Raw genomic sequence first — 229,755 nt, 5'->3', positions numbered from 1 at the left:
CAAGTATGGGCTGATGCAAGGGTAGTAGTACGTACAGTATGTATTATAGTGTAGGTAGGTAGGTGTAGGTAGGTATGTATGTAAGTGTATGTATTGATGGGAGAAGCTATGGTGTGTAGTCAGGTAGTGTAAGTGTAGGTATGTATTGTATGTACATACATGTGGGTGAGATCGAAGGATGGACGTAGGAGAACGGCTCCGCTGGGATTCTCGTGGGATCGCTGAAGGTCAAACGGCTACTGGCTACGCCTATGCACCGGCAAGGGTCTAATAAGACGTCCGTGTGCGTGGTCTTCTGCACTCTGGACATCCCCGGTGGACCGTTTAAGCTCATCCCTTCTTCTCCTTCTGCCTCCTCGCTCTAAAGTCTTGGCTAGTCAAGGCTAGCACGGTCGTCGAAATATGTGGTTATGTGGTTATGGTACTGCTGGGTGCATGGCGCATCCGGGTCACCATTTCCCCTTAGGGATATATTGCCGTCCGGATAGTTGGTCTGTGACCCCTGTCTTGGTACACTTCGGACAAGGGGCCTGGTTTAGTTCATGTGGAGGTAGGGGACTTGAGACGACTAGAGACGACAGTAGGCTTGAGGTTAGTGCCGCAAGCTTCGTTGATACTATCTTTTTAAGCCCTGCCGAGTCTGTGCTGTGACCGGATTGTCAAGCTGATCTTATGCCGTTCCTCCCCACGAGCCCTGACAACGCACACGCTGCAACGCTTCTCCGTGCGTCTGTCATTCTTTTTCGGATGACAGCCTCTCTTGCCCCAAAATGTTTTGATCTGTTTAGACCATGCTGCAGATTGTCAGATCTATCTATCCGCGAGGGTAATGTTTGGGCTGACCTATTCGGGAACAGCGGCAACAAGGCAACAAAGCATTGATCAAGACTTGCAACAAGGAGGCATTCGGTAGACAAGTTGCCGGTGCTTGACAGACGAACCATCCGTGCACCCGCGTATCAATGTTTATGTGTTTATCTTGTATAGTTACCGGTAGTTAATTCATATTTGCTCAAACGGTTGATCCTAGTATATGGGTATTGGATAATGGGTAATGGGCAATAGGCAATAAGCAATAGAGAGCCAGCCGGTCAAGACAGGTAAGGTAAACGATGTCCTAAAAGAGTTCTCACGTGTTCGTTCATGGGTTCCCGTAGGCGGTCTACGGAGTTTAAAGCGGTCATGATTCTATCTAGCTTGATCGATATCAATATTAATAGGATCTATTGGTTGCAAATCAGACCACAACCGCCCGCATCTGCCAGGTCGTCATAGGACACTAAAAGTAGGATGCTGAGATGAGCCTTACCTGTGGGATGGGAATATCCGAGAAGAGGGTCTTCGCATCTCAAGCTCCGTAGACGGTACATAGTAGACCTACACTACGAGACAGGTCCATGACCAGCTCCATAAAGGGACCACTTAATCCTTGGCGATAGGAGATAGCCTCATTAAACAAGACTTTATGCTTTCATACGTAATACCCTTAGATCCATAGACACCGCCTAGCTCTAGGAAGTAAGATTTTAAATACCTAGATAGCACGGTAGTTAATGAGAGGGATTGCATATATCGTCGACATTAGTTTTTACCGATCTGCTAGTAAGATCTGGGCATAGTTTCTAGGAACAGTTGAAGGATCATAACGATATGACATCGTCAATAATATATTTTTTTCAAGAAACATTCGGAGGCTTTTTTTCAGAAACGAATGCCAATCTCAAATGATCGGCAACTTGGCTCCAGGAATCTGCTTCGCTTAGGCATAGTGGTCTGTGTCTAGCAAGGGTTTATTTTGCCCTGGGACTACCATTTTAGTTTTTCTTCGGTCATGCCTTTGACTTTTAACGTGGTCTATGATCGACAGCCTACTCCCCTTTGGGACGATACCAGGGCTCTTTTATGTGTACTTGGACCTACGAATCCCTGTCTCCCTGACACTCTAGCTCCCAAGGCGAGACACCCCGTAAAGAGATGGCATAAAGGAATAAACCAGTTCCGAGTTATCTGGCACGAGCCAAGTTACTACAGAACTTAAACTGTCTTGAATTCTAACTAACTAGGTAATTAACACTTATGATACTTGATAGATTGAATTGAGACATATGCAAACTCCATCTGGTATTCATCTAGTATTGTGATATTCCATACTATGTAGTTTAGATGCCGGGACGCCGAGCCGTTGCATGAATCTACATATGTATACGCTCGTAAAGAATAACGGCCGTCAACCTGTTAGCCAAGAGTAAAAATTAGTTGCCCTTGCGATTGCGATTGCGCCGCGTCATGCACTCCGAAGGCGGCTTCTAGATTTTGCACTTATTAGAATTGTTAACGAATAAGCTATAAGTGGGATTGACAAGTCCAGACGACGGGGAGAAGCTAGAAACCACGTGAGGTCTTAAGATGGCTTGCTTTTTTTTCTTTCTTTTTTTCTATTAGCTTCGTGTACGGATCACTTGAAAGCATGGAAACTGAGTTGAGGCTTGCATAACGGCGCGCTAGATGAACGCCAGAAGAACGCCAGAACATATTAGTATATCATTAGTATATCAGTAACTATTATAATAGTACCCAACCACTATCAATAGTACTTACGTAGGCCTAGCTAGACTTTTCCCCTCTCCTTATTTGTTATATAGGTACCCTCTCCATGCCTAACCTATGATACGAACCTATGATATGATAAGGCCTAACGCTATTGTGTACTTGCGCCCAGCATAAGAAGTTGGTCAGATGAATTGAATTTGATGCTTCTTGGAACTTAAAAGGAACTACTATCGAGTCGGGTTTTTACCACGCGGTAATTATTTTCTTAGCGCTTGCGAGTAATACATATATAATAATATTAATTTCACACTACTGTACATACTATGTACGGATTACACGTGGAAGTACTTCATGTACGAAAAGGGGGTATATATAGCACGGACATTATATACGTTTAAGCTTCATACTTACCAAGTAGCTAATCAGTTTTTCCATATGCCGTAGAAGTGTACTATATTAAAAGCTTCCCCTCTTAAGCATATGGCTTCGTTTCAGTATTGTGCTCAACTTAATTAGTACGAATTACATATGATGGTCTTGATCTAAGAAGGTATCGTGAGGCTTAGATTAAGTGTAGTACATACCTACCTACATACACCAGGTTAAACTACATAGATCTCGAAACAATAGATTAAATATGCTCAGCTAACTCGAAATGGTCATTTAAAAACGGAACTACCTCGGAGGCTCTAGCTTAATCCCTGTCCATGATGATAATATGTTGGCGTTCTAGGTGGGTAGCAGAACAATCTACACGCTCTCCCCCGCGAACATACTACCAAACAACATGTAAATTGCTTTATCCACTCTGTTGGTTTTCTCAGAGTTATTATAACTCACCCCACCCCATCTGACATGGAATACCTGGGGATGTTCTCTAAGCGATGGACACTAAGGCAACTATGCTGATCTCATGTCACCCGGCTCCCGCAAGCTACTCCCCCGACGGCGTCCTAGGACCCATGTTGCCTATGTCGATCTCGACCCCTAATCCAAGCTTTTTGATGAGCAGTCACGTTTTTTCCTTCGGATCACTTTCCTGGAATCGATGTCATCACCTTCCATAGCAACAATATTATAACTTTATCGTTTACATATTATATTCTCTGCCATATTAGGCATTCTTTTTGTTTCATGTAGTAGCATTTTTTTAGATTTAATAGATGAGCAACTTAACTAGGAAATCGAGGTTTCATGGGTCATTGAAACGGTAAATATACATGTCTCTTTGATTCTAGGCTTACGTCTACGATGCTTTTTTTTTCTTCTTTGCCTTGTGAATAGATATATGTAGAATATAGGGTGCATAGACGCGTCGCGCATTCGCGATCCTTTTGTAATAAGATACGACGTTAATGATGAGGATGCTGGGGTTATAGATGACTCTGATCGACAGATTTTCCAGTCAGCCCTACCGTGTTCATTTATTAAAAAAGACTTGGTCCTGCCGGCACATTGCCGTTTCGTGACACCGACGCCCTTCATAATGTAAGAAGCTCTACACCACATCGTAAACTTTTCAATATTCTCTATGTCATCACGTTGCACTGAGATTGAAGCTACTTGCGGCTATGATAATTCTTCCAGAACCCAGTACAGTTAAGTCTATCGGGGTTGATAACCGGATTCGTTCAAGACGGGGTAGTGAGATCGACGATCTGGGCAAGGGCCATTGATCCCGAGCCATGGAAGTCTTTCCCATCAATCATCCATTTTTGTCCTTACGTTTTCCCAATCAGGATATGCACTCACGAGATTAAAACAGAAAGACAGATGAACGAATGTTAATCTAAGATCGTTAAGTTATTAAGACTTTTATTTAGCTATTTTTCTTGAATCATACGTAGACCCTGAAGCTATCTCTGTGTGATGATACAATAAATATTCGATCCTAGAGGCAAATGTTTTCAAGCACATATTAATAGTATTTTCAAAGCTATCTAATAGTAACTACCTATCTTCAATAAAGCCCAATCCTTTTAATAACGACGGTAATGAACTGCAAACTATAAACAGTTTAGCTTCTAATGCGCGGTAATTACTTTGCTTGTTTCTTAAGGCGTGGCGACTATTCTAAGGTGCAAGTATATCGTATATTTTCCGTTCAGACGGTACCATGACTTCCCCCGCCCCAATGACGCCCAACAACGAATCACCAGAATAGCCATGAACTGGTGCCCAACGAGGACTAACCTGTCAAATATATGAAGGATCTTCGTGGTATTGGATACGACTAAGACCCCTATTACCACGTACTCGATGGTCAGCTTCAACCATTAAGCCGGGTAAAAGAAATAAATACTAACCAACTCGTGCTCCTCCAATCAACGCAATGCAAGAGACACCAGTACAGAATACACTCATATCTGCCTACTTAGTATTATGTCTGCACTGTACGTGCAGCACGGTATCGGGCCATATAGGAATCAAATAGGACTCGTAACAGACTAAAACTCTTCAGTAACTACCCGTATGCTTTAGTATTGGCTAGAAGGATTCAACCCAAGTCTCGTCTGCTTCCTAAGATCTCCGAATGCCGTGACCAGTAATGATGCTTTGCATCGGCAGTAAGGCAGTCATCTTTCTGTACATATATGCAGGCTCAGGTTCAACTTACCATCGTTACATGCGTGAGCTTCGGTAACTATGACAAACGAGCTATGTCATTGCATATTATATTTGCTTTTTTCTTCTTCTCGGGTTATAATGGATCTGACCTGCCGAGCGGGAAACGAAGGCTCACACGAATTCTCTAGGCAATGAAGAGTGCATCTCCGCATCGACTACCAGTCAAATCTTCTGTCATGGGCTGATGTGGCTGTTTCTACAACATATGTAATGGCCTAGATCGACCTTAAAGATGTATTGATATGCTATGCATGGGATATTAGATGCAAGCAATACCTTAATCAAGCAAGGGTTCGTATTATATGACCGAGTCAGTAAAAACCTCGGGCAGTGAGCCGCATTCAGCGTTGTCCTCGTGGCAAGGATATAATTATTCTATACGAATTTAACATCCATTGTGTTCACCGGCGAGATCACACCCTCTACGAGAATGCCGTCTAATCACCAATATTATGAAGCTACCCGAATTATAGTCTGGAAACTCATCTAACTATCAGCTTGACCTTATAGGATAGCTGTCTATTTCATATATTTTATGGTTATATTTCAAACCATTAAACTGGTTAGAATATTATCGTTACTAAACTATTAAGGGGTTGTAGTTAAAATAACTTAATATTGCTCCCTAGGATTACGACGTGAGTATTATTAAACCAGCATTGCAAAAACAATCTTTACGATATAATGTTCTTTAGCCGAGATATTTCCAAGCTGTCTTGTAGCCTATAACAGCCACAGTATACCTCAATCTACCAATTTTCACAGGCATTCAGCTATCAGCCAAGCCGGGCTATTCAGCTGTGGTCGAAGGACAAATCCAGCCAAGACTATCTATGCACTCCGCGAAAATATCGTCCTTATAGATCTCCGTTGTATGCCCGACATTTAAACATTACGAAATAGTTGGAACACGTACTGCAAGTTATAGTATCGATGTGAGCTGACTGCCTAATACTCCTAAAGCCAGAGTGCTTCCCCAAACTGGCGGGATTTACACGATCCTGATAATAATGCGGAGTAGCCTATGCTATAGTGCATCTGTGATACCTATATGTATGTATGCAATGTGAATGACGATAATCTGCTTCCGCTTACAACCGCCGTGGATCGCTGCATGCAACCTGGGCGTCAATACTTTCGACTTCTCCTTACTCGAGAGCAGCTGGACGACCTCGAAGAACAACGAAGAATATCATACACTGCATATATACGTAATTTATACGAATTACTGCAACGCGGTTGTGGCTTACAAGGTAGAGATAGTCACATGAATTCACATGCACGAGGATAATGCTCCGGAGTCGGCCGTATACCGGAAATCTGATAGGAAATACATGTTACGATCTTACATAGATAAATTGCGCTTCTGGAAATTATCGAGTAGGGACCACACACATAGATCCGAGTGTTAAAGTTACAGGTCACATATCACAACAGTAAATAAGCAAAGCTCTTCCTTTTTTTTTCTTCTCTTTCTACTTGTACTAGGTATGTAGGCAGCCTTATTTATTTAGTCGAGCGACATGGCAGCATGGTTACACCCATGATCCTCCATTCTACCCACGCCGTTGGGCTGGGACTGCAAGCAGGGGTCCAGGATGAATGAAAGTTGCTACAAATTTACCTGGCTTCTAGGTAGGTACCTACTTGCGCCGACCTGATGCATTTTGCATACGACAACCACTTCGACGCATACGTAGGGGGTTATCTTTTATCAGTATTCTTTTTGGAGTAATAAGCCTCGACTATTTTCTAGCGGGGCATCGATCTAATGGCGCTCATCGTACGTCTAAGGTGTTGTAGATCACCCGAGTAGATCCCTAAGGATTTAGGTACCTCTTAGAGAAAGCCCTACTTTTGAATCTTTTAAAATACAGGTTTGTGGTAGGTAGATGCACGTGAAGTTCAATACGACTCAATCAGTATCTCGTTTGTTTCCGAATATACCCCCCTTTACCAGCATTAAATGACCAGTGACACTCTAGATTCTATATGGACATGTATACATACTACCTATACTACACATACGCAATAGCTGGGTATTAATGTCGATCATGGATTACCCCTTCTACTTCGGCTCCATCCGGTAGGAGCTGTCAGCTTTTGTATAATGACACTGACAGCCCTGATTTATATTGCGGCAAGCTCGGTATTGGTTGGACTCATAGGCTAGATGACCCGAAGTGACAGTCATTATTCTAAAAAGCGACATAATACGTAAGATCACTAGGCTCCCTAGGCTCCCTAGGCTTTCCTAAGCTCCCGAGATTAAGATATTTCGTTTGCGTAGCTGTAGCATCCCGTAAAGGGGGGGCCGAGCTGAGCATCATCCCATGGCCCCCGCTGCTGGGAGCCGCGAGTCTTGACCATGGCATGATTTATTACATGACTCAGCCTGTTCCCCGGACTCGTCGCGCGGTAGTGTGGACGGTGGCTGGATCGCGTTAGAAGAATAAAGCAAAGAGCTCTTCTGCGACCGGGGAAAAGCTACGCCTCATCTCCTAAATAGGTATAAGCTGATATGAATCTTGATCAGTATCCGCCTACAGTATCCAGACGCGCATGTACCTACCCTTAGCTCTCACCGGAACATACCTGAAGCGCCTCTCAGCACTAAGGGGAAACCCAACGTCTAATGTTACTCACGTGGCTGACGGGATCACTTTTCGAACCCTTGCTATCGGATCTAGATGTCTTTCACGATGTTTCATATACGCGTGCCCAACTTCGTGAAGCGCAAATATCTAGCCTCGATATTCTTGCTTCTTATGTCTTCATATAATAAACGATAGACAGAAAGACTATAAGACAATACGAAACGTAAATGATAGTAGTATTTATGATAGATCGCTAGGCGTATCCTTGCGGCGTGGCCTTAATATCACTCCTTTTAGCCTTTCCCATTTGTGCATAGATTTGCATGCCTCAACGTCAACGACGTCTGGATTCGGCTTAACCATACTCATACCTAGGTATGTTAACCCTTACTCGCGCGTTCTCACGGCATCGTGGAATTTTTCAGCTTTTCGGGTCGTTTAGGAAAACCACGGGTAGATAGCCTACTCTACGCTCGTCGCCACGCGTTATATTAATGTTTAGCTTTTTTTTTTTTTTTTTTTTTTTCGAAAATCGCTAAGACTAGCTTGGTAAATGAAGCGGGTAGGCAGACTATATTCCGCCACTTTCTGCAAGCAATCACATCTAGATCGACCGACCAAAAAAGGGACAAGACACGGCACGGCGCGGGATAACTTCAGCAACTCTAAGATAGTGGCGAGGCGAGGCGAGGCGGCTCGGAAAGCTCTCCCATGGACGCCTCCTAGCGTGTAAGCAGAAAACTACTCACCGGATGCAGCTTTCCTATGCGTCGTCCCCTACACCCGGGACGCCGATCCTCCATCCCGCGCTGTTGGCTGGGATCTCAACGACGATCAGTAGGTGGTCGCTCGCTGTACGTATAAGTCCTCGGCGTGCGTACGGGTCCTATTCCACGTGTCGATCATCTGGCGTAGTCTAGCCAGTGGGGGAGTTCCGTAGCTCTTAGGAAGCCTAAGTTCGTATCACGGCAAATAATTTCGTTGCGTTACCTAGCATAGCTCGCGCAGCTTTTACTTGCGTATAGATGACGCCGATCTTGTCTCATAGGCGCAATTATCGTATATTACTAGCGGAATTCTACTGATATGCCGTGAATTATACCTGTCGTCAGCAGGTCTTCTCTCTATGCCGGTAGCCCTATCTCCACAAACGGGCGTAGGTAGTAGGTAAATGTACAACGTCAGAAGCTCTGTATGTTTGCTTAATCTGTGACAAGTTAACTCCGAGATTTTTTTAGCCTCTCTCATATCCTAAGCCATCTGTCCGAACATTACTATTCTATTTATGAGGGGGGAATAGAGGTAGATTCTATAGCCCCCCCGTTATCGCCAACTGGTAGAGGGTCTCCAAAGCCAGCGCTGATTATCACGTAGTATTATGCCGGGATTTGCATTCAGCCACGCTGAAACGACTGCCGTGTACGTTTCCCTTATCGCGATCGTGGAAACCGGCGTGAAAGGAATTGCTGCCACCGGTCAGTTAGAAGCCTAACAAAACCAGCCCAGCAGCTGGGCATAGGTGGACGAAGCACTTACACAAGCGAGCTGCACTCGATAAATGTGCCCAGGCCTTAAAAAATGAGAAATAATAAATATGCCCACCGAATCACATCACGTACGTATCTCTAATTTGAGCGGGTATAAAGTCTTTCACGAGCCAATCTGGCGGCTACTTGGCAAATAAGCCGGGTTTGGCACGTAGAGCTGTCGAAGACGATTCTATTTCCTGATATAGAACATGCCGTATCCTTCGAGAGCTACTCCTCGCAGCCAATTATTACAAATGACTTCGCGCAGATGATGAACGACCGGCGACGAGAGTGTGGCTTGGCAGACATGACTCTGCTTGTAACCCTAAAACCTGGCAGGATGCTGTATCTTGGGCTTCAGGCGTTGTCATACTCTAAAAGTAGGCTGGAATAGTGAGCCTATTCGACGGCTACATCCAATGATTCACGTAGCATGTACCTTAGACGACCTATGCAAGAGTAGAGAGCCACCGACGATATATGTTACTACGCGATGATTCGACTCAGCTTCGAAACGGCCAGTTCCTTTCGAGCGAATACCAGGATTACTGGTCCTAACCATATCTCATGACTGCGGGGAGCTGCGTACGCTGCGCTTACCGATGAGCCTTTCTAGATGAGAGCTGATGGATGAAGCTAGATTACGATGGAGCTTAGATCACCTACACTATTTCACGACAGAAAGACAAGAAATGCTCACAGTCGTAGGGGTTGTCATCGTGAATACATAGTAGCCTTGGTTGGTAGAATCATCATGATATATACATTCTAGTCTTGATACCGCAACTAGCATAGTGGATTAGCAATAACCATTTAAACTACAAGGCCGGACACCTACATAGACGCCTACATAACAGCTACACTCACTTGCAGGGACTACCCGGCTTAGATTAGTCAACTGATCCATCCTATTCTTGAACCTCATCCAACCTCTATTGTCTGTATCACCACTATACCTACCCAGACTGAAAGCCATGGGGATGCACCACGTAATTACACGTAGACTGCAGATGCGTCAGCCGTAGACTCCGGGTATTGCTAAGTCCCCGTCAGCTCACGGGCCGCCCCCTGTGCTGAACTTCTTGTCGGAACTTCATACCATTGAGGGTCTAGCAAACGTGATAGCCGAGACGGGGGGGAGGGAGGTAATGGTGTACACTAGCATGGAAGGATACCCGGGTAGCTGGCTGGAAGATCGTCTCGCTGCAGAAATACATGTGCAAGAGCACACATCGCGAGTGTCGCGAGATATACGACTGACCCAAGGTGTAAATATACCAACATCCGAACATAGAGCTCTATCCGCAAATAATGAGCCGTCGCCGAAATGGCTTATAGAACATTTTCTAAGACAACAGATATCAATTATTATGTGTCCAAACTCTACCTATTCATCTAATGCAACCCCGTCTCTACGCATCTAGCTTTAGTTTCTCTAGCATTATATCGATCTTCTGTAGTAGAAGCTGGTAGTTGATAGCATCGGAAGCGAACTCATCTTCGACGAGCTCTCCGTCAAGGGTTCTAACTACGCCGGCTGGGCCCGTCAAGGCCTCGGCTATAACAGCATTTGCAGAAATGGTGTCGGGATTTTCTGCTCCAACGATGCCTTTCGCGTCCTTGTCTTCCGCAGTAATGTCGTTTGTCTGTGCAGCTAGCACTTCCGCCGTCTCTGCGCTGATCTCGCCGTTCTCATCCATCATCTCGTCTAGCCCGGCGTCCTCAAACCGTAACCTGAAACGCTCAGATAAGTAATACCGAATATCATCCAGCAACTCGATCGTATCCGTCTCTTCTCGGGTCTTGAGTCTCGAAGCACTTTCATGAATTAGCTCGGTAAACTCTTCCTCGTCGATGTAGTCTTCCAGCCGATACGCAAGATATCGAGCAGCGAACTCTTCCAATCGCTGAACCCTCAAATCCCAGGCGGCATGTATAACGTCGTATACATTAATAGGCTCGACCTCTATTTCGCCAGTTTCGTCGCCTTCGTGAGTATGCGTCCGATCGACTAGGACGTTATTATTGCCGCTCCCTAATGTGCTAATGGCGACTGCGGCCTTGTTTTTCAACTTGTCTAGGAACAACATATCGGATGCATAAAGCAGATCGAGGCCGAGCTCAAGAGGACATTCAGATCTCTCAGTATAGAGAAATGTTAGGATAAGCTCGAGGATCTCGGGTTGACAGTCTATCTTGATGATATGTAGGTGTTCCGATGTTTGGGCCTCGCGAAACTGACTGGAAAACATGGTCTCGAAGTATGGTGAACGAATAAGCATAGCCTTATGCGCAGGATATAAAACGGATTTCCAAACTTTCTTAGTGTCATTCTGCTTTCGTGATTCAGCACCCGGACCAATGGGAATTCCGTTCGATTCTTCTTGTTTATCAAGATTCTCGTCTTCTTCTTCCCCTCCCTCATCAGCTCGCAAGAGACAATCCGCAAATATGGAATTATCATGGGGCCATTTGACTTCGTGGGCTTTCCGGGTGTCAACAACCATCTTGTGTCCGAGGACCTTCTCCTGAAAGAAGCCTTGGATTTGTTCTTGAGCTCGATTAACCTCATCCTGATGCCGCTGTCGCGCTAATCGCCGATCACTGCCCGAGAGGATAGCTTCCCATAGCTTATCAATCTCTAACTGTTTACTGATCTTATCAATACCAGTTAGGACCTCCTCATCGGTGCTGCCGCTTCGGGCGTCAACTAACTCCCTTGGAATGTCACCGAGATATATATATCGCAAGACGACCTGAAAAGACTCAATTGGTATTGACTGAGGTAGCTTCCAAGTCTCTATCTCGGGCGCCTCCGTGAGTTTCCCTTGGAAGTATGGTGACCTGGCAGAAAGAAGGAACTTATGAAGCTCGAACGATTTTGATGCTGCTATCAACGTTATATCGGAAGTCTTCGGCGTATCTCTAGTCAGCAATGCGCTAATATGAGCGGCCCATGGCTGTAAGGGATCAGTAGACTTTGAGTAGTCGTATTTCAAAAGCAGATTCCGGATCTTGTCATTTAGAGCATTATAGATACATCGTTCTCCCTGGAACGTATCTCGCTCTGCTAAGGCGCCAGACTCGACTATAACGTTTAGAGTCAGTATAAGTTTCAAGAATATTTCAAGACTCAATATCTGAATATGGTATAAGATTATGAAGATCTATTAGGTACATACTAAGCAGCTCAACCAACTCATAATGCCCGCATAGACTTGCCTAGACATCAGTCAGCTACCTCCTAGGAATGTTCAAGCGCAATAAACAAGAAAACAAGTTCTACTCACAACGATAAGAGGAGTATAATCAAACCTGTCTTTACCGTTTATATTGACACCGGCAGAAATTAACTCTTGAGTTCGCCTCAGATCACCTCTTCGACATGCTTCTAAGAGTTCGCTAAACTCCTCGCTAAGATCCAGGGGGTTCTCATCGCGTAATACACCACTACGAACTAATTCGATATCATCTTTCAGCTTTGCTTCTAGCTCGTGCTTTCGAAGAACCATGGTTGACCAAAGCACAACAAGAAGATGAAGTGAATTTTCAAATAATCGTCAAGTCCGATAACTCCGACCATACAACTAATGAGTGGTGATGCATGGTTAATTCAACGGTACATGTAACTGGTAACAATTGGACTACCTTAGCGTCTATAGGGGGGTCTACCAAACGGTATATATACTGTATATATACTATCCAAAAAATTGAACCGCACTAATATTTATATGGAAAAAATGCAGTTGGAATTTCGAACCGTTAAACCTAATTGAGTAGTTTAAAAAATTATAAACGTTTTAAAAAAGGAACGCTAAACCAAAATAAGCCGCTTATATAATAAGCCGTGTTTATACGGTATAAGTACGGCTCATTATAGCTGAACCGCTCAAAATCTGAACGGTTTATATGGTGTATAGGCATATGTAACAAAAAGGAGGTATAGCCTTATACTAATTGTATGGTGCTGCCATACTAATTATATGAGGCTATACTTTTTATTATTTTTACATGTCGCATATTTATTTTTTACTTAAATATCACAGTCACAATGTTACAGGTTTTAATTTTCAATTGGTTAAGTTACGGACATTATTTAAATAGACTAATCAATATCAGTAGTCACGTTACGCGCGCACGTACATGATATTCTTAGTATGGTATATATGTATCTAACAGAGCAGGTACGCACACACCACATACAGGCACATACCACATACAAAGCCACATACAAGGCTACATATAAGACCATATACTGAATCAATTGAATCTATTTGATTAAGTCTATTTGATTAGGTCTATTTGATTAGGTCTATTTAATTGGTTGGTTTATTTAATTAAATCTATTATATACCACTTATGTATTGAGCTATAAGTATACGGCTTATTTGATTGGTCGGTTTATATCCTTAAACGGTTCAATTTTTTAAACCGCTCATTTTAATTAAACGATATTTATACCGCTTATTCAATTAAATGGTAGAAATATGGCTCTATCCCATATACGTTTTAAAATATTGGCACGTGCAGCGAAGGAGCCGTACCAATACTATTCAACTAATAAATGGTAAAAATAGGGATACGTAAATAATTTAAGCGGTATATTATAATAAACAGTATATGTACAGTTTAGGATAAATGAGCCGAATATATACAGTTATGTCAACCCATAGCAAGACGGTAAGGTAAGTACATGATTCAATTGGATAAGCTACTTAAGCTAGATAAGTCAGATGTATGTCATCAGCAGTGATATGGAATCGGGAATCGGGAATATCACGTGGAAGATGGGTCAAAAAGCAATCCGTCAGTCCGTCGGTCCGTACACAGATACAGCTATGCTTATCGATAAAGGTTTGAAGCAACGCTAAGACTAATTTTAACTAGCAATGAATAGAGTTCGACCGTTATACCCTGTCGCCCCACTCTGAGCTAAGCAGTTGCCGTGGCCACGGGTGGATTTGTTGACTGAATACACGCAGTGTTACATAAGATACAAAAACTGTCATAGAAATTAGCACAGGGCTCAAGTATCTACTGGGGTGTCCTGTGCAGATTGATCGGATCCATCACATGGACAGCCATTTTCTGATTTTCTGCCCGTCTGCCCTTGTCTTGCAGTTTCCAGAACCATTTCCAGAACCAAATTCTTTATTCAACAACAAGTAGTAAGATAATACTCCAAGATAATCAATTCCCCCCCAAAAGTCCTAAGCTGGAGCAGCATCGAATAGCTCTGGCTTACCCCCCTTCAATCCCTCCAATAGCTTTGCCTTCAACCTCTTTAGTCTCTTTCTTGCTTTTGTTGTCTATGGCATAGTCATAAATCATTGAATTCGAAAAGCGACTCGCAATTCAGTTCACTATGGCAGAATCTATCAGTTCGCAGTACGAAACCCTGGAGAAAATAGGTAGGTTTTTATTGCCGTTGACGAACCTGTCATCCATCCCTTTCATTCTAATGTTCATGAACACCCTCTAACATTGCCAATGTAGGACATGGCTCCTTCGGCGTCATTCGAAAGATCCGACGGAAGGTAGATGGCAAGATCCTCTGCCGAAAGGAGATCAGCTACTTGAAAATGTCGCAAAAGGAACGTGAACAGCTACATGCTGAGTTCCAGATCCTCTCTACTCTCCGACATCCCAACATTGTTGGTTATTACCATCGCGAACATCTCAAAGAGACTCAAGATCTATATCTTTACATGGAGTATTGTGGCAATGGCGATCTCGGTCGGGTGATCAAGGGCCTTGCTAATCGCAAGGAGTACGCCGAGGAGCAATTCGTATGGGAGATATTCTCACAGCTGGTCACCGCCTTATACCGATGTCACTATGGCGTAAATCCTCCGTCGGTAGGCAAGAATGTCCTTGAAATAGTGACGATGGGGAAAACAAAGGCGCCACAGGGAGCTGTCACGATTCTCCACAGAGATCTGAAGCCTGAGAACGGTGCGTGAGCTGGATATGTGCAATTTGTTATAGGAGGTATGTGCTAACTTGTGGTAGTCTTCCTCGGGGAGAATAATTCTGTCAAGCTCGGTGATTTCGGTCTATCCAAGATGATACAATCGCACGATTTTGCATCCACATACGTTGGGACGCCGTTCTATATGTCTCCTGAGATATGCGCTGCTGAGAGGTATACTCTTAAATCAGACATCTGGTCGCTGGGTTGTATAATATACGAACTTTGCGCGCGTGAGCCTCCATTTAATGCTAAGACTCACTTTCAGCTCGTTCAGAAGATCAAGGAGGGAAAGGTCCCACCACTTCCTAGAGTTTACTCAGGGGAGCTTATGGCCGTTATCAAAGACTGTCTCAGGGTCAATCCAGATCTACGCCCTGACACGGCAACCTTGCTCAACCTTCCGGTTATACGCTTAATGCGTAAAGAGCGAGAGGCCGTAGAATTCAAGATGGAGTTGGAATCGCGCAACAATGTGCTCAGCAATAAGCTAAAGCAAGTCGAAGAGAAGCTAGCTAACATCGAGGCCGATAAGTTGAACTTCCGACAAGAGATCGACTCTCAATTACGACGAGAGTGGGAGGTCAAGGCTCGATTAGAAATCGACCGCCTTGTCAATGAAGAGATTGAACAACTTCAACGACGTTTTGAAGCCGAAGTGGAAGCGCGGGTACAAGAAGAACTACAGAAGAAGAGAGTCTCGTTTGGCCCGGTTGAGACTCACGAATTCACATCATCTCAAGTATCCAGGACGAATTTCTTCCTGTCCATGGCTGGTAGTACGGACAGCGAGTTTCCCTCCACCACAGATATTACCGAATTTTCTGTTAACTCTCCCGAAGAACACCCCCTTAAGCGCAGCTCACGTGCGCCATTTGCTCGCGCTCAAACCATGTTCGAGCGCAATCCTGGAACGCCAATGTCGATGGATGTCGACATGGCATCCCCATCCCCAATGGTTGCTATTGCATCCCTGTCCCTATCACCACGACGTAACATCGCTACTAAGGCCCCAACTGCAAACAAGCCGCCCATATTTGACTTTGAGGATGAAGAAGAGATCCGATCAGGCAGAAGAGATCCGTTCTCATCTGATTCGGACGACGACGACGGTCATGTAATCCCATCCCCGACTCGCCCACCGCGGTCGAATAAAAATCCCTTCGGGCCCCAACGCCCGATTCTTCCTTCAGCGAAGACGGCTCCCATCAACCGTCTAAGAAACCAAACCTCTATGGTCCTTAACAAGCCAACCCCGCCTCTACCTACATCTGCTCCTGAGTTCCGAATCCGGGCTAAACCTAGCAATGGTGCTTTGAGAGAGAAGGGCGATTCTCCTAACCGACGGCTTAGCAAGATCCCTTCGGTTGCCAATCTTAGCATGCAAAATGCGGAGAACGGTGGACAACGCAAATCCTCGCTAAAGAAGGAACCAGAACCGGCACTCACTAAGGTAGTAACAAAGAACAACATCAAAGGTCGCACCCTTGTTGAGCTTCAGCAGGCCAGAGCCGGCGGTCGACCAGTCGAGTCTGTGAATGTTAGCCCCAAGCGCAGTTCTAGAGACCGATTCGCTGAACCCGCCGTTTGGGATCCGGAGAGGGACGAGATGCCGAGCCCGTTCCTGGTTCGGAAGAAGCAGCCGGCCAGGGTATAGTCTACCTGGTAACGAAAGAAGAAACATCGCTCTCCTCATCCTCCCTTTTCTCCGGGTTAATGTACCAACGTAAACGAGTCCCACGATGATATACCACCACCTGGCTTGACACAGCGCTGCTTTGTCAATCCCCTTACTTTTTTCCTTTGTTCATATTCCAGAGGGTGGCTAATTCGGAAAGGTGTCCGGAGGTAATGATGACGTTTCGGTGTCACAAAGCATAATCGCGTCGTTGAGAATTGGCATGGCATGGCAGGTTACAGAACAGGCGTTTCGATACAGAGGAGAAAGCTTCGTTTATGAGTTTTTATCTTTTTATTTTTCGGCGTACTTGGCTGAATTGAGGGCCGGCAGATCCCTCAGGCATACCTGTGTATAACTCGTTTGCGAAATGTCATTTTATGCTTTTATGAACTCTCACTAGTGCTACAAAACTAAAGACAGAGCCGCGCGATGCTATTGCTCGCCGCTATTATTCAACATTGTCTGCTTCTATCCTGGATGATACCCGTCCCTTACTCGGATACACGTTTGAAGTAAGGGGAGGTGTATACCCGGGATTAAGCGGACTAGTTATGATTTATGATTAGTTATTCAAGTGTATTTTATGGTGTTCGTTGTCTAGTAAATATGTCCTACGTGTTACCACTAAAAGAGTGTCTTTTGATTTTGTTTGTGCCGACCCTTGCTGGGAACTTTTCAACTATACTTTCTTCAACCAGCCTCTAACCCTTTGGTTGCTCATGAAGTACGAAGTAGTAGTTAACCGGACAATTAGAATGTGCTAGTAGGTGAAGTACCTAATGTCGTGTCCCCAATCCTAGCTTGGGGACTTGCCCCTTGCGTACTGAGAAGTCTACCTATGTATATCAAGCTGATATGTATGATCTTGAGCGCCTATACGACTAAACCCGCAAGCCATTCTGTACCAAACTAGTATAACGCTTCATTCAGTCGCAGAAGTAAAGAAATTCGCCGTCCTCTTCGGTAGGCTTATTTGCTGTCATACAATCATCTAGTTTACGTTAGCTTCTAGTAACGCCGACTACTAATAAGCCGTGAGGGTCCCCAATCGCCTCGCCAGTAGGAGATTAGGGGCTGAAAGCAAACTCACCACGTTGTTTATCGCAATCTTGTACGCTGAAGGCCTTGTTGCCGTTCTGATTGGCGGTGTCGGCGCAGTCGTTCTTCAGGTCGTCGCAGACGCGGTTTGATGCGGTGCTGAAGTCGTTCTGTTGGATGATTAGCAGCTGTGGTTGTTTTGGTTAAGGGGAATGTTGACTTGTTGCTAATAGGCTAAGGGGTGGAGAGGGAGAATAACAAGGCTTTTATTTTACGGCTATGTCTTGTGACGGGGAAGAAGAGGAGTGAGAGAATAAGGGCAGTGCCATACAAACGTCTGGCCTTCTGATATGCGGCTGTTGGTGATTTTGAAAGGCTTCTCTGTATCGCTTTGGTCGAACTCTATCTATAGATTAGTTGTTAGCTAATTAATTCGCTCGTATAATCGTTCTTTACTCCGCTTGTATATATCGAGACGAAAGGAACGTATATACCTTTGCTGGAGTCTTGCCTCCTAGAGGACTACTCGGGTTAAATTGCTACATCGATTATAAAGTCAGACATAACGATCTGAACTGAATAACATAATAAGCTCTAAATGACGGAGCCGGCGCGTAACTACGAACCTGGATATCAGATATTGCTTGCCGCCCGAATAAACCCATTTGGAAATCCCGTCGCATCTCCTCGATCAAGTCGCCGGCCATCACTCCGACGAGGAGTCCCGCCAGCAGAGACAGGGTAACGGCGCCTCGGCACCTCATGGCTTTGGCCGTCTCTCGGTGCGCTTTATTTCCGAATCTCGTATAATAAAATTGCGTCGTTCGGAACGATCGACTAGGAGATGATGATGAGATGATGAATAAATCAATAATACCACCACGGAAACGAGGCGAAATAAATCTCCTTGATAAAATTAACTAACTAGGTACTTTTTATGTAGTTAGTTAGTTGGTCAGTTAGTTACCACTTATACCTATCGTACACACCATTCACCACACAGATATTATCTAACAGTCCAACCTCCCAAGAACCGTCTTCGCAAAGCGTGTAACTACCTATATAACATGACGCTCATAACTAATGAGTTGAAACGCGGAAAGCTCGAGTCGACTAAGACGGTTGATTGGTCCGAGGGATACTCGGAGGTGAACGGATACGCAGATGGCGCTGCTGAAACGATCCTGAGACGGCACTAGAAATCGTATCGAGTAGCAACCATTTATGTATCGATTTGAATCGTATCGTGGCTTATTTACTGTAACTACACATATATAAATGCTACCAAGATCCAACTAGAATCCTGTGTATACATAGTAGCTTACTATTTTATGAATACTGTATGTTGTGTGTAGAGTATGCGATGGCACGATTTAGAAACGAAGCCAGCCTTAAAAGCTATTAGGCAACATCAATACTTTTAAAGTCTTGATATAATCCCAGAACCCTGAAGGCTGCTGCCCTGCATAAACTTCACACCTACCTAGACACCATTAGACAACTGGAACCTTACCGGCGGATAGCCCGTCAAAGTCTAAAAACCGGACACCGACCCCGTTCGAAATAAAAGTAAAGTTAAAGCCCGTCTAACGCGGACCCAACCCGTCCCGACGTCTCGGGAACCCGTGCAGAAAGTCAATCGCATGCACATGCATAGTGGACATGGCGGACGCTAGATCAAACAATTAGGTTCGACCCGGTTTCCCGCTGTACGGGATTGTGACGATATATCAACAACATGTATAAGTGATAGGGACGACTTTGGCATTAATGCGTATATACTTTAATTTTTGCAGAATCGAAGAAGCTGGTATTACGAAGCTGTATACAAAGACTCACACTCTCCTTTAATTTCTCTCAGCTACGTAGACTCGCGTCGTAGAGCTTCCTCCCTCCTTTCGTGCTCGGCCGAGTCTATCTGCCGCCTCTAACCAGAGCTGCTTGCAATTAGACGACTAACTTTGCGCGTGGTCTCGTGGGACTACGCGGTCCTCCTTGCCTTCTTCTAGTACACGTCGTAACTTGAAAATACAGGAGATAATTTTTCTATTCCTCGTGGATATCGGCTTATGAAAATGCGGGCAACGTAATGACGATGTGATGTCATGTGAATGAATACCTTCAACCCTAACGCCGGCGGGACTAAAACAACGCCCCATAATCTGTAGGAGACGAGATTGATGCTGGGATAATATATATTGTCCCTGCTTAGAAGTTAGAAGCAGCGTTAGCATGCGTCGGCGCGTGGTAGCTCTCGAGGGTGCTCTGGAACGGGCTGCGGCCGGCGGTGCTACCACTAGGTTCCGACTTCTCCGCGGTTCCGGGACCTCCAAATCCATCGCCGTAGCTGACTAGCTCCTCATTCTCTTCCTGGCTTCGTTTGTTGTTGCGGAGTCTTCGGAATAGTACACCTGCAGCTACCAGGACAATCGCGCCACCAACACCGACACAAACACCAATGATCGTATTCCTGTCTTGCGTGCTCAATCCGGATTGCTTGTTTTCGCCGCTGGTATCGGCAACAGGAGAAGGCGTCGACACGATAACGCTGGAAGATGAGCTGACATGGGTCTGCCCTGCCGCGTCAGTAGAAGTAATTACGGTGATGAAAGTAGACGTAGTAGGTGGCGGCGTCGTTTGAGGAACTTCGGTTGTGTCATCACCGCCATTGCCATCGCTGGATGTCTCCGAAGGAGTCGGGGCCGAGGACGAAGGGGTTGTACGAGTCGTGTTTGGCGGAGGCGTCGTCACTGTCGTTCCTCCCGTAGTTGTCGGGGTTGGGTTGTTGGACGTCGTAGGCGTTGGGGTAGGTTCATCACTTGTTGTAGGAGTTGGAGTGGGATCATTAGAAGTAGTTGGGGTATCAGACGTGGTTTCCGCAGGAGGAGCTGATGTCGTCGAATCATCTGCTGCATCATCACTAGATGTGGTTGGATCGGCAGCAGGTGCATCGGTGGTAGAATCGGCGTCGAGACCAGGACCAATTGAGATGAGATCATCCGTCGCCCTGACCGCGAGTTGACCTGCGCCAGCGTGCTGATTATCGAGCCATGCTACTCCAGTGACAGCGGTCACTGAGAGTGCCGCCATCATTAGATGGATAAGCCGCGTTGAATGCATGGCGACTAGTAGAGTATAATAATACTAGATACTAGAATGAGTCGAAAGTTGAGAAGGGTGGGAAACTAATGGATATATCCGTCCCTCCCCTTCTTGAGGTTTTTATTGAGATGATGTTTTATGTGACACGTGGATGGGTGATGATGAGAATATTAATTTTAAATCTGAAGCACGGTTTGCCTGTCAGACCCAGTTGTTTCGTCGTCGGTTATTCACGCAACGCGAAATGCTATACTGTGCTATCGGAATGTTGCGCGGATAATAGGGAATTGAGTAAAAGAGCGTAAGGTGTGTAGAGGTAAAGTTGAACACCTCCGGGGGAAAATAAGGAAAATGCAATGATGGAATAGGAATGGATATAATAGGGTGATGAGGGAGAGAAACGAATGACCAAAGTAAGGACCAGAGTAAGGATGTGAAGAATCTGACGGAGAGTCTGGGATTCTGCGGAAGGAAAGTGAGGTGCGGGTAACTGGAGTAAGTATGGTTACATTCAGTTCGTATTTGCACAAAGATGCGTAAAGTGAGGGTTCGCGCATAATTTTTAGTCAAAGACCCAATCACAGCTTGATAAAGGAAAGGGGCGGGTGGGGCCGATGGTGGATCTGATAGGTTTCTTAGACAACTGGGACAAAACTGGGTTGTCTGCAGGCTTCTACTTTTTCAGGGTATCGTGACAGAATCGTACTATGGTACGTACATGCATTAGTGAGATAATTGATTGAACTTTACTGTTGAATAGCGCTAATAACATCGATTTGACTTTCAAGTCTTGATGCTTGTGGCGCATCTACTGATTTCTATTAAGCTTTGCATCCGAACCAGTTGATTGTCATTTTCTTGTTGGTCACTTTCTTAGATCTTTTTTTTTTTCCTTTTGGATGAGTTAGTACATAAAACCTTTCTCCCTTAGGAACCCGAATCGGCCGAATTTAGGATGCGTTTACGAAGGTACCTATCATACCTAATATACTGTATCTGACGCGCCACTTCCAATCTGAGGATGTAGGCTACGGATTACATATCTGCAACTTTGAAGATAGGCAACTAAAAATAGGGTCTGCCTTTAACTTCTCTAATATCAATATATATTTACTATTTCGAACTTCCGTATATTAATTGTTACCGAAATCTACACAAATATTGTTCGTTAACCAAATCTACCTCGTCCTTGGAAGATGCTCTACCTAATTGTTGTACTTGCATACATATACATGTACCTAAGGCATGCACATGATGCACATGAACATTTCGTAACGCCATTTTGTTAGTGACTGGAGTGATCATCAGGGTCTAACTAAAATGGATTAGGACTTGCCCTAAATCTGCCCTGAATCCGAAATCAGCAGCCACACAGCCACATATGCAAGAACAGGAGGCCCGCTGGCCAAGCCGGAATTACAGTACATTCAATTGATTTATTCAAGCAGTCCTGGTAGTCAAGAGGTAAGCAGTAAGCTGCAAGTTACGATGAATGTCGATCGGACAACGTTGCATACTGCAATACCCATCAGACCATGATGAATAACGCACAGAACTTTTCATAGGCTATTAGAGTCTTATAATCAAGCTTAACCTAACGATCGACTCAATATGCATTAGTTCGCAACCGTTGAATCTCCCCTATGACGACAAACCTCAAGCGCTTGCGATGGATTCTATTCGCAACACAAGCTACTGTTTCGAAACACAGTCCCGCAATAGTTTCTTCCCCGGACGCCCAACTGCCAATTACGCCGCAATCTACGTGTGACGGATGCGATTTTGATTGTTCTGACATTCTCAATTAAGACAATCCTATTATTACCGCGCTATTTGTGGAATTAGCTGCTTAGTTAGGTAGAGGCTAGAGATTCCAACGACCCTCCTGCCTTTTTTATAGGACCCCTTAGGATCTACACTATTACCTAAAGAATGCGGGGGGTCGCGCGCCTCGCTTTCTATGTAGAAAACGTTGAATTGAAGTGGCTTGATCGGACTAGTCTGGACAGAATATTACGCCGTGGCGTCTAGCCGACAGGTCCTCGGCCGTCCAGCCCCGTGTCTGGAATCCGGGTCCGTTTTACATTCAGCGCATCGCTAACCTCTAGAAGGATTGAGTTTCGGCCCCTAAAATTGTCATGTCTTAGGTTTTGGTGATACCCTCTATTTTTAGATAACCTTTTTTTTGTCTTAACTATTGGTCCTTTTAGTTGTTTCTATTTACCCCACGTTGTTGATACCGTTGAAGAAAGACGATGTATTATTTAAGTGTTGAACACGTGCACTAAGCTAACTAGGTACTTTTCTATATTAGTATTGTAGTTATGCTTGTTATTCTTTAACTTATACTATATTTGAACCTCTGTCGCCTATATCAGAGCCAGCTAATTAGTAGGGGTTCTTATGACTACCTAATTACTGCAGTTAGATCTAAAGTATATCGTCATATTGCTTGTCTTGAAAATTATAGTGCAAGGGGTTAATTGTATAGTTAATACAGACGGTAAGTAAATTAGAAGACCTCATAGTTATCATTCTAGACCTACTCGAGTGGTTAAGAAATATGAAGACAGCCTTCTCTAAGTATTTCGAATGCTCTCTCATATTGTCAACTGGATTGCTGTCAGGGATGATGTTCCGAGTAAAACCCAACTGGTCAATTACGGAATGGGGACAAAACACGCTGCCATTCAATATTGATGATCATCCTATTAACTAGACTATGACTCGCGCATCTCTTCGCAATTTTGGGGCATTATACGTGACCTATAGTGATTATTTCTTGTGATTACATATGCGTGGATGATGATGGCTTGTCGAGTGGTCATCTAATTATAGATATGGACTCTTGGGCTGCCGAACCTTACGTCACTTGGAACGCACTTAAATATGGTCTTCATCTGAATAGCTTCTTGCAACGCAAGTAGATAATCCATATTACGTCAATAAGGTACCTACCTGGGTAGTTTGAGATATCAACTATTCCCTAATTGAATTGGTGTCTATGCCTCGGCATTGGCATTAAAATTCCCCTGTCGTGAATAGGTATGCGCCAGCCCTAATACCTCAAAAACTCAAGAGTTGTCTAACCACATTAAAGTTGCCCTGTAGCTTATTATCCGGTTCTATGATCATATGCTGTGAGCTCATATAAGTGGACTCAGCTTCAGTCTCGGTTCCGTTCTCTTTGCGGTTACAAGACTGAGCTGGCAAGAGATATACCTTATAAATTGTACACGTGTTTTTTGTATGTATTGCAAACTGACTAGTATGGCCGAGTTGTAAATGCTACCTTAAGTGCTTGAGGTACACTGCGTATAAGCAGGTATAGGATGGTAGAAGCGATCGCTCTCGAAAATATATTCAGAGGTTAGGAAGCTTGCGTCATCGCACGATGATTTAGGTATATTCATACCACTAAGTAGAGGTAGATGAAGTTTATTGTGCTGGTAATTCTTAAGACATGCTTGTATTACCTTAGGTAGGTAGGGTATAAAAGAAGAAAGAAAGAAGGGACGGAATGGCCGTTAATATTTTACCAGCCTTAGCTACAAATCCTACTAATCAGAGATCGCTCTATCGCATTACTTACCTACCTATAAGTGTTTTAAATGGTAGAACGAATAGGTACGGTTAGCTAATAGGTGGCAGCAAAGTGGCAGGAGTGGATATTCCAACGCGATGGGAAGGCCCATTAAATTATGGACGAGGGGAAAGCGCTATGCAAGTCCATATGTCCACAACGCGAATTTGGGCTGATAAAATACCGTTAAAAGATACATAATGCACGGACCCTTTATAGTATAGATATAGGTGGAAGCACTTGCCGATTACATGTATCTTTCATCGTATCCAATTTAACACTAGGCTAGATCTAAATAGCAATTTCCATGAACAGGCAATCCTAGACAATTTTTTGAACAACTTGGGTTTTTCTCGCAACCAAGGGGCACCAGCTTGCAGCATTTCTGTCCGAAGCTCTCCATCGCGTCTTTTATTATCGAGTCCATCTTATGTAAATCACTCCTTCTTGGATTCAAGGCGGATAGTGACAAGCAAGGCGAAATCGATGGAGAGTTGCGTATTTTTACCATTCTTTTAATATATTTTCTCTTCCGCTCTTTTCTCCTTCCCGATCGCCTCGGTGAGCCCTCTTTTTTTTTTTTCTTTTTTCTTTTTTTCCCACAAGGGACGCGTCGCGACAATCCCCACGCTGTCCAGTACCGCAACTTTTACCCCTTAGTTGGCCCACGACCCCGATTCCAATTATCGTCGGGCTACGAAGGAGGTGCACGGATAAACGTGAGAGTAGTTGTCTGGAGATCTAGCAGCAGGCGACCCATGCCTTGTCTGCGCTGATCTCGTCGTGGTATGTCTTGACTCCGCCTATTGTTCCGTATCTTTTCTTGATTCCTGAGATATCAGAATCAAGGGCTAACTTATACCTCGGTTCAGCCCCCCAAAGACGTATTCTTCAAACCCGTCAACCCCTCCTCGTGCTTTTGCACAGGACGGCACTCGAGCTTCGCCATATCGTAGTTATTCAACGAGGTCGTCATCCCCTGTCTCGAGTGCGTCAACTATCGACGACGACGGTGAATCGTCTCCGGTGCTCCCGCCGCTTCGAGCACCGACACTGCCGGGTCGGGCATCCGAATATCTTCGGACGCCACCATCTAATCGTAGTTCCGGAGACGATAGAGAGTTTGTCACAGCTAGTTGGGGTTCACCGTATCCCCAAGCCGATAGTGGTCACCTACGTCGACTAAGCTTCAGCAGTGAAACATCGGAAGAATCTCCGTTGCACCAGCTGGAGATTAATACACCCTTTTTGCGTCCGGCTCCATTGACTATAGTAACTGAGCTAGATCGTCCCTCGACTTCTCTATCCGGAAGCGCTGCTGTACTTGCGAATCGTGCTCGGCGCCCCTTGCGCGGTATTACAGAGGATTGGATCCGTCAGCATACAACCGAGGACCTTTCTTCTGAACACCGCCATTGGCTTAGTGACGGAACTGACGATAGTGAGCACTCTTCATTGAGAAGCTCCATTTTGAGCGAAGAAGCGAGTTGGTTTGAGGAGGCAGATCCCAGGACCCCACGAGCTGACCGACGAGCTACCCTTGATCCGTCTCGAGCCTCTAGCCAAGCGTCTTGGCATTATCCGAGACAGCGTTCCAGCAACGAAACTCTAAAGCAAGCTGCCCTGGACCGGCGCGTTACTAGCGGAACCGCAAGTATGGACGCGCTTGAGGTGGAGAGAGGTGGTCAAGATGCCGTCAGCATCCACACCATAGACTCTATCTCGGAATCGGCACCGAGAACAGACACTCCTAGAAGCGACCAGCCGAATTGGAATAATTCAAACCCGGTTGCGCCTACTACTCCGATTAAATCGATTAAACAGGTCGTAGGGCGCACACCGCGACCCAAGAAGAAGGTGCCCTGGAAAGGAAAGAATATCCTAGTTTGCCTACCATGGGACGAAGAGCGAGGCCGACCCGGCAAAGCACCGGTTCCTTTGAATGCTGCTGAGGTGAAAGAAATGTGGCGCTCCTGGGAAGAGTTAGGCTATGATATTCGGGGGTTTGACTTGGAAGGACGTCATGCTCCTCTGGATCCCCTCGAAAGTTATTCTCAGAGTAGGGATGAGTGGCCTAATTCGGATGATATTGTGAATGAACGTTCCGAGCACACGTATCAGGTGACGCTTCCAGATTTAAATGGTGTGTTTAGTTCGAATGAATCCTTCTCTAGAAGCATATACTAATGTTATAATTATAGCATGGCGGAATTATGTCAATGAGTTGAATGAAGCTAAGCTTAGGGCGCTTGGTGTATCGTTTGGCGACGACGAGCCTGCACCTCAATCCTCAATCTCTCCGGCCGCAACAAATATGAGTCGGCAAACATCGAATCAGTACCCTCAATTGCCGTTCTCGCCTCCTATTCCAACGTCTTCGGCCGCAAGCAACGGGCAGCAGCCATTTCCTTTCCCACCCCCGTTCCTATCCGGTCCCGGGTCGTCCGTGCAGAGCCCCGGCATCGCATCGGCTGCTTCTCCGGCTTCTTTCCATGGCCAGTCATTGCCCGGAAAATTCAACCCCCGCGCGTCGATTTCTATCTCACCGCACGAGCTTCCCTTCCATTTCTCTAATCCGTCTTCGCCTCATCCTTGGTCTCCGCAAATGCTATTGCAGCAACAGCTCGGCCGTAGTGGCTCGCCTTCTGTCCTTAACTTGAACTCGATCATGTCTCCCAATTCGCCTTTCCAGCGTGACGGTATATCCTCACCCCTTGGCGGTATTCACTCGAGACACCAATCTTTGCAATATCCAATTCTTCCGCATCAGTATCTGCATAGGCAAGAGTCGGCTAGGGCATCGCCTCGCTTGCAAGACTTGCGAGAAATTGAAGAAGAGGAGACTCAGAGCAATCCTTATGAGGATAAGAGCCCCTCGAAAACCCCAGAGCCTAGCCGATTTATATGTCATAATGCTAGTGCCAGTCTCCAGAAAGAGATTGACGACGCTGAGTATCACTTGGAAGAGCAATTCCGTTCTCAGCTTGAGCATGAGGATTACAGCCCCCATAACGAGTACGAGAAAATGAAAGAGAACCACCTGCAAGAAGCTGAGGCAGTTCCGGCTTCGCACATAAGAGGACCGTCTGTACACTTCGGTAGTTTTGGGAATGATTCTGATGAAGGACCAAAACTCCATCATCCACAACCGCATAGCCGCGGTCATTCTCTCTCTCAAACGCCGTACTTCGACGAGGCACGGGATAGTAATGATGAAGGGAGTCTTCAGAAACGCCGGCCAGCTGCACTTGATCTGCAAAACGGTAATAATTCATACGAAATTGAGACGAATCCAAGCAATCTTGGTACCCCTATCCAGTCTTTTGATTCGGCAAACCAATTTCACCAGCGGTCGTTTTCTAGCAATCCTTGGGCGGATGAACGAACTTCTGATAGTAAATCTTCTTCGCGTCGCCAGAGCCATGCAAGCAAGCCATCATTATCAAAATTGAATGCCGGGGCAGCCGAATTCAAATTTAACCCTACGAGTAGCTTCACTCCTAGTCAGTTTGTCTTTGGTAACAATAATGTCCAGCCGACTAGTTTTCAACCAACCGCATTCAGAGCCGGAGTGCCATCCTTTACACCAAAAATACACTCCGCAACTTCCAGTCATTTTAGTGTTCCTTCAACATCATCGTCGAAGGGTAAAATTAATGCAGCTGCGCCAGCATTCTCTCCCCGCAAGACCGAGTTTAGTTTCTCTGCGTCTGGACCCAAGTTCCGCCCTGATGCTCCTGCTTTCCAGCCATCGAAATCTTTTACTTCGTCGGTAACTAGTGCCGGGGCCTCTGGTAACGAGAGCGTTGAAAACCGCCTGGGTAGCATATTTGGTAACATCGATCTGAAGCTGTCCGAGGCTGCCAATGCTGCCAAGAAGTCAAAGGCTGTCCCTATCGTGCGACCATCTAGTGAAGACTCTGCTGTTCCTACCACAGAAGGTCAGGATGGCCAAACGACGGATGCTAATCCAACTAAGAGGCAATTTAGGGAGAGCAACGACGATGGTGATAATGTTCCCTTATTTGCCGAGCCTACCCCGGAGCCGGAGATCTTGCCACGGACGCAGCCCAGCCCAGTTGCTTCGGAGCCTGCTGACTCTGAAAGGGATAGTACTATTGTGAACTTCCACTCTAATAACAGAATCGAGGAGGAAGAAATTTCTCATGTAGGCGACACGACTTTCGCGTCTACGATCCTTTCCGAATCTACAGATGGAAAATTACAGTCCGAGTCGAATGACACGAAGGCGACTACTAGTCCATCTGCGACTTCCCCTGATCAAGACAAGCCTAGCTGGAAACCTTTCGAGTTCAAGAACGATACAGAGATCCAGGATTTCAACAATGCTAGGCCGTTTGGAGATGACGAGCCCTTATTCAAGAAGCAGCACAACAAGAGCCTTTCTGCTACAGCTCAGCCGTTTGTGCCTGGGGGCTTTACTTTCGGTGCTACAGCTGATTCTGCGTCCGCTTCGTTCGACCCTGTTCTCAACACCGAACCAGCGCAGATGGTCGAGCCCGAAGACGAATCTGAGGATGACCGTGCTGGTTCTCCAACTCCTGGACCAGATTTCAAATCTGTTGCCGAGCCCGAACCTGAACTGACCAAGGTGCAACAAACTCCGACGGAAAGAACTGCCCCATCCACCAAGGGTCTTGGTTCTTCGCGATTTGCATCACCGCCACCTGCTCCAAGGGGCTTGAACGCGTCGAGATTCGCAGCTTCTCCGTCGCCGCAACCGAAATCGGCTGGATTATCCGCCTCTAGATTTGCTGCTACTCCGTCTCCAGTATCCGAAGATAAATCTTCGCAACTTCCTGAAGAAAGTATTAACGAACAAGCTAGCGAGGTATCAGAGCTGCATAGCTATGAACCTCTGCCTGTCAGCCCGCCATCGGAACCAGCTGAATCGAGAGAGGATACTACCCATGAACCCACATTTGAAGAAATCGATGCGGTTATGCAACATCTCAACAAGAATGATCCGACGATGGGAGTTAAGAGAACGATGGAGTCTCCTACATGGCGTCAGCCCAGCCCTATGCATAACGTCCCAGCTGCTACTATCACGAATTCGCCACGTGTGCACTTACCACATCAAGTACCATTTCGAAGTGATGCACCGAGTCCAAGCCCATCTAAGCAGTACCTTTCCTTACCTAAGCAGGCTGTGGCCCCAAGACCTTCAACCGAGCTTGAAGATCCCTTTGTTGACCCTCCACTAAGCGGCGTTTCGCACTCGTTTGATGGTCCTGTACATCGACTTAATATTGGAGAGAGCCTGCCTGAGAGTGAATGGGATGACGCATTTAGTGCCAGTGAGCAGGAGAAACTAGAACAACGTGTCCAATACTTCGATGGTCATGTTAATGACTTGGTTGGTACTGTCCTTGCTTCTAGACTCGATCCTCTCGAGAAAACGCTTGGCAGCATCCAACATGCTTTGGGTTCTTTAACTCGTAGAGCGCCGTCCAGCCGACGTGATAGGCGTAGTGTTTCCGCTGAACTCCAAGAGAGCGATGCGGACGACGAGGATGATGAGACGCCTATCCGCCGGTCAACGAGTCCCAGAAGAGACAGAAGACTAGAGCAAATTCGGATTGCTGTCGTGGATGCTCTAAATCAGCAGCAGTCAATGCGTGCACTCCAGGCCGCTCAGCCTGATTCCGTTGACCAGGGTCCAAACAAAGAAGATGTAGCCGTCGTAAAGGCATTGCAGCAAATGAAAGAGGAACTCAGCCAAACCTTACGATTGGACTTCCGTGGCGAAGATATTCGGACTATCGTAGAAGAGGCAGTAGAGTGTCGTATGCCTGCAACTCCTCAACCGGTAGTTAAGGACGACGAGACAGCGAACGCGAGGTTCTCTGAAATGCAAGCGAGGATACAGGAACTTGAGCAGCGCCTGCATACTGAAACGAGTAGAACCGAGAGCGAGCGTTCCAGAGTCCTTCAACTCGAAGATCGACTGCGAGCCGAGGAGGCCAGAGGGGAGAATGAAACAACAATTAGGCGTGGTGCTGAGGATCGTGCTGCTGAGCTTCGACGACAGCTAGAACAAGCGGAGACGAAGGTAGAGGTTGAAATTATGAACCGTAGTATCTTTGACCAGAGAATACATGACCTGGAAGAGCGACTCAAGCTTGCAGAAAGCAAGACCGAGCAAGAATTGGCGGGTCGTAGGGAAGCCGAAGATAGGCTCTCGGAGATCCAACGACTTCTTCGTATCTCTTCCGAAGAGGAAGATCGTCTACGGGCCGTACTTGAAGAACGTGAACAGAAGATTAAGGGTATGGAGCAGTCATCGGGCAAAGCCTCTATGCGTCTTGCCCTCCTCGAAGCAGCTCAGACGAATGCCGAGCAGACCCAAATAGAGCTCAAGAACCGTCTTAATATTGCAGAAGTTGAACTCCGCGATGCACGACAAGAGACGCGGCACTGGCGTTCTGAGGCTGAACATGCAAGAGAGACAGCTCATCGACAGACGGATGATCTTATGGAGGCTATTAATGAGAATAAGCATATGCATAAACTTATTGATACACTCGGCGTCCAGCTCGAAGAAAACGAGAAAATCCGGAATAGCTGGCGAGCCAAGTTTATGTCTCTACAGGACGACATGGCCCATGCAGCTCGCGAAATTACCGAAGAGAATGCCCGACGCCAGAAGAGAGAGCAAGGCCTTATCGCGCGGCAAGAAGTACTCGATGCTAGGTTACAAGCCGAAGCACGAACTCGCGAACGCCTCGAAGCCGAAATTGAAAGGTTAGAGAATGGCGAGCGTGCTGGCTTAAGGGCTGTTGGCGAAAGCAAACGGCTCGAAGCATTGTTATCTGAACTCCGTGACGACAATCATAATCTCCAACAAAATGTTCTACGTTACCAGAGAGAAATTCACGAAGCAAGAGAATCGGCGGCTGCCGAAGTTCAGCGCACACAGACTTCTGTTCAAGCTGAGCTAGAAGCTGCTAATAATGAAGTCAACGCCGTACGCGAGGAGCTCGAGGAAGATATTAATAAATTAAGAGCTCAGCTGGACCAGGTCAGGATGGACGCAGACACTGCGAAGGCACACCATGAGATGATGCTTGAGGAAGCCCAAACAACTAAGCAGACCGAGCTTGGAGAAGCCGAGAGTAAGAGACGTGTCGAACTTAGCGAGCTCATTAGTAAACACCAAAATGAGATAGAGGATCTTCAAGCACGGTACGAGCGACAGATCAGCAATGCTGCTGAAGATGCGCAACGTACGGAACAGAACCTCTTGGAGCGACTCAGCCTATCAACTTCAAAGACCGAACATCTTCAAGACCGTGTCGCTCACTTGGAAGACAAGGTACAGCTTGCTCAGGAAGCTGCCAGGGCAGCGGCCCAAGCAGCACAAGCCTCCAAGTCTGTTGGTGCACCTGGACCTGTTGCTCAGACGAAGCAGCTAGCAGAGGCTATGCAACTCCCCGAGAAGGTTTCGCCGCAGGCCTTGCGTGAATCTATCATGGTCCTACAAGAGCAATTGCAGGCCCGTGAGCAGCGGATTGAAGAGCTCGAGCAAACTGTTACTAAGCTTGATCCTGACGCCGCCTCTAAGATCTCCAAGCGAGATGATGAGATCACGTGGCTACGTGAACTCCTAGCTGTGAGACATGGAGATCTTCAAGATATTATTAACGCGCTATCCTCAGATCATTTAGATCGAGAATCTGTCAAGGACGCGGCTATACGGCTGAAGGCAAATCTTCAAATGGAGGAACAAGAACGAGAGCGTGCCATGAATGGTGGTTCAGCTATCAGCTTACCCAACATTGCCGCTACAATTAGAGGAGCTGCAACTCCTCGAGTTGCACAGGCTGTTGGGCCTCTCGCAGCCGCTTGGGGCAGCTGGCGAAAGTCGAACCAACCTGCGCTAAATAGTCTGTCCAATGTTCTGTCTTCGTCTCCAGCGTCAGCTAGAAGCTCTACGCCTTCGAAATCGAACGTCACATCTCAGAATAGCTATCTCTCTGGTCTCATGACTCCTCCGGCTTCTGGTATTAGGAATACCCCGCCGGCACAGCAGAACCAGATACAGCCTACCGCGTTCGGTACTACCGGCCGTCGGTTTACCGCCGAACAGTTTGCTGCCAGATCTCAAGGCCAGTCAATGACAGCACGGCAAGTTGAGAAGATGCCTAGGATAAGCACTCCGCCTCAACAGGAGCGTCGCCAACCAATTACTCCCCCAATGATGCGATCTGGCGCATACGATTCAGATGCACACGTTGAGGAGTTCGATGATGCTTCCTTCTTCGATGATTGAGGAGGTGTTTAATGGATCAGGATTCGACTGATAGTCAGACCTTTTCCGTATTTTCTACTTTCTTTTGGGCGGCATTATTATGCATGTCGCAGAAATTATCAAGGCATTTGGGGAAATTGACGTTATATATCGAATGCGCGCTTTTTTATACCATTTGCCTTTTTCTCTCTTCTGCCACTGCCGCAATGTCTAGATTGATACCCCTTTACTCTCTGTTTTCTCGCCATTCTCGCACACTATCTGCACTTGCAACGTAATGAAACGAAACACAACAAATAACCATCTTCATTCATTTTCTTGACGGATCAGATTGACAATTGGTTTCTCAAATTTCCCCATTCGAGGAGAAGATTGATAATCAGAAAAGTTACTTATTTTTTCATCCTTTTTTAGCAATTTTATTTCCTTTGTTCTGTCACTTTGCATAGCCGGTTAATTGGAGACGAGAGAAGGAGGGATTTTCGCTCGTTTCGCTCATGAGGAAGAAACACAAGAGAAGAGAAGAGAAGAGATAGGAGAAGCAGAGAAGTTGGAATCTTCGATGCATACGCGTGACGTCGTTTCTGGGGAGGTCTACAGATAAATTAGTATTACTACTGTATGCAGACGATCGTTGGGATCGTGTCGTGTCGTGTCGAGGAGATATTAGACAGTTATAATTAATACTTTCGTCACGTTTTGAATCAAAGCTCCTCCCTCCCTGCTTATTTGCGTAGTAATGACCTACGGACTAAAAATAATTAATTAAATTCAAAAAAAAAAAATTTTTTTACCAAATCAAAGTTAAGTTTATTGCATAGATGTGCTTCTAAGGAATGCTATCAATATTTATAGTTGAGCAAAGTCTATATAATAACAAAACCCACGCCATGCCAATGATGTCATAATATAACGATAATTTTGATGTGTGATTAAGGAATGAACATTAAGTAGGTAGTGGGTAGGTAGTAGGTAGTAGGTAGTAGGTATATATACATATACATCAGTCAGTGTGCGTTAAATAAAATAAGAATTAAAAAAATCCGATCCGTAACCAAACACCGGGTCCTTTCGCCAACCGCTCCCGTCACCGAAAATAAACTCCGTCTTTTTCATCATGAGAATATGCGTGAACATGCGATGAGTGAGTTAGTGAGTGAGTAAGATAGCAGTTTAGTGTACACCGCAGGCGCTGACATCGACCTGGCGGGAAGTAGCGTCGACGCGGCCGAGGGCAACGGCCTGGCCGTTAGTCAGGGCGTTCATGGCGTCAAGGGCGATGTTGAAGCCGGCGGCGGCGTGGTCGATGGCGTAGACGTTGATGGTCTTGCCCTTGTAGCTTAGTTCCCAGCAGGTACCGCACTATTCGGGTTGTTAGCATTGTGTCTTGTTTTTGTTTAGGTGGTCTAAGAGATGAGGGAAAGAAAGGGAGAACATACGGAAGGAGAGTTCCAGCCGGCGATGGCGTCGGCGGCGCCGATGTACGTGCTTGGGATGTTGCCCTGTGTTTGCCAGCCGTAGCGCGTGATCAAGCCGTTGGCGCCGTCGGAGCAGGAGACGACTGTCAGGGAGCGGGATCGGTCATCATAGCCGGTGTCGTAGGAGACTGTTGCGTATTAGTTATCAGTTATCATAAGAAAATCAATACCCTATTTAGGTCCCTGGTAAGAGGGGAGGAGGGGTCGTACCTGTGACAGCCGAGGAGGCGACGGCAAGGGAAAGGAACTGGACAAGCTTGGAGAACTGCATTTTCGTATGAGGTTGAAGGTTGAAGTTGGGAATTTGAGGAGTGACTATTATGTCTTAAATATTATGTCTAGTGCGGAGAGGAAGAGAGAAGCGAGGATGAAATTTATTATAGAGTTGATGAGGATGTATTAGTATTTAAACTGCAAATGCTGCTGTGAATGGTGATTATAAGATGGCCGTGGAAAGACGAGTAGACGTTGTCCTTATATACATTTACCTGATTGCCTAACTTGGTAGTATCCTATTCTAAGGGTCTCGTATATCGTGGCTCCCGCTATTCGCGCTACGCTACTTTGTCTCTACGGTACGTTACTTACGAAGTTGAAGTTCGATGCTATCATACGTTGGTAACATGCTGCACCTCAGTGGAACCTAGGTTGGTTAACTAAACTACCTATGTAACAATTGATATTGTAGCCGACTCTTTAGCTATTAGCTTAAGGTACCTAGCTCAATGCAGGGCTCATTCATGTGCAGTGACGACAAAGATTATTGAGGTGAAGACTGTGTCATGCACTTGGTAACCTAGTAATCGGCTATCTGCTAAGTAAACAGAGGCTACATAAGAACAGGCAATAAAGACATATGATGGTAAGTCAGAAGCATTGTACCAGTATCGTGCAACATCGGCGGGTCTTGAATCCTCGTGTTTGTGCTGCTTGGAGGTTATGTGGGGAGTAGTTAATGCCGATCTCACTCGTATTTGGTGGTGCGGCTTGATTCTCTGCTGGGGCCGCAAGTCCGTGACTGGCTGGACATTGGCTAGACCATCTTCACTGACTCGGAGGGATACCATTAATAGCAGGCATGAGCAGTGCCCAGCCCTGCAGTGCAGTTTGAGGTCCCGTGCATCTGGGGCACGCTAACGGCAGTTGGGTAAAATGAGGAAAAGGAAATATGCGGCTTGCCAGCTCTTCGTTGATTCTAGAAACTTGTCTAGATGTTCAAAATTGTTGACAATTTGGACTCCGGAATTTGTGCCTACCTAATGTAGGTACATTCTCCGAGAGCAACTTACATCTAAGACCGTATCTCTTCTGCTGACACGGAAACGAGCTTTCTAAGACAAAGAATCTAAACATAGTTTCTTTATTCGATCTCCAAAATGGCTGGTTACAAACCATCCACGGGACCTTATGGCGGGGGCTGAGAATCGTGTGTGACCACAAGTGGTTTGCGCAGGAGATCGAAAGTCAGCCCTTACTTGCGGCTCGGTGTTAGCCTTAGCTAAAGATTGGTGAAGACTTATTCGAGCGATGCGGCTAATGGGTATATGGCTACCTGACGACCGTAATAGCCTATCTCAACGTATTCATACATATTCTTGATCATATAGTCGAATTATCTACATGTTTAACCTCGACAGAGCCGAGAAGGATTCTTCCCCGCATAACACGCCACATAGCGGCTGTTGCGATTCGCGATGTAATGAATGGAATTGGTAGATCAACCTCGTCCACCTCAACATCGTTGCCATGTCATGGCCCACCAGCGCCCATCTCATACCGATTACATCGAGGACCGCTTTAAAAAAAAATGATCGAGCCTGATGACGATCTTGTGGGGGAACACGATATTCTGTAAATGGACCCCGGAGCTACCGATATCCTTTTGGACGCGGGTAACCATGTTCTACTCAGTACTGTGCTGTGAAACTTTACTAAGACATTGACAACAAGTGAGTGTCCTTGACCGAGAGTTGGGGTCATACTAGGGCGGAGAGAATACGAGGCGACATACGAGGTCCTCCATGGGTACGTTTGAAAGTGTTGGCATACGGGAATAGGGTATAAAAGCTAAGGTCGGTCCAAAAGAGAAAACAGTGTCGATCCCCCTCATGTCGATTAACAGTCAGAGCTAAGAAGCAAAGCCGCGTGCTTTAATCGTGAGCCGCATATAAGCTCATCAGAAGGCTTCTTAACCCCAAATCTTCAGTGCTCGGGTTGGCATGGAATGTCGATATCTTCCAACGTCTTTGCCAGAACGTTAGTCGACGTCCCTCGGAAGTTCTTCGAGATACTATGCTCATGCCAACAACTCTCTTGTCTTACCACACGCGCCAGATTCTTGATGAGAATTTCGCTAAGGTTCAACGCATTTGGTAGCTCCCTTGGACACGAAATTCGCTTATGAATCTTGTGCCACTGAGTATGGGAATATCTATATCGATTTATCCCATTTTCTCCGAGTTTGTAGCCTTACTCCGAGGCTTTCATCTCTCAAGATGGTATGTATTTGACATGCCTTGTGGCTATTGGATACCTACCTAGGTAGGTATATATATTCTACCTGAACCTCTGGATGGGGCGAAGTATTTGGAGTGAGGATGAGAATACTATTCAAGTATTGCGACATCTCTACTCAATGACAAGTCTCGTTCTGGCGTGATGGCATAGCGAATCGAATGGAAAGGAAAGGTAAAACGTGGATCATTCCTCTTTGAAGCTCTACATAGTATCTTAAGGTAACAGGACGGGATCCGGGGTCGATTAACAGACCGGTAGCCCCCACGATATCTATGTCGCTTGGTGGGTGATAATTATTTTAGGACAGATCGACTCCGAACCAGCCGATTATTTCTTACTCTTTGCGGCCGAGTGGTATATTAATCCGGTAATCTCTGGCCTTGATTTGGCTCAAACTTAGAAAAGGTTGAGAAGTTTTAATAATCTGATTTTGTTTATTCGGGGACTTCGGTAAAAAGAATTATCATAAGCGGAAGGGGCCATACAAAGTTATGCAACTTATGCGTATAAGCTGATAAGCTGGTAAGCTGCGGAATAATCGGTATAAGACCCGCCCGCGATAAGGTAAAGTTCCTAGTCTTGTGGGGCCGTTTAGTGGTGGTCGCATCACTGAATGGACCAGTCAATTGTTATTTAATACATTATATCCTTGTTGAGGATACGTATGTAGCTGCACGGGAACGGAACTTACACTGTATAGCATCCCGTTAGCTCCCCCGCTTGTGTTTCGTTTTTCGGTGTTTCGTTTCGTCCCGTCGCTTCGCCAATTTGGTTTTCTATAATCCGTACGCGCCCCCGTTGGATCCGATGTCGTTGTATTTTGTTTCGTGATTTCTTTAAACAGTCTTTTTTTGAACACACCCTGTTTCATTCGTTCTCTCCAGTTTGTATCGATCGGCTGGTCCGTTGTGACAAATTTCGTGCATTTAGTACATTTCGTACCCAAACAATATTTCAGAATGACAGCTGTTGAGCCAAGCACCCGGAAAAGGGTGCTGAAGGTCATTTTCATATCATTGCTTCTAGATCTGGTACGTCACACAATACGGCCAAACGCATAACATGAGACAATTACGTATGCTAACAACGGATATTTGCAGATATCATTTACCTTTATTCTCCCTCTCTTTCCAAAGCTCCTCGAGTTCTACAGAAATAGCGAAGTAGGCGACGACTCGCAGACGACACTCCTCGCGCAGATTCTCGGCGGTCTCAACGCATACAAATCTGCTTTCGCGAAACCAATCGATTCGAGATATGATATCGTCCTATTAGGAGGAGCCTTAGGGAGCTTATTCTCTCTGCTCCAGGCTATAGCGTCCCCCGTCATTGGACGCTTGTCCGACAAGTATGGCAGAAGGGCCGCGCTTCTTGCCAGCATGGGTGGAAATATTGTGTCGGTTCTCCTCTGGGTGGTAGCAGTGGATTTCAGAACCTTCCTTGCCTCGCGTGTCGTAGGTGGCTTATCGGAAGGCAACGTACAACTGGCCACAGCCATTGCAACCGATATCTCAGACGAGAGTAGCCGTGGCTCGACTATGGCCCTCATAGGTGCTTGCTTTTCGATCGCTTTCACCTTTGGTCCGGCCCTCGGCGCATACCTGAGCTCTATTGCAACCGTGGCCGCAAACCCTTTCGCAACAGCCGCAGGCGTATCTTTGTCCCTCATTGTGATCGAGACGATTTACCTATATTTCGCGTTGCCCGAGACTCTGCCAAGTCAGACAGGAAAAAAGACATCTAAAACAGCCACGAAGCCAACCGCAGTAATACGTACCAACTCTCACTTTTTGCTGAACTTGGTACACTTCTCCTTTCTGCTGTTCTTCTCGGGAATGGAATTTTCCCTACCATTCATGACGTACGACCTCTTCCAGTACAACTCGGCCCAGAACGGCCGACTGCTGGGTTTTGTGGGCCTAATTGCTTCGATCCTACAGGGCGGAGTCACCCGCCGACTTCCGCCGCTTCTTACCGTGCGGATCGGTGTCACCGCGTGCTTACTGGCGTTCATCATGCTCGGGCGCATTAGCACAGTCGGATCACTGTATCTAGCTGCCACTTGCTTGGCGACCACCTCAGCCACAGTCGTCAGCGGCCTCAACACGCTAAGCAGCTTCGAGGCTAGCGAGGGCGAGCGAGGAGGCAAACTAGGCATACTTCGAAGTTACGGCCAACTCGGGCGAGGATTGGGTCCCATTCTGTTCACTAGCGTATACTGGTGGGCAGGTAGAGAGGTTGCATATGCTGGGGGTGCTCTAGGTATCCTAGGCGTTACGTTGCTGGTGTTCGCCGGGTTAAAGTCACCGCCCGGTTCGCTGAAGAAAGTTAAGTCGGAGAAGAAAGAACTGTAAGAAGTTGTCGTTGTGTCAAATGCGTTGAAGTATATAAAAAGCCCTCAGCTCTTTTATCAGATGATCATAGAGAATTTCGGATAAGACCTATTAGAATAACGTTGTATACAACGATAGGCTCGAAGGGGTGTTTAATGATGATGATCAACCAATGGCCTTATGGTGACAACTTTATTTAATGAGATTATGCTTGGGTCATTTATAAATACAATACAAAATCTTCGAGTCGATTGGATCATCTATAATTGCTGTTTGAACTATGGGCCGGTTGAAGAATCAATATACACCATCATCGCATAACATATGCTAAAAGCAACACCCATGGGAGTTAATGCCTTTATTTCCACAGCTTCTTAATGGTAATTAAAATATACAATCGATCTGCCTCCAAGTATCGACTGTTATATGCTTAACTACATTTTTCGATACGGTGTTTATTAAAAGTATGAACTAGCGTAGGTATTCGTCAAGGTAAAGGTTCTAAGAGAAATATGGAATAAAATAGAATCTGTGGCTTGAATATACCTCGTACATTAAAATTGTTCAGAGTCGTTAGGTGATATCAGAACAGGAGATTTAATATGCAAACTTATCGTCCAAAGGGGTGGTGAACGCAGCTTCACTTCGCATATACGTAGTCCTACCCAGCTTCTACTTATATCGCAGCATGTACCCAGTTCGGGATAGTGGCGAGGGCGCATTGCCGGCTTGCATGATCCGGCTTTGGATTCGCATAGGTAACGGACAGGCTCTAGTTGTAATTACGTGGCTGATGAGTATGCAATTGTGCCTTGCTCGTCGCTAGGCAGCAACTAATTTAAGCAACTAAAGTAACCTACACCGTTTGACAACGAACTGCTTACTCCCACATAAGCAGATTATGTAAAGGTTTGCTGGTGGCTTAAAAGTCCACGATCTATATCTTGGTAGCTCAGCTAATTATAATTCCTATCCCCAGTCCTGCGTTGATCATCGAGGCTAAATGCAGATCTTTGACCGCAAAAGTCGATGTGCAAACACTCGAGCCTCAGCACTTGTCTTCCAGGTACCCAGAAATGTGGAGAGCAGCTGAAAAATACTGTGGAGAGAGGATCGTTCGTTAGCTGAATTGAGAGGATATTTAGGATTCGGACAGTATGTGAAATCTCGGAGTTGCGGGCAAGGTGCCTAACGCGGCATTTCTTAGAAACCCAATGGACGTATCAAAATACGGCGTATAGAAAATTATCCGGTAAAATTAGTATTCGTGCACGGTTCTCTATAGTCCTATAAAAACGTCGAATTGAAGCTTTGACTACTGCGGGGTGGGACTTATGACTACCGTATTAGGCAATAGTTAAGGGCTTGCCGGATTGTGATTGGCTAATAGGGTTAAAGTTTAGTTTAGTTTTCCTCATGGCTTGGATTTTCTTTTCAAACGCATTAAAAGTCCTAATTACATGCTTAGTATACAGTCTAACATACAGTCATAACGACGGCCGTTTGTTTACCTACATAGAAAAAACGCTGCAGTTCATCACTCAGCTTAATTCAGCCTAGGGATGGCTCTGAAAATATTAGTTGGAGATTTATTCTCCGCTCATGATACCTTCTCCAATAACAACGGTAAACTGCTAATACAACCCAAGCCTAAAAGTGAGGCTTAGCAAATCCTACAACAACCCCAGAGTAGCTATCATTACGTAGGGTTGCAGACTGCTTGGTCAATGCAGTCATAGCTTGCCGGCTACAAGAAGAACGGTCAGCCTTCTTTTCTGGATGTTAAAAAATAAAGTCAATTCCAAGCCCTTTCCTTCTTCTAAACTTCTCACGTAAGTCTGCTCCCGTAGACTTGACAATACTTAAAACACTAATGACTTGTGCTTCAGCTGTAGTTGGATAAGGATTGGTTTGTGCACGATGAAATCAGCAGCACTTTTCACTGGCCTCTTGGTCTCATCCAGCCGATACGCTACGGCCCAAAGCACTTCGAGCTTCGACTGGACGAAGCTCAGGCCCTCCGCATCACTGGAGTATTCTGAGTGCTATGGCTCTTTTAAGTGTGCTAAGCTGGGTGTTCCTATGGACTGGCTTAGCAACTCGACTCACAATGCGACCGAAGTCTCCTTGGCCGTTATTGCGCTTCCAGCTACGGTCCCCGAGGACGATCCCTCCTTTGGTGGCACCATCATCGTTAATCCCGGTGGTCCTGGCGGATCTGGAGTAGAGTTTGTGCTCGAGGCTGGCGAGCTTATTCAGGGTGTTGCTGATGGAAACAAGCATTATGAAATCCTGTCCTTCGATCCCCGGGGTGTTGGATACTCGGAGCCCAAGGCGGACTGTTACAATGATGAGCTCGCCCGAGATGTCACCGCACTCTCGTTCCGTGGCATGGGTCCCTTGAGTGGTGGTGAAAGCGTCGTTAGACGCCAGGCCGCTCTACTCAGCGCATATGGAAGTCTCTGCGAGGGTGAAAAGATTCACAAGTTCATGTCTACAGCTAGCGTTGCGCGAGACATGGTCCAGATCGTAGACAAGATCGATGAGCTACGTAGCAGCAACGGAACTTCCAGCACCAAGTTACGTACGCGTGGCGGTCCGCGACGAATGCAATCGCGTCAGGAGAAAGACCTCCCCCGTATCCAGTACTGGGGCTTCTCTTACGGTACGGTTCTCGGAAACTATTTCGCCTCTATGTTCCCTGGCCGTGTTGATCGCATGATCCTCGAGGGAGTTGTGGATATCCATGATTACAACGAAGCCGTAAGTGTCATACTCTAGCATAGCTATCCCTTTGCAAAGCTAACTTTTACATATAGTCATGGTCTAAGAACCTTCAAGACACTCAGAAGGACTACGACCAGCTTTTCATCAATTGCTTCGAAGTTGGTTCTCACTGCGCCCTTTACAAGCAAGGTGACTCGGGTCCTAGCGATATCCGCGCCCGTGTCGATGCTTTCCTGAAGCAACTCGACGAGTCCCCGGCTCAAATCGTGACGAACAGTAGCATCGAGGAGATCACCCGGGCTGACGTCATCGCCATCATCTTCCAGTCTCTGTACCAGCCCCAGGAGTACTTTTCCCAAGCTGCCACGAGCATAGCCAAAGGAATGGAAGGTGACTTCAGCATTGTGTACGCTACCCTCGGCACCCCTAAATCGGCTGAGTACTGTCCCACGACTATCCCGAAGACGTACACTTGGACTCAGGACGCAGAGATCGCCGTCGGGTGCGGGGACGCGGAGTCAGCAAATGGTCAAACCATCCCCGAGTTCCAGTCCTACCTCACCGACATCCAAGAGCAATCCCCCGACTTTGGTGCAGCCTGGGCCCAGCTCCGCCTCGCGTGCAGGGGCTGGCGCGTGCGCCCCAAGTACCGCTTCACAGGACCCTTCACAACTCCGGCCGCGGACCCGAGCGGCGCCCCCGGCAAGCCCAAAGCGCCGATACTATTCGTATCTAGCCAGTACGACCCGGTGACTCCGTACGCCAACGCCGTCGCCATGGCGAAGGAGCACACCGGCGCGCGCGTCTTGTTGCAGGAGAGCCCCGGCCACGCCACGCTATTCTCGCCTGGGAAGTGTCGCGAGGACTACGTTAAAAAGTACTTCGAGACCGGGGAGCTGCCGCCCGAGGGCACGGTCTGCCAGCCCGACTGCAAACCCTTCCGGGACTGCCCCTCGGCTCCTAATATCAAGCGGAGCGTGGGCCTTGCGGCGGAGAAGAGCTTCCCTCCGCCGAACCGCGGGCCTTTGGGAATCACTTGGTAGGGTATCTATCTACATATATACCTATATAGGTACCTAATTTACGTGATATTTATTTATTTAACGAGCCATTTTGCCGCGGAAGGTTAGTGGAGGGAAATAGGGTTTATAATAATAACGGATTTGTATGATAGGAAAGGAGGGTTGCTAATGGATATGGGATTTATTAATGATATGAATGAGAAAGAACTCCCAATGGAAAAAGAAATATTGCCCTTGTTGTGACTCGATTGTGCAGGTCGGATTGGGTGTGGTGTCTGTTCGTCGTGAAATCAAACTACATACAACTGGTTGAGAGGAGATATCGGGTTGGTTCGGACTGGCGTGATTACCTGCGATTTGCTCATTACGAGTTAACTCGTCCGTGTACAGATTAAATAGCGCTTAGTTTTCAGGCCAAATAATGTCATTTGGGCCGAGGACCGGGAGTGGTTAAGTGCTAGTTAAGGCACCAGGTGGAGGATCGTAGACTTGATCAGCACCCACGCAAAGGTATTGATTGAATAAACATAATAGGGTGTGATGAAATACTTACAACACATTCGTGCCATCTCCGTTGCGTTGATCGCTAGGTACCAATGCTTCAAAGAGACCAGGGTTCGAGGAGGAGGGATAGTACGGGGGACCACTACCAAAGAAGAGAGCACGGCACCAATGATAAATCTGATCCAGCACCTCCTCGCACTCCCAGAGGCAGACGTCGTTCTTCCTAACACATTCCACAGCTACGTTTTCGACAGGGTCGTGGAAGACAGTCCAGCCGTCGGACCTCCGGCGTATGAAGATCAGCCTACCGCCGTTGGGCACGGGAACTTGCTTGTTCTCACGATTGACGTAGTACATCTCCAGGCTTAAGCTCCGCGGCCGCGCCATCCTCGCCGCAGCCCTCGCTGCTTCTGCAACCGCGAGTTCCTCGTACCTTCGCATTTGGCGGGGGTAGTTCTCAAGCGGGGAGCCGGGGTTCTCGCTGCGGTGGCCCTGGTACGCGTCGTACTTCTGGCGAAGCAGATAGTTCAGGGCTCTGAGCAAGATGTTCAAGTTGGGGTTGGTCGGAATAACAAGCCTGCTGTAGAGAGGAGGCCCGGAGGTGGTCATGGTGTCCATGATTACCCTATGGGTTGAGCGGAAGGGGGGTCGGTGTCTTCCCTTGCGGTCGTCTCCGCAGCCTAGAAGATCAACTATGCGCTTCCCGTCGACGATTCTGACGCTGATCTCCGGTTTGACTGGACATGCTGCGACGGGGATTGCGGGGACGACAAGGCTTCTGTCGGGACCCTATGTTGATTTGGAGTTAGCAGGATATTTCCGGGTTGAATATGGAGAGAGCTTACAGTTGTTTCGTAGACAGGGTTTGTCTCACGGACATATGTCTGGGTACTGGCGTCACGCATACGGGGGACATCCGTCTGGATATCAACGTCGCCTGTACTAGCGACAGGCTCTCCCGAGTTAGACATGATCTAAAAAGCTGATTAGAATAAGTCAGTGTTGGGGATTTTCGAAGGTAAAATACCTCGTCGTTGGAAAGTTATGTCTCAAGAACCAGACAGGAAAATGATGATCCAACAACACAAATAAGTGTTTGACTGGAAGAAGAGGCTAAACTATAGATGCTCAGGTACTCGAGCAGGTTCAGTTCTTTGCTCTGACTTAGTTTGTGTTGTGAGGGAGGAGAAAGTAAAAGAAAAATTAGGATGGACTAGCTGTAAATTTATTTGTGGCAGTCCCATGCTCAAATCAACCTGATAACCCTTAGTCAGTGTTGGTTGCTCTAAAACTGAGGGGATCGTGAGATTCTTAGTGACTAATAGGTAAGGCTAGGAGGCTTAGGACCCGCGAGGGGGTGAGGGACCTTCAGGACTGGTTTGTGTTTAGGAAAAAACTGTTGCAGCTGATGATAAACACCCGGTATGGTAGTGTCTAACATCTAACCATAGGAATTTGGCTCGTGGTACATTAGTATACGCATGCCTGATACCATGAGCGCAGCTATTCCTAAGAAGACTATTGCTTTTCATGTCTAAGGTTGGACACTTGTGGTTTAAACGGGGTCACAAAGCTTCACTGTCCTCAACAGTGAACAAGCGTTCATGCATGTTTGAAATCAGAAACGATGCTACTGTTAACGAAAAGGACGCCTAAAGCCTTTATATTGAATTGAATATCACAATGAAAAATGCGTTTTTTGCACGATATGCCTAGTAGATTTATTGAAATGTTTATCTTGGTAATATCGATGAGAGCACACTATTTAACCCCCTGACTTCACTTCTACTACACACCGAAGCGTCCAACTGCAATTTGATAAACGTCAACCTCTATTCTGATACGTCCTTCTCATCCGTTAGCTGGCTGCGCTAAAGAATGATCGCTGGAATAGAACCTATACCTCCATTTTATGAGTAAATTTTGTTTCCTGCCTACCTAGATGTCATACCTCCTGTATTTGTCCCGCCGCCAACAGTGGGTTCTGAGTTTTGCTGGGAACTCTGAGGATTAAATCCAAGCTGCTGGGAGTACTGCTGTTGCTGCTGCGGGTGAGAATACTGAGTCTGTGGTTGGGCCGTAAGGGGCCCTCCGGGCCATCCTTGTTGCAGTTGCTGCATGGTCTGCCCCTGGATATCGGGTGGCATCTGTGATGATGGGATTCCTGTTGGTTGGTTGTACATATGCTGTCCATATTGTTGAACTGGCACCCCCTGGTACCCAGTGTTAATAGAGGGCCCCATATTTGGTGGTGATGTGTATTGCTGCGCCAGTTGCCCGGTCATTTGGTTGGGCGTGTTAATACTTGAAGTAGTCGGCCGGGAGCTGTGCTGTTCAGTATTAAAACTTCGGGAAGCCTTCTCAGCTCGTGAAGCGAGCTTTCCAGGCTCGTTGTGCCCATAATTATCTCCTGCTCGAATGTGGTTCTCCTTCGCTCGTTCACTGCCCGTGATGCCGTATATTTCGCCAAGGTACATCGAGAAATCAAGATATGCCGTCTGCACCTTCTTGAAATGCTTTTGCTTCAGGAATACGGGTTGGTTGTCCTTCCTGGAGTCATATTGTGCAAGTGCTAGGGCTGTTTGACAGGCATTTCTAATCTGTCTTCCGTTCCACCGTCCTTGTTTATGCTCGTTGTAATGCAATTTAGCGAACTCAAAGACAGCGTCATCGTCAACATTAAATTCTTGCCCTTGTCGCTTGAATCTATCCTTGATAAGCCCGAGATTGAGCTCAAAAACCTTTACTGTTTTCTGTTCATCAAGGGCCGGATAGTGCAGACTAATGTGAATACGTGAGGCAAAGGCTTCGTCGAAATCGCCAACACGGTTTGTGGTGAGGAATAGAATACCGGTATAGTATTCCAGAATTCGAAGGAAAACTAAGCAGTAAAGGTTAGTATGCGTGTATAGCATTGCTTTTCGGAGCTACCTCACTTGCTACTAGAGCGTTCCGGACGAGATCCTTGCGCTCACGCTGTGCAAGAAATACGTCTGCCTCATCTAGAAGAAGAATACAACCCCATTTGCTAGCAAGTGAGAAGTTCTTTTCTAACTCCACTTGTACATCTGTTGGAGTGGTACCAAGATCACCTGGGGAATATGGCGTTATTAGTATCCTTAGCATAAAACATATTATATGAGCCACCCACCACAGGTAATTTGAAATAATGGCTTCTCAAAATGCTCTGCAACACCCTCTTAAAAACCGTCAGCATAGTATCAATGCTATGACCATAGTGATAGCATACCTGCTGTTGTTGTTTTGCCAACTCCTGGAGCGCCATGTAGAAGAACTATCAACCCCTTTCCTAATATCATATCAGCATATATACAAGATACTCTTTTTTTTCATCGTAGAAAGGGCCTACCTTTACCACGGACAAGGTCAGTTTGTCCGTTGCCCCTTTGTGCTGCTTCCCTGTCCTGAAAGTGTTGTGTGACCAAAGCCTCTACCATGTCTTTATGGCCTGGAGGGAGTACAAGTTGATCGAAGGCAGTCTTGATATTATCTCTATTCTGCTCGTTCTCGTATCGCAAATGTGTAAGGTCTAACTGCGCTGTTCCGGTGAGAAATAATTAGTAACTAGTAAAAGAACAGGAATCGCATAAAAGACGCACCCCATTTGCGACTCCTAAGCACGAAACCAAAGACACGATATGTCATGATGATCCGCTCATCCTCAGTAGGCTTGTATGCAGCATTAACCATCTCTTGCCAGGATCGGGGGTAAATAATGAGAGAGGGTTGCTCCGACGCTCGTTGTGGGAGTAGACTCTGGACGAAAGCCTCAGTAAGCCTCTTGTCCACATAAGAATCACTATGGACACTCTCTGCTGCACAGCAAGTTGCTTCGCACTGAAGCTCTTCTTCTTCTTTGCTTTCAGTAGATACTAGTGATATTTCGGGCTTCCAATCTTGATGGACAGAGAGTGCCTCATTAAAATCAACGACGACTTGACTGTCGACCTCCTCTCTGGTATCTAGGGTGAAACCCATATAGTACATTGGCTTATATGTTGCCACACTATAATGTATATGGTTAGCCATTTTTTCTAGAGTTTTACTCTGGGAATATGACCCAGTGGAATTGATAAATTAATAGAGGATTAAAAAATGACTCTTGATATTACTTACTGTAGCAACATTTTACTTCGATCAATTAGTCGATCACGAATCCCTTGGTCCGCACTAAAACGGAGAGGATATACTGGTAGAGACTTGATCGGTTTCTCTTCCTCGTATCGAGAAATTTTGAAAGTCTTCGATACTGGCCCGAATTGCTTTCCGTCAAAGTCTATGTACACACATTCTAATTTCAGTGGTTGTTCTGAGGACTCTTCCTCGGATTTCCTTAACCACCGAGCCCATGTCGGAATGGCCATATGGGTAGGAGTAACAACGCGAATCAATCTGTAGGCTTGTTTTTCTCCCTGTTCAAGAACAACAGTCCCCGGCTTGAAGAGGTGCCATAGATCATCAAATAAAATTTTCTGGCACTCGTCTCCAGCGATATAGTCCAATTTCGGTCGAATATCAGTGTCAAAGAAATCCAGAAGACATTCCAAGTGCAATAGTCTTATTGACTCTAGATGTAGCTCGTCGTTACTCCCATCTGTATCGGTAACCCCTATTGACTCGTTGGGCCCCAAGGCCTCGCTCCGCACCTTATCCGCAGCACTTTCGCTGGATGAGCCCTGATCCGTTAATGTTTCCGTAGGAGAGTCTAGTCTTCTTTCTTCTTGAACGCGGGCCACGATTCTTTCTCGTAGCGTCGAGCTGTGTTCACGGAGCTTTGGCTCATAACAAACTAGCGACTTGAATGGACGGAGAAATATAACTCCAGATAGCATCACCGGCATATAAGTATCGAAGTATTGGTTGAGAGAAGTTAATAATGACTCGGGAGTGATTCGAATGCGCTCCGGAAGTGGTTTTCGACCCGATCTGGCTGAATCTTTCATGTTGCCTACCACAACGGGAGTTTGATGACCGATCGCGACTTGCTTCTTCTCCTTTTTGACATTAAAATTGGTGACCGGGTCAAGTTCAGGTTCTCCAATCAAGACATGGATTGGTTCTAGAAGTTGTTTACGGCCGTCTCTTTGGAATTTTTTGAACTCAACCCAGGATAAGTAGCTTGGCTTCACCTTGGATCCATTAAGGATGAGTTGAGTCGCTAGTATTCCGTCCTCTTTTTCCGTTGTGGCACTGGGGTCATTCTTAAGAGGGACTGCTTCGACAGGGATGGGCCCAATTTCTTCCCTTTGTTGCAGACGTAATGCTGCCCGTGATCTCATATAATCAAGAAAGTATTGTAGGTCATTCACCTCTTCTTGGTCAAACTTATTTTCATCCTTGCCGAGGTACCTTGGAAGAATTCCCTGATCCATTTCAGATATTCTCTTTTCGATAGACTCCAGCTTGTCTACAAGCATGTTGTATTGCTCAAGCGGCACAGTTTCAGATGCAACAGCGTCATTGTTTTCTTCCCCAGAAGTAGTATCTACCTTAGAATCGCTGTCGGGTGCCATATTGCTGGCGTCGTTTAATACTGTCCTATTAGTAATTTCGAGATATTTCAAGAGTTTGAATATACTGGGATTAATATTGAAGGTACGATGGTCAAGCTGGGAATCGGTTCTTAAGAAATTGGCAGCTAATATTTGACTGCAACTAGGGAATCCTTAATAACAGTTGACACTATTGATATCGTCCTTATGTGTGGATGTGGCGTGTCGATCGGCCACGTAAAAGTAAGGCTCAAGCCGGTAATTACTTCGGCGAATCTTTGTATTTTGTTACACTTATGGGGTAGTTACTTAATGTGATCTATTTTTTCATTGGCTTGCCTGAAAAGCCGCTGCAGTTTAGAAGCAGGCTCTCGATTCAGCTGAGAATCGGGATTTGATCTCTCCTTCTAGGTACTTTAATAGAAGTAGGCTCTGAGGTATTTGTTCGGCTACAAGCTTTCGATTTAGCTTAGAACCGGGATTTGATCTTTCCATCCAGTTCGATACAAGCAGGCTCTGTAGTGTAGATACTACATTACACACTGGTAAGATATATCTCTACTGTAATGCATCCGAATGGTCACATTTGGATTAACTGACGCCCCTCATCTACCTTTACCGGCACGGAACTTGTCGGATTATTGACTGACTATGATATATAGCATGACTTTGCATTAGTCTCTATGACTGGATGTTAGTATAGGCCACATGTTGATAAAACGTTCCACCCCAGTTATCAGTCTTAAATACGTACGTGCTATACTAAACCCTACACCATCTAATATTGCGGGAGTTTTAGATCAAAAAGCTCTAAGTTGGAAGCTTAATTCATTTTCCTTGTGCCCATGGCATCCCAACAGCCCCAAGGGGCCATTGTCCCAAAGATTCAACTTCATTCGCCCGCTGTGGACTTTATCGAGAACCACTTGGCAAAAAATGATGAGGCTTTCAATTACCCATACGCCAAATTTGATCCAAAACGTGATAGGTTCATTGACGACACATTGCCTCTCACCCATGTGATACAACCACCCCGACCGCAAACACCACAGGTGGAGTCGATGAGATTTTGGACCGACATCTTGCCAAGCGCAATGAGCCGACTTTCAGAGATACCAGAACCAGAAGGACGCAGTAAGTCTGGCTACAGTATCAGAAACCTCTTGGATTGGATCCATGTAAAAGAAAAGCTAGAGCTGGCAAGGGAATGTTACGAATTTGAAAGCAAAGGAAATGATGCTAGCCCTGGCATTAGGAATAGAGCAAGAAAAGTGGTTAGAAAGATGGTCGATCGGAGTGTAGTCCCTCTGCAACAAGCGGCACAATTTGTTCCAGACGTCGATATTGCCTCTCCGATCGTGGGGGCCGTGAAGGTGCTTCTTGCTGTAGGTTGACTACCTCTAGTTTCAAGATTTCCAAGATTTTATTCAGTACTGACATTAGAAGGCCTATCGAAATGCAGCAGAAGTCCGTGGGGAAATCAGCACTGGATTTGACGATATGGGCGACGGATTTGCTACTATCGACTTTTATGTGACAGTGTTCCCCAATGACCAAAACATCATTAAAGCAGCAGAAAAGGTTGTACTCGCTGTGTTAAAAGCAGTTGAGCAAGCTATAGGGTTCTTTACCAGTCATCAGAGTATGTCATCTTTTACTTGTCAAGTACCTAGGGGTAAGAATACACTCTATTATCATATACATACTAAAATAAATGAGTAGTTACACGTGCTGGATCTGCGGTCCTTAAAGGTACAGAATATCAAAGGGAACTCAGGGATAGGCTTTGCGAAGTCAAAAATTGCATCAACGAACTAGATATACAAGGAGAAAGATCGCACAAGTATCAGAATGATCTCGCTAACCAACAGAACCAAGAAGAACATAAGATAACACAAAATTTTCTCCGCCTCGATGTTCGCAACCAGTTTTATTTTTTCTTGAAAATCTCCGAGCAGCTCCATGGTATGTGGGACTACAATATTTAGGTAACGAAAAAGTTTTACAGCAGATACTAACTCTTAGTTAGATATCAAGCGACAAAATGAGGTTATAATCTCATTCCAGTCGCGCAGCTGCAGCCCCCAGCCAGTGCTACCTCAAATTGAAACTCTAGATGAAGTATGGGAAGCGCTTCAAATACCAGATATTGACCATATTGACCTTAACTATATCACGAAGAAAGCTGGAAGTTTACCTTTTGAGGACAGGGGCCGGGCTGAGCAGGTGGTGGATACTAGACAGTTCAAGCAGTGGATGCTTTCCGATAAACACTGGATATACTCAGGCAACCAATGGGTTCGTCTCAGTCAGAACAATGATGTCTCAGGACGAACAATGAAGCTCCTAGTACACGGAGACTACGATTCAAACGATAACATCTCTCCGTTCTCCGTCCTCTGCGCATCTCTCATGGGAATCCTACGCAGCCAGAAAAACTTCATCAGTCTAGTATTCTTCTGCGGGCGTCATCTTGATGGTGACGAAAGCCCAGGATCTTTGGCTATGATCCGTAGTCTAGTTGGCCAGCTCTTACAGCAAAGCCCTTCCTACCCAAGTGGGTTAGCACAGCATGTTTCTATGCAGGATGTAAGAGGAGGAGACGTTCAGGAGCTGTGCAAACTATTTGGCTGCCTTATCAGACAACTACCTTCGACGGTCACAGTTTTCTGTGTGATAGACGGTATAGGGTTCTATGAGAGAGAACAGTACAAGGACGATATGGAGGAGATATTAGTCTTTATACTGAGCCTAGCTGAAGACGAAGAGCAGGGCGTCGATACGGCAATCAAGTTGTTCTTGACAAGCCCGCAGCCTACTCGATATGTGCGGGCCGTTTTTCAAGAAGGGGTATCTTTATTAAACATGGCGGCCGTTCCAGATGTTGCGCAGGGCCCCAGCTCGGTGCGTTTCAACAGACAGATCAGCAATGTAATATGAAAAGAAGACCTACAATATGTATCTTACACGCCTATGATAAAATTATGACTGTATTGTCATTTTGAAGTACGTAGGTAGATAGTATAGCTGTAGCTGGTAGGCTATATAATATGGTCACCGACCTGATATAAAGAGCATTAAGTATTATATAACTGTCGAACTTGGCCACTTATAGGATACTAGAAGCCTTTCCTAATAATTGATCAATCCAAAATAATTTGCTAACCAGTTCTTTTTCTATTTCCTATTTTGATAGATTTAAGTTAACCTTGGACATACGTGGATTCACTAACAGTCAACAGTCAACAGTCAACAGTCAACAGTCAACAGCTAACAACCAACTCGCATCTTCAGGAAGTTTACTTTAGCCTTGGTCTCTTCTCGAGGAATTACAATATTACCTATTAATATTAAAATTATCCAAGTGCTAAGCCAGCATCGTTTGCGAATACTACTTTTCCTATGCAAGTCTCGTGGCTTAATCAACATTTTGCGTGTTTGCTCAATTCTGAAACCGGACAAGAACCTATAATAGTATTGCTATATAAACAACTAAATATATCAAACTAAATACTTTATATCAGTTATCACATATAGGCAGTACTTAAGCCAAGTGAGAAAATTCACAAGAGTACTTGCATATAGTGCGAAAGCTTGGACCCAGCACATGTAGAAGGTGCTACGCCACGGCTACGACTACCGTTTGCTTTTTTTTTTTCTTTCAAGGAATCATATATATTTGATCGGACGTTTCGAAATCAAGCTGAAGTCTAGCAAGGGCATCTTATTGGAAGCAAGTCAGCCAAGGTGGAGCAGTTGTGTGCGGGTAGGTGCAGATAGGCAGGTACCCCTAGATATTTTCTGTTGTGGTAGGGATGTGACCTGGCACTTCCGTCCTTTATCACTTCGTTAGGTACGGTAGCTTGTAGTTCGTAGCTTGTCGTTGCTGCCTATTGTTTTTGTTGTTGTTTCTCGTTACCTAAGGTTCTGGATTAATGACGTGTTACCTACCCGTGGATCTCACTTGAACTTGGACATGTACCTAATATATCTCAATAACGACAACTGTTGCCATCATCACCGCAATAGTCAAGTGGTAAACACACTTGATTTTCACTGCCGCACTAGAGAAATGGTTAACTCGTCGGCCTCCTATTATTAGGATGAAATAAAGCCGAAGATTCCCGGTTCGAGTCCGGGGTGTGGTGCGTTCTTTTTTTATTTTTTTCCCTATTATTATTGTCTAGCCCCTTATCTTTATCGTCTATTATCCTGGATTATTTCTTCTTGATTTATTTTATCGTGAACCGTGTCATGAGGCCTTAGCACCTAGCTAGAAGTCATCATTCCATAAATTTATAGGCTTGCTGTTATTACTATTGATCACTATTAAAGATTGCGTTTGTATAAATGCCCTGGATATACAAACAGTAAAACGGTAAGTAAACGAGCACTTTTCATCAAATAGATCATCGACCACTAATTATCATAGGGTCTTAAAGAATGCTAAAATCTCCATAATCACAGCCTCAGGCTGTTCTTGCTGTACCCAATGCCCAGCACCATCCACAAACTTCGCACCCCTATAACAGCCCTCCTTAACAACTTGCGGGTCCTCATACCCCTCAAGCGCCCCCGGCTGCTGGTAATTACCCCAGTCCTGCTTCCCACTAATAAAAACACACGGGACCTCGATTCTGCGCCCTGAGAACAAGAGTATGTCTCGTGCCGACTGCTTCGTCGACGCCGTCTGCGCCCGATACCAGTTCAGCGCGCCTTGGAAGCCCGTCCGCTCCCACTCGCTGGAATATACCCTCATATCCTCTATTGAGAGCCATCGCTCTGTCTTATAATAGTTTTCGCTTGCCATGTTATATTCCACTGTCTCGGGCATCGAGTGCTCTGCTTGCATGATATAATACTCGGGCATGTGTGCTAGTTCCTGAGCGCTCCACTTCGTCAGGGGTTGCGGCTTGTTGGCTTCCCAATCTGCCGACTTCAGATGGAAATACCCGCGGAGGAATGATTTAAGGCCTTGTGATGGGTTCTCCCAGTCCCGGGCGGCGTTCGGGCTCGAGTTGTACCACTTGTAATGCTTCCGGGGCTGGGCAAGTTTCGCTAGCTCGGCCTGGATATCTACCTTCTTTATTTCCCCCTTTTCCCGGGGAGAGATAGGTTCCGCGGGCCGGTGGTGCGGATGGCTCATTTGAATGGTGGAAAGAAACATGTCTGGACGTATAAGCGCGGCCATGGCGGAGCTCACGCCACCAAAGTCGTGGCCGATGATGCTGTATACCGTTTTATACCCTAGACCATATACTAGACACACCAGATCACGCACTAGATTCGTGAAGACGAAGTCATTCAGGTCAACCGCCTCAAAGGGTTGTTTTTGCGGCCACCCTGTTGTTCGCCCGTAACCGCGTTGATCCATCGCGACGCAGTAGTATCCTGCTTTAGCGATTGCGGGCAGCACTTTACGCCATGAGTACGCGAGCTCTGGGAACCCGTGGCAGAAAAGCACGAGAGGTTTGCCAGGCTCGCCAGCTTTTAGGATGTGCCATTTAAGACCGCATGATGTGGAGCAGTCGATGTAGTCCTCCACGATACCCTCTGGTAGAGGTAAACCTGGCAGCGCCTCATTCGGTTGGTCTATAGTACTACTCATATTTTTTTTTTTCATAATTGAAATAAGCTAATATAATGCGCTAAATTATTCTAATAAAAGCTGTAGGATAGATATAGTGTTGTCTACGAAGTAAAAGGGGTCCGGTATTATCATTGGACCCCGCAGATACTTAGAAAAGGTATCTGTTAAAAACCAAACGTCAATTTACGTCAGCATGTAGTATCGTATTGTGTTGATTAAGACACTATATGTCTAGGTAGCCTATGATATATATCTAACACGCGTCAAAAATATACGGAATTAAAGCTTCATGAAATAGTTGAAGTGTATTGGGCTCACAATCCGGAAGACCTCCGATAAAATGAGCGAACTTGGTTTTTTTAAGGAGTAATTACGTCATTTTCGTCATAGGTAACCAACTTTCCAATTAAATCAATGAATCTACCTACTCTAAATCTTTGACTATAGGTGATAGAGTCATTGTGATGGAAGGAGCTCCAAGTAAATAATTCCACCTGTATTAGGTACCTAAGGTAGGTACTATGTATAAATTGAGACTTACGAAAGTCTTGGCTTTCAGTTTCTCCAACTTATTATCAAACCACTTGACTTGGCACAAGTTATCATGTCTTTAGCCCGCCATGTTAGTAGATCTGAACCCCTTCCTTATAAATAATAGTATTTATTATTATTTCGTTAACAAATTCTTAGATCGACCCAGAAGAGCTTGTTGAGCGTCTCCATGACGCCAACCTCACCGAGAATGGCCGACAGCTACGCCAGATGATGACTACTTCTCATCTAACACCTTATGGTACCAAATTTGCAAGCGAGTCGGCAGTGCCCAAGTATAGGCTTCCAAAGGAGGGAACACCAGCAGATACCGCCTACCAGCTAATTCATGATGAATTGGACCTGGATGGTAAACCAAATCTGAACCTTGCCAGGTATATACTTCCTTTCTCCTTAAACTCATATACCAGAAATATTTAACTAATATCCTCTAGCTTCGTAGGGACTTACATGGAACCAAACGCCACCCAACTGATGACGGAGAATTTATCCAAGAATCTGGCTGACAATGACGAATATCCGGCCATGATGTCTCTTCATGAGCGTTGCGTTAGCATCCTTGCTAACCTCTGGGGAGCTAAGAGGGGCGAGAAAGCCGTTGGGACAGCGACCACTGGCTCCTCAGAGGCTATTCACCTAGGAGGCTTAGCAATGAAGCGTCGTTGGCAGGAACATCGCAAAGCAAAGGGCTTAAATACTTATAGTCCAAATATCCTCATGGGTTCCAACGCGCAGGTCGCCCTGGAGAAATTCGCGCGCTACTTCGACGTCGAGGCACGTATTCTCCCGGTTTCTAAGGAGAGCAACTATCGGCTAGACCCGAATCTTGTGGAGAAGAATATCGATGAAAACACGATTGGCGTATTCGTCATTCTAGGAAGCACTTATACCGGTCACTATGAACCGGTGGAAGAGATCTCGAAAATTCTCGACGAGTATGAGGAGAAGACAGGCATCGATATCCCAATCCACGTCGATGCAGCATCTGGAGGGTTTGTTGCGCCATTCACTCATGCCCAAGCCGGCGGGCCGAAGTGGTGAGTAAAACTTCAAAGTCCCTTATGAAAACGTCTTACTAACATTCACTTGAAGGAATTTTGAACTTTCACGAGTCAAGTCCATTAACGTGTCAGGTCATAAATACGGACTCGTATACGCCGGCGTCGGTTGGATCGTCTGGCGGGACGAAGCTTACCTACCACAGCACCTAATTTTCGAGTTGCATTATCTAGGTGGTACCGAGAAGTCTTTTACACTGAACTTCTCCCGACCCGGTGCGCAGATCATCGTGCAATATTACAATATGATTCACCTCGGCTTCAACGGGTACCGCGAGATCATGGAGAATTGCCTCCGGAATGCGCGCCTCTTATCCAAGAGCCTCGAGGCTACCGGATGGTACACGTGTGTCTCCGACATCCATCGCCGAGCGACCGCTGCATCTAGTGTGATATCGGGCACGAAACATGCCGTCCTCGGCGAGGAGGGTGAAACCTCAGCCGACTACGTAGCCGGGCTGCCAGTTGTGTCGTTCCGACTAACAGACGAGTTCAAACGGGAGTTCCCACACATCAAGCAGGAATGGGTATCGCTACTCATGCGCGCGCGCCAGTGGATAATACCCAACTACGCGCTTCCGCCCAATGAGGATAAGATCGAAATCTTACGTGTAGTCATTCGTGAATCCATGAGCCTGGATCTCCTGGACCGTCTGATTGCGGACTTGGTATCTGTAACGGAGACTCTGATCGAGAACGATGAGGTCGACCTGTCGATCCTCCAGAAGCAGAAGCCGACGGGAGACAGCCGGCCGCGTAGGGACGCTAGTAAAGGGGGCCTTTCGGAGGAGTCCACTAAGGTGCTTGAGGGGAAGGCGGCGCGACTGGCGGAGGGTATTCACAGGAGCGTCTGCTGATATTTCTCTATGGTGATGACGAGTTCCCTTTCGATTGAAAGAGAATTCTAACGAGAAACTTGGGCATATACGATAGGGTTCTAAGACCCCTATCACGACTATCGCTTTGGAACCGTCTAGCCTGGGGCTTCTCCAATAGGATTTTTAAGCTTGACGATGACCCCCAGTTAGTAATATGGGATTCTATGGGAATATAGGGGTTACGTAACAAGAAATTGAGACACAACCGGTCACTGAGGAGTATTGTACGATATCAAATGCCAAGACCGAGATTAAATGGTATTTCTTAAGATGCCTGTCTACGTATGTCCAGAAAATCAGCGCCCCGACAGAATTGATTCTTAATTGCCTAAAGCAAATATGTGACGATCAGCAACGTCATGGTTACTTCTTCCGTAGCACATCCGCCGTAAGTGTATTTCCTAATGATTTCACCTACTTATTCTGTGGTTAAAGTAAACGTATGTATGTTCTTGCGAACCTTACTGAAATTATTCACTTTCTCAGATCTATATAGGCTAGCGATTCTCTCATACGCCCAACATAGATTACGCCTTGAAAAGGGAAGATGTATATAAGTGGATAGATAGATATATGTTCCGCGGAAGAATACACCTCTATGCGCGACACACCTGCATAATGTGCCTTAATAAATAAATAAGCACTTATAAAAAGCTTCGTCGCGATCTGCAAAAAAAATAACAGCAGCAGCGTCGTATTTATGTTACGACACCGAATACCTAAACTAGCATGGCGGACGTCCGCTGCAACGCCGCTTCCAGCCTCCCGGTTAAACTGAATATATCCCCTATCCCAACTGATAAAAACCCTGGTTTGCTGCGTAACATGTCGAAAAGTAAATAAAGCATAGTATGGAAGGATAGAGTAGAGCAGTCTGGAGTGTTCTAGAGAGCGATAGAACGATTAGGTATCTATCACTTACTCCCCTTACTACCTTGAGTAGATTTCCCGGCGCGGCGCCGTATACTCTAGACACGACAGACAGGTATGGGGGTGAACTCAGATATACATACTTCATGCCGGACTATTGTCTACCTACTTTATATATATATATATATACCAGGGGTTGATGGGTTAATATAGATATCCAGAGTGCCGAAGGATAAGCTTCAACCATATATTTATTAACCCGCGCAGATAGTTAATCTAGACGTCGATCTTCATTTATACGTGCATCTCGCAGTGTGTCGTGACGTGATTCTGTTTTATTTCCTACCTACGTATGACATGACATTGCTCGCTCCCTGGGTATTTATATAGGTTCGTGTTAAAGGTACTGGGTAGCTAGGCAAGGGGGAGTATATATGTAAAAGTAAATATAAATAACAAGCGAGGAGCGCTTCGAGGAGCCGCACAGCACGCCATAGCATCTATACCAACTACTAACAACTTTTCCCCACGATTTCTTATTGCTCAAGATGAAGGTATTTACTACACTTCTTATACCCCCCTATAACCTCCAGCTCCACCACCAGTTCTAACAAAAACCTATAGTACACACTATCCACCCTCCTCCCCCTCTTCCTCGCCGCCTCCGTTTCCGCCGCCAGCCTGCCCTTGACAAAGCGCATGACATGCAGCGCGGGCCTAGATAACCCGTGTCAGGACCTGTAAGTACTGCCTCGTTAACTTCTTTCCTTAGGTACCTTTCTTGTTTCTCGCCTACCAGACTCTTAGGTAGATGGCTAGCTATGCACCTAGTTAACTGACTTTCCGCAAAGATGCCAATGCTCCAGCGGCAACGTCGCTTGCCACTACGACCCCACGTCCCGGTGCGTGCAGATGTGCACGTGCTAGGCATATGATTCCACTAGGTAGTGGGAGGCTCGTGTTAAACTACATAGGTCTTAAATTAGCTGCTCGGTCCTCCATTTCAATGGCGTGGGAAAAGAATGAGGGGATGTATATTGACTGGTGTGAAATCAAAAGGACTAATTACGTTGAAATACCAACGCGAATATGGGCTGGATTTAATGTATACAAGACCATTAATCGACAAGCTTTTATTTCACCTCTGCGTCGAGTCTCTAGAATTAAGGGGAAGATAATTTGCTTATGAGTTTGATACTTGAACGTACCATAATAACACACCTAGAAGCCTAACTCACATTTTAAAAACCCTTATAAAGAACACGTTATAGGGAATTCCCCAATTAACACGATCCCCTCCTTCTTTTAAAATCAATTATAGCCTCCCCCGTATACTCATACACCATATCTATACAAATATCCAACGTACACTCATCGTCTACTACTTGGTCCCGAAGCCGACTTTCTCCTTAACGACGTTGTGCTTCCCCAATTGCCTGCAGATTTCTTGAGCTTGTTACCAAGGCTGATCCTAGCGGCCGACATTGGGTTCTGGGGCTGCGACTGGTCTAGGGGCTTGCCCTGTCCGTCTGCAAGGGGTATATATGCGCCGCTGGCAATCTTTTCCCAGTCGTGCCTATCTATCGAGCTGCGGTTGTAGATGTCGTATTTGTCTTCCACCTCGACATCTGATAGCTTCTGATTCTTTGTCCGATCTACGAATCCCTTAATCGAGGCCCATGTCTCGACTTGGCCATTACTTGATTCTTCAATGCAGTTGCACTCGTCACCAGCCGGACACTCGGTCTCGCCAGCGTCATGCCATTGTGCTATACAGGCCTCGTGGCTGGCACAACCGCATCCTAGGCAAGGAGGATAAAGGGCATCGATAGGCTCGTTGCAGAATACGCACAGTAGTTGCATCTGCGTGCGTTTGCAACGATCGCAAGTACCAACTGCACCTCCAAGTGACGCGCTAGCATGTGTCGACCGAATAGGATCTAGGTGGGTTTCATGTATGCGGCAAATACCAGTTACATCGATTCCTCTATCAGATGTAATCAACGACTGCAGCAGCTCCTTCTTGCCCAACACAATAGGCGAGTTGGCACCGTGATGTGAAGGGGAACTGTGGCTCACATTCTCCACGCTATGATACTCGTGGAAGCTGGCAGCCCCCGAACTTGCAAAACTCATAGCTTGAGGCCCAAGAGGATCCTCCTTGAGCACGTTGAATTTCAAGATCTCGAGTCGAGCCAACGGTTGTTTCCACATCTGTAGCATTTCTGCGTACGCATGGCGGTAGCTCGCATATATAGCGTGACGGGAAGGCTCGAGGAAAGGAACGCCAAGCCAGCCGTCGTCATCAAATATCGACTGGTCTTCCATTTCTGTAGAAATACCATAGCATAATAGAGGTAAGGTATCATCACTCCGTGCGTCATCATCAGAATACGAGTTACGTGCAGTGCCCGACGGTTCGGACGCAGGGCCTAGAATCGTTGAACTACCCCAAGTAATATTAGTTGGGGCAAGGTTGGACAAGAATGTCTCTCCAGGGCTGGGGCGTTTCCGACTAGGGGGTGATGTTGATGCAACACTCGCGAAAGCCCTAGGGAAGCTAGCTAAGCCAGCAGTTAGAGCAGTATTTGCACGACTAAAGAGCCTATTATCTGGAGAGGCGGCCAAGCTCTGGGTTGGATCGCCGTTCGGCTCATGAGGTGTCATCGTCGGTGGTGTCTCGCCACAGGAGTAAGAATTGGATTTTGGATCGCCGCCCCATGTTACTTCCTCTGAACCGTACGAGCCGGCAAGATTAACAGGTGTGTGTAATGTCTTGGGGGTAGAAATTGCCGAGTTGGCTTGGCTCTTATGATTATAGATGCTAGAATGCCAAAGCGACGCATCTGTGGGAAAGTAATCTAAGGAGAACGATGGTGCTTTCATAGGGAGAGGCGTTTCCGGCTGAGTGAGGTGTGATTCCGCGTACGCAACGCTATCCTCAGCCGACGACTCGCTGAATATGCACGAGAGCATAGCAAGCATCTGCACATCGGCCATCATCTCGAAGTAATAGAAAAGGTCGTCTATCAAACTTCTTGCGAGAGGATGATGCCCCCATTTGACTCGGCCGTTCAGCGCGGCGGTATTAGAGCCCGGAGATGATGAGCTGTTATCGCCGAAACGGGCGACAGCATCTTTTGCGATGACGAGTACTGATTCCCTGCCTTGGCCGTTACCTAAAAGCTCAAGAGGAATGTCTTTTCGAAGCAATAATGCTGCATAATTCCAAACGTCCACAAGATCGGACCGTCCATATTTCTCTGCTACATTCGCATTATGAGTGCACACATCCGACCCATCCCCAAATATGGAATATTCTTGAGCAAACTCTTGCATGGAAGGCAACTCATTGGCAACATTATATATGGATATAATGTTCTTAGGCTTGGCCGGACGACGTTTACTAGTGCCGGTACCAGTACCCGTGCCAATGCCCGTCCCCCCACCACTTGAGTGCATGGAATAACTGCCACTGAATGTCTTTCTGAAACGACGGCCCGGTAGATACCACATGTTAATCTTGTGCATATACGTAGTTTCTGAGTCGCTTGAGCTTGAGGAATCGTCACCATCTTCTGAATCAGATTGATCTTCCGTCGCTGAGATATCGTCGTTCGTATATCTATTTCTCGGGGCGGTCGACTCCTGCTGCAGCCTACCAAAGCCCGCAAAGCTAGGTTCCCCTTTAGGACGCTCCCTATAAGAGTCCGCAGTAGGAAAAAAGGAAATCTTGGCTTTTTCCTCCTTAGTAGGGAAAAAACAGACCAGCCTTCCATCATTCGAGAAGCGGCAGCCACACAAACGCGGCATTGGTGGTATAGTGGGTCTATTAGTAGGAGCAAGAGTAGCATCAAGCTCGGTGCTCGCGGTCAGCTCTTGGGACATAGTCGCGGAGCCACCGGCGGGAATATCGTTATCCTCTTCCTCACTTGAGCTCTCATCGGCGAGCCCACCGAAGTCGTCGTCTAGGTCCTTAACATTCTTAAAAAGTGAGTCGCTACTAGAGAGATCAACTTCTCCAAGAAGGTAACTAAAAGCTACCTCAAGACAGTTTTGTCGCTTCTTCGAGAACCGGCTTATCAACTGGTGGATTTCCTGTTCAAGTTTCTTATGCGTCTGGTCTGACATCAAGGCTGTCTTTTCAACCATGAATTTCGGGGCCCTTGATTTCGGGTAGTTCCTAGGGATGTCTACTCTGACCTTGATAAAAATGCTATCGCCGTCTGCGCCCCAGGGACCCTTTAGGGAAGCTCTGAGACTAAGAGAATCCATATCTACGTTATCCCATTTGACGTTTGGCATTTGTTGGTTGACGCGAACAATCTCTTCTTGTAGCGTTTCTGGTTCGGCCCAATGCTCGTCATGAAAGTTATGCCCAAACAAACCAGAGTCTCTGGATTCCTTTCTCTGGGACGCTCTGATGATCCCCGATTTCTTACTCATCGTGATGCCTTTCATCCAACCAAGCTGGTCTAGGCTCCGATCGATTACCTTCCCAGCGACAGTTTTCGCTCTCATCGAAGGGCCTTTCCAACTTGGTATCGCGCCGCCGGACCGATGATAGTTTGACGACATTGTCTGCATTCCCATAGTAAGGGCACTGCGACGAAACTGACCCCCGCCGCTTCCGGGGCGAGGATCGCTCATAGTAGCCGATCGCTTCTCTCTGTTAGCGTGGTCGTCAACGGCTCTATAAGTCTTATACGTAGCCCCCTTTCTCGTAATGTTGATATTTTGAGCTAGACACCCCTTTATATGCCCGACAGACTCTAGGGTTGGCTGCTCGACTCTGTGAAGACGCAATTCATTGTCTTCACCCCAAGATACGAGCTGAAATTCCCGATTGTCTATTCCGTCATCCGAGATTGACCCCCGAGCCCTCCACAGGAATTCCTTTACCTTATGGTTTCCATGCCCAGGAAAAATATTGCGTGGGTCAACAGCAGCATCCAATGCCTCCCCTTCGCTGCGTCGACCATCATATAAGTAGAGGTTTCCTGGGTCATTTTGAGGCATAGCTAGTAGACCATAACCGAAAGGGGTATGACGAGCACGCCATACAGGAAAGTCTGTCCGGATTATCCTCTCTGGTTCTTCAGATACGCTATAATCCCAGAATTTAATACTCTTATCTAAGGAACAAGTAACAATACTAGTCGCCTTGCTACGATTCCAATCAAGGCCGTAGATCTTGGAGGTATGCGCACTAATAGACTTAAGAGGAGTAGATGGCTTCCTCTCGTCCCAAATGTGTAACCACCTGTCATGTGATGAGGCGAGCACGTTGGGGTCTTGTCGATTGTACTTGACTTGGGTAGCTCCAGCGAACCAGTCGCAGAAAGTTAAGACAGGCTGCTTAGGTCTCCGCAAGTCCCAGCAATGAACATAACCATCGACCGCGCAAGTGGCGAGCATGTCAGGATGGTGAGCTGAAAAGTTGATGTCTGTGATTGCCCTACTATGACCTTGGAGAGAGTGCTCGATGGCCCCTGTCGCAGAGTCTTCCCTTAAGTTCAAATTCCAAACTAGACAGCGATGATTGGCCGTCGATGCCACCCAATAATCCCGGGCCGCGAAAGGCGACCATTGCACGTCGACCACCAGCCACGGGTGTCCATGACTACTTAATCGACGGGGTGGATTATAAGGGGCATCAAGATCGATGATGGCTAGACCTTCGGGGCTTTGAATATTATGAGTATGTATGAGTTATGCAGTAGATATAATCCTTTTAACTTACGATGCAAGGGCAACGTCGCGGCCACTTGGTGCTATGGTAGCTGATCCGACCAGTCCATCGACATGAATAGTTACATTAGCATCAAAGCTTTCGCTGTCGTAAGCGGACTTGGGAGCGTTCTCCTTGGACGTATCCAAGATACGGTCAAAATTCGAAGGCATGGCTGTTTTAATTTGTGGAAGGGCATGAGCCCACTAACGGAACATCGAATTCTCGATATATTTCGCATGACGTTACCGCCCATCCTCCATTCATTTGCACACGTTCTCTCAACTAGTATATCTCGCTTTCATCCTTCATTAAGTTGATTAGATGCACCAGACGCGTTTCTAGGTAACGAGTAAGATTGAACTACTGCGGGGCATCGTTGTGACTCTTAGAAAGGCCGATAGTATTAATATGATATCTCATGTAGGTGAAAAGAGATTCATTATATACATAAAGTAACATTGCAAGTAACCTTGAAGACTTGGAACCCTGATGGTGTCAGCGCGCAGGACGTCGCGATTCGTTATCGATAAAGCAACCTCAAGTTTAATATTAAGCCTGGATTAGGTAAGGTGTAACTGTTAACATGTCACTTGCCCCTCATCTATTGTAACCTTGAAATATTGTAACCTTGAACTTACTATCAAGCCACGATTCACGACTCTTTCTATAGATGTATAAGATCTGTTGGAATATCTGTATAATAACAAATTTAATATAAAAAAACAGCTTCAACGTAGTAAGCAATAAATCGGCTCAGGAATAAGCATAGATATTTGAGATAGATAGTTACTAAGCTGATAATGCGAATACACAGTTATATAAGTCATTAGGTATAAGTGAATCCCTAACAATTTACACATGTATTTCGGTGTGGAAATACCAACGTCCGACGAATGAGGGGCAGCAACTGAAGACCGTTAATATACAAAAATACAAAGATACAAAACACCGTCACTGCCCGCCGTCAGTCCTTATCACAGGGGACATCCCACTTGAATTAGTCCTTAGTCGCCGGTCTCAGTTCTTTTTGTCCGCGACGTTGGATCAGCCACGAACTTTCTTAAACTTAAGCAGTTTAGATAACAAGAGGTAGTCAGTCTATCAGTTGTAATCTTTTCTCTCTTTTTATTTATTTATTTAGATACCTATCTATTGATTCTTTTTCTTATACAACCTTTGCCGTCTGTTTCCCCAGATTTCCTTCCAAGGCAGCAAACCACCTGGGAAAAAGCACTAATAAATAAATAAGTGCTTTCCCCGCCGTCGCCGATATAGACAGGAGATTGCAAATCCTGATTTCCCTAAACTGCTATTACCGGTACGCCTTGTGAAGCCGTGGCGCTCTTTAGCTTTCTGGCTCGTAGTAGTACTACATACTACAAGCCTCGTTAGCATTCGCCCGGACCTTTTTTGCTCCTCCTCTTCTAACAGAACAGTTTAAGGTATTGCCCGTACAGAATAGAACAACGTCCTTGTCATTTCTCTCTCTCGTTACCACACCGACCAGAATAACAGGATGGCGTTACCTAAGCGTATCGTTAAAGAGACGGAACGTCTGATGACCGAACCGTAAGATCTAGATGCCCGGGTCCGTGCTGAGTGTTTGCTGGGTCTTGATACCTAACCGAGCGTTCGCAGTGTTCCTGGTATCAGCGCCGTTCCCCACGAAGATAACCTCAGATATTTCGATGTTGAGATCCACGGTCCCTCGGGATCGCCGTACGAGGGTTTGTGCACCTCCCATTTCCCGTCCTGTGCAACCGATAGATCTGTTCACTGACCATTCCCCAAAATCCAGGCGGCGTCTTTAAGCTCGAGCTGTTCCTAACAGATGACTATCCGATGGTCCCACCCAAGATCCGCTTCTTGACCAAGATCTATCACCCAAACGTCGACAAGCTTGGACGTATTTGCCTAGATGTGCTAAAGAGTCAGACTCCTTTTACTCCCCACTCGTCATAAAAGTTGGATCTGTTAACACTTTGTCTCTAGACAACTGGTCGCCTGCCCTCCAGATCCGAACCATCCTCCTCTCGATCCAGGCTCTCCTCGGTGCCCCCAATCCCGACGACCCCCTGGCTGCTGACGTCGCTAAAAGCTGGAAGGAGGATGAGAACAAGGCCATCGCGACCGCCAAGGAGTGGACTAAAACATACGCCAGCCCCCAGCCGAAGTAGAAGCGTAGGCTGCTAAAGGCGACTCGTATTATCTGCAAGCGCCTCGGGCGTATTTCGAGACACATCGCCCGTTATATTCTCTGTCATAATGATCGATGGTCATCCAGACACGCTCTAGAAGGTGATATTTCCGGGACTACGACATGGGTTTGGTAATCGTTAGATAGGAAGACCCGAAGTACTACCTACCCAGTCATCCAGTTAGCCAGTCGAGAATCTTGCCAGGGGTTAAGGACCCCTTTCTCTTTTGAATTTTCATTAGCATGAAACTGCACTGGCGTTCAGCGAGTTGACCAGAAGGCGGACGGTGGAGGATTGTAGACATGCATCTAGCAATAGCGCAATTAAGAAAAAAAAAACCATTTGGCACTTTTGCTCACCTTTGGCAAGTTATGGTGATAGATATTTAGTCCTAGATATTTCTAGACTGCTTCAGGAATGGAACACTAATTATATCAACTGTACTATGATAGCATCATGACAGCCCAATCTCAAGGCTTCAACCAGCGGGTCCTTAACTAAGTAGTTATCTCAAATATAAGTCCATACTATCCAGTAAACTGGAACCCCTCCTCATCTAGCCTCTCCCTTCGCTCTCTAGCTACGTATCACGGAACACAAAAACCCCCTTCCCAGCCCTATACCCCTGCAGCGTGCCCTGCACGGCATCCTTGAGGGTCTGCACATCCGTCTCCCAGTGCCACGGCACCTCGACGACGGGCGTGTCGCGAAACTTGCCCTCGCGCACCAGCCCCAGGATCTCCGCCACCGTGCGCGCCTTGGACCCCGCGTCCCCGTCCGCCCACCGGCTCAGCCAGAACCCCACGAACCGGATGTCCTTGAAGATGAGTAGGCCCGTCGGCAGCGCCACCGGCTGCCGCGCCATGCCCCCGTACGTCACCATCGTGCCCCCCGCGCCCAGACTCTTCGCGATTGTCGACGCGCTCTTCCCGCCCACGCAGTTGAGGCCCAGACGCACGCCTTCGCGCGCCCCGCGTGTCCACTCCGCTAGCTGATCCCGGAACTCGCGGCTTTGGAACTCGTCTTCTGTGACGACGTGCGTGGCGCCGAGAGCAGCGAGCTCGTCCTTCAGCTTCTGCGTGTCCTCGGGCGTCTCGCGCGCGCGCACGACGTTAATGCTGCGATACCCCCACAACTTGCCCAACTGGATCGCGGCGCGGCCGACGCCGCTGTTCGCGCCGTTCTGGAGGAACCAGTCGCCTTCGCGCAGGGGGCCCGGGTCCTTGACGTAGTCCCTTAACATACGGTAGGCGGAGCATGGGTTTACAGCGACGGTAGCGACTTGTAGCGGATTAAGGCCGTCTTTTTCGACTTTTATGACGGCGTCGGCGGGGGCGAGGGCGTGCGTGCGCCAGGTGCCGAATTGGGTTTTCTTGGGGATGACCCAGTCGCCGCGTTGTAGGTCGGGGGATGACGAGGAGACGACTTCGAAAGCGCCTTCGTTGCCGGGGACGACGGAGGGCTCGGCGGTACCGAGAAGAGTGCCGAAGGAGGGTTTAGCGCCGTAGGTACCCTGGACGGTATTTACGTCTGCGGGGTTGATTGGTGATGCGAGGGAGCGTAGGAGGACGGAGGAGGAGGGGAGGCTCGGGGAAATGGAGTGTGTATGTAATCTACGAACAAAGTAACGAGGAACTCGTTAGTCTATATGAAACTATTTCAAAATATTATATTAAGTATAAATAGGACTCACTTTAAAACATCTTTCGGTTCACCATACTCGCTGAACACGAGTGCCTTCGCTTGCGTGTATCCATACGGTCCAGATTTATATCGAACTTGTATCTGCGACGCCGGTACTAATTTCGCATTGACTCTGCTTTGGCTTGGTCGAATCGAACTCTTAACAAAAAAATTAGCTATTCCTTGCGCCCTAAGCGGTCGGATACTAGCCATATTGCCGTAGACGTTGCAAGTTTAATCATGAGACAAACATTGAAGTCCCCAAGTTTCGGATGAAGCTACTGATAACAAAAATTCGGAGCTCTGGAAGCTGAACTCGGCAATGACGTTATATCTTATCATAGCATTGCCGAACCGTGTTACGATTGGCCCAAGCTAGAGCTATTCACTAGGGCTTACCAAAAAAAAACATACTCCCTTTTTTAGATGTTTAAGTTCAGCCTCTATTTACTTGCATGTACATCTATGTACCTCTCCAGAGTCTATGTACATAGTAGGTAGGTAGACTTTAGATATTTACATGTAGCTACTATGATCACTCAAGAGAAAACATATCAGTCACATAATAATAACTCAAAGGCGAGGCCATATGATCTGATTTGCCTTATCGTCTCCAGACTTAAATGCTAAAGAACAAGAGGATTAAGTAAATACCCACGTACGTACGTAGGAAATGTCAGAAATTCGATACCTTCGCGCCAAAGATGCACTATTTCACAAAAAAATGGTGTAATCCTCTCCCACCGGAAGGTAAATATGAACTCTCCCGCTATCGTGACACATAAGCACATAGCCGTAAATGTTAACCGTTAGATGAAAAAATCGCTCCGTAACTTCTTTGCCGCCTTCTGCCAACTCTAAGATATTTTCAATCCTCCACTATCCTTCTAGGAGTGATCGCCTTCCGCGTCCATTAAGAATCGAATCGTTGGTAGTCCCCTTTTACCAAGAGAATAGTAGGACAAAAAAAGGTACCCCCAAACCAAAGAAATAAGCGGGGGGCGAGGGAGCAACACACATAACATACATCGGTCCTTTTCCAGATGCTCTTGATGTAACGCACTTATATGACGCGCGTGAGAAGATTCGAGAAGGTGAAGAATAAGAATGTCGAGTAAAAATAAAATAATGGGGAAAGAATTGACAAGGTATGTCGATGAATGAGCTCGCGCAGGAGCTGGGTATCTAATATTCCACCCTCCAAAAAGCTTTTTCACAAAAGCAACGCCTCCTCCGCTCACCTCGAAAGAATCTCCATGCCAAATGTCAAAAAATTACTTTGCCGTAAAATAATGACGGCTGTTTTGAAGTTGATATCCAAGGCTCATGAAATGCAAACGCAGGCAACCAAAACACGGCCGTAGATGGGGGGTATCATATGTTGCAAAACAATTTCCCTATTTGATTCCCTTAAATAGGTCATCGCCGAGATGAGTATCGACTTTAGTTTTAAGGGCGCTCAGCTCCGGAATCATCGGCGGCGGGGGGCCGGCCGGTTTCTTGGGTTCCTCGATCGGGTGTTCGAATACATGACTGGCCCTCTTGGCAGTGTCGTTCGATCGTAACCGTTTAAACCAACCGCTGGCGCGCTTCGACTTTTTCTCTTCCGCAATCGTACTTGCTGTCCGGCTCGGAGGTCTCGAAGTACCAGGGCTAAGAAATGATCCTTGTTCATCGTAAGCATTGTTCAATAATGTTCTGCTAAGCAGGCGTCTAAGGCTTCCACGATTTGACGGCACGGGGGACGCGGGACCATCTTCTGCTGGGCGCTTTGTGCCGACATTGGTCGTGATAGTGTCAAGTTCAGGTTTGTTAGGGAATGTACCGTGACCATTAGCAGCACCATTTGTTTCCTGCTTCTTCTCGACCTCTTCCCGGAGTGGTGTCTTTGGGGGCGACGGAACCTCTTCCTTGGGCAATGGAACCTCTACCTTGGGTGACGGTACCTCTTCCTTAGGCGACGGAGGCGACGGAGGTGGCGGCGGAATATCGGTCCCGTCGGTTAGGGAGCCAAATTTGAAATCCAGAGCTGGAAGCTCAAAACGGTTGGCAGACGATGTTGCCGCAGCGCCATTACTCGTGACGGACATGATTAGAGCTAGAGGAATGCGCTGACGAAGTACGTCAGGAATGGAGTCGGACACGGTTCGCTATCGGCTGTGGAGTGATCTGGACGTCTTGAGTTAGGATGAGTGTATCGAGAACGAAACAACCAAAACAAAACCTAGCGCACGAGCTGGTAGGGGGGTGAAAAGAAAATAGTACTAACCGTGAACGCACGGGGGCTCGAGAAGAAAGTGGTCCCCTGAGATCCAACCGGTTCGGAGGTGATCGCAAGTTTTCAATGGTAAAAAAGTACGTGGTTTTGTGTACAAGGCGTTTTTAGCGAGGGGAAAGTCAATAGCATCCCGACGCAATGCGATTTGTAATGGCAAAAAAATAAACTCCAAGTCAAAGGCAATTGAGTGAGTAGCGAAAGGTCCAAAGCAGTAGGAGAAACAAAGCCAGCGGCGCGGTGGGTTCTGTTTTCTGGGTGGAGAGACAGAAAGAGGGAGGCCAGGCCAGACCTAGAATTGCTAGGATCAAGGGTGTCGAGCAAAAGAGAGCCAGAGAGAAGTTGTGGCTGGGATACTTTAGTGTACTTTCGTAGCTTCGTAGTTCACTGAGGTCTTTAAAATGAAATGATGTGCTTTTAAGACCGTGCACGAAAAAACCTTAGGATTGGGTTTTGTGGGATATGGAAATGCGATTTTACGTCGATCAGTTCAGATCAGCTCGGCTTGCTATGTAAACAATGTTAAATATGCGAACTCGAGGGGGGGTGGAAGCTCGAGGATAATTAATCTGTGTATCGTGTATCTCGTTCTCAATGGCTGATCAAAACTTAACGTGATGTTGAAGGGTCGAAAGGTCCCTGGATTTTTCTACAATGGCTTAGAGGTGGATTTTAGTCTAAAAGCTAGATCAGAATCGGTACCTCCCAGGAAAGATTTACCGACTAAGCCTGCTAAGCTAGGTGGGGATAACCCCGATAAGGAAAAGTTGTGTTGACCTATTTTGGATTGAATTTGGATTAAACTTACACGACTCCATTTTAGTCTTGGTGGTACGACATTCATATGTATTTCGTACATGTATGTACAAGATACAACATTAAACCATTGAACGGGTCTTAATAAATAAAGATCAATTCGTTCGTGGGTATATGATCTTCCCAATATTCAACATTAAGCTTACTTTACTTGAAAGATAATACGAGGTGTCCACGTATGGAGTTCCAAGTATGAAATATCACGACCAGCCCCCGCTTTATGTACCGATAGTCAACTGCGCCTCATATAAACACGATACCCAACATATGTAGGTACCTCATACCACATATCCGAAGAATACGGTCAATATATATTCTCATAGATTTCCGCTCTAGCAAAAGACAGATTAAGTCTAAACCAATATACTCAACTTATCTTTCGTATATAAGATGCGACGTGTAGCTAGCTTAAGGAAGCCACATGTCGAAGAAGTAAGGTATTCTATTGTTAGATATCAAGACACTGAAGATGGGGAAAATAAAAGGGGGAAAAGTGCTTACGGCGGCTCCAAAGACTTGGAGAAGGGATGCCAAGACTCCACATCCATACCTAAGCACTGATCGTTCAATACGTATGATAGTAGCGGGGCTAACGATGGCTTCTAGAAGCAATGCTGATAGGCTGAACGGCATGTTCAGTTCAATACGTGAGCCAGTCCATAAGGTGTAAGACAAAACCGCTTCTCAGACGCCCAAGACCTTCAGCAACCAGTTTTTTTTTTTTTTTTTTTTTTCACGTTGTAGCTGCAGTATTCCGCATATCTGTTTCACATAAGAGCTTTGCATATCCTGCTGTTTGTATTGCGTGTTTACGCTGGGTATCTTGTATCGGATGGAACCGACATAACTTGGACATTAAGCAAACGCCGTTGGCACCATCTTGAGTAAATCAATGTAAACCCAATGGATAAACCATGCATAACCCTTTAACAATTCTAAGGTCTAAACGCTTGGACCCAATCATGTAGTCGATCAATAACGACGGGCATGATACCGTTAAGACTGTCCTCCATAATCCCATCCAAGTGTCTAATCGCATCCTCTTCATTCAATTCTAAATGGAAACGCTCCTTTACCTTGAAAACCGCCTTGTCCGGCTCAATCTTGATGTCCGGGATATTAGCATGGACCATTAGACTGAACAGGTTCAGAATGAGGTTCGACGATTTCCGCAGCGCTGCGAACGCCAGAAAGCAGTATTGCTTAAACTGCAGATACTGCTCGCTAGGGGGATTTGAGCCGCCCATCGCGTCTGCCATCTCCTTGCTAAGCTTGACTGCTGGTGCAAACGGTTTAGGGTCCCGGCCGAGGATAAACCCGAAATCAGCGTGAAAGAAATGTCCGTCTGGTGTGAGGAGAAGGTTATCGAGATGTCGATCGCCCACTCCTAATATATAGGTGATTACACAGTAGCCCGCGCACGATTTTATAAACGTGTCAAGGGTTTCCTTGCGTACTCCCAAATATGCTCGCTCATCAGGATTATGTTGCTTGAGGTAGGCAAGGGCAGGGTTGTTACGATATTTATAAGCGATTGCAGCAAATGTCTGGGACGGGATAAACTGAGAGGCTCCAGCAGTTGTACTAGTCGCGAGAATTTTGTAAGGCGTCAGTTTGAGATCCAAGTTCTCCTTTTGGAGTAGTTGATCCATGAGAGTGATGATCTGGATAACGAGCTGGTCCTGACGCAGGTCATCGCCAGTCTTGAAGATGATAGGGTACTTGCTTCCTGATACTGTCTTGAATGTGACCATGATTGGCGAAAGAGATGATTTAAAAACCCGCGTCTCTTCCGGAATGACTCCCGTGACCATGACCGATGGATCCAGGGGTATAGGTACGGCCGGGTCAATAGATAAGAGTTCGTTTTTTGGATCCGCTAGGAAATTTTTGACTTTATCAGCCTTGCGGGCAACCGACTCATTAGAGGCCTGGATTTCGGCCGAAATTTTAGATAAGACTGTAACAAGCTCGGCTTGTCTTCTAATGGTTATTCTCGTTTCGCGGCCACCTGGGCGGTCCTCAAGTTCCTTCATGAAGTCATATTGAACCTTTGCGTACATAGTACGAACTTCTTCGCCTTGTTCATTGCTCTTGTCGTCATATTCAACCCCAAGGTACCAGTAAAAATAGTTTCCAAGGGTAAAGTTCTGGACAGCTCGAGAAATTAAGAAATTTGCTAAGGAAGATGCTCGTACAGTAGCTTCATTGGAGTCAGCTGAGATATGTTCGAACTTCAAAGCTTGAACCAGCTGTAGTAAGTAAAGGAGCAACTCATGATCATCGGCCTTCCTCAGTCGCTCCACAGCATACGCTCTTACGGCCCGGTTATCAAAGGTAGGACCGAGCAGCTCAAGCGCATCGTCCACATCAATATCAGTCCATTTGCTAAGGACTTGAATTGCTTGCTTAGATTCGCTCTGGTCCTGCCAATTAACGGACTTGACAAACTTCGTGAGAGCCCGCTTATCCTTAGTCAAGTGGTAACGAAACTTCCAGACAAGATCCTTTTCTTCTGGAGACAGAACATGGGTAGGCGAATATGACATAATCATATTAAGCTCGTCACGAACCTTTGCATTAGGTCTCAAGTCTTTGTCTAGAATTCCATGGCGATGCTGACTCCTGACTAGGCGTCTATGCTTGCTTTCTGCAGGGTTATCCCGCGCACCAACTTCGGGATCATATATTCTGACTATGCGACCATCCATCCTGTTTCCTGCTTCACCAGGCCCATTGATCCCAGGGCCATATGACACCTCAGGGGGAGGTTTTAGAATAATATTCGATTGAGAAGCTGAAAGGTGCTGGAAAGATGAGATGGGCGGCGGCGGATACTCGTGATCTGCGAATACGACAGGAAAATCAAAGCGAGGCAGTTCGACATTCAGCATAAATCTCGATGGGCCAGGTCTCGGCGGACTTTCAGCCGCTAAGTCGGTAGTTTTATCTTCGCCCCCATCCTTCCCAGCATCAGTAGTCGGCGTCGCTTGGCGTTGAAATGATTTGACTGAGTTCTTTGCTGCTTTCAAGCCACGCTTCTCGGTTTCTCGGAATACAAGCTGGTCAAGCCATTCAACCCTAGGTATCTCATTCATCTCGTGCTTCTTGAATAATTTTTCCAAACGTTCAAGCTCTTCAGTTTCCTTATCCACGAGAGTGTCGTCTTTTTTGGAGGAACCTCTCTTCTTCGCTATGCTTGACGGTGTAGTAGTATTATCATTTCCATCTGCCTGTTTGTGGCGGTGAACTAGGCATTTCTGTCTGCCCTTCTGGAGCTGGTTGTCCTGGTCGAAAAGTGGGAGTGTCGTCCCGCCAAAGGGAATCGCGTGGCCCTGCGCTTGTTTCCCGCCGGTAGGGGAGAGGTCCCATATCGTTATTGCAAGGTATGAGTTGATCGGGAGAGATTTGTATGGTATCGGTAGATCAAGCCATTCGTTCCATCTAGGATGTATTTAGCTAACGTATTGAACCACTTAAAGACATCTGCTCAATCACACCTTCTTTCATTGCGAAATGGCTTGTACGATGTTTGTATTGGGACGGTTAAGGGCTTGGAGCCAGCCCATACTTGGACAGTAACATAGAGATCGGAATGTGGACTATATGAGCTTCAAGTTAGCATGACGCTGTAAGATAAGTACTGTTTAGCTACTCATAATGCACACACCTCAGATTAGAGCCTATATGTCTAAGCTCAGGCCTTGACAACAATGTTGAGTACAGATGCGGAGTTTCATCGCCCTCTAGATTAATTCTATATAATATATTTTAGTTATCAATAGGTGGTCGCAACTAAGAAGTAATCCTCTTACATGCGTATGCTAACTTGACGGTCTAACGACTCCGAGCTAGCAAATGAAAAGGGTTCCATTATGGGGATGCTTGTTCCATAATAGCTTTGAGATGATGGATATAGAGAGCACGATAATATCTAGTTGTTAACAAGGAGCCAAGTAAATGTATCGTTGCGATACACGAAATACGAAATACGTTATGTTGCCTAAGGTTAAGTACGCAAGTGGTGGGCGCATGTGCTTAGCTTTAAGTAGACTGTAATCGTCCCTGCCGTCATACTAGATGACTTATCTTATCAGAAAGCTTAAACCAGTGCCCCTCTCCACTTAGCTTCCTGTACCTACTCCTGCCCCTGCGCCCTAATACTGCACTTTACTCCAGACCCACAATATTTCTAGATCTTTGGAAACCTCAGCAACTCTGCGTTTGTAATTCCGTGTTGGAACTTTAAACAATTCACATATTAACTTTTGAACAAATGTACGTGTAATTTTCTTTTCATAAAACCGGGTGGTATACATTTTAATTAACCTTTCTTAGTCAGGTTTCATACTCAATCCCCTCACACCCTCAAACGGGGAGATCTTATACAGAACAACTTCCATCGTATCCATTAGAACCTTGGAAATATTCACGTCAGCCACGATACGAGCCACACAAACAGTCGGGCATCATTCAATTTATTTCAAGTCGCGTTGAGGCTTGCCCGTGACGCGACTTACGCGTCTCATTATCGCGAAGAGTGTGATTGCGTATGGAGTTATGATATATGCCAACAATTGACATCTCCGAATCCGACTAGAATTCTTCGCGGATAAAGATATCCATATTCTAACCGTTTACTTAAACATATAACCGGGTTCTGCTCCTTTCAAGCGCCTAGTCAACTATGTCATCCAGGGGCTCCTCTCCCGCGGAAGGGTCATCCGGCTCCTCGCCAGATCCTGATAGTCGCCATAGTTCATTAGTTTTCCGAGATAAAGGAAAGGCGACCGAGAGCGCTTCCAAAAGAAAGCGGACCTTAACTAATGGCGCAGAGCATGCCAATTCGCGGCAGCGTACGCGTGAGCCGGATGCTCAGGGCGGAGTTGAGGGAGAAGATTTCGACCCAGATCAACCCGCGGAAGAGAGACGCTACCTTCATCGCGGTTATCGGGGTCTCTTCCAGAATCTATACGACAACAATGATGAGTATCTAAAAGGAGATTCAACAGGGTTAATAGATACTATATGGAAAGCAAATGTGCTGTCGTCAGGTGTGAAGCAAACTGCAGAGGCAGTTATGGATTCCAAGCTTCTAGTGAGCACGGCGGATGCATCATACCGCAAGACAGTTCGCCTAACTGCGGGCAATATTGCTCAAGGTGTTGATGTAGACGAGTTTGTCTCAAAGTGTATCACTTATATGAGACTAGGATCGGGGATTACGGAAGACGACGCACCAGAACTGACTGCTACACAACAACATCGGAGGAGGCCGGGTCGGGGAGCCCTAGGGGATGAAGGGGACGATGATGATGATATCGGCGACGAGGGTGATATGTTTAATTGGGGGCATCTTGGTCGATTCGCTTGCCTTCCAAATATTAAACGCCCAGCAACACCAGGTTTTCTCCTCGGTCCCCTCTCTGCCGAAGTAAAGAAACGAAAAATCATCAAACGTAGTGCTCCATTCAGACCGAACAATCTCCAGGAAACACGGCCCGAGGTTCTAGATGCTGAAGCTGTACAAAGATCGGAAAAGAACGATCTTACTACTATCTGCTCCAAGATTCTTCAGAGGCTGAAGCAGGCGCAGGAAACAGCCCAGGATGCTGTAGAGGATGCCTTCAACCGCGGTGCAAGCGATGAAGAGGCACAAAAACTGATGGACCGCTACGGCCTAAGAGATACGGGTGGTATAGATCTCCTGAGATTCGTGGTAAATCCACGGTCCTTTGGACAAACTGTGGAAAATATGTTCTACGTGAGCTTTCTAATTCGAGACGGCCGTATTAGAATCGACTTCGACGCGAAGAATTTGCCAACTCTGAGTAAGTTAAGACTCGGTTTAAATTTTTCTGTCAACATGCTAACCTCACTCAAGGCTCAGTCGATCGTGAAGATGACACGGCCGCCTCCAAGCATCGAGCTGAGAAACAGCAAGCTGTATTCTCTATTGATATGAAGACATGGCGTGATATCATCGACGCGTTCAACATCACCGAACCGATCATAGAACACCGTCAAGAAGAAAGCCACCAAGGGCCTGGGTCTCGGGGTTGGTACAATTAGTGCTAGTTTTGCTGCTAGTCGCGTTTATATCGTAATGTGTATTTGGACCTCCTAGTACAGGTCCTAGTTATCGATTCGACTGAAGCAAAGGCCACATGCAAAAGGCTAGATAATGTGTATAACCAATAGATAGATACCCCCAAACTGGTGGAAACCCCAATTGCAATAAAACCACTTGACCAATTGTAAACTGCTTCGTAACAAGCTCCGATCCTCGTGGATGTCTATATTGAAGGATGCAATTGCGAGGCTTCATACTGCATCGTCGTTTATGGAGTTTTACGAGTGAGTTGAGCCTGTGAGATCCGTTGACTTGTGAGGAGATAGCGTTCAGAATATTCCCAGACATCGAAAAGGGGCTTCATGGCATCATTCCACTCAACCATAAGAACATATTATTATAGAGAGAGTACACAATTAGACGAACGTACCGCGTAAACAATGTGACTTAAATATTCTCAAGAAAGCGGCGATTCAACCACAAACTATATGCATCATAACCATACACTATTATTTCATGTTTTTCCAGGGGGTAACATCTTGATGTAGATTTGAGTATGCATTTAGGCCCAGGTCTCTACCTCTTCATCAGGCTCCTATCATATTTCTATCATATTTGGTATGTAGGGCTAAGGCATTATTACGTTCTAGCAGTATAGTCTTGTAGCAAATAAGCCATATACGTCATTCAATCTTTATGTGTATCTGTATAAGATGTTCTCGTAGCCGGCATTGCTATTGGAGGACTATTTACTCTTAGTGCTTCCCCCGCTTTCGTGTATATACACAACCTCTATTATGCCTTGTTCTCTTATACATTTTTACATATCAGTATTACCCAGTTATAATATACTATAACAATGTCATCCGTAAAGAAAGTAGATGTTTCCCTCGTTTCCGACGAGGAAATCCCTATAGCCTTCCAAGTATTATCGAAATCTTTCGGCCACGACGCACCATTCGTAGATATATACTTTCCAAATCATGACACACCATCCGGCCAAGCGCAGGGCTCCAAGCGTTTGGCTGTGTGGAAGCAGACCTCGGAAGCTTCTACCTTTTTAAAAGCAACTACACAAGGCGGCCAGGAGGGTCAGGAGCTCATCATTGGCTTCGCAGTCTGGACACTCATGAAGGAGGCTCCACCTGCGGAGCTTGCTGAGACAGAGAATGTCGAGGAGGTATGGCCAGACGAAGCTGATCGTGAGTTCATGAAGCGCTTATGGAGCGATTATGTTATTCCACGATCGAAGGCTGTTAAGGAGTCTGACGGAAAAGGGGTGTATGGTAAGTGGTAACCATGGATAATAGTTAGCTTGTATTTCTAACGTGCTTGATGTAGTACTTGAATTACTAGCGGTGCATCCAGAATACCAGCGTTTAGGTGCGGGCGCAGCTCTTGTAGAGTGGGGGACCAAAGCGGCAGACCAGCAGGGCCTTCAGGTAACACTACCTATTATTAATCATCCTTTTATTAATATATGCACGAATAAAGTCTTGGAAGTAGAAACCCGGGATAACTATATGTATCGCGTTCTTATATCCACTAGGACACTGCTGACTCTAGTGTATAGGCCGTCGTCGAGGGTACTCCGGCAGGTCGACGACTTTATGAAAAATGCGGCCTTCGTGCAAATATTGAGGAAATGCACTTCGACTTCGGAGATGAATTCGCTGACAGAAGGAAGCCAAAGCTTACATTCATGACGCGAGAGCCTAGGAAATATGACTAGATGCTTGGAACGAAGACAATAGAGTTTGTTTCTACGTAAAATCGTAACTCCTTCAGGATCATCTTGAGATATCGTGAAGCAGTTGTTATTCACAGCTCTAGCCTTCTAATGCATAGTAAAGACGCATCGACAATTCTATTGCGTCTAGAAATGATCTAGGGTATCTACCTAAATATGTCCCCTACTACTAATCTTACAACTCACTCCTGATACCTAAAGGAATTACTATATACTATAATGTTTCCCTACTGAGACCATCCATTTACAAGGTCTTTAATCTTGTATTCTTTTCTCGTATCCAACGCACCTAGGTACCTAAACTATGTCGGGAAATTCCGACAAACGAGCATCCTTAACAAGTTCGCTCAAATGCCTCACGGTTGGGTATTTGAGTCGGACAAGCGCCGGCATAATGATTTGTCGTTAAATGTCGACTGATATGTAATCGTTAATTATTGGTACGTCGTTTATGAAGAGAGGATAAAGGGAAATACTGTGAATACTTCGTATGAATACGAATATATTCGGAGGCCTGAGTTTCCGGATGAGTGTTGAAACTCAAGTCTTCACTACCTCTTATCCACGAAGCTAACACCAAAATTTAACTCTGACGTAGATCAAGAATATAATTGGAGTGTTTGGCGGATATCGTCGTATAGAATGAGAAATGAGCCCCTGGTGATATACAATTATTGAAGACTTGAGACATGTCCAACTCGAGCCGCGAGATACCAGTGTAAATCAGTCTTCATTGGATCCATCAAGCACTGGTGCTGAAGTAATAATTATCCCATAGGTACTCGTAATCTTCTAGTATGCCCGCAACCAGGCTAGGCATACGACGACGCACTCCACCTATAAGGCCCTTGGTGACATGCTCATAGAAAGCACCCCTCATAGTCCACCAACCGGCCGCCCAATACCTCTTACCCCATTCTTCGTTCTCTAGAGCAGTGCTGCGTAGACCCCGGTCGCGCAACTGCCGCGCTGCATATTCCATACTTAACCCGAGTATCCAAGGCGTCCAAGACTTCTTATCTTTACACCTTGACAATGCAATGGCGTATACTAAGGGGGCGAGAATGTGTAATATCTCGGCAGTCTGGCCGGAGCCAGATAGCGTGTTTAGAAGCTTTGCTGCAGGTTTGATATCGTCTGCTGTTAAAACCCGGCTCATCAAATAAGAGCTGATATCTCCAGGATTTGGTAAACTTGGAAGACTGGCGCCGGTTCGTGGCATCGTCCATTCTTTCTCGTGGGCACTCTTGGCAGATTCATCCATGTCCACGGAGGATGTATCTTCACCCATTAGCTCCTTTAGCGCCGCATCATCGTTTTCGTCCATTTCTGGGGTAACTGGGTCTCGTTCTGGTAGTGCTGGTGTAACGAGCGGTCTTGAATTGGTGACTCTCATTAATAACAGGCGACAGAAGGCCTTAATAATCTCCAAAAGGATGATAACACGCCAACGAACTTTCTCCCCCTTGCGTTTGGCAGCCATCTCCCATAATAATTCGGTATACTGAACGATTTGTAGCAACAGGGCTATTCTCCGATATAACCTACTCTTTCCCGTCCAAAATCTAGTGTAGCGGGTATGTGGGCTTGGTATTTTGGAAGCCAGGGCGGGGATTTTCGTTACAGCGCCTCGGAGGACAGCATCGTGATAGAGGGATAGTAGTTGGATACCTGAGTGTAAGGTCTCCGAGGCGATCTCAGCGTCACGAAATCGACCGGGTATAATATACGTCAGGGATCGTAATGCGCTCTCGATCTGGGATACTTGATGGGCGTTCTTCGTGATGAAGTCGCCATAGATATTCAGCCATTGCGGAGGTGTCGAGAACTTGCTCTGGGTCGGTTTCTGAGGTTTACCGGGTGGTCGTGATGCGCCACCTTTGAAATGATCAATAGACCGCGACATGATTGGGGGTATATTATTACAATGTATAGATTGGGTAAGATTTAAATTAAGACATGGAAAAAGTAAGGAAGAAGGAAGAAAAAGACGAATAAATCAATGTGTAGTTCGCGACTGCACAATTGATTGGATTATGGTTGTAATTGTGATGTCGTAATTGTGATAAGAGAGAGGTAGTTGTAGTTGTGGGAAGGGCGAAAGCAACTATGAGCTGTTCGACCACATTTAATTGTTAGGCTCCATCGCGTCGTTACTTCCTACGCTTTTGTCATTACCTCTCCGCCTTGCAGTTAGTTGCCTCGGTTCGGCGCAGCTTCTGAATTTCAGCTGGGGAAGTACATTAGGTAAGCTCAAACCAGTCTGTTATCTGTTAGGTTAGTGCACTTGGGTCTCCCAGCGCTTACCTAATGTGGTACCATTACCTAGGTACGCGTTAAGGCAGTACAGCGCTTGTATCTGACATCTTTACAAGATTAATTCATAATCCTGAATTTCGAAGAAATAATCTATGAATCGTGATAGGCAGATTCTTCCTACTTAGAGACTGAAAGTGGTTCTCTCTAAGCTCTAAGTTTTAATTATGAGACATACAGCTGTCCTAGGTATTGCTTCCATCCGTCTCCCTTCCCAACATAACCAATATACATATCCGGCCTTACTACCACAGTGAAGTTATCCTGGGTAGTAACAACATCTGAAGAGAATATTCGCGCTTCATCTTGGGAACCATTACTATGACCATTTACTTGAGTCTGTGCCGAATCGCCGGCGCGTAGGATGAGATACGTGCAGATGTCTCTGAATGACTGAAGATCCCCAGACTCTCCTACGAATAGGACCAGATACTTCCCGTATGAGGTGATCGAATACAGGCGTATCGCCTCATTGGTTCCAACGTCGACGAGCTGGATATCTGGACATCTTTTACCTGCCTTCCATATATTTTGTTCGGAGTCTTCGATTAATTCGGATCCAGTTCCATCATACGAGACGCCCATTCCTATTTTAATCTTAGCACATTTCTACCATTGGGGAAGACTTTACGATTATCCTTACCAGTGATATATCCTGCATTCTTCTCAATCGTAGAAACATACTGTTTTGCAGTATGGTTCGTGTCTCGGACTAAAGTCGCTGCAACATCAATAACTTCCTGAGCTACTGCACGACGCTCAGTATCATAGCTGCGTATCAATTTTACCGCGGCACCAGAGGTCAAATTGGAATTCTTGATTGCAGCTGCGAGACGCCAACCAAGGCTAAAAGCATCTGCAATACCAGTGTTTAGACCTTGGCCACCGTTTACCGAGTGAACATGAGCTGCATCCCCTGCTAAGATAATACGGCCCGTTCCTTGATTTGAGACAAACGTGGAAGCGATACGTTCTTTGACTAAATATCAAGGGAGGCCATTAGTGCGTTATTCTCGACCATGTTTAGCATTACAAAGGGAAATAGAATTGCTTATGGTGAATCCGCCTACCATCGAAAGTTGAAAACCACTCCGTTTTAACGAAGTCAATCCTGTGCGGCGCCATATGTTCCCTAATCGAGTCTTCCGCCCTCTTCTGCGTGATGTCTCCATCGAGAAGGACGTAAAACCTCGCCATGCCTCGTTCCCGAGGAATCCACGATACCCGAGATTGACCCCTGAGTTGGAAAGTAATGATTTCTGAGCATAGAGGGAAGTCAGTATCGATGAACGTGTCAAGCACAGCCCACACCATCTCAGGCTTCGTTCCGGTGAAATTGATATCCAGCGCTTGGCGGACCGTTGAGCGTGCACCGTCGGCGGCAATTGCATATTTACTATGGACTTTACGTCCGTGGTCCGTATTTAGTGTGACACCATCTTTAGTCTCGGATATAGAGACGACTTTTTCCTGGTAGCATACAGGTATGTCTAGGTCATCCTTAAGCACTTGTTCTACGACAGACTGGCCGATCATCAAAAAATTGGGATGAGCACAATGTTCAAGTGACGTCCACCAATAGCTCTGGCGAGATTTGAAGTCACCCTCTGAGAATGTCGAGCTAGCTATACACCGTGAGTTATAAAAACCCATCAAGAATTGATCCAACTTACTATTGCACTTGATTCCAAGCGGGAGTAGTCTATTTAGGACCCCCACTACCTCGAGGTATTGCTGTGTGCGTGCATTCAGGGCATCTGCTCGGCCTACCTCCAAGGGTCCAGATTTACCGTCTAGGATATCATCAGAAAACGAAAGAGACTAATTGTTATAGAATTTTTGCACACCTATAATTCTTACGGACAGGCCTAGGCGAGTTGCGAGAAGCGCGGAGAGAAGTCCGGTAGGGCCACCTTATTCCAACATCAGCTCTCGGGTACGCAGCGAGAAAAGTTAAACTTGGTAACAAACCTCCAATAATTGCCAAGTCAACATCTTCCTCAGGCCATAAGTTCGTTTCATTTTCTGCCATGGTTGGAATATTAGAATGGCGTCTTAACGGCTTGGGAGATCGTTCCGACATTGTGAGGGAATGATGAATCTTAATGAGGCAACTATCGGGGATAACGTGGGATTAAAAGAAGTCTGAATTGGAAATATTCTAAATTGGGAAAATTACAAACAGGAGGGCACCTTCAGGATGCTACAATAACCCGAATTTACTGCTACTACATACACGGCTGGACACTTGAATAATCTCGATCTCAGCACCCTAATACCCTAGTACCCTCAACATCCTTGACACCTCGAGAGCAAAAAGATGCATATTTCAAGAAAAATATAAAAGTGGAGAATTGGAAGGACATACGATGCGTCTAATAAAATGCTTTAAAAGGCTATGTACAAAGGAACTTCCTATTTTGAAAAAGCTAGCCTGAGATAATAGCCCTCATAAGTTCGGACTTACAAGCTATATTCAAGCATGTACACCGAAGAGGTGTCGCTGCCAAGTCTGACCTTTTTTTCATTGTGTCAGCCTCTAAACAACGAACGTCTAGGTTATCAAGGAAAAAGCGTCTCACCGACGGGCCTGCCCGCATGAACCCCCTATACTTCAAGGTCAATACTGTCGCTCTCTTGATTCGGGACTCGGTATGCCTGTTTCATTTACGGTGTATTCATGCATTTCTGCGGAGACAGTACGAGGTAAAACTACTCTATAGCCCGGATTCAACTTATTGAACATCCTCTTTAGGAAGGAGGGTGAACTTCTCGGTTCTACAAAGAGCTTTACGAAGCGTAGTCTAGGCTCGGGGAATATCACATGCACATATGATGGCGTGGGAATCTGTGAATAATGCGAAAGCACCACGCTGGCCAACGTTATATTGAAGCAAAATTTCTTGAACACTGGTTCGCTTTAGCCGTGTTGCCGGAAGAACACACTATAGAGTAGCACCGGCTATTGGCCTGCTATAAAGCTTAGTTCGTTAATTTGCAACGTTGTGGTATCGCCAAGTCGGCTCTTCCTCTAATAGTTGTACCAGGGGGATAAAGAACTGATCGTATCGCCACCGAGATCTGTGGATGCCTCGGAGTTCGAGCCCCAATGTATCTATCATATGTATCATGCAATGGGTCTGCATTCTCCTGCAAAGATAGACTTAAATTCATAAGTTCGACCGTATCTGACCATCAACATGTTGTTCAATCCTACTCTCAATATGCCGTCTGTTTTGAAGTTCGACACTGCCGATGACTTGGCATTTCCGACAGCTCTGGCTGATAAGCTGGGAGATATAGAACCCTCCCATCTTGAAACTGCTTCGCGTATCTTAAATGTTATCTCTCGATATAAGCTTGCAGGTGATGCGTTCTTAGCTAAGAGCCACGATGGAGTCAACTTTCTGGCCCAGATCTACTCTAAGGTTGTGGCCAGTCAGATCATCCTCATGTGTCTCCCTGCTTTCCCCTTCAAGTCTCCAAACAGAAGCACCAAAGTACTTGGACGTCTCCCTGACAAGGCAGAAGAATTTGCTCTCGCACATCTTAACGGCCTATGCGCTGCCATAGGTGATATCTACGCACCAGGCGCAAGGCTAATGATTGTTTCGGATGGGCTTGTTTACAACGGTAACTAACCCCTACGATACTTATATTTGCTAATTAATACTAATAAATGTGAAGACCTCCTAGGAGTACCAGATAAGGACGTCTGGGCATATGGTGAAGCTCTTCGAGCATTAAGGGCGAAAAAGGGGTTCCGCTATATTGAGTTCTGCCGTCTTAAAGACATTGTAAACGTAGACGTGCCCAACGAGTTGGATGAAATAAGATGTAAGCAGAATTTCTACGTCCATCCGTATATACTAGAAGTTGAAATCATTTTCAACATTACATTATTCTCCCTTTATCCACAGGCAGATGCTGACGCCGACAACTTAGACGTCGCTAACGCCACCAACTTCCGTCACGCCCTACTACAGCAGTTCAGCAAGCCCGGATATAATGTATCTCTCAGAATATCAGAGGACGAGGACACCTGCTTAACGTATAGGGGGTATATCAAATTCCTAGAGACCGACCTTCAGAATGTGTACCCGGTTGGTGAAGGACGGAGTAAGTCAAAATACAAAAGGGGTGTCGAGTATATTGCCAAGCAGATGCTCACCCGAGGAGATGTAAGCTCCCTCCTTTTCCTTTTCCTTTCCTACCCCCAAGACGCATTCGACCACTGGGTAGCTAAGTAGAGAACAAAGCCACGTAAATCACTGACGTCACCATGTAGGCCTTTGCTCGAGCTGTGCGTAAAAGGTTCCCCGATCGGCTAAGACTCTCGATACATGCCTCAACTGGAGGGCACCCCAGAGGGCTGCCACAATAGCCCGAGTTTACAGAAGTTATATAATTAAATATTTTGAATATTTTGAAAGAGGACTCGGCACCCAAGAAAAGGGCTCGGCACCCTGACCTCGATACCCTCACCCACCCAAAAGGAAGACTCGGCACCCAAGAGAAGGGCTCGGCACCCTGACCTCGATATACTCACCCTTGATACCCTCACCCACGGCTCGGCACCCAGGGATTCGGAAGCAAAAAGATACGTATTTTAAGAAAAAGATGAAAGTGGGGACATTGGAAAATTCCACTTATTTTAGGGATGCACCCAATAAAAATGCCTAAAATTCGCGCACAGACGAACTTCCTACTTCGTAAACCAGACCCTAAGACAATATCCCTCGTAAACTCGGGCACGGGGGAAAGCAAACTCTCTATCAATCTATTGCCTACAGATACGGCTTTCACAACTCCTTGGCATTGCAGCATCGCATTCAAGCTCGACGGTACTACCATTACTGGCCACAGGGCCGAATTCGATGCTAACGATTCTTTCGAGCTTGTTTACGAAGATAACCGACCTAGCTACTTTCGAGAAAAGAGTGACTTGTTGTCATGGGCTACCGATAAAGGCGGTATCACCTGCGAGCCGCTATATCCCGCCGGAGTCTTAATCCGGCCGGCAGCAGGACGAGGCGCCCTATCCATAAGGGATGTGGACGGCCCTAAGGTACGCGCCCTGGCACAGCGCAACTCTCCCGTCATACTTCGTGGTTTTTCACATACTAGAAGCCGAGATCTTTTCGTAAATAAATCAGGGGATCTTGGAAAGCCGACAGGATGGAAGTTTGGTCTCGTCCTTGAAGTCAAGGATCGTGGGGCGGATACACGCGGCTTAAATAATGTTCTATCGGCTGAATGGATGCCTTTCCATTACGATGGACTTTTCAAGACGGAGAAGAGAGTACGGGATGATGGGAGTGAGGTATTGGTATCTACGCCACCAGGGTAAGTTCTTACACCTGCCTGTTCTAGCTCTCTTTATTTAGCTAACTCGGTCAACTAGGTTTCAGTTTTTCACTGCTGTAACAGAGTCGCCTAAGGACACAGGTTTTACGCTCTTCTCATCGTCAACACTACTGTTCAAATATCTCCCTACACATCTACCCCTATCCTCGCTACGTCCTCTTACCTGGACCGTGTCGACATCCTCCTTCAATTCCACCGTCATCCATGGCCTACCCCTGGTAATAGATCATCCAGTCACAGGCCGTCCCTGTCTACGCTACCACGAGCCGTGGCCCCAATCCAAGACGCGATTTGAAGCGACGAATATCACGATTGAAAATGCCTCCGACCATGGCCTAGATGCCGCGGACGTTAGCGCTGCGCTTGTTAGCTTGCTGCATGATCGCCGTGTTGCGTACTACCACTCGTGGGATAAGGGCGACTTGCTCGTGAATGATAATGTGCTCACGATGCACACGCGGAGCGACTTCACGGCGGGATGTGATCGCGAACTATGGAGGATAAATTTTGACTAGTTTATTTAATTTTGATTCCCTGGCCCTGAGTATTCGTGCGGGATGCATCTCTAGTTTGGTAGGGTATTCTCTACTATGGGAATATCGGAAAGATGGTGTATGTTAGTTCGTTTGCCATATGATAAGCCCAGTCGAGATTCTCGTCACGTTATAATACTAACCCTAACCCTTACCCTTACCTACCATTGACGAAGATATTTTCGTATAAATAGCCCTTAAGCTAGATATTCTGTTAGAAGTCCTTATACTATACTTCTAGTATAGCGATATTTACACTTACAACCCCATAATTATCATTTCATTTAAGGAACCGTTTTTGTCATTAATTTCTGTGTAGAATTCGGGGCCTAACATCTCCATGGTCAGGTAAGCATAACCTTGCTTAACCGACTGACCATCATGCCCGATATAAGAATTACGATCTAGTTGCTATCTGCACGTTGTCTTCCTGCTTCACCCTTTCGCGATTTTCCTTGGTAAATAGCTTCCTCGTCAACTTAAGAGAGCGTACCACTCAGACTTTCTTTCTCAAGTCTACTTTATTGCCAACCTTTCTTAGAGGCGATGAAATCATCCATCCCTTTAAGAGGCGCAATATTATCTAACCTTCATCGTTATCTCGAATGATTCTAATTGAGGAAACAGGCGAGGGTGGCTTGGGTCGACTTTGTCAGTATATCTTTCGATGCCTCTTAGTAAAAGGCGATCCATTCCGTCCCACCACCTATTTTGTGGAGGACCTATCCGAAATGGGTTGTAACGGTGGATTGAAACTTCAAAATGCTTGATATTCGGCAACGAAGCGGTCAAATCCCGAAGAGGGCATACCCACCAGTCCATGTTGCACCAAAATATTTGGCTTGAATCGATATATCGTATATCGAGATGCTGGACTCTTTCTAATAGTTCTTTTCCAAGTAGCGTGAGGTGAGCATGAGTGTTGGTAGGATGTAATTTGTTATAGTAACAGAGTAATCCGTAAGGCATGACTGATTCCTGGTGAAGTCTTCGTAGGAATCTGGCATCAACACGCTTTGCTATTGACGCTATTGGCTGAAGTGGCGAGCCCCTACAGAAGTGGTCTACACCTAAGATGACCAACTTGTCGATAGCCGGGCTGAAAGGGAGTGAATCCTCACGAGGTTCGCCGTAATATTTAATAGCCAAGCTACGGAATTGCCGAGAGATTTGAAACAGGCTCATTGATGCCCATGTACGTGGGTTGTGGATTATCATGTCTGTAAAATTTGTAGACTCGTCGTCGTCGTTGTTGTCGTTAGACTCAAATTTAGTCAGGCAAACCTTCAGTTCGTACGGCTCCATCATTAAATCAAATATATCAAGGAAAAGCTCTCTTGGCAGTGACATTAGATCAAATCGAATGCTGGTGTTCGACCCCCGTACTGTTTCTTGCAAGGGAAGGTCCCATATGTCTGACATACTTGCGTCCGGGAAACCCCGCGCACGTCTGAAGATTGGTTCTACCTTATCAACAATTTCGGGCCAAGGGACTGGATTCTTCGGGTCGATTGGGATTTTGAGATTCTGAGGCTTGTAATATTTTTTCTCAATATCGGGGGCCATAGTTGACATAGTGGCTCGGATGTGACAATTTGTTTTAGGCGGTTTCTGAATGATAGATAGACAGAAAGATTTTGTGTTAAGGAAGGACACAATCTCCTAGAGTTAGATAGAATAGGAACACGGCTGTTACTGCAGGAGAAAATATGATTTAAAGCAAGCCACCTATTTAAAAATATGAAGAAATGGTGTCGTTTTCGATACTGTAGTCACCTACCCACCTAAGGTAACAGTATGGATTGTACATACAGAGGTACGTTAACACACCTGAATCATTGAATAACTCGAGAAGCGGTCCAGCCTTGAGTACAGCCATATTGTCAGGAGACATCTAGAACAAAAGACATGTTCAGTACCTAGGTGCCTAGGTACCTAATGTATAGGCGTAGACCCTTGTGGTTAGTTTAGAGTTCCTGGCGGAACAACGAAGCTGTTTAGATACTGTTTGGCTCCACCTCGTGACCCATGTGTCAATAGGAGTACTTGATAGATCACTTGTTTTCGGTATCTTTCTGTGTTTGTTTAGAAAAAGAATCATAACCAATCATTGGCACACAATCATCCCCCCAATATAACAAGGTCTTAATAAGGCTTAGAATAAATTCAATATACTAATAATTTTCTAAGATTTTAAGGTTTATAAAGATCCTTAATTTAATCTGGGAAATTTTAACTTATTTATAAACAATCTTAGAAAATATATCTTTATATTTAATCTTTTTATATTAATATATTGGTTTTATAATATAATTTACTTATATTATTTTATAATATATTTTATTTAATAATTATAAAAATAATTATTTTAACTATTTAATTGGTTTTTAACTGTTTTATATTTTAATTAATAATCTTTAATTATATTATTTATGTGATATTATTTCCTTTTTTTTTAATATATTTATTTTTAAGTTATTAAAATTAAATTTATAATAAAAAATTTATACTTTTTAATAAGGTTTAAAGATTTATAAGTTTATTTAAATTTTATTAATAAAATATAATAATTATTTATTTTATATTTTTACTTTTAAAATATTTATAAAGTTTTTAAATTTAATATTTTTTAATTAACTATTTATTTTATTTAATTAAATATTTTATATTTTTTTAGGTTTATATGGAATTTTTAATCTTATTTATTTTATAATTTTTAAATTTTATCGAGGTTGTTTTTTATAAGATTTAATTAATATTAAATAAAGTTTAATTATTAATGCAATAAGGTTTAATAAATGAAATATAAAAAGAATTATAAATCTTTTATTTTTTAAATAATTAAAATTTAATAACGGTAAAAAATATTATTTTTTAGATTTTAAAAAAACTAAATATTTTTTTATTTAATTTTTTAGTTAATTATTTAATTTTGATATTTTTTATATTTAATATTATTAATTATTTTTTTTTAAATATTAGGACTTTTTTCTTTTTTTTATTTACTTATTCTTTTATTTATTATCAATTCTTTTTTAAATATACCTGTATATTTATATAAACTTATTTTATTTAATATATATATAAATAATTATTTAAATTTTTAAAAAAGTTTATTAAAAAGTTGTAAATAATAAAATAAAAACCATAATTTATATAAAATAACATTATATATATTAAAAATAATATAATATTATTATATATAAATTTTATTATAAGTAATAAGTTTTTTTAATTAATTATTTTATAATTAATAAATATTTAATTAAATTAAATTATTTAATTATTAATTTAGAAATAAAAAGTAATATTTATTTATAATTTAATATTAATAAATTTAAAAAATTTTTATTATAAATAGGTAATAAATTTAAAATTTTAATTAAAAATAATATTTAAAAAAACTTTATATAATTTTTAATAAAATTTAATAAAGATTTTAATTAAATTAAAGATTTTTTTCTTTTTTATTTTAAAAAATATAAAATATACTATTTTAATAAAAAAATTAATTATAATTTAAATAAAATTATAATTATTTAATAAAAAGAAATTAATAATAAAATTTATAATAATAATATATTATAATTAATAATATAATTCTATAAATTAAAATAAATTATAAAGTATATATTTATTAATTTTATTATATTAATATTTAAAATATTTTTATATATATTCTTTTATTATAACTTTAATATTTAACCATCAAAAATTTTATATAATAAATTTTAAAATTTTATTTATTTTTATATATTTTATTATTAATATATTATATTTTAATTTTACAATATTTTTTTAAATATTTTAAAATATTTAAAATTAATTTTTTTTATATAAAAATTTTTCTTTTAATTTAAAATCTTTTCTAAAATTCTTTTTTTTATCCATATATAAAAAATTATTTCTTATCTTTATTTTAATTTTTTTTATAAATTTAGATAATTATTATAAAATTAAAAAATTATTTAATTGTTTAAAAATAAAAATTATCGCAATTAAATATATTATTTTAGGTTTTAAAAAATATAAAAAATACTTTTTTTATAAAATTATTATAATTAATTAATTTTTAATTCTTTTTTTCTTAAATTAATATTAAATTAATTTAAATAAAATATTAACTTTTTTATTTTACCGTCTTAAACAATAATTAATAATAAATTAATATAATAATAATTTTTATATTTATTAAATTTATTTTTTATTTAATACCTTTATAATAATAAAATAAATAAAATTTTAATAATTAAAATATATTTTAATATAATATTAAATTCTTTTTAAATAATAACTTTATTTTTAAAAATAATTAATTATTATTAATAATTTTTTATTATATATTTTATAATTTATTTTTATTAATATTAATTTTTATAAATAAAAAATTATAAGATATAATTTTTTATTATTTTCCATTTATAAAATAATTCTAATAATAATTTAATTTAAAATATTAATTTTAATAAAAACTTTTTTTTTTAAATTAAAATAAATTAAAATAAATTAAAATAAATTAAAATAAAAATAATAATATATTTTTTTTTAATTTTTTAAAAACTACCTTTATTTCTTTTATTTATTTCTAATCTTTTTTATTTTTTTTATTAACTTTTATAATTAAATTAATTATTTTTAAATATTTATAAATAAATTTTTTATAAACATTTAAAAAGTTTATAAATTATTATAATTTTTTAAAATTAATTAAAATTTCTTAATTAATAATATATTTAATTTTATTAAAAAATATAAAAATATTATTTATATTTATAATATAATTTAAAAATTTTACTTTTTTAATTATTTATTTATATTTTTATATTATTATTATTAAATTATAAATTATAAATTTTTTAAATATTTTTTTTAATAATTTTATTATATTTTTTTTTAATATTAATATAAATAAATAAATTATTAATATATATTAAAGAATTATTATTAATTATATTTTTAAAAATATTATTTATTATAATTTAAAATATAATAAAGGTATTATATAATTTAAATAATATAATAAAATATTTAAAAAATTTATATTTATATTTAAATATTATTTTTTATTCATTTCTTTTTTAATATAAATTAAATTAAATCTTATTTTAAAATTTATTTTAATAAATTATTTAATAATTTAAAATTAATTTTATATTTTTAAAATAAAAAGAATAAAATATTTAATTAATATAATAATAATATTTAATTTATAATAATTTATTACTAGTTATAAAAAATTTTTAAGATTTAATTTTAATATAAAAAATATTGGAAATATATAAGAAAAAATTAATTTATATATTTTTTTTATTTTAATTATATTATTTAATTATAATTTTAAAACCTTAAATTTTATTTTATTTATGGTATATAAAAATTCTTAAAAAAAAATCTTTTTTATTAAATTTATTATATAATTTTAAAGTTAATAATTAAAGAATTATTATTTTATTTTTTTTATTATAATAGGAATAAATTTTTTAAATTTTATAAAAATTTTATTTAATAAATTTTTAATTTTATTAATAATTTTTGATATATACTATTGAACAGGAGTAAGATAACTCCTAGAGTAAAACTATATATTCAACGTATTAGGTCCTTATAAAAAGCATCCCTAATAATTAAAGATAGCATTTTACTTTCGAATATATATATCGGGATTATATTGATTAAAGATAGGGCTTAAGCTTAAAAAGAAAGAAACGAATATATATATTTGTTGTAAAAAAAAGTGTGTATAATAAGTGTAAGTAACCATGAAACTAATAAATATAAATGATATTTATTTGTTAACTGTTGATGATAAAAGAGTGTCGATGATGATGATCAGGAGAATGCAACGATTTAAGGACCTTATATGGCCTTAAAAGCTAAGATTACATAATAAACCCTTGCATACGATGTTATTACAACATTGCACCTGTTTACTATATAATATTTTAAAAAGAAATATATATTATTTAAGTTTATAAAAATATTAATAAATTAATATAATAATAATTCTTTTTTTAAATAATAATTATATTAAATATTATTATTTTTTTTAATATTAATTTTTTAATAATAAAAAATTTTTAAATTTTAACTTTTATTATAAATAAAACTACAATCAATATTTTTATATTAAATAATATTTTAACCAAATATTTTTTATTATTATATAATATTATTATTTTAATAATAAATTTCTTTTTTAATTAAAATTTTTTTTTTATTTTTTTTTTTAAAATTTGTAAATTTATTAATTATTTTTTTAATAATAATTAATTTAATAAAATAATTATTTTAATTTAATTTTAATATTTTATAAAATATAATATAAAAAATATTTAAAAATTTAAATTAAAATTTTTAATTTTAATAATAAAATAAAAAACGTTAATTTTTTTTATTACTATATTAATTTTAACCTTTTTTTGCTATAATAAAAAAAGCTATTTTCTATTATTTTATTTTTTTTTAATAAAAGAAATTTTTTTAAAATAAATAGAAATTTCTTATTATTAATATTTTTTTAATAAAATATATTAACGTATTATATTTATTTTTATTATATTGTTAATATTTTTTTTTATCTTTTTTATATTAATTAATATTTATTTAATTAATTTTTATTAAAATTTCTTTATTAAAAAACCATTTTTAATTTTTAAAATTTAATTTAAATTTTTTATTTATTTTTAATTTATCTCCTTTTTTTAAAAATTAATTTAAGCTTAAATTAAAATAAATTTTTTTATTATAATTATTTTAATTTAATTTTAAACATTTTAATATTAAAATAAACTTTCTTTTTATTAATAATAATTTTAAATTAATAAATATATTTTTATAAATTTATTTAATTTCCTAAATTATTGCTAAAAATTTTTCGTTAATATTAAAAAATTTTTCTTATTTAAAATAAATTAATTTAATAATTTTATTAAAAAAGGTTTTAATTATATAATTTTAAAAAATTATTTTAAATTATTAAATTATTTTATTAAAATCTATAAATTTTATAATATATTAAATTATATCTTTTTAATATTTAAATTTATACATTTTTTTAAAATTTTTATATCTTTTAAAAAAATCTTTAAAACGTTTTTATAAAATTAATATATAATTAATTTATTAATTTATAAAATAAAACTGTTTTATTTAATTTAAACATTATTAATATTATAATTAAATTTTTTTAATAAATAATAACTTTACTTAATTAATATAAATATAATTTTTATAAAAGCTTTTAATATATATTTTTAAATATAATTTAACTTTTAATTATTATATATAGAATTTAAATAAATCTTTATTATTATAAATAAATAATTTATTTAAATATATTAAATTAATAATTATTAAAATAAATTTAATAAACCTTTTTAATATTTATAAAAATTTATTTTTTATTATATTATTATATTAAAATTTAAGGTTTTATTTAAATCTTTTTTAATTTAATGATAATTTATAAAGTAATTTTTAAAAAAAAATCAAATAAATTAAGGTTATTATTGTTATTATTTAAATTTTTTAAATCATTTTTAAAAACTTTTAATATATTTTAAAAAAAATTAAATTTAAATTTAATTTTTTTTAATATAATAAAAGGTTTTATTTGCGTTATTTTAAATTAAATACAAATATTTTTTAATATTTATTAAATTTATATATTTTATAATATTTATATAAATAGTAAGCCTTAAATTCTTTTTTTTAAATTAAAATATTTAATTAAAAATTCTTTAAATATTATTAATTAATAATTTTAAAAGAAATAATTAATAAAAAATTTAAATATAACTTTTTTATTTATATTTTATATAATTAAATTAACCGAAATATTTTAATTATTTTTAATTCTTTTAATAAATTCAATTAAAACGGTTTTTATATAAATTTAAATTTCTTTTATTCGTTTTTTAAAAATTTTATTTATATATATAAGATTAATATAATTTTAAATAAAAAAACTTTTAATTTATTTCTCTTTTTATATAGTTTAAATAATTATTTATTTTAATAGGTTTTTTTAAAATTTTTATTAAGTTTAAAAAGTTAAAAAAATATTATACTATTTTTTAATAATTTCTTTTAATTTAATAATTATTAGTTATTAGGTTTTATTTATTTAAGTAAAATAGGTTATAATTTCTTAAACTTTTTAAAAAAAGGTAAAATTAAACTATTTTATTTATTATTTAAATTAAATAATTTAATTAGTTAAAATTATAATATTAATTTATTATATTTATATTATAAAATTATATAAAATTTATATCTTTTAATATAAACGTTTAAATTAATTTATATTATTTTTATAAACTTTATTTATTAAACCGGTAAAATTTTATAAAAATTTATAAAATTCCTTTATTTATAAATATAATTAAATTAATTATTTAAGAAAATTTTATATAATAAAATTAATTTTTTTAATTTTAAATATTTTATACATAATTATATTATAATTTTAAAATTTATAAAAAATAAAAATATTATTTTTATTTAAATATGTAAATTTTATATTAATTAATTAAAATAATAATAATTTTAAAATATTAGGTTAAATAAAAAAGTAATTGTTTTATTTTTTAGAAAAAACTTTTTTTTTAAAAATGAATAAGAATTATATTTAATCTTTTCTTTAAAGTTAATTTTTTTAAAAATAAATAATATAATTTTGTAGCTTTTAATAACATTTATTTCGGATTATATAAAAAAGGAAGTAATTTTTAAAGGTATAAATTTAGTTATTTAAAAATAATTTAACCTTTAAATCTTTTTAATTAAAAGTTAAAAAAATAAAGGAAAAGTTAAAAAACTAAAAAAATTAAAATTAAAAATAACGAAATTAAAAAAAGATTATAAATTTATATAATTTTTAAATTAAAATTTTAAAATAATATAAAATAATTAATAATTTAAAATATATATATATTTTTAAAAAAATTGATTTTTTTTAAAATAATAAAAAATTATTTATAATAAGGTTTTAATAAAGTTTAAAATAAATTTAATATATTAATAATTTTTTAAAATTTTAAACTTTATAAAAATCTTTAATTTAATTTAAAAAATTTTAATTTATTTATAAACAATTTTAAAAAATATATTTTTATATTTAATTTTTTTATATTAATATATTAATTTTATAATATAATTTATTTATATTATTTTATAATATATTTTATTTAATAATTATAAAAATAATTATTTTAGCTGCTTAATTGGCTTTTGGCTGCCTTATATTCTAACCAATAATCCCTAGCCATGTTATCTGTGTGATATCCAAGGCTCTTGTTGCGGGATCCTTAGGCAGCTTTAATGGCGGTTTCCCGGATTATTCGCACTAGTACAGATGATATAGCTCTCGGAGGTAAAGATCCACCACCACCTTATTTGGAAGATTTAAAATCGATATGAGAAAGGGGAATACTTGGGGCTTCCGCAGATACGATTCGGCGGGCTGGGTTTCTCCTCCTTTTCTCTTCTATTGCCGTAGTTTTACCGACCACGATATTGTCAATCGCCCTCCTGTTGCCACCGCAGTTGGAGTAGCAGTGACTATTTGTGTGATTGTGGTGGTAACGGTCTCGGTCGACATCTTAGCTTAGTTAGTCTTGGAAGAAAAGGTTGTTAGTGTGTATATGGGTATCCATTGAGTGGTGCAATATAGTTGCAAGTTTAGCACATATGCCTGGGAATTTCTTGTATATTATTCAAGAAGCAACATATGTAATCTTTAAGAGCATTATAAAGCTGTTTTAATTCATAGGAGGTTTAGCTCCTACCTACGTTTAAAGGCTCTTTATTAGGTCATATATACCTAGATAGGTAGTGCTTTAATATATAGGGTAATTTTTCATAGATTTACCCTATCGTAGCCGAAGCCATGCTCTTTACTAATACTCCAAGGGAGATACCCCTATATCTACTCGTAGGTATAAGATTACTAAAAGTTACTACCTACCTCATAGGTACCTACTATATAAACAGAGGCAGCCCCATAGTAATTGAAAGAATCAGTAAGCGATTCACGCCTCACAAAAATAAAGATTCCGTCCCATATTTGGAAAGAGGAAGAGCTAGCAGAGTTTAAAAATCTAAACCTAAAGATTTTAGAGACTGCCTAAGTCATACTATGCGACGATAGGCTCTCCAGGTACTTATAATACTATAAGAATTAAGAAAGAGCCTTCTACTAGTTAAATTACCTGTGGATTACCTAGACATGGAAGTCATGAGTTGCCTTCAGAAACATTTAAGAAAGCCTGAAATTACGTCCCTCTACCCCCCCCCCGGTGATTATTTTACAACATTCAACAAACACTGTCAGAATTCTATATAAGAGATCTAGAATAAGGGACACTATTAGTACCTTGGTACGTATAGCCACGGGCTCCCAGAGTTAGCTTAGAGTCCCTCGAGGAACAGCAGAGTTGCTTTTATGCTTCTTGCTTCACCTCGTGATATACTCATACTAATAGCTTTTTTCTAGGACCAACCAAGCTAAAGTGACGACCAAGATGACAGAGACCATGACGGAGACAATCACACAAGCAACTACCACCACTAAAACTGCGACAGTAACGGGAGACCACCTTCGGCTCGCCAATAAATACGTTCTATTAAGTTTAGTCATAAACTTAAAGTACATTTGTAGTTCCCCCAGTAAAGGAGTTCATCAGATAGGTTTGGCCTCGAGCCAATGGACCAGTTTTGCCCGTGTAGAACAACCAAGAAGTGGCCCCCCTTACTATAACTCTGCGACCAGATATCGACGTAGAAAGAGGTTTCACCACTTCGGTAAAGCTCTTAGCCCAGGCGGCCACGTAGGTGACCCTGCAGGCAGCTATGATTAGTTTAGCTACAGACCTTCGCGAGCTGAACAGTGTTATCTTTATTATGTCTATTTGATCATTTACCTCTCCTATGGGTTTATTGTACCAGGCGATATACTAGCTTTGCTCCGGTCTTCCAGTCGTCCCTTACCCCATTGCCGCATTATGGGTAGGTATTTAGATATAGCTTGCCTTAGATGGGTTTTACGCTTACAGGTAGACGCTAACTAATTCACCATCATAATTTCCCTCCCACTTTTCCTTTCGTGCTGTCAAGGCCTTGAGTAAAGATTTATACTAGCCGTAGTCGAAATGTCCGGTAGATATGTAGTCAGATGATGTGGTCTGTGCTCCCCTTTTCTGTCAAGTACCTAAGTACATCTACCTCCCCTCCCTAATTCAAATATTATCAATCTCGTACGTGTTGGTTTCGTGACAAACATCATTTTGCGAGCCTCTTGTAACTTTCTTTATTCGTAACTCAAGTTTTCGTAAAGACAACCAAATGGTTAAGAGATGAAGATAAATACTATTTTTTATAAAGAGATTATCTTTTACTCAACAGGTTGAAGGTGACAACTATCTTATGGAGGTTTTTATCGTGACAAATCTAAGCCATGACGAGAGATCGACCAAAACCATGAGCCAATCATAGATTGTTAAAACCCGGGAATCTTGAAACGGATTTTCTGCATGGTTCTCCGCCAAGAACAAAAGCCCTAGGCCGATCATGGATCGCCAATGGATCCACGGTTGATCCGGCTTGATCCAATCCTCGCCCTTCGCTTGTCCTCGTTCACTCTCGCTCTCGACTCTCTCTCTCATTGGCGGCTTCATCCCACCATCGCGCGTGTTTCGAAACAATGAGGAGGCGGGCTGGGATCGACTCGTTTCAGGTTGAGCCGACCATCGAATGGCCTCCAGTCCCTTTTCTCCATTACCGTATATTCTCTGCTACCGATGAACGATAGTTGGTAGGGCTCTTCCCCAATGAGCGTCCAGCATAGGATGATGATGCCCGGGACCACGGTCCATTGAGAGTATGACAGAGAATACAAGGGGTAGTTATTTTGGGGGTAATATATTACAGAAAAGTAGCCAAATGCGCGCGGGTACTACCTACAAGTCTACCCAACGTAATTTTCTAAATTTGTTATTCCTCGAAATCCATTTCTGTCTTTTTGATCTAGATTTGATCACTTGCTAATTCCCCCCTGGAATACCACCTCCTATCGTAGCCCAAGCTTAGAACATTGATATTGGAATGAGCATTGACATTAACATTAACATTGACATTGACATCGACAACGCCAATCAATACTAGAAAAAGAACAATGGATCATCCATCGAGGGTACTAGCGCAGGCGCGAGAGCATCTCGAAGCTTTGAAGCAATCCGGTCTCAGCCGCGATGCCCTGCTCGCCTTACTAGGAGAAGAATCACAACCGCAACAGCCACAACAACAGCAGCAGCAACAAGCTCCTATGATAGCTGAAGGTATGAGATTGCCTCCTTGGGATAATATCAATTGCCCAATTATATTAACTGGTGTTAATGGTCTTAGCCATACCAAATTTCAGTTATAGAGATATCAATTCTTTCACCCAACAGCCCCCCAGACAACGATCTTCTGTCTCGTCATCTAGATCCAGCTCTTCGAGTCGCGACAGCGTATTCTCCGCCGCCTCCATACGAAGCTCTATATCGTCAGCCTCAGCCCTAACGACTACTGACGCGAAGTTCTGGTGCACGTCCTGCGATAAGACGTTTAAGAGGAAATTCGACTGGAAGCGACACGAGGAAGAGTTTCACGAGCGATCGCGAAAATACCCCTGCCCGAGCTGCAACCAAAGCTTCTGGGGACCCAATACATTCAACCAACATCACAAGTCAGCACACGGCTGTAAAACCTGCCCACATGCTGATACCGTAGTCAAGCATTTACGGAAGAGAAGGGCATGGGGTTGTGGCTTTTGTGCTGCGATGTACGGCACGTTCGAAAAGCATATAGACCACGTCGCCGCACATTTCGAATCCGGAAGCACAAAGGCTGACTGGCTGCACTCTAACGTCATCTATGGCCTACTACACCAACACCTCATCCATGAGGCTTGGAAGGCGTTGATCGCGAGGAAACAGAGTAAGTTCAATGGCCACCAGCCCATGTTCAGCTGGAGTCCCGAGTCAACCGGACGAGCTCAGGGTTTCGTAGAGAACGAAAACCCTGGGCAGTTGCAAGACTTATTAGAATTTTTCGACGGAACCAAGGAGTCCGCGGAGAGCATCGTCGAAATGGCGTACACTTGCGTCCACATCGTATTCCGACCAAGGTCAGCTTCCGGTAGTCAAGGTACCTCTCAGTCTGCCTCAGGTTCAGCTTCGCCCTCCACTATGCCCAAACACATATCCGTCTTGCCAAGGGCTCCGTCGGTTCCGCGGCGCTCAGCATCTACATCCGCACTGCCTGGTGTAAGCAGACACGGTAGACGAACACCGTCCATGGATTCCAGCCGTACTGCCCCTGCTCAAGTTCCAAATTTGAACTTGGCAATGCCGATGGCACCAAATAGCCAACAACATATGATTAGTGCATACCAAAATTTTTCCATGCAACCAAGTCAACAACAAAGATACGTACCTCCGATCAGCACCGACAAGGCATTACCGCCGGAGCCGCTAGCACCATCGCCGACTTCGCCCATGAATATCGACTTTCCACTCTTCAACACCGGAGATGGACTGCTACCGCCGCTCAACCTATCATCAGATGACTGGCCGAGTTTTACCAGCACATTGATTGAAGAAGAGGAGCCGCCGCATCCCTTGTCTTCCAATGACTTCCCTATGACATGGGATGATCTCGGACAGTTCCAATCGAATCCCCAACGGTGATCAAAGTTAGTTGTGAACAGGAGAGGCGTCAAAGCCGAGGAATTAATAGTGCCATGTATATTTTTATTATGCCCGGGTCATGAAGCTCGGCTGGAATGCATAATGTAATGATAGCGGACGATAAATAATTGCATTGTATCATGTTCGATGTTAAAATACAACGAAATATTACAAAATCGAGATTTAACGTCTCAGAGTCCAACAACTACCTAAAGCTAATTGAAGTTCCATGCTCGAGAAACCATATATGTAAAGAGGTACCTAGATGACGTTTTTAAGTCGTCAGGTAAGCAACGTTGAAATACCTACATAAGGTATGTACCTAATTCTAACTCTCCGATTCGCTGCCAGCACAACAACATACCGGTAATGCCTAGCCACTAGAAGAAGAGATCCCCATTGGATATTTCTTTGGCATCATCGGGATAATTATCATGTGAAGATCATATGTATGTCACGCTGTACCTATGGCTCTACATATGCCCGAAGAGAGTTTAAAGTGCATGGTTCAGGCTTTCGGTCCTAAAGTGCAGCCAATCAAGGACTTTTGCCCTGACTTAAAAGTTAAGTCTAAATAAGGTATTCTGGGTTTCCTAATGAGGCAATATTGATCATCTAACTCTTCGTTGCGAGTTGAGGACATTCTATTAAACATCATTTTTATATGCTTGTTCAATTTATCATTCAAATACATCCCGACAACACAGGAAACAACGGAAATGCATATAGGGACTATTAAAATACCTATAAAAATGTTGTCGCAAGTGAAAGATTAAAAAAAAGGACCCCCCCAAAAAACCTCATGAGATTCGCCATGGTGGGGAGGTCTAAGGTGTATATGCCCTAGATAAACTAACTGATAGCATCAAAAAGATAAAAAAAAGAACAGCAACACCATAAATCAAAAAGTTAAGCTAGCTCCACTCCGTTTCGATCGGAGGTCCTCCGGGTTATGAGCCCGGCGCGCTTCCGCTGCGCCATGAAGCTTTGTGTGAGTACTTGTATCTCACCGTTGGTTGCAGTTGCGATGTTTTGACCTATAAATTCATTGCCGATTTCACCTGTGAGTCACATCACATCGTCACAATCAATACTGGAAGATCCCCTATTGGACGGTGTTTTTTTATGTACTTTGTTCCTTGTAGCCGTAGGAATTTTTAAATGTTAAATGTTTTAATTGTTGGCCTTTGGGTTCATCTTTCGTGGCTATGTAATATGTGTGGTTTATCCAGGATGTGACATTCTTCAGGATATTCATGCTAGGGACAATACCACGCTTCTCGTAAAACAGTTAAAAATATCCTAGGAGATGGTCATTGTATTATTTCACGACGCAAAAGGTGGATTTGATAATGTAACTTGGTAATAAATTAGCACATGTATTTGAACGTTTATTTTTACCCTTTGTTATCTTTTAACGTACCTTTGACAATAGCCTGGCTATTTGTGGATGATAGCTATATAATTATATCAACGTTCTAATTGAAATAAGCAAGATAAAGGAACATATGTTTATGGGCTTTCTATTAAGGCTCTACTTTATACTTTAGTTGTCTATCCGTGCCTTGTTTATTATTTGATAATGCACTTCTTGGAGTTTCTCATTTAAACTCATACTAACTATCCTAAAATAGTAGACTATAAATATACCTGTCTATGTTCTAACTATCAGTTAGGATATATGTATAACTACTGCTAAACGTTTTAATTCCGAAAAATTCTTCCTTATCCTAAATTCCTATCTGATATCACAGTAGTAAGTTCTGGTAGCCGGATGAAATTGTATAGGTCGATTCACCAAGTTCTAGTATATTATTAATGTTATCATGTTAAGAACACTGTCAGATGAATGCTACCATAGATCTCTTTACCTAGTAGATACCTAACCTAGAGTTATCCTTCGGATAAGTTAGGGGGAACCAGCGAGCGTGATTTAATTATACTCCTGTAATAGTTTCACTTTTCTATTTATCCTCTTTATATTACTAGTAACTATGCTATTTCGGAATATTAAGATAAGTATCTTTAAGAGCAATTTTTTTTGAAACATTTTTAGAGTCTAGTATTACTACCTCTACTTTAACATAGTCAGCTACTGACGCTCTGACCCCTTTTACATGCATTGTCTTAATTAGATCATTCCTAGACTTAGAGCTTAGTATAGGGTTAATGATTCTTTTTTAATGGACCCCTGAAGCTGATTGAGGTTGTTATGCTAACTGCTTACCTAATTATGCTCTACTTAAGCCTTAAGTGTCACTTTACAGGAATACTCCTGTGCTTCTTACTTAGGTATAGACGGAATTTTATAATACTATCTAAATTTACTTCAATATGATGTAAACTCGTGAATCGAGCTAGGGTTATCGTCTGGGAAGTTTTCTTAGCGTAAAGAGACAAACCTGCACCTTTACAAGTCACACAAATACGCTGCTGACAAACCGCCAAGAGCAACCTTGCTGAGAAGCCGACGCCCGGAGGACATCAGTTAGCATGATGGCGAGTATCGGCCGCGACGTAATATAGGTGGAGAATTTGACGGAGGATGTGTCAAAGCGGCTGAGCGGCTAGACATCGCTAGCGGTATGTAGCCGCACAGGCTCTTGATGCTGAGACTGGGACAGGGCTGGGAAATAGTGGATTGGCAAATAGGAAATCTGGTGTAAGATAAAGAAAGGGGGAGATTGAGCACGGACTAGATGTTGGGTCGGGGGTATCGGGTTTGAAGATCATCTAGTACCTAGGGGCAATCACATCTTAAACAGGGGTTAATTGTTACTTGATTTTTATTAATTACTCCGACAATAAATTAAGAGGCGTAGCGATTAAAGCATTGTTTGCTTGCGTAACTCTGGCATCTTTAATGAGGTCGTTTAGGTTGTGTCAAAGAGATAGGTTGGTAGCTTCAAGTACCAAGCAGATTAGCTAGTTATAAAGTCGTATTTTGGATTATGACTTTCTGACTTGGGAGCTTGGGAGCTTGGGGGTCACTTTCACCCTGGACCTACTGGCGAATAAATTACTAAAAAGAGACTATAGTGAGATCTTAGAATGTGATAGATCATCTGGGGAGTTGATTACTGGTGCGGGTGTTACCTATCCATTAAACTCGAAATTCAGCCCGGAGCTCGGTTAGAAATGAGTGTACGTAAATAATATCTCGTAGCTACTAGCTTATGAAAGTAAAATCCTAGTACCTACCTTTACTCTCGCATAACCAACGTAATTAACATAGTAAACCGAACTATCTAAGTAGTTTGGTTGGAGACTGTGTATATACGCCATACACATGCATTATTAATAATGATGATAATTAGATCGGGACCGGAGAGAAGCAATCTTGGATAGAATAGATGCGATTTTTAAAAATCCCAGTGCTTGCAGATCGCGAAAATCATGGAGTTCGTAATGAAACCTTAAGGGACTAACTTAAGGCTGTAAGGGTCCGGAGGATTAAGTCCCTCTTATTATCAGGGCCGAGGTAGGATGCCGAGAGCAAACGACGGCGGGAACTATGCGTTAGTCTGGCGGCTAGAAAAGGATATCCGGACAGCTCACGACGATCTATGATGAATTATTGTAATATGATTGGTCCCCAACAAATTGCTAATGCACACCGGGACGCCGGGTCCATCTATACCTAAGTTTAATTCTTCATGTATTAGCTCTGGTTTGCTTTTTTTTCGAATACGGATACCTAACTAGAAGAGATTTAACTACTAGTTAAAACTGAAGAAGAAAATATCGACAAGTCGATGCAAGGAGTTTACGTATAAACAAGGTATACAACCTAGGTCCTAGGCATTTTAAGATCCAAGCATCTGGCACATGGCTTAGAACTGGGGTCCCCTGGTATTTCATGTGCGTACTCGCTAAGCCGGAATTTTTCGCCGTCTTCTAGAAGAGTTCAATAATCGTTCGATATGGGGGATCTGGCCTGAGATATCTTTCCAGCCACGCATGAAAGTGCCGTCACATCATGCCATTTTACCTCAAAAGTATCTGCCGCTCGCGTGATTTTCAACCCTTGGAAAATGTTTGGTATTATATTGTATTATATGTATTATATTGTAGTTATTGTATTATCGCATAGAATCGGTAATGACCGCAAACACATAACTTCGTCATGCTATCCCATGTGCTATCCCATGCACTAGAAGCACGCACTAGAAATTTTTCAACATTCAGCCAGAGTTTAAACTTGACGCATGACTCCGCAAAAGCGGAACGAGATATAACGCCTTATGAGCACGAGGCGGTAAGCAAGGGTATTAAAGAGTTTAGGACCATGTATTTACCATGTATTTGCCATCTGCCATCTGCCATCTACAAGTTACGAAACTTTCATAGTTTTAAGAACCCGTGTTTGAAACCTTTGCCTCGAATAATTGGACCAGTAACCCAACCAATGCAAACCGCATTTGTTAATTATATTTCTCTCTAATCAAACTGCCGCCACTGTGTTACTCCAAACTTACCTACTTATAGAGTCTTACCTATTTCTTTATCACAAGTGAATCTTATTGTCTTCGAGGAAAACTTCAAAAGACAATAATTAGCCGCCATGGCTCTCAATTATAAAGAATCAAGATTAGTCAAGGATACACTACCATCCCTACGCCAACATGGTGAACATATTGCGACTGTCTTCTATAAGACGATGTTACGCGACCATCCCGAACTCCATAATTACTTCAACACGGTGAATATGCACACAGGAAAGCAGCCGCGCGCCCTGACGACACTTATTCTAGCATTCGCTTCCAACATTGTCAACATTAGCGAGTTAACACCGAAGCTAGAACGTGTGGCCCAAAAGCACGCCTCGCTGAACATCCAGCCCGAGCAATACGAGATTGTCGGCAAGTATCTACTGCGAGCGTTTTCAGCCGTCCTCGGCCCTGCCATGACCCCTGATGTGAAGCTGGCATGGACGAAAGCTTACTGGGTCATGGCGAAGATGCTAACGGGCCGAGAAGCTCACATCTACCGCGAGTTTGAGGACTGGCAGGGCTGGCGGAAGTTTATGATCTTCAACAAGAAGAACGAGACCGTAGAGGGAAACATCGTCTCCTTCATTTTGAAACCAGTCGATGGAAAGCCCTTACCGGCATTCATGCCGGGCCAGTACGTCACCTTGAGGATCACAGTCCCGGGCATGAAGTTTGCTCAGCTCAGGCAGTATTCGCTGAGCGATGCGCCTAGCCACGACCACTATCGGATTACCGTCAAGCGAGACCAGGGGTCAAATTGGGATTACGCCAAACCTGATGACATTATGACGATTTCCTCGGCTGCCAGCAGCGCGTCGGATAGCAGTATTGGAAGCGTGCAACCATGCAGACCTGGTGTCGTCTCCAACTCGCTCATTGACGAGTTCCACGAAGGAGACACCATTGAGTTGACGCACCCGTCGGGTTCTTTCTCCCTTAACACGAAAGTGGACACCTCGATGCCGCTTGTCCTCATCTCCGCCGGAGTCTGCGTAGCGCCGCTGCTGTCGATGCTGAACGCTGTTGTAGAACAGCGAATCAACAGGCCGGTATCCTGGATCCAGGCGTCGCGACACGACGCCCCTTTCCAAGCACATGTCGAAAACATGGCTAAGAGGCATCCGAATATGAGGACCAAGTTCTTCAAGTCGAGGCTGTCGGATAGCGATGTGCTGTCGTATACTTCGACCTTCGATAACGACTTCCTCTCCCTCACGGCCGAGGACTTGTATCTAAGAAATGGCTCGGCCGAGTACTACATATGCGGCCCCGAGAAATTCATGATGCAGGCGTCTGAGCACTTACACAAGTATGGTGTGAAACCAGAAATGGTGCAGTTCGAGATCTTCTCAGTAGGAACTTTTGAGATGAGAATGGAGGACTGATTGGAGTACGGGACTAGTCGATACGACAGAGGTCGTCTCGAATAGCCATCTACGGCGCCATTCATCACGGCGCTTCGTGGTTGATCTATCTACTCTAGGTTTTCTCTAAGAAGCCTACTGGGTATTAGCCACATACCATATCCTAACGCATAGTGCGTAGCCGAGCGAAACGAGTGAAGCTAGATTTTTATCTAGCTTATTGAGCTCCGAGGAGCCCTACTAGAGCCTGCTTTAATTGGTCATTGGTCCATGGTAGCCATGGAATAGGAGCCGCCCGACACAAAGCAAGAGGGAATAGCCGAGCCGATCCTTTCTTCTAGGAGGAGTAATACTAAGGGTTTGGCCGAAGTGATTTGGCGTATGGCGTTGAGTTTGCTACGTTAAGCAGCTAAAACCCCAATCACCCCACAGCTACGGAGAATTCCATCAAACAAAGATGTCATAGAAGATGTACAATAGGAAGCACGAGTCATGTCTTAGATTATTAGAGCTTATGTACCTTACGGTCCGATTGGGAATACAAATGATTTTAACTACCTAACTACCTGAATCCCCTTGATACCTCTATGAGAAACGAGTAACAGATCGGCTTAAGGTGCATAATTCTCAGTGACACCTATCGTGGTTTTTTATCATGTAAAAAGGAGTACCTAAATGTTCTTATGAAATTGAAAAGGGGTGGATTAAAAGTTGAATCTACATCCTTTGAAACCCAGTTGAAAACCCCTCTCATTATCCTGCTATAGCTTATCCTCATAAAACCTCCACCCCGACTTGAAATCCTTCTTAAGCTCCTTATCCAGAACCAATGCTCTAAGCATCTCAATAGGCATGACATTAGCGCGCAAGACCCGGTCGTGGAACTCCTTCTCGCGCATCTTCCCGTGCCCATCTCCTAGGGCCTCCTTTCGCAGACGCATCAGTTGCAGCGCTCCAAGCATATAGCCGGCTTGGTATAGAGGCGAATAGTCGCCGCCAAGACTACGTCGGACCTCGCCTTCAGCCGTTGCGCGCTCGTGACCTACCTTGTTGACGAGGAGATCAACACACTGCCGTGCGTCTAATTGGCCTAGGTGGAAACGTACAGAAAACAGAATCCGCGCGCACCTATGCATACGCCAGAACAGCGAGCCAATCTTATCTTCAGCGCTCACGAAGAAGTCGCCTCGTTCCCAGAGTACCATCTCCCAGTAGAGTGCCCACCCCTCGACGAAAAAGGGGGTGTCGAAAAGCGCGCGGCGGTAGTGATGGTGCCGTTCTCCCATGAAGATCTGCAAGTGATGACCTGGAATCATCTCGTGAAAGGCTGTCGCTCGCCCAAAGTGCCGGTTGTTACCGCGCAGCGACATGAGCTTGGCCTCGTGTGCCATATCCCGCGTAGGATAAGACATTTGCATAGTCGGGCCACCGAGGAAGAACGGCGACACCTTCTGCCGCTCTGCTTCAATCATAGTCATACGGATAGCCTCCTCGGCGATGCGCGGTACCGTTACAAGATCGTGTTTTTTGACATACGCGGCACCCTCGTTGATGAGCGACCGGATGAAAGCTGGGTATGCTCCCGGTGGTTCGTACAAGTTCTTGACGTGCTCGAGGGCGCTGCGCCAGTGCGTTCCAAAGTTGAGTTGCTGCGATGCCTTGATCATCTCCGCTTCGCACCATGCATATTCCTTCTCCGCGATACGTAAAAGTTCTTCGGGTGTGTATGGGATCATCTCAGCTTCGAGATCACTCAGCAGGCCGTCGCGTCCAATGGGTTCTCCAACGATGGTCTCTTCATCACCGGGTTTTACGCCTACCAGAACCTCGCGTAGGAGAGTTACAATTCCACCAAGAGCCACATCGAGGCGTTTATAAGGCTCCGTGACCCACCAGTCGAATAGGGGGTCGTAATCCTTGTAGAAAGAGTACGTCTCCGCGAGCTTTTTTCGTAGAGCTGCGACCCTGCGGACGGCACGATGTCCAGTAGCCTTCGAGTACTTGCCAGCATTGTGACTGACGTGATCTCGAGCCTCGAAGATAAGCTTCTCCGTCGCAGTAAGGCTATCAGCAAGAGCCTTTGGATCAATCGGCTCGACACGCCGGCGCTGTTCGCACCATGTCGTAATGGGAGTAGCAAACGGTTCAATGAAGGCTGTAAACTTGGCATCTCGAGCCTTATCGAGCTCAAGTGTGCGTCGTGCGCGCCGTAGGTAGTTCCGAAGTAGCAGATGGTCGACCCTATCATCCTGTGAAGAGTAGGAGTCGAAAGGCTGTCTTTCGAGGTCTGCAAGTTCATCTTGGTAGAATGTTTCCAGCCTTGCATTCCGTGATGCGGAGCCATCGATATCATAATAAGCTGTTAAGTCTCGTAGGTCGTTCCATACACGTACAACGCGATCCTGAATTGACTCGGGAGGTGGCTCTTTAGACGGTACTTCGACGGCAGTCCAGTCCTCCTCGCCATCTTCCTTCTCTATCAACTCTATTTCCTTGGTAAGATCGTCTACTACAGCATTTGACTCTAGTGGCGACGGTGGTTTGGAAGCCGTGTCGCTCTCGCCGTCTTGTCCATTTTGAGCAATCTTACGAATTAAATCATACATCTTCTTAGGGTCCCTGCTGTGTCCGAAATCCCATCCGGCATTGGAAAGTTTGCATTTCATATCTGCCGATAGCGAACGCTTCATCATAAGCAGGACAGTGAGACGGTTCTTCCGCCATCGCAAGTAGTCCGGGGTATCATTATCGCCAGCGGGTGCTAAAATACTCGCGGTGACGAAAGGAAGTAGATTTCTCGCGCGTAAGGCCTCGATCAATTCGGTATTCCATCTTGGATAATCTTCTAATTCGGAGAGTTTATGCCTTTGCTGAGGCGGAGCCGTTGGACTGTAATTGAGTGAAGCCATATTAAACTCTCAATATTATTAGATTTCTTACGTTTGACGATATTCCACTATTTTACATTATTTTTATTATGTCAGGTTAAGGTACGTTAGTTGTTGGTGAAACTGGGCAGTGAGCTAATCAAAAGGCTACCTTCATGTAGATAATTAAAAGATAACAACAACCTTGAGGTCATCTATTCCATGTAGATTAATTCTATACCTGAGCTTCGGCGGGGTCGGATGTAACCTCTAGACTGATAACAGATAAAACCTCGGAGACCTCCTCCCGATAAAGTGCTACCTATTATTCGTATAAGTCAATCCTTCGCATCTATTTTTAGTCTTGGCCCTATTCGTGTTAAATTGAACAGTTGATTGGTAAAGAGGCTAAGTTGAACCTTACCTAAGGTAAACCTTGTAAGCTAGAAATACAAGGATATGACACTTTTAAACCTCAATTAGTTATATCTTTAACTCTATAGTAATACAACGTGGGTATATTTAGGAGGTCCCTATCCGTGGTCCAAGACCAAAAGTATCCTACTTAAAAAGGAAGACCTATGAAATGACACCACTGGTTAAGCGCCTCATTCTCTGAAGCAGCCTTCTTCGCAGCCTCATCCGCGGTATTGTTCCAATCTCTTGGGATTCTCCAGAATTTGATAGAGAGACCTTCCTCCTTCCATCTCTCAAATTCACCCAGGAGCAATTCCCACATGTCTTTATTCTTGACTTCCGCACCTGTGTTCGTCTTCCAACCCTTTCTAGTCCATGTTTTCGCCCACTTTGTAGATCCTTCAACCACATATTCCGAGTCAGTAGCGATGACCATGGTAGTAAAGCCTTCACCAGGCCAGTATCGAAGGCGCAAAGCTGCAATAACAGCACGAAGCTCGGCCCTGTTGCTGCTTTGAATGCCCTCGTCACCAAAAGGTCCCTTTTGCTCTAACCTGCCAGATGCAATTAACGGCTTGCCCGTGAATCCCGGTCCATAGACGACCGCCCAGCCGGCTTTGGGGTTTGGCTGGCCATTATTCAAGCAGGCGCCGTCAGTGAAAATGAGAACAGTTTGGGGGTCATCACGGTGGATGTATCTAACAATGCATATCAGCGAGCTTGTACTTGATGACAGTCCATCCCAAGGCGGACATATTTTTCCATGCTTTTCCCTTACCTAATCTGTCTAAAATAAGTTGCCTGGCCGCGAAACAGCTCCAATGGCATGATGGAAGTCGTCGGTGGAGTGAACTTCTCAGGGATGACCTGGCCGGTGCCTCTTCTCATTTCCTCGCCAAAGAGACGTGGTGGATCAGCATCGCCATCCTCGTTAATCGGGGCGTCTTTCATAGGGCTGTCTTCATCTTCGTCTTCATCTTCATCGCCATCGTCATCGTCATCGTCATCATCATCGTAGTCTTCATCTTCATCCGAAGAACCGCTCATGAAGCTGTAATCTGTGCAGCATTTTCCACAAACGACAAGACCATGTGGACCACAAACGAGTCGGCCATTAGGCAACTCACAGGGGCCCTCCTCATCATCGCTACTGGATGGACCAAGTGGGTATAAACCCTGAGCGAGGTACCATCCGAGAGGCATTTTTGCTAAGTTACGGTGGATAAAAAGAGAGCGAAGAATTAAACGTTGCCAGGCACATACCTAACATATGTAGGAGATGGAAGCTTGAAGGTGCATGCAAACGCCAGGTGCAAACGCCAATAGTCATGCACGGACTGCCGGCTGGCAACATAAGTTAAGTCAGGTTATCCTTGAAAGAACTTGGATTTCCTAATGTAACGATATGGCCTTAGTTTGAAGTTAAACAACGTCAATGTACAGGTTTAGGGAGCCTTATATTGATTCCAAGTGATACTATAACTACCTTCTACCCAAGGTCCTCAAGCTTCCTTATATGGTATCTATCGTCAGTACCTAATGGGATCTTAGAAGGAGTGTTACCACGTGGCACCCCAGTCAGTCTAAATGTTGGTAACTGTTGGTCCGTGCACCAGCCATGCATCCTAATGGGTCTACTCTTCAGGCCACAAGAGGTGTGAGATGTACCTAAGTACATCTTAATACGTGACCTTCGGTTACGTATCATTTAAATATTTATCATAAATAAATATTTATAAAAAAAAATAATAATTATATTATTAGATTTTATTTAATTAATTATTTATTATTTAATAATTAAAAGTTTTATTTGTTTAGCGTTATTAAAGAAGAATTTTAAAAAATAAGAAAAATATTAAGCCTTTACTTTTTCTTTCTTTATTTATGATATATAATAAACGCCATAATAGATAAGATTATAATAAAATTATTAAATTTAAATTAATAGGAATATTAGGATATAGCGTTTAAAACCAAAATAATTAATGTTAATATTTGGTATAAAATGGACCTTTAAAAAGGTGATATTTGATAGAATTTTCGAAATTAATGGTTAATAAAATTAGTTAAATTTATTTTATTAGATTATAAAATATAAAAACCTTATTTAAAAAATTAAAAAAATAAAGAAGAAATAAATAATATTTAGTAAATAGCAAATGGGATAGGTTTAATTTAGGTTTAATAAAATATATTTAATTTGGATTTTAATATATATAAAGAAGATATAAAAAATTATAATATTAAATAAATAATTATTAAAAAAATAAAGATTTAAATGTAGTAAATAATTTCACCTTATTATTTTTAAGTTATCTATTATTTTATATTAATATTTATAAAATGATATATTTTATTAAAAAAATATATGGGTATAATAGATGCTTAATTTAAAGTATAGGTTAAAAAGGTATATAAAAACGTTATAGTAATCTTATAAAAACCTTTTAAAAATTAGAATGTTTGGATTTTAAAATAGGAAAAGATTATGGAAAAGGTCAAAAGTAAAGATTTATTTTTAGTAGAATATAGTATAAAATGGTTTAAAAATCTATTATTAGTATTAAAATATATTTTATTGGATTAAATAAATATTTTTTTAATCGCTAATATATAAAATATAAATAATAATATATTATTTTTTTAAGTAATTACGTTATTTTTATAAACGAAGGTTAAAATTATAAATATATAAGGAAGATTAATTGGAAAAGGAATATTTAAACTTATATTAAATAGTAAAGAAATTAATTAAAAAAAAAGATTTAAAAATTCTTTTAAGAATGGTAAAAAAAAAAGTAGAAAGGGTAATTTTTATAGTTTTAATAAAAGAAATAAAGATTTAAATCTATTAAGAATATCTAAAATAATAATAATATATAAAATATATTTTAAAATTTATTAATTTAATAAATATTAGTATGTATTTAAAGAAATTAAATTGTAATAGTTTAATTTAAAAGAAAATTAATATATGTAAAATTATAAAAATAATTTATAAATTAATCTTAGCCTTTAAAATAAAGTAAATAGAATAAAAAAAAAGTTTAAAAAAGAAATTAACGAAAAATAATTTTTTTAAAGTTAATTAAAACGTTAAATAGGTTTTATATTAAAGATATTTATAGTTTTTATAATAAATTTAATATTTTAAATTATATTTATAATTTTTTATTATTTTTTTATTTATTTTGCAATTTTTAATTCTGATAGTATTGTATATATTTTTAATAAGAAATTTTATTTTTATAATTTTAAAAAAATATAAAATAAAAATGGAGTAATAGTTAGAAATAATTTTATTTTTATTAAAAATTATAATAATATTAATATAAAGATTAAAAGATTAAAAGAAAATTATTTTTTTTAATTTTAAAATATAGTTTATTATAAAAGTTTTATTTATAATTTTATTTTTTTAAAAATATTATAACGCCAAGGCTACTAATAAAATAATAAAAATTAAAGAATTTTTATTTATAAGGTAAATAATTTTATTTTATATAAGGTAGTGGATAAATATAATTAGTTTATAGTAAAAGATATATTTTATAAAATAATAAAAGGTTTTTTTTATATATATATTTAATAAATTTCTTTTCGTATAAAATAGTTTACCAAATAAAATAATATATATAAATAGTATCTTAAAATAGAATATTTAGGTCCTTATACCTTAAAATATATGGTAAATTGTTTAAAAGGAGTTAAAATTATTGGTTTAATTATTGTATAATGTAACGTATATAATATATTTAAAATTAAATAATTTATTTAATATAAACCGAAACGGTTAGAAGAAATCTTTAATCTACGCCTTACCGTAGATTTTCATCTTTTAAAAAAAAAATATAAAAATTATAAAAATATTATATTAATAATTAATTAATAAATAAAATATATTTAAAATTATTATTTCTATAATTAATTTATATAATTTATTATTAGATATTTTAAATATTTATTAAGTATATTTAAAAGGTAATATAATTTAAAACCTAAAATAATAAAGTATAATAATAAGTTTATATTAAATAAACTATAGGTATAAAAATTTTTTTAATAAATATATATTAAGATAGAGTCTTTTATACCTTATATATAAAAATAAAACGGTATAATTAAATGTTTAGGGGGTATAATTAAGATTAAGGCATACGTTATAAAAAACAATATAAAATTGTTAATTTTTTTATGGCCAAAAATTTATAAGTTTGTTATTTATTTATATAATCGTATATTTAAATATATATATAATTAAAAATCATTATATAAAAGATTTTATATTTTTATTGTATAAAAAGATAATAGTTTTGTTTTTAATTGTAAACTTTAATTTATATATTTTTATGTTTTTAAATATAAGGTGTATGTAATAATTAAAGAAGTTTAATTAAAAAAAAAGAAATTTTAAAAATTAAATTTTAAAATTTAAATAGATTATTTAATAAATTATTTATCTATAAATATCTATCACATTTAGAATCCAAAAATTAATAAAATTATTTTTACGCGTAATATAATTTTTAATAAAAATAGTACTTTTATAGGGAATATAAATAATTTTTAAAATAATTTATTATAAATCTTAAATAAAGAATATAAAGTTTTTTTATAATAGATTTAAAAAAATAAATCTAATATAAAAAATATATATGGTTTATTTAATTTATAAAAAAAAGATAATAATTATAAGATTTACGTAAAAAATAAATATATTTTTAAAAATTATTTTTAAAAAAAAGAAAATAAAAATTTTTAAAAAATATAAAGTAATAAGATGGTTAAAAATAATAGTTATAATTAATAATTAAAAGTTAGGTTTAATTAATTATGGTATATTAAGGTATATTTTAAATTGTTATTAATTTTTAGACCGTTATTTTTTACAAATTTTTTATACGAAATTATTTAAAGTGTTATATATATTAAGGCGGTAAAATTAAGAGAAATAAATAATTTTTTAATTGTATAATCTAAAATTTAGTATATTATATTTAATGTTGGTTATTTAAAAAGATATATAGGCTAGGTTAAAAATAAACTTATAAATAAAGTAAAGTTTAAAAAATTATTAAAAAATTTGAAATTTATTTATAAAAAAGATTTTTTAGTTTTTTTTAAGTATTATAAAGATATAAAAGACTATTTAATGGTTGAGTTTTAAAATAAGGTAAAGAAAGATTATTTAAATAGTTATAAGGTTATTTAAATATAAATAAAGATATTTTCTTAAGACTTTAAATATAAAAGGAAAAAAATATTAAATTATATATAGATATATATATATAAGATTAATAAATATAGCTGGTTTATTAAATATAAAATAAAATTAGTAGTTAAAGATAATTAGTAGCAAAAAATAAATATTAAAGAAATATATATATTAATATTAGCTATTAGATTTTTCTAAATATTTATGGTTATAATAGTATATTTTAATTTAAAATTTAAATAATTTAATATTGTTAATATATTTATAAATGTAAAAATATAGGGAAATATATTTATAAAAATGTTATTAAGGTTTAAAAAGCTTAATATATTTTTAAAAGTGGAAAAAGCGATTTATAGTATAAAAAAATCTCCGAGTTTTTAGTATGATGAATTTATAAATATTTTAAAAAAGCTAGGTTTTATAGTAATATTTTATAAATTTTGTATTTATTATAAAAGTGGTATAATATTATTTTTTTATATAAATAATTTTATTTTAGTATATAGGAAGGATAATAAAGCTGTAGTAATATTTTTTATAATGTAATTTAAGAAATATTATAGTATAATAAGAGGGAAGGATTTTTAATAATATTTAAATATTGCTGTTTTTAGAAATTGCGTTAAGTGTATAATATGGTTTTTATAGTTAAATTATTTAGATAAGATTAGTAGATTATTGGGAAAAGATATTAAAATAGCTTTAAATTATTTTATAATTAAGGAAAAATTATTATTATTTAAGGAAATAGCAATTTTAGTATTTATTTATTTATATTAAAAAAAAGGTTGGTTTAATTTTATATATAATAATAGTGATAAAAATAGATATAACTTTTATATATTTTTAATTAATATAATTTTTGTTAAATTTAAGATTAAAGTATTATAAAATAGTAAATTATATTATTAAATATTTTTATTATATAAAAATATTAGGATTATAGATAGGAAAAAAAGATTTTTTTAAAGTAGTAAGTAATGTATTTTTTACGGATAATATATTAAACCGTAAAAGTTTGTAAATATATATAATGAAATTATTTAGTGGCGTTATTGGTTGGTAAATTAATAAATAAAATACGGTAATTACGTTAATAATAGAAGTTAAGTTGTTAATATTATTATAAATAGTAAAAGAAGTTATGTTTATATTAAAATTAATTAAAAAATTGGGAATATTTTTAGATAATTTAATTATTATTATTAATTGTAATAATTATTAGATAATATAGTTAATTTAAAAAAATATTAATAAATTATAGATTAAGTTAAGATATATAAATATTTATAATTATTGGTTACGCTAAAAAATATAGAAAGATATAATTTAAATAAAATATATGCTATTAAAAGATATAATAGTAGATGGTTTAATAAAGGTATTTATAAATGTATTTTTTAATATATTTAAAAATTAAGTAAAATTGGTAAATATTAAGGATAGGTTAAATAGGAAAGTTTTAAAAGATTTAATATAAGATATTAAATAAGATTTTTAGGATATAGATTAACTTGCCGGTTGCGTTTAAAGGGGTATGTAAGATGTACCTAAGTATATTTTAATACGTAACCTTTAGTTACGTGTTATCTAAATATTTATTATAAATGAGTATTTATAAAAAAAAATAATAATTATATTATTAGATTTTATTTAATCAATCATCTATTATCCAATAAGAGGCCTGGCTTATAACTTTGTATGTTTTGGGTTGATTACTTGAATTGAGTAGCTCTAAATCCTTACATATTGGGCATTCGGAATCACCTTCTAAGAATAATCTTTTATTACTCTATATTACACAAAAAAAAAGGGAAGTATTTTTATAACCAAAGAGCAATTCCCTTGTATCATAAATAGCACAACCTCAGAAACTACTTTACTCAGGGATTAGCTCAGGTACCTCCTATTCACCATTCTTTCCTTTGATTGGTCTATCTTGCAAACCTGCTGGTATTTGGACTAAAGCTCACGAACGAACTGAACGCCTCTTAGTAACTGCATTGAAGCTCCGTGGGGAACAAGAAGATCATTTGGAAACGTTGCGACGGGGTTCGGGTCCAGTCTCCCTGTCGCTGGGTTTCGCCGGAATGCGACAAGTCCCGACTCGCCAGCCTCGTTAGCCACGAATGCAAACCCTTGGTCGTCATCTCCGCTTAGACTAACCATGCGCGGCTGTATGCCGCGCGTGGGTATGCTGTGGACATAAGTAAGCCCTACCTGACCTCCCTCTTCGCTGAGTATAAATTGCGTGATGTGGCCTGTATCCTCTCCTGGGAATCGATTCCAGAGGTAAACATCACGCTGGTTCTTGGCGACTTCGAGTCCTGTGAACATCGACATGATTAACTCACCTGAGTCCCATCTTCTGCCGGCGTGTCCCCAGTGGACAGTAGTGAACCGGATTATTTCATCGGTGTAATCCATTCGCATTAACGCGATCGCAGTAGAGAGGCCCCCTGCCACCACCAAGTAGTGCGTTCCTCTATGTGTTATACAAGCGATGCACTGCGGTGAGATTGTGTTGGGCACGGCGGTAATGCTCGTGATCTCGTACTTGTCATCCAGGGTGTCCATGACATGTAACGAATTAGTACCAGGATTCGGTATAATAAAAAAACGACCAGTTGGATCGAGGATGGCTTGACGTGGCCCTGGCTTACGTTGAAGTGGCCACTGGTAGCCATTTTCAGTTCTAGTCCGGATACTCTTTTTTAAAACAGGGAGATGATCCTTTTCTGAGATGTCCCAGACATCGATTTTGCCGGATGTGTAGCAAGACTCAACAATACGAGTCTTGTCGGCGTTGAACGCCATGTGAACGCCCCCAAGTGAGCCTTGGGCATTGCCAACGAACGAAAGCTTTTCAAAGCCTATATCGTCAGGTGTAATGGGAGCGTTAGGCGTCAGCTTAAACATGCTAGTCTCCGTATTTCCCTCGTTTACGACGTAAAGCAAGTTAGGCTCTTTGAACAATGCTGAGCTAGGCAACCATCTCGGGATTATGACTCTGGAAGCTATAGAAAACTGGGTGCCGTTGAAATCAACAAGTATGATCTGATTTAGATTGCCGACAATTAGCTTTCCCAGCGGCGGCGGCGGGTAACCTTGGTAAGCCATGATTCTCGATTTAGAATTTGTGTTTGCTTTCGAAGTAATCAGGTCGATGATATAAAATGTAGAACACAATAAGCGATAGGTATATGGCTTTCTAACTAGTACTCATCGATGATAAGATTGGGGATGGAGATGAATATATAGGCGTTCAATTCAAGTAGATACAGCCGAACTGTTAAGTAACAGCAGAAGTATATTTGTTGTAGTGGAACAATATTACTTGGGAGTAAGCTAATGTTCAAAAAGTAGTTGATTGTTCCTCAATGATATAGTTTGTTCATAAACAGTATTTCAACACTAAGTAATTAGGTACTTAGGTAGGCATCTCCTACAAATGTTTTAGTCCTTCAGTTGCATAGGGTTCTTTTTATAGATTTGCTCTCTAGTAGAAGTCTTTATCACGTCGTCGAAAACATGATAAGGTTTAATATTAATTTTGCTACAGTCCTACCAACCCCCCCCCCCCCTCAAACGTCTTCTAGTAAGTATTTGACTACCAATTTATCTTCTTTTAGGAATGTTAAGCGTCAGGCTATAAAAGCTTAAGGGCCCTTAAATTATTCCCTTTATATCATGAAATAGGGATTATAATTGCAGGGAGTATCGAGTAACTTTAAAATAAGTGTAAGAAGAGACGAAGACGTTCAAACTTAAGATATTAGTAGGAGGAACACCTATAACTTTGTCACTATAGTATCAGAAAAGATATTTTTATGCTTTGTTATCTTAGAGGAACAATTTCCAATACATGATAAGGAAAGAACATGCTGTTATGGAATCCAAGTTTAGCTGATATAGGAGACCCCTTTTTCAACCAGAACAAAGGGAAAACAAAGAAATTAAGTACAGTGCAGTAAACCTATATGTTCTACGAGAATAGGTATCTAATCATCTACAACAGCCAGTGACGAAATGCTGATATTACAAACGCCTGATAAGTAGAACTTATCTTATTCGCTTATATGACAGCCTGCCTGACTGAAACTCGGGAGGGAGAGCCAATCAAATGCAATACTTCACCCTCGAGGGTACCCTCCTTGTACCTAGAGTAGCCACGGGCTGTGTGCTTATGACATTCCGTAAGACCTCACTCACATCTAGTTGTTTGTGCCGCTTCGCCATCAGCCTCGTGCTTACCTAGGTACTTTTAGACTTCACACAATACTCGGCTAGCTACCTTGGACATCTCTTGAAATATTACTTCAGCTATCAACTTCGTACTAGATGGCTTTTACATTTCAGTCCAGTTCACAAGTTACTACCAGTGGTTCAAGAAGTCGTCCAGCTTCCTCAACAGCGTTGAATCTCTTCGCCGCCATGCATGTAGATGGTCTAGAAATTTACAGTGCTTCTCAATTAGGGCTACTAGGTTCCAAAATACAAATATCAGGGGTTGGTGGTAGTGCTGCCGTAGAAGTTGGGCGCCTGGCAGATAAACAGCTCGTGGTAGTAAAACGCAGTCGTGTGCGCCCCGAACTTCATTCAACTTCTCTATCATCGACTGCCTTTGACAGACATTTCGATCAGCTTCTGATCGAGCTACGAATCCTTGGAAATAGTAAGATACGAAAGAGCCCCAATGTTGTTGACGTTCTCGGTATTTGTATGGACGAATTCAATGGCGCGCCCGCACTTGATCTGGTCTTCGAATACTCGACACTTGGTTCTCTGAAGTCATTTCTCATATCTAACAGGTCAAACGTATCAATCTCTCAACGTATAGATTTAATTATGCAGATTGCGCGGGGCCTTATGGTGTTCCACGGCTTAAATGTTAGCCATGGCGATGTCAAATCACAGAATATTCTCATCTTTCCCATAGAAAATGCTACAGACAAATGGCTTGCCAAGATTTCAGATTGCGGAGAGTCGTTGATCGCTCCTCAAGAAGATCATCTTGCCAGGCTAGAACCTCGAATAGGTACCCATTTACTGAACACCCCGGAGATTAGAAAGGTGGGTTGTCTCAAGGATGGATTGATCACGATTGAAGGCGCCATACTCACCGACATATTTTCCTTCGGGCTCCTTGCTTGGGAAGTTTGTAGGGGAGGCGAGTCTTTCTTCGATCCTGCTTGGGTTAGGCCAGATACGACGAATATGGATATTGACTCGATGCAGGAGTTCCTCAATAACCTACCCTATAATCGGCTTCAAACTTATAGTCTAGAATATCTTGACAGCCTCAATCTTGATGAAGTTTTCCACAGCCCTATCTACGAAATACTACGAGGGGCAATACAGGACGATGCAAAACGTAAAAACCAATGTCTAAATTGCTTGAGATCCTTCAAGAACCAGATAGTTCAGAGTGAGTGAAATGTCTAGCTAAAAGCTTACTCTCTACTAAACCCAAATTACAGAAATATTCTTGGGATGCCTAACAGTCCTTCCTCCGAAAGCCTCGATGGCATCCTGGGAGACCTGTTCGGCGACTCACTATCAGCCTAGACTACGAATCACTCATTATATGATGTACGTGTATTGAAACAGTCCTGATTATCAGCGTTAAGTCGTTATTACAGTTACTCTGGTACAAGAGAATCCGAGGTGTAGATGTCATCGAAACCCTACCACAAGTTCTTCGTCGGTCCATTGTTTCAGAATTAAAAGCCTTGGCTACAAGTGAGGAATTGCCCCAGCATCTCAGGGCCCACGCTGCTATGCCTGTATTAAAATGTTACACCGTGGGCTTTTCTGGACAGCATAACTCTGAAGAAGTCCTAACCTGGCTTAATATTGCGTCTTCTCTGGGCGAAAGAAAAGCCAGCATGTGGTATCACCGCGTTTGCGAAACTTTTGGTGTGAATCATCTTACTAAGGGGGGTTATAATGTCGAGTTTACCTCCTTATCAAAAAAGAAATAAAAATAAAAAATACGTATCTCAGTAATCCGGTACCTCCGCCTAATTTCCTAACATTGCCTCCTGGCCTCCAGCTAATCAAAACACGAAGCCACGTACTTCTAAATGCCTACCTAGGTAGTATATAGCTTAGGTGTTATTACGATGCGCGGAGAACTTCAAACAGCACCCACAAATTATTCTTAGGCGCCCTCAGTATGAAACTATGAACTTGTTGTCGCCAAACTATCACCACTCCATTGTATATAGACAATGGAGCAAAAGGCGGGCCTGTCACTTTAATTAGGTATAAACAGTATGTTGGCAGATGAACATAAAGGATTGTATGGTTTGATACGAGGGATGCCAATTTTCTTTATGCAAGAATGGCCCATAGGTAAGCCCAGTCTACCACCCTATAAATAAAGCCTGAAGAAGCTAGCATGCGCCTAGTATTGTTACTCATGCCAACCAATTCTATTCCGAGTTGAATATTTGAACAATATTTATTGTCATTGAGCCGCCACTACAAGCGTGCAACGACATTTTTATCAGCTTGAAAGACATAGAATTGAGCCAAGAACCTACCATCTACGTTTAAATACAAAGTAGCCTTCCATAACTCAAATTTAGCAACTCTAAGAACAGAGAAGATAATCGCCATGTCGACAAGCGAGGAATGGCCTCGTGCCCGAGCTCGTACTTTCGGTGTCGAGTTGGAGTTTATAGTTGTATGGATATGGGATGATGAGCTGGACCCTCATCCAGATTTAGCAAGCGATTTACCCCCTATTCTTAAGCTCCCAAGTCATCTTCGTGAGTCTGGCGTTTCTAAAATATCAATAGATAACGCGGTTTATGATCGGATTTACGATGTTCTAGCTGACCATGGCCTACCGACTCATCGATCAGCAGCCCACCGTGCTGAAGACGAATTTCGTGTCTGGAGGCTTAAGCTGGATACTAGTATTAATCTCGAGGGGGATGTTAAATGGACTGGTATCGAAATGACATCTCCCGCAGAGAGCGCTTTGCCTGTGGCATTCAGCGCAATCCGTTATGCCGTGGATCTAATTAGGTCCACGTACCGAACGGCTGTTAATGGTAGCTGCGGGTTTCACGTTCACGTCGGTGACGGGAGAGAACAAATGCCATTGGAGCATGTAAAGCGAGTTGCTTCGCTGTTCTGGGCTGTTGACCCCGTTGTTGCTCTGCTGCACCCACCGCAAAGGAGGATAAGCTTTTATTCACAAAGCATTCGCGATCGAAGTCCTCTTGCTCGAGGAAATAAGATAGCCGATGTACTGACCGACGCCGTCCATCAGGAAGAGCATAATTGTGAACTATATATCGGACGCGGGATGAGACACGGGGAGCACCCTATATCCTGGAGGATAAAATATCAGCGTGACGAACATGTAGAGGCCTTTGAAGAAACTCGGAAGCCGGATTGCTTCCAGCCATTTTTCTGCAAGGATACCAGGGGTCTCCCGGTAGGTATATTAACATCTATCGAGACAGAGCCGGCTCCAAAGCTTCACAAATCAGAAACCGAGACTCGCATTAAGAAGGTAATAAAAACAACCAATGATTCCAAAGCTAACCCCTTCATCAAGCCGTATTCGCCAATACATAAGCGTTTTACTCCACGATTTGTAAGCGGCGAACCCCTACCCGATGTTAGATACAAGAACATAGACCTCGACGAGAAGGCTAAAACTGATATTGGCGTCTTCGCCGGCGTCAATGAAATATTTGCCTGTCACAGCTCGTGCGTAATACTGTTCCTACTGGAAACTGAGGAAAGATCCAACTATAATCTTTTTAGGTATAAGTGTTACAACCTCATAGATCCTGGGAATGTCGCGCCAACGATCGAGTTTCGAGAAGCTACGGGTACGTTGTCTGGTGAATGGGTAGAAATATGGGCTAGAATCTGCGTAGGTCTCACGAATTTTGCTATCCACGCACCGGTGGAAAATTACCTTTCCGTGCTCAATAACCTAGAACTCGCTGCGTCTGGTGAAGCTCCGTACGACGTGGTCGACCTATTGGACGAAATTGGGCTATTTGCAGAAGCCGCATTTGCGGAGAAGAGGTTAATGAAGTATAAGGATGAATGGGATTTGCACTACGCCCCTGAGGGAGAAAATAAACCACTATAAGGGTTTTAAGCAAGCACTAGATTACATGTATCATTGGCGTTTATTAGTATTTAGGTACCTAATATATAATTATTCGGCTAAACTTTTGACATTAGTGTTGGGTTTGAAGTAATGAGATGAATCTTTTAACATAATTTCAGTAAAACAGAGAGTTACTATCTTACGATACTAAGTTATAGTATAGTTAGAGACGAGCAATTAAGCCGGTTGCTATTCAAGATCATAATATTGAATATGAACCCAGTCGTTCTCAAATCTATATATCCCCCTTTTCATTGATTTATTTACGCCGGCCATCCGAATAAGCGGGTAAAGCCGGGGAGACCACAAACGCATTAAAGATTAGTAACAATTATGCGTAACTATTTTATACAGTCTATGTTGCATTGGTGACCCATGTTTTCTTTAAACATCCAGCCCTAACCGCCTTGCTAGTTTCTTATTAGTCGCATGTACGGCCGGAGGTGTATGTTTTTCTATTCAATATGCCGACTATCTCTATACGCCGGCTTTTATCGGGATTTTCGGTATTGTGATACCCACTCATCCACTCAAGTATGCGTATAAACGACTCCGAGCAGCATCTTAATACTAATAATAATTACCTACGTAGCTTCATTTATAGCCTCTTGGCAATAAGTTAATATACACGACTTCACATCATCAATACAATTCACATACTATCTATTTCCTACTACCATTTGAAGTATAACGCTAGGAAATTAGAAATACATCATGACATCAACATGGGTTCCGGACGTATCTCCCGATAGTCCATTTTCGCTAGCTAATATCCCCTTCGGCATCATTAGCTCGCCGGCCAACCCCGCGCCGCATGTCGCTATCGCCATCGGATCACAAGTGCTTGATCTAAAGGTCTTGTCTGCATATCCGGACTTTGATGATATCTTCCCTGCATTGAAGAATTACCCCGGCATCTTCTCAAACTCCACACTAAACGAATTTGCAGCGCTGGGCCGACCGGTCCATCGAGAAGTCCGTAGGACTATTCAGGACCTCTTATCAACCGAGACATCAAGGCCGGAAATCTTAAAAGATAATTTGGGACTTCGACAAGATGCGGTACTTCCTCAGCAGAAAGTCAAGATGCATCTACCTATGAGTATTGGCGATTACACAGATTTCTATGCCGGATTCCACCATGCGTATTATGTTGGTGCCTTATTCCGCGGGCCTCAGGCGGCTCTACAGCCGAATTACACCCATCTCCCGGTCGGCTACCACGGGCGAGCTTCTAGTATTATTGTTTCAGGCACGCCGATTAAGCGACCCTTTGGCCAGATTATTACTGATCCAACGGCGGAGCCAAAACACCCTACTACAGCTCCCTCACGACGCCTAGATATTGAGTTAGAACTAGGATGCTTTATATCAATCCCAAATGAGATGGGTTCTCCGATCAAAGTCACCAACGCTGAAGATCACATTTTCGGATATGTATTGTTAAACGACTGGAGTGCACGCGACATTCAGACGTGGGAGTATGTTCCGTTGGGTCCCTTTAACGGGAAGAATTTCGCCACAACTATCAGCCCTTGGATTGTCCTAGCAGATGCTCTTGAGCCATTCCGGACTAAGCCGATTGACAACTGGACACCATTACAGGGTTACTTGAATGAAGGCAAAGAGGAGAATATATTCGGAATCGAGCTACAAGTTGATTTAGAGAGTATGTACTTTTACCAGAATGATGCCCGAGAATTGAATCTAACACAGCGCAGCACCACAGGGTGACTCGACGAGGATATGCACAACAAGTTCGAAATACCTCATATGGTCGTTTCCGCAGATGATTGCGCACCACACGCTAGGTGGCTGCCCGCTAAGAACGGGGGATCTTCTCGGCTCCGGGACGATAAGCGGGCCTTCTCAAGGCGAAAGGGGGAGCTTTTTAGAGCTAAGCGAGGGAGGAAGGAAAGATATCATGCTTCAAGGTATGGATGTCCGTCGATTCTTGAAGGATGGTGACAGGATTACTATTCAGGGGATCTGTGGAGAGCCAGGCCGGAGAGTCGGCTTTGGTGAGTGTACTGGTCAAATATTAGGAGCAACGCCACAATAATAGCCTCGTCATCGTAGCTAGATACAACTGTAATCTATATCTACAGAGTACTTAGTATCGGGAAAGAAATACTAAAAATATTGGGCTAAAAGGTATTCCTCGTAGTAGTATCGTACATCTACTTGGAGTCTACTGAATTGCATCGCCACATAGTATTAAATGAAAGATATACTTCATCCATTGGGTACCTAAACTATCAACACCTCGAATAATCAAAACGATTATCCTGTAATTATACGACACTTTCAATTATCTAAGTCATAGTGAGCGCGAATATTGTTTCGTCCTTAAACTTACATATGTTTAGCAATTGCCCTCTCAAGTTCAGCAACAGCGTCCATGAAATTTGTTAGCGCTGTTGTTGGTACATAACGCCTTTATATCATACATCGATGCGAGTAGATATATAAATGCCTAGTCATCTCAAATGTTTTTCAAATAGCTACTCTTCTCATAGCATCACTTTACTCTCTCGAAGTGCAAGCAATAACAAACCAATACAGAATTATCTTTATCTATTACATAACATCCTTAAATCATTATCACAATGGCTAGCAACCGAGCTCTCATACTCAAAAAAGAAGGCCAGGGGTATGGCATGGTCCGCAGTTATCTAGGGAGCGGCTACTTCAATGTCCAGGTTCTGGGCGTAGAGCAAAATAGTGTTCCATGCATCGTCATTGGGGTGCCTAGGGGTAACCTTCGCGTAGCAGCAGGCGATATTGTGCTTTTTGTCGATGATGAATCTACATATACGTCGGAGATTGTTGAGATCATTAAAATCTACGAAAGACATGAGGTTGAACAGCTAATTGTTCGTGGTGAGATAACTGGCCGTTTTGAGCTCGTTCCCGAAGAGTAAGTAGCCTATTGATATGAGGCTAGGCGAAGGATATTTTCTCCGCCAGAATGTTAGGCGGTTAGCTTAGTCCCTGTTATTTATATAAAAAGAAACAAAAAAAAAATAGGTAAAAAGTAGAAAATAGAAAAAAAAGGAGCAAACCTTCCAAAAAGGGGGGTTTGCAGATTTAAACATAAACAATGTAACCATGAGTTATCGTGACATAATTTTAATAATTGAGACTTGCCAGGGATTTGGATGTATTTCATATGACACTCGTAAGATATCGAGTTGTGTAGAAAGGCGCTGCATTATTAACCATGAGTTAACAAAATGGCCTAACAATCTCTCTTGTAGCTAATAAGCCTGTCACATAACACATCCTATGTTCGCAGTCACTACAATACATTCACATAACCAATAAAAGCAGCGAGAAATGAGATCTTCAAGTCGTGATATTATTATCAACTTCGCTATGCGGCGGCCAGCCAGCCCGCACAGCCTCGTGTTAAAGGCATCAGTGTTGGGACGACTTCATCTGTTATGCCTTGTTGCAATCCTTTGCAAAATGGGGTATCTTGTGTGTGCTCCAGCTCCAGCTTCGCTTCTCACAGTACTTTCTCACCGCTATGCTTTCCCTCCCGTAATCAGAACAGTTATTCGCGCTCTTATTATTATATGCATGCATTGCTCCTAGTAAAGACCGACGCAGATGTCACCGCGGACTCGTGCTGTCAGGTGGACTTCTGCTTCTAGGTCGAGCTTGATACCGACTAGGAGAGCAGCGGACTTCTGGTTGCCGTGCTCGTCGGTTGCACCCCTTAGAAGTTGGCCTGGGGAGTATGGGTTAGTGACGCCTATTGCTTTTGTATAGTGGATGCTTTAATCTTACCTGCTGGCTGGGCTAATCCTGCCGAGGTGGGGAGCTTAGGTAGAGCTGAAGCAGCTTGGGAAAGCTGGTTCTGAGGACGACGACCGCCACGAGCCTGGCCGTCTGATTCCGAGTCGCTGTTGTAAGCGACGTTGTTCTTCATGGGGATAGCGGAGGTACTGGGAAACACATGTTAGATCTGATATACCATCTCAAGAATAGGTATCGAGAGACTCACGTGCTAGTAGTGGCCATTTTGAATTAGTTAATAGGATTGATCAAAGGAGATCTCAAAAAATAGAATGGTGAATTAGCGGCGGAGTGGTAATCACGTTGCTAGGTCAGGCCTGCTGAAGAATTGAAGAAGGAAGCTGTTGATGATGATGTTGATGCTGGATGATGAGGATTAATTCTTCACTATCGAGCTGAGCATCAAGTGTTCTTATATCGTCAAACTTCAACATAGACACTCCGTTTCTCCAGACTCTCTTACTAAGTCCTGTCCCTCGGAGCGGTCGAAACACAAATTACTGTTGGGCTGGCCGCGACGCAGATCCCATTGATAATCACGACGATGTAACGCACTCGTCCGATATGGTACGATGGAAGTCGTCCAATTATCCCTTGCCAGAGTTACAGCGAAGCCTTGGTTGCGCTCTCATTGCTTCCCTAGCGCCGGGGATGTGGGTGGAACCCTGATCAAAGCGTTGAGCCTCAGACATCAAGGGTCTCGCTTTACCCCTGTCCCGCATAACAACGCTCAGATCTGATCTGAGAATGGCATGACAAGTCGGAGAATAGAGGCTAGTGAATGGAACGGAATTTCTCTCTTACGGGGACCCTGAAATCGATAAAGTTCTGGATTTTCATTTTTTTCTATGGTGTATGGTGTATGGTGGTGTATGGCTTGCCGCTGTATTCAAGTACGGCAGATCTCTTACCCCTTTTCTGAAGCATTAGAAGCATGCAATTCCTCCGGACATGTAGCATGTATGTAGACTGAGCTTCAATATGTCAAATGCTATTGTCAAACAATTCCCTTGTGAGTTATACGACAACAATACATATGTATGTGCTTGGGACAATGAACCTATATTATGAGGATTCGGACATACCCATGGTTGAAAGGCTTCTGGTATCGAATTGCGTATTCCCTATTTCGGAATAGCCACTATTAGTAAGGCCGCTATGGGTTGAGGTTAATAAACCCTGTCAAATACATACCCCTGAACGTCAACTCAACCTAGTCCATCGTAGCCAACGACGTGGACACGACTTTTGCTTCAATTTATCCCCACAGCTGTCAAGCTTTGACTCTTGAATATTTACGTTACAATTCGGCGATCACGCGGAGACTCACTATAAGACGCGGAGTGCGTTATGAATATCTGTAATTATTTTTGAATAAGGGTATCTTCAATGATTCGCCCGCGAATTACATGGCGGCTCTATATATTATATACTATATTCTATGTACTGTTGACATGCTCTTCCGAGACGGCCTCATCTTCAACGTAAGGCTGTTTATACCCAGGTCCCATGAATTCATTAGCTTGCTCTTCGAGAGCGTCTAGTCTATCGGCGATAGAACTAGCTGCTGTGACAGACGCGGTGTCGCTAAGGTCATCGGCTTTCCTTGCCGCGGACCAGAACGAGACGTTGTCGGTCGCTACGCTAGGCGAATGGGGGGCAGTACCAGATGTATGCTCTGCGTGGGAACTGGGGTCGAGGTGTAGATTGCTTAGATCAAGCTGTGCACCGCCTACATCTGCCTCTCCTGTAGCCTGGTCCTCTGTAGTTCCCCCGTCCTGTTGTGACGGTACTTCATTTCTTTGCTCATTCGCATTAGCTAGTTGTTGTGTACGAAGCATTTCTTGCTTCTCCTCTTCCTCTCTTCGAGTTTGCTCCTTATGTTGTTTCATCTTCTCATCCAGAGTCTGCGCCTGGTTCGGGTCTGGCTCAGGCTTACGCTCTTTCTTCTCTCGCCGGGTCAATTCCACTTCGAGTACTCTAGTTCCCATTGGGACTTTAGTAGTTAAGCCATCGTCGTCGCGATCGAAATATAGAGCCCAGACTCCCGGGAACTCCTCGACTGCAGCAAAACCTTCCCAGCCTTCTAGAATCATGCGCCGGTCCTGCCGGGTGCAATCGAATGGTCCTGTTATATGGTCTTGTGCATCGGCGCGGACACCATACTTCACTTCGTATGTGTCCTTGTCGACGTATATCCAATTCAGCATTGGTGGGTCGTCGCTTATAGTGCTAACAAGACCTTCGTATGTTTTGTCAGGATATGGTAAATAATATCCTGCAAACGGATGTCCACTTCTTGTAGTATTTGCCGCATTATCTTCCGCAGATAGGTCTCCAGTAGTGATATAGAGCTATGATATTATACGTTAGTAATACTTCGCGGTGTTTATATTATCATGGGATGATTTACCTTGTTATCCTTTAGAACGACTAACTTGCCGTTTATATCTCGACTGCGGATTGATTGCTTTACACAGGAGACGACAAGATTGCAGCGACGACCTCGGTGCTCTTCCCGTTTACTTTTGGACTGACTTTGTCGGATTGCCTCTTGTGTTCCTAGCAGAGCAGGGGCAATCGTGAGCGCCAATATCATAGGTATAGACATGGCGACTTCTTCGAGAGCTTCTTGAAGAGTCTTCCCTTGAAATGTAAAAGTCTGTGAGGTATGAATATTCGACGACATCAGTTTTCGTATTCAAATAAGGGGTTCCAAGTGCTGTAGAAAGGGGTGCAGGAAACAAGAATGGGCAAATGTTATGACTGGTAAAGCTCACAGTGACTGGTTCGAGGTAAGCAAAAACAAAAACAAAAAAAAAACACAATCTTGTTTCTTACAATATTCAACAAGTTTTCGTAAAATACGATCAAAGCTCAAGAATCGAGATGGGGAACGTTCATGGATCCCCTGTCGTGGTTTCAGATGCAACGCTGTCTGGGGAGCTGTGTGGACTGGGCCCATATCATATGTTTTCCAGGACCTTGGTGTCTCAGCCCTTCCCCGTGTATCTAAAATCATGCGTTTAATTATTCTCCAGCCTCACCTTCAACAATTGTTGTTTTGATCATGAGTTTAGCTGCTGGCAGCTTGCTGTCAGTTCCACGATCCGAGATTGTAATAACTAATCCCTATACTGTACAATGATCTTCATGCTTCAGTATACTAACTTCTAAATACGGCTGGTACGAATTAAATTGGTGTATGGTTGGGATGTCATGTAATAATATTCAACGCTGTCGAAGAAATCATAATGATCGCGGATATCCTGCAATCTCTAGCTAACAATGCCGACGACTCGGATGGCGTAGCGCAGCTCGTCGTGACGGCACTCGGATCTAGTGGGCAGCACTACATCTGCTGGAAGACTCATTCGGGGGAATACAGGCAGCGTATGTTCCTAAATATTAATCATCCAGTATTATTCATTTTCTCACTTTTGTTGAAATATAGGATCTCATGGCCTCCCGAGGCGTTTAGAGGACTGGCTGTTTCCAGTTGATGGTAGCACGAGAGACTTTGAGACTTTACAGGTGATACTCTCGGGGGAGGACACGTTCTGGGCATCAGATAGGGATGGCGAAGTTCGGAGCGAACCTGCGGATCCCCAGCAGCAGATGCTCCGACGAGCTCTGACATTCAATGGCGGAAGCCCTTCTTCGGGGGCCAAACGGCGGATGAGCAGAGCCCGAGAACTATCGGGGGCCGATAAGGAACGGCCACGATCGAGCACGTTGCCGTCTATGTCACCGACAGCAGTCGATAATCTCCCTGGGCCTCACCTAAAACCAGAACCAGCAGCCCATAGTCGGTCATCATCTGCGGACAAGTTACGCCGGATATCTCTCGTGCCAATCGCATTCCACCGACGGGAACGGTCGTGGGCTACACGCCCCCGCAGTTTAATATACAGTAGCGAAGACTTAGGTGTGCTTAAAGAGCAACCGAGCCCTCAAGGCGTGGATACTCCACCAACACCAGCGAAGCCTTTAGCTTCGGTAGATACCAAGGCTCCGGGTAGTCGTTGCACCTGCGAATATCATAATAGAGGCACTGCGGGTGTACATAAGCCCGAAGAAACCTCAAACGTCAAACCCAGGACGAGCTACGCAGACGCCAGCGTCCAAACAGACCCTATACCCGAACCCGAGGTCGATGAATTTATATCAAATCGGCAAAGAAATTCCAACCATCACCGTCGGCGAGAATCTTCTTACTCCGCCACAAGCACAACCGACTCCTTTAACTCGTCATCTTATCCCAGCAGTAAGCGTTCGAGTATCGAAACCGTTACGACACAGCCCGACCTCGGAGACTGCCATCTAGAGTCCAGAGGAAAATACAACGGAAGAGGATGGCAAGAGCCGCAACAGCACTGGGAACAGCTGTCAAATCCTGTGGCAATGGGTCGGATGCAGGCTTATTTCCGCTCCTCAACATATATACTTGGCGCTGCTCTTCAGCCTCAGGGGCTGGCGTAGGGTGCCTAGATTTGATTTCGTACTCGCACACATTATCGAACGTGGGAGATAAAGGAACAGCTCTGAAAAAACACAAGGGCTACGGTATAGAGTGGGTTGCACATATAAAATATCATCTACGGGGGTGGGCGCTTCTTTTATTACTGTATATTTTTAATTACTGGCTTTCTTGGGGCTATTCATATGTACAAAGATAGATAAAAATCCAGCAACTAGCTGTGAAGTATATTTTATTCGTTGAATCTTTTACCCGCCAAAGTTTATGAGTGTCGATTATACTTAGCTTCAACTATCGTTTTATATTGGAGAGCTGTGAAGTAGTAGGGAATAAACAATGATACCGTTAATAGGAGGAATTTTCTAGGTCTATTCCAGTGCCTACACGCGGCTATAGCTAATATTTAGTCTACTTTTCCTTTCGCTCCTTTTAATTTTCTTACTAGTTTCGCAACACCTGCGATAATCTTATTCTTTAGACCACCACCATTAGCCTCAGGGCCCTCATCAGCTCCCACAAATCGTCGAATTAATATATTGTATAAGCCACCGAACGCAAGGGCAATAACCGTGCTTGTGAAGATGATGACATTATACGGCATACTGAAGTCTGGTGTTGGCAAGCTGAGGAGGAGGGATGTAGTCCGTAGGTTTGATGTCTTCTGTCGCGCCAATGGGGCGTCTGGGGATGTGGATGGCAAAATGGTTATGATAGCCGCCGCAACGTCGAAGCCGCGGTTGGCGTCTGGTGGATATTCGGTGTACCGTAAGATGGATTTTTCAAAATCGTACGTAAGAAAAACTGTGCTAGCTGGTGGAATGCGCATCCGAAGCTCGAGCTGTGTTCCTCGGACACGGTCCAGAGCTGGCCGGTAATAAATCTCCTCGATGATGTCATCATTTGACCCTGGTACTCCATTGATATGAGTTGTAAGTGTATGAAGGTAGATTTTCATGAACCAAGGTAAACTTTCCATATAAAAGAATTCAACCTCCGTATCTGGGCTCGGATTAGTGAGGATGGTCCTTACACCACCGCGCTCGTATCCGTGGCCTGTAAAGCTACGCTCCGCATATAAAAGCGGAGTTTCGGGCTCGACAATCTCATCGGCATTCGTTTTGGGATGTTCGCCTTCTCGTGACATATGGGGGAGAATCATCGAGAAGTCAGATTCCAGTGGAACTTGGTAGCATCGTGAGAGCTGATTTGGATTTTTAATCTCGCTCGCACCAGCAGTTGTGTAGATATCCCTGCTATGAGGAACTTGGATACAGATAGGAGGGACATCTGGGTCAGTCAATGGGCAAGCTCCCTTAATTGTCTTGCCAAAGATTTGATCGAGCGCCCACTCTTGACCCTCTGCATAGTCGGTAGGGAAGCATGTATCTCCGGAATGATATGGTTTTGACGAATTACATTTCAGCTCATGGCCTGGTAGCGGTCGCGGTATAGGGTTATCTGCGTTGTGTTAGAGCTAAGGTGGTAAATGGTACAGCTGTATTCTTACCCCTAGGTCGTTTAGACCTTTCGATATCCAAGACCATGTCGATTGTTTGCTCAATCTGCAGCACGCATTCTTGACCATCTTGACACAGCGGTCGAATATCGATCGCCATGCTCTGCCAAGATGCGTCGAAGAGTTTATGTCCATCAAGTAGAGTCGATATTCCGGCCTTTCCCTTACATGGCAGCAGCTTTAAAAACGGCGTCAAGTTCTCCGTACAAACTACTTCCCTCGGCAGTACACCATGTAATAATTGCATATTAGCCAAGGTGGTGTTCGAGTGGTCTCCTTCGGGTTGGAAGGACATGACTGGGCGAGTCGTTCTAGTTTCGTCGATGAAGTTTAGCGAAGCGCAGAAGAGGCCGGATAGTGCGTTTGTTAGACTCAACCACTTGCGACTGGCCCTATCAGTAAGTAGAGTTAGTATATAAAATCAATAGCTAGATCATTATTTATAGCATACTCTTCATCAGTGTCTGCTTCAAGCCATGCCCACAGCTCGACGCCTGTTCCACCCTCCTTAGTACCCTCCCATGGTCTTGCTCCCCAGCTCTCGGCATCCCATCTCCCTAAGCTGAACCTCAGATGTAACTCTCTTGTTCCCACATGTTGTAATATTTGTCCTAGCGATCGAGGAAAGTATTGGAAATTGTGCGCTTCGAATTGCGACAAACTAGTATTGGATCTGAAGTTGAAGCTGGCGAGAACGGTAGATTGAGGCAACGGTTTAAGAATTAACTGTTCATAATAATCGGAAGCAATAGCAACAGTCCAAAACAGAATCGAAAAGGGTATCAAGTAAGAAAAGGAATGACGCATTGTGGCCGTCGATAGTCCATGAGGACGACCGATTTTCTTTTTATGGTTGGTGGTTGTAAATGGTAGTTTTAATACGTCGATTATTGGATACGAGATCCAGCAACGTGGAATTATTTCAGTGAGGCTACAGGTACAATAAGGTACCTAACTGTTAGTCAGATAAAGGACCCCTGGCCGTTTACCTGGCTTCTGTGCCCCTGCCGAGCCCACCAAGCAATGCAAGCTAAACCCACTAAAGGTGCCTAAGAATGACTTAATTGGTCCCCGCAAATATCAATCTTTGGAAGCTACTTTTCTCTAATGCCAATTAATTCAGCCCTGTTGCCATCGTCCATCGACTTTTTTTCACAATCACGCCAACACCAATTATCACCAGCCCTTTCCAAGACAACTCACCCCAAACAACCAATAAACTCGCCCTAATATAATTAATTTAACGTCTACCAATTTGAACATCAAAAATGGCGGCAGAGCAAAGAAAGCTGCTTGGTAATAATAAATCCAACCTCTCCTATTTCAGAACCATCTGGCTAACTCCCGTCCAGAGCAGCTCATGGGCGGACCACAAACGTCGCGCTCTTCCCAAGTCTCCCTAACCGACCCCAAAGTCTGCCGATCCTACATCGTCGGCACCTGTCCACACGACCTATTCACCAACACGAAACAGGATCTCGGGCCGTGTCCCAAGATCCACGCCGAGTCGCTAAAGACCGAGTACGAAGGCTTGCCCGAGCCCGCGCGCCAGAAGTACGGCTTCGATATCGATTATGCTCGTGACCTACAGAAATATATCGAAGAGTGCAACCGGCGTATCGATGCCGCCCAGCGCCGACTCGAGAAGACCCCCGACGAGATCCGGCAGACTAACGTGCTGCTCAAATCCATCTCCGACCTGAGCTCCACCATCAACTGCGGGTTACAGGAGGTGCAGATTCTCGGCGATCTAGGCGAGGTTAGCCGCGCGTACGAGGAGTTCTTCAAGGTGCGGCAGGCGGCCCAGGCCAAGATGGAGCGTGAGCGCGAGCTCAAGACCCTTGCCGATACTAGCGGTCCGTCAGGGCACCAGAAACTCCAGGTCTGCGATGTGTGCGGCGCGTACCTCTCGAGGCTAGATAACGACCGTCGGTTGGCGGACCATTTCTACGGCAAGATGCATCTAGGTTACGCGCAGATGCGGAAGACCTACGACTCCTTGCCCAAGGATATCAGAGGGCGTCCGCGTCCTTCGCTCCAAGATGACGGTCCCATGCGGGACGATGGCTACGGTGACGGTGGATGGAAAGGAGGGCCCAGGGGGCCTAGACGTGGCGGATATGGAGGTAGGAGTGGTCGTGGTTTTCGAAGTGGATGGTAACGTAATGGCAACATCAAAGCATGTGAAGGAGTTACTGGCGTATGGGCTTCAGTGGTCAAAATTAGACATGATATCACTATGGACAGGCGCACATAAAATACTTCGATTGGTTCTTGATAATAGAAGCCTTTTGCTTTTATTTGGCTTTTCTGGTATCTCTAATTCTTATATGCCTGGGCGGTGTTGCGCGAACCTGTAATCCAAACCTCCATCTCTGCAGATTATCCTTAGCGTACACTCTATCGGGCATTCTGTTTTTTTTTCCTTATTTTTTCTTTTCCCTCTTTAGACCGCATTCTCTTATAAAGGGACGCTTTAAGCTCCAGACTTAACGTCTAGAGCGGCCATCTCATCATCCCATTTTCCAATCGGCGAATTAAGCTCAGGTAATGGGATAGGAGAATTCGTCGTATCTAGCTTCTTGGCTGCTGGCAAAGCCGGAAAGTCCTCTGCGGTGGGAGGAGCTTGTGCCGCTTTTTGTGATGGGGGTTTGTTGCCATTTTGTGTCGCCGTTGTCCCTGACGTCTTATAGGCGCTACCCCTTTCGCCGTCATGATTGAAGCCTCCTCTACCTCCTCTACCACCGCCTCTAGTCGAACCTCCCCTGCCGCGTCCACCACGCCCTCTTCCTCTAAAATCGTCGGGGCCAAACTCTCTAGGGATTGCGTCATTATCCCTCTCCGCAAATCTACTCCCAGCTATGCCACCGTTGTTACGTGCGCCACGAATACCACCGTTTGCGCTCCGGAAGCCGGCCCTTCTATCTCTCTCTTCTTCGAGGTTATTACCCTCGTCCCAGCTGCCACCTTCCTTGGCGCCCATAGCCTTGAGTTTCCGCTCGCGATTTGCGGCGCGCTCGTCGTCCATACGGCGCCTCTCTTCCTCACCTCTGCGACGTCGCTCTGCTTCCTCGGCCCGACGACGCCGCGCCTCTTCCATGCCTTTCTCATAAGCGATGGCGTGTGAGCGACTATCGCGCTCTGCTTGCTCAAATCGGCGCGTCTTCTCCGCATTTAAGATTCGCATCTGTTCCATCTTACTCGCGAGCTCGGATTCGGTCAGCTTCTGACGAGGATTTGCGCCGGATGCCAGCCGGTCTGCGAGCGCCGTATTCTGCCCGAGCTTCACAGTCGCCGCTTGCGCTTTCTTGTCGCTACCCCCGCCCCCACTACTACTGGTACTTTTAGCTGGAGAATCCTGTTGTTGCGGTTGTTGTTCCTGTTGCTGCTGCTGCTGCTGCTGAGAATCTACCGCTGCGGGTTTTGGTGAGTGCTTGCGCGGTCGCGATTGATGATGTGAGGACGACGGAGGCTGCTTTGCATGTCGCGATTGATTGAGAGATCGAGGCGTATGAGGGGTTGGAGTAGGTTGAACTGCTACTGTGTTAAGCTGTTCGGAATTCGCAGACGGTAATTGATCCTCAACTACCGGGGGAGCGCTTGGTTCATTTTTCGTCTCTGGCTCGTTTTCTCGGGTGTCGACAGGTTCGAACTCGTCTGCAAACAGATCGTCATCGGTACGTCCGTTGAATTGGTCGTCCATGGTAGGCTATAGCTATAGGATAATAAATGTATAAGTGAGAGGAAAGTAAAGCAAAGCAATGAAAGCAATGAAATGCAGCCAACGAAGAATAAAGCAAAGAAATTGGTTTATGCTAAATTATTGGACTAATGTTTAATATTCTTAACGACACGTTGGGATAACGAAGGATAAAAAAGTCGAGCCCCGCCACCTGATGTCCACTACTTTGAGGGCGGGCGCATAATCCACCTTCCACCTTCCACCTTTTACCTTCCTGCCCAGAAGATTTAAGCGGAGAAAGTCACGGCCCGCTTTCCCCAGATGACGGACGGGAATAAGTGGAATCCTGTCTACATTAGAACTTATGAATATTCTCAATTAAATCATTAAAAATATCATCAATATAACCTCATTTAATACCTTTAATATTACGTAACGGCTATATGACATCATCCCTTACTTTGGAATCAAGCTTATCGCTTACTTATTCTTCTTCGGCATATGATTGACTATGCCTAATTAGTTGTTGTTCGTGGGGAAGACAACTACTCGCTCTCCATCCCTCGAGGTTATCCAAAATTCGCTTCAACCTGTCCTTAGAATTGTTCGAAGTCAGCTAAAAAGCAACATGAAATTAAATTTATATAATAATAATAATGGACTCCTCGCAAAAGAAGCTATTTACGCAATCTGGCAACCAATAAGACATGCATATATGAAGAGTCGACCAATATATCTTAGATTTGACGAGTCAACCGTGTAGTTCACAGAGAACCTGTTGGCAATCTCTTCGCGATAGCTTCCTTTAACGTATCAAAATTTTCTGCGAGTTCAAGTCCATATCTTTGACATATGATCTGGACGTTTCCCCTCTTCTTATACCCCTCAGGACACACGACGATAGCTTTCTTAGCTCTCGCGCAAAGCCCAAGCTCCATCAGGCTGATGGGTGCTTCAGTTGCCGGGTGAAAGAATATGACGACTATATGGGCCTTTTCCTGCATGTCAAGTTCCCATTCTACCTGTTCTCGAAAAGGTTCACATGTAATATCCTCTCGCCAGCTTGAGTCCCAATCCGATCGATACGGATTGATGACGGTGAGGGGCAGATCCGCGAGAGATTCGGTTAGCACCTCGCGCCAGTCTCGGGTATCGTCTATCCTAGTAGTGGTACCGGCCAGAAAGATGGATATGATACCGTTGTGATCTACCCTTGACGGCGCAAGTATGATTTGATTTCGAGGGTGAGTTTGCGGCATCTTACTGATTTTCACGTGTTGGGATGGTTAAGATGAATTGATGATCAGACAAGGCTCTAGATCGACAGGCCAAGCTGCTAATGATGCTGCATACGGCTGGCACAGCCATACATCAAGTTAGCCATAACCCACCTATTAATAACAACAGCCTCAGCCTCACAGCATCAGCTCAGCTAGCTAAGCGACATTTACATACTGTTATACATATGACGACCTTCGCCTATAATACTTCGCATGTTAAGATATATCTAACATTTCAAATATACCAATTATTAACCTATTAGCATCTCTCTTGAGCATCAAGTATACATAGTACCTAGGTAGGTATATAAGAACCCCACTTGATTGGCGTATATAACTTCACGACTACCTGAGACATTACGGACATAAATGATAAGCTCGCACGTTTACACAACCCAACATCCGATATGTTATCTACTATCTACGGTGGCAATGAACAAGACCCCCGCCATTTGGAGAAGTGGATATGATAAGCGATTCCATTCTGGATTCCCCCCATTCTCCCCCTGGCTCATCTATCCCTCTCGTTGGCGGATGTCGGTTCAAGATTACCGAATATATGAGAGTAGCCACCAATACTCGCTCAATTCCATGAGCCGACCTGGTCTAGGATACACCAAACCCACACCCGATGACACAATGCTTTCCGGTTTTGGTCACACTTCGTCTAAGCTGATTGCTTTGGGAAGGTCAAAAAAACAAAAGGGAGTGTTACCAACCCATGCGGGGAGTGCCAGGGATGTGATATACCGGCTGGCTGGCAATCTCTAATCCATCCGTCAGACCCTGTTTTGATAGGTGACTCTCGGATATGAGGCGACTGAAAGGTATCTCGACCCATTGAGGATACAAGAGATAAGACTTGTCTATACCTCCATGGCTAGGTCAAAATTCTTATTTCTAGGCATCACGAATTTACTCTATAGCACTTGGGGATCATTCGCTGGCCACCATGGGATTTCCCTTCGGAAGAGTAGATACTTCCGATAAAGCCACATCCGAGATCAGTCCAAACCCAGCTGAGAGCGCGACACCTAATTCCTCCAACGAGAAGCTTCGTGATATAGACGTGGCCACTGCCATCAAAGATCTTAATCAGATTCAGCACGCCCACCAATGGGACCCTAATCTTCCCCAAGAGAAGCTCGATGCCGTCAATTCGGCACTTAAGCATGGGGATGTCAAGGAGATTATCGAGGCCGACTCGCTATTTAGCGAAGACTCACCCTACGAGGAGGTACGTGCCGCTGTGCGCAATACCGATGGCGGAGAAGTCGCGTGTACTGTGAGAGCCTGGATACTAGGGATGATCTTTGTCACTCTTGGCAGTGGCTTAAACATGTTGTTGAGCATGCGGAGTCCAATGGTTAACTTCCCAGCTTTGGTGGTCGTGCTGTTAGTCTATCCTGTCGGATCTCTATGGGCAAAGATCATGCCAACAAGAGTATTCAAAACCTTCGGTCAGGAGTGGACTTTGAACACCGGCCCCTTCACCATCAAAGAGCATGTAGTCGTCACTATTATGTCGAATGTCAGCATCGCATATGCATATTCCACTGATGCATTGCTTGCGCTTCAAGGAAAGCCTTTCTACAACCTCAATCTAGGCTGGGGCTTCTCTTTGATGTTTACACTGAGCTCGCAGCTGATTGGAATATCGCTATCCGGGATGTTTAGACGGTTTCTAATATATCCCGCCGCAATGATGTGGCCTTCCCAGTTTAGTTATACCTCTCTTTTCTACGCCCTCCACGACAAGAGTAAGAGTGATGGTAGCACATCCAACGGGTGGGTGATAAGTCGCTATCGGTACTTCTTCATCGTGATGAGCGGCATGTTCTGCTACTACTGGATACCTGGTGTACTCTGGCAAGGTCTGTCCGTGTTCGCTTTCGTGACCTGGATTAAGCCAGAGAACCCTGTGCTCAACCAGCTTTTTGGTGGGTTCACGGGGCTCAGTTTTATCCCGCTGACCTTTGACTGGACCTATGTCTCTGCCTACTTGCTAGACCCGTTGCTAGCTCCGACATATGCTCATGTTAATACTCTAATTGGTCTTGTCTGCTTCGTCCTCATTCCGTGTATTGGAATGGCATATACTGGTTCTCTGTAAGTTACGTTGCCTCCTATTTTTTTGTCATGGATTGAAGGACTCGCCGGCAAAGACTATTTCTAATGAATTTATAGTTACACTGATTATCTTCCTCTCGTGACATCCCAGACTTACGACAATACGCAGAAGGCATACAACGTCTCGAAGATTCTCGGAGATAGTTTCACTCTCGACTTAGAAAAGTATCATAGTTATTCGCCGCTATTCCTGTCCCCCTCATTGGCTTTAAACTACGGACTGTCCTTCGCCGCCTTGACGGCGGCGCTTGTACACACTGCACTCTTCAACGGAAAAGAAATTTGGTATCGTTTCAAAACTGCGCGCAATCAAGAACCCGACATTCATCTTAAACTGATGAAAAATTACCGCGAGGCCCCTGAATGGTGGTATTATGCACTTCTAATAGTCTCCATCGCATTCGGACTCGCAACCGTGCTGACGTACGATTCTCAACTCCCTTGGTGGGGGTTCTTCGTTTCCGTCATCCTAGCACTCCTGTTCGTGATCCCTACGTGCATGGTAATGGCCGTTTCGACTATCCAACTATCTCTAAACGTAATTTCGCCATTTATAGCCGGCTTCATATTCCCAGGTCGTCCCATTGCCGTGATGATCTTCAAGGTCTTCAGTACAATCACGTTAGGGCAGGCTCAGACATATGTACGTAAAAGTATTCTCTCGCTCACCTTCCACCCACTTCTTTCATTTGCGAGGGCCATTGGCCTTTCAATATATAACAACCTACTTGGGTTTGATTAAATTACTAACAAAGAGTAGAGCACCGACCTAAAGACAGCTCATTACATGAAAATTCCGCCTAGGGTCACCTTTTGGTGTCAGGTCATAGCCAGCATATGGGCCGTGTTCGTCCAGATCGCGGTGATGAATTGGACGTTAGGGGCTATTCCTAATGTTTGTGCTCTGTAAGTTATACCACATAAATCCTCGTATGTCAAGCAGGCTAATATATTTTTCGCAGTAATCAACCCAGTCATTTCAGCTGTCCTAACGGGCGGGCCTTCTTCTCATCATCAATCGTGTGGGGAGTCATAGGGCCGGAACGCATGTTTGGCCCTGGATCTATGTACGTGAACTTTAACTGGTTCTGGCTTATCGGGGCTGGATTCCCGGTTGTGTTGTGGTTTCTTAGCCGTAAGTTGAAGATTGGCTTCGCTCGCCACCTCAACGCACCGATCATGTTTGGAGCTATGGGATGGTTGCCGCCAGCCACACCGATCAGCTTTTCATCATGGGCAATCTTCGGCTTGATCTTCAACTATGCCATAAGGAAGAAATTCGGCGGCTGGTGGAGAACGTACAACTATGTCACGGCTGCTGCTCTCGATGCGGGGCTCATCTTGTCGACTATCGTCATCTTTTTTGCGATAACTCTTCCGGGAGTTACCATCCCTCAGTGGTGGGGCAATGTGGATGTATTCAATACAGTTGTAAGTCTAGATCAGTCTAACATGATTGTGCGATGTTAGGTTTGGTTCATATGGTTGCTAACCATAACAAATAGGATGCATCATACACGGGGTGGCTTAAGACAGTACCAGAGGGCGAGAAATTTGGACCGGGGACGTGGTAGAATCAGACTACAGCAAGCCGTGAAAGTCTTATGGCAGAGGCTTAGAGAGTGCTCAAGCTAACTTTTCAGCTACTACAACAGTCATGTCACAAATATTTGATGCATACCTACCTACCTATACACCAATCTTTACAATCATGACTATAATTTTGAATGAACGGAACAAACTAATACAAGAGGAAAGGTTGGCAAGCTGCATCTTCGGTGAAATTTATCTGCACACCTGCTTGGTATCAAATCCATTGACACGGTGAGTCACCTTCAATCCAGCTATAAATATCAATGCTGTAATTGATAGGAAAGGCCCTATTAGATATCTCTTACATAGGACTGAGGTCAGTTGTAGAACATTACTAAAGGCTCGGGGCAATAAGAAGCACTAATTACTCTTTACACTCGAAATGGATCCTACAAATCAGCCAGGAGCTTCTCCGGAGCTGCCACAGTTTCCCCATATTCAAGTCATTGAGAATACTCAGAAGATAGCAGACTTGTATCATTCTGGCAAGAAAGTTTGGATAAAGAGTGATTTTGAACGGATTGAGCACGAGCTTATGCACTGGCGGACTCAGCCATCGTTTAATATTCGTCGTACGGATGGCTCGGTGGTTTCTATTAGAAATCCAATGTTTGGGGTATCGGATCCTATATGGTAGTTCCTAGTGCCATCTACACATACGCGAGTTACATCAGGCTAACAAAGATATGCTCTTGGTGAAATAGGAAACCGGTTGTAAAGTTCCAAAACTACTGGTACATGATCACGATGGAATCCACAGACATCTTCTTCCCACAATTTCTTCCGTACTCCTTTCCTTATTATTCATATATCATTGAATGGAAGAACCAGGCATTTAACAACTTTGTCGCCAGCGTACAACCCCCCTTGGACGCTCAGTTTAAGGAGATACAGGAAGTGTGGGAACGATCCTCGACGTGCGCCTTGCTTAAACAAAAGCTTACTTTCCAAAAAGGCTTTAGGAAAGTTAACAAGGTTCTGTGCTTTGCCTTAGGAGATATGGTTCCTACTTTCCGCTATGGCCGCTATGGCACCCTTTATCAAGCTCGTGGCGCCAAACCCGATATTATGCGATGTAGCATGAGCCAGCATGCGGTTGCTTTGACGATAGGGGCTGCATTCCGTTCGACGACAGCCGCTAACGTGGAGATTTTGGCCCATAACCCGGATTATAGCCCGGCAAGTAAGGCTCTGTTGAAAAGCCTTGGGATATCTGTCGTCGGTGAGCACGGTGCCGGAGGCTTCAGTGAGATTGTCGACGATTCGGTCGTGTTCTTCTATTATCCGAACTTCCCCTTGAGCGAAATTATTGCCGACATTGCGAGACCAGCTATGATTATTAGAAGTGACCGCACCTACGTCCTAGACAACATTGATCGCGGGATAAGATGTTTTCCATACCCTGCTAACGCGGAGACCCCGCGGGTCAGAGAAATGTGGAAGGATTACACGGAATACGACTTCGAAATTATGGACCGTGATAGACATGCATTGACGGGTCTCAAATCGTTTAAAATACATATTCGAAACGATATAACAGGGGGGCCATGTAACAGCGAAAGAAAGGAAAAGAACTAAACATTGAGAGTCCATATGTTTAATTTCAAATGATGTTAGCCAAGCTAGTAACTTGTAGAACTACCTAAGGAATAGCCTAGTTATGCTAAAGCATCAATTCTACCAAACCGTCTCTAACCCGTTAACTCCTACCGGACGTTCGGCAAGGGTAGTGATGCGGAATCCGTGACGCAAGCCTTCTTCCTCGTTATGTACATCGTAGTCGGAGATAGCAGTGTGAGCTGTAACTCTATTATCCCAGAGCGACACAGTCTGGTCGTCCCACTTCACGCGGACTTGGATATCCGCACTCTGGGAGATATGCTATGGAATAATATAGTTAGATAATACCCAAAGCGAAGTCAACGTATAACTACTGGGAGAAACTAACCTTGAAGAGGAACTGGAGAATCGCGTCAGACTCCTCGGTTTTCAGGCCTATGATCTTCTTCGTAAACCCCGGGTTTATAAAGAGTGCTTTCTGGCCAGTGACCTAGGAAAGGAAGGTTAGATTTATTTATCTACAATTTAAGGAAGGAAATTTTATACTTACTGGATGTACCCTTACAATCGGGTGGTCCGACTTAACAGGTTCGCGACGGACGAATTTGCCGTCGCGACGTGCACCATCGGCTTGTGGAAATCCGCTGTGTTCAGCCCGTAGGCCCTCTAGCAATGCCTTGATCGGCTCGGAAAGCCTCTCGTACGCTACGACCTGAGATGTCCATGCAGTATCACCACCGGTAGAGGGCACCGCCAGCAGCGTAAGAAGCGTGATTCCAGGAGGTTGGTGTTCATATGAGACGTCCGAGTGATACCCGGTGGTAGTTAAGCGCTCCAAGCGGCGTTGGGCTCTGTACAGGTTGTCTGGTCCAAGGTAGATATTGTGGAACTCAATGGCCCCATCGACGTGAGCTCCGACGGGCTATACGACGTTAAATACTAGCACGTAGGAGTACAGAAGTATGTAATACTTACGTGAACATGTAGACGACCAAAGTACTGGCCAAACTCCTTCTGTTTCTGGACGCCAATGTCCTTGAAGTTCTGGCCGCGGAACACTACGACACCCCTTTCGGCAATTAGCAAAGCCAATTCATTCTTCTGCTCATCTGTTAACTCGGACAGCTGCAAGCCAGTGATCTCAGTGCCGACACGAGGAGTAAGCTTGGTAACGACAACATTTGGGTCTTTGAGCCCGAGTAGATGAGGTTTGGCTTTGTCCGCTAGGAGACCCCGGTCGACGAACTCGAAGGGCTCCGTTGGAGGGAACGTTGTTGATTCATCGTACACAGGCAAGTAGCTAGTGTACTTGTACTTTTCAATGATTTAGCTCATATTTATGGCCATATTTCAATACAATCCCTTACTGAAGCGTGTTGTGCTGCATCGTAAGCCTTGTTAAGCTTCTGCTCTGCCCTCCCCTTTAGCTCGGATACGCTTGGTAATACGTCTGCGACTGAGGGCGCCATTATGAATGCGGTTTAATAAATCGACTTGCACAATCCTCTCGTCAGATGGTTAACGCGTCGACTATATATCTTGCTTTGATATTGGCCTCGACCGCGTTATCTGATACCATGTTTGACCCCCGCATATTCCTCATCTATTCTCCATATGATGCGATCCCAGCGATGGAGGTATCTCCAACTAAGTGAGCACGTCAAAGACAGCCAAGACAAATCTACTACCCTACATCCAGTTAATTTGAAATACATCGAACGTGGTTGCTCAGTCGGCCGTCTATGATTATTTTATTTCGTCACGTACCGTGGGGATGTTACCATCGATGGCTCCTATAACCCACGACGGGGAAGTATACAGAAAGCGAACAGTGGGTTACAGTAGTATAAGCTAGGATAATCGTGCAAGTACAGCCAAAATGACGATTCTCAATGCTGGCGACGAAATCGGCGATAGATAAGATGGCTCCTAGATCTTCATATTTTTGGCTTAGGGGAGATAGCTCATGAGAATCAATTCCATTGGCTTAATTGGCCCTGAGCGACGATATGGCAACCAAAAACGATGGAGTCACTATTGACGCTATTTCAAACACAGCCAGCTCTTCCAGAGATGGACTCAATGAATCGGATCAAGAAAAATCGCCGTCGAAGGAGACCGCCGAAACCACAGTAGCAGAACACACTCCCTCTAAGAACCCACTACTCAGTCTCTTCAGGAGCAAGGTCAAGAAGCACAGGCCTGAAGACATCGCTACGCAGCCATCTGTATTTGACGATCCAGTGAAAGCTGAGCAATTCAAGCCGAGCGCTAAGTATGAGAATCTTCATCGGTTCGACCCGTCTTTTAAGTGGACATGGGGGGAAGAAGAAGTATAACGATCCTGTTCCAGCAAAAGTCAACACCTACTTATCGTTATATGTTTAGAAACTTGTTAAGAAGATTGACTGGAAGGTCACCGCGTGGGCTTGTATTGCTTTCTTCGCCCTGGACCTGGATAGGAGTAATCTTGGTCAAGCTAACACTGACAATTTCTTGGATGACATGGGCTTCACGACAAATGGTAAGATATAGATACATAAACCGGGGGTTATCTCCACATCTAACTCTTCACTTCTTTAGATTACAATTATGGGAACACAGTACGCTTGGTATCTTTCTTGCTTGCCGAATTGCCTTCGCAGCTGGTTAGTAAGAAAATTGGTACGTTATTTATTGGGTTCGCTATCCATAAATGTTGGGCTTAATAACTAATATTCCGCAGGTCCTGACCGTTGGGTATGAAGTATCCTATATATCGTATCTACCTAAGACACTCTATTCACATTTTTTCTAGATTCCAATCCAAATGGTATTATGGAGCATTGTGGCTGGTTCTCAGTTTTGGCTTCGGGGCCGCTCATCGTTCCTGGCTTGCCGTGCCCTCCTAGGTCTCTTACAAGGTGGTTTCATTCCTGACCTGATTCTCTATATGGTATGTTACTAGTGACAGGTACAAGAAGACTTAAGCACTTATATTATCTGTATAGTCTTATTTCTTCAAAGGAGCGGAGCTTCCCTTTCGCTTAGCCTTATTCTGGATGGCGAATCAGTTGACAGATGTGATCGCACCCTTGCTTGCATACGGTCTTCTACGACTTAGAGGCTACCATGGCTACGAAGGCTGGCGCTGGCTGTAAGACAATATATCATCTACGATGCGAGCATAACATTGACACGTTATCTAGATTCCTAATCGAGGGCATCTTGACTTTTGCTATCGGTATATGGTCTTGGTTCATGATGGCGCCATCTCCAACCCAAACTAAGGCTTGGTACCGTCCCAATGGTTGGTTTACCGAACGAGAAGAAAAGATCCTCGTAAACCGAATTTTGCGAGATGATCCATCAAAAGGAGATATGCATAACAGGCAAGGCATTACCTTTAAGATGTTATGGAAATCCTTGGCCGACTATCATCTTTGGCCGATATATATCATTGGGCTAACTTTCAGCATTCCATCTGGTCCTCCTGGGCAATACTTAACGTTGACTCTTCGGGCCCTAGGATTCGATACTTTTAATACAAATCTCCTGACCATCCCGGCGACGGTAATATCAACTGCCAACGTAAGGACCCCATGAGAGTGACCATACTTGAGCTACATCTTCGAGCTAACGTATTTCAGATGTTGGTATTGACCTACCTATCCGAAGTTATCAACCAGCGTGCCCTACTTGGCCTTCTTGTAGAGTTTTGGACTCTCCCATGCGTAGTGGCGTTGGCTTTACTACCAGAACACACCTCACGTTGGGGCTCGTACGCACTTGTAACCGTCCTACTAGCACATCCATCGCGTAAGACCATCTAGCTATAGATACTAAGGCCTTTTTGCTAAATCCTTTGAAGCACACGCCATGCAAGTTGGTTGGAGTAGTCGCAACTCCAACACTGTCCGCACCAGAACAGTCTCTGCTGCAGCATATAAGTTAGTCTTAACTTGTCAAAAAAAAATAACTAAGAGGCTAATATTGCAAAGCATTTGTGTTCAGCTTCAGGCTATTATGAGTGCAAATATTTATCGTGACGACGACAAGCCACTCTGTAAGTCTATGCCCTTAGATTACTTAATACATGAGTTGGCAATACAATAGCTTACGCTTTCTAGACCATCGTGGAAATAGAGTACTTATTGGAATTAACTGTTTGAATATTTTCATATATATAGCCGTAAAGCTATACTACGTATTCGAGAATAAGCGCAGAGATAGGATATGGGACGCAACGAGCCCAGATGTAAGTCGTATTCCAAGTAACTCCAGCTTATTATGGTTCTAATGATTTATAGGAGCAAAATGAGTACCGCGAAAATACAAAAGATGAAGGAAGCAAGAGACTCGACTTTAGATTTGCAAGCTAAGAACCCCGATACATGTCTTAACGAGTCTGCTAGGAGGTCAACTTTTTTATATTCTCCCCTGGAAGTAGATCTCTTAGGCATAGAAACTGATTATAATTGAGGGAATGGCCTGAGGGATGTTAACTCCTTTATGCCATCTTTTTCAATCCGTGACAACAAAGCTATTGCAATTTTCTTCAATTTACAAGTGCTTATTACAGAGGATATGTGAAATGAGATAGTTAAAGATATATATTTCGTAATCGGTTTCTACTTAGATGCTATTCTATCACTATTCCCCTTTTCATGGCATTACTAAACCCAATGTATAGCGGCAGCCTGCTACCGTTATCATCGTTGTAAACAACACTCAATGGAATTGAACAGGAAAGCATGCATATTATATGAGAATTCATGTCATGAGCATGAATACACATCCATTATTCTTAGGTAGGCCTCTTTACCCCTATACATCTTTAGGCAATCCGATCCTATCTATGTGGTCTTATTCCCGGCGTTCTTATAAACTAAGGAGTTTGCGCATAACTAAAAGGCGTGCCATAACTATTCTAGTTTCTCCTCCGGCATCTGGGCGGGTGTGGCTACGACCGTTCCGAATAGGACCGTACTGTCTAGTGTTGGAGTAGGTATATATTGGGACACATATTTCAGCGTTGGAGTAGGCGGAGGATCCATGTTCCACGGATGTTGGTTATCTATATTAAACTCGGCCTCAAGCTCCGGATTATTGTAGCCAAATGTCTTCAGTATCATTCGTACATTCATTATGATACCCTGGGAAAGGTATACATAAGTTAACAAGTCCTGGGCTCTTTGTAGATCCAGCACTGTTACGAAATCGAACGAGAAAAGACAATCTCTCGCAATAACGAAGGCCACTCGCGTCTCATCCATTTCTGTGCTTATGGTGCGCTTCCATTGGGCATCTAAGAATCTACGCCCGGAGCACCTACAACATTCACCATCTCCGGGGGCACATTCTCGGATGATATCGGGCCCGAAAAGCCGTAGACAGAGATCGGGAAAGGCGGAGTCGAAATCTTCGCAATAAACACGTTCTTCGTCTTTATCGAAATGTCCACAAGACTTGTACTTCAGTAACCACTGCTGACACATCTTAAAGGTAGGTGAATGTTATCAAGAGCGTTATAGTAGGACTAATAAGAAGATTGAATAGTGTTTAAAAAATAGGGTTTACCGTTGATCGGATTCTTTCAAGAATCGAGGAAGTACTGGCGATTCTGATCGATTTGATATTACCTGGTATCGAAAAGATATTGGCGTAAAGAGTTCGCGGATCAAGCTTGAATGCAAAGCTGCTTCAATGCGTATCTAACCTAAATGTTTGAGTTAACTTCTAGAATTAATCTTAGGGTTACTTGCGGAATTTACCCGAATCAACGGGCGATTTGCAGTCAGTTTGCTTGTTTCGCTGTTACTGTTGGATATTCTCTGGAATATCTATGGTTATGGGATAGGACTACTTATACAATTTCATATTAGTGATATAAGAATTGTTCCTACATGTAGAGTGCAAAGAAATGGTGTTATGTCTTTAATTCAATGGCATAGTTATCTCTTTGACTAGGTAAAAGCTAGCCGAAAGAAGTTATTTGAGAACAATAAGAGCAGGTATGAGAATTACAAAAGTGTAACGTACCTAGGTACCTACTATTAAACATTAAGGAGCTGGTGAGATGGTCTAACAATAGGAAAACAATACAGTTTAGCATAGACCTATGAACTTATCTACCTGAGATACCTGATAATTCGAAACTATAATTTTTACATTTATACATCGTAAATATACCGAAATACATTGGCGAATCCTTATAACTATAAGCAGTGCATTTCGAAACGGTATTACTATGGTGACTACGATTTATTATCTTTGGGTGAATGGTATAAAAGTGGGGAAAGAAAAAGGGGGGAGCGAAGAATACGGATATGTACCTAAGTACCGAACCTACCAATACACCAAATTCTCAAGTAGCCTTGGTTCCCCCCCCAAGGATATATTTTGGGGGGCGGGGGCGGGGGGTAAGAAATATATTTGATTGATATTATATAGGTCGTTGCGGAATTTCGAAATATGAAATTAGTAGCTCAAGATAGGCGTGTATCGTGAAAGACCATAATATTCATAACATATCAAAATTGTTCATTTCTTTTCTGACATACCTGTGTTCCTAGCATTACAAAGGTCTTTCGTTTCTGCTATTGGCCCATGTTCCCCATCCTACCCTCTGTTCGACCCACCACGTCTCTCGGCTTCCAGTAAGGCATCAAATTCTTTCTGAGCCTGCTCCTTTTCATAAGTCTTATTTTCTTTGTCCTCGTCTTGCTTTGTGTATGCGAAGCCCTCTGTCTTTGGCTGACTATCCCGGGAATTTTGCGTCCTATCCTGCCGCAGTCGACCCCAGCCTCTTTCCTGACCGGATGAATCTCCCCGAGCCCACTGAGCACTACCGGATTGTGACTGCTGTCTAATACGATCCCAAGAAGAGCCACCCTGTCCGCCACGAGTTTGCTGCGCTTCTGCCTTTCTTAATGTGACTGGGACTGGCGAAGCATCGTCATCATCGAACAGATCCGAGTCATCTTCTGATTGTCGCGAACTAGAACCCGAGTATGCTGTGTCCTGGGATTTACTCGGTAGCGCTTGGGACTGGGTTCCTTTGCCCCAATAGGATTGAGAGGAGGACGTTGACGGACTCCTGCTGGCTTCCGAGGCTAATCCATCGGAGCTACTTTCTGATTGACCAGTAAAGGTATCATGTCCATATTCTCGGGGTACTTCATTTCCCGACTCTGAAGAATATTTATCACGTGGAGATTGAGAAGTAGGAACCCCTTGGGAAGACCCAGAATCGGGATCCGGAAGTACTGGAAAGCTTCGCTGTGGTCCTTGGTTCTCGCGCTGCATACGAGCAAGCCTGTTAAGATTCTTTCTTCTCACATCTGCGAGCCAGTCCTTTAGGCGCGGGTCCCTGGTTAAGCGCGCGTCATATGATGATTCTGCTACAGAGGTAAAGAAAATAAGGGATCCGATTAGGGTCAAAGGGAAATAGCAAAGGAACCGAAAAGCATGCCAGGCGAAGACCGCCTTAATGCCCGTAAAAATGGGAAGACGTTTAGTGGGAAAGGCAAAAGGACTAAATTTCCCTTTCTTTGGCTGGTAGAGAGGAAACTTGAAGGATTGTCTCGTCCTCCAACATATAGAAGAAGTAATTATCAAGGAAATAGGATGGATCCAAGGAAGGAATCGGGCTGAATTGGCGGCAGCCTCACTGGTAGCGTTAATTTCGTCAGCAGTCAAGCGGCGCTGGGAAAGCTTAGACGCTTGAACAGCCTTGTTTGTAACGTAGACGACACGAAAAGATTCCTTCATGAGAAAAAAGGGCGCCCAGAACTGTAAGCTGGGCAGTCTTTCGAAATGTATAGTTGCACCATCCTCAAAGTACTTCCTTTCGATTTGAGTCTGTTGAACCCGACTTAGGAGTGGCCAAGGAGGGTTGGTAGTGAGGTCCGACGGTGAGCTATCATCGAAAGAAGGGTCAATGTCATTATTAGACGACATTTTGCCGCCGTATTTAAGTCTTTCAGACTTTATGTTGGTTGTCGGCCTACCCGAGCGAGTCTGTCATCTGACCTCAGTGTCTTGAATTATTGAAGTTGAGAATCATGAGAGTGAAAGTAAAGGCAAACTGTATTTGGTGGGGAAAAGTAATGTACCTAAGCTTAGGAGCTTGGGCCACATTGGTATTATGTACATACTATTTGCCTATATGTAGGTACCTAGGTACGGATCTGTACCTAATGAGGTATGAAATCAACGTCATTGGCCCACATTACACTTACCTTAGCCACAGATATTAAGGTCAGGTACCTAGTGGAGCAACTAAATCCGTGGCTGTTCCATTATTATGTGCAGGGTTTCAAAGTTCCAATTTCCATCGCGACGCGCTTTGGAGACGCGTCTTATCCAATCCAATTCAATTCAAACCAATTCATTGCTTCGCTATTCAACTTCTCGCACCCCTCCAATTCGCTATACAAAGGACTTTAACCCTCGAAGCTAGGACCTTATTCTCTACTGCTAATATCCAATTTTTTGTCATTCACCCATTCCCTCCCTATTTATTACCATTAACCATTGACCATTGGACTAAGATCTATTAAAGACGAATTATGATCACATAAAATCCACCAAAATATTACCACCATGCCCCTCCAGAAATCCTTCTCGGAACAGAATGGCTCTTCCAAAGTATGTCGACACTTTTATAATATTTATAAATATAATCCATTTAATAAAGGCCTGACTGGATTTTATAGACCCGCCAGCCATGGAGCAAAACTAGAAGCCATTCAACCGTAAGCCATTCAACTGCTACTCGAACCACGCGGAATCCAGTCTCTAAGCCACTTCAGCCCATCTCCGAAGTTACCAAGAATAAGCTCAATGCCTTCAAACGTTCGAATCTTACCAAAACCAATGGCCAAGAGGCCGACGTATCTACCGTTTGCGTCGAAACAGCTTCGAACGCTGGCACTAACTCAGGAATTCAAGTTGAGGAGATGGTCAGCCTCCCCGCACCTAAAGAAAGTGCGACTACACCCGTGAATCGACTAGTATGGCAGGATCTTGTTGGAACGGTCGAAGCCGAGGAGGAAGAGGAGGGTTCCCCTAATGAGAAGATTGGCTGGGATACAAAAGAAGATATACAGCACCGGCTAAAGCTGTCCCCAGTAATGCCAGGTAAGAGAGGGAAGAAGCGAGCGCGGAGTTCGTCGCCTGTATCGTCACCCGCGTCCCACTCGAAGCCTCGTATCCCAGCCGTCAACGTCGAAAAATTATCGCGAGCGCTTAAGTCCCCTCACGCCGACCCTGCACTGGAATTGTGGGATCGATTCTCACTTAATGGATCAACGACTGCCGCACCGCTTGGGGTTATGAATTCCACATTGGCCCAAATTATGGTCTCATCGTCACCTCGACCGTCAAGGACAGCAGGCGAGGGTGGACTACGAAGAGCTATCAGCTGTGGGGAAAACTGGCCCAAACGTCGAAGGGTTGAACGGACAGAAGCCGCAAAGCCAGTGGAAATCAATGTCGAGGAGAGCCCGAGTCGTAGCTCGAAGTCATCCATGGTTAATGCCTTGTTACAAAGCGTGTCGGGGGAAATCAACAGATCAAAAGCAATTCAGGCTCGTCAAGACGCGCTGGAGTCCCCTTCGCGCAAAAAAAGGTCTTCCCAGCCGGTAGCCCAGATTCCCAGCTCGCCTACCGGACGAAAGACTTCTTCGAGGCCTCCCCCTCCGATATTTTCTGCGAAAAGCACACCAACAGTAGAAAAGTTGGAACTAGAAGAAACATTGGTAGGCAATTCATCAGATTACGGGGACGACGATTTTGATGATGATACACTTATGGAACTCGGTGCCAGTATAGGACAGTCGTGCGGGGAGCCCGTAAAAGAATCAACGATACCACTAGCAGATATTGGACAAGCTCGGGATCAGCAGCCCAGCCGAGAGTCTGAGTCATTCGACGATGAGTTCAATGATATGGACGACGACATAATTGCTGCCGCTGAAGACTTGATAACACAAATTGACGAAACCCATACAATACCCCAGCCTGGTATTGCTGCACAGGAAAACCCAACCCCTACATCTGACCTTGCTGAGGACATTTACGGAGATGATTTTGGGGGCGATTTTGATTTCGACGCTGCTGAAATGGCTGCTACGCAATCCGCCTCCTCTAAGCAGATGGATGGATCGTTACCTGTACGTGGGCGATAATAGGGGCGAATTGAATTTGGTTGCTAAGAATATCTGTAGGTAGCCAATAAGCCCAAGACAATTCAGAGATACCTAGTAACAAAGGTTCTTGAAGGCCAGTATGTCGATGACTATGGACGTGAGTCAATAGAAAAGGTAAGTATCCATGCAAGTGGCCCTCCTGGTAATATAACTAACCCTTTTAGATTCTATTTGTCCAAGTCGACCGAAGTAATATTATGAAAACTGTTCATCTTCGAGGTGATTGGGTAGATACTTCTGCAAGTCCGAAGTCCTACGTCCATATAATCGGCCAGTTTGAACCTACTAGGCAATGCATCATAGATAACTCCCAGAATATCCTTATCCTCCACCCTGATCAACTAATATCAGCCACGGTTGTAGCAGACAGCTTTACCTGCATGCGCCGAGCTGTCCTCCAGGATCGTGTCAGGGCCTCTAGTGACAAGACTCCACCTCTAGTATACGGAACTTTACTACATGAGATCTTCCAGGAAGCGCTTATGTCCAACAAATGGACCCCGCAATTCCTAGACGGTGTGATTTGTGATATTACAGAAAAGCACGTGGAAGATCTATATACGATCAAGGTTTCTATTAGCGATGCCCGCGAACATCTTAGGTCAAAAATGCCGGAGTTGAGAAGTTGGGCATCGGCATTTGTAACTCGTTTCCCAAAGGTATGCTTTCCAATTATCCAATTTTAAGGGCAAGTTTTACTGATCTACTAGCCCGATGCTGTTGTACAAGGTCGAAACGGTGAGAAGGCAAATATGTGTGTTACGAAGCTCCTCGACGTTGAAGAGCACGTTTGGTCTCCAATGTACGGGCTGAAGGGTAACATTGATGCCACGGTCCAGATAACGATGAAAGATGGCACTCAAAGACGTACCTTAACGGTACCTTTCGAAGTGAAGACGGGCCATAATGCTACAAGTAACCACCAAGCGCAAACATCCCTATACAATCTTCTGTTGTCAGATCGTTACGATGTTGAGATTGCTTATGGTATTCTGTACTATATGGAAACATCTCAGACGATTCGAATCCCGACAATCCGTAACGAGCTTCGCCATATGATTATGCAACGAAATCAGCTCGCCTGCTATATTCGAGAGCGCAGCGTCCAGCTTCCACCCATGAAGCGAAGCACAAACACGTGCGATAAATGCTACGCAAAGGTCTCTTGTTTTATATACCATAAACTTGCAGACAATGGCGATCACGAGACGAGTGGGATGAAGTCCAAGTTTGATGAAGTTATTCGGCACCTAACTCCGACCCACCAAGAATTCTTCTTAAAATGGGAAGATTTATTAACAAAAGAAGAAAAGGAGAGTCAGAAACTACGCCGAGAGCTGTGGACCATGGTAAGCACAGAAAGGGAGAAGCTCGGGCGGTGCTTTGCCAACGTTATCATCGAGGAGGGTTCCGCTCTTGAGGATGCCAACAACCCAAGAATCAACCGCTTCCGGTATACGTTTATCAAAGAGAGTCCCGCTTCCGGTTTCTCTTTTCTAGACTCTCAGCTCGCGGTAGGAGAACCGATTGTTGTGTCTGACGAGCAGGGTCACTTTGCTTTAGCAATTGGATACGTTACATCGGTGCGGAAGCAAAAGATATGTGTCGCAGTGGACCGTCGACTTCACAACGCTCGTGTACGTCGGCCAGGGTTCGATGAATCAAATAATCAAGTTTTCGCTAGTATTATGGAGGTAGCACCTGAAGGAGCAACTCCTGCTCAATCTCAGGGTAAGATTAAAGAAGCACCTCTTAAATACCGGCTTGATAAGGATGAGTTCAGCAGCGGCATGGCGACTGTCCGGAACAACCTAGTTCAAATAATGGCGGATGGGGTATTTGGATCAAGGGAAATTCGACGTCTCGTAGTTGACCTCGCTCCACCGACGTTTAAAGCATCAACAACACAATACACAGTTGCTGACCAAGCGAGCTTGAATATTGACCAAAAGAAGGCTATTGAGAAGGTTATGGGCGCCAATGACTACGCACTCGTCTTGGGGATGCCCGGCACCGGCAAGACTACTACGATTGCTCATATCATTCGCGCGTTAGTTGGCCAAGGCAAAAGTGTCCTCCTAACCTCGTATACGCATTCCGCCGTAGACAATATTTTGCTCAAGTTAAAGGATGACAAGATGCCTGTTCTACGACTCGGAGCACCAGCAAAAGTTCATCCTGATGTGCAAGACTTCGCTATCCTCGCCGGACAGCCAATGACTAGCTTCGAGGAGATCCGAAGCGCTTGGCACGAAACACCAATCCTAGCGACAACTTGTTTAGGAGTCAATCACCCGGTATTCAGTGAACGAACATTCGACTACTGCATTGTCGACGAAGCATCCCAGATTACATTACCTATATGCCTAGGACCAATCCGCATGGCACGTACATTCGTCCTGGTTGGAGATCATAATCAGTTACCCCCTCTAGTACAGAATGAGGAGGCTCGTGTCGGCGGCTTGGATGTCAGCCTCTTTAAACTGCTTTCGGACACACATCCAGACTCGGTGGTGAATCTCGAGCACCAGTATCGCATGTGTGAAGATATTATGACACTCAGCAACACCCTCATTTACGAAGGTCGGCTCAAGTGCGGTACGGAAGAACTTCGTCACCAGAAACTTGACATACCTCACATAGAGAACTTACGGCAAAAACACCATAATGCAGACACCATAATGCGTCCCGGTACACCGCGGTCCTTCTGTACCGCATGGACTAATGACAGTTGCTGGCTGCGCAACCTTCTGGATCCTGAGGCTAGGGTCCGCTTCATCAACACAGACTTCCTACCCTCGTCACGCGAGGAGGCTAAAGGCAATCGTATCGTCAATCCCACAGAAGCGCGCGTTGTGGTGCAGCTGGTCGACGCCCTGCTAGCAACCGGTGTACCAGCAGCCGAGATCGGTGTCATGACACACTACCGGTCTCAGCTCTCGTTACTAAAGCACGGGCTACGGGCACACGGTAGTAGCATTGAATTACATACAGCGGACCGGTTTCAAGGGCGTGACAAAGAAGTAGTGATTTTAAGCCTAGTGCGCAGCAACGAGAGCTCCAACATCGGTGACCTACTGAAGGATTGGCGACGTATCAACGTCGCATTCACGCGCGCAAAAACTAAGTTACTCGTCGTAGGGAGTCGTGGCACGCTAAAGGGCGCAGGAGACCAAGAGATGTTGAGCCGTTTCATTAAGCTTATGGAAAGTCGCGACTGGGTGTATGATTTACCTGCCGACGCGCTCGAGAGCCACTTCTTCGACGAGTCGGGCGCAGGTACACAGATTACAGCGACTGGAGGTGGCGTTATAGATCTTACGAGTCCGCAGAAACAACGTTCTTCTCCGACAAAGAAAGTACCGAAGAAGGGCTTCGTTGGCGGTCGTGCCTCTCATGCTCTCGACGGGAAAGAGAACCAATTCCAACACTCAGAGAGCCGAGCCAAGAAAGGCAAGATCACGGAGAGGGCGCTCCTACGAGGAAACCTTATCACAAGGGATATTTTCAATGACATTACAGACGGGCGGTTTTGATATTTTTTGTCACTGTCATTACTTTTTTTCCTGGGAAGAGGCCAAGCAAGCGAGTTACTTGACTGCGTTATACAGGATTTAGCATATCGCGCGTCAGGAGTATCGGTAACGAACATCATGTTTTAAGCGTTGGGACGTTTGGCGTATGGGATGGGAATTGGGGGTGGGCGCTTGGACGAGCAGACGGATTTTATGAGTATTTTACTTGGTATAGTAAAGAGCCAGCAGTAGGATTACGTCGAGACAATGAAGCATAAGACACAATACCATATCCACATATTGCATTATATTTAACATGAAATCTCATCTTCATTTTTGGGTGTTCATTTCATTCGGGTGGCTGTATAGGGGTAAGCGTCTACGCTATACTAGATAAGAAGCGACACTATAGTGGGCATTAGAGAGATTCTGCCCAGTAATTGATATCATGGTTGATGGGATTTCTCTGAAATATTTCCTAATTATTGAGTTTATTTCATAAATTTCGTTAGATTCCAATGTTAATACTCTTAGATCAACCGCCCTATCAATATCCCCTCCCCAAAAGAAAATATTGCTCGGTCATCTCATTTCACCTATGTGCCGAATCATCCGAGTCTTCCGAAATCCTAGCCGTATAATCCGGAATTATAAGTCCCGACGGTCGGCGAAGGGAAGACGGCGAGACGTTCTCCTCGCCACCATAAGCTTGGCCAGAATTCGACGCGAAGCCGTTCCAGTCATTACCCATAGGTACACCTCCATCTCCACCTCTCTGTTCTTCCGTCACATCCTCGTCGACATGAGGGAAATGCGGCTGCGTCCGCGGCCCGTTCCAAATCAAATCCACGTAAAGCGAGGGTTTATCCTCGGTACGACCGAGCGCATAGCGACGGAAGAACCAAGGCAGATACCTGGTGACTTGATGGCGAACAAAATCGCGCTTGCGGACCGCAAACACGAGGTCTAGGTCTTCTAAGGAGCGCCGCTTCGTCTCCTCGACGAACAGGAAGACGAGTACGAAGGCGAGCAGGTTAAGACCCGCGAAGAGGGCGAGAGAGCCGCCGTCGTGGAGGCTGGCGTAAATACTATCTTGATGCATGAGCGAGGTTACCGACTGCGAGGTCTTTAGATATTTATAAATTTGAATGAAACGCACCTGGGGAAGAACATCTGGATAAGTCCAGCGAAAAGGAGGTTGATCATGATTGCGAATGCGCATCCCTGAGTCAAAGATTAGGAGTTATCGAGGTTAATAGTTGTTTCATGGTATTGCATACGGCCTCACGATGGGATAGTGGGAAGCTATCATCTAATTAGTATGTATTCACTCGTCTATAGACATATTAAACTAACCTTTCGGAAGCAAGTGTGAATGGAATCGGACCTGGGAAACTCTTAGCGTTTAATAGGGGTGTTTGGATATGATGATAACTAACCCATCCCTGGTGAGTATGCCGCCGCAAATACTATCAAATTTGGTTAACTTAAGAGGCATCTATCCGGCAGCGTTTTTTTTTTTTTTTCTTACAGAATACGAAGAGAGCAATTATTCCGACCCTGGTAGTCTGGTTGGTGATAAGGGAGGACAGAGCAGCAGCCATCATAAGTAAACACATAACAGGCAATGTTAGTACAAGCCACTTGCGGCGGCCGAGCGTGTCTATAGTCCGAATTGCCGGGAGACCGAAAACGAAGTTTACTGCCCCTGCAAGAGAGGTTAGGTTATAAATCGATAGTTACGATGACGGGACGTTATGAAGCGTACCAATTCCTAAACTGTAGACCATCGGCATAAGAGGGCCGTTACCATTTGCCAACACCCCGCTAAACAAAGTACCTGGTATGATCGATTAGTTATTTAGGAACTGTCTCGTGATATAGAAGTATACATATTAGTTACCTGAGTAGAATGCTAATATATTAACTGTTTTGGTATTGTTAGCGATATACGACTTAATAGATACCGAATACTACCTCCCAACAATCTTAAATAGGGGCTGTGTATACTAGGTAAATATGCTTACTCCCACATAATTGTTGAGCCAGAGCGACTATGGAACTACTTATTAAAGCATTCCTCAGTCGTCTTTGGGCAAATAGTTCTTTATATTGGGATGCGTAGTTCTTAATGTGAGCGACGAATCCCCGAGGAACATCGTCGCCTAGATTTCCTACATTAGAATCATCCGAATATTCTTCAAGCTGGACCGACTTGTAGACCAAGTAAGTGTCCCGGAGAGCTTGCAACTATTAATAAATAGGATAAGTATTTAGTCATACCTCCCGTATTTATGAACGCCAGCGTTACCCACCTTTGTTTTCCGGAGTTTTAGCAAGACATCATATGCCTTTTGAGGATTATAACTAGAAGTCCTCTGCCGCATATAATATCGAGGGCTTTCGGGACAGAACCAAAGCCCTATCATGAGGAAGATACTTGGAACGAATGGTGCTCCCAAGATCAACTGGAGTGATAGCTTGTCGGTATGTGCGGTATAGAAGATTAGGTTGAATGCGAAACCGATCATTATTCCAAAGGCAACCCTAAATTGGGATGAGATTATACGATCGTATGGCATTAGATCGATCCTCATCTTACCATAATTGCCAAGCAAGAATAAAACTCCCTCGCCAAAAACCAACTGCAGTCTCCGCCGCAAGAATAGGTGTGCTGCAAGCTTTAACTCCCATGCCTATCCGAATGGGATGTTAGCCTAGCATTACCAAGTGTGCAAGTGTGTCTTAAATACGCGTAGACACCCTGCAGCACATATAACAATTCACTTACCAATGCCGTTTACTATACGCACCAGCAATAATTCCCGCCAGCCTGAGCACCACGCCGAGCCCAACGAGCTGGCGAATATGAGACAGGCAGCTACGGCCATAGCGCCACGTCGACCAATTCGATCATTGAGAGGCAGAGACAGCCAGCAGCCCATAAGAGCAGCAAAGAAGAACGGCGAGGCGTTAGTTGCCCCGAGTTTCCAGTCGTCCAACTGAGGACGGCTGTTTTCGTCAGCAATGGTAGTAAAGTTCGTCCTCGTTGAGGTCACGTTAGGAAGTCCAAACTCAGTTGCGTAGAGCGAGGCCCCGTTAATAGATGACTGCACAAATCCCTGGAGGAAGGCAGCTAGCGACACAGTGAGTATTACGGTAAACATCCCCCGTTGCGAGAAGAGAACGTCCTTCTCTGCCTTCAGCGCCACCTTCTCTTCGTCACTAAGATGTACGGGAAGATGGTAGCCGGCTCTAGGATCCTCAGACCGAGCGACCTCGTCATAGGAGCGGGCATTTTGAGCTACGCGAGCCGCTCGGAGCAGGTCGTCCCGGTTGACCGCCGATAAACAATTCTTCCAGAATATATTAACATCGTGTTGAAGTTCCTCGTCGGTCAAGTAGGCTAGGCTATATTAATAAGGTATATAATACGCACCCCAATACAGAATCACCGTACCTAAGGGGTTCTCGATGATGCCCTGCCTATTTTTCCGTCTTCTATCTACTTGCGCATGATATTGGGTTTGGTCTTTCCCTGACTGAGTAATAGTCTCAGCCAGCTCCATGCTATTATCAGGCCTCGGTGGAGGCGCCATGGAGACTAGGACGGAGAGTCAGTAGCTAAAAGAGACGCGGTAGTCTACTAAAGTACTAGATAATAGTACCAATTATACAACAGATATCATGAGGGTCCGAAAGCTCTCAAGTGGAACGGGACGTGAAACAGGCAAGCCAGGAAATATTCCGAGACAAGCATTTCTTTAACAAAGTATCCTCGGTCAGAGAATACCGGGAGCCTCGTGTGTATACGTGACATTCGTCGGTGAACATTGTCATTTTGCACTTCGGTATAGAAAATGACATAACACATGCGTATGTCAGCATAGATCGGTTGGAGAGTTATCCGCCATTTATTGCACTAGTTGAAAGTGGCTGTTCGTCTTACGCGACTTTTTCTGCTGAGCCCTCGAAGGATCTAATCCGTGCCGTGATAGCACTGATGTATATGTAGGTCGACCAAGTACTAGGCCGTGCATAGTCTTTAGTTTCCAAGGTCTACCATAGGTAACTAGCGGAGGAAACATGGCCAGCTAACGACAGCCCCAATTCTGTGTAAGGTCCCAAACTAGTACTTTTTATGTTGATCTAACAGATCTAGGTAACGTCAGCCAACCAGGGCCACAGAAAGCTGGGTTATAGATATTTCGTACTACCCTCGTATTACGGCTTTGCCCATCCCATAGCCGCCCTAGAAGTCCGGTTGGTATAGTACAGTTTGTGGTGGCGTAAGTGAGCCTTAGGAGGAAAGGGGGGGGAGGGGAAGAATAATCGTTCTTCTTTTAGCTAGGGTCAGCTTTCCCCCATAGTTGAACTCGTCCCATGGGGAATAAGCGAGAAGCCATCAGGACAGCCCGGATCTAGTCCAAATTGACCAGAGGTAATGTGGCCGATGACACACTCCCTACAAGTAAAGTTGGGCTTAGTTCTGTACGAAGAATATCGGTAAAAGGTAGCGGTCTAGGCATAGATTGATAAGTATGTAATACCCCAGGATTACATATCACTATCATCCTATATCTCCCCTTGAACTTATACTCATGCGGTTTGCCTGGTGATACTTGAAGAGCTTTTCAATAGCTTACAGATACCCCAAGTGTACTAAATATTAGCTTACCATGGCAATAGGTCATTATTAGGTTGTAGAATTGGATCTGTCGGCTTGGGAAAGCCCATTCACACTGGCTGATAGAATGTCATCCGCCGCCGAATTAGACAGTTTTTTTGACAAGATACTAACATGGATCCGTTATCCATCTCTGCGGGGGTAGCTCAGGTCGTCTCGCTTGCTGGCACTCTTGTCAAAGGCCTTAGTCGCTTCGTCGTGAAAACCATAAATATTTGTGATACCATTCAGGAGGTACACGATGAAATTCTCGTGTTGCAAGTGGCTTTAGGCAACATACAAAAGACGCTCAAAAAACGACCACGACAGTTACCCTTTGAGCGCGACCATCATACTCATATTTACCAAATCATACAGTCGTGCCGAAAGTCACTAGAAACCCTATGTGACAAGCTTCCTCAGCTTAAGGAAAAAGCAGGACCTTTCGAACGTATACGGCGAAGTCTAGAGTTATCTTTGAAGGAAGAGAGGGTATTAGAGATTTTTCGTCATATCCGCTCATATAAGACTGTCTTGCAATTGAGCCTCACAACGTTATCATTAGGCGCTTTGTGGGAGACGGCCAACTCGCAAAAGCAAATCAAGGTCGAGATTCGAAAACTGACCGATACCATTCGACTATTCCCTCACTTATTCGCAAGCCACAGAAGAGACGCCCTGCCAGTCCGTACCCTAAATCCTCAATCCGATTTAGAAGACGACACAGACGAAAATACCTTAGAAAGAGATATTAAAAATTGGCGCAGGACAGCCGACGATGTGGCGACAGCAGTTACACTCAATGAAATTGATAAGCAGTCCGTCGACACAAACTCCATCCAAAATTCATCCATGAGTGTCGACACGTTACCATTATATGAGGAAGACGCTTTCGACCCAGAGCCAGATTACAGAAACGTGCAAAGCAGCGAAATTCTCGATTACCAGCTTAAGGCCAACCGTGATGCTGTGCGAAATTTACTACAATGTGGGATCTTCGTGAAGGCAGCCACCTATCAGCAGCGAGGCATCGAGCTCATGAAACAGCTCTTAGAGACCCAGGACACATACAGGACAGATGATACGTCGCACGAAGAGCTCATGGACATGAAGGAAGAGTTGGCGGATATATTCTTGCAATGTGATAGCGTCGAGTTTCACCTTGAAGCGAAGACCGTATTGGAACAGTTGATCTCCGAAGTAGTCAAGCCAGAGGAGAGCCAAATCGACAACAACCGTCGAGCAAGACTATACCATAAATTAGGTGATATCCACTTCAGACAAGGCAATGTTGTCCAAGCGAAAATATTCCTAACTCGCGCCCTCAATGGTCGAAATCAAATACATCCCAGACCCCTAGTACTTGTCGAGGAAACGGCAGAATTATTAGTCGAGGTACTGCAACAAGAACAGGTACATGACGAAGCGCGTGGTATCCGTGATTGGATCCGGCAAGAACTTCGTCAGGAAACCATTCTCACACCATTGTCACCGCAGACAGCGCCTAGTGATCCGAACATGAACGGCCTAACCAGCGCCTATCAGTGGTGTAAAGACCAGGGCAGTAAGTTTATTTAATCATCTGTCATCCATTTTGCTCTTACTCCCAAGTAGAAGTCCTAGCCACTGGATCTTATAATATCATGCGTTTCCACGATGACTCCAGAAACAGTAGTTGCTGACCTTCGGTTTCGTAGTGAATGTAGATAGCGAAACTTTTAGCTTCGACTACTGCGACCCGGCATCGGGGATGACACCAATGCACCAAGCGATCCAGGAGGAGAATATCGAGGTGCTACAGCATATGGTGTCAAACGTAGCCCACGTAGAACAACGCGACGCGACTGGATCGACGTTACTCCATGCAGCAGCTGCAAAGCGCAATCGTCACATATGCGCAATACTCCTCGAAGAGCGACAAGCAAACCCGGACGTTGTGGATCATAGTGGTATGACGCCCCTTCATAAGTGTCAGACAAGAAGGAGAGGTGTACTAGTAGCCGAGATGTTATTTCAATGGCTTCCTGACCTTATCGACCGAAAGGATGGGATGGGAAAGACGGCTCTCTACATGGCATGCGAGAAAGGCAACGAGGATATGGTGAAGTCCCTATTATCGAAAGGCCGAGCCAATCCAGATATCAAAGGTCCTGGGAATCGCACACCACTTATAGTAGCCATCGACTTAGCGGCTCAGCAATCGCAGAAGATAGTTATCGTAGAGCAACTATTAAAACATGGCGCAGACCCAACCATAGCGGATGCGGATGGCCGAACCGCCTTTATAGCCGCAAAGAACGCAGGGCTGGCCGCCAGTGAGATCAAGCGCATGCTGAGTTCAATCCCACCCAGAAAAATGAGTACTACCACAATGAACTCCGCAACCGGCTCGGGCAGGAGGGAGACGAGCTCGAATAGTAGCAGGATATACAGTTTAGCCGAATTGGCGTTGTCTCGATGAATCCGATATATAGTCGACTCTCAACTCGACCCAGACTATGGGTATTGATTTTCATCTTCATTCCATATCCCTTTATACCCCCTTATTCCCTTTTTAATCCAAATAAAGCAATAAGCGCATCGTGTTTCTACTCTTAACGATTTATGCCGCATTTCACGTATGAAAATAGGTACCCCAATGCTGGCTCGCAGGGTCATTTAGACCGCAGATACATTGTTAGAAAGAATGTTGCTTGATACCCTTAACTTACTTACCATGTGATTATGATTTAAGAAAAATAAAACCGTCATTTTAGCTAGCCTCCGGGTTCGACTGGAGGATGCGTCGTGATCGAGAATCGTAGAATTTCGCTTAATGATAAAAAATTCTTTATTTTTATACTTGCTTTCGCCGTAAAGCCAAAATGTCGGCAAGCTTCAAATGCCCCTTTGCCCCCCACCCGGAAGGGCCACTTTCAACGTCAGGTCGTACCGCTATATACCAACCCCATGCGCGTCTGTCAAGCTCGCTAGTACCGAGGTGTTCTACCCAGCTATCAAATAGAAGTCTTAAAGCGCCGAGTAGCCTCGCGACGTTCTCTTCTTTCTCTTGTTCTAATGCTCTAGCTGTCTTCCGCTTCGACGTATTTTTTCCTGTTTGGCCCGTTCGAGTAGACGTTTGAGAATTGGACAACTCTGCTTCGTGATCTGCAGAAACATCTGGGTCAGCACCTTCGCCACCATCGTCAAGGTTGTTAACTCTAGTGGCAAAGCTCTTAAAAAGATATGCCTTCGCGGCTTCTGGTCTATGAATAGGCATCCCCACTACGCCTGCCTCATAAGACCGACTGGATGCCGAGCCAGCGGCTTCAGATTTATTTCTCGCAGCCTCAAGGTCCAACCCCCAAACAGCCTCACCACCCAATGCAGCTTGCTCCCCCGTAACCCGGAGTCGTTCTGCCAGGGCGTCCTTGAGGCAATTTCGTATTATCCTCCACCGATCAGGCCCAAGAATGATACCCCCATACCAGCGAGTCATTACCACAAGCGTATTAATAGTGTTTGTTTCTCGTAAGTTCTTTAGCAAGAAGTCACCGCATCCGCTTTCACCGTCATCAAACGAATCTTCCCTGATTGTAGTTGCCCCGAATAAATTTGTCGGTACTTGAACACGATACGCCCAGGCGTTGTGCGACGCATTCTGTAAAGATGGTACCGCCGTAAATAGCGATTGTATACTCGATTGACGCTGGGATGGTGCCGTAATTTGCGTGGCGCGAACTATGAAAGTTGATTCTTTCAAGGTAATAGGTTGACTAGCTGACCAAGCGTTCAATACGGGACCAACATGTGGTCCTGATGATGCATCTTGGTTAATGCCAGTTTCCGTAGCCCTTGGTGGTGGAGTGCCTCCACTACCAGTTATAGGATCTCCAGACTTGGAGTGGTCTTCTACCTTTTCATCCCCTTTCCACTCATAACCTCCTCTTTTCAACACTGCTATTTCACGGCCCATTACCTTCACCCTAGGCTGACCATGTCCCCAACCTTGATCATCGGCGCTAGGTCCCTTTTCTATACCGATCGAGACTGCTTTACTCCTCGAGTTAGCACTCACGACCGCTTGAGCTAGGCTTAATCGACTCGAAGGGGGCTGCTCCGGCATCGTGTATCGCAATAGTTCTACGGCAAAAGCAAGAACAAGCGGGGCTCGGTTTGTTAAGAGTGCGGTTTCGGCAATTATCTTCTCGTCTGTCTCTATAGGCAAAATGAATGATGCTTCAAGCTCGTGCGGCGCAACAGGCTCTGGTCCACCAATGTAACCTATTTCACTCGATTGCCTGGCACGTTTAGATGCATTTTCAAGGGTAGACCCAGCCCGCTTGGCCGTCGATGGTGCGGTTGGATTCTTCAGTCGGGCTTTGCAAGCACTATGGAGGGATCGAGCAGCTTTGGTGTCCTTTATAGCGGCAGTGACGTCTGAAAGAGAGCACTCAGCTATCTGTTGAATACTGCACTAGTTATTTACATATTATCTAACGAATGCTATATTTTCAACCTTCATATTCACTTAGTACATACCTACGGAGGTTTTTTGCTTGTAGTTCTTTGATTCGACCTAAAGCGTCTTTCATAGGAACTCTCATTCCGATAGTCATAAGCCGAATGAGCTCCTGAAGGTCTTGTTGCGACGCCATACTCGCGATGAGATTTGAGTCAACGTGCCACAATCAGAAATTGATATGAGCATTGAGTTTGTGAAGTTAATGGAATAAAACACTTAATTTAGATGAACGCGTCGAAGATTGATAGAAAGCGCGTTAAGCTCCAATTATGGCTAATCTCTGATCGTAGCTGCATTGCGTCAGCATGGCTGAAGCTTTCTTGAAGCTCCTTCCAAGGGTCTAGTGTATATGATGTAAGCACAAAGCTTGTACAACTTACATGTACCTATCTCACACCCCGCAATTTAGATGGAGAAACCCTGTAGTGGCGAAAAGTGACCTACCCGACACAGTGTATAAAAAGGAACGAACCGAAATATGTACATGTATCTAAGTACCTACTGTATCAAGTATTTCCCCAAAAACATCGGATTATCAAACCACAAAAAATCCCGTCATGAAAGTTGAGATCATTTGATCATTACTGGACCCCCTTTTCACCAGATCTACGTTAATACTGGCGTCACCGGCTCCATATCGGCCGAATATCATTACCATTGATATCACAACTACCCCGTTCCTGAATTCAGGAACATTGGCCCGGAGCAGCAGTTTGGTTACATACCTAGGGGTTACATACCTAGGGGGAGGAATAACTTGTTAACAAGTTCTGCGATCATCGGCCTCTCGTAAGATGGATCGGTAGCCTATCGCGTATCTGCCGCTTTAGTTCCCTCTTTTTGATATACCTCGTTAAGATAATACCTACCCTAAGCCGGGAACGGGACTAAGATACGTCCAGCGGCAAGGGTAGTTAAGCAGATTATGATGCGGCCTATATACCTGCATAACCTCGCTACGAGGAGTCTTATGCGTAGCTGTAAAATAAGGGGGAATAGCTTCAAATGGGTTGATAGGGGCTGTAGACGATATGCTACATCTAAGCGGCCGTCTTCATCACCGCCACCGCCGCCAAAACAGCAACGAGCAGCTCCAAAACCGCTCCCCTTTCAACCAGCCAAACCGAGGCCAAAACCAACGCCAGAATCCATACCTAAAACTGCGCCTAAACCTACGCCCTTTCCCTCTTCACCATCTTCATCCTCTAAGGGGCCTCAAGACAAGAAGAGGCCAGTCTCAGAACTACTGCGTGACTACTGGTTCCCTCTCTTCGGTGCCGGCGCCGGGGTGGTGTGCGTGAGTTTCTTCGCATCGTCGCTAGTGTATTACTGGTGGACACAGCCAGCCGAACATTGGACACCCGGGCAAGAGCCCGAGGCGCCCACAGGCCGGCCAACGATCCAATCGCCCCGGGAGTTCGACCAGCATCTCGATAAGTCCGAGTGGCGTTTCGGCATCACCAAGCTGCGGCGGCAGATCGGCTCCGAGTTAGCCCACGGACACGTGCTCGAGGTTGCCGTCGGCGCCGGTCGCAACTTCGACTACTATGATTGGAGCATAGTGACCGCCGGTCTAGAACCTACCGAGGAGAAGGAAAACTCAAGCTGGTTTGGCTGGTCCGGAAAAGGGGAGGGGAAGGAGAAACCTAAGGATGTAAAGACGAAAGGGGCTCAACCCCAAAATGAAAATGCCCTACTCAGCTTTACCGGCCTAGATATATCCCCGCCCATGCTAGACCTCGCACTGGTGCGGATACGGCAAGTGGTACCGTTCATGGCGGACCAAATCCCCAAGAAACCAGAATTTTCCAGACTCGCCTCCAAGACGGCAGATAATAACGAAGAAGGCATCTCTCTAGCCAACAACCATCTCCGACTCCTCAAAGCCGATGCGCAGACATCCCTTCCACCTCCCCCACCATCACCATCATCTTCTTCCTCCTCTCCCAAAAAATACGACACCGTAATCCAGACCTTCGGACTCTGCAGCGTACGGGATCCCGTACTCCTTCTCTCCAACATGGCCGCCGTCGTCAAGCCCGAGACCGGACGCATCATCCTCCTGGAGCACGGACGTAGCTGGTACGAGCTCGTAAACGGGCTTTTGGACCGCAGCGCGCGCAAGCATTTCGAGCGGTTCGGGTGCTGGTGGAACCGGGACGTGGAGCTCGTCGTGCGTGCCGCGGAGCGCTCCGTCCCGGGTCTTGAGGTCGTGCGCTTTGAGCGTCCCGGTTGGACCACACTTGGCACCCATATCCTCGTTGAGATGCACGTGCGCGCGACCCCTGCGTCGGCTCCTGCTGCTGCTGCTACCCTTAGCAGCGACGAGGAGGCGCAGGACTCGACGACGATGACAGGCACGGGTTGGTGGTCATCGCTACTATCTGTTAATAGCAAGCCTAAGAAGGATGATTAAAGTCATCCTAGAGCAAGAGACTTCTACTGCGTAAAACTCTTTGGATACTCTACTACGTCACCTATAATGCAACATTGCAAGTGCTCATGTGTATAAACTTTGTACCTTAAATCGAGTTACCGCCTCACTATTATTTGTACGATACCTACAAGCGATATACCCCTCCAACAAACCGCAAGGTTGAAAATCCCGCATTTAGATATCATTGAATATCACACATTGCATCAATATTGATAAAAGTAAATATTTGAACGGGGATTTTATTTCATTTTTGGGCGCCTTTTTCCTTTTGTTCCTTTTGTTCCAATGCGTCCTGACTTTAATCCGTCTAACTGGGATTTCTAAGCGCATCTAACCAGCCAGCCTTTTAATTTTCGCGGCTCTTTTTCCGGTCTTCTAATTGTACATATCGATACCCTTTTTCAGGAAATCGAGTGGCAAAGGACATCGCTATGTTACCCTCCCCCCTGCACATCTTTTTGTTAACCGCCGACAGCCGTTTCAGTCCACTGGATACTCCAGGTCGCTATTATGCGACCCAGCAGCCATCTAAGCGCCCTCTCTTCAGATAGTATTCGTACATTGCCCTCTAGCCAGTAACCAAGTAGTATGTGAGCAGTAGAAGCTGAACCATTTAACGGGGGGATAAATGGCGAAATGAACTGAGAGGAATAAATGCAGAATGCGAGAAACCCAGCTGCGCCAACGTCATCCCAGCCAAACTCCTTTTTGAATCATTTACGCGGCCGTCTCCCATCTCATCATACATTGCTAAGTACGTACCGAATGCACGGATAGCTTGTCGTTAAATAGTAAGAGAATCAAGAATTAAAATCAAGAAAGTGGCCAATTGGGGATATTCAGTAGTCGTCAAGTAACCCATCTAGTTCATCTAGCTCGACTGTCTCAGGACTTCTATCCCAGTCAAGAATGGCGTCCAGTCTAGTCCAGTTTTCTGCCTCTGTATCTTTCTTCACAGGTAGCATCATACTAGGTCGCATTGCAGGACTAGTCATAAAAACCATGTGCGGCAACAGACTTGGCGCAAGAGTCCTAGGTGGTTCGCCAAAAAGCTGTTCATTTTGCATACCATCATCTATCGGCGCTTGGTCAACGGGGTCGACCCGAAGTAAGTGACCACTAGCTTTTCTTTTTTGTAAACCATCTGCTGTTTGTGTAAATTCCTTTTCATCTTTTTCCAATGGCGGCTCATCCCCTCTTGGGTTGCGCGGCACATTGAGCGGCCGATGAGACCCAGACACCGAACCCATTGGGGTACCTGGCATGGGAATATCTTCATCCATATCATCGAACTCGGGCGACGAAAGATCAACTTCAGGTGAGAGGCTGAGTTCTCTTCTTCGGTCGCAATCGGCATCTTCGGATGTGGAAGCCGAGCTTGATAGGGATGGTGTAATAATGGCACGTTGGGCTGTGGGGTCTGGAAGAGGTAAATGGGGACATGTGGTCAGATAAAAGTACGTGCGCCTAGGGTGGACGGTCTCAAGCTCCTTAGCTAAAGGACAAGGAGCTACAGCAGACCAACATGATCGCTTTAAATATGTAGACAATCGAGAAGAAATGATAGCGCAAGGGTTCGCGGATCTAAAAACAAGTTAGCTAGGAAACAATAAATCCAAAAGGTAGAATTAAACTTACTGTTGAACAATTTTGACCTGATCCATGAGGGAAGTAGCTAGCTCCTTGACTAGGTGAGGTCGATTCCGAGTCGCCTCTAATCGTACGATAACGGCTTCAACGATCTCATCGTTTATACCCTCTAAATCAACTTTCTTGATCTCTAGTGATTCGGATAGCTCAGACTCGTCCATCTCAATAGAGACTTGGAGGCCAGGCGAGGGTGGCGGGGTGCGGTCATATTTGACAGGGCTAGCAATTCGTTTTGAACTAGGTGCAGCTGAAGAGAGTGAAGAATCGTTGTAAGACCGTTTTAACTTCTTATTCGGATGCGACGAGCTCTCAGAAGACGATCTAGAGGATGCTGTGCTGTGGTTATTAGGCGAGGATCGATTTACTGGGATGTGAATTCCGAGAGATGGCAGAGATAGCGATTTGCGACGAGTGTTGTACGGCATGGTGGGCAGATAGGATGGGATCAAGAACGGCGCAGATATGTGTTATTAACTTCTATATCGATTGCTGCTGCATGGAGAGAACGTAGTGTTTGTAGCTAACTTGCAGGCAGTACCACAATAATAAGAGTTAAGAGGTGAGTAGAGCAAGGGACTAAGTATAGGATTAGGGAAGATTAGGGAAGATAAAGATATCGTAGTAGGGATCGAGAAATGCGAGTACCGGGTAGGCGAGGGGGGGGGAGAGGAAAGGCGGTGGGAAAAACAACGACGATATCGCGACGGCGATGTTAAAACTGACGAATAGAAAGTAGGGAGAAGCAAAGAAGTGGCTTCGGTTGGACTGGAGAGGGAAGGCGGCGAGATGACTTGAGAGAGGTGCCTACTGTATATTTTGAGTGGGTGTCTGCGTGATGAAAAAAAAAAAAAAAAAAAAACCTGCGAAATGTTCATCACTTGGGGGGGGGTGATGGGACGGCGGGCACTGGGGGGGCCGTGTGCAGGGGTAAAGAGGTACAAACGGTACTGAACAAGCATCTTGGTACCCACTTCAAGCAAGGCAGTGGACGAGGAGAAAAAAAAAATATGGAGTGAACTTGGTCGTGACATGCTTGAACTAGCACGATGAACTCGAATTCTGCTACGAATCCCATACAAGAATTGAGAGGGACTGGTTGTCACTGCAGAAGTACATTATGTACCTCCTGGCCCTAGCGTTGCATTCAAGGATAATCCCTTGTACATCAATTGCCCCGTTCAGAGATACTGAACCAATCAATTTCAAGCTTAGCTCCAACGGCTGGTTCAAAATTTATCTGGCCGTTACCATTAAAAGAAGCCAACCAGAAACTTTTTTTTTTCCCTCTCTTCAATTTTAGGGGTCCATTGTCCGTGCTTCCGAGCTCCCTCGATTCGATATCCATCATATTACGCAAAGGATTGCCACATGAGGTAAGGTATACACATATACATATTAATATACATGTTCAGTTATTATATATTTTACAAGGTTGCAATTGTGACGACTTTAGTGTGTAGTTTGCAGAGTAGTCGGTGTCAGATTCGCATGATCTGTTTACTTTAGAGATCGCAGCATGGGGTGTTCAACCCAGGAAAAAAGAGGCGGTAAGCAAGCATAGCATGTATGTAGACTTGTAGACATGCAGGCAATGCATTGTGCAGATTGACGACCCCAAAGTACCAAAATTAGGTAACTTATGTTAAACAGCTAAGAGGGTGGTAGATTCGTCAAACAGTTTGTTGCCTTCTATGTAATATAAGTAGCTTTACCACTTAATACCTAATAACTGAAGAGTAGCTCTGAACATTTACTACTCTTCCCGTTTTTCATGAACGAGAGGTTCAGTTTAAATCTTCGAATGTAAATAGTGGAGAAATCTACTGTCGTACAAGCCTAGCGGGAAAAGAAAAATATTCAAGAAAAGAAAAAAAATAGCAAGAGTCTAGGTCTGGTACGTGCGGAGCAAAGCGGGCGTAAACCCGGTCTAGCAAGGGTATATACATGCATACTGTGGATATACATGATTTTGAGCTTGACTGATACCTCATCGATACCCGATATTCCATTGTTAGCAGTGTTCAACAACAGACACGCCTATGCCAGATTCCGTGTATCGATTCTCCGCGTTATTCTAATTTGCGAAGGGGAATTATTATGATTCTTACTTATGTGTGACGGAAAGTCTTACTTCCCCGAAAAGATAAAATCTAAATGCCGGGAATTACACGTTTAATTTCAATATTATGTATGAGCTAGAAGACGGGTTGGCTGACCTGCATTGGCTTGTTAGGTACCAGGTATCGAGGTAAGCCAAGTTAGCAAGTTAGCCAGTTAGCCAGTGAGCCAGGTCGACACTGCCTATATTAACGCCGTACCAATCACATACACTCTAGCTTCCTGAATTGGTTGCTGGCCGGAAGATTCCCGCAAACTACACCAACGTGGTCCTAGCACCCGGTATAGAAATATGTACCGTAAAAGTACCGCGCCTAACCTCTTCTATAAACAAGACTGGACCAATCTGAAACTTGCGGAGTTGCATGACGTTATGTAATAAAAAAAGGTTGAGTCCCGAGTCGTACGTTTCTGCTACGCACGCGAGAAACTTCCTCAAATACGCATCATCTTATTGGATCATATCCTGTACATCGCTTGTCAATCGACAATCCTATGTTCATTAGAGAGTCATGATTGTCGTTTTCCCATTAACTTAATGAACTCCCCTAGCTCTCTTCACTCCTACCTCCTCATTTCATAAATCAATCTTGATTTTTTGAAAGCCGGGTTCTTTTCTTCTAAGTCCGATAAGATAACTTTCGATTTGCTCGTGCATCGAATCATACCATTAAAACCCCTCCCCCCCGTTGCCTATTCCAGGTCTACAATATCAAGAGCCTGACTCGCACTCTGCACTCTGCACTCTGCCTAACCAACCCCTCAAAGTAACCCGTTATCGTAACTCGTCATTAAGCGATAATAATATATCTCACAATAATATGTAATGCCAACACTTACCTACCTCCTATATCTGACCACCCAATTTCTATGATTTTATTTGATGCACGTCGTCGAGTATTCCACAGTCGGCCAGCCAACCGCCAACCATTGAACCAACCAAAAAAAGGCTGGTCTACCTCATTTGGAAATCCACTGCAAGCGAGCGGGATCTCATGTCTGTAACGCTGTTTTAGGAAGTGGGGCGATTGAGCTGAGATATGTACCTTAAGTACATAGTAGGCCAGACCGTGCGATGGACCCCTAACAACTGTCTTAGATCATCAACTCCACCAAATCTATCGGCTATCACAGTGCTCGGACAGTACCTACATGTAAGTAAACTGTACATATATATCTGCCAATCCTGCTTACGAAATACGCACATACCTCGATACGATCAAACCGATTAATTCCACGTGCCGATCACCGCGCAATATCGCACAGTACCGAACCACTCACCCGGGACTGCCGGTCTACTGGGGCGTTGACCCAGGAGGTACTAGTTTAACTACCAAAACTACCAGAACTACCTAACACTAGACCTCGTACTCAATGCAGCCTCGGCTTTTATCCTACGTACATATTCCGTAACACAGTCGTAGAAGGCTAGAAGGGAGGCGATATGTAAGCAAGCCTATCAGCTCAAGCCTTGCGACCAAGCCAGAGAAGTTTGAAGATTCAGCTCTTTGGTCTCTACCGAAATGACTATCCGGTCCGATCCGGAGAATAACTCGGTACGTTAACCACCTAATACGTGCCTCAGTACAGTCCGACCCAGCTAGAACAGGAGTACTTTTTTATTTCTCATCACTAGAACTTGCTGAGTCTTGCCCCCGAAAGCTTTACGTCCACCACCTATTTTAAACCCTCAAGGCTCAAAAGTTATACATAAGGATATTATTCAGATCTCCTCATACTAGTCCAGTCTAGAATGGCCAATGGTTCATTTATCTGCCGGCAGTCGAAACTTAACCATGAGTGCGACAGCTTGTCACATCAGGGCGCCAAATGTAATGTTACCAGAAATCACGGACGTAGTACTACAACCGATAGTCTGCCGAATCCGACCCAGTTTATGTATTTCAGAGGCAACGTTGAAGTGGAAAATCCTCGCGTAAGGCGGCAAATCCTTCACATCCAAGTGGCGACCGATTTTCCGAATATTATTATATTGCATAGTATAATATGTTAAGACGTAGCCGGCTTCTCTACTTCATCACGGATACTCTCTGAGGTTTCTTGTTTTTTTTTCTTCCTCGTGTCTAGCCCACTACTCGTCTAGTATTGTTGTTACGTACTTTAGAACGCGGTAATTTCGAATGCGTTACCCGCTTACTCTATTCCGCATAGGAAACTTATAGCACTAAACATGGTCCACCATCTTAAATTACATGGCGCTAGCGAACTTATCCATGCGGTATAGAGAATCATCGAGGAGAGACATCAAAAACATATAAATGCCAGCCAGACATTCTTGTCAATAGAAAAATAAGAAATAACAAAGGGGATTACGATAAATCATACGCGCTGGTTAGATGATGGACCAAGGTTCCTTCGATATGAATAACCTGGCTTTTTGTTACTTGATGCTAGATCTATTAGAGAAGGCTCTCATAAACTCTAACGAGAAATGAATGAGGGTCAGATCCACATGGTTATGGAGTTGACAAAAGGGGCTATTCCGGGCTTATATCAAAGACAACTTCGCTAATGAGGCTGACATGTCTACTAGAGCAAGAAATCTGCTCAAGAAGAAAGGCCGAAATATGATTAGGTATGCTGTGCTATTCAAATTAGAAGCCAGGTCAGATCCTACTCTAATAATAGAAGGGTCCATGTAACGTTTAGCTCCGTCTTCTCATGAGTTCGGGTCGTGTCTGTGATATTTAGGAAGTATGTTTGGAAATTTCATGTCTTCGCTGAAGACTGATACTCCCCCGAGTCACGGCCGTTATTAGCAACATGTCTCACCCGTCTGACACTCCTACGGGTCGGGCCGCGCTTACGGAGGGAACCCGTGTTTCTAAAGGATCTCATAAGGTAAGGACGGCGGTTATACATTCGAGTTAGTTATGTAGTTGGATCGGGTTGAGTCTTTATAGAACCACGTATATGTATGATAAAACTATGCTGTTTAATTTTTGTCTTGTGTTTATATCATATTGAAACTAATATAATTGTCTTCTAAACTATTAGCAGAGTTGCAAGCTAATACTCGTCTATATTATACTATCAACATGCGATTATAACTTTCTAGCTCTGACAAACAGAACAGGCTTTGGCTATCAAAGTACTTTTCTAGATTGTAAACACCCACTACAGTTATCAAACCGTACTAATCTTTTGTAGCTACTAAGATAAAACTTGTACACAACTAAAAGCATAACCTGAAGCCTAATACCAAGAATATTATTAATCCATTTCGAGTTGAGAAATCATTACTAGTTATTACTATAAAGGGATAATATAGCCTCGATTATATTTCCAGTTGCGAGTATGCTGCAATACACATCCCATTTATATCAACAAACTAAGACCTCAAAAGACCTCAAAACATACTGTTCTGGGAATGGTGCAAATCACTAAGCTGACTAGGTTCATATAAAAATGCACCTGCAGTATGTTCGCGATTTATGATATGGGCCTTAGCTCGGTTGTTACTAAGAAGTAAACTAACCTACTCGCTGATGCTGACGATGAAACTTAGTACGGGTCCTTGGTATCAACCTGTTGGAATTTAGAGGTAGTATTAAGAGACAACTGGTAGTTATATTGCTATTAAGATGTCATTATGTTATGCCTAGGTAACATAGGGCGAGAAATATAGGAGCTAGCAGTAGAGGCGAATCTTTTAAAGAACTATGGGAAATAAGCTAAGTAGTACCGTCGTAAGGAATCTTAAAACTGGTCTTTTTTCCTGCCTTTCATCTAATGAATAGTTTAGTAATATAGGTTATACTACCTCAGTATCGTACATCGTAAGCCGTTTAAAGCTTCTGTGTAACTTATAACCTTAGGTATGTACCATAGGCATCGCGAGGTCTTCTATGGAAATTCTTTTTTAAGGTAAGGTATACAAGTGAAGTAAGTTACGAGATCTATAGTAATGATCTATCAAAGCTAATTATCTTCCATCGTCTTGGATTTCAAGATACTCGCTCGGCTCTGTGACAGCGCCAGTGTCCTTTGAAATGATTCTGCTTGTGAGGGTGATATAATAAGACGCGGCTAGGCATGTCTTTTTCCATAAAAAAAATTCAACTATTTAGAAACAATTCAAACTATTTCATCGTGCTATTCTTCCCTATGTGTGTATTTATGAAGATTCTCATCTAGCTTCACACGCAACAAATCCCCAGACGAAGAAATCTTGGCATCTGGGGTGCATCTAACGCGGGGAACGGGAGATGGCGAAATGCTCTCGCCCTGAACCGAAGATATATAAACCCGGGGAACGGGATAGGCTTGGTTGATATCGTAAGAAAATATATTAATAGCAAGCGGCTATACCATGTACGAACTACCGAATTTACCACGGAGGCCTTTGCGCCGCGTTCGCTTTTCCTTCTCCGACGCCTCATTCGCCAGCACCCGTGCCTACAGCCAGTAGAGCCTGGCCTTGTGCTCCTGGGATGTTCTTTCTCGGTGCTGTGAGTGGTACAGACTATCTGTAGACACTATATAGAGTATGCATATGATGGTCCGGGGATAATATGGAGAAAAGGAGGCTCCAGGCCAGCCATAATGATATATATGGCATATAATATCCCTGGAAATACGAAATAGTCCTTCTCTCTCAAGGTTTCTGTAGCATCATAGCTTTAACTAAGATTTGCGATTATCGATAGTTACTTAATCATATTTTCAAACCATCATGAAGCTTTCAAGTCTTGGAGCTGCCACCGTTTTGGTATCAGTGGCATCGGGTCATACTATCTTTTGTCAACTCAAGACGAATGAAAAGACGTATCGTGAGTTTTGCTCTTTTAGTGATGATTAATCTTTGAAGATAATCCTAATGCCTTCTAGCCGTGTCCCATGCTATCCGAACGCCCACGTACGATGGCGTATGTATACATACTCCCATTATTATGATGACATATTTAAGAATAGCTAACGATAAGTGCTTGTTAGCCACAAACGGATGTGAATAACAACAACTTGGCATGCAACGGCCCTCCCAACCCGACCACCCCTTCGGACAAGATCATTGACGTAAAGGCCGGTGACACCGTGGGCGCCATCTGGCGCCACACCCTACAATGTGAGAGTTCTAGTATAACTCAAAAGCCATCTCACTAACCGGCAAAACAGCTGGGGCCAACGATGTCATGGACCCAGGCCACAAAGGCCCTGTCATGGCATACCTTAAGAAAGTCTCGGACGCGACTAAGGACAGCGGTGTCGGCAGTGGCTGGTTCAAGATCCAGGAGGAGGGCTACAGCAATGGCAAATGGGGCACCGACACCGTCATCAACAACGGCGGTAACCAACAGATCAAGATCCCTGAGTGCATAGAGGATGGACAATACCTTCTTCGCGCAGAGATGATAGCTCTCCACGGCGCCAGGTCGCAGAATGGCGCACAGCTATATGTCAGTTCCCGATGGAGTAAATCCTATGCGGTATTTTGATCGTGCTAACACGAAAGCTATAGATGGAATGTGCTCAGATTAATGTCACCGGCGGCAAGGCAACAAAGAAGCCAACAACGGCGAGCATCCCGGGTATCTACAAGGTATGTATAAGATGTTTACTAGCTCTACATTTTTAGAGCTAGGTAACTTCGGCTTTTATAACATTAACCGGCCAACATGTTCATAGTCCAACGATCCTGGCCTGCTCATCGACATCTACAACAAGCCCCCGGGAACTAGCAGCCCTTATAAGATCCCTGGTAAGTAATACCGCATTTTAATAAGATAATATATTACATATAGGGTGCTAACTTGTTTGTGTAGGACCCTCCGTCTTTACTTGCTAAATAGGTAGTTATCTATAGGGGGTTGATGCTATACCTGTTGGGAGGGGTATATGTGTGTAGTTGTCTCTTTATATGCTAGCCCTGGGCTATTGATATATAGTTAAAACATCTAAAATAACCTTAGAGAAAATATTGATGAGGCTTTGTGTGATGGTAGATGGGCTTGAGGATGCTATAGGTTACTACTGTATGCTTCCGGGCCCTATTAAACTGTCGTGTTGAATTTTATAGAATGCGGCACACTTGAGAGGTTAGGTATTCTTGACCCATAGGAATAAAATCCCTCTCGATCCATTATCTCTTCAAATATGGCCACTACAACCATACTCACTGGACGCCCCAAACACCAAGGACATTCTTCGTGCCCCTATCTCCAGCCCTCGCAGCCCGCGCCTCAAGCTTTTTTACTCTCCTGACGAGCATCCCGACGCAGATCGGCCCTATAATAGTGCACAAGACGATAGCCCACGTCACAATGAGAAATAGCTCAGAAGCGCCCTCGTTAGCGCTGTCTGAAGGACGCCGGAAAACGCCCTTGCTCTCCGCTACGGCTGATATTAGGAATCCGATCTCACCCCTGGCTACCATTGCACATGATACTATAGCGGCTGGGTAAAGCGAGAGTGGCTTTGCTGGCGTAGCAGTCCCTTGTAAGCCACCATCTCTTCCGGATGGGGATGCTTGCTGCTGTGGTATCTCTCCTGACGGATTTACGATGCCTTCTGATAATTCATTCTCAACAGATCGGGGAGCGGTGACAGCAACTGGCTCAAGCTGGACTCCCGAAGGCGAGCTATTCGCCTTTCGCGGCCGGCGAAACCTCGAGAAAAGGGCTCGATATCGGGACGAGGCGAATAAGACGAAGGCTCTTACGAGCCGGCTAGCGGAGAGGGGAAATCGCACCAGCCATAAGCCGCACACCATCTTGCCGATTGCCATGAGTATCCCGTATATAACCCCGCGCCATACTACTTCTCCTGAGAACATGTCAGAGATAGGGATAGAAAAGCCGATAGAGGCGAAGAAGAACGGTTTTAGGATCCGAGTGACTGCTTGCGAATAGTAAGTTTCGTAGACACTAAGAACAGTGTGCCCTGGCTTTTGCTGCTGTGTTTCCCTGGAAGCTGGTGCTTGGGATGTAATCGAAGCATCACTGTTATTATCGACTACCCGCACCGTTGGTTCTTCTGACATCCGCGAAAGCCCCTCTCCCTCTTCCCGAGATCCGGTTCTTTGCTGCTCTCGAGAAGAACTTGCATGGCGACTTGGATCTTGCTCATTAGCTAAGCTGTCATCACTATCACTGCCCAGAGCATCTTCCCACCAACTAACCACGATACCAGCAAGATACGCAGCAAGAAGCACAGACGCGCCCGCAAAACTAGCGCTCACGACAAGACCGATCAGGAGAGCCGTCTGTGCCACAAAAGCAGTATGCTTCGAATCCAAGAAATCCCATCGACACCACCTCGTCCCATCCGTCTCTCCATCACCATTCTCATCCCCAATTCTAGCTCTCCTCACCACCGGAATAATAAAAGGCCTCAGCACAAACCGACAAGCAACCGGGACCGCCGCCGCAAACGCAAGCGAAACCAACACCGGCCTAATCACCGTATTCCCAACATCAAACCCCCCTTCCCCTCCGGGCCCTTCCGCGTCCCCGCCCAACCTCGACACAATCTGCACCATAACCAACCCCAGCACATCATCCATCATCGCCGCAGTCCCCAACACCGTGCCGACCCTAGTATCCGCCAACCCACTCGCCTGTAGAACCGCAAACGTCGTACCCAAACTAGTCGAGCACAGCGCCGCCCCCGCCGCAAACCCCATCTTCGCACTCCCCCACCCCATCTCGCCCAGGACCGCGAACCCCAGGGCCATCGGCGCCGCAACCCCGGTCGCCGCAACCCCCGCGCTAAGCCCCAAATTCCGCTGCACCGCGTCGACGCGCGTCGCCGCGCCGCCCTCGAACACGAGCAGGACCAAGCCTAGATACCCGAGCTGTACGATGGCGACTTGCAGCTCGGACGCCAGCCAGTTACCGCCCGGCGCGCCCCACGCCACGCCGATTAGGACCTGGCCCACGAGCCCGCAGTACAGTACGCGGTCGAGGACGGCGTTGACGGCGTTGAGCGCGAGGAGGAAGGAGGATAGGGCGAGCAGCTGGATGATGGAAGGCTCGTGGTACGGTAGGGAGGGCATGTTGCCGGGGAGGAAGGGAAGGTATGTCTATCTGAAAGTTATGCTAATAATAGGTCACGAGAGTATGATATTTACTATTAAATTATAATAATGTCTGCTATGTAGCGGTTTGGAAGGGGTGGAAATGGTAAGGGATTAAAATAATAACGACCGACGTCATCCACGCCTAACCGCCAAGATGTAATGGTAAAGAAAGTGACGAGAATGATAAATTACCCAACTTATACGGAAAATCTTAAGTGAATGTTATACATATCAGATATATCTGTTTTTTACTCATATTTAGTAGACAATTACGACGTCAGAATAAACGTTGATGAATAAATGTAGATAGGTAATCGTCATCTCCATTTTCATAAGCAAAATACGAATACAATTGCAACTCATCATGAAGCAAATCGTAATAGCACAGCGTCACGTTAGGATAGACCCGTATTTTGCCGTGCCTACCTCTATATATTAATACACATGCCGCGTCGGCACCCACCAAGAAAACAGAACCGTTACGCTGTGGTCCGTAATGTGTGCCTCCTCGACCTTAGTTCTGAATCATACAAAGTTTCGTTAATTCACCGCAGACGCCATGAAATGCCACTCATCAAACATCCATCTCTACCGCGTTTTTGTTTTGCGCCACTATGGTATCGCTTTCTCAGAAATCCCCTTTCACCTTCATCTGCCTCTCAAAGGTTTATGCTGTCCTTATACGTGAGGTCTTGGTTGCTCAAGAGCCGTCGTGATTAGTTATCATCTATTTAGTATCATATCGGGAGATAAACCTCCGATTGACGCCTTTTACTCGTTATAATGAGTGGCTAGTTTAATATTTACTGATTATGCTGTCTCGCAAACGCCATAAACTGATCTGCGATCTGTTTTTTTTTTTTTACAATTAGCTCCAAGCCCAACATAACAGAGGGAACCGAAAAGGGAATACTCACATCGCGATCTGCCTTGATAAAAGGCTGGTCGAAGAAATGATACTTTTCTTTCGTCACCAGCTCCATAATCACCATAGTAAGGCCGAATGGCTGGGGCCAGAAACTGGCAATTCTTTCTAGTAGTACGCGAACGATTTGCTGGCGGATATCAGCCTCCTCAGGGTCATTGAGATCTTGGCCGAAAATGTCAAAGATGACATAGCTGAAGAACTCGGTGACAGGACTGTAATGGCGTAGACGGTCAACCATGCTGCCGATGAGGAAATATCGAGCCTGGGGTTGCAGCTCATGCACCAACAATGAAAGCGTCGCAGCATCCGGAGCGCTGGGGGTATAGACTGGCCTCTCTTGACGGGCTGACATAGTGGCATGGTGCCCAAAGTAATTAACAATAGCATCAATGACTTTGCAGTTAACACCGAGAGGGACATTGCCGTATGTTGTATCGCTCGCATTGCTCTTGTTAATGGCATGCGTAAGATGGGCAATTGCATCCTCAGAGGGTGGGGCCTGGACAAGTTGCTCTAGGATTTCCAACATGCCAACATCTCTCAAGTACGATAGACTAGAAGAAGCGTCTGCTTGGGAGTCTTGGGAGATTAGCTCTCCGGCTTCGGATCGTGGGCTACAGTTAAGAACGATGTTCCTCAATTGGGTACAATGAGGAGAGATGCTTGAGCACAGCTGAGTGACATTGGCCGATATGTAGTCTGCGAAGTCGTGAGCCAATACTACTAGGAGTTTGACAACTGCACGGTAGTATTCCTTCACGACATCAGTTACGTCGATGGCTTTCATATGAGCTGAGACGTGTCTCAGAAGACATTTCAGGAGTTTGGTATAGGAAGCCCAACCAAACTTAGATTCGAGGAGAAGGATGTCAGGCATGAAGCGCCGATGTCCTACGAGGCTGAGCCATGCAAAGGCAAACCCGGGGAAACGTTCGGGATTGAGCTGTAATAACGTCCAAGAGAGTCGCACTAGGAACTCTTGTCGGCAAGACTCGGGACTCGGAGTGTCTGCAAAAATCGAATCGGCGCTATGTAGGAGCATAGAGAACAGGCGGAAGAAGACTCTCTGATTGAAATGTTCACCTCTCGTAACGTGGTGGTGATTCAGAACGACTGCGAAGAGCGACGTGACGGTCTCCAGGACAGGAATAATCCCAGTCTTTGGATCCTCTTGATCGGCACCGTTCTCCCTGGCAAAGACTGCGATCATCTTTACGAGAGCATCCACAGCAGTGAAGGCTTCGGCAGTAGTTCCTCCCGCCTGAAATGTCTGTTCATAGTAACTGACCGTCATATCAGTGGCCCTTCGAGCGAAGATTGCGAAATCATCTTTGTTGGCAATAATGTTCTGATTACGAATCTGCTTCACGAACGCAACTCGTGCCTTGTCTGGTGCGTTTTGATTGTTATGGAGACGGACCCATTCGTCGAAGATATACTCGAACTGTTCTAGTCGCTCTGCGTCGTCTCTACTTTGCGGTTTGATAAGGCCAGAATTAAGGAATTTCGACTTTAGCCGCTGGCTAATTTCAAGGTCAGAACTGGCGCTGATCCATTCCCATGCGGCTTCTAAACTGTGTACGAAGTCTGCAAAGAGTGCCATGGGCCGTTCATTAAACAGAGTCAGATCTAGGAGTTTATCAAAGAACTCCAGGTAGCCTTCCTCCCTTTGTAATAGCATCTTGGACAACATGCTGTCAATGCTGTGCAGGTCGAGAAAGTCCGTCGGGAGTAGTGCTGTGATCAAAGAAATATTGAGAATATTCTGAGGCGACTGCTGGTAGAAGCTGATCTGCACCCGGTCGTGTAGCGCGGTACCTGAGCTTGCAGCGATCTTCAACAACTGCTCGAGGATGTGGACGAGACTTTCTAAGAAGAGAGTATTTTCTACTCCGCTGAAGAGTAGCTGACAAATCTTTTCGGCAGCGTAGAACGCGAACTCGTCCGAGTTTTGGGACGTGTTGATAATGAGTTGAGTAAAGACATCAACGACTTCCAAGACCGGATGGGACCTAGGGAGGTCGCTGAAGTGCTCTTCGTCTGTCGAGGTGGTAGTGCGTTTAAGTTCAGATAAGAGCCTCTCTACCTTTTCCATTAATCCTCTTCCATCTAAAGGATGGGCCGAAGGGCGACCATTAGTCATTCCACCATGTACATGAGAATAAGGTAGTTGCGTATTCAGATGAGGAAGAGAGGGAGTCTCAGCCGGAGTAGCGAGGTTGGGTACGGAGCTATACTGATCTTGGAGGACCTCGTTTGCGATATTCCTAGTTGCATCCGAGGCCGACGCGCCGTGAGTTGGTCCAGCTTGGGTGGTGGCACCTCGTGGCTGCCTAGCAAAATCCTCGTATATGGCCATTTGCTCCGCGTTCAAACCAGCCATACTAGGAGAGAGTTTGTAGGGATGAGGAATCGTCATCGCCCATCTACTAAGACCAGGATCGACGTATGGCTCACTAGGCCGTTGTAGGCGGTGTCGACGCCTTGCCTCTATTTCCCCCTCTATCATCTCTTCGATCTCTGGAACCGCTCGCTCCTCGGCTTGCTTTTCAATTACGCTACATGCAAGCTCGAGGTTAGAGTTAACACACATGATAATCGTACCCTCGGGAAGCGAGTGAGGTAGTTCGCCTGCTGCGTTTCGCAAATAATTGGTGATATTGGCTCTGAGAGGTTCTTTCGACGTAACCTGGGCAAGACTTCCGGCGGTGGCTTTGACCATATTGATAGCGGACGTTCGGAGCTTGTTCTCATCAGGCTCAGTCGCGAAGTCTTTATGAATCATTTGCTGTGTACTAATCGCGGCGATAGTAACGGATCGATCGACAACAGGTTGAATTATATCCTGCAGCGCCTTCGTTACCGCATTGCGAACAATTTCATGAAGACGGACGCTGTTAATAACCATCTCATTTGTTGGTGGAATTGATAAGAGGCTACTGATGTCTGGGATGGTGACCGGAATGGGATGCGGCGTAAGGCCAGTTGGGACGGAGCTAGCCATACCATTCAAAGACATGTTCTCGAAATGCTCTAGCGGGTCTTGCGCACCGATATCAGCGACCTCTTCGACAGGGACACGGTCTTGAAGCTCGGTAGATGGTTCAATGCTCTTATGATCTAGGTTTAGGTCTTTACAGAGCACCTCAATCTCGAACTTTTGGTTTAGCTTTAGTTCGGCGTGATGGTAAAGTTCGATAAGGAGGTGAATAATGTCCATCAACCACGGGTTTGGCGGTCGAAAGATGGTTGACTTTGCAGCCTGAATTAGGACCTTGCAGACAAATGGTACCACGACAACTAGTCTCTTGGTGTCGTGTGCCTCAATAAGCAACTGCTTAAATGCAATGTTCCTATGTTTAATCGGTTGATCCCTTGCTATAGTTAGGAGCCCTAACCAAGCCCCCAAATACTTCAAATGGGTTCGATCCGTTGAGTTCTGCATTGTGCTCTCTGAGTTCAGCATGCGAGCGACGCTAATATAGGTTTGCCTCAACACTTCAGACCACAGACCCGAATCCTGAAAGAGCTTCACTAAGTCAAGGTATACTAAGTGATAATTTGGCTGCATTTTTGCCCGCTCTTCAACAAGATGACTGGCAAACCATTGCTGATGCTGATCTTCCAAAACCTCATGGATTTCTCTGAAAGTCGTTTGGAGCGAGGATGTAGTTAAGTTATTGAGTCCGAATTGAATCCTGTCTTGTACATCGACAACGGGATCTTCAAAGCCAGTCCCTTGAGGAGGCGGGTCGACGTTGATCGCTGCGAAGGGAGCTGCATGGGGTTCTGGGCCGTCGGTAGCACCGTTAGTCATTAGAGGTTCATTCCCTACGTGACTGGGAGTGCTCGTGCCGTTTTGGGTACGCCCCCGGTCCTCTTCATCTTCCAGCACGACTTCTTCAGCCTTCCGATAAGCTTCAGTGCCACGCAAGCCGGAAATCTGTAATAGCTGCTTACAGAGCCCTGGCCACTCCCTGAAACGAGGGAAAATCTGTATGAGAGCTTGAAGGCCGAACTTGTACATTGAACTATCGATACCGTGATCTCTGACGGCCTCGAGAATCATACCCAATCCAATCTTCAGCGGCAACTCGGAGATCAACTTGTGGGATATTATACCGCCAAAGAGAACTGCAGTAGTAGCCAGTGCTTCAAGAGGGTAATCTATGAAGTGGGAGTATTCGTCGAAAAGGCCGTGGATCATGCACGCGAAGATATCCTGATCTAACGGAAACTGCGAGTGCTTGTACTCCTCGAGCTTTTGGACGACATATTTGACCTCCGACTCCTCTCCATACATTTTCTTATAATGCTCTTCCATCTTAGCCACTGCAGCTGCCGGGAGTCCGTTACCGTCCTTCCCATTGGCATCAATAATATCATCGTAGCCCTCACCGTAGTTGATGAGTCTGGGATAGGAAGTAATGCATGCGCGCTGAACAATAATCAACTCTGGCAATGGGTTCCGAGGTAAAAAGTCTTCAAGAATTTGGAGCATGGCGAGTACGGTTTTGACGTGAAGAGATGTACTTGTCTTTGCCACCGGCTGTCCATCTCCACCCCTCTGCGACTGCAATTCGAGATTTGCCTTGATCATTAGAAATTGCAGTAGAGACTGGGAGATGGCGGGACTTCGCTCAGCATTGTTATGGGCCCACTGAGCGAGATCGAGATGACCTTCGGCATGCGCAAGGGCGGCAAGATCGTAACCGAATCCATTGGGTAAGTAGACGAGCTCGTCTAGCCATTTATGCTTGATGACATGCTCAAATATGAGCGTCAGGTCCAATGGCTTCATGGCGTGCGCATCAACAAGTCTTTGCGTGACCCAATCCCTGTCTTTCCTCCAGAGGCTGTCTAAGACGAAGTCATGATACTCGGACCTTCGATGCAGGAAGTTATCAAACAAAGAGGCCAGAGTTTCTACTGCCATCGGTGGCCACGGTTTCGGAACTCCGAAAGCAGAGACTATGAAAATATCAAGGTTCGGAACAACTACCTCTTGGAACAACCGTTTTGCTTCCGTGCTCTGCGACGCGTGTAGAGAGTGCAGTGCCACCTGGAAGATTGCAGACAGGGCCAAAGCTGAGACTAGGGGATGCTTCACAGCAACTGCGGCTCGCTCGCGAACTTCAGGAGGAGATTGTGCGTACTCGTCAAGCGTAAACGTTGGCTGGAGGCCAGGAATCGTACTCGCATCAAGCTCATTCGGGCTCAAGGATGCAAATGCACATATGAAGGATAGCTGAGTTTCCGGATTTTCCCAGTGAGACCCTCCCCACAAACTCTGAATACTGAACGGTGGAGATTGATCATCCTGGGATTGCGCGACAGGTAAAAGGGCCTCGTATAATCGTAAGAACTGTGCTGATGATACGCGCACGTCTCGCTGATCAAAGTATGCAACTACGTCGTGCCAACGAAAAGTTTGCGGGAGTATACGACGAAGGGCAGCGACAAGTACAGAAGGATTATGGCGATAGGTAAGGCTGACGGTCGTGTACGTTAATGCCGTCGAAACCTGCTCTTCGCTTAGCTGTATATTATTCGGTCGATTTTGGAGGTAAGAGAAGCAGGTTTCCTCGTCGCGGGTGAAGTCGGTACCGGTCCTCTGAATATAAATGGCGAGCGCATTAGGGGGTTTATCACCTAGCACTCTAGTGAGATCCAAAGCGGCCAAGACCTCCATGGGAGGTGCTTGGTCCTGCTGCTGCTGTAACCAACGAGCCTGAACCTTAGCACTTAGCTCGTGTTTAGCAGCTGAGTTGAAGTTGGGCGGATGGCCTTGGATATATCGGTCGACGATAGTAGCGATAAAGGAAGGAGTAAGGTCGGAATGATCGCCGTAATCTGTTCTTGAGATTATATTGACAAACGTAGGGAAATTTGTGGAGAGGATCGCATCGGCTTTAGCATTAAACACGGTTAGCTTACTGGCACTAGTCTCTGGCGAGTGCGCCGGTAATGACATACCCTTAGTCTTCAGATCCTGCCGGGCGCCGAACTTGAACGCTAAAGCAAGGATAGTCTTCTCTAAGGCATCAAGCTTGAAGTGCTCCATGAATGTAGACAGATCAAAATCACGGAATATATCCTCGTTAGCTGATTCGATGGATTCAGCTATTCTAGAGGCTTGGTCGAGGTCGTGCGATATCTTGGACATTTCGTTTACTAGGAGCGAATAGTTGCCGGGATTTGCAACGGGCCGGCTGATACCAGGAAAGATCTGGGGGGCGTTTCCGGCTACCAGCCGGGTGAAGTACTTAGAAAAAACCTCCATACCGTGATCATCGAGGAGCTAGAAAAAGGCGAGCCATCATCAGCATAAGTTCTGAGGAGGTTGGGTTGATAGCTTAGGTATATGTATATATATAGACTAATAGGAAAGAGAACAGCGACCTACCTTTTTCAGTTGATCCACTTGTAACTCCCACTTGGCGCGGTCCTTGTCCTCCTTAATAGTACTAAGAAGAAGGTAGACCTGGGCGACGACAATTTTGGTGAGAGAGCTTGTCCCCGCGGTCGGGCTGCTGGTACTGGGACTCGCGCCAGCACTCAGAGGACCGGCCTGTGACGGATGGGGAGAGTGTGAAAGTCCTGTCTGCAAGTTCTGAGCAGGAGCAGGTGAGAAAGTTCCGGATCGAGAGTGAGACGGCGGTGGGGGGACCATGAGGGTGGTGGTCTCTCGCGGTGGGAAGGGGGAGTAGGAGGGAAGAAGAGAAAGGTAATATGCGATTCCCCTAGAGCCCCTCACAGAACCACACAGATCAACTAGAATTCACGAATCAAGAATCACGCAATGGTGTCCGTCGAGAGCGACAGATGTGGTCTTCGCGGATAGTATCCGGCGGACGAGGGTAAGCGTAAGTTTACCGATGCTCGGGGCATGGATGTCATGAGCCTAGGTCGGGGTTGGACGGGGTTGGACTGTGCCAGGCAGACCGGGGCCGTTGTCGATTGGTTTGGGTGGGCTGAAAGACGAGGTTAACAGATTTAGTTAACAAACTTGGTTGAAAAGGCTGAAAGCTCCAGTAACTTAAGTTATCAGCGTGTCAAATAAGTAAGATGATGTATAGCAAGGTATCATAAGTCTTTGTCTGGAGAAATAGAAAAAAAAACCACCTTGACGCGCTCCGAATAATTTTTAAGAGTGGTAAAGGTACGTATCGTTGCGGGCAAAGTGTATGGTTGTTGGTTTTTTGGGTGGATAAACGATTGAAAGGTAAGAATCACTAAAGTTGGTAAAAGCAACGATTCAGCCCTCCTTCTTGCCTTTGGCGCAACCACCAGCTTGGGCCCTCCTCTGGTCTTTCCCTTCATGGGGCTACAATTGTACTTTCTATTTCGTACTTAGTGGGGCCAATGTGATCCACTATATTTATTATATGACCAATCAACGGAAAGCGGGACAACGTTAGAGCCCTTGTAAGAGCTAAAGAACCTTACCTAATACACTATTATTGCGGGAAGCCACCCGAGCCACAATATACAGTGTGCATAAGAAAATCGGATAGCCATGTTTGAATTTTTAGTTATATCTATAAGATTCAACGCCATGTGCCGCTTAAAATTTTTTAATTCACTCTTATGTATAAGCATCTTCCCGTATATAGTGGCGTATCAATTATTGCCTTCCATCTAAAAAACCAGGCTATCATGAGTACCTAAACTAGGCACTTTGCAAACATTCAAAGTCTAGAATGCTCCAAGGTAACATCTAAATACAAAGGGATAATGAATATAAGCATCAATTAATATTTACAGGTTTGTCTTACTATCAATACCTATATATTGATCTCATATAGTCCAGCATACCTATGTAATCATCCTCTCCTGAGTCACCCTCTAAGGCTCCCTTCATCTACCTCACTTTCCTAAATCCCCTCCTGACCTCCGCCGAATTCGCTCTACACAACGGTCCATTTTGCGTAGGCATCTCATCCTCCGTAAGCACCACCCAGTCCTCACTACCAACCGTCGTAGGGGCATAGAATACTCCCCAGGGGTCATATCGGCGCTTAATCCGCAGCAGTCTCCCGTAATTACTTCCAAAGAAGGCCTGTTGCCAGTTCGGCTCCTGGACGTCGCACTCGTTGAAATATGCGCCTGCTCCCGGCGACACCGCGCGCCACTTGTCCATGGCGCTAGCTAGCTGCGCGTGTGTCGCCTTAAAATCGGCTGGCGACAAGCCCCGTAGCATCGAGTAGTCGTACAGGTCGGCGTGTATGATGGCCTTGCGGAACGCCGGGTTGACTGCGTTGTTGCCTGGGTATCCTGCCACCTCTTCGGTCGGCTTCATGTGGATCCCGTGGAACGTGTAGCCCGCTTCGATCGACTCCCGGATCGCGAGCTGTGTCGCCTTGAACAAGTCCGGGTCCTCGAAGTTGGCGCGCGGCCACAGACGGCTGCCGAAGCGTGAACTACCTGGGATATCGCCTGTACCCCCTGTGAGAGACGCCCAGTTTGTAGCTGGATGTGGCACCTGGTTAGTTACATTTAGCCCGATCGCGTTTAAGTCGTTTACTAGTGGTTGCACAAATTCGAATAGATATTCTTCTGACACATTGGGGAGTTCGATGTCCGCTGTGAAGCTGAAGCTGCTGTTACCGAAAAGGCGAGACACGTAACTGTCTAATACCCTACATGTTAGTTTCCTGAATAAAAACATAAAGATTTGCTTCATCCGGTATATTTCTCAACCATGGATAGGCGCAAAGACCAAAAGACGGATGTTGTGACATACTATGAGTTCGTTAGTATTAATCCATAAATACAGGCCTGTCAAACGACAGCTCTCATACGTACCATGCTGTACCGCCATTGTCGACTATCTTCTTACCAAACTCATGGTATAGATCGAAACCCTTCCAGAAATTTTTAGTATCACTCGGTCCAGAGATATTAAAGCCGCCTGCAAAGAAGGCTATGGAGGATGCTAGCACTGTTGTCGGTGGGTGAACCTTGATTATGAAAGATGTCACAACGCCATAAGTGCCTGTGCCTCTATGGTTAGCAAATATCATACCTCGACTCAGACTATAACAAAAAGCGAATAAATGTATAGGGTATTGCTTACTCCCCCCACCACCTCGAAGCGCGTAAAACAAGTCTGTATTCTGATGCGGATCAGCAGTGACGAATCTGCCGTCGGCCGTCACGACTTGGATGGACAGAGCTTGATCAGCACCAAGGCCATACTTAGAAGCTAAGGCAGAATGTCCACCACCTGCTATCCAACCCCCATATGCTCCAACGGTATAGCCTCCCGCAACTAGTGCCGTCATGTTATAGCGGCTCATGTATTCGAACATCTCCCAGCTCTCAATGCCGGCACCGACTCTAGCTGCCCTACCATTGTACGCTCCGATTCGATAACGGGGCAGGAATTCGAAGTCTTTCAGCCAGTGTGTCCAGATACTGAGACTCCCGAAGCCGGACGATCGACCGACAAAATCGTGCCCGGTGTTCCTATCAAAGAGGGCCATGATATTAGTCCAGTCGTACTCTCATATTGCAGTAACGTTCGCGCTGGTATGTCGGCAGCAGGACGCACTCACTTGATGACTAGTCGCAGGTTCCTGTTTCTAGCAAAATTAACAGCGATCTGGATCTGCCTCACCGTCGTGGCGTTAACGACATAGACAGGGAAAGCACCCTGTGTACAGTTCCCACCAGCTTGCTGCCCAAACATTGTGTGGCAGGTATCTCCCTCGGGCCATTCCGAAAATACCGTGACGGGATCGTTTATGTAAAAGCGAGTAAAAGTCGCATTCCACATGAGGTAAGTACACGCAGCGTCGTCCTTGTAAGGCCCGTCATAACATACCGCCGCTGGCGGGACCCCCTTGATCAAGGCCCCTCCTAGCGAGCGGTTCAGCCGTGACCATTCTTCATCGAGAGGCCAGTTAGGTGTTCCCGGGTATTCTCTACAGTCCGATCTATCATCGCCGTTCGGAGATGCCGCAGCAGATATATTGCTAAAAGCTATGGCCGAGAAATCGCCAATATCATCCTCTGTAAGCTGTTCAGCTTCAAAGGCAAAGTTGGCGTAGACTAGGCTCGTGAAGAGCACGAAGAGCGTCTGGACAACTAGGATCCGCATCTTTGCCAGTGGGCGGCAGAAATATGTCTCTAGAATGATATACCTACTTGGGAGGTACCAAAAAGGGGGGTTATGATTGCCTCGCGTATTTATCTACCAAGATTCATGGCGGCTAGAGCAACCCTTTATCACATCATCACTTACAGAGGAGCTACGGAACATTTTTTTTCTTACCCGAATTGTTGCTAATACTTACTCATCAGAATACTGTGCTCGTTCTTGCAGAAGTGGGACATTCCCGCTATACTGCATGCCGGTGAGGGTGTGTGAAAATGTTCTCAACAGCCAACAACGAGCCGAGGCGCCCGCAGAGTTCGTGAGACGACTCGGCAGCTACAAGAGCACCTCATTATGGCGTGCAACATTTCAGCCTATGGATCTAATAATTGAAAGAGGCCGTTCTGGATGACCTGACCTATGTATCAAGATATGCCCCTTACGATATCGGCAAGGCGAAGATAGTTATTTCCGTCGTTGAACGTAAACTGCAAATACCAGTGGCTACAAGAAAAGTCTTCATGACTATCAAGGTAGGACCCGGGCTATCGTATGTTCGCAGCGTAATTTGGAGTGGCTCGCTTGAAACCCCCCATCAGGGCCGATATCAGAAGCAGCTGTGGTATGTTTGTATGCATGCAATTACCTGGTAATTTTCTTAGTGCAAACGCTGGAAATGGTGGATATCTGTCGAAGACGGCAGGTCCTAAGGCAAGCCGTCTTGACTCCAACTAATACGAAGCAATCAACATCACGGATTCTTTCCATCTTCTATATGTATAAGCGTTGGTCATCCTAGGGTCACTTCCGGACTTCGCAATGACGCGGTGTGAAGATGTGCCCAAGCTCCCAATAATCGATAGTTAGGGCTGGGCTTACAAAACCTGGCACTGGATGTGTTCTATATGCAGCAATATGTCTTGGCTAATAACGCACGTGAGCCTCCTCCCAAGAATTTCAGGAGCTTTAATAGACCTCGTGGGGGCCCACGTACCCAGGTGGATTATTGGGCTGAAGTTTTCCGTGTGGCCGAGGGTCGCATCCGGATGAAATGGTCGTAGTATAGGTACGACCGTTACACGCTTATTGCGTTAGGATATAAGCGAAATTATAGCGCTTATCTTTCTAATATTATACTAATTATCCAATTCTTGTTTCTGTGGCCGTGGACGCGGCTGATAAAGCAGAGGCGCTTGAGCAGACGCAGCCTTGGCCTGAGATACTAGTAACCGGAGGTAAGCTACACGTAGCTTCGGCTATCCATGACTCAATGGTAGTAGTACTAGGCTCAACATTACGAAGAGTAACAGCCTTGACGAGCGCCGGAATTGCTTGACCGGTAGACAAGCTGAATTCGATGTGGCCCAATACTTGAAGATTTGCACGGATCTGGCCGGAGTGGCTTGTGATACTGATCCAAGTGCTATCGTCATTGCTAAAGATATCATCCAAGACTATCTTCGTCCTCTTTAGTTGCGCTTCAGATGTTTCCCCTTCATAGCCCTTCCATAGATCGTCCTCCTCGGTGAACCCATCCTCGAATCTAAATGCTGGAAGGCGAGCTTGGATGTATGTTTTATTCGACCTTTCATCACAAGTGCGCATGGATATGTCCTCGCGAAGATATTCTTTAACCGTGGGCGCGAAAGGTCTATCTACTGGAACTTCCAGTCCATTGAAGGTAAGGTTTGCCGTAGTGGCTGAACGAATTAAGGGACTGCTGTAGTAGGACTGAGGCGCCGGAATCTTCTCAACAGCCAATGCGTGTTTCCAGAAGTTATTCGCCTTGGTACATTGAGCTATACCCGCCTCGGTCAATTGAGCATCCCTCCATACGGTACTTCCATTTCCTTCCAGTGGACCCCAATAACACTATTTCATTATTAGAGTATATATGATAAGTATTTTATAGTCAACTTACGTTCCAAGCGGGTGTGCCATAATAGCTCTCTGCCGCGTTGTGGTAGCCCTCGCCATGGCGAGCCATAAACAAAACCTTGTATTGCGTGTTTCCATCACAATCTCGATTCAAAGTATTGACGTAATAAGCAAACCGTTCCCACTGTGTTTTCATTCCCTTGGGGTCGAATACATCGTCAGTCAGATACGACCGATTGATAAGACCATAATTAGTCTCAGCCTACTTATTGTCAGTTGTGACCATTACTTATAGCTTAATCCATCTGAACCATACATAATCGAAACTCTTAGAGTCAGTAGCCGGGTCATCTTGTTGAAAGAAGCCGGAAATCGTCGTGTATTTAATAGTCGAGTCTTCACCGCGACATGCGTCTCTTTGCTTTTGATCCAATTTTCCGCTACTCTCCCATTCCCAACCGAGACAAGTTGGGCTTAGAGAAAGAAGAATGAAAACGGTAGAAGCCAACATTTTTCAAGCATTAACGACAAAAAGTGATAGTTTTACATTCGCTACCTATTTATTAAGGAAAAGCGGGTTGAAGAAGGGAAATAAAGTGCTGGTATGTCACTAGATGTTGACGATACGGGTCTAGGGGAGGGTCTAGGGCAGTACGCTGGGCGCCAAGTTTCGAAGAACCTAGCGGGCGCGATAAGTACCTGTTCCTAGTGTAAAGATTGAAGGAGATAGCTTTTAGGCTTCGAAAGGAGATGTTGAATATAAAACTATTTCATATCCTCACCAATCTCATTGATAATAGGGTCGGTATTGGCGTAACGGGGGGTATGGGAAGGCAAGTATTATATTTGGTGATGTTAATGTTGGTGGCCATCTACCTCATACAATACCCCTACTTTAATAACAATCCAAATACCACCATATACACACCACAATCCCTCTTCTTTAGGTACTTACTCCAATTACTTATAAGCCATTTTCGTCCTATTAACACAATTAGCAAAGAATAGCTCGATATCGAAATGAGAATAATGAACGACTTTACCAGTCATCCGCAGTCAGGGGATAAAAGCTTCCAATCATTTGCCGACCGGGATTAAGCTTGATGAAAGTGACCTTCTTAGGCAACTTTCCCCTGCGCTTATGCTTCGATTTCCATTTGCAGTTTGGATTCGTCGGGTCAGTAACTTCTAGGATCGTGCCGAACATATATGGTGCTCTCGCAGAACTAATAACAGTCGAACGGACACTGGTGCTCTGTCAGGTCTTCTAGCACTATATGATGTAGCCGATGGATAATGAAATTTGTTACTTGACATACTTTTTGGCGGTAAGTCGCACGCCGTATGGAATTTCATGGTTAGCGTAACCGCTCGTCGTTTCTATCACTAGACTCGGGTCTCTGCCATCATCGAGCTTCTTCAGATTTGAGTGTAACCTCCATTCGTTGCGAATATTCTTGAGCACCCCTTCGGAAAATATCAATCTAGCGAGTCCGGTGAGATTTCGATGCTCGTAATTATCAGGCTCAATATTTATACTCCTGACTCGTGATCGCTCGAGTGCGTCCCAATATACTTCGAAGTTATGATGACGATATTTCCACAGACGATTCTCATAAGCTAGTTATATTTCATTTAGTAAGGAGAAGAGATAGAATCATTTCAATGTGAGGGCATGGAGTAGGGATGGAAATACATACACGGGCTCCGTCGACTTAGGTCGATAGTGTTGGTGCGCGTCGCAATCGCCGTGACTCCCCTTGGATTAGAATACACCTGTTTTCCATCAAATGCAACACAGGAACAATCCACGTCGAAACCTGTCAGTATTTCACTAATCGACTTATAAAGTCTAAGAATGATCTGATAATTACTGGTTAATTGATAACCTTATTGGATATTGTTTCTCCCAAGAGCAAACGAAGAGTAGATGCAAAGTAAATTTGGTCTTGTTACCTGAACGTGACGGTATGGCCACCTAGGCGCGATGAACGTGATGGCGTTCTCCGACCGCAACGTTAGGCCTTTATCAGGTAACATATGCTGGTTCTTCCGCACCAAATTTTCTACCTCAATGATACGCCTGATAGCTATATCTTCATTGTCGATTCCGTACAAGAATATGTCGATATCGCTCGTGCTTGCGGTATGTCTAGAAAACTAAATTAGTGTCCTCCGCTCATAGATAGGTAGATACAACACCGGTGAAGCTGTAAAAGGGGGGGGGGGGTTGGTTATTAAATACTGATAGTAAGTTTCGGCCGGCGTTTCTACTGCTGAGTTATCTTGTAGGTCCACGTCTACGCGACGGGATAATAGGGGGAGGAGCGCGGAGGACCCAGCCACCACAAGGTTAGACCAATCTAAACCAGCCAACATGCCTATAGTATTTGTGATGAGAGATCAAGGAGCTTTGCTGTTATAGATGAATGAATGACTGCATCGACTAACCTCGAGTGAAACCGTCAAAGTTATCTTGATATTCCTCCAAAGACGCGGCGATTGCGAGGCTTTTATCCTCCTCTCGCTCGTAGCTTTCTAACGGCATCAAATACCGGATTTTATCAGCTAACTCGTAATCTATTGTGCGAATCCTAAACAAGCTCTCTTGCCCATTGTAAACTGGAACAATATTCGAGAGACAATCGATCTCTGCGTTTGGACGGACGAACTCATAGCGTAGCCACTTTTCGTAAGTTAGGTACGGCTGTAAGAGCGCGCGCGTTGGAGTCTCGGGATTCTGGTCAAGGTATGAAAGGAACTGCGCGGGTGTTTCTGGAAGTGAAGGAGCAGACTCAAAGTCATCCTCTGTGCTTGTAGTCTCTTCCTCTGATGAATCCGAATGCCTAAAATGCCTCAAGTGATTTACATTACTATCGCCAGAACTACCTGAGCTTACGGCTTCTTCCACGGCCTCTGTGCTCCGCGTACTCAAAGCACTCAAGGCAGACTGTGTATCATTGAACTTTTGAGAGAGCTTAGTTCTCAAAGCCTTTGCATATCTTCGGAAGCGGCCCATCGCCGCTGATGTATTTACTCGGGGATTTATAGCGGCGGTTTTATGACGACTTGTATGGTTTTCCTGAGAAATATTTGATCGGCGAGTTTCTACATTTACACAACAAGTGGTGAGCTTGAATTTATACTTCTCGATTTCTGTGCCTATTAAATGATAGTTGTGGGGATTTCACCGGTGGAATTATTGTATTCCGAAATGTGGTCAATCATGATTAGTTAATTTCTATCATGGTATTAGATTTTCCGGCTGTTCTGCTTTTCAGCTGAGGTCGTTATTGCCACCTTACTGGGCATTGCAAACGTGCTTAGGTGCCCAACGACAAGCGAATACGCGGCACATTTAGAGAAAAATGTATAATGAGTTGCTAGCAGGACTATATGCTATGGAACATCATGAATATATAATCAACGGAATTATTATGATTTGACTGATATTATGGAATGTTCTTACAAGCCACTATCAGAAAGGTCGCGACCTAAATACCGCTTATGCAGCACCTGCGAGAGGTTAGAGTTGGACGTGCTGCTTTGCGACGAAACTAGCCAACAAGCTATTGGCTGGATTTCAGAATATGACGACCCTGACTGTCCGTTCTGTAGCCTCATCTCCGAAGCGGTTGACCGCGCCTGGGGAACATCAGATAGGGGTCTAGCTAGGAAATGCGAACTCTTCATCCAGAGTCGGAGTCCATTGTCCGTCCAGGAAGACGGCTACACACGGCATCCCCATCCAAGGATTCTGTTGGCAACTAATCAGGAGCCCCCAAAATTCCACCACAACCAAAGGCCGTTGAGACAGGTTGATAGGGCAAAGACGGGGTTTATCATTGCGGAGATCGAATCTCTACCGAATAACGGATCAGAGGTAAACTACCTCCCGCGTCGAGAGATTGGAAAGCATATCGATATCGCACTTGTAAAGGACTGGCTCGACGAGTGCCAGAGACACCAGCATTCTAGACCGTATAGAGAGCAAAACGTTGATAACGACCTTTTTCAACCTCAGTCGCCCTTTCGTCTTATTGACGTGGATAGGGAATGCATAGTAGAGAAAGATAAAAGATGTGGTTATGTTGCCTTATCATACGTTTGGGGTGATACTCCTACCATCCTCTGTTCAGGAGACAAGGACAGGGAAACAACTCCTATCCTCGTAACACTCCGAGAAAATATAAAATATATGAAGGCTGATAAAAGCCTGTCCGAATCAGGGATAAAATCGCGATTAGCAGGGCGGATTCCTCGGACAGTTAGAGATGCCATGGAATTCACGCGACGAATCGGGATGCGATATCTGTGGGTTGATACCCTATGCATCATCCAGGACGACCGTAAGGATAGGGATCGACTTATCGCAAGAATGGGCGATATATATAACTCTGCGGCTATGACTATTATCGCCGCAGCGGGCAAAAACTCAGACGCTGGATTAAGCGGCATTAGCCCTCGGGCGGGACGTCCTATTAAACCGGTCACTGTAATAAATTCGGAGGGGACGGTTCTTAACCTGTCAGTTTGCTTGTCATCACTTTGTGAGGAGGTTCGAAGAGAAACTTGGAACACACGCGGTTGGACGTTTCAGGAACAGTCTCTATCGCAACGTTGCCTGTACTTTACCGCAGACGAGCTCTTTTTTAACTGTAGCGAATGCCAACGCAGAGAGGGTTATGATTATGCAGTAAAAGGAACAGTTAATAAAGAGGTGAAAATTGAGGTTAGGACAGGGCCGCCATGGTGGAACAGAAATCTGAGACGCGATCTCGACCCAACACCGTATCATTATTTAGGGGGTACGTGTGGTAGGGAATTGGATGCGCAAACCTATCAAATTGCGGTGCAGGAATACACCCGAAAACATCTCACCTACCCTTATGATATCTTTAACGCGTTTGAGGGTATCTTCAACAGGTCCGAGATCACCAGAAGCGCCCCTTTGGAAAATTTAACCATTCGTCAGGCGCAGGCCATCCCTTCTCACCTGCTTTACCGAGCACTACTCTGGTTTCCCGTACACGGGGCAGAGAGGCGGCCGTGCAGAACTAGCGGACTAACAGGGAAGTCGACTGAAAAATTCTCGTCGTGGTCATGGTATGTGTGTGTTCATTTGTTATCTGCTATGCTAATCAAGTGAGCGAACGTCAATTTAGCTAATGTAGGAGATAATAGGGTTTCTTGGGTCGGCCCAGTCGAATTTGTCTTCGCAGATAATCACTGGTTGCCTAGGAAAATATCACAAGCTCCTGTTAAGCGCGTACGCTTGCATGTCCCTATCGTACGTTGGTATTACGGGGGCTCAAAACTGAAGCATTGGACTACGGGTGTTTGGAAAACCACATGCGAAGGCCAAGACTGCGATACAACCAGCGAACATGGTGAGAAGGAAGTTGCCCGCACTAAAGATTATCTTCAGTCTCGTATTGGAATAGATGTCAAGGCGTTACTAGACGGCTCATCGGGAAAAAGTATAAAAGTGTTTCATAGGCTGAGTTGCGGCGAGCTTGGGTTCTTCGCGCCATATGTAGCAGCCCGACAATTTCATGTGACGATTGCACCAGGTAGTCTCGTTGGAGAATTAGACGTATCCGGCCATTCGGGGGAGTTCAGATTCGACGATGGAGACGAACTAATAGACGAGCTCGTTCCTATCGTCGCTGCTGATGTTACTAGAAGCACAGATGCGCAATCGATCTTTTTGGGTCTGACTACGCATAGGGGCGTTTCGAGGAGAGTAGGAATTGGATATGTATATTATACAAAAGAAGACTTACCTAAACCGCAGTGGAGATATAAATTCTTCAAAATGAAATAAATGATCAACAGCATGCCAGGTAGCTTCATTATTATCTTCTAGATCCTATCGTCTTGCCACCATCATAGCATCATATCTCATATAAGTGTTCAGTTCGTATAATACTGGCCATTCACATCATCCGCCTAACTCCAGACATCATACCTAAATCATCCATAAGAGACTTGTAAGTCGATGCCAAAGGCTTCGTAATCGCCATAACCAGAGCTAGCAAAGGTATAAAGTATATGTGATCACAAATAAGGAGAGGATATTCATTCCATTAGCCCATCTTCATCCGTATATGGGCAATCGAACCTAAAACACTCCTGTTAGCCCCCTAAAGACATATACTTGCGGGGTAGTCAGCAGCCAAAGAAAACAGAACCAACTCACCCCTGTTCGCCAACAATGGCCTTTGTATACTTCTCAAGTTCCTCTAGCTGCTCGACACAGCCCGTCAAACTTTCATTATACGAATAGCTGTATATCTGAGCCCATTTTCTCCCTTCTAATTTTTCATCCACACTAAGTCTTCCGCTTGCCGCAAGCTCGGCCTCTAGAACCCCCATTCGGTCTAACAGCTGCTTTCGTGTGGCTGCAGCACTCGGCAAGTATTTCTGTCACGATCAGTTTATAAGCTTCGCTAAACAGATTTATCGTGCTTTTCTTTGGACTTACGGGTACTTTTCTATCTGCCCGAAGGGCACCTGAGAGAACATAAAGATTGGTCAAGATGGTTGCGATTGCGTCTCTCCTATGACCTAGCAAGTCTGCAGCGAACTCGGTATTATCTCTGATGAAATGCGGGTGGTAAAATAAGGATGCCTGACGGGCCGTGACTATATACTCGAAGAAGTGCTCACAGGCATCAATGAGTGCGGAGTACGGTAAAGGATCGAAAGGAGCTCGCAAGCGTATCTCATGACGCGTGAGGCCCTGGTTGCCATTAATCGGTTGGTTTTGCATGACTATATGGAAGGTGATAAGCTTACTAGTAGTTGTCTTAATCTCACGAACCCTTCACGTAAGCGTCCCTCGAGTATCTCAGAAGCTCGTATATCTTCTTTAGTAGGTTCATTTCCCTCTTCATAATACACATATCTTGATACGATGCCTGTATATATATATTAGAGGTTAAATTGGATCTTTCGCACGTACCCAGTATAACTTACTTCTATACAGGATACTACAATAAAACATCATAGTAGCTGTGGCCTTTCGAAGATCGTGACGAGCAACAAACGGCCATAGAACCCAATTAACAGTAATGGAGGCCACAACACCAACTATCATAGCGACTCCGTGTGTTGCAGCAATTGTAGCTGGAGAGGGCTTGCCTTGGGCGGCGACTTCTGCTAGAGACACGACCGTAAACGATATGCATCCTACAAGTCCAGATCTCTACAGCGCATTAGGCAAATGTCGAATTTCACAGAAATCGTGTAAATACTTACTGGATGCGTGCTCTGTGTATACCTGTAAATCATGGGAAGCATGAATATAACAGCAAACACTGCCATGACGTACGGATTGCCATCGCCAGCCGCGTACGATAGGCCCGCCCAAAGAGAACCAAGGACAGCACATAACACTCGCGTTATCAAGTCCTGAATATTACCGCCAGTACTGTAGGAGTCAGAATTCGTCTATGGGCTTAAGTTGATGAAGAGAGATATTTCTACTCACCGAGGTCCCATAATAAGCCAAGCCATTACAACTCCCCACCAGACTTCATCGCCATCCCACCACCCGTTAGCTCGATAGATCCAAGCAGGTATGGACAATAACGAAGTTATCGCTGCGGTTTTAAGCCCAAACCGCGTCTCAAAGCCCTGTAGTCGATGTAGAACCCTCCAGATTTGCTGTCGCATGCGATTTCTTTTCGTACTCCATTCGTCCTCAGGCTCACTGGCCGTCATTGTAGCATACAAAGTATCGTGGTCTTTACTAGCGTCATCATCGTCCTCTCTCGGTAAAGGCTGGAAGTCTCTGGATTTGATCTTTTGGATGATCGCTGCTATGTCGCTGAAGCTTTTAAAGTACGAACCTGCTGTTAAGCCACCTCGATCATGTCGAACTTGGGCATTTGTGCGGTGCATTGCCTTCCAGAAAGGATAAGACGGGCCATGAAACTTTGGATATTTCGATCTCCTCTGTTGCATCTCGTTGACTTTTACTAGCAATGCCTCAATTGCTGTTGCCGCTTGGTGAACAGGCCGACAGTATGTGAAGAGTCTAACGACCTCTGGGGACTTCGCATATGTAGGGGGCAACCTACCGCTAGCCAATACACTGTCTTGACACTCGCTGAAAGCTATGATACGCCTACGCAGCTTTACCAGGGAGCCCGGAATATCGCTCGACACACTCTTCGGAGGACCGAGATATTGTCGATGACCGCACATCTCCATCAAAATGGCGTCGCAGCTTTGCAAAGCGGTCTCCATAGACAAAAGGAGTCTCTCTGTCGGCTCGGCTAAGTTGCTAGCAACAAATTTAGCGAGCTTATTTTGCTCCTCACTTTCCGTGTCGTGGCATTTTTCTCCCATATTTAAAACGAATTCATCTAGTATAGGCCGTTCCCGACTTAGCCTATCCGAAGAGGAGTCATCTAACTCATCAAGGATTCTTGTTTCGCCATTCAAGCTAAGTAGCGCACGAATAACGCCTTGGATGAGATTACGAAGCGCCAACACGTCTTTTGGGTCAAAAAGCGTGATAGAAAAGTCGATCACGAGATCCCTATACGCTTGTGAAATACTTACAAATGTTTGTGTTAATCTTCGCCGCGTCCTAATGCTTTCTAGTCGGGTTAACCCAAGACCATCCTTGAAAATGATTAGCTATTGAAATTTTGGATGGGAAGGGAAGGATTACTAGCATGACAGCAAACGCTTGATGGAGAGCTACAGCCAACGGACGGGCACCAGCATCCGGGGCCACTACGCAACATATAACAAGAGAGATGGCCTGCCCTAGAACCCAAGGAATGCCGTAAGCGAGAAGCTTAGACCAGGAGACCTCGCTGCCCGATACCTCTGCTAGACATGTGTAACAGATCGATATCCCAGCACATATGATGGCTTGGTATGTGCGAATATAGTACGAACGAAGGCAAGCGATAGCAAAGATATATATGAAAAGGAAGACAGCGAGGACACCGCCATATCCAACACGCGCCGTTGCTGTGGCGGTAGATACCCATAACCCAAACGCTCCCCATCCTAACCCAGTTGCCGTACCTATTATCGTTAGAATAGTCCCGTCGACTTGAGCTCCTAAGGTCCTCCCGGGATGGTTGAGTATGGTCGATATGACTATGATATAACTGTAACGGCCTAATCTAGCTTGAACACGAGGGATGAGGCATAGTATATATGCTATGAAGAAAGCAAGAAATGACTTGAGCAGTCTAATACCAGCTCTCGTGGTAATGACACGACGAATAACCCCTTTTACTTCGTGCCATTGCTTGGGTAGAAAATTGCGCACAGATAGGGGGTCTCTTTTCCGCAAGGCATATGGAAGGGTCAACTCAGCCTGCTTTATGAGGTCTTGAGAGTCAACTTCCTCGGGGGGGAGGAAGATGGCATCGAAGAAACCATCACGCAGTTCAGTGACTCCGTAAGAATCATTTGCATAATGTTTATCCTCCAAGGTCATAGACCTCTGAAGGGCTGGATGGTGAGAGATCTGAGGGGTTTCAGTACGAGTGTCAAATATCCTATCTAGAGAATTCGTCGAAGAATCGCGAACATGGCGCCCTGGGGTAGGGCTATGACGATGCAAAAGACGAGAGAAGCCGCCATCAGCATGTGGATTCTTGGAGGAATTCTCTTCGGATGAAACGGCATTCTTGTGTTTCTCTTTGTTCGACGCCATTATTAATTGATATATGATATGTTATAAACTTTTATAGGTAACTAGAGATTGCTACTCGGGCCATATAATAAATAGATGGTAACTATTAAAATTCATGCTTTCAGAGAAGTGACCACAAAGGTGACCGGTGTAGTGCAATATGTGCAGATGATATGTACAGATGAGTAGATGAGTAGATGATGGGCTATTCTACAAGTGCAAGTTTAAGGATATTGTGACTCGAAAAGTTTATACACATTGGTAAATTCACTAAATAACTAGACCCAAGTCCATTCAATTCTTTCTACCCTGTTGTTTAGGTAGGTACTTCCAATTTGGGGGCAACAAGGTAGCATTTCGACGTCACAGTCATAAGAGACCCACATACACGCACCTGCATGTGTATAAGGTACATACAGAAAATTTGATATTTAATGCGTTACATAATCAACCGATCAACCGATAACGATAATTGCCTAACGCTTCACGAAAAAAAGATCGTACTTGGGTACCTACTTTAGGTACCTAAAAAAATAATAAAATTTACCCCGCCAGCACCAGCACCAGCACCAGCGTAAGCCAGCCAACATAAGCCACCGTGAATATCCAAACAACTTTAGCTCGCATAAAGTAAGTGGAGACGTCTTCTAAAAATGCCCCTCCAGACCTGAATGGCCTCACTTCTTTTCTCTATCTCGTAACCATCGTTTTAACAACAACAATAAATTTCTTTCCCTTACTCCCCAAGAACTTCGTCATTCTTGGTTCGAAATATTCTCAAGCTAATCGCCATATTTCGTAAGGAATACTCGATAAACCTCTGATCACTCTTTTATTACGTCGACCAGCTATTACCCCTTCCAATTTCCAAGATGGCTCAAAGTAAGTGGTACCCTTCGTGAAACGCCTCATGTTACTGCCCAACAAGCCCAGCCTATTTGGTAGAACACGAGGGCTTCAGAGTCCATTCACTAACATGTTGAATAGATCCGGAAGAAGTCGCGAGTATGTGTCTCTTCGAACGCCTCTTGCGACTCACAAGCATTTCTGCCTACTGAACTAACACCTACTTTCTATTTAGCTATGTTCGTCCAGTACTACTATAACCAGTTCGACCAAAACCGAGCCGGTCTAGCAAGCCTTTATGTATGCGCATTCTCGAGTATCTCTCCATATCAATAAGACGTAAACTAATAATTCTACAGCGTGAGGCTTCCATGCTGACTTTCGAGTCCGCCTCTTTCAAGGGCACTCCCTCCATCATCGAGAAGCTACAGGTAACTCAATCAATAGTATGATATTTTCAAGAAGATAGCTTACCGTCTATTCTAGGGCCTACCGTTCCAGCAGATCAAGCACCAGGTTTCCACCATTGATCTCCAGCCCGGTGTCGCTCCCGGCCACATTCTGGTCCTCGTGACCGGTCAGCTTCTGGTTCGTCTATATACATATTCTATCTAACCTTTTGCTCAAAGCCTAACCTATATAATTAGGTGGACGAGGAACAACGACCCATGAGCTATACCCAATCGTTCTACCTGGTCCCCGACAACGCTCAGTACTACGTCCACAACGACATCTTCAAGCTTGTCTATGGTTAGACAGATAATAGAACTATGCAGGTCCAAAGGGCTTCCGGGGCTGGAATATACTGGATGTGTGATTGACGAATCACACATACCCATGGGGAATAGTTGTTTGTCATAGACTACCTATCTACTTGCAGAGTTGTGTTAGGGAGGTCATTTCCTATCAACCGTGACTCGTTATTTTCAGATAGGTCGTACAGAGGTTAATATATTTCACGATGACTTCACATCCATCCAGATCCAGTTATTACTCGTAACACCACCAAGCCGTATTTATTGTCGGGTACGGTCTTTCACTTTTGAGCCTGGCTATTCTACGTAATTTCCTAGGTGTCTTCAAGTGCTAGTGCGCTACACAGTTGACTTAATACAGTGACATACCCGAGGATATATATGGCCCAGACTTGGTAATCTTATATTCTGCAGCCGCCCGGAGAAACAGCAAGCATTCGCGTACAGTTTGAATAGCCTGCGCGATCCTCTCTTCGTAGTATGTATGCGTTATCCTGAATCCACATCTACCTGGAATCGCAACCCCTACGGTTAATCCTTGATAATAAAATCAAGAAAATGAGAAAATGAAAAACCGATTAGTGATACTGAGATATCGCTAGCCCAAGTTTAGGGGATATTGAACAACCGTGTCAGAAATATCTCATAGTACAAGTCTCTTAAACCTTGCCCTTCTTTAAGACAAATATGATGCTGGCATGCCGAATTGTGGATAGACGATGTGCCACCGCCACCGTGGTCATCGAGATGGCTGAATAATTTTGCTAACTTGTGTACTAAATACAAGGTTCCCGAAAAGGCAGACATTTGCAAAGCCTTGCTTGCTTCGGCCGACAACGTAGCGAAATAAGGGCTACCTTGGAATAAGCCATTTATAGAAGCCAACGAAGAGACTTGAAGCTTGTCTTCATTAGAAATACGACTAGCAGCTAGAAGTGACTCTGACGGCGTTGTTTTAGTTACCGGATCTCTACATTGACACTCGATTTTTATAAGACGATATTCTAATTGTTGAATATGGACCTCCTTAAGGACGTAGATAGATTGTTTGAACATTGCAAGGTAATAAGGATAAATATGAGCGAGCCTGCCTTACGCAGTTTATAAGCTTCGCACTATGGAATGCGTTAGCCCACCTTCTGCCGTCTTTCTTGGAACTCAGGATCATGGAGTCATACTGTTCGGAGTATTAAAGTGAGTTTACAATGCATCACCTTGATCCCACGGACCCGAAAGTTAAGTAGAGCTCATTTACGCGATTGAGCAGGATATACTAGCACAAGTCAACACTATACTGATATTCACGAGGAGATTAAAGTCAACTTCGAGGTAGCACGAGTATTTCCACACCTAGTAAGTAGCGAATAAAAGTTCAACGCTCAGAACCACAGGAACCATAGGGATAACAGACTTGTAGCACTCAACTATCGACACATATGTGGCTCTCGCAAAACACCTACAGTAAATATGTAGATACCTTGCCATTCGTAACAATTGGATCGCATACCAGCTTAAAGTTCGTCCAACCCGGATCATTATAAATAAGAAGATTTTGCTAAACGTCAGATAGTTTGACTCTGCTAGACTTGCTGATGTCTAGGACATACATTAAAGTACTAGGTTACTTGCTTTTTTGGACGATGGAATCGAGTGCTTTCTTTAACCCAGCAAAATCACAACACGGAACCAATAGCCTTTTGGCGATAGTTCTATAGTTATTAATATGCGTGTCTTCCAAGACAATAACTCCAGGAGAGCCACCGAGCCTTGAGATCCGATGGCACCCGGATAACCCTACGATCATACGGGCTAACAAAGGTGAAGAGACGACAGATATATAGCCTGCTCAGTTCAATCAATTTTTTTTCTTGGGAACGATTATATCCTACTTCGTCGGTAGGTTATTAGCGCCCATCCCTCTAGTAAAGTGTTGGTCCATCCATTAATAATAATAATATCAATCTAGGTATTATAAAAACCTACAAGCACACGATAACCCCGGCTGTAAAGAACAAACCATCCTCCTCAAAACCGTCCATGTTAACATCTAGCCATACGCGTTACCATCCTCCCTAGCCGCGGAATTGCAGCTTACTTGGGTATCGTGGAATACTAGCTCGCTCGCGGTATACCCAGAACAGACACTTGCCGGAAGATCGTGACCATGGTATTGACCAGCACCCCCTTACCCCAGCTTTTACCCCACAGTCCCTCCACATTCCTCCAAGTTCCCGACTAACAAAGACCCGAGGAGCAACAATAAAAGACAGGGTATAACCAGGACATTATTTCTTGGAAGCTTCCTTCCCGGTAACCACTATAATTCTTCCATGATGGAAGAAAAGGAAGCCTCGGTCTCGCTGCACGAGAAGTGCGATAATGAGCACTCTGTCTCGCCGTCCTCCCCGGATGGAGTTACCCACGACTCGAAATTCGAGAAGAGGGTCCTCCGCAAGATCGACATCCGGCTGCTACCTATCCTCGGCGCGCTGTACACCATCGCCATGGTCGACAGGAGCAACATCTCCGTAGCGCGCATCTCGGGTCTCGACGAAGACGTCGGTCTCAACGTCGGGAACCGCGCCTCCGTCGCGCTCCTCGTCTTCTTCATCGGCTACATGATCTTCGAGCTGCCGAGCAACATGATCATCCACCGCGTGGGCGCCGCCAACTGGCTTTCGCTGATCGTCTTCGCCTGGGGCCTGGTGTCGATGGGCATCGGGTTTCTCGACAACTGGGTCGCGTTGGCCGTGCTGAGATCCTTCCTCGGCGTATTCGAAGCCGGCTTCTATCCCGGATGCGTCTACCTGATTTCCTCCTGGTACAGGCGATACGAGGTCCAGAAGCGGCTGGCGACGTTCTTCATGACGGGGTCCGCGCTGTCTGCGTTTGCGAATATTTTTGCCCTCGGCCTCATACAAATCTCGAAAACAAATACTACTTACAAGGGCTGGAGGTGGATCTATATTATCGAGGGTGTTATTACTTGTGTTGCGGCTATTATTGCTTGGTTCATCATCGTCGATTTCCCGGATTCGCACCGCAATAAGTTTCTCACTGTAGAAGAAGCCGCTTTCGTAAAGGCCCGTCTTGCAGAAGATCGCGGGTCTGAGGAACGCCAGAAGGTCACCTGGGCTATTTTCGTCGAGACGATAACCGACTGGAAAGTTTGGTCGTTCTCGTTGATGTACTCGGCTGGTGCCGTGGGTGTCTACGCCTTCCTATTTTTCCTACCTCTTATCCTACGTAATGGGATGGGATATTCCCAAGAGCTCGCATTCGTCTTGTCGGCCCCGCCAGCTCTATTTTCCGTCGTGGAAGGCATGTTTGTATCATGGCTGGCTGATAAGATGCGTCTACGAGGACCATTTGTCATCGCTCAGGGTCTCGTCGCAATCATCGGCTTATGTATGACGGGTTTCCTCAAGCAACCCGTCCCAAGGTATATCGGGACTTTCCTAGGCGAAGCCGGGGTAAATGGGCTTGTGGTCACTACCCTCGCCTGGCAGGCAAATAATTTACGTGGTGATGCTAAGCGCGCCTGTGCCACGGCTGTCTTGATCACTCTTAGTGGCCTTGGCGGTATCTATTCGTCCCTGGTTTTCCGCCAACAAGTTCGTGGAACCCCCCTAAATTTATAGGCATATGCTGACCTAAAGACAGGACGCCCCTGATTATATACCTGGTATAATAGCTGTGATGGCAATTTGCGTCGCTGCTGTTGTTGCCGCCTGCATCTCCATAGTTCTCTTGAAATGGGAAAATAAGCGTGCAGACGAAGGTAAAAAGATTATAGATGGTCATAATGATTTCCGATATACCATTTAAAGAAAATTAAAATAAGAAATTATTACAAGCTATAAGAATTATAGGTGGAAGTAAATGGGCCTTCGATGGTGTACGAGAGCATGTCCAATTCATTAGATCACTACGGCCTACGTCGCGTTCCTAACGCCTAAAAAATGTTGCGATAATAAACCCGTAAATATTTTATGCCACTGAAATGCTCAATTGATCTCGAGCTATCACATGGCATTCATTGTCGTATCCTGTATGATATAATATGATGTGTCCAGAGAAAAGGGGCGAATAACTTATAAGCACACCACAGTATTATATAAAAAATCTAGTTCAAAATAGAAGTCATAGAATTGAACTAATTATTAATATAATATCCACTTTGCTTCGGTATATCTGTTATACACTATTCTGGTGGGTTATCATAGTCTGGTAATCCGAAGCTAGCATAAGCCAACTCCACTCAGGCCACGATGCCCTCAATATGAGATAGGACGCAAAAAAAGTTTTTCATCTAAGCGGGTCAAAGAGAAAAAAAATGAACTTGAGTCATTTTGAAGCTCCTAACTGGAATTGAACCAATGTTTTCGGAATCAGAATCCGACGTCCTAACCACTAGACTATAGGAGCTGCTTTACTTGATAGGTGACGGATTGTGTTATTCCCTCTATTATTTCAGTCAGAAGCATAATCACTGTTACTAAAATCTCGAATCTGAAAATACGCATAACACATCATTCTCTCTGCTGCAAGCTGCGGCTAGACATGTTAACATCCTCATTCTTTCCATATGTATTTGAACATCCTCGCCAACCTCCGCTAGGGGCCGGTTATATTATCATATTCTCATATATACTTGGTAGCGTCACTCATAATAACCAGGTACATCTCGTAAATCACCACGGGGAGTATATGGGGTTACGATTGGGATGACTGCAAGACTTAAAGTTAGCAAATTGTTTATTTGGTTATCCGCGAAAATACAAAGACAACTGCTACTATTTTTCATCCGTCCAAGTATTTAAAAGGCTGGAAATAAAGGCTGATATAAAAATCATACTTACAATCTCGACTCCAGGCCCACCGTTTAGTATGCTCCTCAGATAGCTCTCCATGAAGCATCTGAACTACGTACTTTCCAATAATAGGCAGAAATTTGTACCCATGAAAAGAACCACCGGCTGCAATATACAGGTTCTTTGACGCCGGATGTGGCGAGATAATCCAATCTTCGTCTGGCGTAGCGATGTCCCTATATCGGCATACCTATCAGTCCAACTAAATCTTTCCTTTCCAAATTTCCCCGAAGCTTCGGGGGTTGGGAATTATTAGGGAGGAAAGCTAAAACCTACCAGCAAAGTCGATACGACTCAGGAGTCATACCCTGCACCGAGTTCCCGAAGAACATATCTCGAACTTTTGCCGAATTTGCCTTCAAAGCGTCCGGGAGGTCTCGTGTCCACGTCATACGGTCGCTTTTTGAGAGCGGTGGAACCGAGATCTCCTGCTTCGCCGCCTCGCTGTAGGCATTGCGAGTGTACGGGAATTCGTGCGTACACTTCGCCAAATCGGGGCCACCGAGACTTCCAGGTGGTATACACTCGGCTACGTAACCCACTATAGTTAGCACAATAACATGTAGTCTCATAAATCTAGACATAGACACTGTAGGATCCTTGTTATTAAGAGCGACACACCAGGAAAGTCTCCGTAGGGGTGAACGATAACTGGTGCGTCTTTAAACATGTCTAGCCCGGCGTCGCCGCGCGGGACCTTGAATAAGCACATCAATACGGCTGCTGCTTTCATCCGGTTTCCGGCGTGGAGGTCTGGATTTTCAGGGGCACTCTCTGCGAGAAGCCACGGCGTGTAAGCGCCTGAGGACACGACGATACGTCGGGCGGAGAACGACCTGCCATCTGTCGTCGAGACACCAGTGCATGTACCGTCCGAATCGAACTCTAGCTTCTCTGCCGTGCCGACTTCGTATCGGACACCGCTATCAACAGCAGCTTTAATAACAGCTTGTAGTGCCCCAGCTGCGTCAGCCCACCCGGCTTCTGGACTTAGTATACACTGCTCAGCCCCGCCCTCGAAGCGGCAGCTCCCAAGAAGTGGGAAGCGGGTACGCGTCTCATCCAAGCTAAGGATTTCAAGAGGTGCCTTTCCGGGGCCTAGTAGAGTCTCGTAGTTATCCACGAGCGTCTGTGTCCTAGCAGCTGTGATAGACCAAAGTGCTCCTGTCTGATGGAAGAAGGGTGTGACAACGGGATCTGTCTCGGACCACGCATCCTTGGCCTCGAGCGCTAGCTTCATGTACATCGGGTCATCATATTCTGCCCTTATGATCTTGTTAAAATCGTGCGCAGCCGCAGCCGGGTCCGGGAACGGCGCTTGGTCGAGTAAGATCACGTCGGCGTTAGGGTCCGCCTCTTTTAGGAATTTTGCCGTCGATGCCCCGAAACATCCAGCGCCGATGATTAGAGTTGCCATAATAAATCGCGACTAACCTTGGTTGGATTGATTTGAAAGGAAGGTATAGTTACTTATTCTACTCAATATTACTATAGAGCCTAGGTTATGAAGAATGAGATTGGCGAGGGTTAAAAATAGTAAGGTAAATATTTTACAAGACTCGCATTAGATCGGGGACATACATATATTTAATTAAACCGCGATCCCGGATATGTTTTCCCTCAATTATATCTGTAGTCGAACTTGAAAGTATGAGAAATAACTAAAGACAAGCTTCCTCCGTGCCAACTAAAGGGGACATCAAGAAGCGGGGTCTACACCATATTCAATGCTCCTCTATTTGCATGCATTTGGAGATAACTCTTATTCGACAGCTCATACCCTTTCTATGCGATCAATTCGCCGTCTTGTGTGCCGCGGCGACACACTATCATTTTACGTAGGTGCATTTTTGATATAGTAAAGGGTGGTAGACTTATCATACTGGTAATATGAAGACTCGAATTTGATAGGTTTATATAGAAATCTTCGAATGATATTCCCTGGAAAGCTTCACATCACACGAGAATGTATTTAATATCCCCAAAGAGGTATTATTACTCGAAAGCTGGCTTAGACATGTATAGTTAGGTTTTTATTTATTTTGTATCTAGCTATTCCGTTCATTGAGCTAACATTTCTGCAAAGAGTACGATGCCAAACACTCCATCTTCCTCAAGCGCCATGATCCTATTGACTACACCAGTCACCAGTCCTAACATTCGATTAGCTTAAATCAAAACCAGCTCCAGACTGGATGGCGTAGAGCAGCTTTTTTCTTAGAATCTCCTTTGAACTATACCGCGGCAACTTTAGGAGATTGACGCAGGTACTCGTGCTAGGTAATCTCTCTTCATCAGTGCCACCATCTCTGATGCTAAAATGAGGACTTAATTGAGCGAAGCCTAGTAATGGTGCTCTTGGCGTTGACGTGACGTACTTGAGCACCTCGCGTCGCTGGGAATCCTGAAACTCGCGCATTACCTGCCAGAACATCTGTACGGTTGGGTGTTCCATCCCATCATCACCTACTGCGTAGAGACCTGAGTACTGAGTATTACGTCGGAGATCTTCGACGTCAATCTCTGAGCTGTCTCCGCCAACAAGTCTCTGAAGTTCTGATTGATTAAACATGGACAACCACGAGGGGTTAATGATAGATCCTAGGCCCTTAAGAAAAGCTCTAGTTTGTCGATAGGGTTGCGCTACGAGCCGGTGGTTTACAACATAAGATATGTAGAGAGGGCGGTTCGTGTTGGTGACAGGAATATTCTCGCCATTTTTGCAGAGAGGACGCGTAATGGTAAGCGTGTTACCATCGATTGTTGTGACTTGATCCGTAATGGTAAAATCTAGTGCAAGGTCGACCACCTGGCCGGAAAAGTTTTTGAGACTGATAAGCCCTTGATACAGCTCTGGATCTAGATCTCGTAGATCGTTTAGGTTGGCACGGTAGTCATTGAGCGAACCCTGCCCTGATGCTGACCACTTAAGAAGAAAGAAGCCAGCAAAAGCTTTGTCGATAAGGATGCCTTCGTACATGCATTTTCCAACCACCCGACCGAGGAACTCGTAACGTCTAGCGAGATTGACCATAGCCTCCTTCCACCTCATATCACTTTCTGTATACCCATGACTACGAAGGAGCTGTGCATGATTATCAAATGTACTCGGATTCGGATACAACAGATTTTGACTGTTAGTAGCGAAGAGGCCACGGCCAGAACCGGGGTTGAAGGCCTCGTCGGTGACGCTAATCAAGAACTCCTTTGTAACACCACCGCCATCAATACCAGCTTCAGCCTGATCAAACTGGTCAACAAATGTTATTTGGATAGGTTCCTTTAATCCGTCACCGAGAGCGTAGAATTGCTCGTATGCGTCATCAAACACCTGCCCACGCTTGACCCTGGCCGAGTGGCGGCCGAGAATGTCCCTGCCTCTAACAGAAGGAGGACCATTGAACCCACCTTCTCCTGAGATTACTGACAAACGCCACCGATCGGGATCAACATGGCCACCCCTGCGCTTTGACTTATCAAGATATACGAATTGGCGAAATATTTGGACCCTAACTTCAAACGGGATAATAAACGGCATATTACGAAGAATTTCGAGCTTAGGTCCAACCTGGGCTAGCAGTTGCTCTCGTTGGACCCTTCGTAATCGACGGCGCCTCTCGAGTTGTGCTGCCCGCGAAAGGCGTTGTCCTGTAAATGTGTGAAAGGTATCAAGCGCATCTTCGTCCGAGTCGTCCGAGTCATCTTCATCTTCGGCCATCTGTTCTTTTTGCTGTTCTTCTAAAACGACGGCCGATATAAATCCGTCCATGTCAAATTTTGAGGTCATCAACCAAAAGTCCGAAGGAAGAAAACGCCGGCGAGAATCTCTTTCGTATAATGAACGCATGGTTGTCGTAGATGCAGCCCTCAGACTCAAAACGTCCATCCCAATAATTCCAGCAAATGAGGATTGAGTATCCTTGGGCTCTTCCTCTTGCGTGGTCGGCTTGGCAGAACCGATGCCCATAAGACTATTCAGTCGAGCCGGCCTTGCTGCAGACGGCATAATGTCTGCCAGGTTATAATAGAGTGGAAAGGAGAGGCTCTTGAGGAAATTGATAAGTTGCTTTAGCTCATTCAAACTGAGACCGCTTGAACGTATTCTCGACGTTGCGGGACTTTGGTGCGATATTATCTGGTTTTCCGGCGGTAGAAAGTCTTCGTCATCAGTGACCCGGAGGAGGAAGTTATATAATTCTAGAAATAGCAATATAGTCCTCCATTCTCTATCACGTACATGGTCTGGTTGGAGAAGTGTAACGATTGCCGCAGGCTGCTGCTGAGTCCTAGGTTGCGTGATAATCCTAATTATGCTTGTATTCGAAGCTGCCTGCCAGAAATACTTAACTGAAGGCGTTGATATGGGAGTAGCTGAGCTGACTATAGAGATGTCGCCCTGGAAGAGTCGCATTTTGATGTCATCACTGTGGCTCGGAAAACATCTAAGCAAGACTAATGTATAGCCAGCAAGAAGACTCGCATCTTCGGAAAGGCGGTCAGGAGATAATGCGGTCCTAAGTTTCGTTAGCATATGACTCACGCATACTTCAAATCTTGGCTACGAACGAAGTAAATCTACTTAGCAGATCTGAGATACCGTCTTCATCTACGAGGAAGTCTAGTTGACTTAGCACCCAAGTAGATAATGGAGCAGAGTCTCCGGTATCATCGTCATGATCGGAGGTATCGCCATTACCGCCTTCGGCCTCATTGCGGGTATCGTGTCGGTCATATCGTATCCGGATATCGTCAACAAGGATGGATAGCTGGAGATAGAGGGCCTCAAGGTAGTTAACCCCATAGGAGGAGGAAGCTGCCCTATTTAAAGCGATGAAGTGGGCTAGGAGACAGAGAGCACCATCCTTTGATAGGGAACTAACATTCTCATGCCCTGATATAGTATCTATGATACTCTGTGATAAAAGTTGAAGATCTACATAGCTTGCTATCCGTGTAGGGTCCCGCTGGAAGGATAGAAGATTTGGTGAAGTGAGGAAGGAGAACGCAAAAGCCTGGTAGGCTGGTAATACGGATACACCTAATAGCAGTCAGATTACACCAATAATTGAATATACCTAAACAATCAAGATCAAGATATAGCTTTGCTGGACCGTTTACCTAGGTACGTACCTTGTGTAGATGATATAAGAGGGGCCGTCACTGCTTTAGCAACGATATCCAGTTCTCCTGTCGAGTTGGGGCCCTCCTGGCCGCTACGCTGAGAGTACGTGGAGATGAGCTTATAATATCGGTGCAGGATGGGAGTAATAGAATGTGGTCTTTTTCTGACAATAAGAACCAGAATATGGAGAAGATCTAACGATGAACTGGCTGGTCGGCTATATCGCGAAGTGTAAGCGAGTAACTAGTATATAGCCATGATTTGAGCATGCACATACCCTTCTAGAGCTCTTACGATGAGAACTGCTAATCTATCCCAAGAATTAGGACTGAATAGATCCAAATTTGAAGCGGAGTTTAGACTGGTCAAATCTTTAACTAGTAGATCTAAACGTTTCTGATCGTCTGCTCGTAATGGATCGAATAGTATATGAATAAGGGGTAAGGCACTGATCACTCTGGTTGGAATGGCATCATTCTGAGGCTGGTTGTATAGAGCATCAAACTCTTCTCGACATGTTTGTTTAAAGCTTTGTCGGCCTTTGTAGCCTCTCCATACTCTTTGCAGTCTCTTAGTAGCATTCAACTCGTCACGATCTCTCTGTCTCCTTTCACGTTCAACCTGTGCTTGTGCTACTGTTTTTGAGGCGCCAGAGCCAGAAGGTGACCAGCTAGGTGCAGCCCAAGGGTTTGTATTCCGCTGACCGCTCAAGTTGACGTTTCGCGGGCGCCTGGAAGAGCCGGTAAAGGTTGGGAACATGATGAATGTGCAGGAGCTACCTAGACGTCTGAGTGAAGCTCGGGTTTCGTATTTTTGTCGTAAAGCAGGTCAAGAGATATATAGAAAAATAGGGTAGGTGGTGCTCTATCTACTAAGTTGCGTGAATCGACATGGTTTGGCTATCGTGCGTGACTATGGTGGTTATCGTGGGAGTTTAAGGGTTGGTTTGTCGTATTTGACGTAATAGCTGAGTTGATACAAATGTAGTTAACTGCTTAGATTCTTAGATAACTCGAGCAAGAAGTTAACGGAAATAATGTAAGCGGGATGGCATAGGTAAGCTATGCCAGCGTCCGAATATGCGCAAAATCAGTATGCGCATTTGCGTAGATCGTGGGATGAAAAAGATGCAAGATGGATATGCACTTTAACGGCTGAGTAAGGTAAGGTACCTACCTCTTCTAAGGTACATATGAGGTTAGGCAAGATGTATGTATCGGTATGCCGAACCGGTAATGTTGTACCGGATGTTGATCGGTTGGACGTTTGGTGATGCATAGAATTGAGTTTCCATTCTGTTGTCTTCCAAACGCTGATGAGCTTTAGTTTTAGGTGCTTCCCAGCGCCAGCAGCCAGCAACCAGCAACGCACGTCACAGGCCGGTACCTATTGTTACCCTCGCCGGGCAGCATCCACTTTTAGTACATTTGCGTCCACCTATGGGTCGATTTAAGCAGGCGGGGTGATCCCTGGTAAGGTACCTAGTTGGTGTCCCTCCACAAACTGATAAGATAGGTAGGCCAGGTAACATATCCACCTACATGTGGGGGTACTTGTAAACTCTTTCATTCTTTTATTTCGTGAACTTCTGTAGATAACTTATTTTAATCTAGAGTTTAGAAAGATTGAAATATGCTAATGTTTGATATTTAATGCTTAACATGGATTTTACTGACTCTATTATACATTATGTATCTACATTATAATCAAAGCAGGTGGTAGTAAGTATATGATCTTGAGAAGATATTACACCAATACTTAGCACATGTAAGTCCATTACATTGAGCCTCTATATGTAAGAAGACACCTACAGACTTGTTGTCATCACTTTAGCATTACATGCATCTGGGTATCTATTTTTAAGTAGCGAGATCAGCTACGGCATAACGCCTCGATGATGGACACCGTTATAAACATATAGTTAATGTTGAGGCAGTACATGTATAGGTACCTAATGTATTCCTGACTTGTTTAATCTTGGGCTCAGTCTATCTGCAGTTCCACAACATCAATTTCTCCTCGAGCTTTTGTGGTACTAAGTGACTATACCCTTTCGAGAATTATTGTAGCCAGTGGTTTGCAAGCCCCAATAGAGTCTAATAACTTGCAATAAAGACTATGGGATCTTCCAAGCTGATTACCTACATGCCCGTATGTTACGGTGTTTCAAATAATGAAAACTATAAGTTTATAGGTTAACTTTTCTTGTAATATCAACAAAACGCCAATAACCAGGTAAGTATATAGGTAGGTATTTACAGAAGAGATAAAGAGGTAGCTTATTTATTAAATGTACTTTGCTATAAAGATGTTTAAATAACCCACAACTGTTGTTTAAATCTGATTGGCTTAACATATTCCGTCTGTACCGTAGCGGCAGTGTATGGGTTTCAGGAAGGATTCCATGCGTAGATTATCATATTACCCATAATAATGGTTAAAATGGGTAATACCATATTTTATAAAATTATAATTCTTTTGTAAAAAATCATTCCTAGGAAAGGAATGATTCCTTAGAACTGAAGGCTCTGATTGGCTGGAATAAGTGGAATTAGGGTCATGTGACCCCCAAAAACCTTAAAAATCAAAAAAGCTAGGATGCCTGGGACTCGAACCCCAGGCTCCTAGCCCCACCACAGCACGTCCCACTAATCAATGCGGGAGTGTTGTGATTGAGCTAGCAGCTCTAGTAGGTGGCCAGTCCTCTAGTGCTGTTGAAAGTTTACCCGTTTTTAAACCTTATTACCCACACTTTCATTTTTTTAATATTGTAATAATATTTTATCCAATCAAGATTCTAATTCCCGTACAAAAAAGGATATCCCATACAAAAATCATTCCACCCCCCAAATATCATATCTCAAAACCACATTTTGCCGGTATGGTACTTTAGGTAAGTACTTATCTAAGTTACGTTGTCATAAAGTCAAAATTTGCCGAGGGGCTAAAGTACTACGACTAGGAAAGTACGGTTGAAAAATACAGCTGGTAGGTGCGATATTGAACCTTAAGTGCTGAAAATAGCTTGGTGGAAGACCCACTATTTATGGTCGAAATTTTTTGTGTGGTTGATCGCAACCAGAGAGGCACAAAAAATCTTCAAGATCTCAAAAGACGAACGGACCCTCCCCTTCTTTCTTTCTTCCTTTTCCCCCCAACGACTTGACAACTTTATCGCCAGCTCGTCACCCCAAACTTTGAAAAAATTAAAAAAGAGATTCAGTTATAAAGTACGTGCTTCTTAGTTCGTACTTGGTTTCTGTTCTCGCCAAATTCATTCAGGTTAAAAACACCAAAAAAATTCGGAAAACTAGAAAATCTACCATCTGCTAAGCACCTCAATTTACACGATCCTATCCATCGACGCGCATTCGTCCTTCCTTCGAATAGGTACCATTGTCAATACTCACGACCTATTCATTCATTCTCCACCACAGACTAAAAAAGTCAGTGACTGCTAGAAGCTCGAGTACGTTTAGGCTTTTAGATTATCATCACTTTCCTTTGAAGTCTTGACGACAACCTTTGTCCGACTTGGTCTTCATTCTCTCGCAATCATTATTCCTTGATTACGAGAACGTAATATTCTTGCAGCTCTCTTTAATTGCTTGGTACGCTTTTCCTCCCCCTTCCCCTCGTCTTCACTCAAACACATCATAATCAAACCCGACCTTTGACGCGACTTTTATCTGCGCTTTGAGAAATATTCGCACTACATTTCTATTCATTTTATTATTACCACGCTAATATTCTTTGTGCGACTTTCTAGTCAATTAATTTTCGTCACGATGTCTGCTGCTGCTCCTACCTCCGGCGCTGTTGACCAGCTTGCCGCCGATCTTGGCAACACCTCTCTCAACGGCGGTGATGCTAAGCCCGCCTCTATCAACACTAATGTTGCTCCCGACGCTCACGGCGATGAGGGTGATGCCGCTGCTGCCACCCCCAGCTCCGCTCAGACTCCTCACCCCGCCGCATCTGCCTCCCTCTACGTTGGCGAGCTTGACCCTTCGGTCACTGAAGCAATGCTTTTCGAGCTCTTCTCTCAGATAGGTTCTGTTGCCTCCATTCGCGTTTGCCGTGACGCTGTCACTCGCCGTTCTCTCGGATATGCCTACGTCAACTACAACACGACTGCCGATGGCGAACGAGCTCTTGAAGAGCTCAACTACACCCAGATCAAGGGCCGCCCGTGCCGCATTATGTGGTCTCAACGTGACCCCAACTTGCGCAAGAGTGGACAGGGTAACATCTTTATCAAGAACCTCGACGCTGCTATCGATAACAAGGCCCTTCACGACACTTTTGCTGCTTTTGGTAACATTCTAAGCTGCAAAGTCGCCCAGGACGAGAATGGCAACTCGAAGGGATACGGATTTGTCCATTACGAGACAGACGAAGCTGCGGCTCAGGCTATTAAGCACGTGAATGGAATGCTGCTTAACGAGAAGAAGGTATACGTCGGCCATCACATCCCCAAGAAGGATCGTCAGAGCAAGTTCGAGGAGATGAAGGCGAACTTTACCAATGTCTACGTCAAGAACATTCAAGCTGACGTTACCGATGATGAATTCCGAGAGCTCTTTGAGAAGTTCGGGGACGTTACTTCGTCCTCGTTGGCCCGTGACAATGAAGGAAAGTCTCGTGGCTTTGGGTTTGTTAATTTCACTACTCATGAAAGCGCAGCCAAGGCAGTCGATGACCTAAACGGCAACGATTTCCACGGTCAGGATTTGTACGTCGGTCGTGCTCAGAAGAAGCACGAGCGCGAGGAGGAGCTGCGTAAATCCTATGAGGCTGCTCGTCAGGAGAAGGCCAGCAAATACCAAGGCGTGAACCTCTACATCAAGAATCTTGATGATGATGTCGATGACGACAAGTTGCGCCAGATGTTCTCGGAGTTTGGCCCTATTACATCCGCAAAGGTCATGCGTGATAGCGCCACCGACTCTGATGATGACAAGGAAGGCAAGGATAAGGAGAACCAAAAGGAGGAAGTCGATGAGCTCAAGGAGGAAGGTGAAAAGAAAGAGAAGAAATCAGACAAAAGACTTGGCAAGAGCAAGGGTTTTGGATTTGTGTGCTTCGCTAACCCTGACGACGCCACGAAGGCTGTGGGCGATATGAACCAGCGCATGATCAACAATAAGCCTCTATACGTAGCACTAGCTCAGCGAAAGGACGTTCGGAAGAGCCAGCTTGAGGCTAGTATCCAAGCTCGCAACCAGCTCCGAATGCAGCAGGCTGCGGCGGCGGCTGGCATGCCTCAACAATACATGCAACCCCCGGTCTACTATCCCCCAGGTCAGCAGCCAGGTTTCCCTCCCCAGGGCGGTCGTGGCCTGCCTTTCCCCGGAATGGGTATGCCCGGCGCTCAGGGAGGTCGTCCCGGCCAGTTCAATCCCAATGCCTATGGAGGTCCCCAAGGCGGACGTGGCGGACCTATCCCACAGCTACCTCCAAACATGTATATTCCCGGTCAATTCCCGCCTGGCGCTCCGTACGCTCAACCCGGCACTCCTCAGTTCATAGCCGCAATGGCACAAGTGCAGCAGGCCACAATCGGAGGTGGTCGAGGCGTACCAGCCGGTCGTGGACCGATGCAAGGTATGCCGGGCAACATGGGAATTCCGGGTGGACCAGGTGGTATTCCTGGCTACCCCCCCAACGCTCGACAGGGTGGCCCCGCTGGTCGTGGTGGACAGAACCAGCGAAATGGTCAGGGTGGTCAGTTCCCTCCTCAGGGCGGACGTGGTGCCCCTAACCAACAAGTTGGCGGTGCTCCGAACGTGCAGCAGCAGCAACAGCAGCCGCAGGATCTAACCCCGACCTCGCTTCTTCATTCGCAGCTGCAGGCCCAGTCTAACAACCCCCAGCAGCAGAAGCAGATGCTAGGTGAACTCATTTTCCCTAAGATTCAGGCTATCCAACCCGATCTAGCAGGCAAGATCACTGGTATGCTTTTGGAGATGGACAATGCTGAACTGGTTAATCTGTAAGTTTTTTAAGAAAAGAAAAAAAAATTCCCCCTTTTGTATGCAACGTTTCTAATATCTTTCAGGATCGAGGATGACGGTGCTCTCCGAGCTAAAGTAGAGGAAGCCATGGCTGTTTACGACGAATATGTCAAGGCTCAAGGCTCTAACGAGGGAGAGGCTGGAAAGAACGAGGAGAAGGCCGAGGAAAAGGCATAAGCAAATGCGCAGATGTCCACACCCCGAAGGTCTCTTCGACGTACTATTCCACCGGTATGGATTCCTCGTAATACCCGGATGACTTAGAGCGTCGATTCTTTTTTCACGACGGGATTCGGAAAAGTTATGATTTTGATGGTTTAACGTCCTGGCGCGGACGACACGGTATTAATTTTCTTCATTCCTTTTCGCATCTCATCCTTCATGCCCTCTACGACCATCATGTCTTTTTACGTCGGAATGGATCTCTTCTCCCTCTAGGTGCCGCTGCATCTAGTGTCCGGCTCGAGAGATATTCTTCTCGTACTATTTGCATGTATTGATAGACTATTTGCTCCTCGCTCAGAGCACTGGCCGGAAGCTAGGGTTTCGGTCATCAGGCGTTTGTGGTCACAGTCGGTCTGCTTCATGGTAATTGATGACCTGGCACCGAACGGAAATCAGGCGGCACCAATGATTCTGATACAATACCCCCTCCCCTAAGGTTGCCGAAAGGGACATCTCAGAATGAAGCAGAGGTTATTCTAAATAGGAACTTCTGGTAATGAACAAAAATGATTTCTTGCATGATGATTTTTTTTTTTACTTGCTTGACGATTAATCATATGAATTGTACCGTAACGCAGTAGACTTAAGCGAACAGTCATATAGGAATTATGTATCAATCACACCACATATGCAGTTGGGGTTATCCGACGGACCGTGGCTATGCCGCAGGAAATTTTGATGCGCCGCAAGCGGATGCGGAAGCTGGAATTACGAATTATGCAACAGTAGGTAGTAGAGGACCGCGTGGCTTAAAGGAGTTGCTACATATTGTAAATGATAACATTCCATGCAAGGTTATGGTTATGGTTATCGTATGTGTTCGGCAACGCTGCTTGTCCAATCGTTCGTAATATGTCACAAGGAGAGAGAATAAGAGAAAGAGAAATAGGACGAGCAAGTACCTGTATACTACTACCTGAGGTAAGAAGATGTTAGCTGCTATTAGAATGAACCAGTTATTATATTTCGTATAGGTAAGTTTAGACTACCTATTCATCTATAAAAGGTGTTGGCTTATCTGTATTATTTATCACTTTAATAATTGACCATTATTCCCCCCTTTCTATTACTATAGCATTCCGGTACTCTCTGCGTATGAATAAGGGAATACCGAGATCTCACGTCTTGGGTATTTCTTAGGTATTTTATCCAAGTTGTAATATGACTAGTTGTTCTCAATTCTTAAACCCATTCCGGGACCTCTCCAGATAATTTTCAATTCAACCCTAGCCGCACAATACGCTCCACGTAATTACGAATCACTTACCAACCGAATCCTATATAGCTACCTAGGCGAGGATTAAGGCGATCAGCCGGAACTGCCCGATGTGAGACGGAAGATGACAGAGTTATGAAGGGTAAAGAAATAAAGAGAAGAAATATACCGACTTCCCATTTCCGCTCGATTATATATACTCTTATATGTATAATGAAAGCCTTGCTTTTGTAACGAAAGAATTGATTAGTGAAATATACTAGAGTCTACCTGTAAGTTACCTAAAAGATATAGTTATATGGCTTTTAAACAATATATATAGTCTTTCTATAAAGTTCACATATAAGCATGCTTGTATCATTATGTACCTAGATAAGTAAGGTATGTACATAGGTCTTACCTATATATTGTCCTGCCTATACGGACGTAGGACGGCAGAGAGAAAGGAGCCAATGGAATTCAAGATTGGCGATAGCCGCTGTTAAGGAAGCCTCTGACGTGCAGAGAGGAAGTTAGGACCAGGGTTCAAAAGGGTGGATACTACAAAGTGGTCTGATAGGATGATCTGCGTACTAAGATCGAATGCCACATGAATCATAAAGTATCTGGTACCTCGGTTAAGTATATCTCATAGTGATTTAGCCACCTGGGCACTTACGAATAAATGAATTCGTGTACTTGTACTGGATAAGTTATAAATTCCCTAAACCACCCGAATATGTGCATCTTAATGCATCAAGTACCTCAGGAACCTAAAATTTAGTAGTATCAAATTTTTTTTAATTTTCGCATGTGTTACTACTATATGCATGTGTTGTCTACTTTATCGTATTTAATACGCGTGGATGTTTAAGTACCTATGTACAACTATTACGTATAGAGTTTGAATTATTTACTTAATTGAAGTAACGAAATAATGATAAAACCAAACGGAAGCAACCCAAGCAGCCCAAGGGAAAAAAACAGTCCGGGTTCCACCTCGAAACTGGACACGACAAGGCAAGCTTAACCCCTAGGTCTCTAACCTTAGTTACCCAGGTACATAGGTCTTTCCCCCCAAAAATCCTCATAAACATCCTTCTAGACCCCTCTTCTCCTCTCATCACGGTCATCATATCTCCCTTTTTGACATCAATCTTTCACCCTAAAGCTCTTGGCAAGCAAGGTAATGAGGCCTCCTTTCTATCGTTTCTGTTCCGAGTTCCGATTTATTTGTTTGAACTATTACTGTGTTATGTCTGCGTTGGAATATCTGGAATATCTGGAATATCCCACAAATATCCACCCTACACAGACTACAGCTAACCACAGTTAAATACAGCTAAAATAAAAAAGACCCCACATCATCTGAACTTGAGCTCGAACTTTTTTGCCCCGTCATTCCTTTCCGTCAACCCACTTGCAACCACTCGCAAGTTAGTTCCAATCTCCCCAGTTCCAGCTTCCTGCCTGAACCTAGAAACCCGATTTTTTGGCTAGTAGCCATGTGCAGAGGGTGAAGGCTTGGGTCTAGGTTAAGACAAAAAACGCAACAACGAGAAAGATCTTCAGCGCACAATGATCTTCCTCCGTCTCCATCGAAGACGACCATTTATTATCCCACGATAGCATCAATCCGGCGTTTCTCGATTACTACCTTTTATACTCTTTATTAGTCTAAGAATTCGTCGTAATACGCGTTTAGGCTTATTTACGTGACTCGAAGCTCGTTTCTCGAGCAACCCACATCTAACAGACGTCTTCGATTAAACACCCCTCGATTCGATATCTGTATTTTATAAACAAGGACTAACCTCCTCGAATTGCCACCAGCGCGACTACGTTAAACATCTATTACGATGGCGAACAACAGGAAGTTGATGTCCCTCGAGGCAGCGCTTGAGGAAGAACGGAAGGAGGTTGAGAGTCTAATGTCGTCGTGGCAACAACAACCTAGAAGAGCTCCGTCGGTTGGCCATCGATCCCCTTCACCATTTGCGAGTCCTCGATCGCCTGTTCGAAGCATGCTAGACATTGGCGAGGTGTCCAGAAATGCGACTCGTAGCCCTCCAATTCGTAGCATGTTAGACGTCGACGGACCTCCAATCCAAACGAGAAGCATGCTGGATGTTGGCAGACCGTCTTCTCATGTTCCGGCAAGCACGCCCGTGTCACCGACTCTCTCTTACAAGGCCCCGGCTTCGGATAATTCGAGTCGTGGTAGAAGTATGTCGGATGCGGCCTCGACTCCCGTTGTAGACCTTGGGCCACGGTCACCACCTCTACCCAGTCCAAGGAACAATGACCCAACATCTGCGTATAAGTTTCATGATATATTGCCAACCAATGTTGGGCAAGCTATGCCGGTCAAACGTGGTCAAAATGCCATGCGGTCAAGCTCCATAGGTGAAGCGCTTCGCGGACCTGACTTATCCAACCTAGTACTTCCTGGAGAACACGGGCGCTTCTCAAGGAAAAACAACAAGTCGAAGTCACCTAACAACCGTTTTAATCTGCGCTCAAACTCGCCATTTGGGAACCCTTCCGGGCGCAATCAGACACAGGACATTATGATGACCAATGGTCAGGTATTGGATATGAATAATGCCTATAGGAAATTGTCGGATGCCAACTTACTCTATGGTGGCTCTAACTTAGCGTCCCTAGCACGTAAGAGGCAAGAAAGTGAAGGGCACGGACGAATAGAAAAGGATAATCTAAGTCCTTACGGGGAGCTGCTCCCAGATGAAAGTGATGACGACATTGGGAACTCGTCCGACGAAGAGATGCAAAGGGGGAGAAAGCTCACTCCGCGCGCCGAGTCGCAAGATTCTGAAGATGGGAACACAGCTAAGAGTCTACTCGCTGCTATTGAAGATGAGCGTGAGTCCATGAATATACGATATGTTGCCCGAGAGTCCAAGATGACTAACAACATTATTAGGAAAACATGTCAATGCTACTCAGCCTCAATACAGATCACTCTTCGACGAGCCCGAAATTACGATTACAAGTCCCGGAGGAGATAAAGGGAGGCTGGGCAAGGGTGGAAAGCCAGTGGTTCAACCGTCCACTAGTTTTGATCAGGAACCTCTGTCTGGCACCCAAACACCCTACGATCCAGATCTAGATGCCGACGTCGATGCTATCAAAGCGGCGCAGGGACTACAATTATCCTCTACGCCGATTCTCTCAACCCCTGAAGTTCACCGCTCCCTCCGAATTCTCTACCGTGGTGAATTTACCAGAATACAGCGAGAGGCAGAGGACGACCACCGACGTTTACGCAAATACCTAGTGGCGACAGATCTTAGTGATGAGTCTACCCACGCATTGGAATGGGCCGTTGGAACCGTGCTTCGCGATGGCGATACACTAATAGCTATGTATTGCATGGACGAGGAGACCAGTGGATCGGTTGATGCTAGCAATATGGTAGCAGACGAGCCCAAGGCGATGAAGGAGCAAGCGATGGCCATTAGCGCAATTTCCAAGGGCATGTCCAGACCCTCTTACCGTACTTCTAGTCCTGGTCCGTTTAAGATACAAGGATCTTCGATGTCACCGCATATCCGAGCTATCGACGGTAGCGGTAGCAATAATCCCTCCCCGGCGCCTAGTTCTCGCGGGAAAAGCAGATTACAAGAAGAGAGGGATCGAGCCGTCCAGGACATCACCGAGCGGGTCTCAAAATTGCTCCGGAAGACGCAGCTACAGGTACGGGTGATCGTAGAAGTGATTCATTGCAAGAATCCCAAGCATCTGATCACAGAGGTGATCGATATTTTGAATCCGACCTTGGTAATTCTGGGAAGCCGTGGCAGGAGCGCTTTGAAAGGGTAAGTTCAAGCATACGTGTCTACGAATACGCAGATAAGGACTAATGTGATATCGCAGGACACTCCTTGGATCTTTTTCAAATTACCTAGTAACCAAGAGTTCAGTCCCGGTCATGGTTGCACGTAAGCGACTACGTAAGAAGAGCAAATATCAACCACCGCCGGTGAAGCAAGTAAATAACTTATCTAACCCATCGGCAAGAAGTCTTGAGACGGCAAGAGTTGATTAGTCGTTTTAACGAGCCATCAATTAGACATCACTATTCCAAGGGACCAATAACAGAACCCTTGCTATTTAGGAGGGTGGGTAATAATAACACCATAATGTACCCCTAGATCCGCGGCAACTATCTTAAGGATAGATACCAAGCAGGGCGCAAGGTTCAAACAATACTCTACTCGATATATCTGTATCATACAAATCGAGTCGGTTCCTACCTATAACTGTTCCGTCGGGTGTTTATTCAGGGTTATGAAGCTATGAGCGTGTGCTTTTATCAGGTCGAATTTTATCGGATAGGCAGTGATAGGAGAAAATTAATTACGTTCATTTCCATTTCCCCTTAAATGGCTTCAATCGTGAACGTGGCACTATTATAGACGCGAACTTCGTCTTCAAGCTTCTAGCTATGTGAAGTTATGCGAATAGTATGGAAGGTAGGTAAGTTATAAAATAGAGGTGAATATGCTAACTAGACTGCGTCCCTCCTTTTGGTGACTTGAGCCGGACTTTGTTTATTGTTAAGATTCCCCGCAACTAAAACGAAGGATATGACGGGCGCGCCGGCTGGAATGTACCCCAAATGTCAGTTAGGTATCATTTTGAGAATATTGACTGTAGTTTAAACACCTAGAAAACTTACGAATATCTGAGTAATTGACTTGCTGTATTGACGAAGCACAGGCTGTAACTGGTCCGGGCTCACGACTGAAGTGATATCAGTTGCGAGAGGGTAGCCCATGCCGCCGAAGATTTGATAGCCGATCTAGTGCCCGCTCGATATCTCGGGGTATAGTGTGCTAAGCAAGTCACCACCAAGACATGCCATAGCTTCTCCAAGTAAGAGAAAGGGTTTCCACCATCTCAACTACATAGTAATGCCTGAACTAATGAATGCGGCCAGGACGTCGGCGATAACTGTAGGGAAATAATTGACACCTCTTCATGTTGGCGGGTCCACGATACTAGCAATAGCAAAGACGGGACTCCAAGTCCCGGCTCAAATCGGTCGCTTGCGTAGCGGTATTATGGTGGTGAGGATCGTTAAGCCACTTGCGAATATCCCTGACACGTTTAGTCCGGCGACGGTACGTCTTACGATCAGAGCGTTCGAGGTAGAAGCTAGTGTGCATATGAGGCTGCCGATTTCAAATATGCATAGGTAAATAAGAAACGCGTATTTCTTCGAGAAGAGGGTATATGATTTGCCTGCGACCGGCTGGCTCGCGCACCTAGGTTCGTGGAAGATGCGGCGTTAATGTTCCGTAGAAGTCTGAAGATCTGCCTAAGGATAGGAGAGGTATAAAGGGAGAACTCACAGCGCTACCATGAACGACGCGCCGTATCATCCTATATCGTGGATCGAGTCGAGCTGGGTTGTGGTAACCAGGACCGCGGTGGCGATCAGATTGAAGTCCTACATTTTCGTCTCATCAACCATCATTGCTTTGCTAGATACTAACCGAAAATGGGGAAATCCAGGAAACGCTCTTACTAGACCGACTAGGAAAATGCGTAGGTAGAGAGATATATGAATTAGGAGGAGCTTGACACTGGTGACTTCGTTCTTAGGATCAATGTCCTGGTTGACGTCGCTGTCGTTAGTTTAAAAAGGAAATGCAGGTATTTACATTAAGCGTGTCTTTGTCCTGTCTACATGAGAGCTAGTTACAGCAATGAATTCATAGGTAGCTATCAGATTAGTAGCTTAGGGATATATACAAACACCTAAGTTGTCTATTTACACTTCTTGCTTCTTAAGCTACCTATCTACGGCTCATTTTATTTAATTTAATGTTCCGCAACTCTAATCTGTCCGTCTCTGGTTAATCTTCTTCATTGGGGATTTCCGTTGGTAGTTTAAATCTACTGTTTCATGTCTCCCTGCTGGTCCTTGCGAGGGTATTCCCAATTCTTTGCTCCTATAAGAAGTAAGGGGGTGCTTACTCAACTTCCGATTGGCCGTAGTATGTAGCTGTACCTAGTCAAGTTGCTAGATCGGGACATGGAGATTTAATAAAGACCTAAGTGTGCATATTGAAGAATAAAGGAAGCAAGTGTGATTGATTGTATTGTAGTTAATTTCAAGCTAGGGAAATATTCAGGTAGTTATACTAATTAGTTTAATAATAATACAGTTATCTACTCTGTTACCAAGCACATCCTCTGCAATTATTTTCACCTCTTAGTGATTATAATGGCTCTCATTCCCTTTAGTGAAGTTAATACAATAATTAAACTCGCATCCTTTCCTCGCCGGTATTTTCGTTAAATTTGAGATAAGTTAGAGAGGTTGTTTCTTAGCCGCCTCGTTGTTCGTAGCCTCTGAGAGGCATCATGAAGAAAATGGGCATGTATATGTAGAGGTTATGTTTGATGTGATGATACTTGCTTGTTGTAGAGGATTTAGGTTGGATGTATTCACAAATATTGCTAATCAATCAAGCTCTGCGTCGCTTTTATTTGTGTTGCGGTGCTCTCTACGGCTTTTATGACAAACTTGTACCGTAGAGCACCACCTAGATACCTGTGCTCCCATAAAATTCTAAATGGTTTCGAAAACATATTATGTTTTTACTTGGAATTATAACGACAACAATTAGTATGTGCTTTGAAATCATACTAAATATATTGATCAATCATTGAGGCTTGCATAGTCAACTAGTAAGTCCTGTTGTGATTGTAGTATCAATTTGATGCATATGCTCTAGACTAAAACATTTAGATATCTTGTAAATCTAAAGGCCTCTAGGTACTATTAATACTAATTGACGGGTGGCTGATATTGGCACTCCCTTCGAACGCGATATTTTGATGTGGTTCACGTCCGTTTCTTTGCTTTCGTTTTCTTGACTGACGGAATCCCTCGTGAGCCAATCTTTCATATACTCTGATATGTTGACCTTCTAATACTGATAGTAGACGTCTTATAATAGAACCTGGAGAACTTGGTGGATACTTATAGTGGGGGAGAGCCAGAGACGGCAAATCTACGATTAGGGTCCACGAATTTAGAGAACAAAACAGAGAAGCCGAAATAATTGTGGAGTTTGATGTCGGTCCAGGATCCACGTTTCCAGCCGACATGGGTCGCGGAATTACCGTAGATTTTCGCAGCCTGTGGTTTCGTCGATGTAGAGGAAGACGTTGTGGATTTGCCACCTCATCTAGCTTTTATGTTGCATGAGTTGACGGCTGTACATGTTGGAGGGTTCGACCAAATGCGATAAATGTTTCAGGTAAGACAAGTTCTCAGGGGGAGAGTTAGTGAGGAATGTAAATAAGATAGTAGGGGATTTGGCTTGTTCATTCCTCGCTAAGTTATAGTGGGTTGACTAAGACTCGTGTGGGATCCTAAGAAGTTGTATTAGATGGGATAGATAATATCTAGTCTAAGCTCTTCTTTTGCTTTATTAGAATGAGAACCCTTATGGAAACCTTCGAGTTCACCCCCAGGGTAAAAGAGGATATTTTAACGGTGTCTTCGCATCAGTATGTATTCGAATATTGAACCCCCAACAAGTTAACTGGAACGTGGGACAACATTTGTGGTGACATCGTTACGCCAATCTAGCCCGTCTCTGGCCCACTTACCCTATCTGGTATTACGGTGTGAAATGAAACATAATACTAGGCGATAAGAGTTAGGGTATTGTTGTGTCCAGCTGATATCAAGAGGAGTAACTATACCTAGAATAGCCGTAGGGGCTACCTAGGTAAGGAATAGACATGTCGTCATTTGATAAAGATCCAAGTACCTATGTAATAATACAAACGGTTAATGAAATGGGGGTTTGACCGGGGTTCATAATTCCACAAGGTAGAATATATATCTCAAGTAAGGGTGTAACTAGTGAAAGTAAGATGAGTTAAGAATTCATTAACTAACTAACAAAAGAGACATAGAAGTTAAGAAGGTCATGCGTTTTTAATCGATAACAT

At 44.1% G+C, this 229,755-nt stretch overlaps 54 protein-coding genes across 59 annotated transcripts; 25 read left to right on the top strand and 29 right to left on the bottom strand.

Annotated features, from left to right (window-relative positions):
* Positions 1 to 10,716: 10,716 nt before the first annotated feature.
* Positions 10,717 to 12,816, bottom strand: GL218_07420 (BTB/POZ domain-containing protein 3; the record flags this gene model as incomplete). The annotated part of the gene is made up of 3 exons (XM_033584174.1): positions 10,717 to 12,392; positions 12,487 to 12,526; positions 12,595 to 12,816. 3 exons carry the CDS (start codon positions 12,814 to 12,816, stop codon positions 10,717 to 10,719), a joined length of 1,938 nt encoding a protein of 645 aa, XP_033432560.1.
* Positions 12,817 to 14,669: 1,853 nt separating this feature from the next.
* GL218_07419 (G2-specific protein kinase nim-1) lies at positions 14,670 to 16,932 on the top strand (the record flags this gene model as incomplete). The annotated part of the gene is made up of 3 exons (XM_033584173.1): positions 14,670 to 14,715; positions 14,801 to 15,259; positions 15,317 to 16,932. 3 exons carry the CDS (start codon positions 14,670 to 14,672, stop codon positions 16,930 to 16,932), a joined length of 2,121 nt encoding a protein of 706 aa, XP_033432303.1.
* A 3,270-nt stretch (positions 16,933 to 20,202) lies between these two features.
* Positions 20,203 to 21,114, bottom strand: GL218_07418 (uncharacterized protein; the record flags this gene model as incomplete). Its single annotated transcript, XM_033584172.1, has 1 exon — positions 20,203 to 21,114. The coding sequence occupies one exon, from the start codon at positions 21,112 to 21,114 to the stop codon at positions 20,203 to 20,205; it is 912 nt and encodes a 303-aa protein (XP_033432302.1).
* Positions 21,115 to 26,335: 5,221 nt separating this feature from the next.
* On the top strand, positions 26,336 to 32,975 carry GL218_07417 (uncharacterized protein; the record flags this gene model as incomplete). The annotated part of the gene is made up of 2 exons (XM_033584171.1): positions 26,336 to 26,822; positions 26,881 to 32,975. The coding sequence occupies 2 exons, from the start codon at positions 26,336 to 26,338 to the stop codon at positions 32,973 to 32,975; spliced, it is 6,582 nt and encodes a 2,193-aa protein (XP_033432305.1).
* A 1,152-nt stretch (positions 32,976 to 34,127) lies between these two features.
* GL218_07416 (Protein SnodProt1) lies at positions 34,128 to 34,703 on the bottom strand (the record flags this gene model as incomplete). Its single annotated transcript, XM_033584170.1, has 3 exons — positions 34,128 to 34,316; positions 34,394 to 34,560; positions 34,643 to 34,703. The coding sequence occupies 3 exons, from the start codon at positions 34,701 to 34,703 to the stop codon at positions 34,128 to 34,130; spliced, it is 417 nt and encodes a 138-aa protein (XP_033432304.1).
* A 3,205-nt stretch (positions 34,704 to 37,908) lies between these two features.
* GL218_07415 (Major facilitator superfamily domain-containing protein 10) lies at positions 37,909 to 39,303 on the top strand (the record flags this gene model as incomplete). The annotated part of the gene is made up of 2 exons (XM_033584169.1): positions 37,909 to 37,980; positions 38,050 to 39,303. 2 exons carry the CDS (start codon positions 37,909 to 37,911, stop codon positions 39,301 to 39,303), a joined length of 1,326 nt encoding a protein of 441 aa, XP_033432308.1.
* Positions 39,304 to 41,202: 1,899 nt separating this feature from the next.
* Positions 41,203 to 43,052, top strand: GL218_07414 (the record flags this gene model as incomplete). Of its 2 annotated transcripts, XM_033584167.1 has the most annotated exons (2): positions 41,203 to 42,045; positions 42,102 to 43,052. In XM_033584167.1, the coding sequence occupies 2 exons, from the start codon at positions 41,203 to 41,205 to the stop codon at positions 43,050 to 43,052; spliced, it is 1,794 nt and encodes a 597-aa protein (XP_033432306.1). The 2 variants fall into 2 exon arrangements, with proteins under 2 accessions (XP_033432306.1, XP_033432307.1); XM_033584168.1 differs by lacking the exon at positions 41,203 to 42,045 and having other exon boundaries at positions 42,393 to 43,052.
* A 528-nt stretch (positions 43,053 to 43,580) lies between these two features.
* Positions 43,581 to 44,506, bottom strand: GL218_07413 (uncharacterized protein; the record flags this gene model as incomplete). Its single annotated transcript, XM_033584166.1, has 2 exons — positions 43,581 to 44,324; positions 44,381 to 44,506. The coding sequence occupies 2 exons, from the start codon at positions 44,504 to 44,506 to the stop codon at positions 43,581 to 43,583; spliced, it is 870 nt and encodes a 289-aa protein (XP_033432310.1).
* Positions 44,507 to 45,469: 963 nt separating this feature from the next.
* Positions 45,470 to 49,069, bottom strand: GL218_07412 (uncharacterized protein; the record flags this gene model as incomplete). The annotated part of the gene is made up of 7 exons (XM_033584165.1): positions 45,470 to 46,416; positions 46,472 to 46,627; positions 46,687 to 46,734; positions 46,786 to 46,845; positions 46,906 to 47,094; positions 47,156 to 47,562; positions 47,673 to 49,069. 7 exons carry the CDS (start codon positions 49,067 to 49,069, stop codon positions 45,470 to 45,472), a joined length of 3,204 nt encoding a protein of 1,067 aa, XP_033432309.1.
* An 824-nt stretch (positions 49,070 to 49,893) lies between these two features.
* Positions 49,894 to 51,988, top strand: GL218_07411 (uncharacterized protein; the record flags this gene model as incomplete). The annotated part of the gene is made up of 4 exons (XM_033584164.1): positions 49,894 to 50,433; positions 50,495 to 50,690; positions 50,771 to 51,013; positions 51,078 to 51,988. 4 exons carry the CDS (start codon positions 49,894 to 49,896, stop codon positions 51,986 to 51,988), a joined length of 1,890 nt encoding a protein of 629 aa, XP_033432312.1.
* Positions 51,989 to 53,474: 1,486 nt separating this feature from the next.
* GL218_07410 (Bifunctional epoxide hydrolase 2) lies at positions 53,475 to 54,656 on the bottom strand (the record flags this gene model as incomplete). The annotated part of the gene is made up of 1 exon (XM_033584163.1): positions 53,475 to 54,656. The coding sequence occupies one exon, from the start codon at positions 54,654 to 54,656 to the stop codon at positions 53,475 to 53,477; it is 1,182 nt and encodes a 393-aa protein (XP_033432311.1).
* A 586-nt stretch (positions 54,657 to 55,242) lies between these two features.
* Positions 55,243 to 57,105, top strand: GL218_07409 (Glutamate decarboxylase; the record flags this gene model as incomplete). Its single annotated transcript, XM_033584162.1, has 4 exons — positions 55,243 to 55,260; positions 55,329 to 55,564; positions 55,625 to 56,227; positions 56,283 to 57,105. 4 exons carry the CDS (start codon positions 55,243 to 55,245, stop codon positions 57,103 to 57,105), a joined length of 1,680 nt encoding a protein of 559 aa, XP_033432546.1.
* A 2,262-nt stretch (positions 57,106 to 59,367) lies between these two features.
* Positions 59,368 to 63,900, bottom strand: GL218_07408 (putative RWD, RING finger and WD repeat-containing protein C11E3.05; the record flags this gene model as incomplete). Its single annotated transcript, XM_033584161.1, has 2 exons — positions 59,368 to 63,682; positions 63,740 to 63,900. The coding sequence occupies 2 exons, from the start codon at positions 63,898 to 63,900 to the stop codon at positions 59,368 to 59,370; spliced, it is 4,476 nt and encodes a 1,491-aa protein (XP_033432547.1).
* Positions 63,901 to 65,246: 1,346 nt separating this feature from the next.
* GL218_07407 (putative ubiquitin-conjugating enzyme E2 N) lies at positions 65,247 to 65,907 on the top strand (the record flags this gene model as incomplete). Its single annotated transcript, XM_033584160.1, has 4 exons — positions 65,247 to 65,299; positions 65,369 to 65,457; positions 65,529 to 65,660; positions 65,723 to 65,907. The coding sequence occupies 4 exons, from the start codon at positions 65,247 to 65,249 to the stop codon at positions 65,905 to 65,907; spliced, it is 459 nt and encodes a 152-aa protein (XP_033432550.1).
* Positions 65,908 to 66,508: 601 nt separating this feature from the next.
* On the bottom strand, positions 66,509 to 67,824 carry GL218_07406 (putative trans-2-enoyl-CoA reductase, mitochondrial; the record flags this gene model as incomplete). The annotated part of the gene is made up of 2 exons (XM_033584159.1): positions 66,509 to 67,541; positions 67,622 to 67,824. The coding sequence occupies 2 exons, from the start codon at positions 67,822 to 67,824 to the stop codon at positions 66,509 to 66,511; spliced, it is 1,236 nt and encodes a 411-aa protein (XP_033432551.1).
* Positions 67,825 to 69,008: 1,184 nt separating this feature from the next.
* Positions 69,009 to 69,701, bottom strand: GL218_07405 (uncharacterized protein; the record flags this gene model as incomplete). The annotated part of the gene is made up of 1 exon (XM_033584158.1): positions 69,009 to 69,701. One exon carries the CDS (start codon positions 69,699 to 69,701, stop codon positions 69,009 to 69,011), a length of 693 nt encoding a protein of 230 aa, XP_033432548.1.
* Positions 69,702 to 71,637: 1,936 nt separating this feature from the next.
* GL218_07404 (Phosphatidylinositol 3-kinase VPS34) lies at positions 71,638 to 74,576 on the bottom strand (the record flags this gene model as incomplete). The annotated part of the gene is made up of 4 exons (XM_033584157.1): positions 71,638 to 74,146; positions 74,203 to 74,304; positions 74,373 to 74,459; positions 74,518 to 74,576. 4 exons carry the CDS (start codon positions 74,574 to 74,576, stop codon positions 71,638 to 71,640), a joined length of 2,757 nt encoding a protein of 918 aa, XP_033432549.1.
* An 813-nt stretch (positions 74,577 to 75,389) lies between these two features.
* On the top strand, positions 75,390 to 76,774 carry GL218_07403 (Non-structural maintenance of chromosomes element 4 like protein A; the record flags this gene model as incomplete). The annotated part of the gene is made up of 2 exons (XM_033584156.1): positions 75,390 to 76,533; positions 76,587 to 76,774. 2 exons carry the CDS (start codon positions 75,390 to 75,392, stop codon positions 76,772 to 76,774), a joined length of 1,332 nt encoding a protein of 443 aa, XP_033432554.1.
* An 860-nt stretch (positions 76,775 to 77,634) lies between these two features.
* On the top strand, positions 77,635 to 78,507 carry GL218_07402 (uncharacterized protein; the record flags this gene model as incomplete). The annotated part of the gene is made up of 3 exons (XM_033584155.1): positions 77,635 to 78,061; positions 78,117 to 78,217; positions 78,349 to 78,507. 3 exons carry the CDS (start codon positions 77,635 to 77,637, stop codon positions 78,505 to 78,507), a joined length of 687 nt encoding a protein of 228 aa, XP_033432555.1.
* Positions 78,508 to 79,267: 760 nt separating this feature from the next.
* GL218_07401 (Peroxisomal membrane protein PEX16) lies at positions 79,268 to 80,431 on the bottom strand (the record flags this gene model as incomplete). Its single annotated transcript, XM_033584154.1, has 1 exon — positions 79,268 to 80,431. The coding sequence occupies one exon, from the start codon at positions 80,429 to 80,431 to the stop codon at positions 79,268 to 79,270; it is 1,164 nt and encodes a 387-aa protein (XP_033432552.1).
* Positions 80,432 to 81,006: 575 nt separating this feature from the next.
* On the bottom strand, positions 81,007 to 82,924 carry GL218_07400 (3-hydroxybenzoate 4-monooxygenase; the record flags this gene model as incomplete). Its single annotated transcript, XM_033584153.1, has 6 exons — positions 81,007 to 81,428; positions 81,485 to 81,820; positions 81,912 to 82,466; positions 82,515 to 82,634; positions 82,689 to 82,754; positions 82,813 to 82,924. The coding sequence occupies 6 exons, from the start codon at positions 82,922 to 82,924 to the stop codon at positions 81,007 to 81,009; spliced, it is 1,611 nt and encodes a 536-aa protein (XP_033432553.1).
* A 1,117-nt stretch (positions 82,925 to 84,041) lies between these two features.
* On the top strand, positions 84,042 to 86,723 carry GL218_07399 (Spore wall maturation protein DIT1; the record flags this gene model as incomplete). 2 transcript variants are annotated; one of them, XM_033584151.1, is made up of 5 exons in its annotated part: positions 84,042 to 84,474; positions 84,529 to 84,678; positions 84,787 to 84,960; positions 85,635 to 86,187; positions 86,246 to 86,723. In XM_033584151.1, the coding sequence occupies 5 exons, from the start codon at positions 84,042 to 84,044 to the stop codon at positions 86,721 to 86,723; spliced, it is 1,788 nt and encodes a 595-aa protein (XP_033432603.1). The 2 variants fall into 2 exon arrangements, with proteins under 2 accessions (XP_033432603.1, XP_033432602.1); XM_033584152.1 differs by lacking the exons at positions 85,635 to 86,187; positions 86,246 to 86,723 and having other exon boundaries at positions 84,787 to 85,091.
* An 18,312-nt stretch (positions 86,724 to 105,035) lies between these two features.
* GL218_07397 (Flavohemoprotein) lies at positions 105,036 to 106,349 on the top strand (the record flags this gene model as incomplete). Its single annotated transcript, XM_033584150.1, has 1 exon — positions 105,036 to 106,349. One exon carries the CDS (start codon positions 105,036 to 105,038, stop codon positions 106,347 to 106,349), a length of 1,314 nt encoding a protein of 437 aa, XP_033432608.1.
* Positions 106,350 to 107,089: 740 nt separating this feature from the next.
* Positions 107,090 to 109,021, bottom strand: GL218_07396 (putative x-pro dipeptidyl- protein; the record flags this gene model as incomplete). Its single annotated transcript, XM_033584149.1, has 1 exon — positions 107,090 to 109,021. One exon carries the CDS (start codon positions 109,019 to 109,021, stop codon positions 107,090 to 107,092), a length of 1,932 nt encoding a protein of 643 aa, XP_033432652.1.
* A 739-nt stretch (positions 109,022 to 109,760) lies between these two features.
* GL218_07395 (Ribonuclease H1) lies at positions 109,761 to 110,815 on the bottom strand (the record flags this gene model as incomplete). The annotated part of the gene is made up of 2 exons (XM_033584148.1): positions 109,761 to 110,310; positions 110,391 to 110,815. The coding sequence occupies 2 exons, from the start codon at positions 110,813 to 110,815 to the stop codon at positions 109,761 to 109,763; spliced, it is 975 nt and encodes a 324-aa protein (XP_033432606.1).
* Positions 110,816 to 116,792: 5,977 nt separating this feature from the next.
* GL218_07394 (putative carboxy-muconate cyclase protein) lies at positions 116,793 to 117,950 on the bottom strand (the record flags this gene model as incomplete). The annotated part of the gene is made up of 1 exon (XM_033584147.1): positions 116,793 to 117,950. The coding sequence occupies one exon, from the start codon at positions 117,948 to 117,950 to the stop codon at positions 116,793 to 116,795; it is 1,158 nt and encodes a 385-aa protein (XP_033432607.1).
* A 3,502-nt stretch (positions 117,951 to 121,452) lies between these two features.
* On the top strand, positions 121,453 to 122,955 carry GL218_07393 (uncharacterized protein; the record flags this gene model as incomplete). The annotated part of the gene is made up of 1 exon (XM_033584146.1): positions 121,453 to 122,955. One exon carries the CDS (start codon positions 121,453 to 121,455, stop codon positions 122,953 to 122,955), a length of 1,503 nt encoding a protein of 500 aa, XP_033432605.1.
* A 735-nt stretch (positions 122,956 to 123,690) lies between these two features.
* On the top strand, positions 123,691 to 125,038 carry GL218_07392 (Fumarylacetoacetase; the record flags this gene model as incomplete). The annotated part of the gene is made up of 2 exons (XM_033584145.1): positions 123,691 to 124,645; positions 124,698 to 125,038. The coding sequence occupies 2 exons, from the start codon at positions 123,691 to 123,693 to the stop codon at positions 125,036 to 125,038; spliced, it is 1,296 nt and encodes a 431-aa protein (XP_033432486.1).
* Positions 125,039 to 126,572: 1,534 nt separating this feature from the next.
* On the bottom strand, positions 126,573 to 127,005 carry GL218_07391 (uncharacterized protein; the record flags this gene model as incomplete). Its single annotated transcript, XM_033584144.1, has 3 exons — positions 126,573 to 126,712; positions 126,772 to 126,929; positions 126,989 to 127,005. 3 exons carry the CDS (start codon positions 127,003 to 127,005, stop codon positions 126,573 to 126,575), a joined length of 315 nt encoding a protein of 104 aa, XP_033432604.1.
* A 1,214-nt stretch (positions 127,006 to 128,219) lies between these two features.
* GL218_07390 (uncharacterized protein) lies at positions 128,220 to 129,391 on the bottom strand (the record flags this gene model as incomplete). Its single annotated transcript, XM_033584143.1, has 2 exons — positions 128,220 to 129,134; positions 129,194 to 129,391. The coding sequence occupies 2 exons, from the start codon at positions 129,389 to 129,391 to the stop codon at positions 128,220 to 128,222; spliced, it is 1,113 nt and encodes a 370-aa protein (XP_033432651.1).
* Positions 129,392 to 130,034: 643 nt separating this feature from the next.
* GL218_07389 (uncharacterized protein) lies at positions 130,035 to 131,262 on the top strand (the record flags this gene model as incomplete). The annotated part of the gene is made up of 2 exons (XM_033584142.1): positions 130,035 to 130,173; positions 130,235 to 131,262. The coding sequence occupies 2 exons, from the start codon at positions 130,035 to 130,037 to the stop codon at positions 131,260 to 131,262; spliced, it is 1,167 nt and encodes a 388-aa protein (XP_033432368.1).
* A 401-nt stretch (positions 131,263 to 131,663) lies between these two features.
* Positions 131,664 to 133,583, bottom strand: GL218_07388 (the record flags this gene model as incomplete). Of its 2 annotated transcripts, XM_033584140.1 has the most annotated exons (3): positions 131,664 to 132,718; positions 132,768 to 133,168; positions 133,228 to 133,583. In XM_033584140.1, 3 exons carry the CDS (start codon positions 133,581 to 133,583, stop codon positions 131,664 to 131,666), a joined length of 1,812 nt encoding a protein of 603 aa, XP_033432367.1. The 2 variants fall into 2 exon arrangements, with proteins under 2 accessions (XP_033432367.1, XP_033432366.1); XM_033584141.1 differs by lacking the exons at positions 132,768 to 133,168; positions 133,228 to 133,583 and having other exon boundaries at positions 131,664 to 132,419.
* A 461-nt stretch (positions 133,584 to 134,044) lies between these two features.
* GL218_07387 (uncharacterized protein) lies at positions 134,045 to 134,937 on the top strand (the record flags this gene model as incomplete). The annotated part of the gene is made up of 2 exons (XM_033584139.1): positions 134,045 to 134,072; positions 134,129 to 134,937. 2 exons carry the CDS (start codon positions 134,045 to 134,047, stop codon positions 134,935 to 134,937), a joined length of 837 nt encoding a protein of 278 aa, XP_033432374.1.
* A 315-nt stretch (positions 134,938 to 135,252) lies between these two features.
* Positions 135,253 to 136,479, bottom strand: GL218_07386 (uncharacterized protein; the record flags this gene model as incomplete). Its single annotated transcript, XM_033584138.1, has 1 exon — positions 135,253 to 136,479. One exon carries the CDS (start codon positions 136,477 to 136,479, stop codon positions 135,253 to 135,255), a length of 1,227 nt encoding a protein of 408 aa, XP_033432373.1.
* A 743-nt stretch (positions 136,480 to 137,222) lies between these two features.
* GL218_07385 (uncharacterized protein) lies at positions 137,223 to 137,717 on the bottom strand (the record flags this gene model as incomplete). The annotated part of the gene is made up of 1 exon (XM_033584137.1): positions 137,223 to 137,717. The coding sequence occupies one exon, from the start codon at positions 137,715 to 137,717 to the stop codon at positions 137,223 to 137,225; it is 495 nt and encodes a 164-aa protein (XP_033432376.1).
* A 973-nt stretch (positions 137,718 to 138,690) lies between these two features.
* On the top strand, positions 138,691 to 141,442 carry GL218_07384 (Sexual differentiation process protein isp4; the record flags this gene model as incomplete). The annotated part of the gene is made up of 5 exons (XM_033584136.1): positions 138,691 to 139,847; positions 139,926 to 140,511; positions 140,629 to 140,774; positions 140,831 to 141,299; positions 141,374 to 141,442. 5 exons carry the CDS (start codon positions 138,691 to 138,693, stop codon positions 141,440 to 141,442), a joined length of 2,427 nt encoding a protein of 808 aa, XP_033432375.1.
* Positions 141,443 to 142,208: 766 nt separating this feature from the next.
* Positions 142,209 to 143,039, top strand: GL218_07383 (uncharacterized protein; the record flags this gene model as incomplete). The annotated part of the gene is made up of 1 exon (XM_033584135.1): positions 142,209 to 143,039. One exon carries the CDS (start codon positions 142,209 to 142,211, stop codon positions 143,037 to 143,039), a length of 831 nt encoding a protein of 276 aa, XP_033432370.1.
* Positions 143,040 to 143,138: 99 nt separating this feature from the next.
* Positions 143,139 to 144,490, bottom strand: GL218_07382 (Alpha-ketoglutarate-dependent sulfonate dioxygenase; the record flags this gene model as incomplete). Its single annotated transcript, XM_033584134.1, has 5 exons — positions 143,139 to 143,342; positions 143,410 to 143,511; positions 143,572 to 143,943; positions 143,997 to 144,335; positions 144,389 to 144,490. 5 exons carry the CDS (start codon positions 144,488 to 144,490, stop codon positions 143,139 to 143,141), a joined length of 1,119 nt encoding a protein of 372 aa, XP_033432369.1.
* A 7,117-nt stretch (positions 144,491 to 151,607) lies between these two features.
* GL218_07381 (DNA replication ATP-dependent helicase/nuclease DNA2) lies at positions 151,608 to 156,750 on the top strand (the record flags this gene model as incomplete). The annotated part of the gene is made up of 5 exons (XM_033584133.1): positions 151,608 to 151,652; positions 151,721 to 153,178; positions 153,233 to 153,328; positions 153,379 to 153,873; positions 153,925 to 156,750. 5 exons carry the CDS (start codon positions 151,608 to 151,610, stop codon positions 156,748 to 156,750), a joined length of 4,920 nt encoding a protein of 1,639 aa, XP_033432372.1.
* Positions 156,751 to 157,321: 571 nt separating this feature from the next.
* Positions 157,322 to 160,328, bottom strand: GL218_07380 (putative polyol transporter 1; the record flags this gene model as incomplete). The annotated part of the gene is made up of 12 exons (XM_033584132.1): positions 157,322 to 157,817; positions 157,889 to 157,953; positions 158,010 to 158,034; positions 158,086 to 158,116; positions 158,169 to 158,198; positions 158,261 to 158,437; positions 158,498 to 158,569; positions 158,757 to 158,979; positions 159,045 to 159,276; positions 159,332 to 159,425; positions 159,521 to 160,135; positions 160,190 to 160,328. The coding sequence occupies 12 exons, from the start codon at positions 160,326 to 160,328 to the stop codon at positions 157,322 to 157,324; spliced, it is 2,199 nt and encodes a 732-aa protein (XP_033432371.1).
* Positions 160,329 to 161,530: 1,202 nt separating this feature from the next.
* Positions 161,531 to 163,856, top strand: GL218_07379 (Ankyrin-1; the record flags this gene model as incomplete). The annotated part of the gene is made up of 2 exons (XM_033584131.1): positions 161,531 to 162,959; positions 163,093 to 163,856. The coding sequence occupies 2 exons, from the start codon at positions 161,531 to 161,533 to the stop codon at positions 163,854 to 163,856; spliced, it is 2,193 nt and encodes a 730-aa protein (XP_033432730.1).
* A 3,013-nt stretch (positions 163,857 to 166,869) lies between these two features.
* GL218_07378 (Methyltransferase OMS1, mitochondrial) lies at positions 166,870 to 168,315 on the top strand (the record flags this gene model as incomplete). The annotated part of the gene is made up of 1 exon (XM_033584130.1): positions 166,870 to 168,315. The coding sequence occupies one exon, from the start codon at positions 166,870 to 166,872 to the stop codon at positions 168,313 to 168,315; it is 1,446 nt and encodes a 481-aa protein (XP_033432731.1).
* An 860-nt stretch (positions 168,316 to 169,175) lies between these two features.
* Positions 169,176 to 170,411, bottom strand: GL218_07377 (uncharacterized protein; the record flags this gene model as incomplete). Its single annotated transcript, XM_033584129.1, has 2 exons — positions 169,176 to 169,920; positions 169,975 to 170,411. 2 exons carry the CDS (start codon positions 170,409 to 170,411, stop codon positions 169,176 to 169,178), a joined length of 1,182 nt encoding a protein of 393 aa, XP_033432725.1.
* Positions 170,412 to 176,800: 6,389 nt separating this feature from the next.
* Positions 176,801 to 177,910, top strand: GL218_07376 (putative endo-beta-1,4-glucanase D; the record flags this gene model as incomplete). The annotated part of the gene is made up of 7 exons (XM_033584128.1): positions 176,801 to 176,897; positions 176,956 to 176,993; positions 177,061 to 177,190; positions 177,241 to 177,521; positions 177,584 to 177,664; positions 177,751 to 177,823; positions 177,888 to 177,910. 7 exons carry the CDS (start codon positions 176,801 to 176,803, stop codon positions 177,908 to 177,910), a joined length of 723 nt encoding a protein of 240 aa, XP_033432726.1.
* A 327-nt stretch (positions 177,911 to 178,237) lies between these two features.
* Positions 178,238 to 187,743, bottom strand: GL218_07375 (General negative regulator of transcription subunit 1; the record flags this gene model as incomplete). The annotated part of the gene is made up of 4 exons (XM_033584127.1): positions 178,238 to 180,145; positions 181,060 to 186,980; positions 187,047 to 187,371; positions 187,477 to 187,743. 4 exons carry the CDS (start codon positions 187,741 to 187,743, stop codon positions 178,238 to 178,240), a joined length of 8,421 nt encoding a protein of 2,806 aa, XP_033432727.1.
* Positions 187,744 to 188,934: 1,191 nt separating this feature from the next.
* Positions 188,935 to 191,175, bottom strand: GL218_07374 (putative fad binding domain-containing protein; the record flags this gene model as incomplete). Of its 2 annotated transcripts, none has more annotated exons than XM_033584126.1 (4): positions 188,935 to 189,712; positions 189,879 to 190,068; positions 190,150 to 190,541; positions 190,631 to 191,175. In XM_033584126.1, 4 exons carry the CDS (start codon positions 191,173 to 191,175, stop codon positions 188,935 to 188,937), a joined length of 1,905 nt encoding a protein of 634 aa, XP_033432728.1. The 2 variants fall into 2 exon arrangements, with proteins under 2 accessions (XP_033432728.1, XP_033432729.1); XM_033584125.1 differs by having other exon boundaries at positions 188,935 to 189,700.
* Positions 191,176 to 192,312: 1,137 nt separating this feature from the next.
* On the bottom strand, positions 192,313 to 193,561 carry GL218_07373 (Phosphomutase-like protein 3; the record flags this gene model as incomplete). Its single annotated transcript, XM_033584124.1, has 3 exons — positions 192,313 to 193,044; positions 193,094 to 193,312; positions 193,367 to 193,561. 3 exons carry the CDS (start codon positions 193,559 to 193,561, stop codon positions 192,313 to 192,315), a joined length of 1,146 nt encoding a protein of 381 aa, XP_033432721.1.
* Positions 193,562 to 195,496: 1,935 nt separating this feature from the next.
* GL218_07372 (Protein BRE4) lies at positions 195,497 to 200,958 on the bottom strand (the record flags this gene model as incomplete). Its single annotated transcript, XM_033584123.1, has 7 exons — positions 195,497 to 195,896; positions 199,253 to 199,476; positions 199,538 to 199,795; positions 199,852 to 199,973; positions 200,032 to 200,260; positions 200,314 to 200,485; positions 200,546 to 200,958. The coding sequence occupies 7 exons, from the start codon at positions 200,956 to 200,958 to the stop codon at positions 195,497 to 195,499; spliced, it is 1,818 nt and encodes a 605-aa protein (XP_033432722.1).
* A 2,634-nt stretch (positions 200,959 to 203,592) lies between these two features.
* On the top strand, positions 203,593 to 204,321 carry GL218_07371 (Nuclear transport factor 2; the record flags this gene model as incomplete). Its single annotated transcript, XM_033584122.1, has 6 exons — positions 203,593 to 203,602; positions 203,708 to 203,725; positions 203,802 to 203,866; positions 203,926 to 203,997; positions 204,053 to 204,154; positions 204,214 to 204,321. The coding sequence occupies 6 exons, from the start codon at positions 203,593 to 203,595 to the stop codon at positions 204,319 to 204,321; spliced, it is 375 nt and encodes a 124-aa protein (XP_033432723.1).
* A 2,333-nt stretch (positions 204,322 to 206,654) lies between these two features.
* On the top strand, positions 206,655 to 208,149 carry GL218_07370 (putative transporter C11D3.18C; the record flags this gene model as incomplete). Its single annotated transcript, XM_033584121.1, has 2 exons — positions 206,655 to 207,935; positions 207,985 to 208,149. 2 exons carry the CDS (start codon positions 206,655 to 206,657, stop codon positions 208,147 to 208,149), a joined length of 1,446 nt encoding a protein of 481 aa, XP_033432724.1.
* Positions 208,150 to 209,467: 1,318 nt separating this feature from the next.
* On the bottom strand, positions 209,468 to 210,612 carry GL218_07369 (L-saccharopine oxidase; the record flags this gene model as incomplete). The annotated part of the gene is made up of 2 exons (XM_033584120.1): positions 209,468 to 209,724; positions 209,817 to 210,612. 2 exons carry the CDS (start codon positions 210,610 to 210,612, stop codon positions 209,468 to 209,470), a joined length of 1,053 nt encoding a protein of 350 aa, XP_033432495.1.
* Positions 210,613 to 211,359: 747 nt separating this feature from the next.
* GL218_07368 (uncharacterized protein) lies at positions 211,360 to 215,076 on the bottom strand (the record flags this gene model as incomplete). The annotated part of the gene is made up of 4 exons (XM_033584119.1): positions 211,360 to 213,709; positions 213,762 to 214,233; positions 214,326 to 214,534; positions 214,595 to 215,076. The coding sequence occupies 4 exons, from the start codon at positions 215,074 to 215,076 to the stop codon at positions 211,360 to 211,362; spliced, it is 3,513 nt and encodes a 1,170-aa protein (XP_033432494.1).
* A 3,029-nt stretch (positions 215,077 to 218,105) lies between these two features.
* GL218_07367 (Polyadenylate-binding protein, cytoplasmic and nuclear) lies at positions 218,106 to 220,511 on the top strand (the record flags this gene model as incomplete). Its single annotated transcript, XM_033584118.1, has 2 exons — positions 218,106 to 220,312; positions 220,379 to 220,511. The coding sequence occupies 2 exons, from the start codon at positions 218,106 to 218,108 to the stop codon at positions 220,509 to 220,511; spliced, it is 2,340 nt and encodes a 779-aa protein (XP_033432491.1).
* A 3,102-nt stretch (positions 220,512 to 223,613) lies between these two features.
* Positions 223,614 to 225,823, top strand: GL218_07366 (uncharacterized protein; the record flags this gene model as incomplete). Of its 2 annotated transcripts, XM_033584117.1 has the most annotated exons (3): positions 223,614 to 224,637; positions 224,699 to 225,593; positions 225,652 to 225,823. In XM_033584117.1, 3 exons carry the CDS (start codon positions 223,614 to 223,616, stop codon positions 225,821 to 225,823), a joined length of 2,091 nt encoding a protein of 696 aa, XP_033432489.1. The 2 variants fall into 2 exon arrangements, with proteins under 2 accessions (XP_033432489.1, XP_033432490.1); XM_033584116.1 differs by lacking the exon at positions 225,652 to 225,823 and having other exon boundaries at positions 223,614 to 224,783.
* Between the last annotated feature and the right edge of the window lie 3,932 nt (positions 225,824 to 229,755).

Source organism: Daldinia childiae (assembly GCF_008694065.1).
Source record: "Daldinia childiae strain JS-1345 chromosome Unknown Scaffold9, whole genome shotgun sequence".
NCBI classification, from domain to species: Eukaryota; Fungi; Ascomycota; class Sordariomycetes; order Xylariales; family Hypoxylaceae; genus Daldinia; species Daldinia childiae.
The sequence above is the reverse complement of the archived record's forward strand: the minus strand, read 5'-3'. Positions and strand labels throughout refer to the sequence as shown.